This window comes from Cyprinus carpio, chromosome A17 (genome assembly GCF_018340385.1).
Source record: "Cyprinus carpio isolate SPL01 chromosome A17, ASM1834038v1, whole genome shotgun sequence".
In the NCBI taxonomy this organism is placed as follows: Eukaryota; Metazoa; Chordata; class Actinopteri; order Cypriniformes; family Cyprinidae; genus Cyprinus; species Cyprinus carpio.
In genome coordinates this window covers 14,557,887-14,799,089 of record NC_056588.1, presented here as the reverse complement: position 1 = coordinate 14,799,089, position 241,203 = coordinate 14,557,887, and the positions used below count along the sequence as shown (strand labels likewise).

General features: G+C 36.2%; 15 protein-coding genes across 42 annotated transcripts; 9 read left to right on the top strand and 6 right to left on the bottom strand.

Annotated features, from left to right (window-relative positions):
- Positions 1 to 1,282: 1,282 nt before the first annotated feature.
- On the bottom strand, positions 1,283 to 13,666 carry LOC109089020 (inositol-trisphosphate 3-kinase A-like). Its single transcript, XM_042774636.1, has 7 exons — positions 12,948 to 13,666; positions 7,077 to 7,176; positions 6,014 to 6,227; positions 4,579 to 4,783; positions 3,823 to 3,921; positions 3,302 to 3,373; positions 1,283 to 2,449 (listed from the first exon to the last, which is right to left on the bottom strand). The coding sequence occupies exons 1-7, from the start codon at positions 13,392 to 13,394 to the stop codon at positions 2,246 to 2,248; spliced, it is 1,341 nt and encodes a 446-aa protein (XP_042630570.1). The 5' UTR covers positions 13,395 to 13,666; the 3' UTR covers positions 1,283 to 2,245.
- Positions 13,667 to 14,775: 1,109 nt separating this feature from the next.
- Positions 14,776 to 22,389, top strand: LOC109080105 (isovaleryl-CoA dehydrogenase, mitochondrial-like). Its single transcript, XM_042774640.1, has 12 exons — positions 14,776 to 15,059; positions 16,956 to 17,045; positions 17,131 to 17,182; positions 17,271 to 17,440; positions 17,655 to 17,748; positions 18,001 to 18,131; positions 18,312 to 18,408; positions 18,495 to 18,588; positions 18,674 to 18,755; positions 19,660 to 19,764; positions 19,895 to 19,967; positions 21,516 to 22,389. The coding sequence occupies exons 1-12, from the start codon at positions 14,931 to 14,933 to the stop codon at positions 21,647 to 21,649; spliced, it is 1,251 nt and encodes a 416-aa protein (XP_042630574.1). The 5' UTR covers positions 14,776 to 14,930; the 3' UTR covers positions 21,650 to 22,389.
- A 1,066-nt stretch (positions 22,390 to 23,455) lies between these two features.
- On the top strand, positions 23,456 to 53,728 carry bahd1 (bromo adjacent homology domain containing 1). 5 transcript variants are annotated; one of them, XM_042774609.1, is made up of 8 exons: positions 23,456 to 24,020; positions 35,277 to 35,312; positions 44,709 to 46,280; positions 49,488 to 49,861; positions 51,413 to 51,572; positions 51,657 to 51,736; positions 52,134 to 52,225; positions 52,320 to 53,728. In XM_042774609.1, the coding sequence occupies exons 3-8, from the start codon at positions 44,729 to 44,731 to the stop codon at positions 52,501 to 52,503; spliced, it is 2,442 nt and encodes an 813-aa protein (XP_042630543.1). In that variant the 5' UTR covers positions 23,456 to 24,020; positions 35,277 to 35,312; positions 44,709 to 44,728; the 3' UTR covers positions 52,504 to 53,728. The 5 variants fall into 5 exon arrangements, with proteins under 5 accessions (XP_042630543.1, XP_042630541.1, XP_042630545.1 ...); XM_042774607.1 differs by lacking the exon at positions 35,277 to 35,312 and having other exon boundaries at positions 23,457 to 24,020; XM_042774611.1 differs by lacking the exons at positions 23,456 to 24,020; positions 35,277 to 35,312 and adding an exon at positions 41,010 to 41,472.
- A 14,406-nt stretch (positions 53,729 to 68,134) lies between these two features.
- Positions 68,135 to 70,513, bottom strand: LOC109080085 (prolactin-releasing peptide receptor-like). The gene has a single exon (XM_019095175.2). The coding sequence runs from the start codon at positions 70,415 to 70,417 to the stop codon at positions 69,302 to 69,304; it is 1,116 nt and encodes a 371-aa protein (XP_018950720.1). The 5' UTR covers positions 70,418 to 70,513; the 3' UTR covers positions 68,135 to 69,301.
- A 3,193-nt stretch (positions 70,514 to 73,706) lies between these two features.
- On the bottom strand, positions 73,707 to 77,845 carry ccdc32 (coiled-coil domain containing 32). The gene is made up of 4 exons (XM_019095196.2): positions 77,703 to 77,845; positions 77,208 to 77,431; positions 76,984 to 77,137; positions 73,707 to 74,589 (listed from the first exon to the last, which is right to left on the bottom strand). The coding sequence occupies exons 2-4, from the start codon at positions 77,422 to 77,424 to the stop codon at positions 74,424 to 74,426; spliced, it is 537 nt and encodes a 178-aa protein (XP_018950741.1). The 5' UTR covers positions 77,425 to 77,431; positions 77,703 to 77,845; the 3' UTR covers positions 73,707 to 74,423.
- Positions 77,842 to 81,218, top strand: LOC109080078 (protein-L-isoaspartate(D-aspartate) O-methyltransferase-like). 2 transcript variants are annotated; one of them, XM_042774653.1, is made up of 10 exons: positions 77,842 to 77,979; positions 78,227 to 78,306; positions 78,684 to 78,818; positions 78,941 to 79,045; positions 79,163 to 79,194; positions 79,272 to 79,376; positions 79,889 to 80,009; positions 80,147 to 80,232; positions 80,309 to 80,478; positions 80,615 to 81,218. In XM_042774653.1, exons 3-10 carry the CDS (start codon positions 78,701 to 78,703, stop codon positions 80,649 to 80,651), a joined length of 774 nt encoding a protein of 257 aa, XP_042630587.1. In that variant the 5' UTR covers positions 77,842 to 77,979; positions 78,227 to 78,306; positions 78,684 to 78,700; the 3' UTR covers positions 80,652 to 81,218. The 2 variants fall into 2 exon arrangements, with proteins under 2 accessions (XP_042630587.1, XP_042630588.1); XM_042774654.1 differs by having other exon boundaries at positions 80,579 to 81,218.
- Positions 81,219 to 81,663: 445 nt separating this feature from the next.
- rpusd2 (RNA pseudouridine synthase domain containing 2) lies at positions 81,664 to 84,966 on the top strand. 2 transcript variants are annotated; one of them, XM_042774628.1, is made up of 4 exons: positions 81,664 to 82,395; positions 82,483 to 82,779; positions 83,721 to 83,838; positions 83,949 to 84,189. In XM_042774628.1, the coding sequence occupies exons 1-4, from the start codon at positions 81,952 to 81,954 to the stop codon at positions 84,038 to 84,040; spliced, it is 951 nt and encodes a 316-aa protein (XP_042630562.1). In that variant the 5' UTR covers positions 81,664 to 81,951; the 3' UTR covers positions 84,041 to 84,189. The 2 variants fall into 2 exon arrangements, with proteins under 2 accessions (XP_042630562.1, XP_042630561.1); XM_042774627.1 differs by having other exon boundaries at positions 81,665 to 82,395; positions 83,721 to 84,966.
- Positions 84,967 to 85,025: 59 nt separating this feature from the next.
- Positions 85,026 to 96,902, bottom strand: LOC109080101 (protein dispatched homolog 2). 3 transcript variants are annotated; one of them, XM_019095190.2, is made up of 8 exons: positions 96,322 to 96,902; positions 91,971 to 92,357; positions 91,840 to 91,872; positions 91,438 to 91,561; positions 90,742 to 90,866; positions 90,502 to 90,599; positions 90,301 to 90,398; positions 85,026 to 89,771 (listed from the first exon to the last, which is right to left on the bottom strand). In XM_019095190.2, the coding sequence occupies exons 1-8, from the start codon at positions 96,411 to 96,413 to the stop codon at positions 86,286 to 86,288; spliced, it is 4,443 nt and encodes a 1,480-aa protein (XP_018950735.1). In that variant the 5' UTR covers positions 96,414 to 96,902; the 3' UTR covers positions 85,026 to 86,285. The 3 variants fall into 3 exon arrangements, with proteins under 3 accessions (XP_018950735.1, XP_018950736.1, XP_018950737.1); XM_019095191.2 differs by having other exon boundaries at positions 91,840 to 91,869; XM_019095192.2 differs by lacking the exon at positions 91,840 to 91,872.
- LOC109098606 (extracellular tyrosine-protein kinase PKDCC-like) lies at positions 96,299 to 106,893 on the top strand. Of its 2 annotated transcripts, XM_042774630.1 has the most exons (8): positions 96,299 to 96,405; positions 101,518 to 101,991; positions 102,149 to 102,265; positions 103,718 to 103,989; positions 104,232 to 104,311; positions 104,405 to 104,512; positions 105,119 to 105,295; positions 106,228 to 106,893. In XM_042774630.1, the coding sequence occupies exons 1-8, from the start codon at positions 96,397 to 96,399 to the stop codon at positions 106,329 to 106,331; spliced, it is 1,341 nt and encodes a 446-aa protein (XP_042630564.1). In that variant the 5' UTR covers positions 96,299 to 96,396; the 3' UTR covers positions 106,332 to 106,893. The 2 variants fall into 2 exon arrangements, with proteins under 2 accessions (XP_042630564.1, XP_042630563.1); XM_042774629.1 differs by lacking the exon at positions 96,299 to 96,405 and having other exon boundaries at positions 100,774 to 101,991.
- A 6,975-nt stretch (positions 106,894 to 113,868) lies between these two features.
- LOC109108391 (echinoderm microtubule-associated protein-like 1) lies at positions 113,869 to 160,461 on the top strand. Of its 11 annotated transcripts, none has more exons than XM_042774601.1 (24): positions 113,869 to 113,988; positions 137,046 to 137,228; positions 140,622 to 140,751; positions 141,990 to 142,031; positions 143,597 to 143,731; positions 143,855 to 143,883; positions 145,072 to 145,098; positions 150,421 to 150,550; positions 151,124 to 151,273; positions 152,596 to 152,665; positions 152,878 to 152,991; positions 153,231 to 153,326; positions 153,466 to 153,600; positions 154,623 to 154,722; positions 155,051 to 155,202; positions 155,318 to 155,443; positions 156,709 to 156,840; positions 157,048 to 157,115; positions 157,402 to 157,490; positions 157,613 to 157,710; positions 158,100 to 158,187; positions 158,583 to 158,678; positions 158,933 to 159,063; positions 159,166 to 160,461. In XM_042774601.1, the coding sequence occupies exons 1-24, from the start codon at positions 113,961 to 113,963 to the stop codon at positions 159,289 to 159,291; spliced, it is 2,475 nt and encodes an 824-aa protein (XP_042630535.1). In that variant the 5' UTR covers positions 113,869 to 113,960; the 3' UTR covers positions 159,292 to 160,461. The 11 variants fall into 11 exon arrangements, 10 of the variants coding, with proteins under 10 accessions (XP_042630535.1, XP_042630530.1, XP_042630529.1 ...); XM_042774596.1 differs by lacking the exon at positions 113,869 to 113,988 and adding an exon at positions 122,210 to 122,646 and having other exon boundaries at positions 152,881 to 152,991; XM_042774595.1 differs by lacking the exon at positions 113,869 to 113,988 and adding an exon at positions 122,210 to 122,646.
- Positions 160,462 to 160,628: 167 nt separating this feature from the next.
- Positions 160,629 to 191,411, top strand: LOC109107969 (ena/VASP-like protein). Of its 9 annotated transcripts, none has more exons than XM_042774618.1 (14): positions 160,629 to 161,159; positions 176,267 to 176,435; positions 176,674 to 176,851; positions 183,025 to 183,082; positions 183,780 to 183,841; positions 184,970 to 185,773; positions 188,243 to 188,490; positions 188,609 to 188,712; positions 188,813 to 188,849; positions 188,956 to 189,001; positions 189,481 to 189,541; positions 190,109 to 190,170; positions 190,279 to 190,335; positions 190,426 to 191,411. In XM_042774618.1, exons 1-14 carry the CDS (start codon positions 161,155 to 161,157, stop codon positions 190,461 to 190,463), a joined length of 1,929 nt encoding a protein of 642 aa, XP_042630552.1. In that variant the 5' UTR covers positions 160,629 to 161,154; the 3' UTR covers positions 190,464 to 191,411. The 9 variants fall into 9 exon arrangements, with proteins under 9 accessions (XP_042630552.1, XP_042630553.1, XP_042630550.1 ...); XM_042774619.1 differs by lacking the exon at positions 160,629 to 161,159 and adding an exon at positions 161,369 to 162,293; XM_042774616.1 differs by lacking the exon at positions 160,629 to 161,159 and adding an exon at positions 164,542 to 164,659.
- Positions 191,412 to 191,807: 396 nt separating this feature from the next.
- On the bottom strand, positions 191,808 to 197,586 carry LOC109108390 (sphingolipid delta(4)-desaturase/C4-monooxygenase DES2-like). Its single transcript, XM_042774651.1, has 3 exons — positions 197,285 to 197,586; positions 194,024 to 194,766; positions 191,808 to 192,289 (listed from the first exon to the last, which is right to left on the bottom strand). Exons 1-3 carry the CDS (start codon positions 197,364 to 197,366, stop codon positions 192,146 to 192,148), a joined length of 969 nt encoding a protein of 322 aa, XP_042630585.1. The 5' UTR covers positions 197,367 to 197,586; the 3' UTR covers positions 191,808 to 192,145.
- Positions 197,587 to 200,940: 3,354 nt separating this feature from the next.
- LOC109107980 (transcriptional repressor protein YY1-like) lies at positions 200,941 to 204,937 on the top strand. The gene is made up of 5 exons (XM_042774646.1): positions 200,941 to 201,618; positions 202,980 to 203,142; positions 203,431 to 203,491; positions 203,678 to 203,836; positions 203,952 to 204,937. Exons 1-5 carry the CDS (start codon positions 201,111 to 201,113, stop codon positions 204,132 to 204,134), a joined length of 1,074 nt encoding a protein of 357 aa, XP_042630580.1. The 5' UTR covers positions 200,941 to 201,110; the 3' UTR covers positions 204,135 to 204,937.
- An 812-nt stretch (positions 204,938 to 205,749) lies between these two features.
- On the bottom strand, positions 205,750 to 212,344 carry LOC109107979 (tripeptidyl-peptidase 1-like). The gene is made up of 13 exons (XM_042774625.1): positions 212,248 to 212,344; positions 211,872 to 211,943; positions 211,607 to 211,746; positions 211,375 to 211,525; positions 211,167 to 211,288; positions 210,282 to 210,460; positions 209,974 to 210,172; positions 209,179 to 209,367; positions 208,947 to 209,019; positions 208,736 to 208,856; positions 207,907 to 208,066; positions 207,140 to 207,264; positions 205,750 to 206,784 (listed from the first exon to the last, which is right to left on the bottom strand). Exons 1-13 carry the CDS (start codon positions 212,265 to 212,267, stop codon positions 206,647 to 206,649), a joined length of 1,689 nt encoding a protein of 562 aa, XP_042630559.1. The 5' UTR covers positions 212,268 to 212,344; the 3' UTR covers positions 205,750 to 206,646.
- A 2,676-nt stretch (positions 212,345 to 215,020) lies between these two features.
- LOC109108599 (growth/differentiation factor 6-A-like) lies at positions 215,021 to 220,512 on the top strand. Its single transcript, XM_019121716.2, has 2 exons — positions 215,021 to 215,432; positions 218,474 to 220,512. The coding sequence occupies exons 1-2, from the start codon at positions 215,126 to 215,128 to the stop codon at positions 219,439 to 219,441; spliced, it is 1,275 nt and encodes a 424-aa protein (XP_018977261.1). The 5' UTR covers positions 215,021 to 215,125; the 3' UTR covers positions 219,442 to 220,512.
- The last annotated feature ends 20,691 nt before the right edge of the window (positions 220,513 to 241,203 follow it).

Below are 241,203 nucleotides of genomic sequence, written 5' to 3'. Positions count from 1 at the left end.
AGTAACTCAGAGGTACAATAAAAAGTTGACAGTGTGTTGAAAGGTATTAGTAATAAAGAAATGCTGACAGAAAGCACCTTTGATCTCAGATCAGGTAAACCTCACAGGGTGTTTTGACTAGAAAGTAGCATTAAGGACCATTTATTTAGACTAGATTTAGTGTTTTGTCCTTTGTTTTGTCTGCTGTTGGCTTTGAAATATCAACACATTTATAAAACAGTATGTTGCCTTTTGTGTGTTTTGTGTGCGAAATGTTGAGATAATTGTGAGGGCTTCACAAAGGTGTTGCACTCGAATGTGTTAGAAGTAAATGAGGCATGTGATGCGGGATGTAATTGTCGTGGCTGCAGCAGAGATTATATTGATTTACATGTCAATGCACTCCTCTAGGGAGCTCTTTTTAAGTCATTCTCAAAAATAGTCCTCAAAAATAACTATTTTTATTAGTGCATTTCCCTCAAAAATAAATTAGTAAATAGAAGTGTGATTTATCTTTAGCTACCCTATGTGAATTGTGACAAATTCCCAGTATTACAGCAAACACAATCACAAACCGCATCACACCTCAGTGAGCGTAATGTGATGCATGAAAAGTTTGATTTTGAATTTATTCTTAGATATTATTACTAATTATTCTCAAATATTTTATTAGATATTGTAGTTATTAGGTGAATAATGTTTTTGTGTGGCAAGATTTATTTGTGTGTGCATTTATTAGTTATTTTAGTCAGGGACTGCTGAGTAAAGCCTTATGCAAATTTACAGACAGATGAGACTGAAGTGTATTAGCACAATCTTAAGTTTATTTTTGTTTTGTTTAACCATTTAAATGTTTCCTAATTTGACTGCCTTTTAAAGAGCTTACGCTTTTTGTAGGATACTGGATAGAAGGGTAGAAATAGTTTTACTTTAGCCAGGAAAATGAGTGCTGTATTCTTGGATTAATATTCCTTTCAAACTGAACTAACCCTTATGAAATGTAGCTGTAATATATAATCTCATTTTTATTGGCGTTTGTTTTATAATTATTATTTTTGTTGAGGTTATCACTGCCAATGTTCTGCATGCGTCTTGATTTTTAATAGAAGACTTTGCAGGGGATAATTTCTAACCAGCCAGATTAGAAATGTAACATCACATTAAGTGAATTTTAACGTACTTGTACCACCTGTATTTTTTATGTTAAAAGATAGATGTTGTTGTGTAATAGCAAACCTTAAATAAATTGTTTTTGACTATAATCCTGATATGAAAGACTTAAATGAACTTCAGAAATGCAGAATGATTTTTGAGCAGATGTTTTTTTATTTGTCATAAACATACTGCACAGGGAACACTGTAACAAAACTCACCTGCCCCCCTAAACAAAATAGTGTCACAAGGTTAAGTTTGTCTGATAATGAAACACTTTCAGTGGTGTGCAAGTAGAGAAAATGACAACCCAGGGTCTTAAAACCAATACAACATATCCAAGAAATGCATCCATATATACGTGAAAGAATTAATAAGTCCACCCTTGATTGATCACTACAGTCAAAGCGATTAATATCATTCTATTGTACAATAAATGCACTAGTGTTGTGCATCATTCACTTTGTATCACTGTATATTCATTCTACATAACACACTTCAATGCATGTGCTGCATCTACTATACGCTTTAGTTTGATGGTGCTTTGAGAATCAGTCAGTTGCGCAACGTCAATTGTTTGACTAGTGTTTGCAGGGCCTAGACATTGAACAAAATGTTGCTCACAACTAACCTTGATTATATGAAGTCTTATATGAAGTCTTATATGAAGTGCGCAGAAATAAACACTTGATTTTGATAGATTCCAGCATGCAAACCCAGCCAAAGAAACTGGACAAGCTTAACTGATTTTGTTCCTCATTATCTTAAAAACTTTGATTGAAAGGTCTATGCTTAAGTGATTGAAATTCATTTTATAGGCACATATAAATTGTGCCCTCATATGAATTTCTTTACAAACTACATTTTGTCTTCAACTTTTTTTTTATTGGACTGTGGGGAAGAGTAACTGTATAATGCATTATGACGACAGACATATATTCATGGTGCATTGATTAAAACCATGATCAGGGTGAAATGCTTTTACAGCCTAACACTGTAAAGTAATGGACTTTGTCACTGGTAGCCTCCCTATAATGCACTGCAGAAGGTTTAGAAATGTCTATCAGCATGCTGTTGCTGTCACTCGGACAGTGAGAAGTTCGCAGTAAGAAGGTCACTCCCTGGCCAATGAGGAAAGGGTTTGCAGCAGGTTGTCCAGGCCCCACAAGTATCCGTCTTCCCGGTTGCCCTCCTCCCAGGCTCTGTAGTGATCCAGGTTCTGACCGTCTGGGAGAGGTGTGGTCTTACCAAAATCAATGAGCCAGACTTCAGCTCTCTCTGTGTGATCGTGAATGAAGAGAAGCGAACTCCCAATTACCTTAAAGACATGAAATATTTTTGAGGTGGGCTGTATCATATGGGGGGGGGGGGATTGAAAAGTGCCAATTCAAACATTTGGGGTCAGTAAGATTTTTTATGTTTTTGATAGTAGTCCCTTATGCTCAGCAAGTCGGCATTTATTTGATCAAAAATACAGTAAAAATTGTACTAATGTGAAATATTATTAAAATTTACAATAACTGTTTTCTATTTTAATATATTTTAAAATATAATTTATTCCTCTAATGGCAAAGCTGAATTTTTAGTGTCATTACTAGTCTTCGGTGTCACATGACTCTTCACAAATCATTCTAACATACTGATTTTGTGCTCTCAAGAAACATTTCTTATTATTATCAATGTTGAAAACAGTTTTTTGCATAAACCATGACATTTTTCCCCCAAGATTCTTTAAAGAATAGAAAGTTCCAACAAACTTTTATGAAACATTAAAACAGTAAATGTATTTACTGACTTACATTTAATGTGTCCTTGCTGAATAACAGTATTCATTTATTTCCTTAAATCTTACTAACCCCAAATACTGCAGTACAGTACAGTCCAACCTTAATAATATGGCGCATAATGAATAAAATAAAAAATATATTCTTAGACATTAAGTAGCTAGATATTAATTCGAAAATTGTTAATAACTCAATTATAACTTTTGTATGTTAACTACTTAGATATTAATTGGAAGTGTATTGCAATACAGTACAGCATTAATATATAATATAGTAGAATATATAGTATAGACATTCATTTGATATTAATTGTAAAATGTTAATATTGCACAACTGAGAAAGAATCAAGGCAAAACGTATCACTAAAAAATATATATATATTTTACCTCGTGTTTCTTGAAGAACTCTGAGGCTTTCAGTGCCTGTTTAATATCTTCAAGCCTTGTAATATAGGAGTTCTGTTGGGTAGGCGAAGGAGAAGAGCACAGCATGAATCAGTAATTCAACTAAAATTATGCTGGGTAATAAGTTATTTTTCAGTATTCACTGGAGTGAGGCTCCAATTACACAAGCACACCTTATAAGTGCAGTTAATTTGTTTCTGTTTTTTTCTTTTGAGGCATTATATATTCCTGTGCTTGCCTGTTTTAAAATAAATATATCCTTTAAATATAATGACTTTAAACCATATAGACCCCTTACTGAACAGATGAGCTTTTATGATACTGTTTTAACTGCCTTATGGGAGCAATGATATCTGGCCTTTTTACTTCAGACATATATATCCTGGATACAGAGTGCTTAAGGTGTTCATTAAGCCACAAAGAGAATATCGTTCCATTGAAGTGTAGATGTGCATGCATTATATCACAGAACAGGTTGGTCTAGTTCTCAAGAACTCACTCACAGTTATGTTTTTATTGCCTTTGATGAAATCCTTAAAGACCTGAATGACATCTTCCTTTGACCGGGTCTTTTTAAAGTCTGTGTTGCAGGTTTCCCCCCTCTGAAATAAGAAAACAATGTAGTGTATTGAATGTAAAAGGAAAACAAGTCAGATGAAGAGCTGTTACTGACAAAAATAGCAGGTTGATGATAATACAGTGTTAAAAAAAGAAAGCTGTCACTGGGGCAGTATATACCTTTTCAAAAGGTACACTTTTGTACCTATTATGTACTAATATGTACATTTAGGTAGTAATATCTACTTTTAAGATACCAATATAGACCCTTTAGGTACAAATGTGTACATTAATTCTTGTAAACTTAAAAGTGTTTAAAATGATTTGTAAATGATCTGAAACTGATTTGTATTAGTGCCTAAAATAATAAATAAATAAAAATGATAATTATTACATTATTTTATATTTTAAACAGTTTTGTGTTATAGGACATTTATTAATTTTTTTTTTCAATTATTACTAAAATTATAGAATAATAATTAGTAATAATTGTATTTATTTATGTATTTAATAGTTTAATATGAAGTTGTATTATTATTCATTATTATAAATAATAATATAGAATATGAATAATTAATATTATAAGTTAATAGTAATTAATTAATATTATAAGTACAAGATTCAAAGTCCTGTTTTTGAGCTGAACTCCAATTCTGCTTGCTGTGAACAAGCAGGCTGTGATTTTTAGGCACTGTGGCTACCTTGATACCCTCAATGCGGAAGCCCAGAGTGTTAGTAGAGCTGAGACTTTCTCTCCACTGCATATAACGTGGTTTGGTAACAGCCTTCTGTTTCTTCTCCTCCACTGTAGGAGCCTCTCCGTCCACCTCCAGCATCTTATTATACAAGTCTTCACGCAGCTTTGGCTTCACCCTGGCCCGCACCAACTCGTCCTCCAGATATGTCCTGAAAAAAAAGAAAGAAAGAAGTAGATTTTTAAATAGTTTAATGGAAAGGTCAAATAATCATGCCAGTCATCTGCACTTTTTATTTTTTGCACGCTTGAACTTTACTTGACTTCCTGTTTGAGAAGAGGAAGTCACCAAGGGACTCCTTGCACAAAATCTCTCTCAGTGTGTAAAAAGAATGCGCAAAGTGTGTGTGTGTGTGAGAAGGAAGCCCTCAGGGACGCCCCGTGTCTGCCTCGCTAAGTGTGCATTTAAGTTTTGACTGCATGTGCACAGGAAGTGGTTATTATTGTTGTGTGAGGGCCTCTCTCTCTCCTCGTGAGCTCCACCCATCGCCCTGACAGGATGCAGGCCAACAACCAGAACAGGTGTTTCGGCAGGCAGAGTAAACCTGCCATGCACAATATATTAGCATGACTATATAAAGGAAAGAATTACACATTAGCAAAACAAGTAATATTTTCTGTGTTATATTTAATAACAATGATTTTAATAAAATGATTACTATATTTAAAAAATAACATATTAATATATTTAATAGTTAATATATTTAAATATTTGCACACCTCTTTCTATTTCAGATAAATGCTGTGAACGCTGTGACAAAATGTATCATGGTTTGCACAATATTAAGCTGCACAATTGTTTTCAGAAATGTTTCTTAAACACCAAATCAGCATATTAGAATGATTTCTGAAGGATCATGTGACACTGAAGACTGGAGTAATGATGCTGAAAATTCAGCTTTGCATCACAGGAATACATTTTTAAATATATTAAGCTAGAAAACAGGTAAAAAGCCATTTTAAACTGTAACAATATATATTACTATTTCAACATTTTACTGTATTTTTGAAAGAAAAAAATACAGCCTTGGTGACCATAAGAGACCTTAAAATGCTTAAAATCTTACCAACCCTACAGTATTGTATATCATTCGTTTTATTAATTAACATGAATATTATTTTTTAAATCTCAGGTAGTTTTCGCATAAAAATTTAATGAATGATTCAAACTTGTTTTGATTGATCATACAGAAAGAGTAAAACTCGTGAAGCTCTAAATGTGTTTTTTCCACATGCATTCCCTGTATCTCTTGTAAACATTATAATATACAAATACATCATAAAAAATAAAGTAGGGGAAAATTAACAAATGACACTCAAAATATAAAGTAAATTCCTTTCTTTGGCAATAAATAAACAGAGAAACAAAACAATTACTCTACCTCACTCCCATCTTGCAGTCCATGACGTTGGGCAAATCAAATTTGGCCAAAAGGTCTTTCATTTTGAGAAAAAGCTCTCCGTCTCTCTCGACCACTCCATAGTAGCTGGGCACGAAGGAATGTAAAGCATCCTCTTTCAGCCTCTCGAAACACAGCTTCTCATTCTCTGAGAACTTCTTCAGGATGGAGCCCTCATCCCCTGCTTTAAAGCTGCCTGGGCAGAAACACAAACACAGACTAAGGATGACTGGAGTCACTGGAGCACATATCATCAACACAGATCTTATTCAGGATCATCTGTTAGTGAATATGAACATTGCATGATGACTGTGCACACATTCATGGTGTAAATATTTTATGTTTGATATCTGCATGTGTTTAGCGACGCCTCAGATGTGTTGATGAATATGAGTTTATACGTACACTGTCATGGTTTTTGGCATGTGAATATGCATGAGTCCAGTGTCATCACATAACACCACTCATAACCGCTTCCCTAAAGTGGAATCAAATGACTGTACTTCCTCATGTCTTTTACAAAAAAAAAAAAATTGCTGTTTACAATACAACAGCCAGAGGACAATGACGTTTTTACCAAGGAAGCAATCAGTCTGCAAATAAATTTGATGGAGACGATTATTGATAGTACAGAAATAAATAATGTCCAAAAAGAAGTTAATAACTACAAATAAAAGCAAAGCTACATAAAATATGCTTTTTACCCTATTTGTGACTTTTAATTTACATACAAAATAACTGCTTTCAAGAATAATAATTACAGAGTAAAAAGCATATTCAAGTCTGATTTGGTTTTAATAATCGCTTTTTAAAACAATTAACCAAAATAACAGTGTAAAAACAATATTCATGTCTGAAGGTTGAGGTTAACAATAGAACAGTTATCATAAAATTTTGTTTAAAAAGTTATAATATAAATATTCAATTATTGGTTGCATGTTGATAGCCGCTGTCCTATATGCATTTACCCCGGAAACTGTGCAAACTGTGTAAATATGGAACTGAAACATGAATTTACATCGGACTAAAATGTGCAGCATAATACCTTTATGGCCTGCTAACTGAACCCAGGACAGTCGTCTTCGCTGTGAGGTCACTAATGGGCAACTGACAATAGTCTTCAGCTTCCACCAGGCATTGCTTTGCTGGAACACATTAAAACAATCATGCATGATTATGGAATAAGTGCATTAAATATTAAAAATACTCTGCTGTAAATAAAACTCAACCATTGAACATCTGACATTAAGTCTGAGATAAAAGAAGTGTGACCAGTGACCAAAGCCAGCTGACAGTGTTTTTTTCAACACTGCACAATGTTCCTCAAGTGTGTGAGACGAGTCATACACACATGATCTGAGTTGGAGCTGTGAAGCTCTGTAATCTTGCACTTCAGCCTATAACATAGACGTATGGTTTGCTGACCATTTCAAATAAGCATTCAGAAAACATGTCCGTTCATTTGAGGAGTAACACTTGCATAGCACACGATTTCTTGAAGTCAACGTGACGTTACAACACTGTGACATACTTTCAACTGAACCAGGAGATCCAATTGTATCCTCTTCCAAATAGAGTTAATTCTGATTTTATTTTGATTTTGCAGTCATGATATTACAGATGTAGAGACAGATCGTATTTTCTATATTGTGACATAAATCAGACTAAAAAATGCAGGGCAGGACGTGGCTCTATCTATCGCTTGTTGACTGGATAGAGGCAGATCTAAATAACACCTTCTAGTCATGATTGTAAAAGTAGTTTTACCGGAAGAGTCATGACATTCTGATTGAAAATTATGAGGTCAAAAAAAAAGAAAAGAAAAAGACATACATGGATGATTTGTTCACAATAATATCAATAACACAGGGCTGCTCGATTTTATATATATATATATATATATATACACACACACACACACACACACACACACACACACACACACACTGCCGTTCAAAGCTTTGGGGTCAGTAAGATTTTTCATTGGTCTTTTTTATGTATGTTTATTATGCTCATCAAGACTGCCTTTATTTGATCAAAAATACAGAAAAAAACAGTAATATTGTGAAACATTATTGCCATTTAAAACAAGCTTTCTATCTTAATTTCTAATTTAATATACTTTAAAATATAACTAATTCATGTGATGTAAAGCTGAAACAGTTATGCTGATTAATATATATATATATATTTGATTCTTTGATGAATAAAAATTTAAAAAGAACAGCATTTAATTCAAATTTATTTTTTCTGGAACAATATAGACTTCCGTTCAAAGGTTTTATTTGTTTTATTTTTTGAAAGAAATTAATAGGCTACTTCTGTTGTAAAAAAATAAAAATAACAAAAAAGACAAATAAATAAATAAATAAAAATAAAAAAAAAAACTAATTTACACAAAAAAATGTAATTATTTAAGTTTAATTAAAATGCAATTATTTTTCCCTAAACTGTAAAAATAAAATGTAAGAAAAAAAAACCCTTCAGGAAAAGGGTGCAGGCGTTGAAATGTTAAGGGTGTAGCTGAAGTGCAGTGTTTGTTCTTCCACTTGATATGGAAAGAAACATGTTTGTTACTTTCTGCCTCTGCTGATGAAGCAGATGAGTGAAGTTTGCCAACATATGTCGAATTGACCCTCAGGTACAAAAGCTGAATGGAAAACAATACAATACTTTACAATACAGCGTGCATCAATTATTACTAAGCATTTAAAATAGATGCGGTACATAAAACTTTGCTTTGGGGGTTGGACAAGATCCAGAGAGTACATCATATTTAAAGTCATGCAGACTGCGTACGGCCCTGTATAAATACAGAGAAAAGCCATAAACCAAAGGGTATGCCCTGCACTTTGTGAAGCTGTTCACACATTTTTAACACACCCATAACTAAATATTGAACTGGACAGTCATGCAGACAATTCAAACATTATGGTGCCAACTCTCAAACAACTACCAATCACGTTTTATGAAAATGTGACATGTTTCTAAGAAAATATGAAAAGCTTTACCTTCAATAAACATATCTACTGAATCACAAAAAACACTGTTTTGTCTCTTCGCTATAAAAAATTACATTTCAGCAGTAATTAGAAATTTTTACACAATTATAATAATTTATTATTAAAAACGAGGCATTTATGACTTGAAATTACATAAAAATCAAAGTGAAAATATAAAGCTAAAAGCTGAACATGACATCTTTGGTATCTTTTTACATGCCAATCCTTTTTTGAGGTGAAATGTGCTGCAGAAAAAAAGCAAGAAAAAAAGAATAATAAAAAGAATATTTTCAAATGTGAGTATTAAAATAGGTATCGTAATCACAAGAGTTTATAAAACTGACCTGAGCTGCTCTACCATCGAACTGCGGGTGGAAACTTGTTTGTGACACTGTGGCTTCTGCTTAAATGTCAAATGGCAATGAGTTTATGTTTTGATACAGGCTGATAAAATGAAGTGTTTGTCACTGTATGTGTTTTCCTTTTTCAGAATAGGTGTCTGCAACATCTCTGTGTAAACATTCAATTTATAAGCTTTAAATGGCTTTTTATAGTGTCATTGAGCTTGACTTTTATTGGGCCAAAGAAGATGAACATTGATCGGTTCATTCAGTGCAAGATGTGTAACTTTCCGAAAAAGAAAGAAAAGATACTACGCAGACACGGCTTCGAGATTTACAGAGGCAAAGTGTTTAAAGTACAATGACAGCGAAGGCCTTCTATGGCTGCGAATGAGCTTGAGGACCACCAAACATAAGCCATCCATTCAGAATAATCACATGGCAGAAGTGAGAAACAAAACAGAGATGATTGGTGAGATTTATTTATTAAGCACTGTGTTAAAAAATACTACTTCTACATTTTTATTTGCTCTTCTTTTTAAGACTTTCATAGTCCTTTAATTTACATTCACACTTACGTTCATGCATTTGGCAGATGCTTCAATCCAAATTGAGTTTTAATGTTTTCAAAGTAACTTTTCCATCCACTGACTGCAATATTTTCAAAAATAAAAAATTGCAAAGGTCATCACTTTCACCTCTATTTCAGAAATGATCAGCATGTATGAAAAAAGGCTTTAGCACATAGCGGTTAAGCCTGTTGAGCTTGTTATTTTAACACTTTTAAGTGCTGCCAGCTTATTAAAGCTGCACGCCTGTGATATTTGCCCAACTCAAACTACATTGAAGACACTTAATGCAAACAAAAATAAACAATTCCGGTAAAAACTCTGAGCAGCCTACTTTGTAAACAATGATGCAATGGATGGATGGATATTTCCGTTACATTTTTTAGCTATTTACTACTGCAAATATTTAATCAGAAAGAACACAGAAGAGCCACATGATACAATCTTGCCGCAAATACCATGTGTTGTTCTGAATTGGCATGCAGTGAACAGACATGCTTTCACAATTAGGAGCAAGTACAGACAAACAACACCCACACAAACGTACCATAATCATGGCCTTGCACGAGCTCTTTACAGCTAACGATTGAACACAAAGCTGTTATTGAATATGAAGATTTTAATCAAAAGTTTTCTAATGCCTCCGTTATAAGTATAAAAAATTAAATTCCTCAAGATACAATGACTGGTATCAGAAGCCTCACTGGCAACTCAAGAACAGATAAAAAAGATTTCATAACTTTCAACAAGACAGTTCCTCATTACTAGCTTCATGTTCTCATGATGGGTTTCAGATTGTCTGCTTTTATTTTAAAAGGGTCATATGACGTTGCTAAAAAGAACATTATTTTGTGTATTTGGTGTAATGCAATGTATCTGGTTTAAGGTTAAAAAACACATTATTTTCCATATAATGTACATTATTGTTTCTCCTCTATGCCCCGCCTTCTGAAACACGATTTTTACAAAGCTCATTGTTCTGAAAAAGCGAGGTGTATGCTGATTGGCCAGCTATCCAGTGCGTTGTGATTGGCTGAATGCCTCAAGCGTGTGACGGAAATGTTACACCCCTTAACATACTGTGATTCAGGACGAGACTCAGCTGCTCTGCTCGTGCACATCCCATCATCGAATCTCTTTTAGCAGTTCAGTCAATATACGGAGTAACTGAATAACTCGGGATATTCATTTATTTCGCGTCAGAGGGAGGGTCAGGCACGTTTACAAACTGAATAACTTAAGTAATTTGTGGATTAGTGCGTACTGGAGACGCGAACCGTTTCAAACAGTTAGTTCGATTTGGTGAACTGGTTCGACCGGTTTACTAAGAAGATCTGGTTAAATAGAACGATTTGTTCGCGATCCGGACATCACTAGACGAGACAAAAACAATAAAACCCATTACAAACGAGGCATTTGTTGCATCCAGTGGGGATATAATTACTGATTATAATGACTTATTCTGTGTTTTTACGCGTTGCGTTGCGTTGCGTATCGCGCTGCATAAACGAAACCATTTTCGCATTTATAATCAGAGGAACAACAAACAACAAGCCTACTCTACAGCTCAAAACTCGCGTTTGAATCATCATTGGCAAATTATTTAAATATAAAAAACGTACTTACAGGCTGTGAGTCAGAAGCGCCAGACTGTCCTTGTTAAGTTGGAATTGCCCTACTTTATAGAAACAGCCGTTGTGCCACAGACGCATTGTATGCTACTGGTTCAGGAAACAGTCCTCATCCTTCATAAAATGCGCTGCACACATCTGAATATTTGAGTTGAACTGTTCCGGAACAGTGTTGTAAATACTTAACCACTGATTTCTAGTTGTGTCCTCTTTAGTAAGGCCAAACAAAGTAGTTTCGCTTTCACAATGTGTTTCCACAACATGGAAGCGGCGGCAACAGAGAGAATCAAAGTCACGCCTTCTTTCTTTGCGTGAACATTTGGGCGGCGTAAAGCAAATCTTCCCACATAGTGACGTAAAGATGTGGGGGCGTGGTTGACTTAACTTTTATAAAGAATATCTATTTGGATTTAAGACTTTAGTCTGCAACTTTACAGATCTTCTTTATGCTTGTAACACTCCAAAGAGAAAGGAAACATTTAAATTGCATCATATGAGAAGAGGTCCCCTTTAATAAAGAGCCCATAGTTTACTTCAAGTCTCTCCAGAAGTCTATATATTTACTATATAATAAAGGAATCACAATAAAAATGTATGATTATTTCTTATATATCTTATAGTTGACACATATGTAAGCCTCAAAAACTATATCTCAGTAAGGTTTTGAGTCATTAGTCCACTTACACAAATATGTGTTGGTCTAGAAGTGGTTTTGTATGTGGGTTTTAAAGATCTATTTTAATTACCGTAGGTCAAAGCCCTAGTTTTGGTTGGAAAAAAAATTATATATATATATATATATATATATATATATATATATATATATATATATATATATATATATATATCCAAATGAAACTTACAAATTCACATAACAATATAAACATATAATATAAATAAATTATACAAAACATTTTTTTAAAATTGACCAATAAAATGTTTATATTTTTGGTGTTTCATTAAATCTGTTGTGTTTTTTAATTTGCTGAAAATCCCATTACAGGATGCTAAATGTCAGGTTCAAATGTGACAACTTGCCCCATATAGTTGGATAACATGACCCACTATTGCACCAGGTTATCACAAAAGATCAACATCTGTTTAATGAAAGGAATCGAGTTCATTAAACAGATGTTGATCTTTTGTGATAACCTGGTGCAATAGTGTAATAACGGTTAAAATATACAATAGCTTTTTGCAGCCAGAACTAGAAATTGAATGTTGACTCCATACTGAAAAATATTCGCACTTTTTACATAAGAGTAAAAAGTGCGACGACTAGCCCCTTTACAAACTACAACACCTACCTCTGTCTACCTAGTAGTTCGTGCCTTCTTTATAGATTATAGCACGTGAATGACTACATAACCTACCTCTCCAGAATCTACCGAGTCCCCCAAATGCTCGAGAGTCACGATGCCTTTGCTTTTGGTCTCGTTATCGCTGAGGATGTCATCCTCCGACTCGTCAAAGGCTGTGGAGGAGCCGTTGGAGGAGATGGAGGAGTTGGAGAGTTTGCGGCGCAGCCGTCCGTTCACCTCCTCCAGATCCTCCTCAGTGATCTCCCGTGAGTCCCCATCAGACGTGATGGTCACCTGCGGAACTAGGCACCCCCTCCCCGGGTTACCGTCGGAGAAAAAGCCTGCTTGCCCACTGTACTGTTCCGCCATCTGTGCTTGATCATCACAAATCTCTGTGGAAGAAAAGTTTTCTGCGCGTCCTCCTCCTCCTCCTCCTCCTCCTCTCCTTGATCCGTGGCAAACCGGAGACGAATGGGAGAACACCGCCTCTCTCAGCGACCTCCGCCTCTGTTTGGGCATCGAGGTGCCAGGAGGGCTCAGATTATCCCACCTCTGTCCGAGGGGCCACACGCTGCGATAGTGAGTGGGGGCCCCTAAAGTAAATCCAGCGTGTCAGAGGCTTTGTTTCCAGTAAGTTATGTAACAAACGATCTCCATCCAGATAACTTTGTTTGTCTTGGCGTGAGTCCGTGGACGCGCATTCACAGCCTGGGAGCCCCTGTAAACAGCGCTCGCGCTGCGTGAACACCACAGACTGTAGTGAACACACGTCTTCCGCGTTTTAAGCGTTTCCCCGCTCTTCCTGACTTTTAATTTGGCTTTTGCTTGGTAGCGCATTTCCTTATTTAGTGAAGTATACTTTCACTTTGTCCATCTGAACCTGCAGAGTGGACTTTAAATATCAAAACAGGCCTGGACTGCATGCTACAAATGTAGTAAAAGTAAAGATAATGTGAATTACTGTGATTTTGTTGGGATATCTATACAACAATGTTATAAAGCATCGTTTAGCATTACAAATGATTTTATAATTATTGTTTATCAGATTTATGTTAAATTACAATAGTAAATATGCACAAAAAAACAGAAACAGATTAAATACTATTTAATATCTAATTCAAGGATCAACGGGACCAGGAGTTCAAACCACAGAATTGAATAATCTTCACACAGGGACTCACACGTAACACAGGATGTAGACATAAACAATGCCAGACAACACTAACTGACAGGACTCAGGTTTTTAAACACAGGATGATGCTGGACTAAGGAGACACACCTGGGACCAAAGGAAATTAGACATATATGAAACACCTGGGATGAAATGATTAAATATGTGGAGCACAAAACAGACAAAACATGGAACAGAGTCTGACAAACTGTGGTCATACGAACACAAAACACATAACACACGGCACAAAAATAATGAAATACTAAATAAACCAAATAACAGATAATTTCAATGTACATTCTGGGAATGGCCATTTCACCTTAATTTATAATGCATGCACTTTTTATTTCTAAAAACACTGCAATTAACAATATTTTACCCTGATTTGTTAAATATAATATTGCGTTTCTCCGTAAATTAGAACGTAATTCTGCTTCTAAACAATTTATTTATATTAGAAAATATATAAAAAAAACTTTTAAGCTATTGTTTATTACATCTTTCCTGTTAATGATTATAAAATAGTATTTCATCTGTTTTAAAATATTTTTCAATTATTTTTTACAGTAGGCTATATGTTAAGGTAACTTACAGGTAACCAATTAATTATTATTATTATTGTTTTTTACTGTAGCATCATAATGTTCCTTTTTTTTGTGATGGTTGTCATAGCGTTGTGCTTCCTCGCAGTTAGGTGGCAGTAAAGCTCTAGTGGCAGGTAGAGGTCACGCACACAACACAAGAGAAGCAGAACGCAATTATTTCTAAAGCATTAGTGAGGTTCAGGGTTGCTTTCCTGCACTCTTCACCTGCCCGAGTGCAATTGCATAATTAACTCAACAGTTTTGTTCTGCCCAAGTTCTGCAGTCACTACAACTCCCAAAATGTTTGCTGTCAGAAGAGCATTTCGTCTGTGTCAAAGAGTGGCAAATGTGAGTGTTTCGCGTCGTGGATGCGCTGGAGCTGTTCCAGTGGACGACATCGTGAACGGTCTGACCGAGGAGCAGATCCAGGTATCCACACACCCGCTGATGTACCCTGGAGCCAAACTGTCTCCGTTTCTTGGTAGTCTTGTTCGAGTTTCGCACAGCTAGGTTGCTGTGCTAGCATTCATGGTGACCTTTGACTCAGTGCTAGAAACCTCATACTGTAATCGTGTAGTAACCAGGCATTTATCAGTGTAACACAATTATATTCATTTTCAATCAGAGCATCATTCACACTGGCCAAGAAACTGTTTCAGAGCTGACGTGTTCCTGACCTGACATTAAAAACACACGAGATACAGATCCAACCTTGACATCGGAACATTTGAGTACATTTAGAAGTTAAGTTAAAAGTTACTTAGTTTTAATATATGACAGACCGACATACTTTATATGCTGCCTGTGTTAAATGGACATGGTGTGGGTGTGAACGCACGGCGCGTTTTGATTGGACAGGATCTTTTTATATGTCCTTTATTAGCTTTGTTAAGAACCAACTGAGAAATAATAACAGCACTTAAAGAAATCTGCTGTTGAACCTATTGCATACGTTTGGACTCTCATGGTGCTCTCATTGTGTTTTGTACATGTATCAGTTCTGAAATCAGAAGGAAAATGTCCCTCTTAGTCCAATATGAATTAATGATCCAGTTCTCTTCTGTGATTTAATGGTGTCCAGGTTAAATGTGTTTGAAATAACCTGTTTCTTTACACTTTGTGTATTTTAATACAGTATTCTGATAGCACACATCATGGAGACGTCTATTTGACATCTGCATTCAACATTTCAAAGATGTTTATGATTAGAATGTATGTAAAACTGACATCTTAAAGACGTCTTTCAGATGTTTGTACACAGCAGATGCTTTCCAGATGAAGCGATCTTTAACAGACGTCTTTAAATATTTAAAAGAAATCAATACTTATATTTAGCAAAAGGTAAAATAACGACATTTATAATGTTACAAAGGATTTATATTTTAAATAAATGCTGTTCTTTTGAACTTTTTGGTCATCAAAGAGCCCTGAGAGAAATACTAAGCAGGAGAACCGTTGTCAACATTTTGTTAAGAAATGTTTCTTGAGCAGAAAATCAGCAGATTAAAATGATTACTGAAGGATCATGAAGATCGGAGTAATGACTGCTGAAAATTCAGCTTTGCCTTCACAGGGATAAATTAGCCTACATTTAAAAAAAATATATTGAAATAGATAATAGTTAAAGTTGTAATTCTGAAAAGAAAGAAAAAATCGCAATATTACTGTTTTTATTGTACTTTGATCAAATAAATTTAGCTTTGATGATGAGCATAAGAGACTTACTGACCCCAAACGTTTGAATGGTGTACATGTAGTATACAGTATACATTTAATTAAAACAAAGTCACATCAGTGATTTATATACCTTTAATTCATCAGCACTAACTGTATTTGGCTTTTGTTAAATATCCAAAATTACTTTCATATTATTACTTATTAAATTCTGCAACTAGGCTATATTTCTTGAAGTTTATTTCTGCAGGCATAAAGGTACTTTTGGACAGGACTACTTACAAAAATGAGTTGAATTTATACATTTGATCCAATATTTGTTTTGATTTGGCCTTTCGTGCCTACTCAGAGAAAGGGTAGCCTACAAACTTGGTATGTTGGTCACTGTAATACCTTGATAATCTTTCAAGCACCATGAAAACACCGCCGTGTATGAATATAGCACACAGCAGCACAATGTTATTGATGCCAAGCCATTACTATACCATGGCATTACTGCCACTGTATTATCATTTATTTAATTTTTGTAAGAGATTTTATGCTAAAAGTGTGCAGTTAGCCTCATGAAATTTTGTTGAGGTTTTTGGCAGCGCTGGTTATTTGTGGACAGTCTGCCCTGTGTTTGTCATACATCTTTGTTTTGAACACCAGCTCAGACAGACGGTCCAGAGATTCTGTCAGGAGAAACTCGCTCCCTACGCTGATGAAATTGATAAGAAAAACGAGTTTCCCCGCATGAGGGTGAGTTCCTGTACATGACAAGTATCTCAGGAGTCTCTGTAATAATCTTGAGTAATGAATTCTGATCTTTTTTTTTTTAAACTAGGAGTTTTGGAAGGAGATGGGTGAGCTTGGACTTCTTGGAGTTACTGCTCCAGGTTGGACCATTTACAAGTTGTCTTTAAAAATATTGCTTATGAGAAAATATTAAACTTAAGGTTGTGATGTTTTTATCCATGTGTGCAGTGGAGTACGGTGGAACAGGATTGGGCTACCTTGATCATGTGATTGTTATGGAGGAGATCTCCCGTGTGTCAGCAGCTATTGCTCTCAGCTATGGTGCGCACTCCAACTTGTGTGTAAATCAGATGGTTCGACATGCTAATCAGAAACAGAAAGACAAGTACATGCCGAAGGTGTGAGTCAAAACATTTATTCATTTAGCAGAACAACTGCTGTCTATTATGTTTTCTATTAAACTAGCTTTCAAAAAACCGACCCATGACATGATGCATTAGAGAAAATCCATTCTCTGCACTCTAAATGCAGACTAATTAAATGCATTTAGGCTATTTATGGATTTTAGGGTTCAGTTGTTTTTTCACAATTATGCATATGTTTGTGCTTCAGTTGATGACAGGGGAGCATGTGGGTGCCTTGGCCATGAGTGAGCCCAACGCTGGCTCGGATGTGGTGTCCATGAAACTGACAGCGAAAAAACAAGGTGACTAGCCTTCTGTTTCCACTCTATGCTGCTCTGATAGTAGTCACTACTGTCTGCTGCTATAATAAGCACTTTTAGATCAGTGCCATCATGGACATGTCATAACTGGTTAGATATACATGCATGTTATTTGTTGACTGATTGGTTAGATATATTGTCCTTTGATATGTAAGTATCAGTAAGATTTTATTTTTAAATAAATGAAGACTTTTGTTCAAAACCTTCTTTTCCCTTTGATCTGTCATCTACAAGGGGATCATTACGTGTTGAATGGTAATAAGTTCTGGATTACGAATGGACCAGACGCAGATGTTCTGATTGTGTATGCTAAAACAGACCCAAAGGCAGCAGCCCGTGGCATCACTGCTTTCATCGTAGAGAAGGTTAGAAAAGCTGAACCACATCCTACTGAATGATTGATTACGCTTTACAGTTCAGTCTGAAATCATATTACACCTAGCGTTGAGATTCGGATTGAATGTTTCATTTTTAATCTGTTGATCAGGAAGGCAGCAGCTTCAATAGATAAGCATGTCATAATCATTGTGCTTGTGTTCTTGAAGGGCATGCCAGGATTTAGCACAGCGCAGAAGCTGGATAAACTGGGAATGAGAGGATCTAACACCTGTGAACTCATCTTTGAAGACTGCCAGATCCCTGGTGTGTGAAGTCTTTTATGCATATTTTGAAGTCGGAATATGCTGGAGGTCCAAACAACATTTTAAAATGTTCTGTTGTGGTTTCAGAGGAAAACATATTGGGCCCGTTAAATAAAGGAGTATATGTTATGATGAGTGGGCTGGACCTAGAGAGACTCGTCCTGGCTTCTGGACCTGTTGGGTAATTGTTGCTCTGTTTATTTTCAGTAGCATGCTTATGTAAATTGTCTAATAGTTATTTTTGACCATTTTCTGCATTCTCTCAGCATCATGCAAGCTGTGCTTGACCATGCAATTCCTTACCTACATGTTCGTGAAGCCTTTGGACAGAAAATCGGCCACTTTCAGGTATGCTTTTCACTGCAGTATATTTGAGGATCTGTTTGTTCAGCATGTTTAACGTTTGTCTATTAATAGATGAAATTACTGTTTGCCAGCAAACACTCGGCCACGGTTCATGTATTTATTTAGATTTTTTTCTAATAGTTTTAATATGAGATGTTTCCCAGGCTTTAGAAGTGTCGCTCAACAACCTGTTACATGTCCAACAAATGAAAATGCTGAATAAAGTTAAAACTGGTTTTAAATGGAACCTTTTTTCACCATAAACCATAGGTATCGCTTTATAATAACTTTCTTTAACAGTTATAAACATTATAGAATTTATTAATTAAGCATATTATTCGAACCACATTACTATACTTCAGAAGTGTGGGGTCTTTTGGAAGACAGTAAAGTCTTTTCCAATTCAAATAAATGCTGTTCTTTGGAACTTTCTATTCATAAAAGAATCCTGAAAAAATGTGCTGCTTGATATTTTTGTGGAAACTGTAATACAACCGTTTTAATCTGTGATCTTAAAAAGAAATACTTCTTGAGTATTAAATCAGCATATTAGAATGATTTCTGAAGGATCATGTGACACTGAAGACTGGCGTAATGGCTGCTACAAAAATTCAGCTTTGCCATCACAGGAATAAATTAAATTTGAATATATATTAAAATAGAAAAGCTGTTTTTTAATTGCAATACTATTTCACAATATTACTGTATTTTTGATCCAATAAATAAGAGACTTCTTTCAAAAACATTAAAAACAACTCGCTAACCCAAGACTTGTGTAGTTTTTGGTAGTTTTTATACACATAATTTAATTTTATGTAAGTATTTATGTAAAGTTATGAAAAGGTATTAAACAAATTTGTTCCCTTGGCAATAAAATTAATCAAATTAATTTTTCCCCATTGACTAGCTAATGCAAGGAAAAATGGCTGATATGTACACACGTCTTAGTTCATGTCGACAGTATTTATACAACGTTGCCCGTGCGTGTGACAAAGGCCATTTCAGTGCTAAGGTAAGAGCTCTATACCCAGTATATGTTATTTGACTGCTTTGTTTTATAAAGTTACATATCGGCTTGGACATGATGCATACAGTGCTTGCAGAGTGTGTAGTAGCAGTACTGATTTGTGATGTTATTGTAGGACTGTGCTGGGGTAATCCTTTATTGTGCTGAGAATGCGACTCAAGTTGCCTTGGATGGAATTCAGTGCCTGGGTGAGTGCCTAATTGTTAGCACAGTAAAAGCTACAAGAATTAGCTCCCGATTGTACCTTAGGCAGAGATCAGGGCCAAACCTTTTGTCTTTATTCATTCTTACCACAGCATGGAGTTACTGGGTGTATAAACAGCAAACAAGTTAAACTTGTACCTGTTGCATAGATGCTTTGTTTTTTTGAACTAATTGAGCTTTCATGTATTGATTTGATTGTAATGCTTATATATAGGGTTGGGAACCGAGAACCGGTTCTTATTCGGAACCAGTTCTGTTTTTTGAAAAGAACCGGAACCGTGAGCAATTTCTAAGTTTCGGTTCCGAAAACAGTTCTGGTGCGACATGTGATCAAGCGCTGTGAGCAGCCTTGCGCCGCTGTTCTGACGATTCGGCGTTTCCTGTAAAGGCTGTCACAAACCAAATAACAGAAACACCGCCCTGCCTCTTTAATTACTGAGCACATTGTTTCCAATGACTCGCACTCCACAGACTCACCGCACCGCGTCGTGTTTTTAACTGCAGAACACATTGTTTCCCACGATGCGCACTCGCACCTTTGATAACTGTGCATGTCATTTCGTCCGGCTGTACATGTACCGGCAGAGCGCAGCACCTGCCTCCACTAAATTACATTATATTTGTCCCATATTGTCATTAATATGCATACTGGCTTCAACTTGAACCACTAAATAAATAGACTGCTATTGTTATGTAAGTATGAGGGTTAGATTATTTAGTGTACAGGTCATTTCAAGAGTGATAAACAAAGTGATAGAAAATATTTATTTTCAGGCATTTAAAATGTTTAAAAATGTGGAAACCACTCATTGCATCAAACCATCTCCTAACTGCATTATTATTTTTAAAATAGGGGCTTTATGGAGAGTGTGTATACATGGTTAGAAGTATAACAGTTTATATTTCATTAATTTAGGGAAATGAACAAGTGTCTTAGCCCTCAAGGGACTATTTGGCCAACCAGTTTATTCCTGCCTGAAAAGCAAAATGTTATTGATAGTGTAAAAAACATCAACTTTGAAGCACATGCTGATTGATGGACTAGCAATACTCAACATTACTTACTACTTTCCAGCAACACTACATTCAGTGAAGGTAAAATAGTAAAAAACATAATAATAGTTCATTTAAATGGAACCGAATCGGAACCAGAAAATTTGTATACTGTAATATATGTTGAATTTTGACATTACCAACCTTTAAATTAAGTGGACAGTAAGTAATAAACAGTATTGAGTATTGTGCATTTTTCCTTACCGCTGTTTTTTTTAAAAAAGTTTAACCAAAAATTTAAAATTAACAAAAACCGGAACATTTCTAAAAATTCCCGACCATACTTATATATTGATCCAACAGTTTGAACAGCTAATGTTAGACTGGTCCTGTTGCTATGACAACAACTCTGAGATGAGCTCAAAAATGGAACAATTCACTATTGTGTCAAATCATCAGCAAATTAAGTCCTGCTAATTCAGTAAGCCTAGGTCTTATGATTCAAGCTGTAATTGACTCACATTTGCATCTGTTCACAGGTGGAAACGGTTACATTAATGACTACCCAATGGGCCGCTTCTTAAGAGACGCTAAACTTTATGAGATAGGAGCTGGAACCAGTGAGGTCAGAAGGATGATCATTGGCAGAGCCTTCAATGACATGTTCAAATAAGAACAGCACTTATCGAATGAGAAATATCTGATCCTACACAGACTTTGTCGCTGTGGTCAGATATTTAATTTCATGCGGCATCCTAATTTTAACACCTTTATTAATGTGAAGTGTTGTTGCTAATCAGTCTCAAGAACAATAATGCAAAACTATATGTCATGGTGTTTTCTTTGGATGTCAGAAGCTGTTAGCTAAATGATGTTCTGTAATAATACATACATGGTGAAGTGGTCTCACATACAAGAATGAATGCGTTAGTAATAGATGCACAAACCTGAAGTCATTTTAATTAAGAGGACATGAATTTATCTTAACGTTGAACAGATAAGAAAACAGCCAGAACAATTAATTTGTCCCAGGTGCCTTTGTCATGTGACATGGGTGTTTCTGTAGCATACTTGTACAGGACTTGCAGTTGTCTTGTTGTTGCCTTTTTTCTCAGAACATGGTCACTCTGTGTAAGCGATTCTGCATATCACTGCTGTCCCGCTAACATCATTATTTGGGGCTCTTTTTCAAGGGTATCTTTATAAAGGATATTTATTGAATTGTGTGTAATTCAGACATTCTTTCCTTTTTCATTTCTTTGTATTTTAAGATTGTGTAATCTTAAGATTCAAAAGAAGTAGCAGATTTTTGAAGTAAGCTGTTGTATTTACCCATCATACCTTTGGATTCATAACTACATGTCTTTGAAGAAAATGATTGTTTAGAATAAATAAATATCTTGCTTTCATCTATTTGTATCGAATTTCTGTTGTGTCGGTTGTGCTGTCAGATTTTATTAGTTATTTTCAAAAAATGTCTTAATTTAGCAGTGTTATTTTAGTATTATGTGTATATTACAGTATTAATATTTTAGCTTTTATTTTCATATTTTTTTTTCAAAATATTTATCTTTTAATTTATTTTTAATTTCAATTTTAGAGTTGGTTATTTCAGTAGCTCTTTATTTCAATTAGTTGTCCAAAGCAACAGTTCCAGTTTTAAGTTTTTCATCTAATATTTTATTTTATTTCAGCTTAATTTCATTTTTAACAGTTTTAGTTAACAATAACCACACTAATTTACAGCCTATTATTTTCTGGAATAAGATGCCTCAGAGCTGTTCACTATTTCTATTATCAGTACATTTCTTTAATTCTTAAAATCAAAATCAAATGTATAAAATCAAAATATATGTATAGTTCCTATTATCTATTCCTAGTTTTAGGATAGGCCTATACTTCATTTGTAATATTCATATAATTGATTGTGACAGATAAAACTATAATTGATTAGTTATTGATTTTTCTGAACATTTCTGCCGTATACACATAAACTGACAGTCACCACTGATAAGCTACTACTAAATATTGTAGAAACTTAATTTTCTGTAAAGTTGCTTTTTACTTAGTTGTGAGTTAAAAGACCTTGTAAAAATAAACCTTTTTCGACAAAGTTCGTTGAATATGCATAAATCTTTTGTGAAAACAAATAAACAAGTGAGTTTATTTCTGTATCCAAGTGCAGTTTCAAAATGATGTCAGTATTGGAACTGTTTGAAGGGATTGCTGAATTCACAAAATATTATTTTATTAATCCAGTAACTACAGTATAGGCACAAGCATGAAAACACTGTTAGAGAAAAGACAATGTGGTTTATGACAGTGTCTTCTGATACTTTCTACTTGTCAGATGTATGTCCATAACCTGTAGTCAGTCAATGTGATGAGCTACACCTGTGTGATGTTGAGGGGGACTGACTTCATAAATCAACTAATGTCAGTGCTTAGAAAAGCTCTAGCATTATTCACTTGCTGATTTCACATGTTAGAAATATAAGCTCAAGTAAGAATCATAAGCTCAAGTGTCAATGCTTTTTGGGGCCACTATTTTATTAATGGGTTTTCATGTTTCACATGTGCCCATAGCCCTTTAAGAAACTCCATGTTGTTCCAGCCATGCCTTACGTCAGCATACGGACCGTGTTACAAAACCTAGTGAGCATCCTATATAGACAGCATAACGGACATCATAGACGTGTTCCTATCCCGCATTTTTGAGCGTTATAGGTACATGCAGCATGTTTTACAGAATCAAAGACGCGCTGTGCGTCAGTTCAGTTGACTGATACCTAAACATGCAGTCTGTGTAGGCAGCGTTTAAGGTTTTGTGACACCTCCATTGCCAGCGGATGGTGGTGTTATGTAAACTTCATGGCAAAAGTGTTTGTGTCAGTTCTGCACGAGTCTGCTCTGTTCCAGGTGTTCTCCTCAGGATGACAGTACAATGAGCTGCTCTTCCCATGTATCCAACAGAGAAGCGACACCGCACCAGCAGTGTGTGTTACCAATAAACGCTGTCATTTAAACCCACGACACCACTCAAGGTAAGAGAATCTGTGCGTTTAAAAGAATCAAGTTTTAAGCTTAAGTCGATATTTTTAAGCTTGCTGTCTTCAAACATTAAGCCCGTTACAGTGAAGTAATTAAGATGGCTTTTAGACGAGAAGTCCAGTTCGTCGTTTAGTTTCGTCATTCATAATGACAGGATTGTTGTCCATCTACACCACATTCCTACGCGACGCGTCAAAACTGGAACGCTCCCATTATAATCAACGAACTTGTCCGAAGGGTTTTGCGCTCGCTGTAGATTATAAAGAGAGCGTTCGAGTTCGTCGCGTTGCTCGCGGTGCAGGTGATGAGTTGTTTGTCTAAGCTTTTGTTTGTTAGTAACGCAATCACGGGTTGCAGTCTTCACTCTAATTGTTCTCGTGCGAAAACACTGGAACTGACAAGTTTGCTTCTGTTCACCTTGGCTTGTCGGACTTTTGTTCGAATAGTTACAAAAATCAAGGGCCAGGTTGCAAACAAGTTAATTTTGAAAAAATTATGATGCTGATTGATATTTTTCATTTGCTTTTTGTATACTGGGTCAAAGACTAAAAGGGGGTGTCAAGCATCAAATAAATAAATAAAATAATAGCAATAATAATAATTATAAAAGTGTAATAGAGCTTTCAATTTTGTTCCCCCCCCCATGCATACTGCTTAATTTGGTTTTTCTGAGCAAAAAAAAAATACTATCATACATTTTTAACCATAATTTACAGAAGACACCCACTAAATTGTAATTCAGTGTTATTACCATTTTGTTAGGCATATTTTAAACAAGAATCATTTGATGACAAATTAAAAGATTATATTTAAAGATGCAGTGCACCTCTCAAATACCTTTTATAAATCTAAACAACTATCTAATACCTTATACTAAGCAAAAATCCTTCAAACCACAATGAAATACACATGAAATATAAATTTAGTATTATAACAAATATAAATACATTTAAAGTATAAAAATATTTAGTATGATCACATTCTTTTTTGTATATTAGTAAGTACCGGTCAGAATAAGTATATTGTTTTATGCCATTTCACTGAATGATATGTTTTTGTAACTTAGGTTTACCACAGTATGGAAAGGTGAAATTATCAAATATTTAAGAGCAATAAAGGCCCTTTTCTTGGCCTTCTACCCAGCAGCACACAGTCTTCCAGGTGCAATCTGATGAAGTCACAGACTGCCAAATGACTATAATTTTTTTAATATGATTTTAGAATGGCTTCTTATTCCTGTTACACTGAAAGAACTCTGATAAACTGCATTTTCAGCACAAAATCGCCTGGTTATTTAAATACTTAAAAAAATAAAAATAAATAAACAATAAGACATAGTCCTTTTAATATAACACAGCTAACATTTTTTTTAAAAAATGCCAAGAAAACAAATGTATTTTTTATAACTTGTTATTTTATGTTTATTTAAAGATGTAATGGTAAAATCAAAGTCCGGACCATTACGCTGAATGACAATTTTACACTTTAGAACATTATTTAACCCATATTTTGACATGTTATTTTCACAAAATTTATTTGGAATATGAAAGTAGACACTTTACTTGCATTTAACATGTTTTCTATGCATTCAAAATGACTTTTGTAAATTTAATTTGATGCCAAAATGGTGACATCTCATCTTTGACCCATACTGCATTTTATTGGATCTTAAAAAGCTTTAGTTCTGTTAACTGGGGCTATTTTTTTATTGAATGTCACCCAACAAAAGTGTTTGTCCCTTTTTTAAAGAAAATACCAGAATGTTTTAACAATTTTAAACAATTAAAAAAAAAACTTAGACTTAGTTTTGTCCTTGACATGAGGATGAGTTTATTAAATGTTTTGATTCAGGTATTTAGGTAAAATGTATATATATTTTTTTTAGTGTACTAAAAGATGATGGTGCACTTATATTTGCTTTAAAAGGCTATTCATGTTTTATGACATTGCTGTTTGACCGTGTTCACATATTACTGTGCTGTGGGATGTGACGATAATAGTTAAAACTTCTTTGTCTGTTGAAAAAGAGTGATATTGCTGTTCATTTACCTGACTAAAGATGACATTATCGTTTTCTTTCTTTCAAGTACTATCTACAGGTGTTTTAATCAAGAGAGAAAAGATCATTGTAAGACTTTTTGGTTTTGTTCATTTATTCACTAACTGTTTTGCCGAAAAGTTTTTTTTAAAATAACATGTCGGTTATCGTTACCTTTTTCAGTTAGGTTCAAATCACCCAGAATGTAGATATGTTGTAATTTAAAAATACTTATTTCAATATGTGTATTCTATGCTGTCACATAGTCATTCTCACAGGCTTTTTTCTGACATCAGAATATATATATAAAAACTTAAGCCATGACAAACAAGCTGATATGAAAATATATTTTATGCCACATGACCGAAACTGATAGGTAAGCTTTGTTTGTTTGTAATATTTTTCATGTTTTTTTTAATTTCAGTTAATACATTGGTTGGTTTGATCATCTACTGGCTGGCTTGCCAGTTTTATGGCCGTTATTATGCAGAACCTCCTTTCATACTGTTGCCATGTTTGAAGAGCTAGGGTATGTTCTGTTGTCCCATTTTCTGATCCAATTATAGGATTTCTGAATGATGTTGGATTATGTAGTCTGATGTTCAGTGCGGTTTAATTCACATTCCTTTTGGCTGCCCTTTTTAAGTGCCTGAATTCTAAAATAATGACTGTATGTTCATGTTAAATTGTTTTGTTTTTACAGTTCATTGGTTTTGTTTGATCTAAATGGCTTCATAAAAGTAAATGTGGTCTGTAAGTTGAAAATCTACACTTACAAGGCAGTGTTCTCCAAAACATTTCCTACTAACCATCCAAAACAGTCAGCTAAAGGTGAAATGTTTTGACTAAACCAACAAGGTAAAATATAACCTACGGTCTAAATGCTACTATCAAGAGAGGATATAAATAGAGCACAGGTCTGCTGAATATAAAGTGGCAGTAATTATGGTATTACGTAGATGGAAAGCTTGAAGATGAAGGAAAAGAAATAAGCAGTATGAATTAAAATTAGAAAGGGTTTTATTCCGTTTAGGGCTTCAGGTTCCATTATATTTATTGTGGTCCTCAAGAGTATTACCTTCCTTGTAAATAGTAAGATTGGTAAATAAGAAACCTATCTAAATGTATGCATCCAATATTGACAGAAATTGATAGATACCGATATATCAAAATTAAATATTTTAAACAGTTTTCAGATGTAGAAATAGTTGTCTTTTGCGCTCATCCTATTTTCTTTGTCAAATGCGCTTAGTATAGCTCAGTCTCTCACTGAACATGAATTATCACCTCTTGGGAAAAAGTAACCCATCAAACATGTATGCATGATTAGGATTTTTCACTGAGCAGATCATCAGTGATATCCCATTCAGACAGCAGCTTATGTGCAGCAAATTGACTTCTAGATTAATGGTCCATAACCCATTTTACCAAATTTGTACAACATGGAGTATAACACACCTCCACTCATTGCACATCAAATCTGAAAATTTGACATGGAGAATTGGGTTTAAAAAGACAAAGTTGTAATGATTACACAACGGCTTCACTATATTGATATGCATTGCAAGTGGAGATACAGGGTATGCACTGGTTCATATATAGAGCATTGATTGTTTTGCTGATACAAACAAGATATAAAATAATAGCTTCTATTAATTTAATAAATTCGCTTTGCTGCTGATCTGCCAGAGCTAATATAAATGTCTTTGTAAGGGACAAAGACACTTACAGAATTTGAACCGAGAAAAACCTCCAAATTCCTGTGATGCACAAGTACATTTTTGGGCATAATTGTCAAAATTAGGGATATATATATATATAGATAGATAGATAGATAGATAGATAGATAGGTGTCAGTAACTTGCTGATATTTTGCTGATATATGTATTTTTTTTTAATTATGTTATTGCAATAGAACTTTAATATAGTTTTATATCGCTACCCAAAATGTGTTGTATTGCACACTTGGACCATGAAATCTCAGACTTATTTATAGTCTTCCCATCCTTTCCCATTTTAAAAGTTTAGTTTAGCACTGAAAAAAATAATAATAATCTGACCAGATAAACAAGCTTTTCATGCTCTGTTTTAAATATTTAAAACATCTCCTTCCTCATGCATCTTCAAGGATTCATTTCCAAATAGTGCTTTGAATGATTACAAATGTCAGCTGACTAATCAGCGATGACTAATTGTTGTTTTCCCTTGACGGCAATGTACTGAAAGCTGTTCTTGGAAGCCTATAGAGGTGCAGTATCTCACTGGTGACACTATGAAACAAATGTGTCATTTTTATTAAGATAATTTAGGGTGATATTAGGGTTATTTAAGTTACAGCCTCACATGTCCCTTCTTTTTATATAAGCAATCCCCAAAGGCAAGACATTCTGCATCAAAAGTACTTTGATTACAGTATTTCTATTTGAATGAAGACACTGTGGAATGTTCTTCATTACCTTCAGGACATGTGTCCCTAAGATTTCCATATGCTTGATGGAGAAGAGTCGTTTCATGTGGCTAATCTTAAACCCATCAGACACTATCTGGTCCCTTGCCAGAGTCACAGCTGTGAAATTTACTGGTGTGTTCAGGGAGAGAACGGGGGGTAAGAGTGGCCACCGAAACCAGATTCAGCTGTTTGTGGGTTTGCAGCTGTGGTCGATGTGAATGGGGTTAAAGCTCTCCTGGTCTATTATTGCTGCTTAAGTGTTTATGCTAAAAGGATGGTAAAGTCTTTTCATGAGACACTCTAAAATCGTCCAGGCCAGACCTCAGGCTTCCCCTGAAGCTTGTGGAGCACATGGTCTTCAGAATCACAGATGGCAACACCCAGCGTGTGAGAACACAAGATGGAGCCTCCGTTGTTTGTACTGGTTGTTACTACACAGCTGGAAACCCAGTCAAACTATTGTTGATTTTTCTCTCAGAATGCTGAAAGCATCTAACAGAGTCTATTCTTTCACTGAAATCATAATAAGATTTGTCATACGAGTGTATTCTGAGAAAAAAAAAACATCCCTTGCGCTTTCCTTGGCACTTTGCCCTGTGTCTTTCATGCCTTTGAAGACAGACTCTTTAACAGCTAACAGGAGTTTGACTTCCTGTGTTCTGTCAGTTCAGTGGCAACAAACTGTCATCTGAGGGTCTGAACTAACACCAGCAAACAAATGAACATGCTGTTTACATCCAAAATCTCTTTGCTCTTTCTTTAGATGTTTTGAACGATCGTTAACACTCTTTTCAGACTATAGTGTATGGCTGCATAACCATTTAAGTTCAACTTGATAGCAACTTTAAATCAAACTAATCAAATTAATTGTGGAAATATTTCCTAAAAAGAATAGTCCACCCAAAAATGAATCATCATCATTGACTTCCCCAAGTGCCGTTTCAAATCTGTATGACTTTCTTTCTTTTGCAGAACATAAAATAAGATATTTTGAAGAATGTTGTTAACCAAACAGTTTTGTTTCTCTTTCAAAAAATCACTCGGTATCTCACTATGGGAAACACCTCAGGCCTGATAGCTCCAATCACACCACGTTTGTCTGCAGGGCAGACAAATCACAGCTCATGACCAGGAACCCTTCCTATATATACTGCTGTGCTGTGATGCCTGAAATGGCATTCTTGATCTCTTCCCCGTAAAGACTTCATTTCAGCACCTAGGCTGCACTGATCCAGTTCACGGACATACCGTTAAGGTTGACGTTACAAAACGCGGCACAGTTGCAGTCTGTTTGATTTTTTGCTTGTTACTGAGTTTCTCTACTTCACTTTCAATAGTGCAGTCCCCAATAGCTGTTGCCTCAAGGCGAGCTACAGTACAGGTCAAAAGTTTGGAAACATTACTATTTTTAATGTTTTTGAAAGAAGTTTCTTCTGCTCATCAAGCCTGCATTTATTTGATCAAAAATACAGAAAAAAATGTAATATTGTGATATATTATTACAATTTAAAATAATTTTTAAAATGTTTTTAAATTTATTATACTTTAAATTATCATTTATTTCTGTGATGCAAAGCTGAATTTTTAGGATCATTATCACATGATCCTTTAGAAATAATTCTAATATGATGATTCATTATCAAAGTTGGAAACAGTTCTGCTGCTTAATCTTTTTTCAGAACATGTGATACTTTTTTATAATACTTTGATGAATAAAAAGTAAAAAAAAAAAAAAAAAAAAAAAGAAGCTATGTTTTTAAAATATTAATATTTTGTAATAACAATATACACTACTGGTCAGTAATTTGGGGTCAGTAATTTTTTTTCTTTCTTTTTTTTTTTAGATAAAACCAATACTTTTATTCAGCAAGGATGTGTTAAATTGATAAAAAGTGATAGTAAAGAAAATATATTATTAGAATATATATTATTAGAATTTTTTTTTTATTTTCAATAAATGCAGTTCTTTTTAACCTTTTATTCATCAAATATATTAGACAGCAGAACTGTTTCCAACACTCATAATAAATCAGAATATTAGAATGATTTCTAAATGATCATGTGATAGACTGGATGTTACATGTGACACTGAAGGCTGGAGTAATGATGCCGAAAATTCAGCTTTGCATCACAGGAATAAATTATTTTTTTTTAAAGTATATTCAAATAGAAAACTATTATTTTAAGTTGTAATAATATTTCACAATATTACTGTTTTTTTTCTGTATTTTTGATCAAATAAATGCAGGCTTGATGAGCAGAAGAGACTTCTTTCAAAAACATTAAAAATAGTAATGTTTCCAAACTTTTGACCTGTACTGTACAAGTCTGACTTGTCCACCATGTCGGTGTCTAATATTGTGGCGGAGAGAGGGAAAGATGCCCCTTCCTGCTCTTGTCTGGCAGCTTGTGGATTCATGATCTCAGGTAGAGATCCCCATCCGATTTGTATCACTTGCATGGGTGTTAAGCATGCTCAGACTGCATTGGTGGATGCAGAAAGTTGTGCACACTGTTGGGTCATGTTGGAAAGGATCTTGGAAAGAAGGTTTTGGGTGGCTACATCCTCTAAAGATGATTGTGTCACTCGGCTATCCCTCTGGCTAAAAGGGCTCAATCCTCTACCCCGAGGGATCTTTCTTTGTGGGGGGATACTATGGATCCGTAGTCCTCCGAGCATACAGTGTATTTTTCTACCAACAGCTGCTAGAGGAATGTGAGGAGGGGGAGGGTGGTGATGAGGAGGGCGATATGTTAGCTTACCTCCTCAGAGATGAGCCGGGTGATGAGGAGGATGACGCTATCCTGTCTGTGGCCCTAGCGTCCAGGCCTGTGAGCACACAGACTGGTGATCTGCTGTCAAATGTGATAGATTGTGACTTGGTGGGGGTTTGTAAATGTGCAGCAACTAAGCTTAACATCGCTTGGCCAGTAACTCTGGGGGGCCCAGGAGTTAAACGGGATATTTACAACAGTAAAAGGCCTCCCCCGATGAAACAACTGCTCACCACTTTACTGGCATGTGGTGGCAGAGATTAAGTGATCGTGGGATAAGCCCATCTCTCATAGAGTGTCTGTCAAGGGCTACTCTTCACTGGATGTGAACAAGATGGAGAAGATCAGGCTTTCTAACCCTCCCACGGTTGAACAGTCAGTGGCTCACCACCTGCACCCAAACAGGTGGACCACTCTCTCATCTGCCAGCCGCTCCCTCCTGGGAAAAATGGAATGCGTCACTGCTCACTGGAAGGCGAGGCATTTGACATCTGCATGCCGTGTAAGAAAACGCAGCATCCTCCTGTTTCCCAGTGACCTGTTCCTTCGACGCAGAACAGGAGGGTTTTGAGTTGTCCAGAATTGCAAAACCCCATAACGCAGAGCAGACGGCTCATCCTCCCCACTGCTCCAAGCAGTTGTAAAACGTGAGGAAAGCAGTCATTCGCAGCGGCTGTCGCTAAGTCTAGGTACACTCACCCTTCTAGCTAGAAAAAGAAGTATACACAGGATGTGGTCTTCACACGGGAGGACTTGTGATGTCCTCTCCCAAGTCTGCCACACCTGTTCCCCCACCCGCAAAGAAGCGGGGGGTGTGGAGTTCAGATGACAAAATGGTTCTAAGTTGTGTTAAGGGCAGTTCAGCTTCCCCTAAACACACAATTTTCACTGTGTTGCGCACAGTAATACCACACGTTCAAGTGCGGAAAATTTAGCCTCCAGAAGAATGTGATCTGATAAGTGGTCACAAGTCCCTGGATTCAAAGCAAACAATAAAAAAAGTCTCTGTTGCATCCAGGGTCATTGCCAAGGGCACAGGGACACAAAAACAAAACAAAAAACAATGATCCAAGCGATAAAATGGTCTATGGGCCAGACAGATTCTGGCCATTTTTCTCTCTGTTCCCCTTATTTTCTAATTCCAAAGAAAATGGGGTTTACGCCCGATATTGGACCTGCATACTCTAAACAAGCACTTAAGAAAGTACAAAATTCAGAATGCTCACGATTGGAGCTCTCACTCGCTTGATCTGCAAAGGGCAACTGACTTTCCGTGGTCAATCTCAAGCATGCTTACTTTCATATAAACATTTACCATACACACCGAAAGTATCTTTAAATTTTCCTTTAGAGTAAAGTGTACAAATTTGTTACACTTCCATTTGGGCTAAGTGTAGCTCCATGCATATTCAGCAGGTGCATAGAAGCAGCACTATCACCATTGAGACTCAAGGGTCTCAGGATATCTAGATAATTACTTGATATGTGCGCAGTCAGAGGAACACACGGAGTGGGACACAGAGATGCTCACGTCTCACCTCACGAATATGGGATACAGGAACAACTATGCCAAGAGCCCCTTGATTCCATCTAGGTCTATGAATAGACTCTGTGGCATACCATGCTTTGCTGTTGGAGAGGAGAATAACAGCAACTGGCCCAGTTTCGCAGGGGAAACGGTCCGTGTAACGCTTCAAATGCAAAAATAAAAAAAATCAAACCATGCTTTCTATTTTTTTTCAGTTACTTCATAAATGAATAATTGCCATTTTGTCTTTTGTCTTTTTTTTTTACATTTACTTATGCTAAAATTGTGACTTCAGAAATGATTGTTTGAATAAATTAAATATAAACAAGTTTCTATTTTTTTTTTCTTGCAATATGCACTGTGGGTTGTACCACTAGCATGGGGATGTGGCCGTGGACTGTTTTACAAACGCTTAATGTAATGTGCCCTACTAAAACAGTAACATCGAAGGTCCAAATTCAGTAGGCTGCACACCTTATTAATAAAGCATATTTACAGACAAGCAGAAAAGCCCAGAATATGGAAGCAATACATTGCATGTTACATTGTACTGTTAATGCTTAAAATAATGTGACTCACTGGACAAAGAAAGTGATATAAAAAGCCCAAATTTGGTATACAATTTATTAAGAAAATGTATAATTCATACAGGAAAGTGGATGAGCCAACAATATGAACACAAAAATAGAAAAAAAAAGAAGAGAAAATGGCAATTATTCATTTATGAAGTAACTGGAGAAAAAAATTAACATTTGGTTTCATTTTTTTATTTTTGCATTTATACCATATGGTCTGAAAATTGAATTGTGAAGCGTTACACGGACCAGAAACCTGGTGTCATTAAGGACATGTCTCTGCCTTCTGGGCATGATTGCTTTGTCACTGTAAGTGGCAAACTTCACATAAACCTTCTGGAGCTGATGGCAGTGTTTCTGGCAATGCAACATTTTCTGCTGTTGCTAAAGGGATGTCACATCCTGGTCAGGACAGACAGCATAACTGTGGTAGGAGTATATCAATCGCCAAGTGGGGATCCACTTGCTCAGTGCAATTGTACAATTTAGCACACTACTTGATTGTCTGGGGCACTGTGCACTTTAGTTCACTGCATGCAATGAATGTAGGAGCGGTTCTCCTGTAAAGGGGCAATCCGTTATACAGAGAATGGACACTTCACCCACAAGTGGTGGATCAAATTTGGGAGAGGTATGGCAGGGCTGCCATAGATCTCTTCACCTCACTGGTGAACACAAAGTCTCTGCTTTACAGACAGACACTTTCTCTCAAGGACGAAGCGCCTTTGGGTGTGGATGTGCTGGCACACCCGTTGCCAGACGTGTTGTTTTACGCATTTCCACCACTGAGTCTAACTTCTCCCACCAGAGTAAGAGAAAATGGATTATCTCTCCTCCTGATAGCCCTCGTTGGCCGGGGAGTCTGTGTCTGGCAGAAATTGTTCAGCTCCTTCAGGGAGAACCCTGGCCACTCCCATTGCGCCGGGACCTGCTGTCACAAGTGGGCAGGCACATATTTCACCCCCACCTGGAGCGAGTCAATCTTTGGGCCTGGCCCGTTAAGGGCTAAATTTTAATTTTAGTCTGGATGGCAGAAAGGTTATGCTGCCGCCTAACCCGGCTTTCATCCCCAAGGTCAGTGATTCAGTTTATAACTGCACTGCCTTGGAATAAAGTGCTTTTTACCCCCCTCCATTTGCTTCGGAGGAGGAGTGTGATTTGCACATGTTGTATCCGGTATGGGCTTCATGCCATTATGAAACTAGGACACGATCATTCAAAAAAGAATGATCAGTTATTCATTTCATGAGCTGCTCAATCCTCGCAGCGCCTTTTCCATTGGATGGTGAAGGAGATTGAGTTGGCCTATACAGCTGTTGGGTCTCGATTCCCAGGTGGACTTAAGGGCTCATTCTACATGAGGTATGGCTACATTGTGGGTTCTATTCAAGTGGATTTTGGTAGGAGAGCTAGCTGGGCTTCCCCTCATACATTTATCATATTTTACCGTCTGGATGTCACTGCACCATCGACTCATGAGTGAAATGAAAGGTTATCCTTCATTTACGCTGGGTCTGTCTGGTAGCTTCAGAAAGCATGCCTTATGGGAGTTGGCCATATCATTCCCATAGTGAGATACTGAGCAATTGTTTGAAAGAGAATGTTAGGTTACTTATGGAACCCCAGTTCTCTGAAAACAGAGTGAGGTATCTCAAGGGGGTGGGTTCCTGGTCATTGTGATTGCTGTGATTGATTTGCCCTGTGGATAGAAGTGGTGTGATTGGTGCTTCCATAGTCAATCACACCTAAGGCATTTCCCATAGTGAGATACCTTACTCTGTTTTCGGAGAACTGGGATTACACAAGTAACCATACGTTGACCATTGTACAAAAAAAAAAAAAAAAAAATACATTTCTCAAATTATCTTCTTCTATGTTTCACAGAAAAGGAAGGTCATACAGGTTTGAAACAACATGAGGGTGAGTAAATGATGACAGAATTTTTTTTTTGGGGGGGGGGGTGAACTATCCCTTTAACATTAAATTAACAGTAAATTGTCAAATAACTGTTGTATCTGAACAGGACCTGATACATGCTCTGTGGTCCTGTTCTAAAATACAAGAATTTTGGTCTAAGGTCCATAATTATATTCAAGAGGTGCCAGAAAGTTGTTTTCCATTTTGTCCAGGTTTATATGTTCTTGGAGACCCATCTTTTTTAAGCCCGGATGTAGAGACAACTGAATGGATTCAGGTAAGTATTATGATTGGGAGACAAATTATAATGAGAAGTTGGTGGATGCCAGGTTCGCCTTCTTTCCAAGAATGGGTTACGGAATTGGGCAAAGTTTGTGCTTATGAAGGAATGGTATAAAGTGACTTATAATTAACCTATTAGCAGGTTATAATTTTATTTTTCTGTAAAAAAAACAAAAAAAAAAACAAACATTTTTTTTACATTAGAATTAGCAGGATATAATATTATCACATTTTGTTACAGAATATGTTATTAATTGGGAGAGCCAAACTATTAAAGCCGCTGATATTAAAGCTTTCTTATTTATCACATCATTAATGAAGATGGGTAGTTGGAGAGCTAGATGGCATCCCTTTATTAGGGCCCTTCTTCAGCTTTTCTCATTTCAGCATGATTATATATTAATATGAAGATTTGATTTTATTAGATATTATTGAACTTTACATCAAGTCGTTGTCTTGTGAAGCCATTCCTTTTGTTTTGTTTGCATTATAAAGATTGTTATTAGGATGTTTGTAAATTATAAATGTGTTGACTATAGAGGAAAATCTTGTTTGCCAAAACAACCTGTATACAACCTCTAATGGCAGCCAGTGTATCTTGTATATCTTCAGCAATAGCATTAAAGAAAAGGAAAAGCTCACAGTATTTCAGAACGCAACCAGTATGTTCTGTCCCACGTATGTTTGAGAGATGCTGTTGTTTTATTGGTTTGTTGAGTAAACATCATTTTGGAATCTGCAGTAATGAACAGTGATAATGGTAATTAGCTAAAAAGTAACCATTAAAACAGAATCGTCTTTACAAAAGGTTTTTGTCATCAACAGGAGATCCACCAGCAATCGTAACCAGGTGGCAAAGCTTGAAAGCAAAGTGTTCACTTTGTCTTTCTTCTGCTTTAATCCATTAATCTGAAAGCGGCCTTTTCTCTACAGTGATTGTTATTATAAGCTGAAATGGTTTTGGCTTTATATGCCAATTTCTAAAGGAGAACCTGTAAACCTTTTTTGAATTTTGATAAACAAGCATATTTCTTATTTAATTGTGCACGTCTTTTAAAAATATGTATTTTTTATAAGGCCTAAAAATGGTCTGTAAATCTTTCATAAAATCACTGTTAAAGGGTGATAAAACCCCCTGTTAGTTCTCACAACAGTTTTGAAAAATGCTACAAAAGTGGGAGTGGTGTGCCATGGAGTGGAGGGGAAAAAGGGGTGACAGACAACTTCAGTTCCAGACAGTTTCATTTCAATCCCATTGAGTTAAAGCAACAAATGAATGTACAGCAATTTGCATATATATATATATATATATATATATATATATATATATATATATATATATATATGAACGTGCTGTTGCACCTCTAATAACTTTTAAGGGTTATTTTGCGGTGTTTATATAAGCCTTTTGATGGTTTGCATGTAAACACCTGTAAAAAAACCTGGTCAAAAAAAACTCACTATAATGAATGAATTGCGTTCGTGCAGAACTCTTATAAAGCAAAACGAAACACTCCTTCGATCTATGAATGTTTCTCTCAGTTAATGTATGCAAGATAAGAACATGCAGTTTCATGAGTAATTATGAGACACCTACGCGTCATCAAAGTACTGTAGTCCTTTGCCATGTCACAGACTGTGACAATAACATGATATAGATTTTAAATCTGGAAGGTGAAAATAGCGCAAAAACCAGTTCTATACAAATATTAAAATCAACTTATGTCTTCTATGAAGTTCAACATAAATGCCTCTGCTCAGATGTCTCAGAAAAAGTAGTTTGGTGTTTTATGACCCTTTAAAGTGCAAATAAATGTGTTTTGCTGCTTTTGTTCTGGAATGAGCATTGCTATGTACGTCTGGCAGTTCTTGCATTGATGGAGAAGATGTCAGAGTTTTTGAAGACAATTTATCTGAAAGCTTCACTTTAGTGCACTAAAATAAAGTGATTACTCTGAGTCACTTAACTGGCAGAAGGTCAAGCAGTGGACAGTGAACTCTTGGACAATGTTTTAGTGTCAGTATCAGACTGTGCCGCTGCACTCTTGGTGAATTCTCTGCTTTTTCAAATGGCAGTGTCCAAATGAACCCATGGAACCAGTGTGCTCGTGGCCACCTGAGCTGATAAAGCTTAGTTTCTCAGGTTCTTTTGAGCATTTTTGTAGTTCTCATAACAACTGATGTGTAATTCCTATCATGTAAATCTGAAAAACAAGTTTAATAATGGTGGACTGTAGTTTGAATTTGAATATATAGGCAGATGTGCAAAAAGTTCTATAGTATATAAGTAAAACCGTATAATACTTAAAGCATTAGTTCAGCCCAAAATGAAAATTTGCTGAAAGTTTACTCACCCTCAGGCCATCCAAGATGAAGATTAGATCTTCATCAGAACAGAATTTAGCATTATTTCACTTGTTCACCAGTGGATCCTCTGCAGTGAATGGGTGCCGTCAGAATGAGAGTTCAAACAGCTGATAAAAACATCATAATAATCCACACATAATCCACACCACTCCAGTCCATCAATTAATGCCTTAAGTAAAAATAAATAAAATCATCATCAAGATGTTTTAACCTTAAGCCTTCTCTTTTGGACAAAATCCATAATAAGGCTTCCTCCAGTGAAAATGTCCACCCTCTTTGTACTCTCACATTAAATCCAAAAACATTTTTTTAGAACACTTTTGGATTGTTTTTGCTTGTAAACGGTGCTTGATCTGTTCATATTTCTCTCCAAATTAAGACGGGATGACTTTTTGACTGGTGCAGTGGTTTGAAGTTAAAAACATCTTAATGATGAATTTATTACAAACACATCTATTAACTTCACAAAACATTAATTGATAACTTGAGGTTGAGTAATTTTTCAGCAAATTTTTATTTTTTAGTGAACTGTTTGTTTTTGTAACGAAGCATAGTTACTGCAGTATTTTACACCCCTGCATATAGAAGGGAATTAAAACAAATTAACGTTGTAGGTTTTCACTTTTTACTGTTTGGATTTTGTTCACAAATTTTTCATACTAATAGGCAGAACTTTATTTATCTCCTTCTTCTCGTTGGCATCAGCGATATACGGATGACCAAACTTTAATCATAGTCCTTTGCTCAACCATCTGATCTATCAAAGGCATTGAGCATTTGTTAAACGAGGCTGAATTATGGGAGTTAAATTGCCTATTTCAAATGTTTTTTTCTCATTAAAAAAACATAAAAACACATTTCAAGTAGTTTAAGATAATCATGTTCATGAAGGCTAAGCTGAAGGCTGATCTGGTGGAAACACATCTTTACTTTGAGGTTTATGCTATGAGCTTGTGTCAGTGTAAAATGAGCTTTGCTTGCAGTGTTAATTGTTACCTCTGTTCATTTGTTTTTTGTTAGAGCGTTCTACCATTTTAAAAGTCAAATGGAAATTTGAGACAACAACAGACATTTGCATTGCTTTTATCATGATTGGTTCATAAAGCAGAAAATCACGGTTTCATTTTCTCAAGCTTTTTTGACTCCAGATACTAATGGACTCAGATGCTAGAAGGGTATTATATTTCCACCCACTTTATTGCTAAGATTTGTCATAGCTTAGGCTGTGTTTGCCATCCCGCCACACACAATTTGTGTTTTAAAGACTCCCTGATTAAAACCGTAATCAACAGGATGGCACTCATTTTAGGGATCATTCATTAAACATCTCTATTTGATACTCACTCTTATCTGAGACACTGCAGACTCCGAGGAAGAATCTTTGAGCATTAGATCCTAGTTAATGTTTCGTTGTGTGTGTTAAGATCTGGCCTTCAGCAAGTTTTGTGAAGATTTTTAAGTGATTATCCATTTGATCTGTTAAGCTTATTGGTCTAAGATTGCAAATTCCATTCATTTTTCCTAAATTAAATATGTCATATTTCTGAATGGTATTAAACACATCAATTTATATGTTAAAAGAAATAGTATTTTGCGGGCATTTCTCTCAGATAGCCTTTTCAGGACCTTGAAGCTTTTATGTCTGTATAGTGATACTGTTGGCTATCATTGTACGTGATTATCTTTATGGATTACTCTAAGCACTTGGTATGTAGCTTCAACACCAAGGTGTATTTTTTAACTGTATATAACCACTGTGGATATTTCATCCACATTTCTCTAAGACATCATTTCTTCATCACAGTCACATTTTGGCTATCTTTAGTTATCTTAAAGGTGTATTTACACAGCCGAGTTGAGGCTGTTCTATGCCTGCTCAGTGTAAAGATGCAAATACCGGATAAAGGCCAGACTAAATTATGTCTGCTCTGATCCACCTCAGCCCCTATATGAAAAGTATACCATTGTAATTGCTGTGTGAATGCATTTTTGTTATCTCTGAACAGCATTAAACAATATGTGGAAATGCATCTAATTACCACTTCAGAGCGACTTCTGTGTCACCTTTGCAATGTAAATTTGGCATTAGAAAACTATTTAGTTTAACAAGGAGATCAGGCTGCAGCTGTAAAACTTGATATACTTCCCATCGATTTACAGTGTGGTTTTCATACTCAACTGCCCTATTTTCCTCTATTGTTGACTCTCTAATTTATAATTTGAAGGCAAAGCAAATGTACACCAACATCTATATTTCATAGCAGTTTTAACAGCATCCTGCTGTTATACATTGTTTCAAGATATTTATACACAAACATCTGACTTTAAGTCTTTAAGGCCATTACTCATTTTAACATTTTTGCTAATCAGTTGACACAATGAAAAGTGTCATTTAAAATAAGGGTAAAACACCAGTGTATAATTAATACATAAAGTTCCTTAATGTTAACAAGGTACATTTTTACACACCTTTTGTTTATGTTGGGGATTTAGAAGAGTTCTATTATGTGTTTTTGAGTTTTGTGGTTACCATTGTGTTAAAGAGTGACACTTCTCTTTAGGATGTGGAGAATGATCATGTGAGTCTGAGATCAGTCTCCTCTTGTTAATCCCATGCTGTTCCTACTCAGGAAATAAGTTAGTTCATTTGTTTAAATGAACTTGTATTGTCCTTTTGAACGGACCTAAACTAATTGAGTGGAAATGTTTTCCTTCAGTTCATTGAACAAGCTATATTTTCAGTTGTATAAGAACACGTTTTTTTAAAAACTAAAATCCATATATAAATGTAATGTTATAATATAGTCTGCAAATTAAAGGCAAATATCAGTGAGTGTGAGAGTTTAAGTAATGTGTTCTGTAATATTTATACTATGGACACTAAATCATTATTCAGTAGAAAAATTGTTTTTTAAACCCCAGAACAGGATTACAGCGATTGCATATTTTTTGCAGTGTCATTTGTTTATGAATTTGTTCATAATGGCCTGAGGTAATTGTTTTCACATGCATCTCACATTAGAGACAAGAACCTAAGCTTGACAAGCATTCTGTATTGAGAACGTCAAAAAACCAACCGGTTGTTTGAATTAGATTTGAATAAGGGAAGTAGGGCTTGTTCCTGGAAGGACTGGGAGTTCAGTATCATTATGTGAGCAATTATATATCTTTTTAAACTAAAACTCGTGCCTAGACAGCTCTGATAACCTCATGCGAACTTTTATCCTTTGGCAATTATTTCATTTCTAGTTTCTAAGTATTACTTGTGATCAGATAGTCCAAGGCACTCCATTATGTAATAGCTGTTGATCCAAGACACTTGCTGACTGCATGCGATCAAGGACTGTCCAACACGGAGCGATCAGGTCTAAACCTCAGCCGATACCTGTCATTTTTGCATTTTTTTCATCACTCAACTACCTGAGTGATGCCAACGAGACCTCGTCCCAGCACAGCAGCGAATTTCACGAATGCAGCGCATGAATATTATCTCGAGCAGCACGCTACTTCGGAAGTAGGTCACCGATTAAACGTGTCTTGTCAGCTGTGTGCTCCCCTCGTTTCATTTCACTGTTGAGCATCGATATTATTGTAATAGCCCAACAACAGGACCCTCGTTGCTCGCGGAATGTGATTATTTGATCGGGAATACAGCGGAGTGAGTGGATGACGAGGTAAATGAAGGATTACTAATCTGTTTTATCTTGTTTATGCGCTGTTCTCTAGCGCTCGCGCTCTCTCTCTCTCGCTCTCGGTGGGGAAATAGCCCGAAACATGACATGATCCGCAAACATTGCTGTTTAAATTCGGTCCTAGAGGCGCTTTTTAGTTAGACTTGCGAAACTGTTCTTTCATCGTGCTCAGGATACCATCGCGAAGGCTCGGAATTTTCGGCAGGGACCGACCGAGCGCTTTCCGCTTCGGCGTCCGATTCTCACGGTTGGCCGTTTAGTGTCATTTTCAGCACTGACAATTGCTCGGGTTCGAGTTGACCGTGCTGGTTCGGTTTCGCAGCTGGGAGGTATGCGGTGGCAGAAACCGTAATATGTGAGGCGAACGGAGCTGTGTGTGTGTATTTTTTATTTTATTTTTTTAAAGTGTGTGTAACGTTATGTATTACGTGTGATACGCCCTAAGAGCCGCGCGAGCTCCTCTCATCACCATACACCTCCAGCACGCGCTTGCTGCCTTTATCCCGGATTACTTTAATCGCGCTGTACATTTCACTCAGATATGTTTCCTTTCTTTTCTCACCCAGTTCTTTTTTCCGTCCACACCTTCCCGTTCTCCATATCTGCAGTGTAGGAGGAAAAATGAACAACATCTATTTGTGTACGGTGAGTGAGGGGTACATTTCAAATTAATAGAAGGGAAAAGCAACTCTTTCGTCTCAAAACGTCAGATATCACTGCATTCCCATCTAGACTGGACGCATTTCCCCTAACGTTTTAATTTTACCAACGAAACGCCAGATGGCTATCCGATTATTTGCCAGAAAGTCATGGACTGATACCTCACCCCGAAAAACACCCGGAATGTTAGTGAATTATGGGCAGCAGTCCATTTCCCTTCACCCTTTCTGAAACTTTAGTTTTCAGTGGCACTTTTTGTGCACATTTGTGAGCACACTGTAGGATTAATTTGCGGCAATGATCTTTATACGAGCAATAAAGTAATAGGCTTTCAACAAAGAATTTTACTTAAGGGAGTGTGAAAAGTTTTTTTTCTGGATTAATGTTGATTCTTGGTAAAGATTTTAGATCTTTCTCTTTTTTTTTTAATTGATAACTAATGGAAATCCAAAATTGAATATTTTTAATGCACGTTTTTGATTACAGTAATCATAAATAATATAATGATAAATATGGATCTCTACTGTAATCTTTGATGTTCGGTTATCTTTTAGTATAAGGGTCAATCTGTTTGGGAAAATGTTTTAAAATAGTCACTTTTGCGGTTAGTTGAACCACAGAATGATTCCTCTTTATCTGGCATGGCTGAATGATTTTAAATGGTAGAGAGCAGTAGGACAGCTGAAGAGGATTGTTGCTGAAATGAGAGAATGCTACAGTTGTCAATTATGGTAGATGCCTTATATGTCCATATTTTACTGTTTGGTTTTAGGAATGTGCATAAGAGTGTTTCTTTCACGGGTGCTAAACTTGCTCTGTGCGTTGTAAAGGAGAGCGCTGCATGCGTCTGAGGTTGACTGATGGTTATGATGACCTCTTTTATTTGACAGATGGAGTTTCAAATACAGCAGCTGTCAAACTTAATAACCGAGCACACAAATAAATGAATCTATTCACACAATCCAAGCAAGCCTGTAGCATTCATACTTTTTCAAAGCTTTTCTGTCTTTCATGGTGGAACACATTGATACTAATAATACAGGACATAAACGCAAAATCATATTTGAAATTAAAGTGATGTGTCAAACATAAAGATGTGTTTGTATAATAATAACTAGTAGGTCAAAGGTCAGATTCAGCTAGAAAGCCTCAAGGGCTTCTGTTCATTTTAAAGGAAGAGGAACTTGTCAATAGGTCAAGCAGTTATTGTTTTGTGTCAGTTAGTGTTAAGTTTCATATGGAGCTCAATTACTGTTGTTTCTCAATGTGTGTTTGACCCATGACTTGCCTTTCATTTAATCAATAGGTCTTGGGGAAACATGTTGGACATGTTGAATCTCCAGAATGTCGTCATGAGCAGATATTGATGAATGTCCTTGAATACTGCATTTGTTTCTCATCTCAGCAAGTTTTTGAAGGAGTTCTACCTTTATGTCCCACAAAAATTGCAAACCAAATACTTTTTATCTGGAGAACAGCAATTTAAGTGGCACTTAAGAAACTAGAGGCACTCAGACTTGTTATTTTTACCAATCAAGTGTCTCTTAAAGGAATTCCCAAAAATGAAAGTTGCGTCATTACTTACTCAGTGTCTAGTTGCATTAAAGGCATTGAGATTTTCAGTCATTGTACTCATTTGGAAAAGGCCACATTAAATATTTCCCTTTTCGTAGTTTTCAGAAGAAATAAAGTGATATGACTTAAAAAAAAAAAATTAACATTTGTTGTTTCAAATTGAGTGGACTACGCCTTAAAATTATGCAGAATCTCAGAGTGTAAATAGGAATGGCTGACCTAAGTTTCAGACATTGTGGTACTGTCATGTCAATCATATGTTCATATGTATTGGTATTATGTTTTGCAGTCTCTTTGTACATGTTTTAGCAATTATATCATCATACATTTGAAAAATGCACATAGGCTAATTATGGCAGTCTTCCAGGTCTATTAGAGATGAATGTAATCAGTTCTAGAGCCGTGATGCCAGTATGTGCTAAAGGAGTGATTTAGGTTAAATCTCAGGGTTAAAATCTCAGAAATGTTATACATTATTAATGCATTTTATGTACTCTAGTTGAATGATTTTTGTTAAAAAAGGCCAAAACCAGCATATTCCCATTAAAAAAAAAATTGTTTAGGCCTATTGCACCTACGCTGTTTACTGAACATGTTTGATACTGTCCAATTAAAATTCTCTAGCCAGACCAGCAACCTGATTAAGGTGGCACATAAGGCCACATTTGTGCTGATTTTTCAACATTAGTTCACATAGCTGTTCGTATTATTTATTAGTAGAGGTTAAAAAAGTCATAATGGCTTCTGTTCACACTATAAATATAATCATAGTGGTTACAGCTTTGAAAAGACAAATTAACAATGCTTGATATTTCCTTTATAGGTTTTGCATGGCAGGGTGTGATGACCCATGCACGACAGAGGAACTCTTTATGTGGATATAAGAGTAAATCTGCGGACCAGGTGAGCTGTCAGACAACTATGGACAGAACTTGGCCAGAAAAGACGGCTAAAAGATGTTCTACCCAAAGAGGAAAAGGTAAGGAAATAAAAGGAAAAAAGACCACTGAGAGAGACCGGAAGCTGTACCCTCTCAGGGGACGACATGGATTGGGTGAAGTGAGTGCGCTTAACTGCTGTGTCCTATTGACGCGCTTAGATGAGAGCGAAACGTGCAGGAACGGCATGAAGGCTCAAGTGAAGGAAATGCAGGGGAAGGGGAAAATCTGCAAGTGTCGCAGGAAAGCCTGTAAGACTTGCCGGTCAGCGCCTGAACCAAAAAGCAAAGTGAAACCTGATAAGTCTGCCTTATACACAGAATTCATCCTTGAACCTCGCCAAAGGCGGCTGGCCTCTCTGAATGCAGAAGCTGTTAACAGTCTGCTGTTGGACAGAGAGGACCCCAAGCAGACATCAAAACCCTCAAAGAAGCAGCAACAGACAAAAGCAGACAGTTCTCTCTCTAAAGACACAAAAGATAATGTTTGTTCCAGAAAAGGCCAAGACAACCGGAAACGCCCTTGCACCGGAGAGAATGAACAATGTCGAAACCCAAAAAAAGCAAAGATGGAGTCTGACGCTATTGATCTACAGGCTTTAAACAGTCCTGCTCCCAAACGTGTGGCAGGTTTAAATGCAGCTGCCCTGCTCAAGCTGACCAGCACGTCCTCGGGAGTGAAGCGCAGGGGTAAAACAGACGGCAAACCGAGCGGCGGAGCAGTGCGAGGGAAGCAGCTACAGTTGAAATCACGTAAACAGCAGCACAACTTAGACTGTCAGTCCAAGTTAAAAGTATCACAGCAATGCTGCAGCCTCTGTGAGAAGCAAGCCCTTCACACTGAGGCATTGTGGGATGGGAGCACAGGAAGCCATGGCTTTATTAGTCCCGGATATCAGTGCAGATCCATGCTCGGCTATCCCCTCAAGCCTGTGAAGGAAGAGAAAACAGAGACTGATGTGAAATCATATTACTGCTGTTCCCAGGAGAGATCAGTGGAGTACTGCCATAGACTAGCCCTGTTCCTCGGCCAGAAAACCTTCCCGGAAACTGATGAGCATTCTCTGAAGGGATTTATTCCTTCTCCTCACACCCTGACGCATCCAGCAATGCCCATTGGTGCCCATTCTTATTCCTGTTACCCCGGGTACTACGTCCACATCGCTCATCACGGGACTCCGACACTTCCTGTAAGCTCAAATCCAGGGAGCCACACACCCTCGTCCATACCCCCGCTGACAATGTGCACTAGCGGGGTCCAGAGACCCAAACTGCTGCCCTCTTCGGTGTCCCATCCTACGGGGATCCCTCATCCAGCGTACTGTAACTCTGTGGGCACCTGTTATGGAGAGGCCTGCAGGCTCAGCAGCTATGCCTACAGACCCACGCAACCCATCGCTAGCAGGAGCTGCTCATACAATGCAGGATGCTCCAGCTGCATGCACAAAATAGAAACAGGTAGGATGGAAAATGAAAAGTTTAAAATATCTCTTGCTTTGTCAAATTAGCCCCATAACTGTAACTTTACAGGGAAGTTTGAGCCTTTGAGCTTGAAAGAGATTGCTTGCTGCTGATTTCTTTTCTTGAGATTATGATTGTACATGAGGAGAAAGTGGTAGTAGGTAAACTGTGTTGCATTTTGTATTTAAATAGGGCTACATCTGATTCAATTGGAAAAAAATAAGCTAGCAAGATGCCGTCAAACTTTAAGCACTTCAAGCATGCACATATGTGTGCCAAAAAGAGTGCAACAGAAAGGAAACGTAATAAGGTTAACTTTTTATTAGTAAACGTAACATTTTTTTAATTAGCTTCTTGTGCTTAATATATAGCATAGATAAAATGCATACAGTACATTTATGTAATCTAATTTAAGTACTTTTTTATATACACTAAAGTTCAAAAGTTCAGAGTCAGCCAGATTAATACTTCTTTAATACTTTTATTCACCAAGGGCTTACAAAACTGATCAAGCACTAATAATAATAAGAAATGTTTCTTGAGCACCAAATCGCATTGCAATATTTGCTTTTCTGCAATATTGCAATATGAAAAAACAAACAAAAAAACAACAACAACAACATGATTTTTCACCAGATGACTAGAATAGCTGTATTTGGAAATAATTAATCATTCTAGAGTTAGTGGGGAGATTTTGTTGGGGAGGTCACCTGCAAAGACAATAAAAATTATATTAAATGTTTTTTGTTGTTGTTGTAGTAGTTTTTTTACTTGGGCAGATTTTTGTGAAATTTGTGAAAATTGCATTTATACTTTGCTTTTTGCAAGAAACAAACTCAAACCTCTTTCAGTAACCATTTCGGAGTTTAAAAATTCCCACTGTTTTTGACTAATGCAATATGACTACAAAAAATATGATTGAATTTTATTGTTATTATTATGAAATAAAAGTATAAAAATAAGGAATATATTTCAATAATAGTGTAAAATAAAAAATCACATCAGTATGTAAAAGAACAAATGACTGAATTGTAGAGAAAATGTTTCTCTGATGTGGATGCTGTTGATGTTTGTATCCTCCACCTTGACCCAGTCTCAGTGGCAGACATCTTTGTGAATGAGCTCACGCAGTATCTAAAGTGATGGATCTAAAGGTGTACACAACAAATACAGTGAGATACAGATTAAGGAATGTCAAGAGAAACCCCATAGAGGTCGCATCAAGGACTTAAGAAAAAAAAATATTGGGTCGAATTTTGGAGTCAAATGAAATGAAATTCCCTTCCCCAGCCCACGTCATTGTGGCTACATGTTCCCTACAGCCTGTTCGCTGCTGGTTCGAATGTGAGTAATTACCACAGGTGGGGAGGGTGCTGGTTATTTTTGTTGGCAGGGGACTTGAACTGTCTGTTCATTGTGAGGTGGCAGCTGTGGTCTCGCAGCCGCTTATGAACCTCGGCACTGGCAGAGACCTCTGCAGACATGCTCCCTTGTTGGTTTTTAACCACACGGCTGGGTTATACAATGTAATTTTTCACTCGCCGTAATCTCCATTAATGAGACTGTAATCTGACTCTCTGCGGGTTTCTCTTTAGGTACAGCATGACTTTACTGTGACAAGACAAACAAGCAAAGCAGAAGCATATTTAGTATTACTTTAAAGCTGGTATATTTGGTTTGATATTAAATTAATGTGCAAGTTGTGTATTTTTTTGAAAGTGCAAAGCTTAACAATTGAAGATACTCCCACATACACAGTCTCCTATACTGAACAATTCAGTACTGTTCAAAGTGCACTAAAAGCGGAGTATTAGGAGAGTGCAGATTGATTAAAGGTACTGTAGGGAGAAGTGAAGTTTTCTTCCAATAACGCTTCATGCTTGATTGAAGCTACAATGACTGCAATATTCTTTAAAAGCGATCTCTGTCCACAGAGGCCAAACACTGTGAATAGGGTTATCTTAAGTATTGTTATCCTTCATTTGTGTAGACGGAGTGCGATTACCGCTCCAACCGCATGTCCCTGTGTGCGCTTAGTTTGAGGGCTGTTTGATTTGTACAAAATTGGTGTTCAATTTACGCTTGTTGTCTCTGTTAGATTTTTGCCATTCCAGATTGTAATAACAGTTTTGCGTTTACTATTCATTGATGTCAAACCTCAGGGGATGGGTAGTGTGATAGCACTGATAGACCTGTCCTGGGTGCCTGATCTTTTGCGTGAGAGGCCCCTGAGGGAGACAGTCCTGCTGCAGGTTAAAGCCAACAACAGGTTAATCAGCTATTATTGAGTCATTCTTACTGGGCGGTAACACAGTATTTATAAAAAGATAATTGAAATGATTTCAGATAAGTCACTCAGTGCCTCCACTCTCTGACCTCCAACCGTGTGCTGATTTGACCTCACACATAGACTTAACCGCATTAAATGACTAAAAACAAGACTAATTCAGTGGATGAGACATACTGCATGGAATATTTCAAGCTTTTATAGTGCATTTTTTACTTTTTGTAACTTGACAGTCTGTTGTCACAACAAACTTGTCATTGTGTGCGAAAAATAAAGGTGTGAACGGAAAACCTTTTGTGCTCCATGGATAAAAAAATTGGACACAGTACAGCTTTGAAACAAAATGAAATGAAAATATAATGGTAGATATTTCATTTCTGGGCTAAGATGGGTCATAAAATACACATTTTTTATCCGTTTTCATGCATTAACAGAATGCATCACATGTACAGGCTCACATCTCGAATTTCCTCATCACTATGGGAACCGCATAGGCAATTGACAGGAGGTTTCCTAAGATTGGCTCATCCACCCTAAAATTTGGTCGTGTGTTTTTCAGATGCCTACACAAACCTTATGGCACCTTTGTATCACAGCAATTGGATGTTATTGGACTGATAGTGCATTGTCATTGTTATGTTGGAAGTTCAGTTATGTATTAATAATCAAGTGTTTCACTGTTTTCACATTTCTAAATTGATATGTTGTTCCTGTCATAAAATCCAATACCCTCAAGGTTGTATATAATTGTGGTTTCAGGCTCTGCATCTGACCACGCAGCATCTGGCACACTGACTCATTTATGACTACATTAGTCTGCTGTGTTGTATTACATGCAATATGGAGTTTGTTTATGATCATAAATGCATGTTGAGCATTTTATGAACCAATGATTTTTGCTTCCTGTACTCCTGTAGAAGACTACTCTTACCCTCTGGATGACCACAGTTCGTCCATCACAATGCCTTCTGCCCTGCCACTGTCCATCTGCCCCATATCCAGTGTGCCTCCACCCACCCAATCAGTTCCCCACCTGAAGACGCCTCTTCCCGATCCCGGTCGACCCCAGGTGCAGATTAGAGTGGGACGCGAATGCCCTCAGAGGGCCAAGCCACCCAGTGGCTCTCGTTCTGGGGTGCGGGACTCTGCTGTTTGCCCCCACATTAAGGATGGCCAGCTGGGAGCAGGCCATGGCAGCAGCGCTGCCAAGCAGTCTAAGATCAGCCATCGCCGGGCAACAAACGGCTGGCTGCCTGTTGGCATGGCAACAGAAAAGGAAGTATTCATCGTGGTACGTACTCGAGTTGCCCTGTCCTGGGATGGTGGCATATTGGAAGTTTCTTTAAAAGACATTTAGGTGCCCAAAGCAAGACTTAAATCAGCAGTTCATTGAAAGAGTTTGAGTTTATTCCTGACAACTGACTAAATGACGCCCCAGGCATTTTCCTTAGAACAGTGCGTGCAAAATGTCAGTAGTAAACATTGTGAATTGCATTCATTGGAAATGACATTATTATTATTATTATTATTTAATTCCAGTGAGGTTCTTTTAAACAAATTTCTTAAACAAATTTTATGCCAGTGGGAAAACCTCAGACAATGAACGGTTGTGTTTTAAAAATGTTTGCAACATGCTGCTTGTTTTTATTTCTCCATCTTAGTGTATTTATGAACTAGAATATCTGTATTAAATTGAGTTTATGAACACAACACTTCAGGATTCAGCCGGTAATCTGTTTAGTCGACCACACTGCTGGCTCATGCCTTTACTCTGTCTTTGTGCTGCTCTTTAGGGATTTGGATACTAGTCCTAGCCTAGTCAAATAGAGTAATAAAAACAAGTCATTTTGATGAGAGTCTCCACTGTGTAATCATGGTTAGATATAGTTTCCCCTTAGTATCATCAGTATTTGTGCAAAATTTTCATATAAACATACTTTAGAAAGTTTGGAGTCAATCAGATTTTATTATTATTATCTATTTATTTATTTGAAAGAATTTTGAAAGAAATTCATTCGGGGAAAAAAATTGAAATTGATCAAAAGTAACAGTAAAGACATTTGTTACAAAAAAAAATTCTATTATAAATGCTGTCACGGTTGCCTCAGTAATATAAAGCAGTTTTCAACATTGGTAATATTAAGAATCATTATAAATAATTTAGCTCCAAATCAGAATATTAGAATGATTTCAGGAGGATCATGTGACACTGAAGACTGGAATGGGTGCTGAAAATTAATCTTTGCCATTAGAGGAATAAATTAAATTTCAGAGATAAATTACAATTATATTAAAATAAAAAACATTTATCCTAAATGTTAATATTTCACTGTATTGCTGTTTTTACTGTATGTTTGATCAAATAAATGTAGCCTTGGTAAGTGTAAGAATAAGAACTATTAAAAAAAAAACCTTCATCACCAAATTTGAATGGTAGTGTAGAATGGTAGTGTAGATATTTTGCTGTACTCAATTCAAATATATTTTTTCAGTGGCATTGCTTTAATTAGCATGTTGATGGCATGCTATGCTTATTTAAAGGGTGCATTTTTAAATGAATCTCCTTTAAAGCACCTCTCCTGTGGCCCATATTTTACATGTGTAAAATATCAAGTGTCAAGTCAAAAATACTTTTTGAAATGCATTTTGAGAGTACTCATTCAGGCAATCCACAGACTACTTGATTAAGCTATCTTAAGTAAAGCTTTAATTGGTTAGTCTGGTTTCACATTGACCCTTATTGGAGTTTTTAAAATTTGTAGTTTTTCAAATGTCTGACATGATCCAAAAGTGTATAATGAGATAGAAAGCAATGTGCAACTATATTTTTCATTTCCTTTAAGGTGAGGACTCCACATCCCTTCGCAGGTGCTATGAAGGAGTGCAGAGAGATGGAGAGGTGATCAGGGTCAGAGACACAGTGCTACTGCGTTCAGGTCCCAGGAAGAAGTCCTTGCCTTATGTGGCCAAAATCTCTGCCTTCTGGGAAGACCCTGAGTCAGGTAAGTCTTCCTCTAAATACTGTTTTCTCTGATACATCAGTGAAAGTCACAGAAGAGCTCATAATACATGATGCCTACTTTCAGGGGAGCTGATGATGAGCTTGTTTTGGTACTACCGCCCAGAACACACTCAGGGGGGTCGCAATCCCAGCATGCACTGTGAGGTGAGTCGAGAATTCTTCATGGCACAGCAATGTGGTCCTCCGGGGACTAGCAATGTCAACATTTGACTTCCTTTGATTATTATTTTAATAGAGGAAGTAGGCAGCACAAGTTTCCTGTGTTCAGTAAAACGCTGGACAAACAAATGATTCCTAGCACTCTAAAACACATTATGAACACTGTATATGTACTATAATTCATAAAGGGAATATTTAAATGGACTTTTTAACATGCGTGCATCTTCCGACATCAATATTTGATTTAATTCTAAGTTTCAAAAGAATGCTAAGGGTTTTTTCTTTTCTATTGTATTTGTTGCAATATTTATCTGATACATTTACAGCATGGATTCCCTTAAGTTGATGATAAAATATTAATGGTGTATGTGAATTTTTCCAGAATGAGATTTTCGCATCTCGGCATCAGGATGAAAACAGTGTGGCATGTATCGAGGATAAGTGCTATGTGTTGACATTAGCACAATACTGTAGGTGAGCGGTCATATTTATCGCCTCATTGCAAGTGTCAAATGTATCATCACCTCATATCCTTTCTATAAATCAAATGTGATTTTGAATGTTTCAGATTTTGTGCCTTGGTGAAGTGTCGTGAGGAGGGCTTTCCCAGACGTAGCTCCCTGGTCCCTCCTTCCAGCTATGTAATTCCAGCTCATCGTTGCATGCCCAACGACATCGACCCCGACTTGGTGTTCGTCTGCCGCCACGTTTACGACTTCCGCTACGGCCGTCTGCTGAAAAACCTGCAGTAGGTCTGAATGGAGCCATACACTGAAACCAGAATCCAAAACGTTGTGACACAATCAAAGCCCTATCAACTGAATGGCCACAAGTCTTTAGGGAGGAGTTGTTATTTTCTGTTTTCCCTTTAGGATAAATGCTCTCGGCGTAGCACTTCTGAAAAAGTGAAAAAAAGTTGCAACTGTTATCCCTTGTGACTTTATAGAATGGCATTCTGAGCACAACTACCTTGAGTTTTAAGGTACCAATCGCCAAAATGTGATTTTTTTTCACTCCATGAATTTGAGTATTTATTTTTGCAGTTATCTTTTATATTTGCTGAATGAGTGTAAAAAGACGAAGAAATTAATGCAGGTACATTAAGAATGACCCTGAATTATGGAATAGCGTTCTAATATTCTCTCTTTGGAAGTAACCGCACCCTTATTATTGAACCTGATAATCTGTAGATTGAAGGGAAAAAATATTTATTTTTAGATAAATTGAACACAAGCTCCATGTTTTAGGAGGCACCAATCAGTTTGATCCACAATCAATGGCCAATCGTTCATTCAGTCATCATAACAGGGTGTGGGGGATCACATACTTATCATGGCGGACCAAATATCCCAGAATGCATTTGGTTAACTTAACATTCTGTTGATCGACCAATGAGTAATGAGCTTTCGTCTTCTCGTCGCCCATCATGACTTGCCTTATATCCAACACCGAGTTTCCCCGTTTTCTGCCTTCCCAGCAAACCAAAGGTTATCACGCCACTCCTTAACATCCACCTTCGCAACTCCATTAGTTTGCACTAAAACTTATCATTCACTGAGTCAGCAGTCTGACTCGGTTCAAAATGTCACCTGCTACTGATCTCCAATGCAGGAAAATACTGTGTATTTGTTGTACGTGTACAAAGAGATACGAGAGAACTCGCTAACTGTCAGTTACAAATGTGAATGGACAAACTTTATCTCGTGCGCACAGGCCTGCTTTCAACATGTGCCCTTTGCTTCTCGTCTTACATGGTAGTTTTCGCTAATTACGATATGAGAAAGCTGTTTTGTATGGTCTGTTTGTGCCTTTAAATAGTTAAGTTTTCTATGTGAAGAAATACTGGTTGGTTAATTTTTTTTCTTCTTCTTCTTTCTTCAAGCCTCTTCACGTTTTTGGCTTGCTTGTTTTGCACCACATTGTTATCAGTGCTAAAAAGCATTGATAGGATTGTCTGATCACACTATGCTGACCTTCACACTTAAACTTATTGAACATCATACCTTCAGAAAATTGCAGACTTTACATGAGATGGTAGAGTTAAAGTGTAATTGTACCCACAGGGTCTCAAAAAAGGTTAAACTGATGGAAGAGCAGACCTGTTTGTTTTTTGTTTGTTTGTTTTACATCAAGACAATTTGTCTTGGATTAATATCCTTTTTTGTGTTCAGATATGCTTTAAGGTATTCTTGAATACATTCCTTTCACGTTATTGAGATCTGAGTGAATATTAATCAGTCAGAAGTAATTTTGACATTGTGATGAAGATGAGATGATTTTTGTCGTTCAATATTTATACTCCCTTTGCATAGCCTATATATATATAAATATATATCATGCCCAACTTCAGTGGTGTTGACCAAAATATACAAAAAAGCAGAAGTGAAATAATCTCGTCCAGATCTTCCGTTCCGTTCTGTTTTTTTTTCTTTTCTTTTCTTTTTCTGTTATTGCAGTAAATGTCATCTCCTAGCATCAGATATGCCAGTTTAGACGTGTTAATGCCATAGCGGTTTCGCGGAACATTTAAGCAGAGCTCGTTTTGCTTTGGTTGGCTGTGTGGTTGAGTAGACTCCTTAATGGTTGCTGTTAGTGTGAAAATTATGTATTTTTGAAATGTATACTTCTCTAGCAGAATGTTCTGGATGGCAAATACAACATGTTGTGTACCAAAATGAGGAGAGAGGGAGAGGATTACGTTCATTCCTCTGTATACAAAACTGACCATGAATTCCAGGCTCTTTGCTCCTTTGATGAATGGCTGTTTGTGTGTATCTGGGTGAGCGTGTCTATACAAATATATATATTTCAGTGCAGCATGGAAGTACTGGGCATTCTTTGAAATAATAGATCTAGCACAGCGCATTTGTATTATTTAAGATAGAAATGTATATTATAAGAGGAAAATATTTAAAAGGAATAAATAATATATGAGCATCAAGTTCTTTGTCTCGTTTGTTTAGTTCCTTGGCTTCTGATGGATTGACGTCGATCCAAATGAAGCATAAAGCACATAATTACACATTTAACACTGGTTGTAAGATGTTAACAGCTTCTCAAAGCCATCCTGAGGCATCTATGTCAAAAAGGTTGATTAAAAAAAATCCATATTACATAATGAAAGTTTTTTTTTTTTTTTAGTTGTGTGCAGATTTTTCCTGTAGGCTCTGTGTGTTGCTGTAATCTACATTAAATCAATGTTCAATTAATATTACAGTGTGTATTAAAAGGCCTCATTACTAGCAGTGTTAGACAGATATTTAAGAATAAACCTGATGGAGAACAGCTCCTTTTCAATTTTTAGTTGACCATAAGTGTCATTTTGGTGTATGTTTTTATATAGTTAAGAGAACACAAGCTGCACTGGAGCTGTGTTACCACAGGGTGTCATGCTGAACCTACCTTGACCCTCTTTTGCCCGACAGCACTAACTCAGTCTTATGAGAGAAATGAGACCACGATAGCTGAACAGTGAAACATCCACCATTTCCATGTCCTCTTTTAATGCAAATCAACAAAAACATTTGTTTTTGTCGTATTAAACTGCCATGCATTTTAATTTCAGTTGATTGGTTGTAGGGTGTATTTACATTTATGCATTTGGCCTTTATCCAAAGTGGTTTGCAGTGCATTCATGGTTTGCATTTATGTTCTCTTGGAATTTTGGATTCAGGTAAACATTGCTTCACTATAACATCCACTGTTTTAGAGACATCTGTTTTAAAAAAGTAATAGTTCACCAAAAAAATGAAAATTTGATTAAAAGTTAAAGTTGTTTCTTAATCAGAACAGATTTGGCGAAATGAAGCATGACATCACTTGCTCACCAGTGAATCATCTGCAGTGAATGGGTGCCGTCAGAATGAGAGTTCAAACAGCAACATTAAAAACATCGCAATAATCCACTTGATTCCAGTCGCTTAATGTCTTCTGAAGTGAAAAGCTGCGTATTTGTAGGAAACAAATCCATCAAGACCATTTTAACTTTAAACCGTCACATATGGCCAAGTCCATAATCCATAATAAGGATTCCTACAGTGAAAAAGTCCATCCCCTGTTGTCCTCTCACATCAAAATCCACCAACATATTTGTTTAGAGCCTTTTTGGACTAACTGATTCAGAGGGGATGACGTCTTTCACTGGAGAAAGCAGTGTTATGGATAGAGGACTCTTTTCCTCTTTTCGCTTCACAAGAAATTAATTGATGGACTGGAGTCATGTGGATTTATGTTTTCATTAGCTGTTTGAACTCTCATTCTGACGGCACCCATCCACTACAGAGGATCCATTGATGAGCAAGTGATGTAATGCTATTTTTCACAGAATCTTTTCAGATGAAGGAACAAACTGCTCTACATCTTGGATGGCCTGAAGGCAAGTAAATTTTCAGCTAATTTTCATTTTTGACTAAGCTGTTTCTTCAGAGGTCATCTTAGTAGCTTACTGAAGCTGTCCATTTTATGACTTCTGAAATGAAGTTTCCTCCTTGACCTGCTCAAACTCTCAGTGCCCTTCAAGCATAACCAATCCCAGAACCAAAGTATGATCCATTTGCGGATTTATTTTGCTACCTGGATCCTTCAGTCCTCATGGAGACCAGTTTGAAAAGTACTTGCAAGCAGATGGAAAAATCTGCTAGCTGTTTTATTTCTTTCTTTATACTGGTTTCAGGCCAGAAAGGCATTTGTTCTTAATGCTTTGTTTTTCAGGTGCATCTTTTATGATGCCCAGCATACATTTTACTAAATCAAATTTCCACACAGCTGACATTATAGAGATATGAATTTGACAGCAGCCATATGGCAAGTCTTTGAGTACAAAAATGTGTACATTTGGTGAATTCTGTATTTTTTGTATCTTTCATTAATATACCTGAGCGCAGCAGACAGCTTGAATTGAGTTCACACCATGAGCTAAATTAGATTCTTCTGCAGTCTTTTGTTTGCATTATTAATGATCCATGTGAAAAATGATGTTGATGTCTCGGAAGCAATAATGATGTTTTTGGTTTTCAGTTACGCTAATGTTGTAAGATAAGCACATTTTGATGTTGCCATCTGTCCAATGAAAAAATGCTTTCATTGGTTCTTACAGAATAATTGCTGTTTGTTTACCCTAAAGAGCAACAATTGCTTTCTATATTAATCATTTCAATTTTGTCTGTTTACTCTGATCTGAAATCATAAAGACATGCTAATGCTAAATTTGGATCGCGAGATGCAGAAAATGTTTAATACACCTCAGCAATAAAATGTTTTTAGGCATACAAGTAAATCTGGTAAATATACCTGGCCTGACTTACGAATTAAAAATATTTAAAATCTATTCATTGCAGGAAAACAAATCATTATAAAATGCAAATGTTTAACATGCAGAAATAGCACAGATTTGTTATTTATTCCCAGTCCAGTGCATAAACAAACCCCATAACATATTTACAAACAATTTCAGAGCTGTAATCAAATCTTAGATAATGAAAGAAAACGAAAGGAAGCGAAATCAAATTTTGCAACTCATCCCTTATCAACCAAATGCACACAGCTAGAGATTCAAAATGTTTCCATGGCATTTAAATCTGTAAGTTAATTGAGCAGGTAAGCAGCCTTATAAATATTCATGAGGCATCTGATTTATTCGCATTTCAGTTCTTGTATTTCATCTCGCGTATCGCTGTGAGAGACTTGAATAACACACCTTTTGCTCAGTCCCCCAGATCAGTGAGTGACAAATATATATATATATATATAGAGAGAGAGAGAGAGAGAGAGAGAGGCTCTGGATATGAGAAGCGAGAAATATCTCCATTGCTCACATCAGCAGCTTTACAAATGGGTGAGAGAGTAAATGAAATCATCAAGGAGCAGTGTTTCCTATGTTACCTCTGTTCTTCTTTACAGGCTGTTTACAGTGACACATAAAATACATTTATGTGCGTTGACATCATTGCTGTCTCGATCTTAAAGAAAGAAGGTCAGTTAAAGAAATACATTACACATAATATTTCAGAGACAGCAACAGATGCTTTAGGGCAAAAATGCTTTTTCTTTTTGTGTTCTTATTCCTCTGTAAACAAAATGCATTTTAGCTAAATTTTAACTAATTTATTCTATTAACTGTAATATATTCAATCTATAATGTCATTTATTCTATTAATATACATTAGCCACAAACTGATTTGAAGCCCTAAACTGTATTAAAATGTATAAAATTGAAATATAGTTTTTATGCAACAGTTTAATAAGCAGGAGGTTAATACTGAGTAAATTATGTTTTACACTCACTATAATATTTTGTCTATTTTTGCTCTGTCAATAGTCAAAAAAGAATCAAGCATTTTGTCTCCTAGCAACCTACAGTACGGCGTTTCGTTCTGGCTGAAGTGGTGTTTGGAGTGAATCAGCTGAACATGATTAGTCGGAAAAAACAAGCACAGACCAGCACAAAGAGACGCCGACTGGGTTAAAACACTAATCTGAAAAAACCTGATGAGCATGTCTTTGTCTGCATTTGTCAGTGCAGTGTGAAGTTCTGTTTTATTTCTGAATGAATTAGTGTTTTTGAATGAATGATTCAATGACTCACTCATAAAGAAAATCACTTGTCACAGCCTGTTTGTTAAAAATGAAACCTGCAGAAAGAGAAAACAATCCTGATAGGATGGGTAGAATGTGCAAATATGGTCAATAAGACATTCTTCTTGCCCAAGTTTTGTCTCTTGAAAATACAGTTGTGTAACCCAAAAGATAAGATTTCTAATGTTGAAGTTTCTTCACTTCCTTCTGTTTTTTTGGACATCTGTCCTACATCGAGCCTTATCACCAAAAATAATGTTTTAAAATTCTGTAGGATAACAGATTAATGCAAAATGTGCTATGTCAATTGAATTCCCCCAATTCAGAAATATGCAATAGATAAAAGCTAATAAAAATATACATTTTAATTTTTGTTATGGTTTGAATTTTGCCATATAGAATTACCAAATCTTTCATTGCTTATTATAAATGTTCAGAAAGCACGGAAGAACACTAAGTGGGCTAAATCAGTATGCTTCTGATAGCTTGAGAGCTTGAGATTGAACGATATGATGGATGTTGCCAGGGAGGAAATGACTTGCAGCTGTTTAACTCTAGATATACTGCACCTGTCTTAGTTTTGAAGCATGATGCATGAAAGCCATACTAATGACTAATAGTGAGATAAAACTGAAAGTGGCCCACTATTCATCTGAACACATAAAATATGATGTACTGCAAATATGTATATTATTACTAGATATACACACAAATACATCGATTTACTGATGTACTGATATATTGTACAAAGATTTTGCACAGCACAAAGTGACAGGCTACGTTACAGTTAACAACTTACAGTTGTGCAACTTTTACAAGCGTAAAGACAATAAACAAACACTAAGAGGGTTACAATACATGGAAATCTGAAATTAAAGCATTATTTTATTATTTATTATTATTATTATTATTTTAGATTTATAAAATAATGTTTTCTGGTGCTGCATGAAAATGAGATCTCCATCTATAGCAGCTCTACCTTGTATATGAGCTTCTAGCGCTGGAGGTCACTGAACTCTTATGAGTCACACATTTGCATAGTAATGAAATACTAACAGGCCTTTTTTATTTCATTTTACTTTACCCCGCTTTTGATCAGACAGAGGGGACAATACCTTATCCATCAATGCTCTCAATGCTACTTAACCACTGCTGTGTCATAGATGCTCGGTTGTTGAGCTCCATTTGTGCATTTAAATGAAAATTCCTGTTAATGCTTGTATAACAGTCTCAAGGTCTCCATCATTCTCTTATTTCTGATTTCATGGTTCAGTGTTTTAAAACCTACCATATTTTAGTCACTTTTTTTTTTTCCCTGAAATGACCTGCGATTCCATAGCAACTTATATGCAACTTAAAGCATGTAATACACATTTGGATTCATGCCGAATGAGAGAGCTTTGTTAGCCCAAGTTTATTTGTATAGCGCACAAGTCCATCTGGGAAGTTTGTATTTGACTTGGGAAGTCATAATTATGACATCAGGTATTTTCGAGTCATTTGGTCAAAACAGGATGGCGATGTACCTTTTCTACAAAAAAAAAAAAAAAAAAAATCATACTTCTACAAAATGATAAATAAAGAGTGTGTTTTTGCTTAAAGTGAATCATATATGTTCTATCGCACTTGTACAATACTGTATTTTGTACTTGCAACTTAAGAAATTTACCATCAACACAGTGGCAGAATCCATTGCATTCAACATATTTTCTCACTGACGTGCCCCCATTCGGAAGCTCTGGACTTATGGTCACGCAGGAAAGACTGTAAATAACTTGAACGCACATGAACAAAACAAGCGGGAAACGGAACTTTCTTTATGCCTTGAGTTGGAGAAGTGTCAGAAAGAAAACATGTTGAATGCACTGGATGCAGCGACTGTATTAATGGTGAATTTTTTGAGATTAAATTAATTTTGTTTTATTTACTGTAGAACTATCCAAGGTTTATGTACAATATGGTGATGTTGACGATGTGTAGCCAAGGATGGGGTCTGTTACTCTGAAATTGTTCTCTGCATTTCACCCATCCAAGTGGACATACACAGCAGTGAGCACTGAACACACACACCTACACACACTGTGAACACACACCCAGAGCAGTGAGCAGCTGTTTTGCTGCGGTGCCCGGGGAGCAATTGGAGGTTGTTATCTTGGTCAAGGGCACCCCAGTAATGAGGGTGGAAGTGTGCGCGGTACCGAGACTCGAACCCACAACCTTCAGGTTACAAGTCCAACTCTTAAACTATTAGGCCACAACCGCCCATACATAATACAATTCCAGAAAATATGGTAGAGCTCATGTGGCATTGCATGCTTTTAAGTATCACCTCTGATGTTCTGCTAGTGACTAATTCAAATAAGTGTTGATTGATAAGCATTGCCTCCTGCCTTTGGTCACCTTCTCGTTCTCTCAGCCAACTCTAGGCTAGTCATTAGAGCAGCCTCCAGCCATCGCCGATAACGGGTCGGCATAAATGGGTTAGCCACTGAAGCTCAGCCACTCATTGCTTTTCCTAGAGATCAGGTCTTAATCTGAAGCCATTATGGAGACATTTTCTTGAATCTGAGGGACTGACTGCCAAGCAGAATCATTGTAATTGGTATGAGAAGGGATTCATCAAGACTAAAGCCTGTGAAGCAGGAATGAAACTTGGTAATAAAAGCTGCCTGACATTGCAGACCAAACAGGGCTGGTCAGAAATGGAGGTTGAAATGGCTTTCTGAAGTGCACTGATGGCCTCATTTGCATATCGGAATTTGCAGGGAGTGGCCTCTGTCTCTCAAGTGGACAAAAAAGAAAGACACTAATGCATTTTGTCTAGCAGAGTGTAACATTGCTGACGTGCGAATGGACTGAATCAGTTAGATTCGGTGCACTTGCTATATGAGCTTGAGGGTCATTCCTGTTATGCAGTCACCTATTTTTTGAACTTTTTTTAAAAACAAAATGCATATGTTTGTGTTTATAGAGGGTATTTCTTTGTGTATAACAGGCTTTCAGAAATATTCTCAGGTCAAAATCTGGCACATAAACTTTTTAACTGGTTTATTTAAACAAAGGCAAATGACGAATACCTAAGAGGATGAAAATAAAGAGCAAACTTTTTATGTAATTTTCAATATGTAATTTGGAAACATGTTGAGAAAATTGTGGAAATTGTTGAGAAAAAGTGTGAATTAAAAATAATGTGTATTTGATGTGATTTTATTTTACAGATGATACTTTAACCATATATATCAGTCTTTACATTCAGATTCAACTCAAAATGTGTCACTCAAAATTCAACTCTAAGCTGAAACTTGAACTCTGAGATGGGAAACTCAAAGTTTTCAGGTTCAGAACAGCTGAATTGAGTTAGTTCAATCCACTCTGAGTAGGTAGTGGATTTTTGCAGACTCATCAACAGGATTCAGTATAAAAAGACATGCTGTTTTTGTCACGTTCACAGTGTCTACATGATGAGAATATATGTGCAATGAATGAATGTACCAGCACTGCAAAATATTTTTGTCGTGTTTTCAGTCAAAATATCTAAAGATTCTTAAATCAAGACGCAATTTTTTTAGTCTATTAAGGTTTTTAGTCTATTAAGCGTATAATTATCTGCCAATAGGGTAAGAAAAATATCTTGTTTCCATTTGCATTTTTTCTTGCTTTAAGTAAAATGCACTTAATTAACATTCCAAAATAATCAGTAAGAAAAGCATTTTTGCAGCGTGAATGAATTAATAAGCTATTTTTCTATTATTAAGCTAAAAGGGGCAGGAGACCGAAAGAAACTCTGGGTTTCACAAAGAAAACCTGCTCCCGACCAGGTTAGGTTGGTAAAAAGTTACCTTTTTTTCAGAAACAGGCTCGACTGCTTTCTCGGGTTTGACATACTTCCCATTCTGGAACAGAAAACCCAGAGTTTTCCCCATTTCAGGGTTAACATACTCAGAGTTTTCACCTCCTTTCTGAAACGGGCCTCCATTCTACTTGCAGCGCGTTTCTGTGTTTGCTTGTGCTTGTGAATCCTTCAACTTTATGCAAATGAAGAGAGACTTTCGGGAGCAACAGCCAATAGGATAAAGGACAGTAGATTGTTCTCCCTTCAGCTCCGGCAGTGACGGAAAGATGGAGGAGAGGCTGTTTGTGTTTTGCCATAGATAAATATACGCAATGGAAAAAAACAGGCTCTGTTTCTCATTCATTTTAGTTTTTTGTATGGATTCAATTTATATTTTTATATTATATTACATTATACAGGTCCTTCTCAAAAAATTAGCACATTGTGAAAAAGTTACATTATTTTCCATAATGTAATGATAAAAATTAAACTTTCATATATTTTAGATTCATTGCACACCAACTGAAATATTTCAGGTCTTTTATTGTTTTAATACTGATGATTTTGGCATACAGCTCATGAAAACCCAAAATTCCTATCTCAAAAAATTAGCATATCATGAAAAGGTTCTCTAAACGAGCTATTAACCTAATCATCTGAATCAACTAATTAACTCTAAACACCTGCAAAAGATTCCTGAGGCTTTTAAAAAACTCCCAGCCTGGTTCATTACTCAAAACCGCAATCATGGGTAAGAGGTTAATCCAGAAGGCCATCATTGACACCCTCAAGCGAGAGGGTAAGACACAGAAAGAAATTTCTGAACGAATAGGCTGTTCCCAGAGTGCTGTATCAAGGCACCTCAGTGGGAAGTCTGTGGGAAGGAAAAGGTGGTAAAAAACGCTGCACAACGAGAAGAGGGGACCGGACCCTGAGGAAGATTGTGGAGAAGGACCGATTCCAGACCTTGGGGGACCTGCGGAAGCAGTGGACTGAGTCTGGAGTAGAAACATCCAGAGCCACCCATGCACAGGCGTGTGCTTTTGAACCAGAAACAGCGGCAGAAGCGCCTGACCTGGGCTACAGAGAAGCAGCACTGGACTGTTTGCTCAGTGGTCCAAAGTACTTTTTTCGGATGAAAGCAAATTTTGCATGTCATTCGGAAATCAAGGTGCCAGAGTCTGGAGGAAGACTGGGGAGAAGGAAATGCCAAAATGCCTGAAGTCCAGTGTCAAGTACCCACAGTCAGTGATGGTCTGGGGTGCCATGTCAGCTGCTGGTGTTGGTCCACTGTGTTTTTATCAAGGGCAGGGTCAATGCAGCTAGCTATCAGGAGATTTTGGAGCACTTAATGCTTCCATCTGCTGAAAAGCTTTATGGAGATGAAGATTTCATTTTTCAGCACGACCTGGCACCTGCTCACAGTGCCAAACCCACTGGTAAATGGTTTACTGACCATGGTATTACTGTGCTCAATTGGCCTGCCAACTCTCCTGACCTGAACCCCATAGAGAATCTGTGGGATATTGTGAAGAGAAAGTTGACAGACGCAAGACCCAACACTCTGGATGAGCTTAAGGCCGCTATCGAAGCATCCTGGGCCTCCATAACACCTCAGCAGTGCCACAGGCTGATTGCCTCCATGCCACGATGCACTGAAGCAGTCATTTCTGCAAAAGGAATCCCTGACCAAGTATTGAGTGCATAACTGAACATAATTATTTGAAGGTTGACTTTTTTTTGTATTAAAAAACACTTTTCTTTTATTGGTCGGATGAAATATGCTAATTTTTTGAGATAGGAATTTTGGGTTTTTCATGAGCTGTATGCCAAAATCATCAGTATTAAAAACAATAAAAGACCTGAAATATTTCAGTTGGTGTGCAATGAATCAAAAATATATGAAAGTTTAATTTTTATTATTACATTATGGAAAATAATGAACTTTTTCACAATATGCTAATTTTTTGAGAAGGACCTGTATTATATTATATATTGCCTCCAATATGCTACTTAGCTGCAAGAAAACCGATTCGCTGTCAACAACAGCGTTACTAGGCAGCCAGTAGTGAGAACGCCCACTAACGACCTCATCGCCAGCCCCTGGCGACATGCAAAAGTCGCTGCTAGTGTGAACACAGCTTCACAGTCACCCAGTCGCCCTGCTGAGGTGGCTCTGTAACCCGAAACCGAACAATGTACAGGACTCCTTAAGCCAGTTGCATCCAAAACCATATCTAAGGATTAAGGTTTGCATGCTTGTCTCTAGCTCTGAAATCTTCTATATCAGCCTCACTGTTTCCCAGCATTCATCACATGTGAATCCCTCGCCGCTGAGAGAGAAAGCTACACTATACATGTGGCAAGCAGTGCAAGTGACAATAACAGAAGAAACGGCATGAGAGAAAAGAAACGGTGCAAATGACAAGCTAACAGGCTAACCGAATGCTAGTGCTTTCGATTTAAAAGCGAACAATGTCAGATTAGTTTTATATCAGAAATACGGTGAGAATTAAGTTAGAATTTAGCAGTTTAAAGTTTAAACAACAGAGAGTGATAGTAAGATAGAGATTTGTACAGAAAAACAAAGCTACACAGAGCTTCAATCACAAACCTCTCAGCAGCACAGCAGACAGGAACCGGGCCCATATGATGTATACTATTTTTAGTGTCAGGAAGTAATTTAGTTACTCGTTTCCTCATATGGTGAGTCATCTTAAGCAGATTGAAAATAGAAAATGAATAAACCATTTGAAAAATTAATAAACCATGGCAGTAGTTTAGTATTTATCATCATTATTTTTTTTTTTTTTTTGCATGAACAAACAAGCAAATAGCTGTTTTAGCTTGCACTGATTAAGGCAAAGTCAGCACTCATGAATCTTTGATTGCTTGCCCATCCATGTGGAAAAGAACATGAATGTACTATAATTACTGGTTATTCATCCAATTATACAATTTTACTCCGTTCTGTCAAATCCAGGGGAGTGAAAATATACTTCAAGTCCATGATTCAGAAGTTCAAAGAATATAAAAAAAGATTTGGAGTTCAGCCCTTTATGCAGTTTCAACTATTGTTAAAATAAAACCTGTGCAGGCAGCTATATAATCACAATGTTGACACTAGCAATCTAGCATGGCTTATGCTGTAAAACACCCAGTATTAGTATGTGTAGCACCAGCTCCAGATGCATGTTGCAGCAGATCCAGAGCGAGAAAACTTGAAGGGGAAGAGAGGGAACACTTTAGATGGGTCATAATTGATGCCCTTTGCAGGTGAGCATCTTTGTTGAGAGGCTTGTTCTTCACTTTGTCAGATGCCAATTTACTTTTCTTCTTTTAAACTCGCCAGGCTCTACAAAAAGCCCACAAGGACCTCCTCTGTTTTCTTGTAATTAGCTTTGAATCAGTTTTTCTCAGCACTCAATATTCAGCCCACACTCCCTTTGAATATTCATCCATAAACGTGCCATTTTGATAAGAAGTTCGGTTTGCATTTCTTCTGAAGCGTACCTGATATACACAGGAGATTTTAGATTGGTGATTATTTACTCACCCTCATGTCTTTTCAAACCTACGTGATTTTTGTTCTTTTAGTGGAACATGGAATATGTTCAGAAGGATGTTAACATTGCTCTTTTCACTGTTCTTAGTGAATGGTGACAAGCTGTCTGCCTTCAAGAATGACTATAAACACCATGATAGATGGACGGAAAGACAGACAGACAAACAGATAGAGAGAGAGAAACTATGACAGAGCATTTACCTTTTACAGTATGTACTTTTATGTAATGTTGAGTGCTTTACAGTGCATTTTTAAACATGTTTAATGGTACAGTTGTGGGATTGAGAGTTGTTTAAGATAAATGCAAATATTGAGATGCAAATGTATTTTTGTGTTATTAGAGGATGAATGCAGTGAATATGTTATGAAACACCTGTCTAATAGTGATTTAATTCTCTCTTAATTACTGTCTGATTTGGCAAAGCTGAAGTATACTTGGCAGAAGGGTTCTGAATAATCTCTCATCTTGTTAATGTGTGGCATTCATTATCCCTTAGACTCATATAGTTTGCTTGACCAAATACAAAATATTTTCATACATCCAGGATTCTGAATTAGAGGCAATCAAGTTTGAGAAAAGTCTAAAAGTGTGTAAATGCACCTTTTAGACTTGAATCGATAAAATTAATGTGTAATTAAGATTTCAGAAATCAAATGCAAATTGTGCAGGATTGTTCAAATCCATTATCGTTGTTATTCATTGATTATTGTTATAATCCATTATTTATCTGACACAGAATCCATTAGAAAATAAAGGACTGTTGCAGTAACACTCAGGATTTACCTCCTATACTGTAATCACAAATGAAACCATGCACAGTATTTCACTGCTGATTTTAGTGCAAAATTAATAAATGTGTGAGGGCACAGTTAAACAGACTGCTGAAAGGAAAACTAAAATAAAGCTCTAAAAGGTCTTCAAACACTAGAAAAACCATCAGTAGTCTAACACTTATGCTTCATCTGTTTTCTGATGCATAACAATATGAAAGCAGCCAAGTGACTAAAACAAAAAATTGAACAGAAGGTGCAGCAGATGAAAGCACTTTCATAATACAGTAATAGAGAGTCTGTGGCCTTTTATGCAGCCTGACAGTGTTTTGTGCTTTTCCTTTGAAGGTGGTGAGTAATAATGTCTAAAAACTCTGCAGTGTACAAAGTGCAAACCACACTCACATTCACTAGACTACTTATGCAATTCCATGCTCAATAAATCTAAGGTGAATTACAATATTATATGTATACACTAGCTTTTGGTTTAAGTTTAAGAAGGTAAACTGCATTCATTAGAAATGACTGTCATCAAAGTGGGTATGTGGTTTATATGAGCTCATGAAGTCTGGTGTATGATTTGTGCTTTTAAATTTAACTGCTTGTTACAGTTATGTTCCCCTATGATCATTTTAAATTCAGGATGTTTATTGGGTCATTTGTATTTGGCTCATTTACCATCTGCCGAAAAAGCCAAATGAAGATACAACATTGGTATGAAAAAAAGGATAACATGGATTTTCCAATAAATTATATGAGGAGATTAAATATACAAAAATCTCTATATATTTAAATATATTTTAAATACAGTTAATGAAATCTCATACAAGCAAGTGTGTGTCAGTTATTGGCTGGTTTTGTTGTTTCATGTGGTACTGTATGTGTTGTGTCTTGTTCCTGGCCTGCTTACCTGTGTTTCCCCCTCAAGGTAGTTTTTGTTAGTTTTATTTAATTTTTACTATTATGAGTCCTCGCCTCATCTCTCTCCAGTCTCGTGACAGTGCGCAGCCTGCTATTCGGGAAAAGTGTTAGCCATTTTATACTACATCTCAATAAAGAAACAATTATTTTGAGCAAACTTAATTTTTGCCAATTTTGTTATTTTTGTCTGTTTTTGCTCTACCAATGCAAATAGTTCCACAGAGTCACCACAGAGCCTTGCAATCAACACAATGGTGTTTGATTTCTGAAACAGTGTATTTGAATGAATCGGTTGAGTAAATCAATGACTCATAAAGACATCCCTTGTCACAATTCATATAACCTGCAGAAATAATAACTGAAAATCCCACACTACTAATACAAAGACAGAGACCTTGACTTGTAAAATTATTTTAGTATTTTTATATGCAATGTTTTGGTAGCACTTTAAAATAAGGTAACATTAGTTAACACTATTAATGCATTAACTAACAACAATGAACAATACATTTAATATTCTTTGTTATGGTTAGTTAAAAAAATACAATGGTTCACTATTATTTCATTTTAGCCCAGCTACCTTAAATAACAACAGACACAACTTTTGATTTTGATAATGTATTTGTAAATGTTGAAATTAACATTAACTAAGATTCATGTTTTTTTTAATGTTAGTTCATCTTAACTAATGCAGTGAACTAATGTTAACAAATGGAACCTTACTGTAAAGTGTTAACAGTATTTTATATTTAATATTTAAAAACTGAGCATTCTCAAAGAAGATACTTGAGAATTTATACTGTGCTTGCTATACCTTTATTGTGATGAATTTATTATGTGATGTATTACAGAGGATTTTTTGTTTTAAGTAAACCTCTAACGGACACTTGAGTGAAGTATTTAACATCATGCAGATGGACATACATAATTAATACATTTCCTTAATGCTACTAAATGAATACATTAACACAATGAGTGAACAATAGCTTTTTTTCATTTATACCACCCGTATGTATTCAAAGCTAGAACAAATCCTCATACAATCACTTTAGACATAACATAATTTTCACAGTAAGAAAAAAAGGGTCACACTTTAAGGACCAATTCTCACTATTAACTTGTTGCTTATTAGCATGCATTTTAGCATATTGGCTGTTATTACCCTGTTGAAAAAAAACAGCATGTTTTGAAGCATGGCAGCTGGTTTGAGCTGGTTATAAGCTGTTGGGCTGGTTTAAGCTAGTCCTGTGCTGGTCCTAAGCAACTAGCTCCTGCTCAGGACCAGCTCAAACTAGCTGCTATGCTTCAAAACATACCTAACCAGCATGATGTTTTTTTTTAACAGGGTAGTACTTATGAAGCACATATTAATGCCTTATTCTGAATTACCATATTTTAGATTCCTTAATCCACCCCTTACCTAAACTTAATAACTACCTTACTATCTATTAATAAGCAGTGAATAGGAGTTTGAGGCAACAGTGATAGTTAATAGATAGTTATAGTGAGAACTGGTCCCCAAACTAAAGTGTGACCAACACAATTTTTGAACAATTTTTAACATGTTTAATATACACAAAAATTAAGTATCAAACAAATTTGTGCAAACATATTTAATAAAGAGCATGGCAAAATGGATGAGGCTATATTTTCGCAACACTTTAGAATATTCGGGCGAAACGTTGTATCGACACAAGCATGACCTGAGGGTACATGAGTAGTTTTGGCACTGCACCACAGCACATTTTCCTCAGGAATCAATGGAGTATATACTGTATAGCTTCAAGAACAGAGTCATTGGTTTAACAAATCAGTTTTGATTATGGTAAAGAATTTGTCGGCTCAGTTCTACAACATCAAAAAGCAACGTGTGTGCTGGAGAAATGATTCAGTCTTGTGAAATCTTGATAATGGACATGGGAATGTCAGCTTGAGTGCTAGAAGTATTCAAGCGGAGCATTCGGCTGGAGGTTGTGATGCTACTCTGAGTATGATGAGGTTTTCTTCTTTGAAATATGTTCTGGCATAGATATGACAGGAACTTCTTGTGAAGAGAAGCATAAATGAAGGGGTTGTAGCAAGCTGAGCTCATGGCTAACAAGTGGCACGACACCTGGATTACATTGACGTGGTTCTTGCTCAGTATGGCAAAGTCGTTGTCCAAGTCACGAATGAGGTTGACCACCTGCAAGGGGAGCCAGGAGAATGCAAATGACAGAACAGACACCAGTAGGAGGCAAAATGTCTTGGACCTCTTGCGCCCCCACTTTTCCTGGTTGGAAGGTGTAGCGGCCATGAGCCGAGGCGTAGCTCGGTGTTGCAGGTGGCAGGAGATTGCACAGTAGGATATGGAAACTGCTGCTAGAGGAACAAAATAAGAAAGGAGCAGGAAGAAACATGAATATATTAGACGACTGAGCTCCTGCCCGTGCCAGAACTCCTCGCAAACCACCATTTCATGACCTGTTGCACTAAGATCGAGGTAGACCGTGTGCAAAGCAGTTGGTGTGGACATTGCTAATGCACAGAGCCATATGCTGACCACCAACCACACGCAGAAAGAACGACCTCCGCGATGTCGAATTGGGTATGTGACCACCACGTATCGATCCACCGCAATGGCGGTTAATGACAGAACTGCCGCAAACACAGTTGCGGTCTGCATCAGGGTAACAAAATGACACATGAACTGGCCAAAAACCCAACCGCGCTCATCAAAGGCATAAAACGCAGTCAGAGGAACACAGAACAGGCACATAACCAAGTCAACCAGGGCCAGGTTTCCAATGAGGAAGTTAGTAGTGCTGTGAAGTTTCTTGTTCAGTCCGATGAGGATGAGGAGGAGGAGATTTCCAGAACACGCTACCAGGACGAGCATGGCATACAGAGGGATGAAGAGTGGCTTCAGGTCCATCAGGAGCTGCAGTCCACTGAATGATGAGGCAGATGCATCTGAAGTCATGTTTTTCCACGATTCGTTATGGAGATAGTCCATGTCCGTCATGGTATGAAGACAAAACACTGACACCTGTTTAAAAAAAAAAAAAAAAAGACCTTGAAAATGTAAACAGAAACTGAATGTATATTTTACTGTTCAAAAGTTTGGGGTAAGATTTTTTTTTTTTTAATTTTAATTGTTTTATTCAGCAAGGATGCACTAAATTGATCAAAAGTGACAGTAAAGACATCCTTAATGTTACAAAATATTTCAAATTAATGCTGATTTCAAGTACATGTAAAGACTGAATAATAATAACTGCTTTCCATTCATCAAAGAATCCTGAAAAAATCTCATTTTCAACATTGATAATAATAAGAAATGTTCCTTGAGCAACAAGTCAGCATGTAAGAATGATTTCTGAAGGATCATGTAACACTGAAGACTATAAAGGAATAAATTACATTTTAAAAACAGAAAACAGTTGTTTTAAATTATAGCAATATTTCACAGTATTAACATGTAACATGACATGAATAATATTCATTAAAATAATTATTATGAATGTATATTTTGTATATTTTGCATGTATATTTGTAAATTTGTATATTGGCGATATGAATAGAAATAAATAGGAAATTTAACCATATTGTAATCTAAATGTCATGAATTTCAATGGTTGTTTGTTGTTGTTGGAAGCTAATCAGAACCACTGCTTTAGAAAAACTAATAATAAAATAAATGTATTGCTGGAACATTTTTGCCTGAAACAAATTCAGCACTCTCGCATTATTTTTGTGTGATTTAAAGTGGAGAGGTCTTGTACTTTTTGTCTGTAGAACAGAAAGGCCATTCCTAATCTATATAAAGGAAAGACGTATGACAAAGTAATCTACACCTACTCTATAAACTGATTAAATGGACAGACTACAGTGTATAAGAAAACATAGCAAATCTATGTTCTCTGTCCTCACATAAGTGAAGAGATGTACAAATAACCTCTTGAAATGATTCTTAGTCAGGACTTCAGTTTGATAATTGCAAGATTCCAAGCAATAGCAAAACGCTTAACTCTTTCTTCCGTTTCTAAAAGCTACAGTGCTTTAGTGTACAGTAGCTCAGTGTTCACTGTAAAAGATGAATGGAATAAGGAGAAGTAAAAGAACAAAAAAAAAAAGATCTGCTGTTGGAACTGCTAATTATTACTTTTCGGCAAATTTAATAAATTACTTTACAGTTTGCATTTTGCATGAAAAGCAATTGTGATTTAATGTAGGTTTCAGTTGTGACAACATGCCCCATACTGGGAATATTAATATAAAAGCATAGGACAGGTCTAATGAAACATCTGAATAAACAAACACAAGTGAAGTGAAGTGTGGCCAAGCATGGTGACCCATACTCTGAATTTGTGCTCTGCATTTAACCCATCCAAGTGCACGCGCGCACACACAAACACACAGCGTGAATAGCCATATTACTGCTGCACCCGGGGAACAGTTGCAGGTTTGCTCAAGGGTCTCACCTCAGTCGTGGTACTGAAGGTGAAAGAGAGAGCGCTGGTTATTCACTCCCCCAACCGACTCATCATATTATGCCACGACTGCTCCTAAGCTGAGTTACATCGGCCAGGAGCGGACAATGGACAAAAGATAAATGCCCTGTGTTGATTAGTTCACCTAATGCATTCATTCTGCTAGTGTAAGTGGATTTCCATTATTAATGGACAGTTGAAGAGAACACTGGGAGACTGAAAGTCCTGTATGCTGCTTTCTGTCAAATAGTCTACAATTTGATCTGTTCTGAACATGGTGTTACTGCTTCCCACCAGACCGAACAGCAGCACAGCTCAAGTCTAAATGAAGAAGACAGCAGTTCCATTACTCAGATCCTTCTCTCCTCAGCACTAGAGAGGTCATATAACAGTTATAATGGGGGAGCCAGTCCCCACAAACCTAAAAGACAGATTCAGTCCAATAATGAAAGCTTAACCTAACTTACCTTCCTCTGGTGATAAATGAGAAGTTTAGAGGATGAAAAACTTTTTGATGTATGAAATTATGATGATTGAGTAGCAATTATTAAATCTAATATCCATTAAATGCATGTTTCTGACTTCCAAATATTGTTACAATAATGGTAATTTGGCTATATATATACAGTATGTACACACACACACACACACATTTAGGGACAACTATCCTACTAATTTATTTTCTACACCTAAAAATAGACTACCTTGTAAAATTGTGTGTTTAGTATCGCTCTGTGCAATTCAATTAGCTTGCCAATTAAAACATTATTTCAACACACACAGCATTATTTCAATTTATGCTAAAAAAAAACAAAAAAAACCCACCTTTGTCCTTTTGATCACTTCTTCAGTGGATGCTGCATGATCCAAGAGCACTTAGTTTAAGGATACAGGTAAGCCTTCTTCCCAGACTGGGTAAATCACTACGTTGCCTGTATTATCACGTAAATTTCCTTCTCATAACGTTCGCAACTCGTGTAGATTGAGCGCTCAGATGACTGGAGAGTTCCCTCTACACGTCAATGCGCACAAGTGTGAGGAACCTTCAGTAACGACAGCCTACTGAAAAACTTGCATTGTTCCAACATGATTTCACAGACCTTCCCTTCGGCTAAGTGGATAATGTAATCAAATAAATAAAACAAATTAAATTCAATTAAAACTAACAAAACAAAAAAATACATAAATCATTTAATTATTAAAACGAACGCATTAATTAAAGAACAATTTAAAATAAATTAAAAACCCGCAAAGAATATTTGGTAGTCATTATAGGTGCGAACAAATCGAGCGCTCCTTCATTAATTCCGATTAGGCATATTTTTGTATTATTTAAATATTCTTTGTAGTAGTAATGAACCACTCTTAATAAAAAAAATTAGATTATTAATGTATTAATGAGACACCTAAAAAGGTAACCGAGGCATATGTTTTGTTTTTTTCCTGATTCAGTATACTATTGTATCATGGGCTGTAGGCAAACTACTGAGCTTGATCAATATATGTTGTAGGCTACACACAACAACTTACGATGTTGAGTAACCTGAAAACGGAAAAAATAAATGTAAATACTAAAATGTCAAAGTAAATAAAGCACTCATGTAATAAAAAATAAAAAATGTACACGCATAATATAAATAATTTGATATATAATAAAAAATATTGATCTGTAGAACAAAGCAATGATTACACTTTAACAGTGTAATGTCAGGAATACCCTGGAGTGCTGCTTCATCCATATTTAACAATAGTGACATCTATTGGTTAGTGCTGGGCAAAAATATCAGCGTGCATCACTACAAAGGTCACACAAGAATCTCATTATGGTTATTTCATAGCTTTTATTGTCTTTTCAGAATAAAGTGTAGTAACATGTTTAGAGACAATAGGCACATTACAATTAAAATTCTCTACTAATGTTTAATTTCGTGGTCGTCTATTCCACTGCACTGACCTACATGTTTGAATTCAGAGGAATGTTCACATGTATGACACATTAGATTATCATTTCATATATGCATGAAAAAAATGTTTATAAATGTATTGTTTGTGTATGTTTGAATTAGTGCATAATAATAGAACATGAAAGGAGTAGCAACAACAACAACAAAAATCAATTTGAATTCAATAGTAAATAATTCAATTCAGTTGAAAATACACACGTTGAATGGTCCATGATAACGTAGTCAAGTTTGGACTTTGTTCAGATTATGCTTGTACTTCTCTCAACAAATCAGATTTCTGCTTTTGCAGAGCATGCTACCTGGCAAGTAAAAAAATCTCAAAGAGATAGATTTTATTTTTTAATTCACATGTATTTCTCTCAGTTCTACAAATATGAGGATTGAGAGGCAAGCACAACCAAAGACACCTTGATTTAAATGTGATTCAAATGATCTCATTAAAGGACTAGTTCACTTGCAGTATGAAAAACGTGGATCACAATATTTAGTTGCTGTCCACAACAAGACCCCATATACTCTTAATTCTCCTAGCACTGCTGGTCAGTACAGCAAACAGGTTATTGCTGTGATGAGGTTATTTCTCTGGGCTTGGGCACTCTTCCTCCTCACTTGGCTTGTCAGTTTGGGTTGAGCTGGCAGGAGCCTCGCTGTTCTGTGCGGGCAAGAGAAGGTACTCCAGCTCTTCTGCATTGATGGCCACCCTTTCAGGAGACAGCCAGCGCTTGAACTGCTCCAAAGCACTGGAGGATACACAAGACGCACAAGAATACACAAGAATAATTACACGCAAACGAAGAGCTGATTAGAGTCATTTGACCACAGAAATAAATGCCTTTTTTTGTATCATCAGCAAAGAGAAAAATTTATCTTTTGAAATTACCTGGATTTCTGAATAATAGCCTAATCAAGGTCATTAATGGAAAAAAAAATCTTTAGGATAATAATTTTCTAATTAAAATATTGCGTCTTCAGATGACCTCAGGACCAATTACAGTTGTATCATCACCATTCCCTACTTGCACCAGAGTGGGCTTCTTATCTGGCTAAGCAGGTGCAAGCATACTTGCCATGTATGATGTAGGGTCACAGAAGCAATCCAAGAGTAAATCAACAACAGCGTGGTTCAAGCAGAATAAATTAAGTATTTTAGACTGGCCAATTCAGAGTCCTCACCGTCCTCTGACATGTCTTAGGTCTTCTTTGTCGCATCTTCCTCTTAATGATGCGCCAAATGTTATCTATGGGTGAAAGATCTGGACTGCAGGCTGGCCATTTCAGTACCCGGATCCTTCTTCTGCGCAGACATGATGTTGTAACTGATGCAGTATGTGGTCTGGCATTGTCATGTTGGAAAATGCAAGGTCTTCCCTGAAAGAGAGACGACGTCTGGATGGGAGCATATGTTGTTCTAGAACTTGGATATACCTTTCAGCATTGATGGTGCCTTTCCAGATGTGTAAGCTGCCCATGCCACACGCACTCATGCAACCCCATACCATCAGAGATGCAGGCTTCTGAACTGAGCGCTGATAACAACTTGGGTTGTCCTTGTCCTCTTTAGTCCGGATTACATGGCGTGCCAGTTTTCCAAAAAGAACTTCAAATTTTGATTCATCTGACTACAGAACAGTTTTCCACTTTGCCACAGTCCATTTTAAATGAGCCTTGGCCCAGAGAAAACGCCTGCGCTTCTGGATCATGTTTAGATATGGCTTCTTTTTTTACTTATAGACTTATTTCCGGCCTTGACCCTTACCCACAGAGATTGTTCCAGATTCTCTGAATCTTTGGATGATATTATGCACTGTAGATGATGATAACTTCAAATTCTTTGCAATTTTTCTCTGAGAAACTCCTTTCTGAGATTGCTCCACTATTTTTCGCCAAGCATTGGGGGAATTGGTGATCCTCTGCCCATTTTGACTTCTGAGAGACACTGCCACTCTGAGAGGCTCTTTTTTTACCCAATCATGCCAATTGACCTTATAAGTTGCAAATTGGTCCTCCAGCTGCTCCTTATATGTACATTTAACTTTTCCGGCCTCTTATTGCTACCTGTCCCAAATTTTTTAAAATATGTAGCTCTCATGAAATCCAAAATGAGCCAATATTTGGCATGACATTTAAAAATGTCTCACTTTCAACATTTGATATGTTATCTATATTCAATTTTGAATAAAAGTTAAAAGTTTATGAGATTTGTAAATTATTCCATTCCTTTTTTACTCACAATTTGTACAGTGTCCCAACTGTTTTGGAATCGGGTTTGTATTACAATTTACAATAACTTTTTACTATTTTAATATATTTTTAAAATGTAATTTATTGCTGTGATGGCAAAGCTGAGTTTTCAGCAGCCATTACTCCAGTCTTGAGTGTCACATGATCATTTATAAATCATCCTTAAAGGGGTCAAATGATGCTGCTAAAAAGAACATTATTTTGTGTATTTGGTGTAATGAAATGTGTTTATATAGTTTAAGATTCAAAAAACACATTTTTTCCACATACTGTACATCACTGTTTCTCCTCTATGCCCCGCCTTCTGAAATGCGTCGTTTTTTACAAAGCTCATCAGTCTGAAAAGCGAGGTGTGCTGTGATTGGCCAGCTATCCAGCGCGTTGTGATTGGCCGAATACCTCAAGTGTGTGACGGAAATGTTACGCCCCTTAACATATTGTGATGGCCTGTCGGGCCGGAGCGACAAGACATAAACATAAAACCCATTATAAACGTGATATAAACATGATTTCTAGTCGTGTTTTCTTTTGGAAGGCCAAACGAAGTAGTTTCGCTTTCTCAACGAAACAGCTTCACACACCGCGGCCTTCAGTGTGCCACGGCCGGCTTGAGTGAGCAGTTGGCTTGCGGCAACCACATGTGTTTTTGTTTACCACTAGCGCATGTTAATGAAGATTTATTCTTCTATAGAAACATGCCTCATAGCCACTGATCTATAATAGAGGGTCATATTCAAGTCAATACGTGTCATCATCGTACAGTCTACATGCATGTAGTACCCAAGTTTATTAGATCCCTGTCGCAGAGTGTGACCATCGATGATCTTATAGGATTGCTAAAATCGTGCAGTGTGTAGAAGGCTTAAGAGCAACAGATCTCATCCTTACAGTACCTCTGATCGAAGCTCCCTTCCTGGAACAGTTCTGAGGCTTGGGCATCATGAAGGAATCTATCCCAGCATTCCTTTTTAGCCTGGGACAAGGAACGGAGCATTTCCCTTGATGTTATGTCATTCGATTGTCCCTTGATCCTCTTCAATCGATTTTCTGTAGCAAAATAACATGCTCTTAGAAACCAAATCAACAGGCCGTATTAAATCAATGGAATTTCCTGTACCTAAACTGGCCAGGTAAACCTCAGAGTCAGCCATGGGTTCCCAGGGGCTGAAAGTAGCTCTGGGAGAGTTTGTCTGAGGGTTTCCTGGAGAGGAAGGCTCAAATGAGTCTGTAAATTGTCCACCATCCTGTTCCTGAGGCTCTGGCAGACTGGAGCAGATCTCAGTCCACAGATCTCCACTAGATCGGACCGCAGGGGTTTCGAAGTCGTCAATCATCACGTTTCTAGTAATTAAAGCACATTTTAATGAAGAATCAGTTATAAACAATCTGCAGCGACATGCGTGTTGTTAACACAAAGGATATCAACATTAATGGTTTAAAAATGAAAAGACAGGCCTGTCAGGTTCTATAAGGGAAAATTGCTAAGTTTTAACGGCGATCGTTGTTTACATAGCAAGGTATCAAAAGTCTTAATGATTGTTGACATTACTAGGTCTCAAGCAAACCCATATTATGGAGCAGTAGAATATAAAATGAACATAGTGATGCTTACCTTAAAGTACAATGCTCTCAATGCACCTCAGACCTAAAAAGATATATTAAAAAGAGAAAAAATACAAGCATTAGCATTTAAGCCTCATCCTTCTCTCTTGCTTTGCCTTCGCTGCTACTGAGAAGCAAGTAACCTGAAGGGATTACCCGCCGATTTTGATTGGCCGTTACACCTGTCCGTCAATAACTCCGTGAATGTGATTGGTCGTAGAGATGTGTTTGGAAACGCTACTTCCGCTTACTGCTTCAGCACGTTGACATCGGGTAGAAATTTACGAGTAAGATTTTTGTTCTGTTTTGATAGTTATGCACTTGTCATTTATATACACATAGTTAGTCTCTGTTACCATTTTAAAACAATAGTATGCTAACATATATTAGAGACGCTATTGCTCAGTGATATTTTTGGTTGTGCGTTTAAAAAAAAAAAAACTACGTATAACATTCTGAAAGCCCAGTTTGTTGCGTATATAATAATAGTCTGTTATGTCATTGTGTATTTGATGTCCGGCGTATGAAATTTAGGTCAGGTCCGATTTTCACGTTTGTTGACCTGAATCGAGGACGCATGTTGGATGCATCAGTGCTCTGAGGTCCAAAGACAGGTAGATCCATATTAAAGCTATTAAAATTAATGAACAAACACACTATTGCATGCATAACAAATTCAATTACTTTTAATTTTTTGATTAGTGTACACAATATTAAATGCATATAATTTTTTACATCTGTTGGGGGGAAAAACATCTTAAACCAGCTTAGGTTTGCTGCTTTTAGTTAGTCTCCCTGCTTCTTAAGGCTGCTGTGTTAGCTGGATTTGAATGGGTTTTAGGGACTTTGAAGACCAGCTTGACAAAGTGTAAGTGGTTTAAGTTGGTAATCTTTTTCAGCAGGGTAAGACTCGGGACAGGTGTACGTCAGAGTGAGTTTACAGACTGTCCGAACTTTGCAGTTGTTGAAATCCAAATATCATTTGTTGCAGACAGTGCTTGTTAGGCAATGCAGACGGTGCTCAGGCTGGCAGCAGTAGCGTTCCCTATGGGTTTGCTGCTCTCCAGAACCATGGCGTGGATCTCTAGTGGCAAAACACATATAGAACTCATCACCCGCTTAAGAGGTTAGTAGAGAGATAATGATATAAAACAATGCTTAGATGTTATTGTACATCTCAATACACAAATGTCATTTAATGGACACGGATTCAGTAGTAAAGAGCTTAATGTTGTCCTTCTGTGACAGATCATGCAGTTATCCGCAGTGACAGAGTGTTTAATGCCATGCTTGCCACTGATAGAGGGATTTATTCCAGAGACCACCCTTACGCTGACTCTCCCCAGTCCATAGGTGAATTTCATACATCAGCAGGCATATTATATTGGTTTGAATACATGAAGCAAATTAGAAAAAATAAAATAAAAAATGCAGTGCCATTTTTCACTCACACTGTTTTTTTCTACAAAGGTTACAAGGCTACAATCAGTGCCCCTCATATGGTAGGTCAGGCAAACACTTCTAAATTAGTTGTTACTGTTATATTTAATTTGCAATAAATGAATGACTTCTTTTGTAGCATGCACATGCTCTGGAGGTCCTCAGTGACAACTTAACAGAAGGAGCTTCAGCCTTGGATGTGGGTTCAGGAAGTGGATATCTCACTGCATGCTTTGCCAGAATGGTGAGCGCTGTCTTTTTTTCAGCATGTCATGCAAGTTTTTAATATAAAATATTTTTGTGTTTGAATGTTTTTTTTCTTGACATTTTTTTAATAAGAAATATAATGCCTGGCACACCCAATTCATCAGTGCTTGGGATGAAAGTACAAGATAAATTAAGTACAAAAAAAGTACAAAATTCTTCTAATTATTTGCAACATGAATATATATATATATATTATATATATATATATATATATATATATATATATATATATATAATATATATATATATATATATATATATATTTATATATATCATGTTGAAAATAAGAAAGAAGAAAATACAATTCTACACCAAAATGAACAATCATTAAAATTTTCAACACCAAGTAACCAAACTATATAACAAAATTCTATACAATAAATATCATGACATTTGTTGCATTTTTAAAATTATTTTACATAATTAGTTTATTTAATTAGAGATACAGATTGCTGTTTTACATTATATTTTGCTATGTTTATTCTGCAGGTAGGACCCTCTGGAAAAGTAGTGGGAATTGACCACATAGATGAGCTGGTGCAAGCCTCTGTGAAAAATGTCCAGGCGGATGATCCAGAATTGCTTGCCTCTGGACGAATTAAATTAGTGGGTGAGAGATTAAAATAATATGCTTTCTTGTATGCTGAAGCACAAACATTCTCCTGTTCATGTCATTGCTAGTGACATTACAAGAATGTTTCAACAAACTTGTTTTTGTGAAATGCTTTTCTTTTCTGTCGGTTGCAGTGGGTGATGGACGGTTGGGTTATCCTGATGAAGCCCCTTATGATGCTATTCATGTTGGAGCAGCAGCTCCTACACTCCCTAAAGCTGTATGCACATAATGAATTAGACTTAATTGTTGTTCACATAGCCTGCAGTAGTCTTATTATATGTATGCATCAACAGCTCCTGGAACAGTTGAAACCAGATGGGAGACTTGTTTTGCCTGTGGGCCCAGAGGGTGGAAGCCAAGTTCTGGAGCAGTATGACCGTCAAAGCGATGGTACTTTCCTCAGGAAAGCACTGATGGGTGTGGTTTACGTCCCACTGACAGACAAACACCGCCAGTGGCCAAGGTATGCATCCAGTCCTTATAAGATGAAGCAGAATAGAGTGATTTATATTGTACTGTAGCTCATCACATCTACGTGGCTGTTGATTTGTTTCTCTTCCCAGTGATGAGCTCTGATTGCAGTATGGTTGCCCCTGCAGGAGATGGCGCTGGTGCTGCTGTTCAGAAAGCCCTTAGGGCTGCATGAATGCTCTCATCCCATCTCCACCTGCTGCCTAGCAACATACTCGTCTAGATCATTCTGATTCTTGACTTAAAACTGAAGTTCAAATGCAGTAACTGCTAGAGGACTGAAATGAATACGCAATTTTCTGAGGTGTCTCTTCACATACTTAAACTGAGTGAGCAAGAACTTCCATATCTAAGGCTTGTGATCTCAGTATGCTTCATAAGTGGTCGTGTTCTGCTTTAACATACTATACAGTAAGGAGCAATCGAAATAGAGTACAGTTATATGTGGAAATGTAACTGCTACCATGCTGACTTTTGATGAATCATTTTGATGTCTCACTACTAAGTTATATGCCAAGGCTTAAATAAATGGGAAACAAAAACACTTTTAGCTGTTGAAATTAAAAATGAGTTAAAATTATTGTCTTTCTTTTGTAGTCTGTGCATGGAGTCAGATTTTGAGTGTTGCCGTTGTCTAATCAGCTGTGTGATTTAAATTTGATTTTAATTAATCTGAAAAATGTTGTATTAATCTACATGTTAAATGCACACAATTAAATGTAAACAATATAAGGCCTTGTGTTTTTTTCTCAAAATAATAAAGCTCAGTATACTATGATTTATGAACTAACATAAACTATTTTTTATCTTTGCCAAGAAATGTAAAAATACATAGAACTGCATTAAAATAAAAAGAAAAAGAAATGCACATATATCTTGTGAAGAGATATGAGATTAATGGCTAGTGTCATTAGGAAAAAATACGACCAATTTTTGCCCCAAAAAAAGGAAGTTACAGATTATTTCACTTGTGTAAAGTTGATATATGTGTTAAACAATAGGTGTTAATTGATTTACATATGTTCAATATTCAGAAAATGTGCACATGAAAATAATTTAAACATCAAGTTTAAAGAAAGACTTTAAAAAAATGAAAGAATTCATACAAAAAAGGGAAGAAACAAAAATCTATACAAATACAAATATTTATATAATACTTTTCGTAAACAAATGACGTCACATGATGTCATCAACCCAAGACGGAAATAATTCTGTCACTGAGCCGCTGGATGGCATGCTCACGTGTGCGAAAGGGAAGGTAACTTAGCAGGTTTAAATGCATTACTTTGCTTTGGAAAAAGAGAAAACAATCATTTTCTGAGACACTTGTATCGGAATAAAAACGTGAGTGTTAAAACTCTGGGAACGCTACGGACAGCGCTAAATGTCAGGACAAATAGTGCGCAAGTCTCCTTTATAACATCTGAACTTCGCAAAACAACAGTTCCATACTCAGGTACACGCTATGGAGACTAAAGAAGCCACCGCTGAAGAAGACAGCTGTGATAAGGACAGCACTGTTAGAACAAATCGCGGTAAACGTAAAAACGAGGAGACGGATGAGGCAGCAAAACAAGGCAACCGTAAAAAGCACAAGAAGTGCGGCAGACAGCTGCGTCCCGGAGAGCGGTACGTGCCTCCGCCACAGAAACGCAACCCTGGCGTCAGTTTCAGCCAAGAACATTTTACTGAAACCTCCTACTATTTTGAAAGCGGTCTTCGCAAAGTGTATCCTTATTATTTTGCTTTTACGACTTACTGTAAGGGACGCTGGATTGGTAAAACACTCCTAGAGGTTTTTAAGAGTGAATTCCGGGCGGAGTCTCTGGATTACTACAAAAAGGCTGCCAAAGAGGGGCGTATTAAATTGAATGAAACCCCTGTGGATGACCTGAATATAATACTAAAGGTAAGCGATCACGTGACAACACTCATTGCCTGTCTCTTTATATTTGCTGGTTTGTTTAATTGTTTTGTATCTCTTTTGCTTGTCTAGAATAATGACTTTATGAGGAACACGGTGCATCGTCATGAGCCCCCTGTGAGTGGGAAGCCCTTGGAGGTTCTGGTGGATGATGGTGAAGTGGTGGTGGTGGATAAACCCGCCTCACTTCCTGTGCATCCCTGTGGCCGCTACCGTCACAATACTGTCATTTTCATTCTGGGAAAGGAGAAGGGCCTTAGTGGCCTCCACACAGTGCATCGACTGGACCGCCTCACCTCAGGTGTGCTGCTTTTTGCTCGTACACTCGAGGTCTCCAAAAAACTGGATGCGATGGTTCGCGAGAGACAGGTAGGATGAAATTCCTGAATGGCATATTTGGTGTAAGGTCTTAAAATTTTTGCATTCTGTTAGTAACAGTTTGTTGGAATTGTAGCTATAAATAAAGGTACAATTATATCAACACTGAAAAACTCTTGACAAAATCTGCTTACAGTGGTAGTCTAAAGAGGTACTCTGACCCACACACTTATGGAGAACTAGGAGTGTAGCTTAAAAATAAAATGGAAAAAATCACTTAATTTAATAATGAAAAAATAGAAATACTAATTTAAATATCACTTTTTTTTGAACTAACAAATAAATAGACATTAAAATCTGTTTAAATATGAAGTTAAGTGTAATAATTGCATCAATTTAAATTGCATTTTTATAAAACAATTACAAATTGCTTTTATATATATATAACTTTTTGAAAATCAAGTAAAACAATGCCATTGGACAGTTCACACATGGAAGCAACCAACCAACCATCTTCTACTGAATTTTAAGACACATCGTCCATAAAACATTTAAACGATGTTTTTTTTCCTTAAAAAAACAGCAATTTAAAACTTGCATTTGAATATTAGTTGTTAATGTGTTATGCTGTTACAATTAAATAACATTCTTTACATGAATTCAGATTTTATCTGTGTGTATATTTGTCTGTTTGAAAAGTGAATAATTAATGTATTATTTTGATGTTACATTTCACTACATTTTTAAACGTGAATGAAATAAATTGAAGAAAAATTGAATATTGTGACCACAGATTAAGAATCTGCTCCCACAACATAATTTATGGCCATGTTTTGTTAATTGCTAAAAACATTTTATCTATAAACAACACATTCTAAGCAATCCCTACTAAAATATTAGCTAGAAATTACACCGTGTATGCAATCTCTAAAAGTCTGGAATTTTCAGGCAAAGGTCTATAAAATTTAAACTACACTTTCTTTTTTTTTCAGTTAGAGAAGGAGTATGTGTGTCGTGTGGAAGGGGAGTTTCCAGAGGGTGAGGTGGTATGTGAAGAACCCATCCTGGTAGTGTCCTTCCGCGTGGGCTTCTGTAGGGTGGATCCGAAAGGTAAAGAATCCCGCACAGTTTTCCAGAGACTGAGCTATAACGGGCACTCTAGTGTGGTCCGCTGTCTGCCTCTCACAGGACGTACTCACCAGATTCGTGTTCATCTTCAGTTCCTCGGCTTTCCAATCCTCAACGATCCCATCTATGGGTCTTCTGCATGGGGTCCAAACAGAGCCAAAGGAGGCCTAGTGGGTATGAGTGATGAAGAGCTTCTAGAAGCTCTTATAAAAGAGCATAGTTCAAAGGAGAGTCTGCACTTGTTGGATTTGCCTGATGAAGAGGTCTCAGGAAAGCAAGGGCCGAAGACAGATTGTAGTGATGGTACTCAAGAACACAATGATCAAATAAATGCACCTGCATCCAGTGGTGTTGCGTGTGATGACAGTTCGTGTAAATTAACAGAGGAGGAAGTAAAGGCAGAAGATAGTCAAGAACTTCACAAGAGCACATCTGCAGCTGAGACTGCGGACAAGATGAATGGTGCTCATAAAGAAAATGATTCAGTATCAGATGAAGCCTCCATAACTGCAAAATCGAATGCTTTTGCCAGAGATCATTTGTGTGGTGAGTGTAAAATTGTGCGACCTGACCCAGCGGAGAAGGATTTGATTATGTACCTACATGCATTACGATACAAAGGACCTGACTTTGAATACACCACCCAAATGCCTGACTGGGCCAAAGAAGACTGGCTTCAGGATTAAACTAAAATCAGATGTATTCATGCATCATTTGTTACCTGATATAACCGCGCGTGTTTACAAAGATTGTTTTTTTTTTTTATTCCCTTTGATTACTAAATATATTCTGAGTGAATTCAAAACTACTTTTTAAATTTCTTTTCATTTAAGATTCGTGGATTTATTAGTCAGGTGCATTTCCGTTTCATAAATTTTTGTTTCAGTTCCTTATATTTGAGAAGGACAACATCTCATCTGCGATGAGCGTACAGCAATAAAATATATATATATTTTTTCTGTGGGAATGAAAATAAAGCATGTTTTTAAATATCATTTTCTTCTATCCCTTCAGTAATAGTAGGTGAGAGTAATTTTAATTAAAACGTGTCATGCAAAATACCATGTTATGCATTGAAATAAAGCTGAGGTTTTTAATTGTCTTATGTACTCCAGTTTCAAACTGCCTATGAACTCAAAACCACCAAAGAAAGTCATTGCAGTGTAATCTCAATTAAAAATATTTTTATTTTTAATGAACTACTTCATCATAGTTTATCTTCAGACAACTTCAAATCTTACGAACAGGCTATCAACAACAGTAGTTCCACACCAGCAGGTTTTATAATACAGCTGCATAATTTCAGGGAAAAAAATTTTTTTTTGGCACAAATAATTCTTACATTTTGGCACTTTGTATTTTAAGATGCTTTGACAATGTCAAGTACACATCCGCTGGCCTTAATGAAGTAATGTTAAATGAATCTGAATATAAAAAGAAGGATGTTCTTTCTAGCAAAACATCATTTTGCAGTATAACTAACATTTGCCAAGATTCCAGTTTCATAAAGGATTGACATCTTTGTGCACATCACAAAACACCACTTTTTACATACAAACTTTTGCATTCTAAACAATGTGTATCTTTCAAATACATACTGAACATTGAGGTAACACTCACAGTCTTGTATAGGGTTCAAATATATTGCAGTTTTTCATAAATCAGGGATGTTAGTGAAACATGTCCACACACTGAAGCATTCTGAGTAAAGAACGTTGTAATTGGCCTATATTCTGATGGGTAGTCATTGTCTTTTTTTAAAAGAGGTACTTCTATGGCTCTGGCAATAACAAAATGATGTTTTCTTACAGCTTTTATGAAAAGTCCAGGTTTAAAAATGTAGTATTATATCATAACATGCAATAAAATGTATTCATGAGTAAAACAGTTATAGCAACAGTAGCAAGCACATCTATGCCAAGTGTTTCTGGCATAAGGTAAGTATAAAATTAATGTAGTGGGTTATTTCAGTCCTTTTCTAGTGTATAATAATTGCAAAGTGTTTGAAGAAAAAAAAAACAGTAAATAAATTTGTAATGACGTGATCTTTGCAAAATTATGGAGTTTAAAAAGCTCATGGCTTGGTTGTTTAAAAGATCAGGCACAATTGTTCTTTAAGTGTTGGTAAGTTTGCAGTTCAAGGCCCCTGAAGAAAGGCTTTTTCAAAGGCTATTGTGGGTGCACATTCAGTGTATATTTATATGACATGCAAGGAATCATGCAAAAAAATTTAAAATTAATTGAATGTAATTTTTATAAGCACCGTGTGTACTTGAAAACAATTAACTAGTCTTTGTTATCTGGTATGCATTTTCAGACAGATTGAAAAATGTAATAATATGCTGCTTAGTACAAAAGTTAAGCCCACCATATAAAGTACTGGCCATGCTGTGGTTGTTTAGATTTGCTCAGTGTGTTGACAATATTGATCAGCTGCCACCTTCACCTTTTCCCTCCCTTTTTATCCAAACATCGGGCATATCGGGTTTGCTGTTGGGCAGTATCACTGGCACCTCACTTTGGGTTGTCCTCACCCTACTAGACCCCGGGGAAGCAAGGTCATATACAGTCTCCTTCAAGGACAGACGTAAAGTGTCCCTCTTGCCATTAAGGTGGCCAGGTTGTAACTCTTCCTCAAACTTGACAGCTTCAGGGACTAAGATAGCAGGTTCTACCTCACTTAAGCAGGTCTCATTGGAGTCTTCAAGTCCCTCCATGGAGCTCTGAGACTGACAAGACAAAAGCCGTTTGTGTAGATGACAGCTGGTGGCTTCATCTACTGAGAGTGACCTTTCATTGACAGTGTCTGTAGTCTGAGTGACCATGATTTCTTCCATGCTAGAGGAAGACGACAAAGACGCATTCCAAAGTTGGAGCCCACCGCTCGACTGGCCGCGGCATTTCTTGCACAAAACCTTCTCTTTAAATACATCTTGTGGAGGAGCAACTACAGGACGCAACATGTTCTCTTTGTATGGGGATGAGGTCTGGAGCGCTGGAGGTGGGTTGCAACCCTTAAGGTGCCTGCTACACATTTCTGTGCTGTCAGCCTCAATGCTGACTCGATCATAGTCTTGCCTTGGACTAAGGCCACAGAACTGAATGTCATCAGAAAGGACAGAAGGCCTGTTGGACAGCTTGCTGGTGCAAGTGCTATTCTCGAAGCTGTCGCTCAACTGGCAAGCAAGTGGCTGCAGTTCGTACTGTTCTGGCTCCCTTCCACTGACTGGTTGCCGCTTTTTATGGTGTTGCTGATTGGGACAAAGAAAGCCTTCACTTTCTTTATTAAAAGCTCTACGAACCAGAGAACCTGTGCCACAGCCGAATGCCCCATTAGCTGCAGGATTGGTGGTCCCGGGTTCTGTAGCCGAACAGGACGACAGTATATTTTCAGTGGCTTGCTTTGTAACACAGGGTAGGGTTATTCTCCCACAGTTCTTCTGGGGTCCAAAGAAGCAGCACAATGACTGGAAGAAGAAAGTAGCGAAGCCACATGCAAGACACTTCACAATTAGGAGGAAGATCCCAAGTTTTCTGAAAAGCAATGCAGTTGCAGGTAACATAATAATGCCCACACAAAAATACGCCCCCGCACCTGTAGCTACCGGCCAACCCATTCTCTTCAGGGAATGTGCAACCCTGCCCAGTCTGTCATTGTGTGGGGCCAGGCTGTATGAAATGCAATAATTGGCCACAAAGTCAACAGAGAGACCTGCAGCTACTGAAATGAAGAGTGCTTCCACACCATTTAACTGCCATTCTAAAAGCACAAGGAGGCCAACAGTAGCAAACACAGTTCCTCCCACCGCAATGGACACAAACACACTTAATGGAATATTCCATGTTGTTAGTAAGAGCAGTGCAAATGTGAGTGCTACTGAAAAGCCTGCCACCTCCAATGTCTCTGAGCTCAAACAATGCTGGAAGTCATATAAGCCTAGTTGGCTTACAAACCATCCTTTCTGCAGTCCTACTGGAGCCTTGGACATTTCCCCATTAAACCACGACAAGATCTCTTGATAGAACTGAGACATTCTGCTGAAGTTGAAGCTGTAAAGTTGTACAGTCTTGAATATTAAAATAAGGGCAGTGATTCGACCCTCCAAATCAAACCTTAGGCCTCCGGCACTGGGTGAGTGCCCCTCTGCATACTGCTCTGCTACCATCATGCTAAGGCACTGCTCGAAAACACTTGGTGGGTAAGGAAAGGGAATAGAATTGCAGCAGAAGCTAAACGCATCCTCGCTTTCAGAACAGCGACGTATAGAAACCCAGTGAATCAACTGTTCCACAAAGCACACATTGTCTTCTACTGTTTCTTGGTCAGCTGATAATGGAGAATAGAAGCTCTGGTTTTGAATTTTTCCACACAGATCCCGCAACCACAGTTGGGCTTGGGGAGTGCTTATATTGAACCCTGGATCAAGAACTAAAGATCCATTACTTTTTGGATCGAAGTGGTCGCCGTCATCTGATGGAATTACGCCCCAAATTAGAGTCAGTGTCATGGGTTCATCTTCACCCTGTTTCATTCGCTCAAACATGAACTGGTGGCGATATTCAGCATCGTATCTCTCAAAGGGATGACTGGAGCGGAACAGCTGAGTTGTTCTGCTGTCTGAAGTTGGCAGTTTCATGCCAGGGTCTACGCATGATATGTACGTTCCACCGACGGCAAGGACTGCAAACCAGCCGATCCATATGTATCGGAATTTCACAACTCCACAAGGCAGGATCTTTAAAAAAAGCAGGTTTGATGTGTCCGAAAACCTTCGCCCTAATGTCCGAAGCTTCTGTCTCAAAGTAAACAGACAGCGCTTTCTTGAACTTGTCTCCCAGAATCCACCCGTATTTTTGGAGCAGCAGGGCTTCCAAGTTGCCTTCGCGACAGGGTTTGAAGACAGCACAGCATACCGTTCCTGCAAAATGAGGGTGCACGGAAGCCAAACGAGAGCAAATAATGTGTTGATTAATGAGGCACTGCCAAGATACACAGCGTAGCATCTCACGGCGGTGATGCTGCTTATGAAGCCCGAGTAAAACGTGATGCTAGATGTCAGACCTGACACTAAAATCAAGTATCCCATTTCCTGTAAAACCCGGTTCATTCTCTTCTCAGGGACAGCTGGAGGGTTGTGGCTTAGCTGTAGTTTCCAGAAATCAACAAAAATCAGGGCTTGATTTAGACAGCTTCCCAAAAGCACAAGGACTGATGCAAGATTGAGGAGTGGAAAAAATGTCAAGCGGAATGCAACTTTGTAGAAAAAATATGAGGTGGAAAGTGATAATATGACAGCAACCAGTGACATTGCTGCAATAAATACTGATTTGAGATATAGTCCCATTGTGAACAAAAGTGCAAGAGCTGCGAGAACAGGATAGACAGAGTCCCGTGCCAAGTAATACTTGAAAAGTTTTTGTTTAATTCCCAAATCCATTCCTGTTATTGTGGTGTTATTGTATGTAAGGTCGCGACCCTCTAGATAGTCCAAATAAATTTTCATTAGTGGATCTCCTTTTTCTACTGGTAGAAATACAGTGCTATACTTTAGGGATGGGACCTTGTATTCAACAGTCTGTGGCCCCAGGAAGTCTTTGTCCACAAGGTAATGGAGAATCTGGAAGATGCTTGACAGTTTACAGCGGCGTGGAACGGATGCACAGCGACCAAATTTACTCCTCTCAGTACATGATGCAACCAGTCTTCCATCGTGGTAGTAAGGGGCACAGAATCTAAGCAGGCCAAGGCTTTCAGAAACCTGCTGTGCTGTCAGACTAAAGCAGGAAGAAACGTTGTTAAGAACAGCCAAGTAATTTCCCAGAGACCAACTTGGACAGCACTCATTCTTCTCCATGGGGCCGTATAACTCTGATCTGACCTGGCAAAGTTGAGCAAATTGTGTCCCGGAATGGATCTAAAATGAATAATAAAAAATTACTTGCATTTCTCAGAAAAAATATTACAAGTTAAAGGTGTATTGCTTTAAGTTATCATGCTTGTTCATCTCATTAGTATTCGTACATTCAGTTTGCATGTACTTGCTGAAAAGTAAAACGTAGACATTAACTGCATCTAAAATCTACAGGAGCTATAAAAAACTTTACAAATCTTTTATATTTATATTAAAAATACATTTGTATAGATTATTTATGTAGGCCTCTAAAAGTTGTTCATATGCTAAATGCTTTTAGATGCTGTCAGTGCATTAATGATGTTTTAGTGTGTTTTTCAATGCAGTCAAATAGTATGTGTGCCAGAACCAAACTTTATGTGCAAATACCTACAGAATGATTACTAATGAGATCACATTGAATTCTCTAAAATCTGAATCTGATAATTAACACACAATGAATACATTCATCATATCCTATATCCACCACACTGCATTCAACAACTTCTTAAGAATATTATGCCCTTTTGGGAAAATGTAGTCCTTGGTTTACCTGTGCCTGTTCCATCTGGCACATGGAGTAAATTGCCTTTAGACTCCAGAGACTGGCAGAGTTTCCAGAGCGGAAGACCAGCTGAGCATAGCGCTCTCCTGCAGAACCAGATTGGGTGATAGATCACTTAAAACATGCTGTGCTCTATTTACTGATTTATTCGATTTGGAAATACCTGATAACATGTGAGTAAAATCTCACCTGGGGCGTTACAAAAAAAGTTGTGCTCAGAGTAATCTCTGTGCAACATTCTCCGTGAACGTTCTCTTGATTGAGGGTCAGATCTAACTGTGTTCTCTCTGTAAGACAAACAGGATTTTTTCAATACAAACATAGCATACAATCCTTTAGTAATAAAAGCAACAGTCTGATTTAGTTAAGTGATCAGTGGTAAATTATATTTAAAAGTATTTTTAGTATCATATGATGACAAAGAAATACCCTGAGATTGCCTCTGTGAGTTGCCATGGAAATGGGGACAGTGATTTTCCAGGTCCAGTGTTTTGCTGTAACCTCATCCACGTTGCTAGCCGGATACTTATGTCTGTTCCACGAGGTTCAAATCCCTGTGAGGTCAAAGACATATGAACGGTAATTAGAAACTCTTTGAAGTCATTATAAATATGAATTTAAGTCATTTGAGAGGCAAATGCACAATTCCAATGATAAAAGGCCACTGTTGGTTAGTTTATTTTCAGAAATGTATTTATAGGCACAAGCCAATTTCTGCCTCAGAGTTTAAAAAATCTATCTCACAATTTTAGCTTTAGTTTGTGTAAAAACTTTAGGAAAACCGTTTCTGCCACAAAATTTAAAAAATTAAGAAAAAAATCACTATTGTGAGTTAACATCTCTAACAACATGTTTTTACATGCTTTTACTTTTTATCTCATGTTGCTTCATCTTTTTTATTACTTTATCTCCTTAATCTTACAATTACTTCTATTTTTTTTACTTCCTTTTTTATACTTATTTTTATGTCACTTTTAGTATGTGATCCATTTACTTAATTTTATTTGTATTTACTTATGTACTTATTTTTATTTATTTATTTTTAAATATCACAAACAATTGCATTAACATGAACCAGTAAACTTCATTACTTCTTGCATATGTTACAGAGGTGCAGATACTCACCAGCAAAGGGTCCGAGAAGTCTGGCAGAGGACCGGTCAAAATCCCAGCGAGGGAACAGGCAAACAAAACTAACGTACATGAAATGAGCACAGTCATCGGGTACTCCACTATGACCTGGGAATAGCTGGAAAAATCAATAATGTTCATATGATCAAACTTAATCTAATTGCTGTATGGCACATTAACTTATATTATACTCCTGGTTTTCACTACACTGCATTTACACTCACATTTGGCTTAGAATTTGAATGCTTCTTCCCAATTCCTCTAAACATAATACTGCACATAAGACTATGTTAACGTGCACTGCTGTATTACTGTGAATAATCTTAATAATGAATTTCATGTGATGTTATTATAAACATAAATCTTTTATCATAATTTGCTACAAAAGCATCCCACCTCCTTGGTATCCTATGCAAGCCATCATTCCTACTGAGCAGACAGACATAGTGATTAACATATTTAAATGTTTACAATCTACTAGATATATGTCTATTACAATGACATTTATAGTAGAAGAGAGTCCGGACCTCACTGTCACCATGTGACGCTGTGCAGGCTTGTGGTTACTGCCGTCAGGAGATTCATGAAGCCAATGGCCCTGCGATTTATTGTGACATGAAGGCAGGTGAGATGGACTGCAGCCAGGGACAGTCTTAACCGGACTCGCTGAACAGTCTGCTTGACCTGGACAGACACTGGTTTGATTTGACTGCTGTTGGGCACAGCAGGGGCATCTTTTGCATTCTGGTGAATGATAGCCAGAGCCCTGCGATACTTGATGGTTGAGCTGAGTAGAGGAGTGTGACCTGAACGGACTGCTGCTGTCGGCTTGGTTCTCCTCTATCTTGATCGGACACGTCTGAGATTCTGTGCTGTCACTGTCTGGAAGACACAGCGAAACCTCAGGGATCTCACTGCAAATAAAAGAATCACATGACATCAATCATCAAATGTTCTGTTGCTACTTTCACACCACTACATTTTAGAAAAAAGCAAGTGACATTAATTGTTCTGTTGAAGTGAAGAAATCAAGACCTGTCAATGAACCAGTGGAACCGTTTCAAGAATTGCCTTGAATAACCATATAATTTTGCTGTTGATTTCACTTGTTTGCACACACACTTTAATAACTAATCTTTTGTTTGTGAATAAAAAGAAACATTTGTTCAGCCTATTTCCAGGTCATGCAGTGATTGTCTGAATCCATCATACTGACCAACAAATAAAAATTGTTTCATGATTTTGTGATAAAAAATAAGTAGTTGTCCCACTTTTTGAAATGTTTTTACACAACAATATGGTTGTCTTGTTTTGTCTGAACAATATGACTCCAAAACAAGTTTATTTCTGTCAGGAAATTGCCTATAGAGAATTTATGAGTGCACAGCCGAGTTGCTGGCAACATACTGTATATTAGATTAGCAATGATGTCTAAAAAATGTATCAGTGAACTGCTTGAATGCCCAATTAGGCCAAGAGGGAGGGACTCCATCAGCTTACTCTGTCAACCTCATAAAAAGCCTGTTCAGATGAGAGAAAAAGCTCACTAGTGCTTACAACTCAGCTGCTCAGGAAGTAAATATGAGAGTGTGGCAACTGCTTAAAATGTACTGCTGAATAATCTAGATCACCTTGAAGAAACACTGCTTAAGATTCAGTATTCATTTATTCATTGTTCAGTCAATCCACAATACTAAACAGAACCGCTCTTTATGAGATACCTTTTTTAGATCTTACTATGCTGAAATAAGTATGGTATTAGGTTGGTGTGTTGATTTTGCAATCTAGATGTTTCAGAGTTTCACCCCTTCACTGCTGTGCATTTTTTCCCCCCGCATTGTGGGGATTTGTAGATTGTACACATAAAAATGTTCTGTATTTTCAATTTTTTTCCCATTTCCCATTCATTTCCTATGGTCGGTCATTTTTGACCGAAGACTATGAGTGTGACTATTTTTTTTTTACGACCACTTAGCTTTTTTGAATCATGCCCTCAATTTTTTGTGTGTGTTCACATACCAATGTGCCATAAAAGTCACCAAGTTTCGTACCATTCTGGTGAAGCTACGATTTTTAAAAATTCAAAATGTACAATTCTCCGGTCAGAAATGACCGAAGACTGCAGAAGGGTTAAACAAACCACTTGGACTTGCTCCTATTACAAGGCTTTCTGAAGAATTTCTATAAAATTGTGTTCAAGTTCTATAGGCCTATGTGTTAACAAAAGGCTCAGGAAAACAGGCGTTATTTTCAAACAATGACCTTTCAGCATCTGATGGCGCTCATGGGTTTGGGTTGTGTGCATGCTGCAGATGTTTTGACGGTTATCAAAAGGAACACGGGCTCAATTTGATTTGACAGCTTTGCAGCTGGTACGTTGTGTCAGGCGGTGATTGTTGTGGCCTGTCAGACTGTAAGGGTGAATTCAGTTGATCATTTCAGCATCAGACAAGCAAAAAACCATTTTGTCTTACGAGACCCCATCCTGAACCCGGCAATGACTTGAGGACTTGGAAAACTGAGCTTAATGGATATGATGACTGTAATTTCCAGAGCGGATTTGCTCATAACATACCCTGTTTAACTACAGTCAGCTTAAATATTTACTGGAGCAAGCATAAATATCTACTAAATACTTAATTTGTTTGCTCCCTTAACACCAATTCGCATGTGCATATAAATAATATTCTGCAGTAACATCACTCAGTTTGTATTCACATCTCCCCTAAGCTTTTATACTCAGTGGATTTTGTATGGTAGGAATCATGATCTGGAATAAACGCCTGTAACGTAACAGAAACTGAATAGATTGAACAGATGCCCTCACAGCATTTAGGCACATCTTATTGCACCGAATTGCAAACCAGCTGCCGTTAATCATAAAATTTTACTATCAACTATATTTTTCATAAATGATTCTACTCTGTAAAAAGTGGTAACCTGCAGCTGTTACCTTAAAGAGCATTTTTATACCTGATTTAACCCATAAAAAATAGTTTTGTTGGTATAAAATAATGTATTTAGGTTGATTCAGTGATGCTAAATACTTTATTTTTATTTGAATAAAATCAGTTAATTTAGATGTTTTTCAGCGTAGGAGCACATGCAGACTGAATGAAACTTGATTTGAGTAACATGTCAATCATACATAAATAATGAATTGCCATCTCAATAGTGTAATTCTTAACCAAAAGATTCAGAATAATATCATTGCCACCAGACTATAATGTTTTCCAGGCTTGTTTGTGATAGTTTTGCGAGAGGAAGCACTTGCTTTTGTGTGTAGAATATGTGCAGCCATTTTAAGGAACATAAACAACAGATAATAACATGGAACAAAACCGTTGATTAACAAATCAAATGCTGGTAAGAGGGGCCCACGTGTGAGGATCGCACTGGAACATAAAGACAAGGCTTCTCCTGAGAGGGTCATACTCAAATATGAGTCACTGCAGCTTCAGCCGGATCTTCTACACCAAATCTGGAGAATGCATCTCACCATCTGCTCAGCATTACTTTGATCTACAGACAGATTTCGTCATTAAAGATAATTATTGTGGATACAGAACAGGGAATCTTCACGTAGTTATGCTGAAGCAAAAAGTCTCAATCAGAGTAACAGATGAGCCCTGTGATTAACATTCAGAGTTAATCATCTAACACCTCCATTAAGAGTCCTAGATCCCTGTGTAGTTCATTATTAGAATTACTGTTTTGGCATTCATTAAAAGAACTAGAATATTTCTCAAGTGTCATTATGAATAACAATTGTACTGTTGATTGACTGGTATTTTTTTATTTATTTATTTATTTTCAGAACAAATGCAAATTAACATGAGGTTTGCTCTAAAATGTAATGATTTATATTAATATAATAATAAATATTGATTTTAAAATAAACTGTATCCAAAAACATCAAGATTGTCTTCAGATCAGAAGTCACATTAAATTACACATAAAAGCAATAAAAATAGTATAGTAATATCTCACTTTAAAACATTCCATCCTGTTGGATACAATTAAAGATATTGATATAATACTATGAATTTTATTTAAAAAAAAAAAGTTGACATCATGTCAGTCCCAAACTAAGCTTATCATTACCGTCCTTTTAAGCATTCTGTAAATGTTTTCACAATTAATATAATAATAAAGCTATGAATGAAGTTTAGATCACCAGAGCATATTTACTGGTGTATTTTATGGTAATACTTATTTAATTTTACTATACCAACATTCATTTGTATCAAGTTACAGAGCTCAAAATGTACTGCATAACAGGAATGATTTATCTTATTATATTATAATGTTTAATAAAATAAAGAATGACCCAAGTGAAGTGCTTCTTGTATTTTTAAAGTTCAATTTCCATAGGGCAGCATATGCTGCAGAATAATATTTTGTCATTCATTGCAAGTATTTAAAGAATATTTTCCATGTGTCCTTTTGAATGTCAGGTGTGTAATATAAATTAACATGGAGTGTGCCTTAAAAATGAACTCATAGTGGCTTTTGCGACCAAAAACATCAACTGTATCATCCCAGATCACCGGTTATGGATAACAGAAGGTCAAATTATAACCAACAAATTATTGAATTCAGTAGTAGCCTATTTATTTACTCATGATCTCCTTGTACTTTCAACATACTGTTCGGTTATTATTGTTACCCTCGGAGAATAGTATTTTTAGCTTGTAAACAAAAGCCAAGTCGGACTGTTAGAGAGACATCTTAAAAAGCGACACGTTCGTGATTTCTGCATATTCTCACAAACAACCATTTAAACGACTTAACGTTACGTTCGTTCACAAACACACTTGCCTCTGACAATTAGCCTTATAAGCCCCGCTATATCCACATACAGTCGCACGCTCGTACCTTTGAGGCGCTTCCTGAGAAGGTCCCTCTGTCGTAGATGAATCTGTGATTTCAGCATCATCGAGCTCTCTGGAAATGGACACGGTATCCATGCTTTAATGTCTGTAATATCCGACTGTCAATTTCAGATGTGTAATTCTGTGCAGAATGCAATCGAATCAGGTTGTGGTCGCGCTGTGGAAGGCAAAGCCTGCGTTAGTGAGTGTGTGGAGGCTGCTTCATCGTGGCGCTGTGATCTGAGGTGTTGACAGTTCGAGGGTGGTGCTGGAGAACAAAACCACTTCGCATAGCATAACAAAGCGTAGCATAGCAAATTGGAAATGATCTGATATTCTTTTCCAGAGGCGTCGTGCTCATTCAAACCAAGGGGGCACGTGCCTCCTCAGATTTTCGAGCCAAGTGGATTTGGAATACAGCTTCCAAAAGACAAAAGTATCCGAATAATATTTTTTATATTTGATAGAATCACACATGTGTGATGTGCAGCACATCACTACCTGCTAAATCCAAATCTGCGTTCTTGCTTTGGCTGGTGATGAGCCGGAGACAGACGCGTTTTTACAGCGCTGCGCATTATAACCAATCACACATGATTCTGTTGAGTTTATGAATGCAATAAGCCAATCAGAGGCGTTCAGATGAGTCATCGCTGAAACACCGGAGTTTTGTTCACTGCGTGCGTCGCTGACTGAATTCAGCTCTCTGGCGAATTAACTCTCTCATCATAAACAACGAAGTGCAGATGAGCGTACGATGTAAGTAAGATACGCATTTCACTGTGTAAACAGCTTCAGCGAGCCCCCTCAAAAATAATAAGTGCATATGACGCCCCTGTTCTTTTTCATAGTCAAATGACAAGCTGCAATGGTTTGCTGAACACAATACAATACGGTCATGACAGGTCTTATTTGGTTATGTTTTAACTGGCTAAGGAGATGAAACAGATTACAGACTGAGACTAGTTGTCACATGCATGGGCTAAATTTCATGAACTCTAAGGTTTTGAGTCATAGGTCAATCACACAAATTTACATCTTGGAGTAGTCTACTTATTTTTATTTATTTATTTATTTTTATCTATGTTGGTTTCAAACCCTTCAAATTATCTAAATTTTAAATTTTTGTTAAAAAAAAAAAATCTTGTTTTTGGAAACACATTCTCGTTCAACAAGAGTCAATTATATGATAAAGTTAGATTTCCTTCAGGACAAGGGCATTTACTGTAATTATTTATGTATTTATTTATTTATTTTTGTTACAATGTATTAATTAGCCTACATTTTGTTTTATTTTTACTATTTACATTTTCCTGAAATGCACAGAATTATAAAGCAAAGCCTATAAAACACTAGTTCCCATTCTGATGTTGTGTGACATTCCCATATAGTGTGACAACATACTATTGGGGCATATTGTCACAAAAGATCATTTATTGCTAATAATCTTGGCCAGTAAAGGTGGAAAAGTTTCTGTTGTTTCTGACACTTCAAAAGCTACAAATGATCTTGGTTGAAAAGAGTGATTGGGCCAGTAGATCCTGATAAATATAACAGATACAGACATGTCTTTCAAATGTGAGAAAAAATATTTTACATAGTTATGTACTTTATGTTTAGTTGGCCAGTAGAGGAACACATTCATACAAATGAGCTGTGATATGACTATATATGAAATTCATTATGAATTTAAATGGCACTGACTTGATTTATTATTTATCATTATGACTCGCTATTCACTACAGATAATGTACCAGAAAAAGACTTTTTCTCACATGCCTTAACTCAAAGAACGTTGACATGATATGTATAAAGCCTAGTGCAGTTGCCTCTGCAATCCATTTGAGCATGTTTATTTTAGATCATGGGTGTTTCTGTATTGCCACTCTCTAGTGGCACATTTTTCCCAGCGAGTGTTGATGTGATCTACATTGTTGTTTTATTTCCTCTGTGTATTTCAAACCAGAAAGACACAATTCCTTAAAGGCTCCCAATGGCAAGAGATATATGTGTGAAATAATGTACTGAAAACATTTTTATTCTGTAGTGTTTCTAAACTGTTTGGCTTCAAAATAATGTTTGCCATGAGGATGTGATTAGTGTAAGTGTCACCGTGTGTGTTTACACACCTTAGGCTATTCCAACAATAGTTTTGTAGTTATAAAAATGCTTTCATTAATATTGCAACTATCGGTCACAAGTATATTTTCACTTCATCAGATGCTGTAGAGTGGAGGAAATCACTCAGACTTAAGACTACTTCAACAGTACAGCAGCAATTGGTCCACAATTATATATACATTTATATATACAGGTGCATCTCAATAAATTAGAATGTTGTGGAAAAGTTCATTTATTTCAGTAATTCAACTCAAATTGTGAAACTTGTGTTTTAAATAAATTTAATGCACACAGACTGAAGTAGTTTAAGTCTTTGCTTCTTTTAACTGTGATGATTTTGGCTCACATTTAACAAATTAAAACATCTCAACTAATAAGAATATGGTGACATGCCAATCAGCTAATCAGTCTGGAGGAAGGGTGGAAAAGCTCATAACCCAAGTTGCTTGAAGTCCAGTGTTAAGTTTCCACAGTCTGTGATGATTTGGGGTGCAATGTCATCTGCTGGTGTTGGTCCATAGTGTTTTTCTGAAAACCAAAGTCACTGCACCCATTTACCAAGAACTTTTGGAGCACTTCATGCTTCCTTCTGCTGACCAGCTTTGTGAAGATGCTGATTTCATTTTCCAGCAGGATTTGGCACCTGCCCACATCGCCAAAAGCACCAAAAGTTGGTTAAATGATCATGGTGTTGGTGTGCCTGACTGGCCACCAAACTCACCAGACCTGAACCCCAGAGAGAATCTATGGGGTATTGTCAAGAGGAAAATGAGAGACCAAAAAATGCAGATGAGCTGAAGGCCACTGTCAACGAAACCTGGGCTTCCATACCACCTCAGCAGTGCCACAAACTGATCACCTCCATGGCACGCCAAATTGAGGCAGTAATTAAAGCAAAAGGAGCCCCTACCAAGTATTAAGTACATGTACAGTAAATGAACATACTTTCCAGAAGGCCAACAATTCACTAAAAATGTTTTAATTATTCTAATTATGAAGTATTCTAATTTGCTGAGACAGTGAATTGGTGGTTTTTTTTTAAATGTGAGCCAAAATCATCACAATTAAAAGAACCAAAGACTTAAACTACTTCAGTCTGTGTGCATTGATTTTATTTATTACACAAGTTTCACAATTTGAGTTGAATTACTGAAATGAACTTTTCCACAACATTATTATTTATTGAGATGCACCTGTATATATATATATATAATATACTATATGTTTCTATATATATATATATATAAAATGTGTTAAATAAGATATTAGCTGTGTCTGTCCTATATGTTTTGGGATTTACACCTTTTCTTGCGCCTTGAAATTAATGAGGGTCTGTGATGAAATCTGATCTCACAGGAGATGCATGTCAGTGTCATTTGTCTCGACGGTTGTGGCTAGAAGGGATTCAGCTATGGCCAGATTGTCATACTAGGCATGCGCACATCAATATTACGTCATTTTTCTCACGATGAACAACAATTAATCAACTGATCACTTCTGACCGGATCACCGTAGAAGTGTGATAACTGAGGTGTAAAACAGTCTAATGATAGACCTATATATTTGCTCATATGAAGAAAAACATCACCATAAAAATTAACATTAAAACAAAAAAAATCATCACAAAACTTTAAAAAATAACCTAAATTTCTGTAGGCTATAAAACTTGAAAAAGTAATATTTGTGATTTAAATTAAATAAAAAATGAAGGTTTACATTGTAGGCCTATATGCTTTGCTAAGCGGTAAGCTCATCTTGCAATTTTTATTAAACTGATGCACATTAAACCTCTGTTGCAACATGTTCTCTCTGTGTAAAAGATCATTTCCTTTATTTTGCAAGCACTTTCAAATTTGTTAGTAAAAACATTTAAAAACCTTTACAGTCAAATAAATTATGTTTATGTCACAAAGAATTGCTTAAATATGTTATCACTTTGAAACATGTTTTTATTTGGATTTCACATTTTTTGAGATTTGAGATTTTGAGAATTTATGTGGCATTATCCATTATTAAAGTATTTACATACTTTTCAGTATTAACATTTTATTTAGGTAAAGTTAGACAGAATATTTTTCTATTATCATGCTATCATGCTATCAGGTAGCATGTATCATTTATTGTGAACTTGCTAATTTGTTTAGGCCTATAATGTCTATTTTTTTAAGTCATTTCTTTCCATTGTCCCGCAATGCTGCCTCCATACAACATTAAAAAAAGGTCCATACTAAAATTATTTTCTTAGTTAACACGACGCTATTTAATAATTACTGTAATTCTTAAAAGGCTACGTATAAGCGTTACGTGTGATCCTTTTTCTAGCAAGAGATAGCTCTTTGGCGCCGTCTTGCGACTGTAATAAAACTACCCTGGAAGGACATTATTTATTTTAATATACACGTTGTTAAAGAAAGAAAACGAAACATCGCTCAGATGAACAACGAACTGGTAAAAGGCATAATATGATAGAGAGAGAACCTAACACAGATGTTTATTGTGGCTAATTAAATTAGATAGTCACAGTAAACAGTAGCTAGATTATTAAAAACAATTAATATTTAGAGTATTCTGTGCTGAGATGGACTGTTTTTCTCTGTGAAAGATTTAAGCTATTATAAAATAATAAAATAATTTAAACTCAAGTAATCAGTGTATCATGTCGGTTTATTTATTAAGCTGTTTGAGCATGCGCCTGATCACTATATAATGACCGCCTGATTGTATGATATACTTTACATACATTCTTCAAGAGGTCAGTGATATGGTAAAATCACATATAGCCTCTTTTGTTGAAGTTGCATTGTGTGGGAGGTGATTATTTGGCAATGAGGATTAAGACACGCCCAAGGGGCGTTGCCACAGCTCACAGTTACTACACTAAATTACAGCGCGCGCGTTCTGTGCGTGTCAGAGAAGTGACCGAAGACAACGTGTCGGAGTTTGACAGAAAAAACCCAGGAAGGACCTGCATGAACTTACCATGATCTTCTCAAGGAATCCCTTTTGCGCTTTTTTCTTTTTTGCTTTGTTATTTTTGTCTTTAACAGTTATTCTGAAAAAATGGCACTTTGGTCTCCAGGAGAACAAACCTTTTGGTGATGCTGCTCGCCCAGATGGTTTAACTCCAGCGAGTGACAGACTGCTCCAACAACTAAAGGAAAGACAACAAGAACTTGAGCTCCTGCACATCACATTTGATAATATACAAGGCTTTATGGATCCAGGTTTATCCACCAATGACAGTGAAAACTATATCAATGGGAAATTAAGTTTGGATAACCCGTTAACTGCTAAAACTGATATTGGCTGTGAAGAACTTAGTGGCATCAAAGCTGTTGACTTTCTTGGTTCAGGTTACACTAAAACAGTGTTAAAAGCAGCGTTGTCGCAAGGATTATTTGTGGCACTGAAATCTGTAAACCATCAAGGAACTGACATGAGATTGTGCATGGAAGATTTTCAAGATTCCCAAGGCTGTCTTGAGCTTGTATCTTTCAAACTGAGGAAGGAGATTGTGTTATTGCGGAGACTTCAGCACCCCAATATTGTAGAGGTAAGAAAAACACCCTTATGCAATAACTTGGACTCACTCCCCAGATTATGCCATTGTTACGTAATATTTTAGATATGCAAAAGTTTAAAGGATGGATAAGTGCCACGCGTTGCAATTTGCACCAGTTTATCCACTAAACTTTTTGTGTTCATTCCAGCTAAGAGGTCAGTGTCAGGACAGCACTCTGGTTGGTGGCATCACAGCAGTTCTGGAGCAGGGGATGCCACTTCAGATGATACAGCTCCTGCAGAGCCCCTGGGAAGAGCGCTTTCGGGTAAGAGCACCACCCCCAGGCCTCCTGTGGAGTGTTAATCAGAGATTCCCCACCCACAGTCCCCCCACAGGGCATACCTGAGGTGGGGGTGGATTAAGTGCAGCCCCATTTCCATACCAGCTGAGCCTGATCAAATAGTTCCGAGGGACAGATGTCTGTCTCAGATGTCCATCCTTTTACTTTTCTTTACCCTGATAATTTCTCGGCACTGTTTTGAGGGAGCTGGCGAAACCTTGTTTCACGAGGCGAGAGTATTTTCTTTCACATTCTCTTTGGTATACAAGAAGCAGGTGCTGACACTCTGCACCTTTGATTTTTGATAGGTTCTGATGATGACAAATGCGTTTAAGCTAAGGGGCTGTAATCGAGTGACTCGTCTCAATGACATTCTTGCCTTCCCTGATACACGTGGTCGAGAGTTATTCAAAAGGTGTTTGGTTTCATCCACCTCTGTTTTTGAAGAGCTGTGGCTACACTGTCTTCAAGGGTATATTTGAAGGTGACTTAATACCATTGCTGTGCTCTCCAGTGTTACAATATTATATACGGAAGTAAGAAAAAACAATAAAAATGAACTAGTTAGTAGAACTAGATTTTATATTTATAAAATATCCATAATTTAAGTTGAGCATATAAGAATCAGCTTACTTTATTGATGACTGAGGGGAAAATTTGGGTGTAAACCAATGCATCAAATGTAAGTATGAGATCAATACTATTTAAACTGCAAACTAATTTTTCATACTTTTTGAGTCTAAAATAGTTACAAACCAGTGAAAAATTCTGCCAGTGAGACAAAATGCACTTGAATTAAAGAAACATTCTATTAAAACAAGCTTTATATATTGTTGTTTCTCAAGTAAATGTATTTTGTTTTGAGGGATTTTAAATATTTTTAATGAAAAACATGCCAGAAAGTCAGCAAAATTAGTATATAAAAGATAAAATAAATAATAACATATATATTTATAATAATAATAATAAATATATATATATATATATATATATATATATATATATAATTCTATGAATTATTACATTAAACTATAAGATAAATATATTAAAATGTTAATTAAATACTATATATTTACATTAAGTCATAGTACATAATTCTATGAATTATTACATTAAACTATAAGATAAATATATTAAAATGTTTTGTAATTACATTTTGTTGGTACATAACATTGGATAACATTATTAACAATATGACATTATTCAAGTGAATAATCTAAAAAAAGAGTGCCAAATTAGTATTTAATTTAATAAATTGTAATAATGAAATACACATACTGTATTAAAAGTGAAGTAAAATTGAAATACATTTCAATTATGTTTTATTAGTACATAAAATTGGTAACATAAGAATGGATCGACATTCACAAATGAATATTTTTTTAACAATTTGTTCTTTTGCCAGTGTTAGTAACTAATGATTGTGTTTGTGCACAGGTCTGTCTTGGTTTAGTGCGGCTTCTTCAATATCTGTCTCGCTCACCGCTGGGTTCGGTAGCTCTGCTGGATTTCCAGCCTCGACAGTTTGTTATGGTGTCAGGAGAACTCAAGTTAACAGACTTGGATGATGCAAGTATTCAAGAACCGGCCTGTCAAGAGGACTCAGACTGCCAGCTGCAGTTTCCCCTCTGCAATTTCACCCTCCGATGCTCCCCCTCTAGAATCTGCGAAGGCTTGAACGAGATGAGGAACCTCTACAATGCCTACAGGTGAGCACTTCCCACATTCCATCCTTTATCGTCTGAGCCAGATAATAAAATAGTCTGGTATGGTCTGTGTGGGGAGTTTCATGACAGCTTCTTCCCTCCTGTGCCTGTTATGATTAATTATCCACCCCACTGAGTGTCAGGGCATCAGTTGTAGCATATTGATCTCACAGCGCGAACCGCCTCTCTGCTATTCTTGGCTGAGTTTCGGATGAATTATATGCATTCGTTATTTTCGTCCCCAGGTATTTTTTCACCTACCTACTGCCTCATCAAGCTCCCCCACTGCTGAAACCTCTTATTCACCAAATAATGAACTCCACAGGTGAGTTTTACTGCGAAATTCATCTTGATGAACAGCCTGGCTATCAGCAAAAGTGGCTCTATAATGGAAACTTAATTTATGTGCTTGTCACAGGAGATTTGAAGCAAAGCATTAATGAAACCCTGGTCGCCTTCGAAGAGGTTTTGCATATGTACAAATCTGGGCTGCACCTGGAGAATTTGCCGCCATCAATAACCAGAGGTAATGCGTTGATTTTAATGACGAATTATACTTCTCAACAGTTTTCAATTCCCATTACATACATATTCACTCATAACTCCGGCGAAAAGCATTCTAGATATATGCGGTGCGCCCAGCATGATGTGTCTCCGACTGCTCCGTTAAGAAGATGTACTTCAGTCATAAAACCTGTGTAACTCAATCCATCTTCAAGGGCAAGTTTTGTAGCCCATAAGACTCTCTCACTCCCTCCCTGTGAGCTTTGACATTAATAAATCAATTACACAGCCACGATAGAGCTGCACAGAGCCATTAAAACAGCAAAGCATTGTCAAAGAATATTCAAATCTTACATCCAAACACGTTCACAACAACTCTCGTGAAAAGTTTCCACACATTCCCCTCTGTTTTGAGATTCTGGCATATCCACCGCTGCAGTATGCATGTCTTTTGTTGTACTCAGATGTGCGCACATATATTTAGTAACATGAGATTCTGCCACCTCTACTGTGAGAGGACTCTTTTCTCTTAAAGTCTCTGAACATGGTAATATTTTACAGATGGGTGTTACAACAGTGTTGACTGGATCCTGGAATGATTTTGATGCATTTTTTCCTCTTTGTGCAGATTATGCTGTCCTGAAAGGAATGAGGAGTGTTGCAAATATGGAATACAGATGCTGGCCGTCGTACACACAGCAGGGCTGCGTGCTGTCTGTGCACAGTGCCAGAGAGGCCGCGCTCATCTGCAGTTCTCATCCACAGTGCACGAGCTTCTCTCTCAGCAGTGAAAAAACATGGACAGGTCAGTGTTTGCTTTAGATTGTTTGATCTTACTTACATCATTAGCTGTTGTAAGCAGCTTTTACATACTAATCAAGTTTTGTTCTTTGGTGTAAAAAAGTGACACAAAAAACATTACATTTACTTCATCAAATCAAAACTAAGCAAACTTTTTTTTCTATGATTTTAAAGATGATTTAAAGCCATATGTAAAACCAACTCAAAACAGATCCAAATCAGTAAAATATCCCAAAATACTTAAAACAAGATATATATTTTGTAAACCATTTTTGCAAGGTTGTGTATGATATTTAATTTTCATATTTTGCATATTTTCCTCAGCTCTTGGGGAACTTTCTTTTTGTTTTATGAATAAATTTAATCAAATTTAGTCAGATTTATGTAAAAAAAAATAAATAAATAAATAAATAAATAAAGGGGGGGGGGCATTTTTAAATAATCTTGAATTAAGTCGTTTTTTATAATCCTTGCCATATTTTGTTAGATTTGTTTAAAGCAATGTATTTAAAAAGAGAGAAATAAGACTTTTAAACAAATTTTAAAGCATAATTCTTACCAGTTTTGTTAGATTTATGCTTAAACAACAACACAGTCTAAATAAGAAAACTGATCGATTTCATTTAAATATATAATCTGAAAGCAATTCTTAATGTCTTTTCAATATTCTTTATTAATATATGATTAAAGTAATGATTTCCATGATGTGTTATTTGAGTATGTGTTTTATATGGAAAATGTTAGCAATTAATCCTCAGAACTGCCTCACTTTGGCAAAAACCTCTGAAACATAAAATAAATATCTATCTGATGAGCAGGCCTTTAATAAAGCAGCTACTACCTCTGTTCAACATTATAAATCATCTGAACACACAAATGTTGTGTCTGTTTGTCTGTATCTAATCCAAGGCTCTCTTTGCCTTTACTTGTCTGCAGGTCGACTTCTTGCCTCTTTCAGAAGTGGCTTCAGCCATCTGGTTCCAGATGTGAACTCAGCAGTGTACATGAGGAGGGTTAAAGCCTCGGGAGCAGTGCTTTGAGAAAAAGAAAGCCAGAGGAACAGAGGGGGAAGGGGAAAATTGTGAGACAAATGAATGTGTTATATTTATAGGCATCTTACTCAATGGCTGTTTGATCTTCCTGCCAATCCTACACGCTGCCAAGAAGCGTTTAAAAGGATTTCCCTTCAGGTATAATTAACCTGAAGAAAAAAAGCAGCAAGAAAAATAGAGCTTTCTAACTTTTCCTCCTGTATTATGTTCACATGGGCACGGTCCACAGCTCTTTCACAGATTTACTTTGATGTTAATGAGACCAGAAGTTTGCAGCGTTTTGCTGGATGCCAGTATGTGCCGAGAACCGTGTCAATAGGCGGAAAATTGCTGAAACCACAAAAGCACAGGAATGTTTGTGGGCGCCATTGTCCTTCCTGCATTAACTGATATATATCTAGATTTATCAAAAGTAAATCATACTTCATCCTATGGGTGTGTCTGTTTTCTTGTTCTTTCAGAGAAAGAGATATTATTGTTATTTGTGTGCATATATATTCGTTTTACATTCTGTATTTTGTTTTAATAAATTTTTTAATACAAACTAAGTAATAAAATTCATTTTTTTCAGTTTGTATTTGTGTTTCATTACTAAGGACAGTTTATTTAGCATATCAGCGTGTTTCTGATCACATTAACAGAAACCTTTTTGCATTAACTACATTGTATTACCATTTGAATGTTATCAGTGCTTTCTGTTAATTCACTTTTCAGGTGTGAAATCAACTGTCGGTCTTTCCATTCTCCTCTGCTTGCATTTTACCAACTATTTCTGAGGAGAGCTCCAAGCACAAAGTTTACACAAAACCTTTCCACCGCATGCCAATAAATCACTTGCAGGGTCATTATAGTTTAATTGTTACATGTAAATGCAGCTTGTTTGAGGACCTTTTCTCATGGAGAAGCCCAAAACAAAGGGGCATTAAGAACAATTAAAGTAAATCTGCTGTTAGCACACGAATGGGGCTTCCATCTGCCCTAGTTAGGGCTTTCCATTCATGACTACATAGATATGCACAGATAAGCTATGGTTACAGGGGAAGGGAATGTTTAGGTGGGAGCCATTGTCAATCTTGCATTGCCCTGGAGCTCCTGGGTTTGACCACTGATAAGACCTTATGCAATTATTTTACATTATATCTGAAACACTTGACAGGAGAATGACTTCATGCAGAGTAAATCAGTGGTGATGAAATTATCCAAAGGTTTACTCACCACGCAAACTGTTGGTGGAATAATGTTGAGGTCATTGACATGATTGTCACTTTTTGTTTGGGCCTAATAGTAATTCACATGCAGTTATTTGAATACGCTTCTTTAATGATGGTAATATTTTTAATTACCACAATTAATTTTGGGGACATAAAAATGGCAGGGTGATGCTTTCCTGGTGTCATAAAGAAGAAAAGAAATAATCATTAAATTAGTGAACTCATTGAAAATGAAACCTAAGTAGTTTGACATAATCTTTTATTGTTTTAATTAGTTCATAGATGTGGCGGACCAATGTGCAAAAAACATAAAACAGAAAATGATATCATAGGACCCTGGAGACCTTCGTTACCGTTTGTCAAGGTCAATTAATCTTGGATAATTAGAAAATTTGACGTTTTTATGACAAATCATGGTAATTTAGTGTGTAAACACACACACACACACACACACACACGTATACTTATAGTGATTAAGATACACTCAGATGTATAAAAATGCTTTTTTCAGTTCTTTACAAAACATTTTAAGAGCCATTGAATGTAAACTTTTTCAATATATAAAATCAACAAGAACACAAGGAGGACATTTCTTGTTTTAAACTAGATTTTTAAAAGATTTTTTTCCTGTAAGGACACACTTTTTTGTCATTGACCCTTACAACGATGCCACTACACAAATGTTGTGGCTTCCAGTGTGTTTTTAAAGTACAATAAATAAATAAATACAACGATCATTAAATGGGGTTTGCAACCTTTCATCCCACAATTAAATTTCTGGATTCTGCTGGGTTTTTCTTGGCTTGTATGTTAGCACGGTAATGACAGACATGACTTGTAGCTGTTTTTGGCCAAACTCAGAAAACCATGCATCACAGCACACAGATGGAAATGCTACAGTGTTTAAAACACACTCTAGGCTTTTTGAAAAGCGTTATATATGCTCTACAATGTCAAGAATGAAAGAACATATTGGCAACTTGTGGCCGTTTTCTCTTTTTTTCCCTCTCTGTTTGTGTTGGCTCTTGAATCGCAGTCTGAATCACAGTTGCATCGCCCACACTGCAGCATAAGTTAGAGAACTTACAGTACATTTCTGCTGTTTGTTTTTGGGGTGAGGATACATAGAGATTCCTGTCGTCCTTCCCTCCCAGTGTCTCATATTGGGGCTCTGTGTTTCTGAGGTTTTAACTGACAGCCGGACAGTTGTGTGGCGCTGAAGTGGATTGTTATTGCGCCCTGCTCTTTCCCTGCCATTTTGTTTCTTTAGTTTCCAGTTTCACTCAACTTATTTCTATCACTCTTATTCATGACCTCCATCTGGAAATGATATGTAGCCCAAAAGCAAGCCAGAGCTTGTGGTTTAGAAATATGTTGCATTTGTGTTTGTAAAGCCATGAGGAACTTCAAGAGATTTCAGTGAAGGATTCAGTTCTCTCCTCTGACTTGACTCTGCTAATACAGGATAAGCTTCACGAGTCCCAGTTTCAAGAGCATAATCAAAGTCCTTTTAAAGCAGTCCACTCTACCATTTTGGTTCTGCCTTTGGGCAGCTATTTTCTAGGTAATGCACAGCTCCTGTCTACATGAATGAGGAAAGTCTGAATGGTCAATACCATGTTTTAATAACATTTGAATCTGAAGTCAACAATAAAATCTGACATCAATGATATAATTTACCCTTGTGAAAATGAAGCAGACTTGAATGTGCTCTTGTAGTGTACTTCTGATCTTAAAAGTAAATACATACATATATGTATTCACTTTTTTTGATGTGCTGACTAACATACTAAAGCACATGTGTCCTCTCTAACAGGAAAGGTTCGCAGAACTTTGGCTCACTTTATTTATACATTGTTTGTGGAACGTTTAATTGGATGTTCGTCTAACATTTTTTTTTAATCTCACTACTTGTTTCAGAGAGTTAAGAGAACATTTAAAATAAATGTTCCCATGATGTTTGCAAGTGACAAAACAGAATCTTTTTTTTTTTTTTTAATATTTAAAAAAAAAATTTTTGGACATTTTGAACTTTCAGGGAAAATCCAAAAATAATGTTTTATTTAATTTAAACATTAGCTAAACATTATCAGAACATATTTTATTAGCTGTGATAGTAGTTCTAACTGTAGGGTGTTACTCATTTTTACAGTTAAAGTGAATATTTAAATGTACTAAATTTGCATCTTCATCATTAAAAAATATAATTTCAAAAATAAGTTTCAATAGAAATGACATTAAATTAGTTTGCCATAGATGCTTGTCAGTGCATTCGGCAGTACAGTTTAACCATATTTCAAAGACAATAGAATTATGAAGTTAAATATAAAAATGGACTTAATTCCTATTTAAGTGAGGGTCAATAAATTGCATTTAGTATTCATTTTAACTATAATACATTTTCATTTAATTGGAAATAACATGCAATGTTCTCTATATACTGTTAGCAGGTTACCACTCTCTCATTCAAGTTTAAGATTTATGCTTTTCAAATTCAGAAACACTGTAAAATCTTGAGATATCTGCTTGTACCCCCTCATGTACTCCTTAATGTGCGTTGTGTTTGAAGCTAACGTCTCCTCCTACTGCTCTCTGTCCTCCTGAAATGCTTTTAAGTCACAGTTAAGGGTCATCCATCATAGTGGGTCCTCTAGGTCTTCTTTTCACTGTTGTGGACTGACACAGCTTCTGTCAATCGTTCTCGGTCATGCTGGCCTGAGCGCTCGTGGCTGGAGATGCTGGCAGAGAGCTGGAGGCTCTGGTTCTGATGCTGGGCCAGCTGGAGGAGAAATCCAAACTTGTAAGCCTTTTGTTTCTGAGGGCCTTCTAACCTCGTGCCTGTTTTACAGTTTCTCAGGGGACTTAGAACATGTTAACTTGATGCCTTTGACATCTACAGAGATTTATTGTAAATAAATAAAGTTTTTTTTTTTTGTTTAATCTGTACATCTGAGAAAACTACTACATTACATTTTATTATTCATATTTATTATTGATTATTGTTTGATAAAACTGGTCCTTGTGTGGTTTCTTTACTATTACTGGACTGACTTAAATGTAACTTTTGAAGTTCAATAGCAGTTTTTGCAAATAAAGATTCATTTTAAATAAAGCATTTTAATAAAGGTTTTATCTGAATCAAAAAGTTCAGTAGCAGACAAAGCAGATTTAAAAAAATAAAATATTTTAATAAAGATTAATAAGGTTTTAACCAAATCAAACAGTTCAGTAGCAGCTATGACAAAAAAAAAAAATTATTCTTAAAATAAAGAATAAAGTTAATGGAACCAAAAATGTCAGCCATGACAAAATAAATGTCTTTTTTAATAAAATATTTTTTAAAGATGTATAAAGTTTTAACCAAATCAGAAAGTACACTATGAGAAAATAAAGATGCATTTTTAATAAATATTATGTTTTAACCAAAACAAAAAGTTCAGTAGCAACCATGACAAAATTAAGAAAAAAAGGTAATAAAATATTTTAATAAAGATTAATAAAACTTTTACCAAATAGCTCAGAAACAGCCATGACAAAATAAAGATTAATTCTTTTTAAACAAATTTCAGTAAAGATGAATAAAGTCATCTTTGAATCAGATGAATCAGATAGCAGCTATAACAAAATGAAGATGAATTTCAAAAAAACTTTAAAATAAAAGTGAACACAATTTCATCAGAATCAAAGAGTTGATCAGCCATGACAAAATAAAAAATAAAATCTGATTTAATATTTACATTTATTTGTTACATTACATTACATCTAGCTATCAAAACAAATACAAGAACTGTAGTTTATTTACTTTGACTATGAGTAACAGAGTTCCCAGGCAGTTTATTCAATAGCCTTATTATCACAATTATTATCAGACTTTCAGATGTCGACACAATGTGTTAAGTCTCTACTGTAATTAGCAGATTGCCCCAATATCCATAAAAGAGTTAAGGACTCAGTCAGGAGACTGTTATATCTGGCACCATTAGGAGTTCATTAGTCAGCATCATTACAATAGGGCCAGTACATGTCTTTCAGGAATATTAATTAAATGCAAATCACAGCCAAATGGACTAATGAGTCACGAAACTGCTTTCTGCCATTCCTGTTAGAGAGGTTCTGGCAGCGGCTGCCCATACGACGCCCTCCAATTTAAAGCTCGGCTGAGGTGAAATGTCCACCTTCTTTTTAAATTACACTTAATATGTAAAGACATTAGTCTTTGGTGTTGTAAAATCTGTCATGTGTACAAGGGCCTCTTTAAACACTATTTAGCGTGACTCTCAGACGTTTTATGATCAATTTGTGATAATGGGCACCAATTTTGTGTGTTTCAGGAGTACATTAGGGCAGTAAAAGTAATTTTCAGCAATTACTGAGAAAACAAGCAGGACTGATCCAAACTCTGTGGGGCTGGGTGTTGGAGGTGGGGGTTGAGGTTGAGGTTGTGTTTGGAGGTTGATTTTGACATGGGGGTGAAGTTACGTTTGGAAAGAGTGAGCCCCCCAACGCACTTTTGCAAATAAGGATTCAACCATGTGGAGGTCTCAAAGGGTCTACAGAAGTCAAGCACAGCTGATTCAGAGCCGAGTGAATGTCTTTCCTATAGGTTCCTGACAGTATCCACAGTCTAAACAATACAGAAAGAACTGAAATCAACAACTCTGGCAACTCTGAAAAAGCCCAGCTGAATACTTACCAAGGTATTGCTTGGGGACCTAAGACTAACCTTCAGTGTTTTCAGAGGGCCTCCCCCAAACAAACATATCTTTGAAAGTTAAACACTTGGCATACCGTAACCTATCATGGACTTTCTAAAATGTAAATTACATGTGATGATGATATAAAAATATCAAAACACCTATTAAAAGATTCCAAATTGTAAATTCAACATTGCATTACGTCAATTAATTCAGTCTAAGCAGGGGTCCATATACACCAGGGGAGACTTAAGCAGGTTCCAAGAAGTACTTGGAAAGATTTTGCTTTTGCTTTGTGAAACCTATAAAACAGAAAAACAATAGTTAATGGGTGCAAGTTTTATAAATGTGCATTGTGAATCCGTTTTTCACCCACAGCATTGTTATGGTTTAACTGACATGCTAAGTGATGTCAAGAAAGGAACACATTTCAGTTTGTGTCAATGAAGGAGTATGTTGATGAGGTTGTGGTGGTACTACATAAGGCGAAAATGGCTGGGAAATACAAAATTAATTAGCTTTTTGAACTTTATGTTAATTAGAACATATAGAATAGCCTATTAGTTCTTTCCATTTCAAGCAAAAAACAACAATAAATAAATAAATAAATAAAATAAAAATAAATAAATCAATCAAGAGAGATCAAATGTAACTTTGCTACAACACTGCCACCTTGTGGTGTGGTTGCAAACTGTCCCAGTAAACCCACTGTATAAAATGGGGTATCATAATTTGTCTTATGCAAACAATAAACAATTTCTTTCTTTCTTTCTTTCTTTCTTTCTTTCTTTCTTTCTTTCTTTCTTTCTTTCTTTCTTAGTAATCTTTAATCATAATAGTATTTTTTCCATACTATGGAAGTTAATGGCTACCGTCAACTGTTTGGTTACCAACATTACTCAAAATACTTTTTTTTGGGGCTTAATAGAAGAAAGAAACTTATAAAGTTTTGGAACAACTTGAGGGTAAGTGAATGATCAGAAATGAGAGGATTTTCATTTTTGGGTGAAACTAAATTTCTTTAATATTATTTTTAAATTCAGAACTTATTGATACACACCTGACAGTGATGAGTACAACAATTATTGTGATGATGATGATGGTGGTAGTGGTGGTGATGATGATTATTAATTAACTGCTGAAATTCAATCATTTAAACAATATTTAAACAATAAAACTTACCCAAATATTCAACAGTGAAATATCCCCATATGATTTAAGATAACTTATTAATTCTGAACTTAATGATACATGTGACATTGATACATTGATACAACAATACAGGCATAACATAAACAATTCTCTTTTTCTTTGTTTCTATTTTTGAACAAGCAATTCAATTTCAAAGTGCTGTCACTGATTTGTAGCCACTGGTAAATTTAGGGTTGGATGGGTTCATCTGGCTTCAAAATAGCTCGAGTGACAGCATTTGTATCCGGTAATGAAGCCTCTCAGTGTAGCAGACCGGTCAGATTAAATGGATTGCCTCCAGAGGAAAGAAGGAGGGTGTAAACATATTTATCATCCAATAGTGGCCGGGGCCATGCGTGCTTGATATGCATTCTTTGCATCCCATGGTTCTCAGCTGGCCAGCGAGGGCAGAAGCAGGGAGGTCGGATGCTGTACTCAATCTCAAAGAGCTGTTTGTTTCGTCGTCAGAGGTTTGTTTTGGACACTATCCATTCAGAGAGAGTTTTCCACTTTATTCCATAATGTCAGACTGTGAGGGGCTTCCGATGGGTGAGTATCCAGTGTCAGGGAATTTTGGATTTATCCTATTTTTGGCCTGACTCCATGCTGACAGCTCATCCTGCAAATATGTTCTCTTATTCTGCTTGATGAGAGTGCAAAGGTTTCAGGCATATATGGCTGCTCTCAGGCGGACCATCTTTCTCATAGGACATCTTAAGAGAGAGGAGACTATCATTTTACAAATGTGCTTCAGTTCTGTGTGTGTATGTGTTGCAAAGTATGTGTTACAGCTTTCACAAATAATTGATCTGGATCATACATCACAGCTGAACACCTATACACATAAGACACGCCTGAGGGATCATAGAGTCCAGGAAAGTCTGAATGTTGGCTAACTTTCTGCACAGTGAAAACAATCAGATATAAATAGACCTTCTCCCTCCTGGTGTGAGGAGCAATACTGTTTACCAGGCATTTTACCTGCTCAAGCATAATACTAACCCAGTTAACACTGCAGTCTAAAGAAAAAAATGACTGTATTCTGTTCTGTTATACAGTAAAGCTCATATTTAAAAAGCATAGTAATACTATATTGCCAGTGAATTGCAATGAAGTGGTTTGCGACCTTCTGATGTGCCACAAATGCCTCCATGTATGAAGATTATCCCATCAGAATGTTTAACATTTGAAGGTTTTTTATGAAAATGAAGTCAATGCATTTTCTTCCAAATGTATATGGGTGTTATCAGTTGTCACATGTAATAACACATGCTGTTATGTGTTTGCCAAGGCCAACTCTGTCTGTTGTTATCTGTTGAATCTGGCATGCATATTTGGATACAGAGTTTGAAAACATAGGTTTAGAGAAGTGAGAGTGTCTAAACACCATCCAGTCACTGTGCTGCTAGATTGTTAAATTAGTAGCCTACTACAGAATGCTACAACTGTAAATATAGAATTTTCATAAATAAGCATCTGTGATTTAAAGTCTGCACTTATTTATAGTCTCAATAAAGCTGTTTCTTACACATTTAACTTATTTGTGTCTTCCCATGCATGCTACCTTTAAGATGAGTGAGTTAATATAATATAATAACAATAATTTCACAGTAAGGTAAGCTGTGTTTCTCAGTTTTGTTTTTGAATCTCATTTAAAAAAAAAAGAAAGAAAGAAAGAAAGAAACAGTTGTGCAGTAATTACCAGTCATGAGACACCACATAAACAAATAACTTTGAGCTGTTTACAGAACTAATTAATTAGGCTGCACTTTGGAATCCCTTTCATAATTCTGAAGAACGCCTTTGTTTAATGAAGCTCAGAGTTTAATGAACCCACTTTGTATAATTATTGGGCTTCTGTGTAACAGGAGGCTATTGTTTTCCACTAACTGAATCGTAAAATGTCCCATATTAACTGAAGGCCTTGCACTAAATAAATAATCTGATTTTGACACACACATGTTGGGGTTATGTTTTATGGGGACATAGGCATAATGTTTTTTATACTCTATTTTCTTTTTTGAAAAATATGTGTAAAAAACACATACAAAAAAAACGTTCCACCACAGAATGCTGTCAAACATTAGGAGGTGGAAATGTTAATGGTGATTGGGAAATGACAGAATTACTCCATTTTAAATACCATAGCCTATATTCATTGTTGATCGACAGTGTGTGTTTTAAGAGAGCTTGTTTGTAGATTACAAGGACAAAAGTGCCCATATTTTAAGTAACACCGATGATTTGTTTACTTACAACAGTATACTTCTCAAATAATGGTTGGACTGAAGTGTGAATTCCCTGCACGCGCCTGCTCTAAGTAAACCACAAGGTGTCACTATACAGCTATTTAAAATAGCGATAGCACACACAGTACGCCCACCTGCTAAAGGTCAGATTATTCACAATAAGGGAGAATTATATTGTGGCAGAATGACATTTAGTTGTGTTTAGTTTAACTGCGTGTCGTACTAATGCATGACATATAGGTACTCTCTGTGAAGGACACGACCATCTCTGGTCATCTGATCTCATTGCATAAGCAAGGCTTATTAGGCTTATTAGTGATGTATAATATCCTTTATGAGTGCTGGCAGTTGTGGAGGTGTGACAAACAGCCAGCAGGCTTCCTTTATTTGTATTTTGGCAGGTGAGTGAATAGGCATTTTCCATTCTTTTACTGCCCAAACCTGGGGAAGTCGTGGCCTAATGGTTAGAGAGTTTGACTCCTAACCCTAAGGTTGTGGGTTTGGATCTCAGGCTGGCAATACCATGACAGAGATGTCCCTGAGCAAGGCAGTGAACCCCCAACTACTCCCCAGGCACTGCAGCATAAATGGCTGCCCACTGCTGCGGGGGTGTGTGTGTGTTCACTCCAGTGTATGAGCACTTTGGATGGGTTAAATGCAGAGCACAAATTCTGAGTATGGGTCACCATACTTGGCTGTATGTCATGTCACTTTCACTTTTTTTTTCTCTTGTCATAAGGAATTAAAAAAAATTATCTTAAACAGTTCCCTAGTAATGCAGCTTGTGCAGTTATAATTTACATTGCAAACATCTGTCATGGCATCATCCATGTTTGTCTTTGCCATATTGTGTACTTTTATTTTTCTTTAAAAGCATGCTGGTTTTCGATTGCAAGGGTGTTTTTATATAATGACTTCACTCCTCTGGTCTGGTCTGGGAAGGAGCATCTCCATCTGTAATGCAATTTCAGCCTCTTAGCGCTGGTGGGCAGAGTTATTCAAGATAGTATATTGATCGACCAGAGTAATCCTGACAGTCTGAGACTGGTAATGTGAAGTCCTAGTAAAAGCAAGTGGTATGTTCACACTGCGGAGAAAATCACTCATACATTTGGTCTATCCCATTAAGATCCCATTAGAGCAATGTGATGTATGAGCCCTGTATTTTGAACGGCCTACTAATTGGTTTGACCAGTGAACTAGTCATGTTATTGGCTTTAGGTATTCTGTGACATTATGACATTAAGGTATATAAGTCTATACGACTATATAATTTACAGAATATAGCCTCTTTCCAAAATAGCATGATATATCATAATATTTTGGTAATGCATGGGTTATCTTTTTTTTTTTTTTTTAAATCAGCCAGTTTGTATTAGAGTTTGTATTAGATATTTATTAGTGCATACACATTTTACATATATATTACCTTTGCAATCATCTAATGCTGACTATGAGTTAAAGTTTAAAAACACTTATAACACTGTTGAAACTTTAGAAGATCTCAAAATTAATATCCATTTTTATACTGTTCATTATAATGCTGTGATGCCTTTATTCACTTGTAGCATTATAAAAAAACTGATATTAGTTTAGTGTTTTATTATTAACTTACAATGCACTTCATGTAGTAACAGCTAAATAAACTGGTGAAATAACTGACTTAGTCAACCTCATTATAGTGGCATAAAACCATTGAAGGTTCATTTTAATGGTCAGCGCAGGTAGAAGTAGATTCTCAAAGTGCAGTAACAACTGCACAGTTTCACCTTTTTACAGTGCAGTATTTGGCCTGAAACTATACAGTTCAGAGCTTTTCTGCAAAAGTGGTATGATTTATGTGAAAGAAAATAGCACTGTGTTGTTGCATAGGTCTATGTAGAGCATCATGTATGGTCTTCCTTATATAGTAACTGGGGGATGGGGGAGCAGTTCCATGTATCCAGCAGCAGAAGTCAGATATGATTAATGTTTTCCCTGCTTCACAAGATACAGAGCTGTGTAAGCAGGAGAACATTCTCTTATATAATCATCACAGATGAAAGAACATTTGAATGTGTCATACAACCCACATAGATTGAATGTTTTTCAGTAAGAACATCCACAATATATTTATATATGTAGTTCACTTATAGATATTTAAGACATGGCTGTCTGGAATATTTGATTTGGTTTGGCCATATGATTCAGAATAAAATATATAATATTTAGGGATTGCAGCTTATTTAATGTGTTTTAACCATGCTAGCTGAATGCTTGAGTAAGTTTATGAGCGCTGAGGTAAGGGGAACAGTAGGGGGTGTCAGATAGACACACTGACGTCACGTTCTTCAGTGTCCCTGCTCCCAAGGGCCATGGAAGCAGGGCCATGGAAGCACGGCTTGGACCAGGTGGTGGTCCGTGGTTTGTAGAAGAATAATGCCTCAGGGGAAGCCACAAGGCTGGCTGCCCAGGTCCCCACCCAAACCAGCTGTGTCAAGGGCCAGTACGGCCCGGAAGTGGATGGAAAGCTTGTGAAAATGCAGATCACGCAACTGAATGTTGATCGTCTGGCCTTGTGCTTGTTTGTTGCGAGTATGTGGATTTGTGACAGTATTTATACTGCAGAATTAAATATTAAATGTATACAATGTTCAAAAGTTGTGGGGAAAAAAAACTGTAAAAAGATTATAAAAAATTTGGCTTCACTTTTAATGGTGCTTGGAAGCTGATTTTATTTGGCTAAACAAAACTTTCCTTTTTGCTAATTCTGCTGATCTTTTTCTTTCCACTAATCTAGTACTCTTTCATTGGATAAATTAACCACAGTTGTGTATGATGTCATTTAAATGATGTCACTGTGGTGGCTTGACCAACATTGTTTGACTCATGATGTTAACTGATTAGCTTTAGAGCAGTGGTGAGTTGCACTTATATCGAACACACTGTCTGTCTGCAGTTCTGTAATTTGATGTCTGGATTCTCAGTTAATTCTGGATCTGAACTGTTTTCACAACCCAGAGGATCATGAGTGCTATTTCAATCCTAAAAGCAGATGATCCCTGTTCAGGGAAAAAAAACTGTAGGATAGAAAGAAAGAATGTATGTGAGACAGAAAGAGTCACATAAAGAATTATGAATATGAGAGAGAATTGACAGGAGAATTATGTATTTGATACAATTTGATTTGAACAAGAATCGCAGATCCAATGCGGTGCTTTGTTGTTGCACCGTAAAAAAACACACACACAAAAAATATATATATACTGTGGGGTCATAATAATCATGGCTAACCTAACATCAGATTATCCAGTATCCAAAGGTAGCACAGCTCAGGGTTTTGTTTTAAACACTAAGAATAGAGAGATTCAGAAAGCTTCAACTTCATTAGACCATTTTTTTTCATTTGACCTGTACAGAGATTTCAGTGTCACTAGGGATTATGTCTTCTCTTCATAAAGAGTCATTATTCATTCACAATATGCATGATAATAAGTTGTTATATAATAGGAAGCTTGCACATGTAAGATCTTTTAATGAGCTGGTCGAGTCTGCGCTTCATGTTAATGTTAATTCACTAATAGGCATTGGAGCAGGTGCAGATGCTATTTTAGTCTAAACCTCAGGCACTGGCATGGTCTGTTACCCTGAGATTATCAACACAACCTCCTGACATTGCTTATGACATGCCATTAATGCAGTTGTAGCTCTACTGGAGGAGGAAAAATGTCAGCTGATTGCAAACATGAATGTCATTTTCATGTACAGTAGTCAGAGTGTTGTGTACTATTACTGCATAATTATTTAACAATAGCTTGAATGCCACAAAAGCAAGTTCCTGCAGATGGATATGGTGGATAGATCACTATTCTTTGGAGTCTTAACTCTATGACTCACTGTTGTTTAGGCATTTTTTTTCTTAGTTATAAATACTGTGAACATAAGCATATGTGGATGTGCAGGAATGTTACTGCAGAAGTCTTTGGATTATACCATATAATTTCCCTTACAAAAGACCACTGGAATTCTGTCAGATGCTGACTATAACTGATCCCCAACAAGCTCCTTTATTGTGTATGTTTGTGTGTCATTTTGTGTTTGTGTAAGTGTGTGCATATGTGTTTGAGTGAGAAATGTTCAGCCAACATAATTGGAGAACAATGGGAGGGTGTATCACTGTTGGGCTGCCACCCGAGGGATCCCCAGACTTACCTGGAGATGATGAAGTGCTTCTGCCTGCCTCTCTCCCTTCCCCCAGCTGGTGTCTCTCTCCAGGGGTCTGTGCACTCTCTAATCTCACAGCACCACCACTGGACCATATTTTCCTCTGTTTGCCCTGGTCCTCGATTAACACGCAGACAGTCAAAGCCAAAAAATCATCAAAAGTTGCTTGTATTGCTAATGTTTTTGCTATTACTTTTAAATGTGAAGCATGTCAGTACATATTTTTCCACTGTATTTAAAAAATTTTTTTACCACATCAATTTTGCTTCGGCATCTGATGATTTGACAGCAACAGCTCAGAATATAAATCACTATTATATACATGTTTTGTTTATTTTATTTTATTTCATTATTTGTACAGTTTTGTACTTGAATAAAAACATGTTTACTATATGAAGCAAAGTTTTTAGGTATGAAATAAAATAACTGTGAGTTGGAAATGATTGTGTCAATCATTGTGTCATTTGAATTGGACTTCAAATGACACAATGACAGAAGATTAAAATTTCTCAAACCAGACCATTAATGTTAACAATTATTGTAGGCTTGCCATCATGATTCAGGACAAGACAAATCATTTATTGAGCACTTCATATTTTTAGGCTTCTGATGCAAAGCCATGGCCAAATTGGACACAGAAACCCTAGAAATCCAATTTAACACACAGCTCTCTTCCACTTGCCATTATTTGATGTTTTGTCTGTTTTAAGATGTGTAAATATAGGCCACATTGTCATTCGTATGCATATTCCACCGTATGTGCCTGCCTCTTGAATAATTTAAAAAGGTTTTCCCCTGTGACGACCCACAGTCAAAACTGAGATATTCTCTTTCTGCCAACCTTGGTTTCTCTTTGATGGTCGTCCAGACTGCTTTGTCTGTCTGAAGGCAGGTAAGGGTTGAATAGTCAGTTTAGCTCTGATTTTTACTCCAAAAGCTTGTTTGGATTATGGAATAAAGGGTGGAAAGTGAGGTCATGTATTGTGTCTCATATGTGGAAAAGTCCCCAAAAACCTTCCTCCTCATGTGGGAAGCACTGCTTCATTTCTTTACTGTCTGCAGTGGTGAGGTAACTAACTACAAGTTTTAAGTAATGTGACAGCAGCTTTTTTAAAGTATAGCAGTGTAGCTATTTTTTCAGATTATTTGTAGTGTAGCGTGACAAAACTCTAGAATATGTCACTACTTTTGTTGCGTTGTATTTACATACAAAATTATTTTTTTTTAATCCACTAACTTGTTGAAATATTTAGTTAAACATTGCCATTAATCACTTTGTTGCCACTATGTTACATAAATTATGGTTCTTTTTAACTTTATTGGTTGTTTTAGTGTTCATGTACCTGTTTAAGTAATTTTTACTGTTTTATTTTCTTAGAATTTTTTTGTGGCAGTAAATATTGCTGTAATTGCAAACATAATAATACATCATTATATGCATATATGCATATGATTTTATATACACATACACTACTGTTCAAAAATTAACAGTCACAATTATACTTTACATTAATACTTTAATCAAAAAAATAATTTCTACAAAACAAATTTTCTTCAAATAAATTATTTCTATTCATCCTAGAATCCTGAAAAAAAGTATCACGGTTTACACAGAACATTAAGCAGTACACGGTTTGGTTTCAACATTGCAACATTAGAAATGTTTCTTGAGCTCCAAATCAGTATTAGAATAATTTCTGAAGGATCACGTGACAGTTAAGACTGGGGTAATGATGCTGAAAATTCAGCTTTACACTTTACATTTTAATATGTATTCATATAAATTTTAAATTGTAATATTTCACAGTACCACTATTTTTTACTGTATTTTTGATCAAATAAATGCAGCCTTGCTGAAGAGACTTATTTCAAAAACATTTTAAAAAAAATCTTACTGACCCCAAACTTTTGAATGTTAGTGTAGATATGGTTGGTTTTGTTTATGATTGTTTTGTTTAAAATGTTAGACGTGGGAGCTTCGATTTAGCCTCCTCCACCCACAAACAACACGCTCATAATCCTCTTTACTCCGAGTGTGCGGTTTAAGCACAACTACATCCCTGAACCAGTGAGTAAAAACAAACACATATACCCTTAATCAATAGTAGCCCTTTGCCAACTCTAAATATCGATTCACACCAACTCGCTTCTATTTTAAGACAACTCTAATGCAGCAAAGTCATCTTTTCTCGCTTAATTTCTCCAGCACTGTTTCCTACAGCATCAGAGCGGAGCCTCAGTCAGCTGGAGGGGGAGGGCTTATGTTTTGAGAGAGGCTCCACCCCTTGTATGCTGATTGGTCCGTTCTTCACTCACAGACGAGCTCAGCGGAGTGTCCTCGACAACATTACACAAACACTCACACACTCCTCTGAGAGCTCAAGCCTTGTACTGGCTTATTTTCCTTTTGGAGATCTCACACAGGAGAACAGCACAGAAAGAAGAAGTGCTCAAGAAGACCTGCATTTTAGAACTTAAGAAATATTTCCACTTTCTCTTTTGGAGTCCTGTTCAAGGAGAGCGTCTGAGTTAGCTTGACTTGAGCGTTGGGTAAATGGGTTGTCATGGTTACTGACACTGGCAGTCTGACCCTAGAAGAAGACTGGATGTTGAATGGACAGAGAGCCGCGGTGACCAGCCAGTGAAAGGAAAGGAGTTTTCGGAGAAAGGGAAGAAGGGAGGAAGAGAATGGAGGACGGCTTCTCCAGCTACAGCAGTCTCTATGACACCTCCTCACTGCTGCAGTTCTGCAACGGTAAACTCATCATGTTTTCTGTCTTTAGTCTAAGAGTTTGTCCATCTTATGATCTACATCTCTTCATGTCCAGGTAAACATGTTGCCTCGGCTGGACGGTGGTACCTCAGGTGCTGCACTTAACCTGTATGACCTTTTCAGTCCCTTAACTTTGACAAAGTTGTTCATCCCTCTTGGCTGGGATGGATCAATTTGACACGAATGATAGTAATTGACAGTTTTCTTACAGGCTTCTCGCTGATATTCTCTCAAAGCAAGTATTTCTAGAAGGAAATCTCTCAAATGTCATGTTATTCCGGTTCTTAAAGTGTTTAGGTACCTGAAGCATATTTGTCATTCCTGAGATTGAAGGTGTTTGATACTGTTTTCAGACAGACGTGTTCGTTTTGAACAGAACAATGCAGGGGAAAATCTCTTACCCCTTATTACATCAGACCATTCTCCACTGAAGATGAAACTCAAGACCTTTCTGACAAGCTAAAGAATGTGGATGTCGGTTTTGATTTGTTGGGTTGTTGTCCTTTTTGAGGGTGTTTTTGTTGTTCTGCCGTCCTGATTGCGATCTGTAGTCATGTGTATGTATGCTGGCTGGTGCTTCAAGGCCTTTGGGTGAGGGCTGATGATAAAAGAGGAAAAGAAGAGAGGAGGATGAGGTGGTTATTAAGGGATTTCCTTGTTCCAGGATGAATAAATGTGCGTGTCACTGTTCTGTCAAACACCATTAATCTCTTGCATTAAGGAACCTCATATGACATCACAGCACTAAAGAAAGCCTTCTGAAGATCTCCCTGCTCTTTTGTACTATGTGATGCTGTGCTTTTGCATGAGTTTCTGCAGTATATGTTTTATTGATCTGTAGTTTAACTCTTTATTAGTGAGGGTTTATTTCAATCTAAACTGAAAAAAGTAAATTTCACAATTAATTACAAAGAAGTGACAAGTAACACATTAAAATAAACACAACATCTTGTAGTAGAAAGACTGAAATAGTATTCTCTTTTTAAAACATATTCCAATAATCTTGATGTTTTATTTATGACTCCAAATTTTTTTACAGTGTGATCAAATTTGTTTTTTGCAAAAGTAAGTCTAGTCTTCTACTGTAAATCAACATTCTCTCTTATAATTCTGTTTGTTCTAGACATACACAGTATATTCATATCATATTATAATGTTATCAGTTAGAGATTTTATAATTTATCAGTGGATACAGTACACATATATGCTGAAATGTAATTGTGCATGCTTATATCTTTAAAATAAATAATAATTTTTTATAATGAATAATTTTATTGTAATGTAATGTTTTCATATAACAATTATTATTATTATTGAATATTCATTTTATAATAATAATGTAACATAATTAATATCCATGTTTCATATTTTACATTTTAACGTTTTAATGCCTGAATTCACTTTCAAATGCATTTAAAGCATTTAAAATGATTGGTTTCAGTTTTTAGTATTTTGTTTTTCACAAAATAGTATTTAATTTTAATACTGACCATTTATCGGTTATCAGCCATAACATGAACATAACTATCAGCTTATCAGTATCGGCCAGAATTTTAATATTGGTGTGTATCCCTAGTTTGTTCACTCATTAATCTCCTTTAAAGTTCATACTGCGATTTGAAAATACGGTATTAGAGTGATGTTTGTTTCTGGGTCATGTGACAGCTGTATATCTACTATGTGAGTGCTTGGGCTCATGTGTTCATTAGAGGTTACTGACTTGTGTTTACACTGAAGTTATGATATCATTGTACGGTTGTGGTGACACCACAAAGCATTGTGTGATCTTCTCTTTCGTCATCTTGGCAGACATGTAGCCTATAAGAAGTCTTCCACTCAGCATTTAAGAGCCTTTTAATCTGCTGAGGGCCTCATTCATCCGTTACACTTCTAAACATCTTGTTTTACAAGTTCTTAAATGTAAAAAGACAATCTCTTTTTCTTTTCTGCAATCACTCTGTTCGGCTGAGTGAGTATGAGAGCTGCTGTGATGGCTGGCCTGTATTCTGGCTTGTCAGGCCAGCATAGGACTGTGGGTAATTGAATGAGGGTGTGCTGGAGAGCGCTGCGGTGAGGTCATCCGGCAGTACAGTGCTCAGCTGAAGCTCTGGATCTGCTATGAAGTCATTTTTTTCTTAAATGCTTCACGAGATACTGATCAGCCATCCACACTAATGTAGGTCAGCAAAACAATTTCCTAGACAAATTCTATAGGCTTTATACCTTCATTTAAAGTGTTGCCAACCTCAGACTCATCTGCTTGTAGTTTTCTGAAGAAAAGATAGACCCTTAAAGGGATTGTTCAGCCATAAATTTATATTATAAAAGCCTGAGGTTATTATTGCCTCCAGAATCCTTCAGAAAATAACCAAAATGATGATGGTAATGTTTTGGCTGAATGAAAACAGTGGCTTAGTTCACAAAAATGGAAATTCATAATCTGTTCACTAAGTCATTCTAAACCTGTATGACTTACTTTTTTTGAAGCAAAAAATATAAAACATGATATCAAATAAAAGATATCTTGAAAAATGTCTCCATAACTCAGTGGGGTTCTATATTGTTTTCGGTCCACTTTAGCTTTGTATCAACAAAAACTGTTGAAACATTCAAAATATCAAAATATCATCGTTTTCGTTCAGCCAAAACGTGACAATCATCGTGGTTATTTACTGAAGAGAAAATAACCTCATGTCCTTACTCAAATTAAACATTGGTGGTGAGTTCTGGCAAAGGGAGTAAAAGGTTATCTGGTGTTCTACCAGACGTCTCAGTCTTTCTGACTGCTGTTGTCTCATTCAGCCGCGGCTGCCAGGGAAGTGTTCTTGGCACTCGGCTCTCACTTCTTATTGGCTGTACTTTGAGCCACTGATGGAGGCATGTGCAACAGGATTAGGATTAAAGACCTGCTCACGTTACCGACCAAACCAGACAAGAAAACTGAAAGTGAGTGAGAATGAAAGTCATGAACAAAAGCTTCCACTTGCTCTGCACTTGACCTCTCCACAACCTTAGCAGCAAAAGGTTAAAATTCTAATGCATTTCATAAGAGGCAATTTGAAGACGTCATTTATTCATCATTTTCTCATTGACCTTACAATGCTGTCACTTGAATTTGGAGGTAAATATTGATATACAGACTATAATTCTTCCAGGGCTGCTGATTTGTTCAACGCTAGACATCGATTTCATTTAGTATTATGGATCTTGTGCTGTTATTTATTGAGCTGTGCTCTCATAAAAAAATTGCATACTGAGGGATAAATCTTGTCTACCCTTAAATGGGTGACATTGACACGGCTGTTGTTTGTCTGTTATGTGGCAGACCCCAGATGACTTGCATTGGCTCTTTATCTGGCTCTCTGTCCCATTACGTTACTGATAAGAATTCTGAAACCATCATCTGCACGGCCTTCTATCTGAGAAGACCGAAGCCATTAGTGCTACATGTTCTCTCTCTCTCTCTCTCTCTCTCTCTCTTTCTCTCTTGCTCTCGTTTGTTTTCAAAATACTTTACCATTCAAAAGTTTTTGGTCAGTATGATTTTTTTAATGTTGTGCTCACCAAGGCTGCATTTATTTTATCAGATATATAGTAAAAACAGTAATATTGTAAAATATTGTTAGAATTTAAAATAAAATGATTCTCTTTTAATATATTCCTGTGATGCAAAGCTGAATTTTCAGCAGCCGTTACTCCAGTCTTCAGAAATCATTCTAATATGCTGATTTGGTGCTTAAGTAACATTTTGTATTATCAATGTTAAAAATGCTTGTGTTCCCTAATTTTTTGTGGAATCCGTGATACATTTTAGAAAGTTCAGAAGAAGAGTGAAGAAAAATGCTCATGCTTTTTTGCTAATGCTTTTCATAATTGTTACTTGTAAACTGTGATTCTTTACCACAAAATGTGACTATTTTTAATTTTTAATAAGTTTATATCACATGCTTCCATAATTTCCAGAATAACAGATTGACACTCATGAAACTTCATTGCGACTTACCAAAAGGTGTTTTTCCTGGACATTTTGCCTTCTAGTCAAGCAGTGCAGCGTTCAAGGTGTCAGTGACATATATATCTGAAGCACATGTCATAGTATTGTGCTATTTTTGTACATTAAGGAGGTTTTTGGAATATTCCACTCGCTCATTCACTCTCAAGGGCTTCCAAAACAAAGAGGCCTTTGTGGGGGTGTCAAGCAGACAGGATTATTCAAATTTTGCTTCAAAATATGCTAATGCTGTGCAATGGCAAAACATGGTGCATGTCTTTCATACACTGTATGTCTTGTGTGGACCAGAATAAGTCCAACCAAAAGGCTTTCTGGGATTTTATACTTGAATTTTTCAGTATTGTTTGAGCATCCATTATCAAATGGAAATTTTTTTGTACCACTGCAAAATCACAAGTGAGAGCCATGGCAAGCCTTTCCCCATGTGCTTTTGTTCAGAACAGATTATGCATGGATGCAGAAGCATGTAAATATTGGGTAAATACTCACAACTGAATGTTATTTTAGTATTTTTATATACTATTATAGTATTTATTCATATTTTGAATGCACTTTTAATTTTATATATTTTTAAGTAATTTTATGTGCTTGTCATTTTTATAACTTTTTGTTTTTTAATATTTTATCTTTTCTATTTAGCTTTATTTTTATTTCAGTTTTAGTTTTAGAAATTCTAGTATGTCCTCTTGTATTTTATTTTGGGCATTTTTTTCATCTAAAATCTATGTTTTTTTTCAGGTTAATTTCACATTTAATTTCAATTAAGGAAATATAAACTATTACAGTAAATATAGTATAGTAAATTTGATATACTGTTATAGTATTTATTAATATTTAGATCTAGCTTTTATTTTTGTCTTTTCAGTTTTCATTTTAGTTTAAGTTTTAGTTATTTATTTTTTAAAAATATATAGAAAGCTTTATTTTAATTTAGTTTTAGAAATCTTAGTACTTGTTTTTCAGTAAGTTGCTAATGCAACATTTCTAGTTTTTAAATTTGTCATCTACAATCTATATATTTTTCAGCTTTGTTTCAATTAAGAAAATAGATTTAATAGTTGAGTTTAGTAAGAGTTTTAGTTAACAATAGCAACACTGACGCACTTTCTCTTTTCCATCAGCTCAGTTGTGCTGCACAGGGGCTTGACATATGATTTTCCGCATGTAACATCCAGTGTCATTACCGCACAGCATCCGCAAACCCACCCAAAGAACAACACTTCAGTTTATTTAAACCACCCACCCACCCACCCACCCACTGTTCTGGGACATTTGTTTTGTGTGCACAATGCCCTGGATTCTGAAGGAGAAGAAAGCCCAGGCTTTCACACATGCTGAAAAGAGCATTGTGTCAGAAGCAGGAAAGCAGAGCCAGCCATGAGTTAATGTTGCCCTACTTTTCTCCTACTCTGTGAGTCAGACCCTCTGCGACTCCTTCAAAATCTTTAGTCTCCACTCCTCCTTCCCTGCCTCGTTTGCCACCAGAGCTCCCCGCCGCTTGTGCCATTTCTCAGGAGAGCATGAGTCAGCACAACCCGCAGTTTCGGCTGTACTCCAGCGTGCCTTTTCCAGGTCGGTTTTGTCTTCTCATCTCTATGGTGACTGTGCTGGAGTGAGAGGGTCTGCATTGGGTGGGTCCCATGAACAGAGGCCCTGGCTGATTAAACATGGAGACAGATAAGTGTTTTGTTGTTTGGAGAGTTGTGTGTGTCGTTCTTCACTGTGGTTGACAGTAAGGTGACTTGTGACTGAGTGAGTCGGCTTTTTTCATCGATTAGTCTGTCGACATGGAGTTCAAGGAGCATGTGGGTGGGGTGAGTAGCATGACATGATGTGTAGTTTCACTTTTGCAGCACTGAGTCCTTTAGAGCGTTCTTTAAATTGTCTGTAAGTGCATTTTGTTGTCTGTTTTTAAATTTATGTTTTTAAAAGAATAATTTACCCTATCTCTTTAATCGTTTTTTTTTTTTTTTTTTTTGAGTTTACCCTTTTTTATCCTTTTACAGTTATCTCTTTTAAATTATTAAAAGGAAATTGTTTAAGTAATATCACTATTTACTCATCCTTGTGTCATTCCAAACTTTTATGATTATTTTATTTTTGCTTCTGTCATAAATAAAGACATAAATGGAGACATTTCCAAGAATGCTCCTGCTGCTCTTGAAAGTGAGTAGTGGCCAAGGGATGTTAAGCTCAAAAATGACAAAAATAAAATTAAAGCAGTCCATACGATTTTATACACTATATTCCAAGTCTTCTGAAGCCATACAGTAAATGTCAGTGAACTGAGGGAGAACTGTCCTTTTTAATAAAAAGTTACAATATAGCTCAATACTTCAGCACGGTTGCAGTCAATTGATCAAAAGTGACAGTAAACAACTGTAATGTTACAAAAAGATTTCTGTTTCATATAAATAATGTTCTTTTGAACTTTTTATTAATTAAAGAATCCTGAAAAAATTTATCGCAGTTTAAATCATGTAACACGGAAGACTTGAAAAAATTCAGCTTTGACATCACAGGAAAAAAATTACATTTTAAAATATATTCAAATAGAAAATACTTATTTTGAATTGTAACAAAATTTCACAATATCATTATTTTACTGTATTGTTGGTCAAATAAATGCAGCCTTGTTGAGCAGAAGACACCTCCTCTGAAAACAGCTAACGTTTGAACAGTAATATATATTAGACTGTCAAAATAATCAGTTCATTCATGAAATTTAGATAGAAAGAATTTATTCTTAAAAAATATCTCGATCAGGCTGATATTATTAATCAGCTGATATTTGGCCAAGTTCTCTTGACTTATAAACAGAAATGTTTATCTCCTCGCGTCATCCTACTGACAACTTTTTTTATTTTTGATTTTTTTTTTAATCTAAGTTTGTTTTGAGTACATCGCATTTCTGCTCGTTTTGCTCATATTTCTTGAATAAGGCACAAAACCTTTATAGTATTATTGCTAGCAAACAATTTAAACATTGAACTGCTAAACCACATCTCTGGCCAGCAACTCATTTGTAGGACAAAAACATTTGGCAGTTTTGATCCCAAAACAACACAACAGGCTCTGTTTTCAATAGTCTCATGAGCCCATACATCAGAGCGTGTTAGGCCTGTGCACTTTCTCCCAGAGCACAGGGATAACTGCTGATCAGGATTGACTCAGTATCCCTTTAATCCTCTCTTAGCCCTGACCACTTTCTGCATCCTAGCAGTGAGGCTTGGGGCTAGAGCACTGTTGTCCCTAAAATACTCCCCTTGTTGGTTTCTTGCCAGTGAACAGGGTGGGTGGGGGGGTGGTGGGGGGTGGGGGGTGGAAAACACCCTCCTCTGCAGTTCATTCGAAGTTGTTTTCTCTGCCTCCCTTGCTGCCTGGAGGAGATTAACAGGGAACAACACTGCGGGTATCTCCGCATCACTTGTCACTGACTCTGCCCTGTCTGGTGTCTCTCTGTGGGGATGGAGGCTGGTGTGATTAGTGAACACACACGTAAACACACATATAGCTTCTGCTGCCTGTCTTACACATGCTGGTAAGATGCCGGCAGCATGCTAACATCTTTTTTGTAGCAAGAGGGACGGAGAAAGATAAGATGTACAGTAAAATCTCATCATTTGAATGTTCATTTGATGCCTTTAAATATGCATTAGATGGAGATCTTCAACCATTCTGATGTGTCTCTGTTTTTTAACAACTTGCGCCATGAGTAACGCTTTTTTAAAGATATTGTGTCAAGTTAAAAGAAGATTGACTTTCAATACACCTGGAGCCTGTTTTGTTTTGCTGTGCTGCGTTTAGCTGTTTTTGAATGCAAGAACCACCCAGAATGCCCTAGCAACCACATAACAACATGTAAAAACACTTATACTAGTAACTGCATAGCAGCAACATACTGAGAAACACTCAGAACATCCTAGCAACCACATAGCAACACACTAACAACATCCTAGCAACTGCATAGCAACAAGTTCAAAACATACAGAACTCCATAGCAATTGCATAGCAACACACTCAGAATACCCCAGCAACTGCATAGCAACACTCTATAAACATTAAGAACATCCTAGCTGCTGCATATTAAGACTTTAAGAAACACTCAAAATCCTAGAAACTGCCTAGAAATGCTCTAAAACACTCAGAACACTGTAGCAACTACATAGTAGCAAAATAGAAACACTCAGAATACCCTAGCAACACACTAACAATGTACTAGCAACTGCATAGCAACACTCTATAAACATAAAGAACATTGTAGCAGCTGCATATTAACATAAAAACACTCTAGCAACCACATAGCAACACAACTGAAACACTCATAATATCCTAGCAACCACATAGCAACACATTAAAAGCACTCAGAACACCCTTGCAACCACATAACAACACTTAAGGTGATGATACACGGGGAAACTTTTTGAGCAATGTTGCTGGGCAGTGTTGCCATTAACGGGCAACCAGAGCCCACCACCGACCTAAAGTATCCAGAGTCATTTACTGCCCATTCTCAATGGGAAAGTGCCCAAACAACATCGCTTTGCACCATTGCTCAAAAAGTTGTCCTGTGCATCATCACCTATATCTTAACAACTGCATTGTGAAATGCTAAAGACACTCACAAAACTTTAGAAACCACATAGCTTCTTGCTGGCAACCACCCACAACACCCTAGATTTGTGGTGATAAGGCTAAGGGACTAAACTCCACCAGCACTTACTATTCAGAAAATGTAAAAATCAAGTCAATAATGTTAACTTGTAAAGATTAAGCCTCAATTATAAAACACTAACAAGGGATTTTAAATCAGAATGGTAGAAGACATCTGCTTTAATAGGTTGATTACAGCTTGACCTGAAGGTAGATTTTGCTGATGTAAGGTGGATTGAAACTCTGGCTCTCTCATTGGGACAGTTTGGCAGTCTGCTCATCACCTCTTCCCTGCTTTCTCTCTTTCTCCTGCTCTTTCCATGCCAGAGGTCACAGGTAAGGTCTTTGGGAGGATCTCATGCGTCTATTTTTACCTCCTAAGTCCTATTTGCTAAAGGCCATCTTTTTAGCTTGGCATCACACTGTTCTCTTGCTTCATGCGGGGCTCTGCTGGATTATATAACAGTCCAGCCACCTTCTCTGAATCACTGACACCTCGAGACAATGCACTGTTTTACTATCGCCAGAGTTTCCAGATAGGTTCTCAATGAACTGACCTTGGATCTTTGAACTCAGGTTGCAAAAACAAAGTGGTTGGGAAATCAGGCGGTTGTAATCCTCTTAAAGCACACACAAACCTTTAACTCACTTTCTCTTAAAGATCCTCCCTTTGTCTCTCAGCGTGAACTCTTTATGTAAGAGGCCAGTCTCAAAGGCCAGTTCATTGATGAGAATCGTTTGTGAAAAGCTCTGGGAGGATTCATTTTGATACACACTGAAACCAGATGCATTTTGTTTACACAATAGCACTGTCACAAAAACTGGTGAGCTGCCCCATATGGCAAATATATATATATTAATATTTCAATATATTTCCAAAAACAATTTTTTTTATATATTTATATATTTTATTTACCTCATATTTCGCATAAGCGAAATGTTAGCGAATTTTGGAAGACAAAAAAGTCCACTGTCAATAGTGTAATAATGCATGAAGCATTGCTCAAAGAAATCACTTTTAGACCAAGCAGCTTTTTTGTTGGTGAACACAGTAGTGTGACCAACTTGAACCCGCTGTGAAATCAGCATGGCGAAATCTTTCTACCTCATGTGAAATTCCAGATTGTTAAGATTCCTATGGAAATGACTTTTAGCCACAAAAAGTTGCTTAACAACGGAAAATGTACCCGCACCTTTAGAAATGTGCACTGTAATTGGCATTGTACAGCAGCTCTATTAAGCATGATATGGGATAGTTTAAATTTGCCTTCATTTTATGGGTAGACAAGCCTCCAAAGTGAAGGAACATGATTTCATTCACTGTCAGCGTAATGATAATCCTTACAAACCTTAGCACTCTGCTGCTGTTGAGACTCATTTATGGCAGATACAGGGTTTGAGTGAATTAGCTAGTAGGTTCAGACTCTGAGAGAGACCAGAGATGCATTATTAATCAGCATTTCTCTTTAATCAGAGACATTAAAGAGAGTCCGTTTTGCTTTGATAATCCATCCACCAACACTTTCTATCTTTATGTAGTTTTATGTCATTATTCAGGGATTTAAAGCATTATTAGTATTATTTTTTGAATATCTGATAATATATTGATGAGTACCATTACAGTTAGTAAATTGTAAATGTAAATTTTTAAGTTGTAATTCAGTTTTTATTTTAGTTACTATTATTATTATTTTTAATCAAAGTGTTGTTTACATTAATGAAAAAAAATGTAACTGTTAAATGTATGTTTTTTTTTAACACATTTGCTTAATATGACGGTTTCTAATTTAATAATTTAATACAACTGTTTCATTCTTTTCTGTTTAATTTCATGAACACCAATAAATATCTGGTGAGATGAATCTTAAACATTAGTTTTAGTAAGCATTAAACATTTAGTTTTAGTTTCCATTTTTTGATAATACACCTGATATATTTTTATATTTATTAAGTACTTAATGTGAATTATTTCGAGTTTGTGTAACACCGGTTGTTTCTAAGATTTACATATCTTGCAGATAAGTTTGCACTTCCAGGACTTTCTCAGACCAGCATGGATTCAACATTGAAATTCTTTGCAGTGGTTTTAAATCAGCGAATGAATGTCTGTTCTTAGTCAGGCCAGTAGGTCAGGAATTGGACTTCAGTTTCAATCTCATTTTGTGTGCAGTCTGTCTTTTGGTGGCCATGTCTGTCTGTGGGAGATCAGTTCTGTCGCTCTTTCTTAGGAGGATGGAAAAAATATTCAGTGTTATTAAGATGGACAGGTATTACATTTAGCTTCAGTTCATGCACCAAACTGTCTAAAGCAAAATGGGATTGAACCTCTCCTAGAGAAGGTTATCTGAAATAAATAGTCTCTGGTTTGTAAAACTAACTAGCTGGATCAACTTTGATCAAAGTTTTACTCTGCTAGGGTGGGTGTGAAGATTTTCAATGCACACACTGTTCTCTGTTTTTAACTGTTCAGTTTTTGGTGCAATCTTCTGTCTAATCACCAGATAATAGTTATGAAAGAGCTGTTCAGTGTTGGGAAGTTAACTAACAGAAGCTAGAAGAAGATTTAGTTAGGATTGCGATGCGCTATCTAACAAACAGTAATTTCCAGTGGAACATGAAGCTAGAGATGGGCTGACGTCCAATCCAATCACAGTGAAACAGAATGAGATTGAATTCAGAGGGAAATGGGAGAAAGGCAGAGATAGAGAGAGACAATGGCAAGGGAAGTGCATCCTTGGTCTGAGCAGTTGATTTCTGAAACACATTAGATTAGAAGATATGGAAGACTGCCAATGTTTCTGTTTAAACACAACGAACAGCAACAAGAATTGCACGGTGTGTCTGTTCATGCTGCACTGATATATCCCGGCTATTGTTTTTAATGTGGTTGAAGTGCCCGCTCCCTGATGCTCTCCTGCAGTCCTGCATAGTTCAATGGAGAGCATTAGCGTTTTAGAAGGAATATAATTAAATATGTGTTTAAGCGTGTGTTTACATGCTCTATCACATGCACTTTTGTAGAGTGCGGTATCATTTTGTGCATTTGTCAAATGAGCGGGAAGCACTTTTAGGCTATTGAGCAGATGTGACAGTCATTTATTGTGCTGGTTATTAGCATTACGCCACCGGTGGCTTCAGAATGGTTGAAAACTGGGTTTGTGGTTGGAGAAAAGACAGAGTAATATCCCCATGGAGCTTTTGAAAAGACGAATCCGTGGGACGGCCTCAATCAATGATTAATTTCACCCATCAAAGAGGCAATTTCTATGCAAACAGCATGATTTGCGGCTCTAATTATTAGTAGTCAGTGTGTGTGTGTATGTAGGGATTCACATTGGATGTTCCTTTGTTCATAATGCACTCATGAAAAGCCTTAGAGCAGTGATTAACAAAACCTTCAGTGATCCAGTAACAGAAACCTTTTGAATGTTGGGATATTTGGATGGTTTTTCCAGTACAGAGGGCTGAGGTGTGCCAGGTAAGTATAAATCTAAGGGCTATCTGAATATATCTTGACCGGGTGAAATAGTGTTGCATAAAGAGGCTTATCTTCAGGAGGCGATTAATCACCGCTGAACATTAATGACTATGATCGTTTTTGCAGGGCGAGCAAATGAATTTTAAGTGCAATGGCTGGAGGCCATTAAATGTGTTGAGCTGATGTGTGTGTATGTGTGTGAGGGTATAATTATACAGCTCAGCTGAGGTAAGGAAACACTGAGTGATTGAATATTTGCAGTGGAAGGTACTTATCTAAATTTCACTATCAAAACTATCCATTTTTTATTTTGCCTGAAGCTTCCAATCTGCCAATTATTCAAGCTGATGGGACTCATAATTGGCATTTTATAATTCAGGTCACACTCGCTATGAATTCATATTTTAAATGGTATTACTGAATGTCAGTTAACTAAGTTTAGCGTAAAACTATCATTAGTTAATGCATTAGATATTAGGAAACTAACAAAGAAAAATATGAATTCTGTCTTGCAGACATTCTGTCTTGCACTGAATAAAAAAACAAGTTAATTGCACCTTTTTTTCCTCACAATTGACTTTTTCTCCCAACTGCAAGTTTTTGAATTGTGAATTTATATCTTGCAATTCTGAGTTTGTCTTATAATTTTTAAAAAAGGTAAATAAAAAATATACTAATTAACATTAATAAACATTAAAATTAACATTAACCTAGATTAATAATTAAAAGTATTACTGAAATGAACCTTATTATAAAGTGTTTAAATATATGATACCAGTCTGACCTTATTAAAACAATATTAAAAATAAAGTGCAATGAATAAGATCTCAATAGATGTAGAGTCATGACACACACCCAGCTAACTGAATGACTTCCTTATAAATCTTTAACAGTTTTTATTATTATTATTATTGCTTTAATTACCAGCTGCTTCCTCTCAGTGTATAAATAATGAAGACGTTATTCTCAGGGAAGGGTTGAAAGCACTAGTTTTCATTAATGTTTCATACCACTGATTTTTCAAAGCAGTCTAATCACCTAGCAAACAGTTAATTGCTCTTTTATATGTGTGTGGGTTGTGTGTTTGAGTGAAAGAGAGAGTAACAGGGTTTCTGATGCAGGGTCAGCAGCTGTCAGGGAAGGCATGTTTATGTGAAATGAAGAGGGACATGTTAGGCCATCCCTCTCTGACTCTTTCAAATGCACCCTGCTGGATGAAGCTTTTGGCTTAAATTCGATGGTCACATTGGGTGGAAATAAACTAGAATGGACTGGATTATTAAGTGGGATGTGTGATGTCAGGGTTCTGCTTTGCTTGACATTTTTCTCTTTTCTTTGACATTCAGACTCTTAAAAAAATGGTTTCAAATTAGCCTGATGCCTTTTGAGAACCTTTTTACTGAATTTAACAATTAATTTTTTAATTCTGCTTTGGCAGCTGTAAAATATATTACAACATATGTGTAATATTTCATTAACGGATATAATGTGTTAATACACCAACTGAAGTACTAAAATCTTTTTTCTGCCTTTTTTTTGCCGTAATATTCTGCTTTGTACCTTTATAATATTTAAGCCACATGTAATCAAAGCTCATCAGAAGTAGCTGTGCTAAATACTAATATATAGAATGAGAACACAAGATGACTTGGTCTTTTTCACTTCCAAAAACATTATTTTGACATTATTGTTAACATAAATGTAGCATTATTTTACTGTATAATTACTTGAAATGTCACATTAGATTTATTTATTTTCACCAAGTAAGCTTACTGTTAACTATTTAACAAGTTTACCATATAATCTTTAGTCTTTTACCATTCAAATATTTTTTTATTTATTTTACTGTTATTTTTTACAGTGGTAAATCATGAGAATTATTACAATTATTTTATTTTATTGACACTCATAGCTTTATGGTATCTAAAATTAATTAATAGTGGTGAGTAACATTAAAAATAGAATGTAATAGGAAGTAAATATTTTCCACATTCAGACACATATGTAATATTTTATGAACCATTATTAATATATTAATACATTTACTAATAATTCAATAATCGTTCTTTAAGGCACTTATGGAGAACCCTATGTTTATAAGTGGTACTTACAAACAACTGTTATGAATTTGGTGAAAAAGATGCTGTTATATACTAGATAAAATCTTGAGTTAAAAAATTTGCAGGATTATTTCAGCATTAGTTTTCCAAATTCTTGAGGGTTTTTTGTGTGTTATAGATGACAGTGCCTCGGCGGCGAGCAGTATGGAGGTGACGGACCGGATCGCCTCTCTGGAGCAGCGGGTTCAGATGCAGGAGGATGAGATTCAGCTGCTCAAGTCGGCACTGGCTGATGTGGTGAGGAGACTGAACATCTCAGAGGAGCAGCAGGCCATGCTCAGCAGGAAGGGACCAACCAAAGGTACCACACAGACCCTCGGTCACCTCATTTGGTTGAAAGTCCTACAGTTTCCAGATCACGTTATTTATTTCAGCTTTGCATTCTATATCAGCTGCTTTGCATGTTCAGTGATTTCTTTGAGCCTCACGGAAAAACAAATCTCTACAGAACCACCTGCCATTTCTTATTTTTCATCTCCATTCCATCCATGCTCCAGCAGCAGTTTTCTCTCCTATTGCTATTCGTTTCCTTTCTTCTCTACTCTCCTATCCTCATATTCCCTTCCCTCAACTGTTCTCTCATACTGTGAGTATGTTTAGAAGCAGCAGTGAGGAGAGACTCTCCCTCCTCTGACAGCAGTTTTGGGAAGCCTGGTACTCACTTGTCAGAAGTTACACACTAATACAAAAAGAGCACATTTTAGTCACATCACTGGAACTGACATCAGAAATGCATGAACACCGAGGACTGAGTTATATTTCACTAAGTGATGCACTGATATAGAAATGTTTCTGGTATTTATAAACCATGATCAGTAGGTTCCATTTTAAATGTTAATCAGATTTGGTATTTGCTTGTAACGTAAGCATGTTGATAAACTGAGTGTTTATTAATATGCAAAATGGATACGGTAATTTTCAACCCAATGTTTATTTATATGATTTTATATACATGTAGGTATTTTAGTGACTGTTATTAAAATGTTCAGTATCACTTGCATAAATCATGAGTTATGTAACAGAAGTTCGTAGAGAGGTTAATGCTTAATCTACTGGGTTTAATTTAGAGATTATGAATTAATCTGATTTTATTTCTTATGCTTAATCTTATTCTAAACTCTTTTTCCAATTAATTAAAATATGATTAATTATTTATTACTTTAATTTTAATTAATATACTATTTTTTATGACTTATAACCAATATGATGATTATAATTTACAAGTAAATATATAGGTATTTAAGTCTTTTTTTTTTATAGACCACATTCACATTAAAGTTAATTTAAAGGGATAGTCCACTGTAAAAAAAAATCTGACATCATTTACCCTCATGTTGTTCCAAAACTTCCATTTCTTTCTTCTATGGAACATTAAAGATGATTTTTTTTAAAGAATGTTGTTAACTAAACAGTTTTGATTCCCATTGACTTTTAGTGGCCAAAAAATAAAGTAAAATTCAGTGGGAACTGAGACTGTTTGGTTACCATGATTCTTCAGAATATCTTCTTTTGCATTTCACAGAAAAGTCAGACAGGTTTGGAACAACATGAGGGTGATTAAAATTTGAGTAAATTAACTAACTTTCACACAAGTGAAATCATGGATAAAATCATCATAATGTACAGTAAAAAATAATTATTATTAATAATTATTATTATTATTATTATTATTATTTAACTTAGCCGAGGAAAATAGTGGAACTTATTTCTTTCAACGTCAACCTAATCAGACAGATAATAATAAAAAAAAAAAAATTGGCTGATATTCTTATGATCATTTATGTGTTGTGCATCCCTAATTTCACCCCAGCATGTGTGACACATAGTCCTGTCTCACACATAGTCTAGTTATTTTGAGTTTAATGAGATTAACATTATAAGATGCTTGTTAGTGTTCTTAACAAACACTCTGGTCGTAATTACATTTAATGCTAGACTGACAAACTACCACATCCACATATAATATCTCTCAAAAAATGAGAGACAATGAAAAACCTCAAGACTGATGTTAATTTTGGTCTAACAGACATGGAAAGTGGCTTGTCACCTTAATTATCTTGATTTTTTGGTGATTGTTTAACAAAGCTTTACTAAATCCACGTAATCCTTTGAACTGTAGGATAAAGTGGATAATTAGAGTCACATTTCTTTACCGTCTCAAAGGTTTGAAACACACTTGCTGCTTTGATGTCAGACACTAATTAGCCAGACTGCATGAATTTGTGCTACCAAATGTCAACCTGGGGTCCAAGACTCCTCAAACCAATAAAGAAATGTTTATTTTCGGTGTACTTCGAGTAGCTCATGTTCACTTCATCCATTCCTCCGCCTGTTTGAAGTGTGTGCGAGATGAGTCATGCTTTCCTTCTGCATAATCCTTGACACTCTGTGCAGGCTGATCTCTTTGAAACAAAAAAATCTTTGCTATTTCTCTCTTGCACTTTTGCCTCATCCTTTTTATTTTATTTTTTTCTACTGTTTTTTTTTTGTCCCTCAGCCTGCACATTCATAACACATTCAAGCAGCTCTGCTGTGATGAATATTTAATAATGCAGACGCATAGGGTAATGTAAATAAAGGCTCTCAAAAATCTTTGCCATCAGCAGTTAGACTGCAGGTGTGGACGCACTATTAAGTACTTGAATTGCACAAAGGCATATTCACCAACCTAGACTTCTGTGAACCACAATTGCATTTTAATGGAGTCCATTCGGGGCTCAACCTATTGCAGGACAGTCTGAGGAAGCAAGAAAAAATCTATTCTGGAATTTTGTGGTCACTGCTCTGTTCCAGTTCTTCCTAAATTCAGCGAATTTAGCATTTGGAAATCATTACTCTGTGATGCATTAAGTATATACACCACTGTTATAGTTTGAGGGTTAGTGAGGTTTATTTTATTTTTTTGAAAGAAATTAATAGTTTTATTCATAATGGATGCATTAAATTGATCAAAAGTAACAGTAAATGAATGTATTATGTTACACAAGATTTCTATTTCAAATAAATGCTGTTCTTTTGAACTTTCTAATCATCAAAGCATCCTAAAAAAAAATTTCCTGGTTCAACAAAAATATTAAGCAGCACAATAAAACCAAATCAGCAGAGTCAAAAAAATTACAAAAATTACTAACCCCAAACTTTTGAATGATAGTGTGTATAAAATTAAAGTGAGAGTTTTGTGGCTTTTGTCCGTGTGTTAGCTTTGAGTTCATCTGTATGTTAATATACCATAAACAGAATTCACTTTTATGTGTATTTAAAATTCAGTATATTTCTCTTTTTGGACAATGACGCAAGAATATAGATGACTCATCCTGCACTACACAGATTTTTGTCCAGTCAGATGATCTCTAGAATTACAGTATTACTCCCCTTAAACCACATTCAACTACCGTAACTAACATGTATCAAATGATTGTTCATGGCTATGGCATAACAAAAACTTTTTTGCCATTTAGAACAAAAGGCACGAGTCCCTTCTATATGTACCACTCAAACTTCAATTTCAATAGGATATAAATCAAAACAGGAAAAAAGCTGTGCTTGTCATGGGGCCCTTGAGAATGTAAAGTTAACTGTTAAAAGCTTGACATATAGTGGAGCTTGTTTACATAAAGAATGGTAACAACAGATAATAAATGCCTGACTGCAGTGCCTGTGTGTAATTCTGCCTTTGTGTCCTTCCATCTTTCAGCTAGACCAATGATTGCAGCTCTGCCCCTGAGATCCACGGTCAACAACGGTACTGTCCTGCCTAAGAAGGGCGGCACATTGCCATCCCCCTCCGGCTCCAAGAAGGACAACAACTCACCAGCAACCAAAAGGTAAGAGACTAAAAGATGACTCCACAAAAAAATTGCGTAATGTATGATGGGCACAGGCAACAATTTTTTTTAGTTTCAGACTTAGAAAACAAATATTTAGAGCTGATTTTATAATATAAATGTTTGCATTTGTCACGTGTCTCTTAGCAACAAGGCTTATATTTTTGTGAGAGTTTGCTGTATATAAAACAATTCACTACTTGAAAGTGTGTTAGTGTGTGACCCTCAGTCGTTTAATGTATAGTGTAAAAATCTGTTCAGATTTTAAAGGTCGTCTAGTATTCCTTAATCCATAATTGACTGAAATCTTAGTACTTTTCATTTTATTCATTGTTCAAATCATTCTCTATAATAGATATCCATCCAGCGCATGAAAATACACAAGATAACAGTGCAAGGTTTTGTCTCATAAAGGTCAGCTCACGTCTTTATCAGTTCATGATAAGACATGCTAAACCTGAAAGACACAGGTTCTCAAGTGAGTCAACTGTGACGCAGGAAGCAATGCAGTACGCCTAGGTTTTAGATGACAGAGAACAAGCCTTTTGAATTAGGTTGCAGCTAAACCTTATATTTCACTTCCTATTTTACAACTGCAACTTAAGTACTTGTAATAACTTAATTTCTCACAATTGACATTTTATTCCTCACAATTGCATCTTTACACAATATTGTTTAAAGGTTTGGGGTCGTTAAGATTTGAATGTTTTTGTTAAAAAATCTTACTGACCCAAAACTTTTGAAGGGTGTATCTCACAATGTGACTTTATATGTCATATTGGTACTTTTATACCATATTTTTCAGAAATAACATTCTTTTTCTTCAGTGTAATGTCTTAGAATGACACCAGGAAGCCATGAATAATAATGAGATCATTTTTCTTTCTAGAATCCGTAAACCATATTGATGAAATTATATTCAATAGGTTAAAATGCTTCTGCAGTTCTATTTTCTTGTCACTATGAAAATCAAAATTGCAATGAGAAAAAAACAGTCGCTCTCATGAACCTTCCAGCTGCGCAGCACCAATGTGTCTTTGTTTAATAAATGGCCAGATCATGCAGATGAATTAATGAATAAACAGAGGTTTATAATTATAAGACACAAACCCAGCTGAAGACCCCTGCTTTCCCCTAAGTGTCTTTGTATGTTAGTGTCAACTGTCTGTCACATGTATTTGTCATCCTGTGAGATCTCTCTGTCCCCTTTCCTTCTTCCTATCTGTTACATGTTCTAGTCTGTCCCATCTGCCCAGGTTTCTTCTAAGGCCACCTTACAGGTGAGAGTTTTTCTACATGCAGGATCTGCAATCTTCTAAAAAGTGATGTGGGCTACTGATATTTTTGTAATAAAAAATGCTTTAAGGGTTTGTTTTTAAACCATTATTCACGAACTGCTTAAAACCTTAGCAAACAGAGTCTGCGGTTCGACCATATTCTGTGGAGGCTGTTTAGGGATCCCACAGGAAGCTTTGATTCTTGTGAAACTGGGCACTCTTAGGTTTGGACATTTTTTTTTTTTTTTTAGCTTCTCTTCAGGCACTCTTTCATTGCAGCCTGTAAAGCTTATTTTCCCATCATGCCTTGAAGTGAGAGCCCTGTGCAGTCTATAGACTAACTCTGTACCCGCTTGCTTGTATGCCTGAAGTGCCATTATTGACAAAAATCCTCACAAAGCATGAAGATCCTGCAGCCTATTTAACATGGGATAACACCATCCGCCGGTGGCTGGCCCAAATGAGCTTTAGCCCTGCAGTCTGGATTAGACTTGAGCCTGGCAACCAGTGGACTGCTGATGGGGTCTTTTCTTTTGTTGACAAGTTTTAAAGGGCACCCAGTCTCAATTCACCCCTTTCTATTGCACAAAGGCACAGCAAATCAGGGCATGAACATGTCTCAGAGAGAAAGAAAAAAAAATACATAAAATACATTTCTTCTGGAATTTGTAATGGTTGTTTGTCATGTATGTGTTTGCTGTGTCTCTTTGGGGAAGGCCAGTGCTGAGTGTCTGTTATAATTGGCTGTCACCAGTATTATCTCTACATTGCCATTTCCTTTTTTCTGTGCGAATGTTTACATTTGTGCTTCCTGTTTGAGGATCAGACTATAGTAGGAAAATTCATGAAAACTAACTTATATTTGGAGACAGATACAATATTGCAACCTAACACAAATATGCAAACATTTTGTCACTCAATTCTGTTAAACTATATGTATGTATATACATAGTGCAGTTTTAATGTTTTTTTTTTTTTTTTTTTTAGGAAATTAATACTTTTATTTCAAAACATATTACATTGTTTAAAAGTGACAGTAAAGGCATTTATAATGTTACACATTCTATTTTAAGTTTTGTTATTTTGAACTTCTTATTCATCAAATGATTCTGAAAAAAAAGCATGGTTTCCACAAACATATTAAGCACCATAACTGATTTCAATATTGATAATATTTCTTGATCATGAAATTCGGCATATTAGAATGATATCTGAAGAATCATGTTACACTGAAGACTGGAGTAATGAATACTGAAAATTCAGCTTTGGTATCACAGGAATACAGTTGTTTTAAATTCTAATAATATTTCTCAGTGTTATTGTTATTGCTGTATTTTTGATCAAATAAATGCAACTTTATTTCTTAAAAAATTGAAATGTTTATAATTCAAGCAGTATCTTTAATTCATCTAATATTGTGTGTATCATATTCAAAAAGCAAATGTCATATTTTCTCATATGCTATGTTTCACATGAGGAATGTTTTATCATTGAGGAGTGTTTTAGCTGTTTTTTTTGTGCCTTTCGATGTGAAATGATATTAAAATCTTGCCTTTTATCATTCATAGCACTGTGAAGAGAACAAGTTCATCCGAGCAAGTTGGTCCTAACAACAGGAAAGACAGTGGTGTGGACTCCAAAAGCAATCGCACACGTGCTGGTTCCACAGGGAGCAACTCCAGTGGCAAGAAAGCCACAGAAAAGTATGTAAATCAATATGCATATATGCTTTTATGCCCATGTGATTGACTGATTAAGAGTAACTTGTACACTCACATGTTACGCAAGCTCATTTAGATGACTTTCTTCCTTTCTCACTCCTGCAGCAAACAGAGGGAGCCTGTTTTCAGCGCAGGTGAGAGTCAGGTGTCCTGTGCCCATGTGATAGAGTATGTGTCTCTGAACCAAGACTGGATCAGTCACAAGCAATGGTTATACTGTCATTGCTCTTTTTGACTGAACTTTCCAGAAATTACAAACTCTGCTAACTCTCGCCGTATTCATGTCCTCAAATTAAATGGCTGACCACCCATATGTCCTTTTGTTTAGCAGCAGCGCAGATCAATTAGAAGGTGGACAGATGTTACAATGGGACTGTGGTGAATTAAGGGAAACTGATTTAAGAAAAGAACGATTTTAGAGATTTCTGCTTGTGTCTCCAGTCATGGCTCATGGAGGTCACTGTCACTGCATTGGTCTACTGTATATTGTACTGTACGATCTTTGTTTCAGTTCATCTCACCAATCACTTACCTGCTATTCTTTTGTCAGTAACACATCATCTCTTACCAAAAATGTTTCCTCTTTTCATTTTTGAGTTGATTTAATTTGACTTATTTTCTGTTTAAACTTAGAATTTTTATGCATTTGGTCACAAAGCAGATAAATTCCAGTAGTAGAAAATAATGAGAATTAATATTTACTATTATATAAGTATAGTTATTATGCATAGAAATGGCATAGAAATTATGTTAATAACTTTCTCAGTGAAGAGAACAAGGTCTTTCAAAGAAAAAAAAAAGGTCCAACAGGCATTTATAGTCATTGTGTTGATCTATTATGCATCAGTTCTGGTCAGAAGCTGTGCAGCTCATATATTTGAAAGAGATACAAAGGAATTCAGGAGCAGTTCTTGGGGATGTCAGAACAAATTTGATTTGCTGTCAGTGTAAAAGCAAAGCGTTCAGTGTGTGCAGCCGTATTAAGTGGAATAAAACAAGCTGTTCTGCCTGAAGGCGACATTTGCATGTTCCTTACTGTATATGTGACCCAGTTACTGTATTTAACTGTGCCCAAAACTCAAAAAAAGATTAATTGAGGTCATAAAGACAGCAATTCCAGATGTTAAATATACAGTACACAAAATTAAGCAGTGGAGATTTGTTAAATAGAGCACTTGGCGAATGAAAGGACTATCCTGGAGGAGCTTGTAGGGTAATTACCCAGACATGGCGAGCTGGGATCTAATGAACAGGGATCTGTCTTTCCATGAGCTGTTTTCTGCCATCTTACGTGATTGTATCTGTCTCTGTACGTTCACTAGGGATGCGACGTGTGACACACTGCAAAGGTAGGCACTGTTTGTCAACTGCCCCATGCATGAGCAGCTCTGTGGACACAACTTGATTCCCATAGCCAGAGGGAAGTCAACATTTACAGATTGAGGGCAATTATGACCCCTTGCTTAAAAATGCAAAGACAGCTGGTAGCTTTGAGAATTATTATTTCTGAACTGTCAGATACTGTATGAAGCCATTTTTCTTAAGACCCCATGAAGTCACCTATTAAAAAATAATATTTTTCTTTTGGGAGATATTTGATTTAACAGGAAATAACATCACAGAGGGGACCCCTGTAGACTCTCATGACTGTAAGTCAAGGTTAATAAATTCCTTAAAATGTCAGATCATTTGACCTTTATATGACAAGGCAAGGTTAGCGCTGGATGTAAAAAGTCATGTTGTGTGACTCCATAAAAAAAATATATTTAAACTTGAAAATAATAAAGATGTGTACACCAGGGTTAGTATAGTTAAACATTTTCATAGTTAAACAGATAAACATTTTCATTTAGTTTAACTTATTAAAACAACTAAAATGTACTAAATATATATATATATATATAAAACTAAAACTGAAATAAAAATAAACATAAAACATTATTATTATTACAGAAATGTAAAAAATAAATATAAATGTGTGTGTGTGTGTGTGTGTATATATATATATATATATATATATATATATATATATGATAAATACATACAACAAAATAAAGTTAAAACTGAAATTAAAACAGAAACTTCTCAAAAAAACTAATTCATAAAAACTTAAAATAATGCTGGTATACACACACACACACATATACTGTATACAGGTCCTTCTCAAAAAATTTGCATATTGTGAAAAAGTTCATTATTTTTCATAATGTAATGATAAAAATTAAACTTTCATATATTTTAGATTCATTGCACACCAACTGAAATATTTCAGGTCTTTTATTGTTTTAAATACTGATGATTTTGGCATACAGCTCATGAAAACCCAAAATTCCTATCTCAAAAAATTAGCATATTTCATCCGACCAATAAAAGAAAAGTGTTTTTTAATACAAAAAAAGTCAATCTTCAAATAATTATGTTCAGTTATGCACTCAATACTTGGTCGGGAATCCTTTTGCAGAAATGACTGCTTCAATGCGGCGTGGCATGGAGGCAATCAGCCTGTGGCACTGCTGAGGTGTTATGGAGGCCCAGGATGCTTCGATAGCGGCCTTAAGCTCATCCAGAGTGTTGGGTCTTGCGTCTCTCAACTTTCTCTTCACAATATCCCACAGATTCTCTATGGGGTTCAGGTCAGGAGAGTTGGCAGGCCAATTGAGCACAGTAATACCATGGTCAGTAAACCATTTACCAGTGGTTTTGGCACTGTGAGCAGGTGCCAGGTCGTGCTGAAAAAAACGAAAAATCTTCATCTCCATAAAGCTTTTCAGCAGATGGAAGCATGAAGTGCTCCAAAATCTCCTGATAGCTAGCTGCATTGACCCTGCCCTTGATAAAACACAGTGGACCAACACCAGCAGCTGACATGGCACCCCAGACCATCACTGACTGTGGGTACTTGACACTGGACTTCAGGCATTTTGGCATTTCCTTCTCCCCAGTCTTCCTCCAGACTCTGGCACCTTGATTTCCGAATGACATGCAAAATTTGCTTTCATGCGAAAAAAGTACTTTGGACCACTGAGCAACAGTCCAGTGCTGCTTCTCTGTAGCCCAGGTCAGGCGCTTCTGCTGCTGTTTCTGGTTCAAAAGCACACGCCTGTGCACGGTGGCTCTGGATGTTTCTACTCCAGACTCAGTCCACTGCTTCCGCAGGTCCCCCAAGGTCTGGGATCGGTCCTTCTCCACAATCTTCCTCAGGGTCCGGTCACCTCTTCTCGTTGTGCAGCGTTTTTTTGCCACACTTTTTTCCTTCCCACAGACTTCCCACTGAGGTGCCTTGATACAGCACTCTGGGAACAGCCTATTCGTTCAGAAATTTCTTTCTGTGTCTTACCCTCTCGCTTGAGGGTGTCAATGATGGCCTTCTGGACAGCAGTCAGGTCGGCAGTCTTACCCATGATTGCGGTTTTGAGTAATGAACCAGGCTGGGAGTTTTTTTAAAAGCCTCAGGAATCTTTTGCAGGTGTTTAGAGTTAATTAGTTGATTCAGATGATTAGGTTAATAGCTCGTTTAGAGAACCTTTTCATGATATGCTAATTTTTTGAGATAGGAATTTTGGGTTTTCATGAGCTGTATGCCAAAATCATCAGTATTAAAACCAATAAAAGACCTGAAATATTTCAGTTGGTGTGCAATGAATCTAAAATATATGAAAGTTTAATTTTTATCATTACATTATGGAAAATAATGAACTTTTTCACAATATGCTAATTTTTTGAGAAGGACCTGTACAGTGTAAGGACAATATTGTGTTTATTTATTTAATTTTATTTATTACTGTTAATATTTTTAACTTGATGTTTTAGAGTCATTAAATGTAAACATTTTTTTTTTAATGTTATATATATATATTTTTTTTTAAACCATATGAAACCATCATCAATAGAGTGTATTGCTAAGAATTTTTGCCACCAAACATTGATTTTATTGGGTCTTAAGAGATTTCTTATTCCATTTTATTATAGTTGTTTCTGCTGTAAGAATCATATAATGTCCCTTTATACAGTTTGTACTGCTATTCTAGTGATTCCAGATGGGACAGTAATCTAGCAGACTTTGACAGCTCTGGCTTCATATTATGCAGAATCAGCACACACAGAGCTGTCTTGCGTAAGGGTTTGGGTTGATTAGACAATTGTGTCTGTGATAGAAGTACCAAATGCCACCCTTCCCAGTAAACTAATGCACACTCTCTGTAACACCCTTCTGAGTGATGCAGTGGTGTTGTTAACTCTTGAGTGATGCTGCTCTGACAGCTCCTGGGTGTTTTGCTCACTGCTCATGGCACTTGTTTTTCACATGCACCATGGGAATCCAACACTCTCCTGCAGTCACACAGCAGCACACTGAAAAGCTTTTATTTCAGTAGTTTATTGCTGCTTTTTGCTCCACATACACATATTTGTTCTTTCAGTCCCGTGAAGGGCATTTATCATCCTGCATCAACCAGCTTTTCTGTTTTTTCTCTGGAACTGGAATTTGGTGTTTATCATAAATCTGAAGTTAAGTGTCATGTTGGTTTGTGTAAAGTGCTTCACAGTTAGTGGAAGTTATTTTTCCCAAACTAGTCTATAATGTTGATGCAACAGTCGGTGAATGACTCACTATGCCCACTGTGTTTCATAGTCACAAAATACAAACAAACAAGGCAAACAAATGAAAAAACCAAACATCACTTGGGAGGTTGGAGTAATGTTTCTTCAGAATACATTTTATCAGTTTATTTCCAGTATTCCTAGTTTTCCTCGGTCAGGATTCCCATGTGCCTACCCTGCTCAGCAGCACTGCAAAAATATTTTTCTTAAGCAGTATTTTTGGCTTGTTGACAGAAAAAAATAAGATATTTAAAAAAAAAGATTTTAAAAATGAATGAATAAAAAAAAATTTATTGTGTTCTTTTTTTTTTGGAAAAGATATTTAAGTAATTAATTAATTAATTTACTTTTAGTGTATTTTTGTAAATTCATTTTTTTTTTCCTTATTGATTTTAAGCATAAATGTCTCTAAATCTTGATCTTTTTTTTTTTTTTTTTTTTGCTTAAAACTAGCAATTTGCCAGAATACTAAGAAACAATTTATTTCAGGATATATTTTCAGAAAATGTTCCTACGTGTATTTTCTTCTCAAGTTAATTGATGTTGCTTTAAGGATATGGTAATGCAAAACAAGAAAAATACTAATTGAGAAAAAGATTATTTTGCAGTGCAGTTTGTTAGCCTTGTGGACGCCTTGTCTTGTTATTATGGTGGTATCGAAAGCTATTGGACTATGTCTGATCATTATTATACTTCATCCCACCTCTCCACCCTCTCCCGCACCTGCCCTGTCCAATTTGACCACTTTACCTAGTAACCGTGCAGATCTACCTGCACCGACCGTCAAAAAGGACCGGATCCTCTGAGGCCCCCAAATCCACATCGGCCGTGCCCTCGCAGTCCACCAACACCCCATCAGAGGCCAAGGTTTTTTCTGACAGAGGGGTACGGCTCGGAAGCCAAAAGGTCCCCCCATTTACCCCTCCTCTGAGGAAGTGTACTTCTCAGTTAGTCCACTCGCTCCTAGAAATGCCCTCTTACAGGAGTCCAATCAAATCTCCCAGCCAGTATTTTCAAATCTGTTACTAAACAAAACAGCTGTAATATTAAACGTATACTCAGGTGGTTTCTTTTTGAGTCTTTTGTTCTGTTTTGTTCTTTTTGTTTTGATTTCGTTCCTTTGAGCTAGTGTTATTTCTGGATGTGTATGTTACACTGCATGTTCACACTTTTGTCTGAATGCTTTTAAATAGTTTTGTTTTGTTCAAGTGTGCATTTTATAAACTGTACATTTCCTTTTCCATTGTGTTTGCATGCATGCCTATCTGTGATTTTATTTTGTATCAGTAACTAATTTACCAAACCATGAAATTGCTCAATTCACATGCTTCTGCATTTGATTTTGCTTTTCTTCACTTTTAAATTGAATTTATTTCAAATACTGTGCGTAATAAAATGCATTAAACCATTTCCTTTAAATCTCACTGACCTATTGAATTATTTTCAAAACATACAGTAATATATATTCTTCTAAACACTGTTGAAATTTCTTCTAATCCTCCTTTTGGGATTAAATCATTTCATTTTGTCTTGGATTAACATTTAATCACATTTTAAAATATACTAACATTCAAAAATTTTGGGTCAGTAAGTAAGTCTCTTATGTTTACCAAGGCTGCATTTATTTATTCAAAAATACGGTGAGAATATTATTACTGTTAAATATTATTACAATATAAAATAACTATTCTGATATATTTTAAAATGTCATTTATTCGTGTGATTGCATAGTTATCCAAAGAGTTTTCAGCATCACTACTCCAGTCTTCAGTGTCACATGATTTGCTGCTTAGAAAACATTTCTACTTATTGTCAGTGCTGTTAACAGTTGCACTGCTGAATATGTTTGTCTTTGATAAATAGCCAGTTAAGAAGAACAACATTTATTTGAAATATATTTTTTCAGATTTATTTCACAAACAGGTAAAACAGATTGTACTGACCCAAATTTTTATCTGTCTTCAACATTGTTTTAATCAAAATCGGATGACATTAACCCCAACAGATGTCACAATGATACTTCTCTAACCCATGCATTTTCTTGCTCTAAAAATCTGTGTTGCTTTTTCTAGATGAAGGCTATGTCAAAATGTATTTGAAGGGACGACCCATCACCATGTACATGCCCAGAGACCTGGTGGACACGTACTGCTTGGAAGCAAAGGCTGACTTGCCTCCTAAAAAACTGAAGCTAGACTGGGTGTATCCTTTGCTAAATAGAAATGGAGCTGTATTTAGATTGATTCTTGTACTGAACGTTTATTGCTGTAAGATTGAATTAACTTTTGATTTATTATTACACAGAAAATTAGCTTTTAAAAATGTCATGAGCTAAATGATGGGTATGGTATCTAGGTCAGAGTTATATGTTCTAAGATTATTTTACATAATGTTAAAATTCTGAAACCTGGACTTCAAAAATGATTATTCATTGTGATGCCCTAATTCATATTCACATTCCAAGACGCTGAATTTTGAAGGATGTCTAATCATATACCCTGGTGTTCTCTTTGGCTCTGCTGAGCACTGCAGCCTGTCAGAGTGGGATATTTTCTGCATGTCTTACCCATAATGTATTTGGTACATCACCTGAAAAGAACTTTGTAGACAGGACTGAGAAATCTATAATATCTAAAGCCAAACAAAATAAAATATTAACTGATCAAATAGCACTTTTCCAGAAATAAAAATTAAAAAATGTTCCTCTTTCACAGAAAAAGCCCTGTTACAAGTTTAGTTCACCAACAGTAGTTTTTAATCTTGACTATGACCCAGCTATGGTTACCGGGGCCGTGACTGTCGGTCCAACCTGTACTTGCTCCCGACGGGGGAAACGGTTTACTTCATCGCATCTGTGGTTGTGCTGTATAATGTGGATGAGCAACTACAAAGACACTACACTGGACATACTGATGATATCAAGTGGTAAGACTTATATTTCTGTTCGCGTGATATCATTGTCTGTCTGTCATCACCTCCAGTATTTTATTAAACTGCCATATCTAAAGAAGATACTACCGTTTAAATTATCATTCAGATACTCTGCAGCATAATTTTTCAAAACTGTGCTGAATAAATGATTTCTGAGCGGTGTTTCATTTTATGCTTTGATGTGCAATTTTACAGAACATTTATCATTAATCATGTCACTGAAGTTCATTATTCATTCCACTGTCCTCCCTCAGTCTGTATTTTGCCTCTGTGTTACACTACATTGTTCTTTTTAGGGTATAAGAGACCTCAAAGACATTTTAAAAGTTTAGAATTACAGTGAATACATTATCCTTTATGCATAAATTGTTAATAAATTAATGATGTTATGCTTAACATTGAAGTGTCAGATTCATATTTATGACCTTTCCTGTTTGAATATCCTATTTACTTCTTAACTTTCTCTTAATAACACTATTTAATCTCCATGAAAAATGTTACATTTTTTTAAGGGTGCATTAAATTGATCAAAAGTGATAATAAAGACATTATATTACAAAATTTCAATTTCAAATACTGTTCTTTTAAATGATCCATTCATCAAAGAATCCTGAAAAAAATATCACAAATGTCACAACTGTTTTCAACATTGCTTATAATAAGAAATGTATTTTTAGCATGTGACACTAAAGAGTTATGGCTCCTGAAAATTCAGCTTTGCCATCACAGGAATAAATTATTTTTTGAAATTTATTGAAATAGAAAACAGTTCTTTAAAATGTAAATCATATTAACCAATATGACTTTTTACTGTATTTTTGATTTAATAAATGCAGCATAAGAGGCATCTTTCAAACACATTTTAAAAAATCCAACAACCACAAACTTTTGAGTAGTAGTCTATATCAATGGCCCCAAACTTTAAAAAGTCAGGTCAGCAGAACATTAGACAAAGTAAAAGGACATTAATGTAATTTCCCTTTGATCTCCAGTCTCTAGTTAAGACAGGTACAACACAAATGATCATGTATGACTGTGTTCTAACGGAGTAAAACCTCCTATTTCTTCATCTGTAGGAATTTGCTAAATGTCAAAGCTGTTCATTGTAAGTCAAAGGCCTTGAGCAAGAAAAGCATAAACAAAAACCAATAGCCTGTGATTAAGACTTTCCTGATCAGTTTCCTGTGTTTATGATCAGTCCTGTGACTCATAATGCTCAAGGTCCTAAATGTGCGATGTCCTCTCACTGCTGTGTCATCGGCTCTTCAACAGTCCCAGCTGCCTACATCTTTCACCTCTTTTCTCTTCCCCTACAGCCTCGCTGTCCATCCTGATAAAATCACCATAGCAACCGGACAAGTGGCTGGCACATCCTCAGATGGAAAAGTAAGATCACTTATTCAGCTCAGATATTTAAACTGGTATCAATCATAGATGTTAATAGCTCATTGCTACTATAATAGGCTTGATCCAACCAAAATAAATCTTCTAATTAATACATGTGCCTCAAGGGTCTGTCATAACTAATGTGGATTATCAAGATCTAGAAATAGAAGTTTAACTGGTCTAACATGCTCAGTACGTCTGTCTGTGACTAGCAGCAGTTGGCTCCTCACGTGCGAGTGTGGGATTCTGTGAGTTTGAACACGTTGCACATCCTCGGAACCGGTTTCTTTGATCGAGCTCTGGTTTGTCTCTCCTTCTCAAAGTCGGTAAGAGCAAGTCACTCGTTATTATGTTAACAAACAAACATTCTCATGTGAAACCGCAAAATACAGCTTATAGTTCTTTAGATCATCAAGCAAACCTTTCTTTATTGAGAAAAATAAAAAGTACTGGGTTGTATCTTCTGTAACCTGGTCAGTTTAAAGGGATAGTTCTCCTAAAAATGAACATTTTGCCATCATTTACTCACCCTTAAGTTGTTAAAAATGTCTTTCGAAACATTCAGAACGGAGGAAGCTGGTTGTGTGTTGTGGACGACTCCAGTGACCACATTCTGTCTGTGTGGGACTGGCAGAGGGAGGAAAGACTTGCTGAAGTCAAGGTGAGTGCAATTCAGGATTAATATAGACTGATAGCAATGTGTGCTTTTGTGATAGTTATCTTGTATGTCAACAAGAGAAAAAGAAAAACAGATTCTTTTTTTGTGCATCTTTATGACTTTTCTTTCTCTGCCCTCACAGTGCTCCAATGAGTCAGTCTTTGCTGCTGATTTCCACCCGACAGATGCTAATATAATTGTAACCTGTGGGAAGTCACACCTTTATTTCTGGTCATTAGAAAAGGGATCTCTTGTGAAAAAACAGGGTCTCTTTGAGGTAATCTCTCATAAGCCTTCGTGGTCAAATTCAGTGAAGCTTTTCACTTTTTATTAAATCAAATTCCATTTTTTGATAGATGGTAGTACAATGCATGTTCAGATATGATCAAACTTGTGCATGTACATCATGTACACTAGCAGTCGAAGGTTTAGACACGTTACTCATTCTTTATTATTACTGTGTTATACTTTCAGAATAATAGAAAAGTCATCAAAACTATGAAATAACACAAATGGAAGTATATGAATTATATTATGTAGTAAACAAAAATACAATTCAAAACTATTTAGCTTCTTCTGGTGCATAATGGGATTAACTTAAATATAAACTAGAATGTTACTTTTGTAAAGAAATGTATACATTGTGATTTTGTTATGTTTTTGAAAGAATTATCTAATGCTCAACAAAGCTGCTTTTATTTGATTGAAAAATACAGTAAAAACTGAAAAAATGTGAGATATTATTTAAATTTAAAATAGCAGTTTTTTTTATTTGAATATACTTTAACGTATTTTATGACATTATTCATTTTAAATATTAATTTCAGAATGTAATTTGATGTGATGGCAAAGCTAAATTTTCAGCAGGCATTACCCCAGTCTTCAGTGTCATGATATTTCTTATTATCAATGTTGAACATAGTTGTACTGCTTAATATTTCTGTGAAAACCATGATGCATTTTTCAGGATTATCTGATGAATATAAAGTTCAAAAGAGCAGCATTTATTTAAAGTAGAAATTATTTATAACATTATAAATATCTGCACTGTCATTTATTACATTCATTTATTCAATTTAATGCTTATATGCTAAATTATTCATTTCTTTCAAAAGAAGTTTGTATTTGTCTACAAGGCTCTCAAGATCCAGAGAAACTTAAGTTCAGTTCGATGTGTCTAAACATTTCACTGATAGTGTAGTTGTAGACTATATGAAAAACATGTCATCTCTGTATTTTGTGTGATACATCTATTGCATTTCTGCTTTAAAAATAAAGTCATATTTATATTTCTTGCAGAAACAAGAGAAGCCCAAGTTTGTATTGTCTGTGACTTTTTCAGAAAATGGCGACGCCATCACTGGAGACTCGAGTGGAAATATACTTGTGTGGGGCAAAGGTAAAAGAATAAAAGGTTTATTATTATTGAGTTATTTATTGATGTATTTGAATGTTTTGTAAAAAACTGTGTAAAATATCTTCATGTAATACAATTATGAATGCTGTACAACATAACAGATGTGTGTTATCTAAGGGTGACCCTGCTGCCAACAAAAGATTCTTTATTAGTGTTAATAAAAGAGAGACTGTGCTACTTTTTACACAGATCAATAAGACTCTTTTCATGTAGGCTGTGAACAGCTTTGATTGTCTGATGTACTGAGGATGGTTTCCAGTTTTGCAACAGTCGGTTTATATAATGCTTGTTGTCTGGTCATGGTTCACAGGATCTAATCGTATTAGCTTGGCCATTCAGGGAGCACATGAGGCAAGCGTCTTTGCACTTTGCATGTTGAGAAATGGTACGCTGCTCTCAGGTGGGAAGGACCGTAAACTCATCTCCTGGGATGAAAATTATCAAAAGATTCAAACGGTGGAGGTAAGGCGTCTACATAAGTATCATTTTGCAGTATGCAGTATGCATTTGTATTTGTATGCTTGAATATTAGTACTGATAGGCCATAATTTACCAGCATTTTTTATGTTGCTCTCAGGTTTCTGAGTTATATGGGCCTATTCGGACTGTGGCGGAAGGACGGGGAGAAACGGTTCTTATTGGCACTACCAAAAACTATGTCCTGCAAGGCAGTCTGTATGGGGAGTTCATACCCATCACCCAGGTAAGTTAACCATTACACACAATACGCATGAGTTACCAGTGACGTCTGTTGAGACATATATACATATTAACATCTAGAATTATACTATAGCATAATTATTAACTACTTCTTAATTTCAGTAAAGACTTTCTCTGTTCTGGTTGATATTGTATATATATTGGATATTGATTATGCCCATTTCTCATTATTTTTATACTTCGATGAAACCTTTCTTATCATCTAACGCTCAAAGTTAGTCTTTACAATATTACATTTTTAATAGTATAATAATAATTATAATTATTTTATAATTGTATTTTTTATCTTTTAAAATAAAACAATATTAATTTAAATATGTTAGTATATAATATTTAGTAAATAATGAATATTTAAGATTTAAATAATATTATATATATATATATATATATATATATATATATATATATATATATATATATATATATATATATATATATATATATATATAATACATTATTAAATCAATAATATTTAAATGAATAAAATATTTAAATAATTTTAAACACTTAAATTTTAAATCTTTAGGATATCTTATAATGAATGTCTATTTTTCATACTGAACATTTTAATGTAGTGATGAAATTCATTTTCCACTTTTTTAGTTATATTTTTTTAAATATAGTATTTTTTAATTTATATTTTAATTATCAATAAAGTAATTATTGATCTGTATTGGTCAATATTGGATATATATTAGATATTTTTATGCTCTTTCATCTAATTTAATCTTTAAAAACTAAAATAATTAAAATAATTTATATTAAACATTTTAAATAAATAATAATAATAATTTAACTCTTACTTTGCAAATCTTAAAATGAATATCCATTTTCATCCTGTACATGCGATGCCTACATTTAAAACATCAATTTTAGTTTTATTTTAAAATTATTTAGACAAAGTATTATATAAAATACAGATGAAATAATTATTACCTTATCAGTATCAGCCAGAACATTAATATTAGTGCATCCCTAGTAGTGTTAGTTAATATTTTTAATGAAAGGTTTTTTGTTGCCAACAAAAACACTGAGTGGGGGGGGGGTGTCCCTGGCCCTCTAAACGCTGAAAGCGTCTGTTGTAGAGCAAGGTTTATTCCCTTCTATGTTGAAACAAAATCCATCTTTTTAGGGTTAAAGTGTAATTCAGTTTGTGGTTCTAAAACAGAATATATTCGATGTTTTAAACTTCAATTCAAACCAGATTGATGCCACCCAAACTGATGTTAAAGTCTGTTTGATTGTCAGGGCCACACAGATGAGTTATGGGGCCTGACTGTACATCCGCTGAAGCATCAGTTCCTCACCTGTGGCCATGACAAGCATGTCTGCCTGTGGGACTCTGCCTCTCATCAGCCCATCTGGACCAAAACACTGGAGGTGAGCAGCCCACCTCGGTAGGTTTCCCTTACATTACAGTAGTGTCATCTCAAAGCTGGCACATCAGTTTCTTGTTATTGAAACTCTTGTCACCACTGCATCTGTAATGAAATGAGCACTGCTGTTCCTTAGGCTGAGATGTAACCGTATTTTGTGTTGACAGGATGTTTGATTGAGCATGTGTGTGTGTGTTTCCCTCACGGACAGGACGCCGCTCAGTCGGCCGGCTTCCACCCTTCCGGGGCAACGGTTGCTATAGGAACGCAGTCGGGCAGGTGAGGCGATTTCTTTTCATCAGTGGGGTCCCTGACACATCATTACACTTCAGAAAAGGGCTCTAATAGAGTGTTACATAGAAGAGCCAAACACTTATTATTATGCTAATGCAACACAGGAACACAATACCATCCCAGCAGCATTGATTTCTTTTTTTTCTCCTAAGAATTCTTACAATGGCTTTGGATGAAGATCTCGTCTAAGGGTCTAACATTTGTTATGTTTCAGGTTTCTTTAGACCTGTGTGTTTAATATTGTCCTTTCACTCATTTTCAATCTGTGCAGATGGCTTGTGCTCGATACCGAATCGAAGGATCTGGTGACGGTGCACACGGACGGAAACGATCAGCTGTCGGTTATGCGCTTTTCTCCAGGTTAGAGTTCATTCAGCCTTTTCACTGCTTGCTTGGAAAATATTAGGATGACAGCCAAAAACTAGCAATCATTAAAGTCTCTGCAGTTGATTAAGTTGAAAACCCTTGGTTATTCATTCCAGATGGTCATTTCCTCGCAATCGGGTCACATGACAACTACATCTATATGTATGCTGTGGCAGAAAATGGCAAGAAATACAGTAGAGTTGGAAAGTGCTCAGTAAGTGTGTGTTTATGCAAAAATATGACTTATTTTGTATAATTAATATGTGTTATATATTATCATAGCCCACACGAGATTATAGACCAGCTGATTCTACCACAGTGTTATTCTAGTATTAATATGTATATACTTATATGGTATTTATTAATATCTTGAATTAGCTTTTGTTTTTATATTTTAAGTTGTACTTTTAATTTGTAGATTTTCTGTCTTTAAAACAGTTTTTTTATTTATATTTCAGCTTTATTTTGATTATAGATTTTCAGTTAACGACAATAAACAGTGGCACATCATTTTTTTCTCTTCACATACACAAACACACATCTGCCTCCTCAAATAAATGTTGTTTTTTTATGTTTGTATCCACTGTCTGTTATTGCTCACAGGGTCATTCTAGTTTCATCACCCATCTGGATTGGTCTGTGGATTCTCAGTACTTAGTATCCAACTCAGGGGACTATGAGATCCTTTACTGTGAGTATCTAGAAGTAATATAACCATTAAATGCTCTCCCAATTGTGCAATACTACTTATATTTATTTAATACCACCCATCTTAGTCCATCCCTAAATCTAATTCCATCTATAGCAGTCTAGAAATTTAACTTTTAAAGTCAGGCTTTTTTCCCAAGACTGTGGGAACCCTGGTTCTTCTTCTTCTTCAAAAAAAAAAAAAAAAAAAACTGTTGTTTAGGGGGTGAATTAATCTAAGTAATATCATTAGCCTTAGCTTATTTTAATGATTTTTTATTTTTTTCAGGTCATCTTGAGGCCCCTTAGTGGACCCAGCCTCCTGTCTGAGAACCACTGAGTTAAATCCATCCGTTTATACTATAAATTCAGTAACTGATACACATTATTGTCTTTCAGGGATCCCTTCTGTGTGCAAGCAAGTAGTGAGTGTGGAGACCACCCGGGACATTGAATGGGCCACTTTCACCTGTATTCTGGGCTTCCATGTTTTTGGTAGGTTTAAGGTTTTATGACATAGAAAGCAGTGTCAAATAATAATAATACAAAATACTACATAATTCTTTAAAACCAGCCTTATTTGTAAAGATTGTAATAAATATAGCTACACTGAACAAATCACAATCTTCCCCATATATCCATAGCTGCATAAGAGTGTTATTTTTGTAGTGTAGTCTTTTATAAATGTAAGTGTACAGCCATAAATCCATATGGAAATGACATGTATATTCTGTTTGTGTTATCTCCAGGACTGTGGCCGGATGGCTCAGATGGTACTGACATCAATGCTGTGTGCAGTTCAAATTCGAAGAAACTGCTGGTCACCGGAGACGACTTTGGCAAAGTTCACCTCTTCTCATTCCCTTGCTCTCAGTCTCGAGTAAGAAACAGCACTAAATATTAAACATCAGATAGATAGTGTTCATTTTAGTACGGAATAATGCTAATATATGGTATTATTTCTCTCTGTCTTCCTCTGCAGGCTCCTAGTCACATCTACGGTGGACACAGCAGCCACGTCACCAATGTTCACTTCTTAAATGACGACAGCCAGTTAATCTCTACAGGAGGGAAGGACATGAGCGTAATGCAGTGGCGTGTGGTGTAAAACAACCACTGTCACATTGAACTTCCTTATTTTTCTAGTATCAAGTGGCTTGGGAAATCAAAAGTGGGGCCATCGGTTACAGAGTAAAGTGGAGTCTCCATTTTATTTGCCTTTAAATTTTATCTCAGGACACTAATATTTGAAGCGACTCTCTGTTTTGACTGTCTCACACGTTCCCTAGACTATGAAAGTGATGTTTTGTGATGGAAACCCATCTCTTTTAGCTTTGAATAACAAACTAAAGAATCTGCTCTACAGGACAAAGTTAAATGTGATGCCAAAGCACATTGGGAATCATTCTAACACTTCAATCATAACACTGTCGTAACTTCTGAGGTATCATTTAGAGTCTTAAAAATGCCATCAGTTATACTCTATCACACTGACTGTGTTTTGATAAATTTCACGTTAACCATCATTTTATACTAAAATTTGCCTCCATAATTCTTTTTAAGCTTTTGCTGCCCCCGTACGGTACATTTCGGTATTGCAGCCACCTTCCCACCGGTGAATTTATTTTATCCTCTGCTGTAGTCAACTACTTGTGGTGTTTCATGGATTTAAATTTTTTTCTTTTTTTTTATATTCAATCAGCCATCAAAATCCCCTCAAGGATGAAAAAAACATGAGTTTGAGAAACAAAGTGACTGTAATGCAAAATGATTAAAGCCTTCAGTGACTAAATCACTACATCCCATCAATCGCTGATTTAGTTTAATCCTCAGTCTGACATCAAATCTGTTTTGTGCATCAGCTATCTTAACTAAACTTCATCATGTAGTGCACATTTACATTAGAGTTAAGCTCCATTTTCATAACCTCCGCTTGAGAAACAAGATTAAACAGTTACAGTCAAATGCCTGTTGTATTAATAATAAAACTAAGCATGCACAAGCTTGTTTGTAACTGTCTAACCTATTTTTCCATATCCATGGTCAGGTACGTGGCATAGCCATGAAAATAAAGGAAAACATGTTAGTTCCTCTGTGAAATATGAGAAAGCTTTGTTTTTGACCAAATAGGTTTGTTGGATCAAGGTTGGAGTAATAATTTGAGGGATAATGTCGACAACCACATGACAATATTACATTATGTGAATGTATTATAAAATGGGAAAATCTGTTGTTTCACCTTAAAAAAAAAGTTGTAATAAAGTCTTCCAAACAGCAACCCAATTTCAGAAACATTATGAATTTGAAAACACATTTGCTGGTTTCTCCATCTTTTTACACTCAACACTGTGATGCCCTGATCAGCAGCAGATATATTCATAAACATCGTTTATCATCAAACAAAAGTAATTTGTTTATGCCTGTTTATACAACAGAACCAAATGAGCATGAATAACAGGAAGAGGAGGAATAACAGTAATCCAATGAGGCCGAGTAGGCAGGGCTCGGAAGAAGTTGCAATGCGGCATATTGGCCACCAGTGTTCGCTGTTCCGCGTGTTTGTTTTTACACTATCCCGATAAGCTCCTTTCTCATTGTCATAACACGGTGGAGGAAAATGGCAACTCCAGTGCACGTTTGCAGTCCGCAATACAGATCGATGTTGTAGGCGCGACCATGAGCTAAACATGGGATATGTTTTATTCAGCTGTGGTGACATAGAGCGATATGCTGTAGATCTTTCGAGACATCTGCATTGCTTCTGATCCGAGGACTGACTGTGCATCGCTGGATGGGCATTTACATTCAAGCTGACCATTGTTTTATGGAATAGTACACGTGCTGTATTTATACTCATTAAAATACATATTTATGCGCCGATAGCTTTACATACATTGGCTTTGCTAAGTTTCTTTTTTCACCTTTTAAATTATTTATTGCATCCATATAGTCGTTGGGATATCATCAGAAAATGAGGTAAGCTGCCCAATGTGTTGACATTGCATGTATTCATTTAAACATCAAAATGCATTGGTATGTGTGTGTATATATATATATATATATATATATATATATATATATATATATATATATATATATATACATATATATATATATTGCTATTCATTTATGTATTATATAGCACTTGACACTTAATCTCAGACATTGGGTGTGTTTCAAACCTTGCGAGCTCCCTACCTTGACAGCATTTTGGGTGGCCACTTTGCGATGGGCATTTTGATTCTTTTCAGTGACTTGAATCTTTTGAATCAGTTCATTAAAAAGATCCGTTCGCTCATTCGGTCAGTTACTCTTTTTGGAAGTTTCACCGTTGCGCCAGTAGGCGGCGACAAGCGAATGGCCTTTTAATGTGAATCATGAAATCATTAACTTAACCAGTGAGTTATGTCTTGTTAGCCTTCAATACCATTTACAGATCTGACAATTAAGCTCCAGAAATAGTGTTCACATAATGAAGGAAAACTATAACAATACATATATTAGCATCCACACCATTAAGGCACACTAAATTCTCACGCTCTTTGAAGTCGGTTGGAAAAATCTTTCTGAAAATGATTCCAACCATATTGTTCCTCATTATGGTAATAGATGTGGTGTGGAGTTTTACAGCTATCTTTATTGTTCTTGTTGTGAACGTGGATTAAGCTTGGTAAGAGTTTTCTTAACAAATAAAAGCAGATCGATCTGACGGCCCAACCTACAAACGATATATCTCAGTTCAGTCTAGGTTAGATCCAAATAGTGACTCATTTATTGAAAAAATATTCATATTCCTTTAGAAAGTCCAACCAATTAAATGCTAATTTACAGTCTGCACTGAATGTTATGTGCTTCGGCCTATTTGGATTTGAAAATATGAATCTGTTTATGGATGTGAACTAGAACGATTCATTAACCTAAAAGATTCATTTGAATCATTTATTCATTCACACATTCATTAGGACACGCCTAGAAATGGATCCCCAGACTTCTCTCTGATTTGGCGCACAGCCAGCCACTGGAAGCTCGAGCTGAGGTCTTTAATGAGTGAGCAGATTCTTCACCTGGTTTGTGTTCTGCTGACGCCAGCGGATGGAGATGATGTTTGGGGTGTGTAAAGCCGAGATGCAGAGCATTGATGTCGATGGCTGTGATAAGTTTAACAAAGCTGTCCGCGGAAGTTAACGTGACCACACACAGTATTTTATTCTAAAGTGAATGGAGCAGAACAAGCGCATGTCTCCACCCGTGCAGTATATTCACTGGGTGTGTTCAGACTCAGAGTCAGTCTGGTAATGACGATTCTTATGTTCATGCTTAGCTGTGGTTTTTCAACAAATACATCTACTGTATCTCAAATGCAAATCATAGTAACAGTGAGCACAACATTAATCACTGCACAATGGTCATTCTCAAAATGAAGAAAATGTTAATTGAAGAAAAAAAAACAGGTTTATGTTTATAGTTTTAGTTATTAATGAAATGCATTGTGCTAACTGTTGATTGGTTTATGAAATTAATCAAAACAATTTCTTTTTTTAATTAGTCAGTATTATGGGGAACATGTATTAGGGACTTTTGAAATCACTAACTTGTGTACATATAGACTATTAAACATTTTGAGCTCGATGTAAGAGAGTATATCAACATATACATAAGTTTGTGCATTTATTCCAGCCTCTCTGAAGTCTTCTGCATGTGTCTGCTTTCGCTTTTCTTTATTCTCTCTCTGTCTGGACTAGAAGGAAGTCTTAAAGTGTGCTGGACCGGGTTGCACTCTTGCCTGCAGGAAACTGAGGAACTGGTTCAGTCGAATGATTTATTCAACCCTTGATTCCCTGTGCAAAAGTCTTTACTTCACAATGTAGGCTATTTTTAGCAGTAGTGCTCCAATATGGTAAGGTTAAAGCATTCACTCCCATGTTGGCAGGAAGCAGTGTATGAAATGAGCTGTTTATATAATAGGTATGAGAACAGTTGATTAGGTGAATCGTACAGCCATTGAGACACATGGATTGTGTTTGTTTAAATGTGTATTCACTGGTGTCAACAGAATATAAAAGATCCTGTTTTTGTGCAAACATCTGAATGCTACACACAGCATTAGTCTCTTCAGGTTGAAACACTTCAGTCATACTTACTAGTTGTCAGTTATGCTTGATTTGTACGCTGTTATCTGTGAGGATGTTGTCATTTTTTGACTTGTCGAGCTAAAGCAAATGTATTTTCTTGTAGTGTTTCCTCTTGCGTAATTTAACTGAGACCCCAAAGATGCATCAAATCCATCTGTCATGATTCATTTCCTCGTTTTCCATGAACCAAGAGCCTCATCTGCCAGCACAAACACATTTTTACTACAGCATGGCACTACATTTTATTGAGCCAAAGTATATATGTAGTTCTAAAAAGCGTCATTATCAGCTTTTGAAATATTGGTTAACTGCAGAAATAAATGCTGTAGGCCTCACTCGCTTCTTGTGGAGGTTATGTTACGATGCAACCATTGTAGATCAGATACAAGTGACCATGAGCTAGATGCAACCGATCAACGAAAAAATTAATCTCATGTACAGCGCCTTGCACGTGATGATTTAAAAAAAAAGATACTGTGGTTATGAATTAAGAACTTGATTCCCTGGTTTTAGTTAAATTGTGGCAACAATTAAAGTAAATTAAAATGGAGAAAAATATTACAAAATGGCCATGATTTACCTAAAACAAAGGAACAAATTAATTAATAAATTAATCAAGCATCACGACACAATTTAACCAAAACTTGGCCACAAATGAATATAGTCGTGGGAACAAATTCTTATTTGGTGGCCATAATATCTATTTTTGTTTTTGCATGAAATGTATGAGCTCTATACTTAAAGAGTTGGTTGTTGTAAGACTCACAGAGTTATTAGTCTGAATCATTTTAATGAATCATTCACTGAATTTGCCAGAGCAAGTCTGACTCAGTCTGAATGCAGCCTTCTTGTTTCTTCTGGAAAGCTGCATGAATGAGAATGTGTGTGTGTGTGTGTGTGTGTGTGTGTAAGGATCATGTGGCTGTTTCTCTGCTGTATTTCTGTTGTGGAGAGAGACTCCTTTAAGGCACAGACCGCCTTCCAATCCTTTGAGTGGATAAGAATGGATGTGAGCAGGACAAGGTGACTGGTCCATGTCTGTCACATGCTTCCCTTGCTCTCTATACTCATTCTCTCGTCTTCTTCTCCTTCCCTCCTTCACCCTATTTTCTCTCTCACACACTCCCTGTTCTTGCATTATTATATCTCAGAAATTAAGCTCTGTGTTTTACCTATCTGAGAGGATGAGGGATGAACTAACAAGCACACACATTCTTCCCTCCCACCCACCCCCCCTCCTATCCCCGGTTTTCTTTTTATTTCATCTGGCTGTAAGGAATTTTCTTTCTCCTTGGTGTCTACGGAGCTTCATCTTCCCGATATGTATTCTTATGATGATTATGGGTAAGAATCTGTCCTGTGTGGTTTTTGTAATTACCCTGTTTTCTGAGTTGCTCTGAGGATTACCGGACATTTCGCTTTAAAAAATAAAGCCTGTGTTTACTTCATCATGGTTTTTAACAATCCGAGTGGCTTTTAGAGTGTTAACTTTGTGATTTTTTTCCCCCACCGGCTGTTCCCTCAGTGGAAAGAGCTTATTAATCTACAAAAACATGCTTGGGTTCAATAGCTACATAGCAGGAGTCCCAAACCCACTCCATGTTTTACTGTTGAGTCATTTAGCATTTTAAAAAAAACATGGGTTTAAATAAGAAACCAGGACACTGGGTTTGGGTTTTTTTTATAGCACAGTTTCTTGCAGACTGTTTTAGGGCAAGATGATGTTTTACCAGTGCACAGTACTCAATTTTTGTAGGAATACAATTGGATATTGTGTATGTGCATGGAGAAGAGATGTTTGTTGAAATGTGAGCCAGAATATCTTGAGATTTCTTGGCTTAACAGAGACTTCAAACCAGAAAAGAAACTGGTTAGGCAAGGTAGTTAACAGGAAATAAGAATGTGATGTTCAACAACTGGGAAGAACTCCAGGCAGTCAACACCAGCTGTAGCAGTGTGCCATGTAGGGACAAAAGTGTGGTTGAGCCTGAATTTGGGATGTTTTGCATTTGATCCAAAGCAGAGCCAAACTTGTGGTACAACTCTTTCATTAAAGCTCTTTATTTCGAGACAAGTTGAAAAGTACTCATGGTATTAGAGGCTGTAAACATGGTAACCTATTAGTAACCGGTGACGGCAAAGCAATCCTTAAATATTTGTTCAAACTAGACTGACTACACAGTTCCTTCCTCTTTCTTTCAGCCTCTGGCTGTTTTCTTTCTATATTTGTCTCTTAAAAAGAGTGTAACCTAGTACAGGCCTATGCTACTGATTTCTAACACGCTGCTGGTAATTCAAAGTATTTTCCTTTAAGGATAAGGATTAGTTAAGAGTGTCTGGCACCTGGTATAAAGTGACCAGAATGTGGGGGAAGGGTTCGGCCCGTTTGTCCACTTTTCTCATCATCATCAAGGAAACTGCTTCCTAGCTCAAAACCAAGATCTGATGTCTAGGCTTATTCTACTGAACTGCACGTGTCTCTCTATTGCGTAAGATGTTTCGCCTGCTCTTAGAAGTTGTCAGTTGTGATAAAAGCCTGGGGCTGTATTCACCAAAATCTTAAGGCTAAAAGTTGCTCCCAACGTGAAAATTTAGCAGCAACTCTTAAAATTTATGAGTATGTCGCTCATAATTTAAGGACTCTTAATTTTTTTTTTATTTAAGAGCAATTCACGAAACCTTTTAACGATAAAAGTAGCTCCAATTTAGCATTTATCAATCATAAAATAAAAAAACCAAAGGAATCCATTGTCTACAACTATGAAAAATATACTTATTTTAATATTGAGTATAAAATAAGGTGTGTAAATCTGCTTTATGTTCTATAGTGTTTGGATCGTTCACAGTTACCAGTCCATGATTTATCTTTCCATTATGGTCGTTACCATTTTTTCTTTTGGGTTATACAGTACTTTCCATATCTCATATTTCCATATCTTATATGATCTCAGATGATTTGTGTCATCATTTAAAGTGAACGACTAGTTTCTAGAGCTGAACCCTCTCATTTTGTCAGTTCTTTGAAAGCCATGCTTGTGTGAAGAAATGCTGACCTATGGTTAGTGTGTGCTCTGGTTTCTCTTTAAATGTGTGTCAGTGACAGCTTTGCTGACTGTCCTTTTTGTGACCTGCCACATACATTTCTAATAAGAAGTAAATGTAAAGCTGTCATTCCTCTATCATCAGATTCTTTTGCTGTGTGTGAACTTCCTGGGCAGCTTTTATTAATTATATATGTATAATTACGTAAAAGATAATTTTTTTACTGAAAGCAAATGTAGTTTTCATTTAGTTTAAGATGATTTAATTAACTAATTAAATTAATTTAATAATCAACACTCAAATAAGTCTATAACATCTGTAATAGTCTATAAACATTTATATTGTTTATAAGCAGTTTTATCTTTTTTTTATCTTTTTATCTTTTAGTCTTTATCTTTATATTTTTGTTTCCTCTCCAGTTCATTATTGAAATATAAACATGTAAATGGTGGCTGTAAGAATAACTTGTCTTCATGACAGATTTTTAAACATATATTTAAACATTCATTGAAGGGGATAGTTCATCCGAAAATAAACATTACATCATCAGTTACTCACCCTTATGTCGTTCCAAAACCTGTATGAATTTCTTTCTTCTGTTAAACACAAAAGAAGATATTTTGAAAAATGTAGGTAACCAAACAGTTGACAGGAACCATTGACTTCCATAGTATTTTTTTATACATATTATGGGAGTCAACTGCTACTATTTGGTTTGCTAAATTATTTTATTGTCAACAAAAGAAAGAAACTCACAAAGGTCTTGACGGAAAATTTGACAAGAATTTTCATTTTTGGGTGAACTACCCTTTTAATAAAGACAACAGGTTGAGTAAAAATAATATCAATATGTAATATAATGCATATATTTGGCATAATGCTCATCTCTAGAGTTATTTTTTCTGTTTTTTTGAGTGATTACATGAGAACTTATTTCAGTTAGATGTAGGGTTTCTTTCAGCATACCTGCAGCGACAGAAACAGTCTCGTCACATTGAAGAGTATCAAAACAAAATGTATTGTTTGAATTTTGTTATAAAATTGGAAGAATTTGAAAGCTCTTAATTTTTTATTTTTTATTTTAATATCAAAAGTAACAAAGCACAAAGCTTATTATGATTATTAGATGGTAGGTGTGCTGTACATAATGTTTAGTGAAATTATGTTCAACTGAAAACCGCATAGACCAAAAGATCTCAGTTCATCAAAATGATGATTGATTAAAACTGAGAAAACGATATTGTCAACCCAGCAGAGCATCCTAGACATTGACGGAGAAGCGCTAATTAAATGTCACCATTTCAGTCAATGATTTCGACCCTCTAAAATATGATCCAAAACATTTTAGTCAATCATTTTGGCCACATGTGTGTTTAAATCTATGCCGTCTTTGCTACAAATAGTAAATGAAATGTGTGTGCATTAGGAAGCAATGTCTCGTTTTCAATTCTTCTGTCACAGCAGAGTGGGGGGTTGGGCGTCATAAGGTCATCCCCCTCAGGGTAAGACAAAACATCACACATCCACAGTCAGGCCGTCCCGTTACAGGGGAAAACCTGATGCTGTGATAACCGGGTTGGGACCCTATGTTGACCACTCACTCACTGTTGAACCTGTTTCTATTCCTTGCTTTTATTTTCTCTTCACTTTTTAACAACAGTAGTGATTATCACTTGCGGTTTTTTGAGGATATGATGGGATTATTGAAAATCCTTATTTAATTTTGGAACGGCTCCCTAGATGATTTAAAGCTGGTTTGGATGGAAGTACACATCTGTTGTGCTGTACTACATCAGGTCTATTTTACGTACTTGTTTGAGATGAATTAAAGCAGGTTTGGTTAGAGGTCTAGTAGTGTAGTACAGATCTGTTTTGTGGATGGGTTTGAGCGATGGATGCTCATACTGTCCAGTTCTGCCTACCAAAGAGCTGCTGTGACTCTGGGCTTCATATGACTGGATGCAAAATCAGGTCAGTGTGATATTCTGTTCACATCAGCAACCTAATGCAAGGTTTAAACGCATTTAAAAGTTTGAAGAACATGTCTGAAGATGTTTCTTTTGGCATAAATGTCATCATTTGGATACTGCTTGCTAATGTTTAGATGCTAGCATGAATTTGGAATGAACTGTATGAAACTGTTATATATATATACAGCATATGCTTATGTCACATACAATATCTAGACCAGTGGATATGAACTGGTTTTGCTTCAGGACATTAAGTGGTGAATCAGTACAGTATCAAAATTTTATCACACTGAACTACAAAAACAAGTCATTAAAACCAACATTAAATAGATTAATATCATATAATATTCGATTGACCTAATATTAATCTCCATTAAATAATCATATTGTAGTCGGCACAAATTGTGTATATCCTTGTACCCATATTTAATGTAGTCTGTCATATTTTCTTTTATCTTGTGTAGGTTTGTTTATGTTTTTCAAGGATGTCATGCTGTTTAATTTGACTAGTTAACAGATGAATTCACAAAATACTGTGTTTGATTGGACACACGTCCTTTAATGTCAACAAAACAGATATGGGATGCATTTTCTTCTACCTTTTAAAAGTTGATAATCCTGTTTATTTTCCTGTCCTAAATATACACTTAAATGTCTGAAATAGTTGTCTAAATTTATTGCTTCATATAAATATTTGAATTTTCTATCATATTATTATTTATTAGTGTTTAGAATTTTTGATTTTTTTTTTTTTTTTACTTTTTTAGAACAAACCTACAATTAATTTTGGGTTGCCTGCCACCAGTTGGGAAAAATTGTGAACTGTTTCAAGTGATTGCAGAACTAGTGATGCTCACTGATAAATTATCACAATGAAGGGTTGGCTTGTATTGAAACTCTGTGAAGATGTTCTGTGAGGGCCCATGTTTAATTTATGTCGTTATTAAAGAAAGAGATGCTTTATGGGACATGTTCACTTTCAGTCCAGTGGTTCTCTTGAAATGATGTGGTGAGTGTTTCTGTAGTACCTTTAGCAGTAAAAGACAAGACATGCATCAGCTCTCAGCCTAGCCCTATCCAGCTTTATTGAGAACATTCTTTAGGCATTGTCTTCCAATCAGTCAAAACCTAAAAAAACATATGTGAAATGATCAAGTTTTAACCGATTATATCCCTTTGGGAATGGATCAATGTGAGCCTTTTTTTTATTTTTTTATTGTGCAGCTTAGAGAATGACAGATAATGCCACAATCAGCGTTCAGGATAAATTAAAGTGACATGACGTGCTGGTCATTCACTCCTCCCACCTACAATCCCTGCTGGTACCGAGACTCAAACCCACAATCTTTGGTTTACAAGTCTGACACTCTCTAACCATTAGGCCACGACTGCCAGGGCATTATAAACCTAGCGGCTGTGCCTGAAAAATTTAGCAGAGCACTCAAGCACATTAATTCATAGGCAAAAATAAAGGCCATTAGGCCATCAGCACTGCTTTCTACCATTGTATCTTTAGAGGAGCCTGTGTGTGTATGGATGTGGATTTTGGGGGATGGTAAATTTGACATACAATATTGAAGTTAAGTGATGTGCTTTAGGAGCTGACACACATTTGTATTTGTTGTGTGTGGACACCGAGTCAATGCTGCCATTTATTTGCAAATGTCACTAAATAAATAAAATTCAAAGTCTTATTTGCATTTAAAAGTATTATCATTATGGCCCAGCAGCAATTTTTATAATAGGATAATCAGCATAATGTTCTATATTTATTCAGATTTTTATAATAATGTTTAATAGTGTGGAAAAAACACTGAACAATGCACGAAGAATTACTAAATTAAGATAATATTTACATTAGCATAAATTGTAGCATTAACTGCTGATTCTAGTAAGAGTAGAGTGGACGCTATTATGCTTGCCTCATCCTGATTTTTTTTCTTCCACAAAGCTTGGTACAATGCATTCTGGGATTGCTTTCATTGCAAGGGATGTGTGTGTTGCTTTTCATGGTTTACTAGCTTGTGTCTTCTTGACAGTAAAGACTTTTAAAATGTTACAAAAGATTTCAGTTTCTAATAAATGCTTTTGAACTTTGTTTTCAACAAAAACATCCTGGAAAAAATTTGATTACGGTTTCCACAAAAATATTCAGCAGCATTTATTAAATTAAGAAATGTTAGTTGAGCACAGAATCAGCATAATACTTTACTCAGTTTTGCCATCACAGGAATAAATTACAATGTTAGTTTTCAGTATTTGTGATCAAATAATTGCAGCATTGGTAAGCATATAAGGTTTCATTCAAAAACATTTTTAAAAATCTTACCGACTCCAAACTTTTAAACAGTAGTGTAGATCTTTATGATTTTGTTTCTGGCTAAATTCTCCTCAGTGGTGTGTGACATTCACTTCCTCGATTTTCAGATTACTGTTTTGCAGGCGACAGATGACTTTGCATAATTCATATTGTGTCCTAGAAGGAAGTCAGCCTTTCTGGAAGTCAGCCTGTAATCCAGCTTCTTAGGCCTCAGAAGCTCGCTGTGAGTGGGAAGTGTCCTTCATAGGCAGAGATTTAGCTCGTTTCTTACCCCTTCCAAAATGATTACTGGGTTACAAGCGAAAAAAATGCCTCCCCGTTTCCTACAAACACTCTTTAGATTCAGCCGAATCCTCCCACACTCTAATAACAGGGGACTTCCATATTTCACTTGTTTTAGAAACATTTACAGGGCTCACTTTGTGTAGCATTTTTGCTATAAGCTAAAAATAACCCCAACTATAATTTTAAGTTTGTGCTGCTGTTGAGTCTCGGTGTTTCGTTCCCTCAAATATGTCTCCCAGTAAATAGTTTTGCATCCAGTATTTGCTATCCAGGTGCTACGTGTGCAGAAGCAGTGCAGACATTTGAGTATTCAGATTAATTCATTGTTATTTGTGTCAAATTCACCTTATTTCTATGTAAAGGGCTTATTATAGATTGTGCCAAACAAAACTCACTTTGCACTTGGTGCAATGCTGTGCTCTTACCACTTTAAAAGAGATGTTCATGTACATCTATTATTAATCATGGCAACAGTTTGTCACCAAATAATGATCAAATGATGGTGAAGAGTGTTACAATCAGGCATTTATCCAGATGCAGTAGACTCTATCAGCTTAGAGCCAATTGTTTCCGCTGAAATCTGGCCAAATGAGGCAGTGAAGATCTTGTGATCAGACATAAGCAGAGTTAGACCTTGTGTTTGGCCTTGAGCTTAGACAAAATGTTTTTAACATGACATTAAAAGGAGCCTAACTCTGTCAATCTCTCTTTCTCTCCCTCTTTATCTCTCGGTTATTGAGACAGAGTTTAGGTGAGTGGAGACCAAGTTCACTGCGGTAGTGATGATGGCAGAAGCCAGATGGGAAATGCCAGGCTTTTCACAGCTTTTATTAATTATGGCGGCTTATCAACTGGGAGTCTCTGACGGATAACAGTTTTCCTCACCCTTCTCTTTTACCATCTTGAAAGAACTCTAAGGATCTTGGCTTAGAATTTTCAACATTTACTAGTTGATTAGTTTCCTGAATTCTAGTCGATTGATGACTGGTCTTAAAGAAATAGTTCACCCAAAAATGAAAAATCATCTATCCATTTAAATGTTAAATTTGTACTTTATTGTATTTTTAAATAAAACAACAAAAAAGTTAATTAATAAAATGTATATATATATAGTATATCCGATTTAATAGAAAGAAATCTAGATCAATTAGTTGACCTCTTACAGTCCAGCTATACTGTGGGGTTTCACTTCAGCAGAATTATTCGTTTTTGCAGTTTGCTGTTAAAATATTTGATTAAAATATTTAGATTTAATAACCAACATGTGTGTGTATGTATGTATATTTACATAAAAAATGTTGCCCATTTGGTACGCTCGTATTTTTCACATATAATTAAAAGTGCTTAGACTTGCACAGGTGGGCAGAACAGTTTAGAGCTCAACAAACAATTTCATTATAAAAGGCAATACTCATTATTCAACAAAGTAATGTTCAATGGACAAATGGTGGAGTCTGGCCTGTTCCAGCACGTTCAGCAGAACTGATCACCAATCTGCCAGGCAACAATGGCTTTGACCATGCCATCGCTTAGCAACACTCATCTTTTCCAAACTTGGGTGTTTCATGGCAACTGCAAGCCTTCAGAAAACATTCTTACTTTATATTGTGCCTGTGACATGTGAGAAATACGTATGCATTCAACAAGAATTCCCTTACCAATCATGTAGTGTCCTTACGAGATCAGGTCCATTTGGCCCACTCCATCACACATACACTGACAAATATACATGTTTACTCACTCTCATTCACATTAGAGAGCATTCAGCTAATGGGGTCATAGCTGGAAGGCCCAGGAGTGCCATAGTGGTGCTTTATGGAGTAAAAGCATTAGATCTGTGGAGCATTCAGACTCTCAGCGTGTCCTCCTTTCAGCCACTTGGCCATCGGGCACTGTAGCAGATTTACTCAAAGTGCAAAATGTGAAGTTTAGTGATGTTTATAGGCAAAACTGTTCAAACAATGATCAAATATCTGTCCTTTTGGCTAGGTTTTGTTGTGTCTAATAAAGTACGACACTTTGTTAGAGTGAACCAAAGCAGCACTAGACATCTTAATGCATCACATTTCTCAAAGAAAAATTACTTAAATTTAGACTGCTTTAAAGTAAAAAAAAAAAAAAAGAAAACAACTTTAATTATTTACTGTGGACTTTTCACTTTGTTTACCAAAGAATCAAGGTTTGCTGGTAGACTATATAGCCACACAATCTTTCTCCATTAACAGCTATTTACACAAATAGCATAGATATTATAGATTTTTCATGGCAGGCTCTTAAAAGCTTGAAATGGACATTTAATGGTAGCGCAGCCTGTGCCCTTAAACCAGGGATTCCCAAACTTTTGAAAATACTTACTTAAAGTACTATTAATACTGTTATTATTATTATTTTATTTATTTTTATGATTTAAATAATTATTAGCTTCTCATCAATTCATGAAGCCCAAGAATAAGTAAATATTGAATTAATATGTAGCCTAAATTGTGCCTAGCTTACTAAAAGGCCATCATCAGAGTACTTTAGAAATGTTTTGAAGTTTCACATTTTGAACATCAAAGCTCTTCTCAGTTGCTTGTCTTTTTAGTTCTGGGACAGACTATAAAGCTATCTAAGTTTTACATGTCCCTGACTCTGATATTTATAGCTTGCTATTACAAGACGCGTTGGTCTCTGACCCTTTAAGATTTGCAGGTTATGTTGGAAAGTCTTGGCATACTGATTCTATTGGATAATGAATATTCTTGTTCCAACCGAGACAATTTTATTTATTTTTTTATACATAAATAGTAATAGAGAGAGAGGCTTTGTGTGATGTGCTGTTAGAAGAGGTAAACTGAGATAGTCCAGTGTCTAAATATATTGGATGTTTATAGAAGCAAAGAGCAGTCAGGATGTCATTTATGATGGCTAAGCATCATCGCTGGAGGAGAGACTGTGTACTTCATTTCAGCCTTGCTTTAGGGGGGAGAAATGAAACTGGGAGGACAGGGAAGAAGCTGCCGTGCCGCCCTCTAACCCCAGATGGATGCCAGAAATAGGCACTGTCGTAAGGCAAGCATGAAAGACCAGAGAATGAAGAACTGAGAGTAGTGAATGACAGAAAATGTTGCGAAAGCATGAAATGTTTCAACCATTAAAGAACAACATTATATCAGGATGGCTGATGCATTATCATTTATCAACATCAGGTTTTAGGTTTAAAATATATATTAATAAAAGTTAGAATAAAAATAAAACTGTATTTATGGGAAATTATATATATACTGTAGTATTTATATTAAGGTCATTTATATTGGTGACCTAATGTGTTTTTCACAGCTTTTAATAACCCTTTTGTCTGTGCTAGTTCATTTAATATTGTCCTGCATTATGACAAATACATTTTTAAGTTGGATTTTTTTGTAAATATTTCATGCAGTTAATACAAGCTCATTAAAAACTGCTTGAATAATAAAAAATGCTGTTTAAATGGAGAATTCCAGAAGTACTTTGTCATTTATCCATAACTGAGTAAAATATACAAACACATTTTAAGAATCAACCATGTGCAGATATAAAAGCATATATATATTTGAGTTTGTACAAACATGTCCTTAAAAAAAAAAAATTGTAACTCACTTCTTTCACTTCTCATAAATGGTTGTTGCTTTATGATGGGTTCTCTCCCTTCTGTAGTCCAGCCCCCCACTAAACCACTTTACATATGGTCCATTTATGCATCGTTTTTTGCTGAGTTCAGAGTGTGAATTTTCTGTTTTGGCATAATGTCACAGAACCGGTGAGTCTGATTCATTCATTCAGGTGTATTGTTTCAAATGGCTTTATCTTATGAGCTGGTTTTGGTGTTATTTAAAGTTACTTTGGTCATGTGCTAATGCTCGTCCAGTTATACAGGCGGGTGTAAGGAGTGTACAGTATGTGGCTGGATTTGGGTGTTTCTGTGGGAGCTGAGTGTGGTGGTTCAGTATTTTTAGAGGAGTCAGAGTGGAAATCTGCCTAGCTTAAGTTAGCACACCAACAGGAAACCAAATCTCCAGTCAGTTCTCAAGTATTTTACTTCATTTAAGTGAACATCTGCAGACTCTTGAGATGTTTGGAGTTTGTGAAAAGCTTGAATATAAGTTGAGTTGTACTGATCACAATGCTTCTGTCCAGTGTGCACAAAATGCAAAAGAGACAGTCACAAGTTTGAGTCTATTGGATCCTTCACTGAAAGATCTCACTGAATCAGTCTGAATCTGACTCACAGAGTAAACCCCGAGTCTTTACTTAAAATCAAACAAGAACTGATTTTGTGTACTTGGGATTTGTGAAACTTGGATCAGAAAAATACTTTAATGACAATTATTTATACAACAGTATAGTGTTGTTAAAAATATTCAATACTTTCAGATTAATAAAAACTTTAAAAAGCATTAAACTAATATTTATCTATACACATAATTAAATCTTTAAAATGTTTTCTTTTTTTATAGAATTATTTTTATATGAATAGGCTTGTTATATATGGGGTAATGGTAACACTTTACAGTAGTCTCATTTGTTAACATTAGTTAATGCACTAACTAACAGTGAACAATATGTTTTAACCAGCATTTATTAGCCTTTGTTAATGTTAGTTAATAAATATATTTATGTTAGTTCACAGTGCATTTAGTAATGTTAAAAGATACTACTTTTGATTTTAAACAATAATAAATTACAAATATATATATATAACAAATACACATTATATCATTATATTACTAAACAATTATACATTGTTAAATTATTTTATATACCTATTTTAATCTATTTAATTAGAAGCACAAAGTAACAAAAGCTAGCAAGGTATATTAATGCTGATCAGTACACAATTTCTGCTCTCTTTTTATGTTAATTGTTCCTCCTGACAACAGAAGATTTGTATTTAAGGAAGCGGAGAACGTCATGTCTTTAATTAAACCATGGCCTCATATCAAGCAGTCAACACGGTTACATTCCTGCCTCACTCGTTAGCTGCCTATTACATTATATAATTAGTACAGATAACAAACCCGCCCCTTGCTGAGTGTCTTCAAACAAATTCAGTGCAGCAATTACTGTGCCGTAATATCACAGTAACGGCAAAAGGCATTATTGGAGGGTTTTTCATGGGTTTGGCTATTTTACTTTTCTTGGAATAAAACTTGTAACTAACTTGCACAGAACATGTTGCAGAATCAAGTTGCAGCATTATGTTTGTTGTTAAGAGTCTGACATCTTTTTTTCATTGTCTCATATCGTAATTTATCATTGTGGTTTTTGTTGTTGAACAGTGAATCTTTAACTAGTGTTCCTGTTTCTTCCTCATAGTGAACAGAGTATATGTCAAGCCCGAGCCTCTGTGATGATCTATGATGACACTAGCAAAAAATGGGTTCCAGTCAAACCGGGCCAGCAGGGCTTCAGCCGCATCAACATCTACCACAACACTGTCAACAACAGCTTCCGTGTGGTGGGAGTCAAACTACAGGACCAGCAGGTGAGATACTAACATGGTACAACAAAACCACTGTGTGATATGATCTTACTGTACACAGTGTGTGCTTTAGTCGTACATTTAACATGTGTTCTGTTTTGTGGTTTTCAAAGATGCCATTTATGTGAATGTATAATTGGCCTGAGAAAGGTTTTCCCTTGAAGAGCATTTGAAATGGTTTGATTACAGGGAAAAAATGTCACAGATGCAGATACATAACCACGTGTTGCCACTCTTCTAGGTCGTTATAAACTACTCCATTGTGAAAGGTCTGAAATATAACCAGGCCACGCCAACTTTCCACCAATGGCGTGATGCGCGGCAAGTTTACGGGCTGAACTTTGCCAGCAAAGAGGAGGCCACCACCTTCTCCACTGCCATGCTGTTTGCGCTCAATGTCCTGAGCTCTCAGGATGCAGGTAATTTACAAAACCTTGTATTTTTTGATGTTTGGTTAAGTGTTACTTGGATTATTTCTGTAATTTATTAGCATTTTTAGAAATTTGTTTGAAGTTATATTTCAGATTTATTACCCTGTGACCATAGGTTTGAATGGCATTCAAAGTAAGACTTTTGGAATAATTTATTGTGATGACAGTTTATATGAATCTCCTTCTGTTTTACCCATGGTTTCATGGGTAAAGCACTGCCAGGATTTTAGTTTTCTTTTTTCTTTTTTATACTATTTGTTTAAAAAAATTTTTTATTCATGATTCATTTATTCAGAATGAATTGATCAAAACGTGACTCTAAATACATTTATAATGTTTATCTATCAAATAAATGCTGCTCTTTTGAACTCTTCATCAAAAAACCCTGGAAAAGATGTATCACAGTTTTCGCAAACATATTAAGCAGCACAACTCTTTTCAATATTGATAACAATAATAAATGTTTCCTGAGCACAAATCAGCATATTAAAATGATTTACGAGAGAAACTGAAGACTGGAGTAATGATGCTGCAAATTCAGCTTTGCATCACAGCAATAAATTACATTTAAAATATATATTAAAATAGAAAGTTATTTTAAATTATAATAATATTTCACAAATTGTTGTTTTGCTGTATTTTTGATTAAATAAATGCAGCCTTGGTGAGCATAAGATCCTAAAAAAATCCTAAGAAGCCAAATTTTGAATGGCAGTGTAAGACTTGCCAATTAAAAAAAAAAAAGGTTCATACTTTTCTACTTAATTTATTAGTATTCTTTTTTGAAATGTGGGTTACTGATAAAAATTGTGTCTTTAATTATGTTAAGGCCCAGGAGATCCCTGAATTATGAGTCAAAATTCAGAAAAATGAAAAACTGATGTTGCATATCACACCATGCAAAATGTAATTTTATAAACAATGGTTTGAAATTTTTATCTCTTAAATATATATAAATGTGTACATTTAAAAAAGATGAGGGTAATGCAGATGCTACTACAGTATTGTAAGCTAAGTTACAATACACTAAGTTACAATACACTATAAAAATACTGTAATTCATTCTAAAAGTAATACAGCAAAAGACATGTAAGGGATGCCAACTAGTAGTCAGGAATATTGTTGTTTGGGTCTTATACGTGGGACCGTTAAGTGTAGTGTAACTCTTATTTAAGAACAGGACACGGGCCTCTCTGGTTTCAGGCTGCTGCTACTTATAAGATGTTTGGGGGGGAGGGGGGCTTCTACCATTGGTGCTAAGCCCTGGTTAAAATATCCATGGAGCCAAACAGTCTCAGGCCATGGGTGTTGCATGTTTGTTGCTTTTTGGGGTGGGTAAATTAGAGAGGTTGTTAGAAGTGCTGCTCGCACCTCAGCATGCAGAAAAGAGAGAAGCTGGTGTTCACCTGCCTGAACTCACCTGTACGGAGTCCTGGCTGTTATTACCAGTTCCCACCTGGTAGTGGAGCTCAAACTGCACCATTATAAATCTGTAAAGGCACCTGAGAGGGCCGTGGAGCCATGCTTGGACCGGAGTTTTCCCCGGGGCCAATCCGCCGGATCAGCTCCACAGTAATAAAACTCAGCTGTAAGTAGTGTAAAGGGCTGGGGGATTCAGTCGCATGTTTTAATAATGTGATGTGATGCCTCGGATGGGCCGTTGTGGTGTCTTTGATGGAGGATGTGGTTGTGGAAGCTGCTCAGTGGTTTTTGGCACGGCGCTGGTCAGAAGCTCGTGATGAGGCGTGTGCAGGTTTGAGAGGTCTAGTGTGTTTGTCGTGACGTGTATTTCTGAACAGTTATCATTAGTGCTTGGCTATAGTGATATGGCTATGGATTTAGTTTTTTAGTGAAACATAGTAATAATAGGTCTGGTCATTTTATTTGTAAACGTTATTTAAATAATGTGCAAAATGGATTGACTTACAGTTGGCATAAATTAATTTTTATATATATATATATATATATTCAATAAATCATGTTCCATTGAATTGTTCCATTGAACACACACACAAAACAACCAAAATTTCCAGTTTGGGGGAAAAAACATTCTGCCACATCAAAGTGAAATGAATAAGATGGATTGGAAATGTAAAAGCACCTAATAATTATGTACCTGTTGCTTATTGTTTCTACATATGTGTTTCCAGTAACACTTTATTTTAAGGTGTCCTTATTTTACTCTTATAATAACAATTAATTATGCATAATTACATGCAAGTCACCATAAGCCAAACCCAAATTTGAACCCTAACCTAATTAATATTACTCAGTACTCATATGAATAATTATACTGTAACAAGGACACCTTAAAATAAAGTGTAACCTTGTTTCCTTTTGTGTTGGTGGAGGGTATTATTATCCCCCCCCAAAAAAAAGAAATGAAAAGAAAGGAAAAGAAAAGAAGAAAGAGTGAACAATTATTGGTGAAAATATTATGTCTTTATTATATAAATGTTTATAATGTATTATATTAATGTATAATGTATTAAAGGAATTGAAAGGCATAATAAAGTTTCAACTCTCTATTTTTTCATGTCTTGCTTTTGGTTTTGTTATATAATGACTATTGTAACACATTTTAGCACTTTTACTGTACTGAAGTATGTAGTATAGCAAGTGCTGTAAGCCCCAAAGTCTCATGTCATTAAAAAAAAAAAATAAGCCCAGACAACCTTAAATATTTAACTAGTTAACTACAAATTAAATATGTTTATTATTATTGGTATAATAATTAAATACACTGTTATAACATTGTAGTAAAAAAAAAAAAACTAAAAAAAAAAACTTAACATTTCCTAACTTGAAGAAAAACATTAATTAAAACCACATCAAAATCAAATACATTCTGTGCCTGTGCAAACAGTGTTTATTCAGTGCAGTTTAATTTCTGGTGAGTCCAGGAAGAACAGTGGTAAAATATTCTTCCAGATTTGGTTTGCATTACTAATTCAAGTCTTACTGCTTAACAGTTAAAAAAAAAGTGAAAGGACATTCTCTACACTGTAAAAAAAAAAAAAACATTTTCATACAGCATATTTGATCAAATGCTTACATTTTGTATTGATTTTTTTTTAAGGTTAACATTTTATAACTGTAAAATACACTACAGATTTATATTATGCAAGTGGTGTGCTATAAAGAACAATGGCAGGGTTTATCAAAAAAAAAAAAAAAAATTCCAATGGGTTTCAGTCATCCAATAAGATTGTATCTGTGTTTCCACTTCTTGTTATTTCAGTAGAGCTCATCATTTCAGCTCACCATGGTATGTGTATTTGGTACAAAGGCACTCAACTGCTGCACACAACAACCAAATATGGTATTTGCGTCATAAAACAAATGAATCTTAATATTTGGATAGCGTTTCCCCTCAAAGGCATTTTAGGTATTTAACCATAAATCACAATAACATCCCGAGCTCCAGATTTGACTCTTGAGATGCACTTAAAACTACGAATTCATTAACTTTATACAGCATCAGTCGCACCAACCATTTTAATACACTCTATTGCAGCCATTTATCAGCATGTTGCTATTGCAAGGGATTTAATCAAGTTTATAAAATAAATCACACAGTGTATAACACCTCCACAACCTGCAGCAGAGAGGGATATGTGATCAGGTGTAATATCATTGCTTTTTATGCTGCCTGGTTACAAAGTGTACAGCTTAATTGATAGCAAGCATTATGATTGAATCCAGAGCACACAGAATTATATTTGGTTAGTAAAGTCTTCTTAAGAAGATATTTAATGCACTTCTTGGTCTAAACTCCTGAAGATACTTGCCGCATTGCCTCGCTTCACCGGTGGAGCAAATAGCATTTATGCATTACCCAGAATGCTCAGCAGGGTTTGGATTAATGGTTTACAGTCTGCAAATTGACATTTCATAAAATTATGGTGAATTCTGTTGAATTTCCGTTGGAAGTTTTTCCCCTTTTTCCCTTATTATTTTTAGCCAGATCATAAGAATACAAAGTTCTTATTGAACTAATAGCATCTCATGCTTTAAAACCGCACTTATCTGAAACACATATCTGTTTTTATTCTAAGCAAGGTTGCTCTTGGGATTTTTATGCTGTTGGTCCGTTTACTGTGGTCCTGTGTTGACTGATTTATCTATATGTAACTTGAGGTTTTCATGTAGTATGAAATGTATGTGATGTTTCTTTGAGATATTTTTCGAGAGTTTCCGTAGTTGTATGGTGTCTGTTATAATAGGGACAGATGATATGGGACCGTTTGCTGCAGACAGGACCTCAGGTGGATTGCATGTTTGCGACACTGTGAGAAATGCTGTTTTCACGTGGCGTATGAACATATTCCCATTCCTGTTGCTTGAGGGACTTGATTGCTGAAGATTTTTTGTGCCAATGACAATCTGTTGTCTCACTTAGATGTTGAAACAGCATGAGCACTTACTTTTAAAAAAAAATATTTTTTTTGTAAATAGGCCTAGTTTTATAACACTCTGAATTATGACAGGAATATTTTTGTACTCTCTTTAAAATGTGGCACACTGGCATTAAACTCAGTGAGACTGCAGCTCCCATAATCACCTCGAGGACAGGGATGCTTTAATCATTAAATGTGGAAGCAGAATCCCACCTGTCATCTGCTTCATCTGCAGCTGGTTTAAATCCAGAAAGAGCTTACAACTGCTAATGCAAAGGTCTTTGAGCTGTGTGATTTATCATGCTTTTTCTCTCAATCTGCAATAACTGTTCAAAGAAACCACATACGTTACTTCCTCACTTATTAATAAAGCATAACTTTATTTAATATTTATTGTATAATAATAACTTGTACTGTTTTTACGAGTTTGTGCTGTTTATGATACTCTGTCTGCAGTGCTGGCTGAGGCTTCCTGTTTAAATGTCTTTCTTCTTTCAAGTCTCATCAGGTCTATTATAAAAAATATAAACTGCCACTATGATAGGTGTGTTTTGTGTTATTCCAGGACATCCGCTGGTGCTTTTTATTGCTTATTATTGTTTGTTTTGTCTCAGCCAGCAGATGACCGACCTTCAACATTAGAATGTGGTCGAAATAATGTCAGTTGTTGTTTCAGTGTCGCAGTAACATTGAGATCGCATGTTTAATGCTAAATGGTTCTAAAATGGTTAACAAAATACTTAGAAATCAACGTTGAGAAAGACATTAGGACAATGTTGCGATATCGTTGTGGATTCAATCTGCAAATATGAAACTTCAATATTTTCTTAAGTGTAATTAAGAAATACATAACATTATTGTGGATGAAGTAGTCACTGAATAGATAACATTTCAAAACGTGGCTTTAAGGTCTATTCACACAGTTTAAATTCTCAAGCTCTTTAAAGATTGATTCTGATTGGCTGTCAGTATAATTTTGAAAGATCAGTCATTATCGTTATAGTTGTGGTGTGGACTTCCCTGTTCTCAAAGAATTAGAATGATTATTACAACTATAAGGTCTTTCTCTGAACAGAAGGACCTGAATGTCATATGACGTAAATAGTCATCATCTTTGTAACCTGAGAGCCATGTGTACCATTATTAGCAGAGCTCCTTCACACCCTATAACAAGTTCAACAGAACAGTTATGGTTGGTTGCGAATGACTGTGCTAAGTCTACCAGTAATGAGGTGTCGGGTACGAGGGCGATTGTGACTTGACATTATTGGCAAAATATGTTTGGACTGTAATATGCTCGATTTATTGGACTGTAATGGTTTAATAATTTGGCACTTAGATGTCTTGGTTTGGGAGAAGAAAGTGCTTCCTTTGTCTTTTGTTGTTGTTTTCAAAGGCCATATGTCCAACCAAACTCATTCACCTGTTAATTTAGTTGTCAGATTAGGAAGATAAACAGGTTTTTGTGACATGGCCTGATTTGTGAAAATCACAAGCAAATCTATGTGAGGTAAAAGAAAGCATGAACCATACTGTATTAAATATAGATTCAGCTGCAGTTTGATTTGCCCCGACCAAAGTCAAGTGTTAAATAATACTATATATAGCGAAGAAGAGTACGAGAAATTTCACATGACATAAACAAGTCTGCCTTAAGGTGCCAGAATATATTAAAGCAATCAGACACACATTTTACAAGTCCTGAAAACAATTAAATAAAATATTTAAATTATGAGGTGTGATTATTTTCTTTTTCTTCAGGGCCAGGAGCACACCGTCAGAATGGAGCGGTGACAGATGATGCCGAGGCTCAGAGGAGGTGCGGACCGTCTCTAATGACACTTACTTTTTCTGAGACATCTGTCAGATGTTAATTAAGCTTTTAAACATTGGACACATTGGCCTGAATTATACCATATGCTCTCTTTTTAAAGTGAAGTGTGGAATGATTTTTTTTTTCTGATTCCCCTGAAAGGTGTAAACCCTTTTTCTCTGTGGTATCTTCAAAATAGTCCTGTTTAAGCATCCCACAGCAAGAGTGACTCAATCGAAGGCATATCTGTTTACTCAACCAATAGCAGATGGTGTTTGGGAAACCAAATCAAAAACTAAATTTCACTTGGTACCACTAGAGACACTGAAATTACACACTTAATTTTTAACATTACTGGTCAGAAAATGTAGTGTTCAGTGCATTACCGTTGCAAAAATTACTAATCAGATAATCGATTTTTTTCTCCACACTATTTTTTAATCACTTCACATATTTACACTTCTTAACTGCTGTTTAGATTGGATTCTGCCCTCTAGTGGACAGATGAAAAGCTGCACTCTGTTGATGTACTGTGCAGCCTTGCATTTTTAAAACCCACGGAGCTGAACTGAACAATGTGTGAACACACACGATTGTTTACTCTCCAGTGGGCTTGCCTTTGTGTCAGTTTCATACGGTGGATTGAGAGTGTTTAGATTTCTCTTTGCCCAACATCATTAAGTGAGTTAACATTTGTTCCTAGGCAAATGATGGACCAGCATCAGATGCAGATGGAAAGGGAACGACGAACATCTGGCTCTGCAGGTAGGCTAAAGATGCCACACCTCTGAGGAATATGATATGAGTGTGCAATTAAAAGATACACAAACACACACTCATTAAGCCACCCACAGAGTAACCCTGCAGACTGCTCGGAGAAGTGTTAACACTAAGGAATATCAAATTCCCTGGCCACAGAACAGATCCCTAGTCCAAACAGCACATGCTGCCCATCCTCTCTCATACACACACATTCTGTTTCTGTTTCCACCCCTGCTTCAGCACCAGTTCAGCCAAGACAGTCGCCTTTCATAATGCCATTAACAGCATTTGTGAGTTCTGTTTTGGTGAATCTCATGAAACATGTCAAGAACATGTTGAAATCTCATTTCATGCCCAAACTAAAATAAAGGAAAAAGAAAAAATGTTTTACTGAAAATAAATAGATATATAAATATAATAATCATGTTTTAAGGACAATTAAGATTTTTTTCTTTGTGCAATATTTCTTTGTGATAATCCTTATTGTCATTACTGTTATACAAATACTGTAATCCAACATAATAATAATAGTAATCCAATATAAATATAAAGATTATTCTATTAATAATTTTCATTTTTATTATTTAAATGGTCAACTAATATATCTATACATGACAACTAATTAAAATGTATTTATTACATTTTGTTTGTTTATTTATAAATGCATAACATGCATTTGTTCTATTAATTTACATTTACACTTAAAAAATGTAATCACTTTTAGTAATTTTTATAATGTGAATCTAATGAGAATTACCATTGAGAACAAGCAAAATTGTTTTAAAACATCTTAAAAGTAAAACATCCAGATGCATTATTGTAAAGAGAATTTGGGAAGGCATTGTTTTATTTAAAATAAAATAGTGTTAATATGAAACAAAATGTTGGTCATAAAATATGCTTAATTTAAATTGTAATTTCTCCATTTCTCTTTTTCGGAAATCTGTCTGATCGACATGCTTTTGTGAGATTCACCTGTTTGCAAGGCATACAACATGCTTTAAATATTGTATATTTTGCTCACATTTCATCTTTTTAAGTTTCTTTGTACACTTTGATGCTTGATTTTCATCATTGTCATGATTCTCTCTTTCGTTTGTCATTTGTGTTGTGCTTTTCTCTGTTTCTCAGTCTCCACCCTTCAGTTTAAAGTATCAGCATCCGCCTCTCAGTCCGAAACCACTCTGCATGACCTCAGACAGTATCGGGCTAACACTCTTCCCCATTCCTATGCTCACCTTAACCCCACGCAACCTTCCTCCCACACCTCCTCTTCCTCCCAGGAACGAGAGAGTGGCTACCGCACTGTGGACTCCCCTCGAAGAAAGGCACAGCAGCTTTCCCAGCTTTCCACCTCTCTGGCTTCTGCTTTCTCCCCCGTGCAGCCAGGTATCACCCCTTCACCTCGCAATGCCAAGCAAATTCCTCTTTCCCCTCCAACGACCCACCAGGACCCCAAACATGCCACATGGTCCTCCACACACATGTACGCTCCATTACCCACAGCATCACCACCTGTTATAATGGCAGTGCCAGTCAAACAACCTGCTCTGCCTGTCGCCCTCCCCTTGCCGCCCCTAAACAACGGCCCAACCGGTGGCTCCAAAGCTCCCGCTAACACATCCCACTTGGAGCCTGTAACACACCACCTACAGTCGTCCAGTGGTCCAGCAGAGGAGTACTGCCTGTACCAAAACCCTCCTACGCTGGCCACCTCTGGAGCTCCGTCGCACCCACACTATCCCATACTAGAATCTTCCCCCCTGCCCCCTCTCATTGGCCAGCCTGTCCAAGTCCCTGCCCTCCACCAGCAGCAGCTATACCAGGCCACGCCCCCATTCAACACCACAGCCACCTCTCACACTACTCTGTGTGAGGGGGCAACGCCCAAGATGTCTCCCTCTCCTGTTTATCAGAACGCCACAGCATCCAGCAGTAAGTATTTCAGACCCCCATCAGCTACCCCCTCTGTAATTTATTGCCCACCACCAAAAGACTTCACACACCTGTTCTGGGGGAACTGTGCTGATGACATGTTGAACGCGAAAACTGTCCAAAGTGAACAGTATAGTTTTTGTACTGAAACCATATGCAAATACTGGATAGTCTGCTGACTATCCAGGGCCAGTGTTTGGGCCACTTGATAGACTAGTGTAACTTGTCCTTTTTGTTGCTCCACTGAGAGTTCATTGAACTTGTACATATACTTTGCAAATTTAAACATTTGGTTTTCTGTGATGTATAATGCAAATTCTTCTGATTTGTCTCCAAGATAATATTATCTAGCTGGCTGACATGGATGAGGTTTTGTCAAATTTGCAAATACACCTTGGAGGCATCAAAAATAATGTGTTGAATACTACAAATCAAAAAATGCAAGTGTTTGTGAATTTATGAAATTATTTTCATATAGAAAGAATATACAATACCGTGCAAATGTTTGGGGTTGGTAAGATTTTTATCAAGAGATTTTTAATAGAAGTCTCTCATGCTCCCCAAAAGCTGCATTTATTTAAAGGTGTCATATGATGCTTTTTTAAATAATATTATTTTGTGTAACAGAATATGTTGACATGCTTTAATGTTCAAAAAACATATTATTTTTCAAATACTGTACATTATTGTAGGTCGTCTATACCCCACCTCTCTCAAACGAGTTGTTTTCTATAAAGTCCCTCCTTCTGACAAGCGCAGTCTGCTCTGATTGGCCAACTGACCCAATGCATTGTGTTTGGCCGAACATCTCAAGCACTCGTCGGAAATGTAACGGCCCTTTCCATAATCGTGAGCTTCATCTTACAGAATAAATGTAAAGTCAGTTAATAATGTCCTTAGTTTTACCATCAGTTCAAGCCTGAAAGGGGAACAGAGTCCCATGACAGACCCAGTGATGAAACTCCTATGTGTTTGCAGTACACAAGCCATGGATGGTTAAGACAGCTGACTCCACTGTGTGACCCTCTCTCTCTCTCTCTCTCTCTCTGAGAGAGACACGACGTGCAAAACTCCACGACTTACAAAACTCCACATTTGAACAGTTAATAGCAAATACTTTATGGATATAATAACAACACATACTTACAGTAGCTGATTTAGAAGCGCCAGATTGTCGTAGCAAAGTCAGAATTACCTCCTCTCCTAGGTTCACCAAATGGTCATCCATAAAATACATTGCTGTTCTGTTGTAAGTAATCTTAAAGCTTCCTAAATGCATCTACTTTCGGAAGGCCAAATAAAGTGCTTTTGCTTTCACCTAGATACACACAGCATCTCCCTGACATGAGTGCTTCAACAGTAACTGCGGTAACTGAAACCACGCCTTCTTTCTTTGCGTGAACATTTGGGCGGCATTACGCAAATATTTCCACATAGTGACATAGAGATGTGGGGGCGTGTTAGAACGAGCTGTTTTAGGGGGGCGTGGCAGAGTCTTAACTTTTATAAAGAATATCTCTTTGGAATTGAGACTTTACAACTTTACAGATCTTCTTCATGCACCAAGATCTTGTAACACTCCAATGAGAAAGGACAAATTGAATACGCATAATATAACCCCTTTAATCAATAACAGTTATGCTGCATAACATTTTTTGTGGAAACTGTAATACTTTTTTTTCAGGATTCTTTGATCAATAGAAAGTTCAGCATTTATTTGAAGTAGAAGTCTTTTGTAGCGTTAAAAATCTCTTTACTGTGACTTCTCAATTTAATGCTTCCTTTTGGAATAAAAGTATTACTGAGCCCTGACTTTGGAATGGTAGTGTACTTTATATTGAATCAACACATTGATAAAGAAAACATAATGAAAAATGAAACAAAAAAAATACTACAAATAAAAATGTGTGATTCTTTTGGAATAACTATTGCGAATAATAAATTCTAAAGTACTAAACCCACTGAGCCAGCAGAAAAAAAAATAGTATTGAGCCTGTTTGATTTTTTATTTTTTTTTATTTTCTCCGTTTGCAATTCTGCTTTCTACAGTTTTGCTACTGATGCGCAATTTCACCTTTAAGTCAACACAAATGCGCTGAAGCTTGTTTCCACTACAGAATTAAGAATAAATATATATATATATATATATATCAACTTTTTATCTAACAGTTGAGACTTTTTCTCAGAATTGCAAGTTATAAAATCAGAATTGCAGGAAATTAAACTTGTTGCAGTAGCAAGGTTATATCACACAATTCTGAGAAAAAAAAAAGTAAGAATTGCGAGATTGTAAACTCACAATTGTGAGAAAATATTCAAAATTTTGAGATGAATCACAAATACCTTTTTATTCAGTGGTGGAAACAAGCTTCCATAAAAATATTCCCCATTGCAGTGTATTTTATGTCAGTGCATTTGTAATTAGGCACCCAGTGTAGAATACAACAGTGAAACTTATCTTTCTTCCAGCAGGTCCTCCCGTTCCACCGGGTCATCCTTCCATGCTCTCATCCACCCCTCCCGTCCCCCCCGCTACCTCAGCATCCATGGCGGGTCCACCAGCCCCTCCACCCCCTCCTGGGCCTCCCCCACCCGGGCCGCCACCACCCGCCACCGGGCCCCCTCCTACCCCGCCTCCACTGCCGGCTGGTGGAGGTTCTGCTCCGTCAGGTCTGGCTGCAGCTCTAGCTGGTGCCAAGCTGCGAAAAGTTCAGCGGGTGAGTGCCACTTATCTTTCTCAAACCTCAACATGTTTCACATATTTCTTTTTTTTAATATAAAAAGTTAAATAATAGTATCTTGCGGCCTAATTATTTCATGTTTTATCTTTTGTAGACAGAGGAAAGCAGTAGCAAGAACGATGCCAATCGCTCCAGTGGAGGCAGTGGAGGAGGTGGAGAGGGTCTCATGCAGGAGATGAATGCCATTTTAGCACGGAGGTCAGAACGCCTCTATTACCTGTCCTATTCTTTTCCAAAACTAATGATCCATGACTTGTGGCAATACACATTTTGATTGTTAAATATGATCATTCTGTAGGAGGAAGGCCTCAGAGAAACCAGAAGACAGTCAAAATGTATGACTTTTGTACACTATTTGTCAAAACACACACTGACTGTATTTCTGTTAAGTTCCATTCATTGTATATCTTATCAGATCAGTATGATATCTCTTTCTTGCAGGAGGAGTCTAATGGATCGCCTTCATCTTCTCATGGACAAAATTCAGGTGGTGTTATTTTAATTATAAAACCTTTTTTTTTTTTTTGTTAATTTAGCAATGTATACTGTATATACAGTACCACTCAAAAATTTGAGGTTGGTAATTTTTTTTGATATTTCTAAAAGAAGTCTCTTATGCTTATCAATGCTACATTTTTGATCAAATATACAGTAAAAACTAATATTGTGAAATATTAAAATTAAAAATAATTGTTTATAATTGAATTTTCAGCCTCACTACTCCAGTCTTCAGTGTCATGTGATCTAATATGCTGATTTGATCAAGATATATTTGTACAAAACAACATAATTTTACAAAAAAACTTTATACCTCTTTAAAACATTAAAACTTTTATTAAAAAAATAAAAAGCTAAAAAACTTTTAGTGAAAATATATTAATTTGATCATATATTTTTTATGGTAAATTATGACCTGTATTTAGGTTTGGTGAGCAAAATAAAAATGTTTTTAAATGTTCTTCTCAGATCCTGTGAAGAAGCCATGGGAACGAGCAAACTCTGCAGACAAGTCTTCAGCTGCGTCAAGGTATTTTTTAATAGGTTTACTAAGCAGTAAACATTTCATTCCTCATCCTGTTCTGGGAGTTCTTTGTCTCTTGACACTTCTTGTTTCTTGTTATTTTAAAACATTTGGTTCCTTTAAAATTGACATTTGTTGAGGCATTCCACGCTGGATTGCACCAGAGCAGTGTAATGAATGGTTTTATCAAGCTTAGAGTTTGCATGTGTGAGTAAATGTCTGTTGCTCGGTTGCCAGTACAAATGGTCATGTTAAGGAAGTGAAGCCCTGGGCAACAAGAGCATGGAATGACCTAAATGCAAACAAAGCCGGTTCTGCTCGCTTTCTGACAACCACAAAATGTGGGTTTTATGTTTTATGTAAGCTTGCATTGAATGTTTGTGTAAACACATGGAAAATGACCTCTTTGAACTGAACTGAAATGAACCGGTTATAAAAACTGAGATTGCATCAAAAAGCAATATTAATATTTAATATAATCTACACATTTTTTTTTTGTCAGCAAACATGACTTGCAGGTAAATTTTTGATCATTCAAATTGCATTTAAATATTTATGATGAACATTGTACAGGGCAAAACCAGTCGGAAGCACCAGTGATGCTGAGTCATTGGACTTTGACAGAATGAAACAGGTTAGTTCAGAATATCTTTCAAAATGGCATATTATTGTGCTGTGTATTGTGTAAAAAAATGAGGACAGACTGGCCTGCTAACAATGATAAAATCTGTTGTGTTCAAAAGAGATCTTGGAGGAGGTTGTGCGGGAATTGCAGAAAGTAAAAGAAGAAATCATTGATGGTAAGTTTTAGGATGCATGATCACTTAAAATAATTAGACACATCTTTTCAGTTCTTGAGAATAATATACATTTTTCTCTTTTTTGTTTAGCTATTAGAAGGGAACTGCTGAGAATTGGCTCTACATAGACTTAAGAAATGTCAATGACTACGACAAATAATGACTGAAGGTTCGGGGAAGTACAGGAATGTTCTCGCAGCATGTCTGCACCACTATGGAAAATTCAGTTGCAGAAATGTTGTGCAGATTCAAGGCATTATTGAGAAGGACAAGGGGAAGCTGAGGAAGAGAAGGAACTGGAGCAAGTGATTGTGTGTAGGGATGAGTGAATGAATGAGCAAATGGAAATATAGACCTTCACACTGAATTTTCTATTTCCTCCAGTATGAACGTTGAGACAGTCCACTGTTCAGCTTGCTGCTCTCGCTCTTTCAAGTCTTAAAGTCAACGAATTGGAAATTGATGAAGATATTTTTGTTTTCTAAGTTTTTATCGTTTCATTGGTCATTGATGTTATTGTTAAGAATTGTATTATATAAAATGAGAGAGATGCACAACAGCCTTTTATATTTTATATTACTGCTCTTATTCTTTGGTTTTAGGGACAAACTTACATTTGTGGTAAACTGTCAGCAAACTAATATAGTTGAAACAGTTTGACACATTTTGGTTATTTCGTTTTTGTTTTTTGTTTTTTTTTTGTTTTTTTTGTTTTTTTGGCCAATGCAGAAGTTCAGTAGAACTTTGTTTTAACTGATTTGGAGGTATGAGGTTAAATATAGATGATCTTTTAATGAGCTCAAGAGATGGACATATATACGTATATGTATGTGTGTGTGTGTGTGTGTATATATATATATATATATACACACACACACACACACAGCGTTATTGAAAGTGGCTTAAAGTATTAGGTGAATTGTTTGAACGTACAAGGTATCCTGGTTTAATTAGGTTGATCCTGATTTTAAAAGTTGATGTTGATATTTCACAGAAATGACAATTAAATTTAAACATGTTGAGAGTGTGAGATTGATGGAATTAAAAGAATTTTAAAAGCTTTTCTTCCTTTTAAACAGTCTTGTCTCATGCGTCTTAAAAACATGTCTCATTCTTACTGAACGTTAAAAAAACGACCCCTTACAAAATCTCTCAGATTCATCATGCAAGAAGGAAATTTATTGAAATACATTGTGCTGAACAAATCTATTCCACAACAATATGGTGTTCATAGTTAAACAGTCACAGTGCAAACAACAGAATGTATTAAACAAAATATTTAAAGACTTCTAGTTACACAACAGTGCATAAAATATTAAATATTCCGTTTTCAAAAAGCCTCTGATGAAAAGGCATACAAAATACACTTCATCTCATCACATCAATTCATCCCACAAATACAAAAAAACTGACAACCAAAAATAACTACAGTAATAAAAAACATGGCTAAGATAAAAACAAAAACTAAACCAAAATAATAACATCATATCTAAACAAAATTTCATGTTTTTATTAGGAATGAGTGTATGGAAAGAATTTGAGAAGATTAGCTGGGCTTTGATACACCCAAACAGTAAACCACAAATCATGTAACGGTCCCAGGTGCAGGGAATGTGCAGTAATTGTTCAAACATTGTACAGATGCATCTGTATGATGAAATGCTGTGACAGAATGAATAGGGTATGCAGCTTCACATGTGAAAGGGTTTGTTCCTTTTTAACTTAACGCCTGCAAGTGCCTCACAGATTTGTGTAGAACTTTGTGTGAATACCTAGTATGTTTGGTTAGATCAGTAGTCTAATACACAAGTCATTCCTTTTTGTCAAGTTTGTATTGTCTCTTGATTCTGGCGTAGGGGCCGATGGAATCATCAAATACAAAGTCCCAGAGCACTCGCATCCAGGAAGTGTGTTGAGGGAGTGAGTCATAGTACTCTGCTGCAATTCTCTTGACCTGCAAATTGGGAAAGGTCCGTAAATAATCAGAAACGTTGATAAGGAGATTTCAGTTTATGTACTTTGAAATACAGTATGTGAACCAAATAATACGAACAAAATACAATGCAGCTAGAGTGTACACCATGAGTGATGCGATGGTCAGTTTCAATAATTATACTTAGTTTAAATATTCAGATACAATGCACTGCACGAGTAATCAGTTTACAGACATGCCTTGGGGTTCTTTTACACTGAAGGTGTGATGTCTATGAGCTATAAATGCAATTAAATTGTCTTAAGGACACTGATGAAGCATGAAAAACAGTTTAGCTAATATTAGTCTTTCTAGTTAGTCTCACACATTCTTCCTCTTAATCAGTAACAGTGTCAAAATCAATAGAGGGTTTTACATTCCCATGACATTTCCACTTGAGCTCTAGCCTGGAAAGTAAACTTCCTGAGAAGTATGAAAATTCTGGGGCCGGATTCACTAAATAAAATCATCTTTAAAAAGAAGTTAATTAGTTTCTTAAGAAAAAAAAAAAAAAAGAAAATGTTTGGAATTGAACTTATGAGCTTCTTGGAATTTCTTAAAGGGGTGCTATTATGCTTTTTCACTTTTTCAACTTTAGTTAGTCTGTAATGTTGCTGTTTGAGCATAAAAAAGATCTGCGAAGTTACAAAGCTGAAAGTCCATTTCAAAAGGAGATACTTTATTTAACAGAAATCACTTTTCAAAAACTACAACAAATGACTCGTTTGGACTACAACAAATAACCTCCGATATTTGTGATATCACAAAGACCAACGAATGGGACGAGACCTGGTTGAGCTGCACTAGAGAAGGCAACGAGTGTTATATCAATATGTCAGAGAAACGCTAGCTTCCCCAAGGCAGACGAACTTAAAGTGGTTACAATCAATTAGAGTCATTACAATTGATTTGATTTTGATGCAGTATTTACATTGAAATTCGCAGCAGGCGGCTATGCTAAGGGGCATGACATTTCCCGACCAGGCACAGAGTGCTGCCAATCACAACACACACTGGCCCAGCTAACCAATCACAGTACATTTCGTATTTCAGAAGGCAGGCCTTCATTTGATACAGAAACTATTCCAGCTGTTCATGCAAGACTGGGGAGAGAGGTATTGTAATAATGTAAAATATGTAAAAAAATAATGTATTTTTCAAACAACCTAGTATGAGAGCCTGCTCTGGTACACCCCCAAAACAAAATCAAGACTTTGTGAAAGAGCATAATAGGACCCCTTTAAGAATAAAATTACAGGCTTTGGTGTTATCTGATTGTTTGGCAACTTTAAACGTACTTTTTATTAAAAGAAAATAAACGGTAATAGAGATGTACAATATATTGGTTATAAGTCAATAATCATGATTATTTTATTGTATTAGTCTATATTGGATATTTAATTTTGTGTGCTCATTTCCTTTAATTTCACATTTAGATTACCTTTGCCGTCACAAACCTTCATCTTAAAACATTGAATTAATGTTCACGGAATATTCATGAATGCTTAAATATTCATTTTCATACTATATATTATATTATGATGCCCAAATGCACTTGCAATGTGTTAAAGCAAATTATTTCATTTGTGTTTTATTTCTTTCAACAAAAAGTTTATCATTTTAATATCTGCCACAATCATTGTCTTATTGTATTGGCCAGAATGTTAATACCGCATATTCCTAAAAACATATTCCGAAATACAGCCCAACTCATACCTCAGGTAATTTGCTGCCAGGAATGCTGGGGAAGTCATGGTGCTCCATATGGTATCCCACGTTAAAGGTTATTAAGTTGAGAGGGCCGTAATAAGAGGAGGTTTCATGACCTTTAATAAACATGTAGTGCTCAGCGATGAAGTGTCCAGAGATGGGATGCAGGCCCATACATAGTATAGAGCCAGCGATGAGGTAGACTATGGGCTTGAGACCCCAAAAATAGTAGATGATAATGTCTACCACAAACTGCACGACCGCATTCAGCATCTCCAACTTGGTCACGGGCTTGGGGTTCACCACCAACGGACGGAGCGCATAGAATAAAGGCTGGAGAAAGAGCCAGAGCACCTTTCTGGCTGGGGTGCAGAAGAACCAGCCCTCAAGGTCGGTAGGAATATCTACATCCAATCCATCTCCTCCGAGATAACGGTGGTGGTCGATGTGGTACTTCTTGAAGGATGCTGAATAAGGCAAGCCAATCGGGAGATTGGCGAACATGGCGAACCAGCGGTTCCAGCGCGCCCTTTTGGTGCCAAAAGCCACATTATGTGATATGTCATGGATGGCTAGGGTCAAAGAGTGGTTGATGCAGCCACCGAACGCATACGCCCAAAACAACACCCACTTCCAGGAGAGCTCATGGACCATGTAACAGGCCAGGAGCTGGGTGAGTACCATCCCTGACACGACCCACTTCAACTGGGGGTCATGACCCATCAAAGACTTGATCTCAGGATACTTTGCTGAAGAGAAAGAACAATGTTAAGAACATGAGATGATATCTTTGAATAACAATTACATTTAAAAATATATACGTACATACACATACAGGCTTAAGATTTTATGTTTTTGAAAGAAGTACTGTTTCTTATGCTCACCAAAACACTGCCATACTTCCATTAAAGACAGACTGTACTTGAAATTAAGCCTTCACATCCCAATTAAATTACAAAAATTAATAAAGAGTATTACTTTATTGCTGTTGCTAGTGGTAACCTATTAAACATGCTAAGGCACTATGTTGCTTAGGCAGTCAACCACTTACTAATTCTCCACAAGGGACAGACACTCCCCCTGATGGTGTGCCTTTTTAATTAGCAGATTTGTTTGCCCAGCTAATGTTCTGTTTACGCATCATTCACTGCTGCAGAATCCCTTTATACAAGTTCCACAAAGCTCTTTCTCACAGTGCTCACTTTCACCTGTACAACTACAGGTGACCTGCACGCAAACATCTGCCATAAGACTTTTTCATGCAATTTGCATAATGTCTGTAAGCAAATTGTTTATACTGCCACATTTTCTATTGGTTTATGCTTAAGTGTATGGTTACATGTGTATCATTTCTTTTTTCTTTCCCCATCTAGGGCTATTTCGCAAGAGAAATGGGCACCTCAGTCATCATTTAACAAGAAAACGCTCCTGGTTCAGTTCCATATGTTAAATTATCTGTGTATTTGTTTGCCCTTCACATTTTACATATCGGTCAAACAAATAGCCCTCACAAAACAAGCACAGCTGGGGCTGCTGACAACACTATAGGGCTTCAAATGATATAGAATGACAAGTGATGTTCTTGTACACATGTAGGTGGAGATTCTTGAATGCGCCTTTTCCTTGAGCCTCCTCTACGCTGAACAAGATCACACCTGTCATGGCTTAATGTCATGGAAACACACAAACAGGTTTATTTTGAACAAAGTGTTTGTGTTTCAGCTTCTGGAAGTCACATTTAAACCTAAAATAACAACATGCATGCAGTGTTTCTGAACATTGGTTCACCCGTGTAATGAGTAACCAAATGTCATAAAGTGTGTAAATAAAATGACCACAAACTCCAGTCAGATGGCAGTACAACCTAAAGTGATGCTTTGGGTTGTACTTTCTTAAAAAAAAAATAATAATAATAAAATAAAAAAACTATCCTATATTGGTCTATGATGGAAAATGTTTATTTTTTTGTTTTGTTTTTCTGGAATGCAATGACACTATTCAATTTATTTCTTATGTTTTGTATATAATGTTATTAAAAAAAATATTTGAAATATATTTTACTTAAAATATAAAATATTTTATAGAAACTCATCAACTTTAAATATAGGCCTACAACAGTCTGTAAATAATTCTGGCACCCTAATCCTTTCTGCAATAGTCTGAAGACGATAGAAGAATATATTATTAATATTTAAAGAGCTTGAGGTGTAAAACTACCCATGCAACTTTTACAATATCATATCGATATCAAAAGGTGTTTTTAAGGGTCTATTGATGAAGAATTACTGTAACAGTTCTTACAGTTCAATGTGATCTGTCAAAAGAGTGTCCGCTTTTTAATTCCTTATTTCTGTACCCAAAAGAAGAAGAAGAAGAAGAAGAAGAAGAAGAAGAAGAAGAAGAAGAAGAAGAAGAAAAACACACTCTGGCCTTCCATCTTGTGATATGCTGAAATCTCCAAGCTGCTCATAAAATGTGTTTTATGAGTAGTTGAGCTTGTGACATGATATCTTCACAGTTATGGCCATAACACTAGAACGTTGTTACCAAGGAAGACCCACTGCTATTGTGCAAATAATGCATGGAATCAGTTTACACAAATTATCATCCCCTGCAGCCATTGTCTGATAGATGTGAGGCAGGTAAAACACATCTACGTTTCACCTGTCTACACTCGTTATTAGCATAACTATATTAGACTAAACCTATGGAAAAGTACGCTTGATTTCAATTACAAGCAGAATGAGGGGAGTTAATGTTTAGTATATATAACACACGAATACAGGGTGTGTTAAAGAAAAAAAAAAACATTATGTACGCGCCCTTATCACAAACACAGAAACACGCATACGCACACACGCTCACCGGCACGCGCACACTCTTCCAGATAAAGTTGTCAGTAATGTATAGGCCTGTATATGTAGTAAGAATCTATATTGAATAACCTTTTTTGAATTTGAAAAATTCGGTAAGATATGCACTATGATTAAATATCATCTTAATTGTCCGAATACCTTTATAATCAGAGTTATGCCGTGACATCAGGCACTGGTATTGAGATAAAGTGCTTTTTGGACACAGTTGAGTTATATATACACATATTTACCAACACAAAATAAACAACCAGAAAACAAAATATAACACGCTTTCAAATGCTTAAATTGATATTTAAATTCAATTCAAGTCAGTCGGCTAACCGAAATCATATCACGCGTCTACATTAAGTTTTAGCGAATTCTGTCTTTCTTTTATTTCATTTAAACTTACCTAATATTTCTTTTCTTCTCCATGTGTGCGGTTGCTCATTATAGACCCACTCAAAGTCCCAGCGTCCCACTGCTTTGCCCATTTTTACACCTGTGTGCTGCTGGTGTGATGAGCTCAGGTGATTCCTCGCTTACTAGACTCGTTTGGGACACTCCCTCTTATAAGAGCAGCAGAAGGTGTGCCTGAGTGTGTCTACATGCCAACGGTAACTTACTTCAACCGAAACCCTAACGAGGTAACGAGATCAAGTCGGTCAGAGAGCAGCCTAGCCCACACAGTCTGCCTCGTCCCACTAAGAAACCGGCACCTTGTCTCAGAAAACCGTTGACTGTGAAACGTTTTCCAGTGATATTTGAATTTTACGCCCGGCAGTATACGGGAAAGACTTATTTAAGGGTTATTTTATTTTATTTTCCAATAATTTACTTAGGCAGTTTTCAGTGTCACATTCCTGTAATTCTGGTCTAGACAGGTTTGCGTCCCCTTACCGCGAGAGGGCGTTTTTTTTTGTTGTAGACCTACAGTTATATTGTGGTCTGTGATTTACGACACACGACTCGCCCAGGCATAGACTTTTGTCCTCTGTAGAGGAAATTATATTTTAGTGAATTTCTCTAAGACCACACATGCTACTATTTTACTGTTGTACAGAGCACATTTAGGGCTTTTTAGAGATATCAAATGTGGAGGTTTGATCATAAGCACTCCCTCGCCTTGGTCTTTAAATATGACTGATATTGTCAGAATGATCAAATTTAGCACTCTTAGGGAAATATGATAGTGTTTTGTATTTCTCATTTAAATCTGGCTAATATTCAAATTGTTTGTTAAAAAAAAAACACCTCAGAAAAATGTTATGGGGTTTCAAATCGTTGTTTGTTACGAAACAGGGCATCATTTTCATGTCTTCTGTATAGGACACCAGGACAACATCATGTTAATCAGACATTTTGGGGAGACACGACAAGTCAATAGGGAATTAAATTATAGATCAAGGTTCCTGCGAAATATGAGATATTCTTATGAAAATGTTGCCAAGTTATTACTTCCATTATTACACTTCTTTTTTCATTATGGTTTGTCCCAAGAACACATTCATGTGCAAATTCGATGCAATGTATAGATACATTGTATAGAATGGGAATACCAATTTATAGACATTGAAGTACAGTAGTATATCAAAATATTCTGTTATATCTTAGTTGAGAATCATATTTGTACAAAGTTTGGCTAGAAATAGCCTGAAACCTAAAATCTGATTGGCAAATGAAAATATTAAACATTGTTTTTGCCTATACATGCCTTTTCATGTCTATACATATATAGATGTCTATACATATACGTCTATATATAGAACAACTTATTCCTCATGTCCTCTATAAGGAAATAGAATAAAATATAAATAATTTTTTTTTTTTTTTTTTTACCATTTGTTTTTTAAGCTCTATCCAATGTAATGACATTAAAAAATTCACACATTTTTTTTATGGTTCTCAGGAGGATATAATGCCTAATGAGATAAATGAAAATAAAGCGAAAAAGAGGTACACACAGGTGCATCTCAATAAATTAGAATGTTGTGGAAAAGTTCATTTATTTCTGTAATTCAACTCAAATTGTGAAACTTGTGTATTAAATAAATTCAGTGCACACAGACTGAAGTAGTTTAAGTCTTTGGTTCTTTTAACTGTAATGATTTTGGCTCACATTTAACAAAAACCCACCAATTCACTATCTCAACAAATTAGAATAGTCAAAACACCTGCAAAGCCTCCTGAGCCTTCAAAATGGTCTCTCAGTTTGGTTCACTAGGCTACACAATCATAGGGAAGACTGCTGATCTGACAGTTGTCCAGAAGACAATCATTGACACCCTTCACAAGGAGGGTAAGCCACAAACATTCATTGCCAAAGAAGCTGACTGTTCACAGAGTGCTGTATCCAAGCATGTTTACAGAAGGTTGAGTGGAAAGAAAAAGTGTGGAAGAAAAATATGCACAACCAACCGAGAAAACCGCAGCCTTATGAGGATTGTCAAGCAAAATCGATTCAAGAATTTAAGTGAACTTCACAAGGAATGGACTGAGGCTGGGGTCAAGGCATCAAGAGCCACCACACACAGAAAATGAGAGACCAAAAATTGCAGATGAGCTGAAGGCCACTGTCAAAGAAACCTGGGCTTCTATACCACCTCAGCAGTGCTCCATGGCATGCCAAATTGAGGCAGTATTTAATGCAAAAGGAGCCCCTACCAAGTACAGTAAATGTACATACTTTCCAGAAGGCCAACAATTCACTAAAAATAACATTTTATTGGTCTTATTAAGTATTCTAATTGGTTGAGATTTATTGATGGGTTTTTGTTAAATGTGAGCCAAAATCATCAGTCTGTGTGCATTGAATTTATTTAATACACAAGTTTCACAATTTGAGTTGAATTACTGAAAAAAATTAACTTTTCCATGACATTCTAATTTGAGATGCACCTGTATATAATAATTATCATTTTATAATTGGTTAAATAATTTAAGCAAACATAGACATAAAATCATTATGCCACAAATGCCAGAGTATAAAACAAGCATAAAACAGAAAAATGGTGCCATTTCACCATTTTATTTATTAATGAATTCATGTATTTATCAGTACCTATAATAACATCATGTTCTAATCACATTTTTGCTTTTACATTGCACATACAAAACATTACAGCATTGTTTAAACATATGTATTAATAGATAATACATTGAAGTATGTATATATGGAACAGGCATAAGAAACTTATACAGTATCACTTTCCCAGTTGTAAATCTATAGATTCCTCTAAAAGACCAGATGGTGGATCAGCACCTAGAGACAACCATACAGCCCTGAATGTCAGCGGAGACCATGTCAACTAGGTCCCCTGTGAAGACCTTATCACCTCGTGACCATCGGCACAAGACAACAGGAATCAGACAAGTCCTCTGCACAATCTGACCTGTGTTGCAGCCTGGAATTAAACCACACCATGTTGGTTTCGTCTGGCCAGAGAAGTGGCCCCCCGACTGAGCCTGGTTTCTCCCAAGGTTTTTTCTCCATTTCTTTCACCGACAGAGTTTTGGATCCTTGCTACTGTCGCCTTTAACTTGCTTAATTAGGGACACTTGACTGATTACACAGAAATATTGTAAGAAAGCTGAACTGGATGATGACATCACTGAATCATCAATGAACTGACTTTAGCTGGAAAAATGACTCTTAATTGTCCACTTTGCATTATTGACAAACTATTTTCCTGTTTGACACTGTAAAGCATCTTTGACACAATCAGTATTGTATAAAGCCCTATATAAATAAAGGTGACTTGACATGACTAAAAATCCTTTTTATGTAAATTCAAAACATATTTGCGTATAAACAATTAAATTAACAAAAAAAAAAAAAATCATTGTTATTACTACATACATGAGTAACCAATATAACTTGATGGATAAATCATATAGATTACTCCATATTCAAAATTAATTATCACATATTTTCTCATTTTTAATTCATATTAAATGTTATTGATATACAACTTATCAGCTACTGTCAGTTTGTCAGTGAAGATTTAAAACTCGCTGGTGGATAATTTACAAAAGTTTAATGGTGAGAATGAGGTCAAACGTAGACCAAGATCTCGCGAGATTTCGCCCGTCTGCTGCTCAGACAGAGTCCGTGAACGGAGTCAGTCAATGTGGGACGGAGTTTTGCCTGTTTGTTAGTGGAGTAGGAGGCGGAGAACGAGCCGTTGACTTGACACAGGGTTTGCTTGAAATCAGCTCGGAGAGCAAGAAAGCCAAGGATGGCGTCAGGTGAGACACTGTACATTGAAACCGACGGCTCGGAGATGCCGACGGAGATCGTCGAGCTGCACGAAATCGAAGTTGAGACCATCGAGACGACCGTGGTCGGCGGAGACGACGACGAGCACCAGCAGATGATCGCGCTGCAGCCGCTGGTCACAGACGATCCGAACCACGTTAACCATCAGGAGGTGATTCTGGTCCAAACTCGCGAGGAGGTCGTGGGCTGCGATGATTCGGACCTCCACGCAGACGACAGCTTCGAGGACCAGATCCTCATCCCCGTCCCCGTCCCTGTGGCAGAGGAGGAATATATCGAGCAGACTTTAGTGACCGTGTCTGGCAAGAACCCGTCGGGTAGGATGAAGAAAGGAGGAGGCAGCGGGAAAAGAGTGGTCAAAAAGAGCTTCCTAAACTCCGCCGAGGCGAGCGGACGCAAATGGGAGCAGAAGCAAGTGCAGATCAAAACACTGGAGGGGGAGTTTTCCGTCACTATGTGGGCATCGGGTAAGTTTTTACATCACATCAAGTGCTTTGTTCTCGTGCAGGCCTCGCGCAGGCCCTCTTCCTCTCGAGCTCGTTATAAAGCTGCCGGATAGCCCAGTGTCAGAAACGATTTTCGGACCCGAAAAGCTACTTAGGAGGATAGCCCCGGTCTAAATGTTTTTGTTTTGATGGGAAGCCATGTTTTAAGTGTGGATGGGCGCCGCCATATTCCTCCAGACCATTATGGCGGCGGCCCCGAAACATGGCGGTTCTGTGAGCGGGGAAAGATGGCGGCGGGAGCGGAGAGAGGCGCTGTGAGTCCGCCGCGCTGCTGCAGGCCGCGATGGCGCAGCACAGTTTGGAGAAGGGGAGGGACCTAGTCACACGAGCTGTTGCTTGCCTGCAAAAAGTCTATCTTACGGCGCTTCAACCCCTCGATTAACAAATGTTACCGCGTATTTAAATCTTGTAAAGAAATTCTAGGAGATTCCTGTGCCGCGGGGTGATATTTCTCCGTTTATGGCGTGATTAGCGTTTGTACAGTTACCAGACAAATGCATTTTACGCAGGGATTCTATTATGCTTAACATAGTACGCATTTTTATATCAATACATATGCAGATGTTTACAGTGGAAAGCGGTCTTTGTTAAAATACAGAAATATTTATTATAGCTTTTGCGGTCTTGAAATGTCGGTGTGAAAAAATGCGGTGTGAACTCATAAAAAGATGTCATTCACTTTGAACCGGGAATTTTTTAATACAGTTTGTAATTGTCTTAAGTATTTTTAGGTAAATATTACAAGGGGGCTGAATGTTTTAAATGCTGAAACGTATAGAGATGTTTAAACTACGACACAGTCCACAGCTCTACTAGATGTTGTATTATACATAATATTAATTTTATTTATAGTTATGGTTATTGTGCATTAGCCATATATTTTTAAAATATTTTTTAAAGAGAGTCTGGCTTGTCACGACCAAGATGTTTGCCATTTCTTGAATATTAAATTAAAATAGAGTACGTGAACGTGGATCTAGGTTTAAATACTCCGTAAACCCCCACAGACTGCGCATGCGTCTCAGAGGCGCTCACGGGTGTGTTGTTGTTGTTGTTGAAGCTCACAAACACGGGGGGAAAAGTTTTTATTTATTATTTTATTTCTTTAACTAGTTGCTTATGCATTGATTGTTTGAGGCAGTATATATAATTGTTTTATTCTGAAGATGATTCGCTCATGACTGTGTTGCTTCATCAGTCATCAGTTCATTTAGTTTTTGTTTGCTTTATTTGTCCTTAAAACGTTAAGCTCTTTGTGAATACTGTGTGTGAGTGATTTGATTAAGTACTTAGTTAAACATTTAATCTTGTGTTTTGCACAGATGATAAGAAAGATGTTGATCATGAGACTGAGGTCGAGGAGCAGATTATTGGGGAAAACTCTCCTCCTGACTATTCCGAGTATATGACAGGCAAGAAACTGCCCCCTGGTGGCATACCTGGTATTGACCTGTCAGACCCCAAACAACTGGCGGAGTTTGCAAGGTGAGGATTCGGCCAAGAGCTTGAAACTTTTTTACAGCATTTAAGCATGAGATTAATTGCATTTAATAATGATTTTATTAGAATCACAGGTCGTTTGAAATATTTTAAATATGTCAAACTTGTGGAGTCACATGTATGTAGATGGTTTACAAGTCAAAGTCATTTAGCATTTTTCAGTATTCAGAAGCAATGAATTTGATTTGCTTCGTGTGTTTTATTCATTATTGAATTCCTGGAATAAGCAGCATGCACACAAATGTCTTATCCTGAATGTTTTTCACAATACAGAATGAAGCCCAGAAAAATAAAGGAAGATGACTCTCCAAGGACGATAGCATGTCCTCACAAAGTGAGTGACTGTTTTTTAAACGTTGATGATAATTATGTAAAATGTCTGTATTAGAATTGTTGATTTATGATATTGTTTGTCTACAAAGATTTAAAAAAAAAAAAAAAAAAAATTCTACATTTTATCTACATTTTTTGATTAATTTATCAGGATTTTTAACATTTTAGTTGTTATGTGTTATCATAGGGTTGCACAAAAATGTTTCGGGACAACTCTGCTATGAGAAAGCACTTGCACACCCATGGGCCGCGGGTTCATGTCTGCGCTGAATGTGGGAAGGCCTTTGTGGAAAGTTCCAAGCTAAAACGGCATCAGTTGGTTCATACTGGTGAAAAACCTTTCCAGGTAATTTTTTTTTGGTTTCTTTGTATTAATGTTATTATTCATATATTATTATAAAACTAGAATATGTTAAATAGAAATGATATATGTGCTTTTTTTTTAACCTTTTCCTCCACAGTGTACATTTGAGGGATGTGGAAAGCGCTTTTCTTTGGACTTTAACTTGCGCACACACGTGCGGATTCACACTGGAGACAGACCTTACGTTTGCCCGTTCGATGGCTGCAACAAGAAATTCGCTCAGTCCACCAACCTGAAGTCTCACATTTTGACACACGCGAAAGCTAAAAACAATCAGTGAGATCGCTCGCTGAGGAAAGTTCCCCTAAAGACTCTGTCTGACAACAGCTTCCTGCTCCAAAACCCACTTTGTATGTCGTTTCTAGAACCATTCTTTTCTAAGAGAATCTCAGCACACATTTTCATGGGAGTTGAAATATGAATGAGGACCTGACACCAAACTATCCCAACCACCTTCTCATGGTATAGACCTGAGTTAAATAACTTCCAGAGTTATGAGAGTTTCTTCTTTTGAAGATATGATTGATTTTTTGGACCCTCATTCACATACAAGATGCTCATTATCCTGAGCCCAAAGAAGCAAATTGCCCATCGGTGTGTCTGTACCAGTTTGCAAAGACAAAGACTGCTTTTTAGATGTCTTCAAAGTGTGCATATTGTACACTTTTTAGAGTGTAGAGCTGTCATAATATGTGTGAGTGTGTGTGTGTGTGTGTGTCTGTCGTCCCTGAGACTTAAAACCTGTGAATGCTTTTCTTCAAGGAGAATGAGATGCCGTTCAGCTTTTTTTCAATGTAAATATAGCTTTTCTTTGTGAGGTATCCTGTACAGGTATCTCATTTTGTATACCTGTCCTGTACAAATGTTTTGAAATCATGTAGATAATAGAGATGTTGATTAGATTGTGTTTAACCAAATTAAAACAGTTTTATCCAGCTTCAGGAAGTACTGCTACATACACATGCCTTCTTTTGTAACACAATAACAATCTACTCAGTATGTGAAAAGACAATTTTCCTTCAAATTCTCTAATTTATTTAATGATATGAAATAAAGCTAAACTCCCCTGTGCAGTTCCCAAGAGCCTGAAGTTCATCGTGCTGTTCAGTAAGCTGAATGTCCTCCAGCGATTGATTTTAAAAGCAAGGATTCATGAAACTTGAACCTACTTGATATGGGTCTGGTGGTCAAAGGTAAAACTGTAACATAAAAAGTCATATTTCCTGTAGTAGACAACAGTGACAAACGGCGGTGAGCATAAAAATCTCAAGTTTAATCCAACATATAACTTATTGTAACGTATTACATATAAAGGCTTAAAATGGCAAGTATTGCAATTTAGTTGCAGAGAGCATTTAGTTGCAGTTTCACATGCTATTTTAAAAATTACTACATTGACATTACATTAATTGCAGCTTATAATGTTAACAGCATAACTTTGCATATGCACAATATTCAATTATAAATTGTAAATTACATGATACATGCTCTTTAAAAAATATTTATATATTAAAAATATATATTTTTTAAAAAGTCCTATTAGAGCTTGCTCTTTCTGACACCTCATGTATTACCATGTATCGAGACTTGAACTATATTAATATAAGCTTTTATGTCATGTACATCCAATAACTGACTTAAATTTGCATTTAAATGTAAAAAAAAAAAAAAAAAAAAAAAAAAAAAACCCTACTTTTATTTGCATTATTTCAACTCTTTTTCCAAGCATGTTTTGTTAGCCTCTTTAAACTGACCTGATCCATGCACCAATATCACATCCTTATTTGCTATTGTAAATATGTTCTGACAATTCAACAAATTGCAGTTCCTAATCAAAAATGTATATTGTTTTGTATGTTTCTGGATAGTATTAAAAATCTACTTAAATCCAAGACTGTAAGCACACAAAGTCATTTATTTCAAAATAAACTTTAAACTTTAATTTGTATTTTGCAAGCAAAGAAATTAAACACCAGTCATCAAAAATCTTCATGTACCTTTCAGAGGGAATCCTGAAGGCAATGCATCTTTCAAAAAAAAAAAAAAGTTGGACCTGTTGCTCAAATAACATTCAGTGCACCAGACGTCTAGTAGAAAAAACATTCTCAATCTTAGTTCCAGAACAACAAATCCACTCAATATTTAACTCCCTGAGGATCTCTTCACAAAGTCTGTGAAATCAACCCATTTAAAAAGGTCAAAAACAGGCCATTGGTTTATGCAGCTCTCAAGTATTTTCAATAATTAGGCTGGTTTCAGCACATGCTGCATTTAAAACTTGGAACATCCTAATGTTTATGATAAAAGGGTCTAGTTTAATTTCATTTTAAAAGGAACTGAAATTTATTATTAGGGAATATTGCACTTCATTGAACATGGTCTCTTGAAAAATGAAATATATATGTATGAAGTAGATAAAATTCATATATATTTTCTGTCACACCAAGACACTTGTTAAACATGGTTGGGGTGTAGACCTGGAAAAGCCTGATCTTTTACTCAGGGACATATCAACCTCATTTGAAAGAACTGAAGATGTACAACCTGTTAAACAGGAAGAAGTAGCGTGGGTGGGTTAATCAACTAGTCAAAGGTTCAGTTCACACTGAAAGAACATCATTTTGTGAAAATAGTTCTTAGATGATTGAGAGCATGTTATCTTGATATGATTATACAATGCGTCATTTAGATGATTCAGCAAAGAAATGAAAAACCAATATGTCTTTCAGAGTAAAACAATGTGTGCAAAAGGGTGGGCCTTTCTTTTGCAATCTGACTAAACAAGCAACAGCTCAATCCATAAGAGCTTTAAGAAGAGCAGGATAATTGGGTGTTCCCCATCCTGTTACTGGATCCCATAAAGGGGAGGCACAGAAACCCTTCCCTTCAACTTTATCATCCAGACAACTCAGGTGACATCCCTCCGTTACCTAAGAGTAGGAGGAGAAAACGCTGTTAAATCAGTTTGCTAAGAGTATATGGTTACTTGAACATGGAAACTGAACAGGTTGTGTAACAGCTTCTAGTTACACAAGCTCAATTTCACACATAGCGGCATTCCGAGATGTGTGTGTGCTGCATGTAGTCGCCGCAAGGGACACTACAGCAAGTATTTTCATATACTGCTTTTTATGATCATTTCATACATGTCATTCTTTTTGGACAGCATTACAATTTAAAATGTCCTGACATTTTAAATATAGATTTTGTAGATATTTAATAGTTCTGAACACAGGGAAAAGGCTAAAAGAGTGGCTAATGTTAAAAATGTTTTTAAAGGCTTACATCATAAAGACCTTTGCCTTGCAGTTTGTAAAGGCGAGGGTTGATGAATCCTAATGAGGGAAGTCCCTTCAGGAAGCGCTGGTCATTTATGAGGGAGAGAATTCCACCCACTACTGGAGTTGATGCTGGAAAAACATTCAGATTACGAAATAGCAGACTTTACTGGGTAATTTATTGTCACCTAATCTGTATGTGATACTGTACATTGTTTTTGCATTTTCTAGTGTACAGAATAGTTCAAAAGTTTTGGGTCAGTAATGTTTTTTTATTTAAATGTTTTTGAAATAAGTCTTATTCTCACTAAGATTTACATTTATTTGATCAAAAATGCTTTAAAAAAAACAATTTAACAATTTAATAACATTCGATTTCATCGGAAATCATTCCTTATTATTAATAATGTTGAAAACAGTTTTGCTGCTTATTTTTGTGGAAACTGTTATAAGTTTAGTTTTTTTTCAGGATTCTTCAATGAATATGAAGTTATAAAAAATAAATAGCATTTGTAACTTTTATATAACTTCTGTATAAATATATTTACAGTCATTTTTGATCAATTTAATGTATCCTGAATAAAAGTATTAATTTAATAGTCAGAAAATCTTAGTGTTACACACTTGCACACCTGCAGTATACACAGTTTATTCTATTTTGCATTTCTACATCAATTCTAGTATATTCTATAATGTACTCAATTATGAATATAACCAACCTGTAATATAAGTGTACTAGCAAACAAAACCCATTCTTTTTGTATTATTCACTAACCGAAGTCCCAGAGACCCATGGTACAGGTACACGGTTGGTAACAACCCAGTAGTTGTCAGAAAGCGCAGCTAGATCTGGATAGGCTCTTCCAGTGATGTTGAAATATGTCTGAGGAGGTAGAGGCTGAACACTCTTTAGATACGCTTCAACAGCAGCAACCTACAGAGAAAAAAAAAAAAAACCCCACCGGCCTTGTTTGTCAAAGTCTTCAGAAATGAGCCAATAGACAAAAACATTATAACTGAAAACCTGACTTCAGCTACTTTAATAATATGGTGTAATTTCAAGGCCTCTGCTTACAAAAGCACAGTATGCAAAAGATCTGTATGTACCGAATACCCCGATGACCTACTACATCTGTGAAAATGTGTAGTACACTGCCTAGAATACAAAATCTCACAGTGGGGATTTTATATATATATATATATATATATATATATATATATATATATATATATATATATATATATATATATATATATAATGGTCAATTTCTCAACTCATTTTGCAAAATGAATATATATTTTTTTTTTTTACTATGGTCAATTTCTCAACTCATTTTGCCGACTGATATTAAAAATGCAAATACATTTTATTTCCAAGAGGACAACTGTATTTAAATTGCTGCCTTTAACATGCAACATGAGGTCATGGGATGAAAATCAAGAGGTCATGTGATCTCACACAACTGTTTAAAACAGGAAATAGTGCCTATTTCAGCTACTTAAAAAAAGTAGACTATTTAGAGACATTCTGCAGTTTTCATTAAGCGGCAAGATAGTATTCCATTCAAAACACAGCAAAGGATACAGACTCATGGAGCTTTACCTGATAACCTGGCCTTGCAAACACATTGCTGAAGCCACCTCCACTGATGTAATCGGTGACCTCGTAGGTAACTTTGAAGGGGTTCTTGAAAGAAGTACCCCCCACAGTGGTAACATAGGGACTGGATAGCGAAGAGATTCATTTTACACCAACTATTTTTCAGTATAGAATGCATCAGTGTTATACAGATTATTTAGAGAGCCATGTCTACCTGGATGCAGGAAAACTCGGTCTAAAAGTATTTCTTTCCTTGGTCAAGTGTCTACAACCTGCTCCACTGTCACCTGCATTCAAAAAAAAAACATGAGTGTGGCTTTCTTTGAGATCTTAGACCAAAAGAGGAAAAAATAAAGAACATGCATCCGGCAGTTAATGAATTTTCTAAATAAAATGCACAAAATAAAAAAGCTTTTGTTCCTGCAACATGACTTTCATTATCTTACCAGAAGCAAAGAGCATGGAAATCCCTCTGAGGCCAGCTTTCATGAACTCTATGTTGATGCGGTTCATATAGGCATCAGAAAGGCTGTCTTCATCATCTCCATAGCTGATAGTGTGGACCCAAGGCACTGCAGACATGTTGCTAAGCAGCAGCATCCACTGAAGGAACGGCTCCTGAGACTCATGGCGACCTGTAACCGAGACCAAGGAAAAGTTTGTGATCTTTACAATGCAGGAAATAAAAGAACCTATTTGGAAACAGACCCAACTGATGCACTAAAATCAGATCATTTGAGAAGACCAATACTGAATTTGCAAAAACCAGCAGACATCCTAATAGTTCAACCATAAATAAAAATTTGCTCAAAATTGACTCACCCCCAGGCCATCCAAGATGTTTGAGATTTTGGAGAAGTTTCACTGGACGAAGTGTTATTATGGACTCATATTTTGTCTACATTTGTCTACATTTGCTACATTTGATTAAATGAAGATATCTACATCTTGGATGGCCTGAGGGTGAGTCTATTTTCAGCAGATCTTTAGATTCCTTTAATGCAACAGCAAACTTAACTAAGGCAGATTATGTCCATGAATCAGAGTTATTAAGAGAAATGTTGTCTTGGCAACTAGCTAAAATAAAAAAAAGTTTAACCTGACAGACATATTAGAAGAAAAAAATAAAAATGACAACAAAATTACTAAAACTTAACAGAACATATCAAAATAAAAACCAATTCAAAATATTAATAAAATCTATATGTGGTACTAAAATAATGCTGCCATGGAACACATACCTGGATTTGTGAAGACCCATGTAGAAATGTTTGCTCCACTGCTCATGATGTACTCCACATCCAGACTGGCCTCAATGCCGGCTTTCCCACGGCCCTGAGTGCCCACGACCCGCTCTACAGCTGACATGTGTGTGAATCCTCCAGCAAACAGACACATAAACTCAGCCAAGTCAGCGGGGTGGTAGTACTGCTCCAAGAACTAGTTAGTGGAGATATTTGGCAGAACCATGAATCACACTTCAGAATTCTCTTCATATGAATAAATTAATGGATTTTCCAATTCTGCACATTAAATATGAGAGGTTTACCTGTGCTACTGCCTGACTGTTGTTAGTGGCAGTGCCCACATCTTTTGCTGTGAGGTTGTAGCGACTCCTAATGACTGAGGGGGTGACGCCCAAGTGAAAGCCTAATGCTGATTGTCTTGCTCCTTCCCACCCTTTACTAATATCCTTTCCTTTTGGTGGGAAACGGTGAACACCCCCCACTAAAAAGTGAAAAAAAAAAAAAAAAAAAAAAAAAAAAAAGACTTAACGTCATAGTGATTAAGATTTTCAAATAGAAATGCATTTACTTCACTTTATCCTACTTTATTAGGACAAAATAATGCATGTCATTACATATATTGAAAAGCAAAATAGAGAATTGCTGAATTAAAAATGATTAAGTCCTTAACCCTGTAATATCAGACATATGATCTTTTTTTTTTTTTTGGAAATGGGTCATTCATTGAACCTCAAAAAAAAAAAAAAAAAAAAAAAAAAAGTTGCTAAAACATGTTTTGTATCATATTTGAACCATTAGGCTTTTATGACCCATTTAGTAAGAATATGGAGCTCATATTCAAGGAGGAAAAAAAGTCTCAATTTAAGACCAGTAAAGCGGAGTAAAAAATGCAGATATTCTGATAGCCCATACTGTAAATCACTGAGAACTTTCTAACTGTATAGCAGACTACTTACATAAATTACATATACATATCAGTTGTCCAATAATATGTATTAGTAAGATGACATTTAAATGCTTAGTTTTATGATCAAAGCTCTGTAGTTTTAATTGTGGAGGGCAAATCGAATGATGCAATGCAACACAATGATGATGACTAAGTGAGTTTTAGAAAGAATATATATATATATATATATATATGACACAGTAGGCTCATAGGATGGAAGCTGATGGTGTCAGCTGCTCACCAAAGTCTAGATGCTGATGCACATCTTCATGAACTGAGTATAGAGATGTTGACCTCAACAGAGTATGTGATTCTCTCCTGTAGCGGTGAAATTTAGTGCCAGGGAGCAATTCTTCAGCCACCCTAAGAAGGACAGATAGAAGATGAGAATCCAATCTAATTTTTGTGGTCTATTGATACTATAAAATTCACTCAAAAACTGTCCTTACTGCACAGTCATGACACACTGAAGGAAGTCCTGTGTCACAACTGTGTGACAGTTTTTGACCCCATGACTCTGGAGCCAATTCTGCACTACTTTCTCGGTCAGCTGAGATGGCCGAACAAGAGCAGCTACTTCTTCCAAACTCAGATACTTCCCTAAAAAATGAAATGAGAAAATAAGAGCTCATTTCTTTATTTGATCATTTGGATTACAACACATGAGTGTCTCAATAATACCATATTGATGTGAATCTGGGTCTGACACTAGTTTCAGTAACTCATCCATCTGGTTAACATTCTGCTGCTTTAATGCAAATGTAAGTTCCACTTCCTCCAAAGATCCCACCCGTTCAACCAGAATCCAGTCCTCAGGAACACTAAAACATTGAGAATAACATTGTTCAAGGGCTGATTCTACTGTATAATGAAATGTGGAAATTACTTAAGAAGTGACCAATATAGTTCATAATTTGGACTCAATTATTGCATGCATGGGTCTTACGAAGCATCTTGATCAGCCTCAAGCAGCTCCCCATGGACGAGCCAAATAAAGCTCAGAACAAAAACAGCAATCCTGTAAAAAAAATAAACACTGTCACTTTAAGAACCCACTTTAATGCAAACTGAATTATTTTTATGGTCAACGCACGAGACTTTTGTTATTTTAACTCCAAAAGTTAACTTAAATAGTTAACATGCTAGAACAGTACACAAGGGAACAGGTTTATGTGAACTCTTTGTCCTGTCCATCTGACCTCAAGAGGTGAACCGCTGTCTCCAAACAGTTTTTACAAACTGATTTACAAACAGTTCTGCAAACGTGATCTTTAAACTTTGATTAGCGTAAGATAACTCTGTGCAAACAACAACATACTCACCGCATTGTTTTCGCGTTCATTCAGCCTGATATCTAAAAAACAGCACCAATGCCTGTGTTCTAATATACTGATCATATGATAGTCACGTGATCATCAGCTGATCTTTTATTTTGATAATTATGATTGAGGACGTTAATGCGCATGTGTCTGCAAATAAAAACTCACACATCTCGCACATCAATTATTATCATTATTCGCAATTTTTATTTTTATTTTTTAAATTCAAATGCTTGGAACAACAGCACAGAAAGGCATTTATTCGTAACAGAGATATACATATCAAGACTAAGATTACACTTAATTTTCAGATTATATAAAATAAAATTAATATATTGGAGAGAGAGAGAGAGAGAGAGAGAGAGAGAGAGAGAGATCATTCCAGAATGCATGTACCAAGTTACACTGAAAAAAAAAAAGGTGTTCAACCATATCGATCTCTAATTTGCATATATTTGACTCCCCGATATTAAATCTTATTCTTAAAAATTCTTGCAGGGTATATGTGATTCATACCAAAGGGAATTTTATAAATTGTAATCCACGGTAACCAGTTTGCGCCAAAATACCATAGTTACCAGGTGTTATTTGCCTTACTTTCCTAGAGGGTCAAACAGGTTAATTAATATAATAATAACAATATTTAATAATAAATTAATTTAATTTATTTTATGGGTAGCATCCACATTTGTGGCACACACACATGTATATATATATATATACACATTTGAGTGACGCACACGTAGCCAATATATGTCGAGCAAAAATAATAAAACTGGTAATTTTTGATCTTGTGGGGACATTTATTTTTTTAGTCCACATGAGTAAAACAGCTTATAAATCAACTACATTGCGTTTTTTGAAAATCTAAATATGCAGAAGGTTTTGTGTGAGGGGAAGTTTGTAAAAATCATTAAATATATGGGATGTCCCCATAAAACATGGAAACCCAACCTTTGTGTGTGTGTGTGTGTGTGTGTCTTAAATGGTGGAAAATACCTCTAAAGATCAATTTCATGGGGCAAATGAAAACACAAAATTGAGATATAAACTACTTCGTAATGAGTTGGTGGAAGTTTATTTAGTTTCAAGGGAATGATAATCATGATACTCATATGTGGAAAGAAAAGGCCAAAATCTTTAAAAATATATAATCACTAGGACATAAATTTAGTTATATGTTCTGAACTTTATGATAACACTTTTTACTTGCTTAAGTATGTCCATCCTTTTACATATATATATATATATATATATATATCACACACACAACATATATATATATATATATATAAATACACACACAACATATTTGACAACAATGAAAAAAGATCCGTAATTGGTGTCTACTAATGCAGGGCAACTGACCACAAGAAAGTGAAAGGCTGGAGCAGAAAAATGCTGTAGTCGATTGTTTTGAGGGGTAAGAATAATATTTTGCCACCAAGATAACCTTTCAGTTCAAGCTCATACTGTGAGCTTAATAAATGTTTCTTTGGCTACTAGAATAAGTTTAGTTTACAGTCTACTAAACATTAGTTAATATGACAGGCATGGATGAGGTCAGGAGAGGAAGCAGAAGAATTGTACTTCCTGGCAAAATCTCTAGAGTTTAACCTGATACCCATAAATATTATAGCAAAGTGTTGGTTAATCCAGACAGCAAATCAACACACAATCAGCTGCATGTTGACATGGACAAGCTACAGTTTATTAGGCCCAGTACAGTAGTGTAACGTTATATAAATTAAGTGTTCAGGTTGTACCACTGAAAATATGCTTTACTTCAACTCTGTAATCCAAGGTTAAATCTCTGTGGTACCATATTTTCAGATGGACTTTTTCAGCTTTAGAACTTGAGCATATGTTAGCTGTAATGAAATAATGGATTGTTATGCTCCTTCTTTGAATCCAGTAAGTGACAAGTGAAAAGAAGCATATGTTTGACTGATTATGCATATGATAGTCTTTATTTTTTAGTACTTGACAAGGTGTAAATTAGTCAAAAAATGGATAGCATGAAGAAAGAATCTGATCTAAATCCCTGCCATTCATCTTTGAATGCCTTTACTTATGGGTTGCAAAGCAAAGGGAATATCATATAACATAGTGAACGCCTTTAGTAGCTTTATAGTAATCTTTTCATAGGTTGTATTTTTAGCCACACCATTGATTTGATATTTATACAGAAACTGACTTTCAAAAAGAAAACTACACTGAGAAATATCAACTGGAGTAAGAAGTGTGACAATTCTGTCCTCTTTAAAGCACATGTATAAGAAAGGCAGTATTTGTACTTAAAAGCATGGACTAGCCTACTATTCCTTCAGTGAAAACGGATTTTACTATAAGCGTTTTTGTAATTTAATTAACTTGCATAAACTTTGCATGTGTATTAAGTGTTGCCAACGGTAGATGGCAGTGCGCGCACATTAAACGGGGACGATTGCGCAAAAGACGGTACAGCATGAAAAGCAACTTTTCCGAATCAAAATATTGACTTCCTATACGCTTATTTCAATTATTATGCTTATTATGTAGAGAAATGTTTATCATATGTTGTCATATAAAAAACAGTACAGTTGTACTAAGAAAATTCCTAGCAAAGCAGAGTAAATCCTTTCAATCTTTATTTTAATCTCATTCTGTTTAGAATTGTATTTATTTAAAAGTGACATAATTGGCAAAAATATTTTCTAAGAATTCTGATTTAAACCGCTTCCAAATATCTTTCCAATGGGGGGCGCTCTTTGAATACTGAGCAACAGGCATTCAGTGTTACTCACGTTCAAGATATTAACACTATCTAAAGAGCAAAGGGGAGTTTCCAAAGTCATCAAGTCCATCCAACTTTGCCATTTTCGGCCAGAGACCACTGAAAATGACTCCCAAGAAGACTGCCGCTCCCTTCCTATGGTTTTCTTTTTGCTTTGGGAATGTTCTTGAGGCAGTGGTGCTGGGATCGGTGCAGTACCCCGATAACGGGCTCCATTCACATCTGGATGCGCGCGGTCCTGCAGAAGCCAGCGCGAGCTCTCGGAACGACTCCACATCTGTTCATGTTCCGTCTTACATGATCTCTCTGTACAGGACTCTATCGGAACTGGACCGACGGGCAAGCAACAGCAGCCAGACGCGCTCCAGGAGATATGCCAATACAGTGACCAGCTTCATGGACCTGGGACAAGGTGAGACTGATCCGCCAGTGAGACAGACAGATAAACAGATGGGTTGTAAGATGATCTCCTCCTTGAGACCGTCGCTGCAGATTTCATACCTTCAGATTGAGCCTGATCTTATTATATATTATACTTGGCACATTAAATCATCAATTGTAATGAATGGCATAAGGTCAACGCTGCAGTAATAAATCACTTAAGATCATGCTTGTATTATGACAGCTGACACTGTAAGATGATCGATCTCGGTGTGACAGATATAATATAATTCACTATAATATGATTAAGATTTATACTTGAGGACAGTAGGGTATATTTCACCCATGTTATAGACTTTTTCTGATGCTCTGGATATTATTTTTGTCATCGAATAATATTATTTGTTGCAGACTACAACAATACTGTTATTGATATTAAAAATTATAATTACGAACTCTTCTTCTTATTATTATTATTATCGATGGCACATCATTATGACTGCAGAAGAAGATGGCAATAAAAATATCATAATTTTAGTTTGTACATATAAATGAGAGAAATGCGTAGTCCTGCGTATATTAGAATTACGCGTAAAGTCTGTATTCCCTTGTGAAGAACCATAATAATTTATTAAATACTCTGCTTCAGTGATTCCGTATGAGTTGGATTGCTGTAATATAAATGCGTGATGTGTTTATGAACATGCATAGCTCAAGTTTCATTTTGTTTAGGATTATCTACTTCTCAATAATATTTTCGAAATGTGCTACATACAATTCCAAAAAAGAAATATTAAGTCAAATGTCTCAAATTTCCAACATCTGTGACAAATAAAGTTCAGCAGCACCTTGAGCTAAAGTATCTAAAAGGAGCACGCTTTCTTCCTTCCAGGTGTTGCTGATAAAGATAGAGAAACATTTTAATTTAAAACTTATGTTCAAATAAAGACTGTCACGTAAACAGAATTTGTGAAATGAAGTATGTCAGCTCTTCTCCCGACCAAATATATGGAGATATGCGTGAAAAACACTTTTTACTTTTTTTTAGTATGAAATCTGAGACTCTTCTGTTCTTGAATGTTCGCTAGATTGAAGTGACATTCATATATTGACAGGTCAGTTATTACATTTGAGGGCACAGCCTTTGAATAATAAAAAGTGCACAATGCCACATTTGTTTAAGAGTATTAAAGGTAATAATTAGCATTATATTAATTCCAGGCATTATATTTCCACTCATATTTTCCCACATTTGGCGAAGAGTGAGTCATGCAATTTGATCTCTATTAGTTCTTATAAAGTAAATATAAAACCATTGGCATCGCAGTGGCAAATAAATAAATAAATAAAATAAACACATAATAATAATAGAATAATAATAAAATAAAATTTGCCACAGTAGTAGATATGACGTCACGATATGGCAAATGCATAGTTCATGAATATTAATTGAGCAATGTATAAAAGCCATTTTAATCAACAATTTCAATAGCATTTTAATGACCAGCTAAAATGACCTGACATATTTAAATATTTAAGAGTATACATTCACATCTTATGCTTTTGGGTCCAGAATGTTGTTGTTGTGTAAAGACCAGTTCTAAGCATCAGTCATAATTTGTTGGTTTAATAGTAATGTATTTGCTTTGAATATAAAGGGTTTCTGATTCAAATCTGGCCTGGAAATGCAGCATGCCTTTGTGTGAAGATTGTCCCACCTGTCCCCATCATAAATTATGCCAATGTAAAAAAAAAAAAAAAAAAAAAAAAAAAGAGCTATATAAAACTAAAAAAACACTAAAACTAAACAACATACATACCATAGTTTGGTGACCACATTATGACTGTGCATTGTCTGAAGACAAAAAAAGAGCAAACACTATGACACTATGTAGGCCCATGGTACTGGAACCTAGTCCCTGACTTCCTCGGCTCATTTTCTAGGTTATGTCATTGTTTAGTCTGTCAAGCGGATTTTAGCTTAGAGGAGGATGCTTTACTCTACATCCCTTCCCACTGTTCACCTTTCATTTTTATAGCATTCCTTTGTCTTAGAAAAGAGATAAATATATGGCGCTTTTCTTTCAAAACACCACTTTCGGATGCTCCTTCTCATGTAGTACAGCATTTGTGACCAAACCCCAAAAATTTGGTAGCTTCAAACTGTTTGCAATTACCATTATTCTCAAGGTTCTCTCTCTCATAACGTCAATATGATATTTCCCGATCTGGCATTGGGTTTTTGTGCAGCCAGCTCATATTGGAAGAATCCTCTTCATGTTTAACCCATGAAACTGTGGTCTCTGTATCAGGTTGCATAGTACTCTAGGTTCCAGTTTTTGAACTGGATGTCAAGATGTCAACATCGAAGCTTGTTTTACTCCCAGCACAATGTCTGGTCTCTCTTAGCAAAGGTTGGTTCTGCATCATCTCAGTCACGGATGAGAATGAGTATTGGATGTGTTCTTTTAGCCAATTTCCTTCTCCAGACAAAGAAAAGGAGAGGACAACATCTTGCCGTCAGAGATTTTGTACCCCGCAGTGATTTCAAGTTAGCTGTGTGAATAATGAAAAACCAGTTCCATTTCATGGTGGCCACAGAAAACTGAGGTCCACCTCAGCTTGAAATGTTACCTAACATTTAATTACACCCTTAAGCCACCCACCTTTTCAAATTTACTGCATCCTCCTGAGGACATATAAGGGAAGGAGGAGGGTTTCTCGGAGAGCTGAGCATTTCCAATGTCCTGCCAAACCTTCTTCTCACTCAATCAGTGTAATTAGCAGATGCTGCCAAAGGCTGACACAGTCTGACAGGTCAGCCAAATGCTCTCCACCTGGTCTCCGTGAGCATGCTGCACCTCGTGTTTGGAGAAATCATTCAGGCCCTTGAATGTTATTCTCATTGAGTAGAAGGACTGACAATTTGTGTATGCCATTTTCACAAAAGCCATATGTAAGACTGTTCAGAAACGCATTAGTGTCTGCTTCGTGTAAGCTTGCTGCATTAATTCTTAAAATTCTTATATTTCTTATTTCAATGCTAATCCATCCTTTTTCTTATACCTTCAGAGGAGCCTTCCCTAAAGTTCCACCAGCAGTACACATTCGACCTGTCTGGTCTCTCACGACTGGATGAACTGATGGAGGTGGAGCTGCGGGTTCTGAGGAGGCCACCGCCTGATGTTTTAAGTTTACTCTCCAGTGGTGGAAACCTGTACCGACTACTCCTTCACACCTGCTCCCTCCCAGGATCCTCTAACCAACCTCTGCTCCTCAACTCCAGGATCATTGATCTTCTAGATACCGCTTCAGCCACATGGGATGTGTTTGATGTTGGTGCAAGCGTGAAGACCCACCTCAAGTTCTTCAGGACCGCGGAAGGCAGCAGGCCGTTGTGCTTCAGCATATCAGCCATTTCTGATTCAGATAACAAAGTTGTGCATCCTGGCATGCTGGGTCTGTGCCACGAGGATCAGCAGACCCATGAAAGGGCCTTACTGGTGACCTTTACTCGAGCTCGGAGGAAGGAGAACCTCTTTAGGGAGATCCGTGAGAAGATAAAGGCTATGAAAAATCGCAAATTTCCTAATTCTGCTCCGGAGCATGGTATTAAAGGCCATCCGAGACATCGGCGGAGGAGACGGACTGCACTAGCAGGCCGTTCTGGTGCAGGACCCGCTACAGGGGGAGCCGGTGGAGGAAAGGGTGGTGGCAGACGGAGAACACGTTGCAGCCGGAAGCCGCTTCATGTGAACTTCAAAGAATTGGGTTGGGACGACTGGATTATTGCACCGCTAGATTACGAAGCTTATCACTGTGAGGGTTTGTGTGACTTCCCCTTACGCTCACACCTGGAACCAACCAACCATGCCATCATCCAGACTCTCATGAACTCCATGGACCCAGAGTCCACTCCTCCCAGTTGTTGCGTTCCTTCTAAACTCAGTTCCATCAGCATCCTGTACATTGACTCTGGGAATAACGTAGTTTATAAACAATATGAGGACATGGTGGTGGAGAGTTGTGGGTGCAGGTAGCAATGTGAGTGAGGGGTGACCTACCCCTAGACACTAACCGAAAGCTGCTGCTGCTGCCTCATACGCAGAGGCCAAGTGCAGCATTGTGGGCAAGATGATGCTGTCAGAGCTGGTGAGATGGACAGTGTGTAAATGTGTGACAATGAGCATGTGTGTATGTTCAGATGGTGATAAGACATTGAGTTGTGTTTTAGAAGTGAGCGGAGGACATGTGTGCCGAACAGCTCCAAATTCCCTTACTACACCAAATAAACAACTCCTCAACAGAAAAAGATTGAAAACATAGGCTTTCCAGAAATTATTTTACATCCTGTTAATATAAACTCAATGATAGAGTGTTGAAGTATCCTTGCAGCAGTGGTAGAAATGTTGGCCCCGTTAAGACTCTGTCAGAGTCTGAGAATCTGTCAGCGGTAGCACGCAACTATAACGTGTATAACAGCTAAAGGTGCTTTGCATGACAGTCAGCTTATATTCAAGATGAAATAGCTCTGAAGAATTTGATAGTGCCTCTGAAAATGTTTCTCTGTGGAGTCTGGTGGCCTTAATTAAATATGGCATTGACTGAGTGAAAGTTAACATTTACTGAGTGAAAGTCTGACTCCATTCTAAATCGAAGGGGTCAAAGTTCAGCTGGTTAGCATGGCCTCATTAGCTCATTAGATGTCGTAACTACACTGTGTGGTTGCAAAAACATCTTTAACAACTGACATCCATTCAAAATAGCTGTATTTCATTTAAATCACATTTTAGTAGATGCACAAAGCTTTCTTAAATGTATCAAAACTTAAATTTTTACCCTGTCTTTTGTCATAGCTCAGGATATTCACTTGTAAAGGATTCGGGGTGTGCATGTGTGGTGTCATCAGCCAATCAGCATTGTCATGACATCATTTTCCTTCAGCTTTAGAGTAATTAGTCATATGCCATTTATGGCTCAAGTGTTTGGCTTGAGTTCTCATGACCAAAAATGAATTGCATACTTCCGAGAGTCCTGTGTCATACTAACTGATAGCTTAATATAGCAGCCTGATAAAAATGCTCATTTTAGATGAAAATTTCAGACGGCACTCAGAGGCTTTTGCATCTGAATATATATATATATATATATATATATATATATATATATATATATATATATATATATATATGTATGATTTTCCTTTATGGAGCTTCAGATGCTTCTAGAACCAAGAGACACATGTAATAATTGAGCATGACAGTTCTTAATTTTATATCAAGGTAACCCAGCATCTGATGTTCAAAAGTTGAAATCAGGCTTCTTTTTTTTCTCAGCATTGGCTCGCATAAAAAAATGAATAAACCATAACATTGTTTAGCACATAATTTCATAATCTTAAAATAACATAGTGCTAAAACTAAAATTAAGCTGTTTAATGAGAAGGATTTGGCTTCGGTCGGACAGACGATAGAGCTGCAGTATAGTACATGATGTGTGCAATATGTGCAAGATAAATGACTTCATTGCATTGAGCAACCTCAGACCTTACTTTGTGAAAGGCATTGTGGAGCCAAAATTAAAAATGATTGTTTTGTTTTATTCTGACACCAGATTTGGCTATTTGAAGACTTAAGTGTTCACCCACATTTACTGAAAGAGTTTGTTTACTTGAGCTGATAATTAGATTAGATTACTTTTATGCTTTAATGTCATGCCTTATTATGGATTATCATACAAATCCACAGTGTTTCCTTAAATTTGTCATTTAAATAGTTTATTTCTGAATGACAGCCACAAGGTAAAAAAGTGCCTTGTCCCATAATATAACAAAAGCAAAAAGGGACCTAATTTATGCCCATATTTTAGGGTTTTTAAGGGTCATTTCACCCAAAATTAAAAATGCTATCATCATCCACTCACCCTCATGTCATTCCAAACCTTGAGACATTTTTTTTCTGTGGAGCATAAAAGATGTTTTGAGGAATTTTCAAACAGTTCTGGTTAGCATGGACTTACATTGTATGGACAAAAAACACATTTATGTTTCACAGAAGAAAGAAAGTTTGGTGAATTATCTCCGTAAATTTGTGTAAGTTTATGTGAAAGCTTTACACAGAACTTCTTCTGAATGACATCAAGCCACAAGAACAAAATGAAAATAAGCTTCTAGCGTTCATTAATCTCAGTGTCAGGACAGAAATATTTGCCTGCTTATTGTTTATATAACATCAACTGTTTCCATTATGAAGAAATACAAAGCAGGTTTTTAATTCGTAACAGCAATAGTTTTTTTTTTTTTTTTTTTTTTTTTGACATTTCTCCATGGTAATTCCCCTCAATTAATGTTGGTCTCATTGTATGGGAATGATAATCACCCACATTGTCCATGGTGGCAGTATGAAAGTTACATTCCTAAATCAACAGACCACAGAAAAATTAGCCAGAGCATCTGTGCAGTTCAGAACAATATAATGGCACAAAATCTGTACGACACTCAAGAAAATTTCCTGTGTGGTTTTACGGTACATTATTGTCGTGAATGTTAGTTATAAGCTTGTTGTTTTGATTGTTTGTAGGTATTTTTGCAGAAGAAAATTCAATTTACCATTTACAATCAAGTCGAAAACAGTTGCATCTCTCACAGTATTTCTCAATTTCCCCATTCATTTTATGCAGATCTGGTACAATCTTGTTCTGCAGACTGCAGGACTGAAATGAGATCTTCGACATCTATTTCAAATCTATGAAAACAAATTAATGTTATTTGGCCAGTCAAGGATAGCTCAAGCAATATCTCTCTCTCGAGGTCTCTATCTCCACTCATTGTAAACAATTCCAATCGTATGTGCTTGCACCTTAATCTAATTCCTCTCAAGGCAGTCTGATTCTTTTTATAAACAGCCTTTCTTTCAATATTGACATGATCGCAATACCACACCTAGCTGGAAAAGATTAACATTAGGGGACGCCATCTTTGGTTGAAGGAGATAAAGAGGCACAAAGAGTGCCGTTGCTTCGTCTGTTGTTCAGAGGTCTGGAGGTTATCAGCTTAAGCGCTGCATGTGTTACCTCAGTTGTGCCTCACTATTATACTAAAGTGAAAAGCCTCAGGAGACATTTAGTAGAGAAGGAGTTTCAATTTACTATGCCAAGTGCTCTCAGAGAAATGAATGCAAAGCCTGCAGGATTGTCATGGTTCAGTTAAGGGGTTTGGCACCCCTCGAATATACATGCTGATCAGTGCTAAGCAATGTTAACTTACCTTCATTGGCATCTGTTTTACTTTACTGTACATAAGCTGGTAAAATATATGTTGCTTAACAAAATATGGAGGGAATAGTAAAGCAGTGACTGATTTTTTTTTCATTATTAGAACAAAGGTTAAAAATAAGTGTAAATTATTGTAAACATGCCAAAGTGCTTTTCTTAATTTAATGCATTTAGTGTTATGTATTTATCTGGCTGTGAAAATGATAATTTTATAGTACAAAGCAAGAATGATGTCTTAAAATGGGAGAATGTCTTTTTTTGTTTGTTGGCTTTTTATTGTAAATGCACTGTGTATGTGAAAGTATGCATACTGTTAGATAATGAAGTGTACATAATTCATTATAAATTATTTGCAATATATTGTTTTTCTTTATATATTATTATGATATATATATATATATATATATGTATATATATATATATATATATATATATATATATATATATATATATATAAAAAACACTTAAATTTAAAAACAAAAAGTAAACACTTAGCATCGTTTCACACAGCTTCTTTGTAATTTTTTTTGTACAGATGATTTTATTTATAAAAAGCAAAAAATCAACAACAAAAAAAACTGTATTGATGGAAAGAAAAAAAAGCACTCCCGCAGCAAATCTTCTTTCCCAGACATCCACATGAAAGTGAACCCTCTGTGACTGTCTGACTCACCCACGGTTCCGGAATCATTGTTGGGTTTGTATTTTGTCTCATTTTTTTGCCAGCAATATTCAGGAAGTTTCCAGGTGATTCTAAATTCCATACAACACAGGGTGAAGAGGGGGATATGGTATTGTCCGGCGCTGGTAGGGGAGCTGTGCGGCATTGTGTGCTGAGCTCCAGGAAACGCTAATGTGAGTGGAGGGTCCCTGTGGAGGTTTTTTTTTTAAAAAAAGAATGACTTTGTGCCCTGCCACTGAGCACGTCTAGAGAGAAGGTTATGATGCAAGAGCAACTGGAGGAGAAGGCTCATCTGTCACTCTTATTAAAATATCTCCAATATTTAAAAAGGAGTAACAGAGATAACTTATTCAAAGAAATTTATGCTGTCTTTTAATCTGTTTTTGATGGATAGCATAACTAATCTGAATGAAGGTTGCTAATATTTCCTTTGTTTAGTGTACAGATACTGCAATAATACACTATTTCTAATAATTACTAGGGACAGAAAATAGGTGGCCCCTCACCAAGTCTATTTCTCAGATGAGCACTGACCCCCAAATATTTGAACAACTGCCTGGAATCCATGACAAGAGGGGATACAGTTTTTCTTTAAGAGAGGAAAGATCTTTTTAAACACGCTTGTTTCTTTTTTTATTAAATCATGTCACAGTCATAATTGAGACCAAAAACAGCACTGCAGTGTCCAGACTTTGACATCTGTCCAGATGCCTTTTCCTGAGAGCCACTTTTGTCATATAAATTCTCTCAGGTTATCATCCACTTGGCCTTCAGGACAAATACAGTCAGATTCTGTAGAACTACGGGCCTGAATTTTTAATTTAGAAACAAAGGGTTAATACTTGACAGTGGGAATTAATGATATCGTTAAATATATTTAGATAGATAGACATTTCCTCAAATATTTTTTAAAATATATTAAAAACAAAATATATATTAAACATTATAAAAACTTCATAAAATATAATAAATAATCTGTAATATCTGTAATACTGTAATCTATTGCTCAGTTATCCATAACTACATATTTTCTAATATATACATATATATATTCAATACAACAGGGTCAACTGTAGGATCACATGCATTCTTAAGAGTTTTCTAACAGGATACGTTTTAGATTGCACTTGAAGTAAAACTGCATAATGAAATATATTTTGTTTCTGAAACATTTGGGCATTTACTATTTTACAAAGCATTTCCAGAACAGTGAATCAGCTTGCCAAATTTTTCACACCTGTTTCATGTGTCCCTTCTGAATGTGCGATATGCAGTATGCAGCATTACATCGAGCTTAAGTATTAAACTAGCACCTGGAAAATACTTAAGACTCATGAAGTAGTAACTGAAGCGTTCTGGTTTCATGCACTTGTTTATCAGCTCTTTAATATAGCTGAATGCAAAGGCAGGTCACTGCATCAAACTCAGGGTTGGCTGGCGTGTCTTAGTGTGTTTTTCCCATTAAGATTTTCATACATTTCTGCTCATTGTATTTCACTTCACCTCTTCTTTAAGCACATGATTCCACTATTACACTCTGATGTTAATGTAAATAAACATCAGAGTGTAAATGTTAATTTGTTTAAACTGATCTAATTCACTTAAACCGAATCAATAGCAAAGATGGGCCACCGTGGGGGACAATTCTGGCTCTCTATAAGTTACACAACCTGAAAAAAATGTTCAATACTCCCATGAGAGCAGGCTTGTGGGATGGGATGCACTGTTTGCTTTTCTTACACTCACGCTTTGTGTCATTGTATGAGAATGTGGGACCTGAATTATATATGCATAAGAAATAGCCACAGTATCAGTGCTGCTATAATAAGAAAATACTTTTTTGAAAGACAAATCTCACAACAACAGCAAATACAGTAGGCTTACATATAGTAGAAAATATCAATTTTCAATTTTATCCCTGGATCAGAGGGTCTCAGATGATGTTAAGTTGGTGCAAAAATTGAGAGAGAGGGGAACAAAGAGCAACTATTGCCATGTCAAATCAAAACATAACAAAGACCAGGGGAAAAGAAAATGATCTATTGCAGATGATATTTGGCAGGAAAATACCAGAATATCTCTGGAACGATTCTTCATCACCACAAGAGAACCCAAACCACTCTGGAGACGTAAAACAGTAAAGCTTGTTTGCTTTGCCACAATTCAATCCACCCGGGCAGGATTACTCCATTTCCTTCTATGAACTAGCCCTGCCTCCTGGTTTAAATCAAGGATAAGCAAATTAAGGGGCTTTGTCATTCTTTTTGAGAAGCCTGGAAAGGAAGATTAAAGAGACCTGGGCTTACACGGAGAGTCCCGACTCTCAGAAAGAAGGGGAAACAGATCAGCTGGAAATATTTATTCTCCGTTTGCTGAGCTGCTCGGCAACAAGATGTGCCAATCACGGCCGGAGCAGACCACCTATAGGACATCCTGGTACTGAAGAAGACAGATTTCAAATCAGCAGAACAAGTCGGTGTGGAAGGGCCACGTTGCGATGCTTGTTTGACAATCTGTGTGGAGTTGTACCAAAACCTGTCCCTCATTTCTAAAGGAATAGCTCACCCAAAAATGAAAACTCTGTCATCATTTAGTGATCTTCAAGAAGAATTCTGAAAACTATCCTTGCCACTAGATTGTGGCAAGCACTTGGAACTTGTGATGTTAAACTCCAAAATGACAAATGTTCACACACTGAAAAAAAAATAGGTGTAGAAAACATTTCAAATGTTTCGAAATTGCTAGTAAATAAAAAAAAACAATAAAAAAAATAAAACATGATAAAAATACTGCTATAGCATTTTGTTAAAAATGAACTCCAATAATCATTTACAATTCTGAAAAATCATTTTTACAGTGCAGAACACTACTGTTTTGTCACTGTGCTGCTTTTCGATGTTATTTTATGTAATTGTTTTTTTTTTTACATGTGCTAGACTAGCTTCTTTGACTGCTGGGTCTTATACCTAGCTACTTTTTGAAATATCAATTAAAAAGTTCCAGCAAAAAATGAATGAAAATCATGCCTTCTTTTCCAGTCACCAGCGCTGCGCCTCTGCAGATGGATCCTATTTTTAAATGCAAAAATACGTCTCTGTAAACAGACCCTAAAAGTATCACAAAAGTGGCTCAAGTGACTCATGCACTACATTTAAAAATCGTTCGAAGCAGACTGAAAATTTGTTATCGACTCAAATCACTGCCCTTCGGTGGGCTGTTAATCGTTTCAACAAGGCTGAGACAGTGAGTTGAACATGAGAACCAGAGGATCTGATTTGCAAACAAATCATTCAGACTGGTTTTAAATGATTTTTTGAAAATATCGGACTCAAAAGAATGATTCGTTCAGGATTTGGAAATCACAACTTCTCCCAGGAATGTGGCAGGGAAAATTACGGTAAATTTTCTTAAGGAAATAATGATCAAAATTTTGGTCTAAAGCCTCAGTCGTTGTGAAATATAGCACTAGTAGTATGATACTTTTATTGTGCTTTTTTTGTCATTTTAGAGCTTGACAGTCCCAGTTCTCATTCATTTTCATTATTTGGACATGAGACCAGGATATGTGTCCCAAAGATAAAGAAAGTCAGACAGGTTTGGAACGTTGAGTAAATGGTGAAAGAATATTCATATTTGGGTGAACTGTTCCTTTAAGGTCAGGAATATCGGATCAAGTCACTTTGAGCATCAGAGTAAAATATGAGAGTTTTGATGTTTTAAAACATTGACAGAGGTGGTTAGAGGATTGAATAATATTACTGGTCCCTGGGCTTTTGAGGTAAACTGTCAAAATATTTCACTTGATAAACCCCAGGAAACCATGCAAGCAGAGAACAAACCTACAGCCGGGTTTTCTTATAAGGGGTCCCGCTTTGGCTCCTCCATTCACCATAAAGCAAACTCCTGGGAGGTGTCAGGAGCCAAGTTGGGGCCTAAAGAATCCACATAGATCTCAAACTAAAAGAATAGCAGCTTTACAGGTAAAACACTATTCCAGAATCCCGCTGATGCTGTCTGGAAAATAAAAATGATCCATGTTGAGGTTCATATGGAGAAAGCTCAAATATGCATAATTTTCTCGCCTTAAATAAGGGTTAGCCTGAGCTTCATTAAAATTCATAATTTTGTGGTTTTATAAGGCTCCAGGTCATTGCTGACAGGACCGTATTTGACCCATGATAGTACAGGCATTTCCTGCCATAATAATACAATCTCTCTTCAGACAGAAATCAAATCACATGTAACATGTTCTGAGTGTAAAACATTTAACTGAAAACCCAAAAAGAAAAGTTTTAAGAGATCTAGAGTGATATACTATGCTAAAACAATATTAAGCAAAACTTTTCTCCTTAAAGTATTAAAAATATTTTATGACAATCAACTTTGTAATTTGTCATTTTATTAAATTAAATTAATATAGCAATAGACAGGAGTACAAATGTTAAATTCAAATTTGCAAATTTAAATTGGACAAGTATGTCTCTTAACCAGCTTTTATTGATTTGATTGCAAATGTGTATTAACAATATGAACTCTTATGGACAGAATACAGTCTAAACCTTTTTTTCCTGTCAAAACTTTTTTTTTTGGCAACTTCTTGTCTTCGTTCAGTATTTTAATTAAACCATTCTCTGAGTAATCTGTAATACATACACACACACACACACACACACACACACACACACACACACACACACACACACACACACACACACACACACACACACACACATCTATACAAACCAGATTCCAAAAAAGTTGGGACACTGTACAAATTGTGAATAAAAACAGAATGCAATGATGTGAAGTTTCAAATTTCAATATTTTATTCAGAATACAACATAGAGGACGTATCAAATGTTTAATTTGAGAAAATGTATCATTTTAAGGGAAAAATAAGTTGATTTTAAATTCCATGGCATCAACACATCTCAAAAAAGTTGGGACAAGGCCGTGTTTACCACTGTGTGTCATTCCCTCTTCTTTTTATAACAGTCTGCAAACGTCTGGGGACTGAGGAGACAAGTTGCCCAAGTTAAGGAATAGGAATGTTGTCCCATTCTTGTCTAATACAGGCTTCTAGTTGCTCAACTGTCTTAGGTCTTCTTTGTCACATCTTCCTCTTTATGATGCGCCAAATGTTTTCTATGGGTGAAAGATCTGAACTGCAGGCTGGTCATTTCAGTACCAGGAGCCTTCTTCTTCTACGCAGCCATGATGTTGTAATTGATGCAGTATGTGGTCTGGCATTGTCATGTTGAAAAATGCAAGGTCTTCCCTGAAAGAGACGACGTCTGGATGGGAGCATATGTTGTTTTAGAACTTGGATATACCTTTCAGCATTGATGGTGCCTTTCCAGATGTGTAAGCTGCCCATGCCACACGCACTCATGCAGCCCCCATACCATCAGAGATGCAGGCTTCTGAACTGAGCGCTGATAACAACTTGGGTTGTTCTTGTCCTCTTTAGTCCAGATGACATGGCATCCCAGTTTTCCAAAAAGAACTTCAAATTTTGATTCGTCTGACCACAGAAAAGTTTTTCACTTTGCCACAGTCCATTTTAAATGAGCCTTGGCCAAGAGAAATCATGTTTAGATATGGCTTCTTTTTTGACCTATAGAGTTTTAGCCGGCAACGACGAATGGCACGGTGGATTGTGTTCACCAACAATGTTTTCTGGAAGTATTCCTGAGCCCATGATGTGATTTCCATTACAGTAGCATTCCTGTATGTGATGCAGTGCCATTTAAGGGCTCGAAGATCACGGGCATCCAGTATGATTTTCCGGCCTTGACCCTTACGCACAGAGATTGTTTCAGATTCTCTGAATCTTTGGATGATATTATGCACTGTAGATGATGATAACTTTAAACTCTTTGCAATTTTTCTCTGAGAAACTCCTTTTTGATATTGCTCCACAATTTTTCGCCGCAGCATTGGGGGAATTGGTGATCCTCTGCCCATCTTGACTTCTGCTGAGAGGCTCTTTTTATACCCAATCATGTTGCCAATTGACCTAATAAGTTGCAAATTGGTCCTCCAGCTGTTCCTTATATGTGCATTTAACTTTTTCGGCCTCTTATTGCTGTCCCAACTTTTTTTGGAATGTGTAGCTCTCATGAAATCCAAAATGAACCAATATTTGGCATGACATTTCAAAATGTCTCACATTTGATATGTTATCTATATTCTATTGTGAATAAAATATAAGTTTATGAGATTTGTAAATTATTCCATTCCTTTTTTACTCACAATTTGTACAGTGTAACAACTTTTTAATAATCTTTTTTTAAAAAAAAAAAAAAAATACAATTATATATATATATATATATATATATATATATATATATATATTTTTAATTCAATTCAATTTTATTTGTATAGCACTTTTTACGATACAAATCATTGCAAAGCAACTTTACAGAAAATTAAGTTTCTACAATATTTAGTATTAGCTTATCAGTGGTGACTGTCAGTTTAAGTGCATACGGCAGAAATGTTCGGAAAAAATCAATAAAAGACGTAAACAAACAGACGATTAACACTATTAACAGCAATTATGCAATCAAACTTATAGCAAAATGTGGTAGTTCTGTATGTTGTTTCAGGGTTAGCATCATCTGACGTCCTCTGAGGGGTTGGCATCATCTCTTCTCAGGTGTTCTGGATCCAGACTGAAGTTTGTGTAAATCCTAGTTACTTACATTCCGTGGCAAAACAGAGAAACAAATAGAGACATAATTAGTGTAGCTGCTGTTCCAGCCAAGTAAAATTAATTAGTTTAACCCAAGCTAAAGAATAATAATGCACATTTGATCAGATACAAAATTATGAGATGCATTATTTGAATGCTTGGCAAAGATGTATGTTTGTAATCTAGATTTAAACAGAGAAAGTGTGTTTGAACCCCGAACATTATCAGGAAGGCTATTCCAGAGTTTGGGAGCCACCTTAAATAGTTTTGGGACGTGACCTAAAAATAACGACAAGTTAATAATATTGAGAAGTGCTTCTTCTGCTACAGGTAACAACTCTTTCAGAAATTTAGTGGGTACAGGATCTAATAAACATGTTGTTGGTTTAGATGCAGTTATAAGTTTATTTAGTTCTTCCTGTCCTATAGTTGTAAAGCACTGCAGTTTATTCTTGGATGCGATGGATAAAACTGAAGTATTAGATGCAGAATCTACATTTGTTATTGTATTTCTGATGTTATCTGTTTTATCAGTGAAGAAATTCATAAAGTCATTACTATTTAACTGTGAGGGAATATTTAGATCGGGTGGCGTCTGGTTATTAGTTAATCTAGCCACTGTGCTAAATAAAAAAATTTAATTGTTCTCCATACCTTCAACAAGTTTGTGGAAATGCTCGGCCCTGGCAGTTTTAGAGCCTGTCTATAGCTGGACATACTGTTTTTCCATGCAATTCTAAAAACTTCCAATTTAGTTGTTCTCCATTTGCGCTCAAGACTACAAGTTTCTTTCTTGAGAGAGTGGTTATTACTGTTGTACCATGGCTCAGTACGTTTTTCTCTAACCTTTTTCAATTTGATGGGGGCAACAGCTTCTAATGTATTAGAGAAGATAGTGCCCATGTTGCCAGTCATTTTGTCTAGTTCATGTGTATTTATAGGTACACAGAACAGTTGAGATTAATCAGGCAGGTTATTTGTGAATCTGTCTTTGGTGGCTGGAACAATAGTTCTGCCCAGACGATAACGCGAAGCCATATAGTTAATATAATTAACACGCAGAATGCACAATACAAGGAAATGGTCAGTAACATCATCATTTTGAGGTACGATATCTATATCGGTAAGATCGATTCCATGCGATATAATTAAATTTAGCATATGATTAAAACGATGAGTGGGCTCCGTGACATTTTGCTTGACTCCAAAAGAGTTTATTAGGTCAGTAAACGTAAGTCCTAATGCATCATTTGTATTATCAATGTGAATGTTAAAATGTTAAAACGGTAACCAATAGGTCTGAGTGGAAATCTGCAAATTTTTTTAGGAATTCTGTATACGGCCCTTGTGGTCTATACACAGTTGCCAGAGCAAGAGATACGATAGATTTATTTTGCATATCTGACAGTGTAACATTAAGTAGAAGAATTTCGAATGATTTAAACTTGTATCCTGTTTTCTGGGTAAAATTGAGAATATCACTATATATTGTTGCAACACCTCCCCCACGACCAGTCTGACGGGGCTCATGTTTATAGCAGTAGTTTGGTGGAGCAGACTCATTTAGACCAATATAGTCATTTGGTTTTAGCCAGGTTTCAGTCAAGCAGAGTACACCAAAACTATTATCTGTGATCATTTCATTTACAATAACTGCTTTGGGTGTTAGTGATCTAATGTTTATATATTTAACTTTCTGATGTTATTTAATAATAGTATTAAATCATTTAAAATATAATTAAATTATAATTAAATTCAAATCCCCATCAAGAGGACAATACTTTATGCCAGGTATATAGGCTAAGTCTCTGGTTAAGCCAAGTTTAAAAAAATTTGTGTTCCACTAAAATAAATAAGTAATTTACGCATGTCCTGCTCCACACTCCACTGAACATTTGTGTGTTTAGAAATTATTCACATAAAAAACACAAATATACACTATTACAATGTCCGCTTGACAGCAGAACAAGAAAATAGAGACTCTTTAAGTTCATGCCAGATGCCCCTCTCACACAGACGAATGTCCCCTTCAGGGAAGTCTTTTCTGATATCATTGTAATACTGCACAGGGCACCAGTGGTCCATGGCTCCATAGTAAAAAATAAGCTGACAGAGGAAAACAAAATCATCAAAACACCGAGAGCCGATTAAGACAGTGACATGATTTAGGTTTGTTCTCATACTGTATGTGGGATTCACCACTATGACCATGTATCATAATAAGAGCAGAACTAAAACAATAAATACATCATAAGGCTTTTCTGTTTTCCTGACAGCCATTGTAACAAGAGCTAGTACCTGTATGTCACTGCTTGATAAGAACCTCATCTTTCATTTTAAAGGCACAATATGTGACATTAGAATAACAAAAGTAGCAGCCCTCCCATTTGATTTGCATAGGAACTTGCTCCTTCATATTCCTCAGCACTCCTCAAGAGTAACTAGAAGTAACTGACACATCATAATTTGAAGCTCTAAAACTCCCCCCCCCCATTGTGAATAAGAATTTAAACTAGAGCTGTCAATTAAAAATTTTAATCAAATGAATCACATTATACACTGATTACAAACAATTGCATAAATCAATTTATTGAGAAAAGCCCTAGCATAAAATAATTTTTTAATTGATTGTTTTTTAATAATAAAAAACGTACAGCTATAGTCGTATCCTTTGGCAGATAAAATTTGTCATGTGCCGTAAATCTCTAAAGCAGAATAACTTAATAAATCACATAGAAAGTCTTTAACAAAAGCAAGGCACACCGAGAACTTTACAGAGGATCCAAATGGGAAAACAATCAAGATTGTGTTTCAATAAAACTAAATTTAAGAAAGATTGACATTAAATCCACTATGTCCACCACGTCCCCTCAGACACCAGTGTGGACACTTGAAGGGTATTTCCTTCAGTTAGGCTGCTGTGACCTCGGCTGAGCAGTGCCAATAACATCAATGCGAAAGGAAAAACCACCCGTGCAGATTTCTAAAGGCTATTTATTGGTGAGACCTCGAGAGCCGTACACAATAGAAAGATCAAATTCTCTTGTCAACTGCTTTGCATGATTTCTCTGACAAACTGCATAATGTTTGGCCTTTGCCGACTGTACCAGTTAATCGTGATGGGTTCTACATCTGTCGGCCTGATCGATTTCACCACAGCCCATAAATCTAATAGAAGAGTCAGATGCATGTGGTTTAAGGCTGAGAGGGGTTTAAACATATGACCTCCTGTCTTCACCTTCAGCTTTTTCGGAAGAAAATTATTCTAGCATCACTATTGGCAAGCAAGATGGACTGTGAAGCTGATACCAAAGAATGCCACATACTCTGACACCCATACAGACAAACAGACAGAGACATTGATGGAAAAGAAAAGCTTCCTTCCTCTGTGGAATGCACTCATGGGTGGGATGCACAGATCAGACTGGGAAAATTAGAACAGTTTCCGGGCTCAAGGGATTTTCTGAAGCTTTGACAAGGATTTTTTTTCAAGTCGAGGTGCTATGTGTAACAAAAGATGCAGGTCTCGAGTATGTGACTCTCAAGAGCAGTGAAGATATCACCTATTTAACTGATGACAGATATAGAGCATCAGCAGCCTCGTTCTCCTCCCTCTGCATGTGTAAGCAGTCTCTGCTTTACATCACACCACGGTATTGAAAGGTACACATGGTTCTTCCGCCCATGCATCCGTTGAGAAAACGGAAGGGTGGGTTGGAGGAACGTGCTTTGAGATCTAATATTGTTTGAATGGTTATCGACTCTCTGTGGGTGAGTCAGCGTGGGTTTCATCTGCGTCTAACATGTTTAGAGACTTCCAGAATCTCTTTGCTCAGCACCCTTAAAATGTAGGAAATTAAGGAAAGCTGTGTCATCTCATTGTTTCAGTAAAAACAAATACCTATGCATGGGGAACAATGCTGTTAGCAAGTTACTTCTGTGATTTGTTGAATTTATTACAGCCATCTACTAGTGATGCATCTACATTTTGGCCGCAGAAAAATGGCCAGAAATATGAACAAAAACCTCTACTTTAACAAAAACAGAACTTTTTATCTATTACAGTTAATGAGATATACATAATTTTAGGGATACATAATTTTCCTCAAAGCATGTTGGTTATCAGTCATAATTAGATTAAAAAAAAATCATTATAGACAATTTTGGTGATATTTTAGTCAATAATCCATACTTAAATGCACATTCCCCTATTTTTACGTTTAGATAACCATTTGTATGGTAATCTAATAACTAATAACGTCATGTAACACTCAAAGTTAATCTTTATAAACAATAATAGTTTAACACTGTTAAATTGAATCTTTATCAATTCTCAAAATAAATTTCCAATTTTATATTGTACGTTACGATGTCTAAATTCACTTTTAGCATTTAAAACGATTGTTTTTAGTGTCTTAATTTTTATTTATTCAGACAAAATACTATAAAATAGTATTATTGACTATTTATTAGCTACAGAATATTAGAATTTTTAGATAGTTTTAATATCAGTGAATCCCTACATTATTCTCATATTTATTTATATTAAATATAATGCATATTTATAATAGAACATCTCATGTAATGCACTGTAGGATACAGATGTTTTTATATTAGACAAATCAGTTCAAGACTGTTTGGAGTTTGTTTAAAATCAATTGATAAATTCTGACTGTCATTTTATTCAGTTTTAAATATTGTCCCTTCCTTCCTACGTGAAGAAAACAGTAAAAACACTTAAAAGATATCTTCATAATATTAATATTATTGATAATTATTTCAAAAAATGGCTAATTTAAAATGTGTATTTTTATTTGCTACGTCACTCATATTTAATGTTCAAATGTTATGTGAACATTACCTTACTGAGGTGCTGACGTATGGTTACGTTGTCTCTTTCTACAACCAGTCTCATTTCTTGGCTTCCCATGTACATACCGTTGGCTGTAATAACAGAAGGACAACAACAGAGACAGAAACGTGGATTAGCATGTTACAAAACTGTAATAAATCAGGCAGTGCAAACATAACTTAGTAAACATTTGCATAACACATCAGCCTCTGTGGGTTTGCTAAACACGAAGAGTATCAAAATTAAACACACATCCATAAACACTGCCACAACCTCAAAGGCCAGCACTGATACAAACACGGAAACAGCAACCAGATCATGAGGACTGCATCTGTTCCCGTTCACATTTACTGGATGTACACTCCTACTAACAGTTTAATGGGACGCAATGATGTCATTGTTTCGGGTTTAGATTCTATGTGCTGAAATGATTTGTGTCGTTTGTGAATATTTCATACAGTGTGTCCCCAGTTTATTATAACATTAGTTACAGGATACACATTAGCGATGTATTTTGTTTTTAATTTAGATATTATTTATCTCAGCAGGAATTAAGGAATGTACATTGACATTTTAGCTTATATATATATAACAGAATAAAACTGTTCAAGTTTCTGTCACTCTGACCTAGATACATTCATTCAAAACTTCAAAATATAACATACACATACATATACATATATTTTTGTTTTGTAAATCAGCAGAGCTACTGTCATGCTGCTAAAAAATGGAAGTTAAATTAGTAGGTATTGCTACTTGAGTGAGTTAAACAAAACTGCTCCCAACTCCCCACTCAGCAGTCTGAACATCACAGATGATTTTCACACACACATATAACTACACAAAATCTTAAGATTCATGAGCAAGCTGCTTGACCTTAATGACATTGGCAGCTATTCAGAGAGACTGATCCTGATCTCATGCAGACTAAACGTTTGGCCAAGAGATGTGTTAATATCCTTTCTCATCAGGACATTCCTCACAGTGATTATTGTTCACCCTCAGACTGTGGAGGAAGTGCATACATGTGCGTGTGGGTACATGAAGAAAGCATGTGTGTGTGTGTGTGTGTGTGTGTGTGTGTGTGTGTGTGTGTGTGTGTGTGTGTGTGTGTGTGTGTGTGTGTGTGTGTGTGTGTGTGTGTGTGTGTGTGTGTGTGTGTGTGTGTAAAGGGAAAACTCCTCAAATGACTTGGTTCCACTGAGTGAGGAGGAAGTGTGGGTATGATCACACATCCGCATGGCTCTAAAGCTTTAATATTAATCACGTCCTGTGTACTACATAATCCAGCACTGTTAATACATTTCACAAGACTGAGAGCCACATACTAAAAAGGGAAAAAAGGCAAGTAATCAATTTTATCCCTTTCTCAAAGCAGACAAGCATGGAAAAAAATTGCTGAAAATAATTTAAAGTTACGCCATGTTTCATTAATAAGTTAATTCTTAATGTTTGCTCCTTCAGACTGGTGAGTTTAATTCAGCACTATATTTTACAGAGGAAATGATTTTTGGAAATGGGGAAAACTGAATGAAAGCCTTCTGTGCAGAAAACTAAGGGGTTTTCCACATTTCATTAGTGGTGGTCGCAAAGAGAATTATCACAGTCCTTGAATATACCATTTCTATGGAAGCCCGTTTCCACCACTGAATAAAAAATAAAAAAGGTAACTGCGACTTTTTATCTCACAGTGACTTTTTTCCTCATAATTGCGTGATATAAACTCACAATTGTGAGTTATACAGTCAGAATTGTGAGATAAAAACTTGCAATTCTGAGAAAATATCAGTCTTTTTCCCCCTATATTATATTTAACCAAGCATTTTTTTAGAGTGTAAATTATCCACATTATTAACAATTTTCCACCTGGTGGACAATAAATGAGTGAAAAAAATCCCTTAGATAGAGTCAATGAGCCATATCTAGAGACTAGAAATCAAAGCTTGGAGGCGAAACAGAGTGTGCCAGTCTTATTTCAAAGAACTGAGCGAGAGAGACTCATGGCAGAATGTCTCCTTTATTCCCGGCATCAGAGAGGTTTCAGAGTCACTTAAGTGTTTGGTTTGGCTGCTGTTGGCTTCTAAATAAATGTTAAAGTTACATGGAAGCTTTCCTTTGCATTTTGATGTGTGCTAAAGGAAGACATATGCCATTTGAGATTAGGTGCAAACAAATATTTACCATAGAACACAATGAACACATTGAAGACTCAATAAGGCATCTAATTTTATTACACTAAACACATCACAAACAACATACCCACCCACTGAGGTAAACTGGATTAGAGGATGTTTAAACTTGAGGGTTTAACAGAAGAGTAAAGTTCACTGCATTTCCACTACCTTTACCCCTTGAATCAAATAAGAATCTTTTACTGTAAGCAAATAATCAAGTAAGCCTGTTGCAGTTATTCTAACAACAATCACTGAGCACTTTAAATCTCAATTACATATCATCATATATTCAAATAAGTACATTTAAGTTAATATATTTTTTGCCATTTGCTGGTACTTTAATAGTTCGTTTCACTCTAATTCTATAATGCATGTTACTACATTGTATGCAAAAGAATCCACCATATCTTTTAAAGTCTTAAACTTATTTAAAGTGGTTGTTTTTATTTTAAATAAAGGCTGGATCGCTGAAAATAAATGAAAAAAGTTAAGATAGAATTACTGCATGTTATTATTCTTATTTCTGATAAATACTGTAAATACATAAATAAACATTAATCTTTATATTATTAATATTTGGGTGAGCAGGTTACAAAAAACAATGAAGTGTGAATGGAGAGTATTTTTATTTAATATTTAAAATACTATATTCATATTTTCCCACCGTGCACAATTAAAGTGTTGTATAAATTTAAGCCCATTTTCAAATGACAACCTTAATGCAGGTAATGCAGAAAGTAGGATTACAGATAAGAGGAAAATCCCATTAATGAGGAGAAGGTAGGGGGGAAAAATAGGGAGACAGGTCTGGTGAGGGAGACGGGTGTGCCAGTCTTGGGCAGTGATCTGCGAGACATCCCCTGTTCTATCTCACTTATCTCCAGGGGGGTATCGGGGTGGGGGGTTTGGCAGGGCACAGCATTCCAGTCAATTTTACACATCCTCACACATGCACCTAGTTAACAACTGACTGGAGAGGTAGAACGAGGGATACGAAGACACAGACACACAAAGACGCAAACAGACAAACACGTGGCGATATTTCAGTGTCTTCTGTGAGCGTTCTGGGTGCTTCCATGTGGCAAGGCACACAAAGATGGGTAGTTGAAACATAACATCTTCAATGTGAACTTCAAGATTTTAATTAATATTAGGCTGCTGTTTTAAATGTAAATGTACATGCTGAAATTGTAATTTCAACTACCCATATGGACTGAGAAAATGATCATGCTGATTATAATTCATAATTGAGCCAAATACTCGACTATTAATCAAGGTATCTAATCTTCAAAGTTTTATAAAATAAAATCAACTGTAAAAGACTATAGTGATTCAAGGAGCAGAAGGAGCCTCACAAACAAACAAAAGCGTTTAAATGTTCCATCTTGTTCAGTTCAAGATGGGGAACAAAAAGTTTTCTTCATCCACTGTGCCTAATGTGCCTCTTTACTCCTTGCATTTGCTTTAAATTGTCCCGTTTGTATTTATTTTACATGACACACTCCTTTATTGATTCTAAAACCATCTATTTACTTCTTTTCTCCAGTCACTTTGCATTAGTTACACTAACAAGACAATGTCAAGTTTATGACGGCACAATTGTTTGAAGTCCACATACACAAAGTACAGCATTTCATTCAGTTTCTCAGCCGTCTGCACAGACCACAGGATCACAATGTGCTTCTCTTCATTCTATTTGCCTTTAAAAGAGCTAAGCGAATGTGACAATTATATTCTCTCTTCAAATTCAATAACACATGTCGTGATAGAAACCCACATCAACCGAAATACAATACAGGTTTCTTTTTTCATTACATTAAAAAGAGCACAATGTGGGAGGCCGTGATCCATTGCAACTCAAGAAAAGTCACATAGAGCAGAAATTTTTGGGGAGTTACATTAATAAACAAACCTTGCATTATCATCTGTCATCACTTTTTCATTCATACCGTTAATGAACAGGATATTTCTATTCGACCCTTTGGGATGGCTTATGTTTTCTTTTTTCATGACAGATCACATCTGATGACCAGGTTGTGAAATTAACTATAACTACTATAGGACCTACTGCGTAAACAAATTCTAGAGAAACTACAATTTCAGCATGGCTCTATTATTAGGGAAGGTCAACCGTTCAGCCATATATCAAAAACCACAACTAGAAAATGACTGTCGTTACGTACTGGATGAGGGAAAAAAATCCACATTTTTAGGGGATTTTTACTGCCCTCTGGGCTAACACAAGAGTTGCAGATGTGGTTCTTGGATCTCAAGTAAAATAATAATATAAAAATAATACAAATGACTAGCCCATGAACACAATGTCATAAAATGACAAACCTTTAATATCAGGCAGCACAGTGCTCTAAGAAGTGTGGAAAATCAGGAATCTATGTTTTCAGCTTTGACATGATCAAATCCTGACACTCCATTGTTCTATATAATGATTTTCAAATGGAGTAAATGATGTATGTCACGATCCTCAGTCCTTCAAACTTTCAACAGATAATAATGAAATCAAACATGTTCTCATCAGTTCTATGATCATAACAAACAATAATATAAACTAGATGACATGTAGTCCTTTATTAAAAATCTCAGAATAGTCAAAAATAACCTAATACATTGCAGTTTAACTTTAGCACTGAAAAGAGATGCAATAAGCTTACATAAGTGTAAATAAAACTTGCTATTTAAATCAGAATTTGTTTCAAGAGGTCTTATTAGGTTGTGTGGAGCAGCTTATTTTAAGATTAAAAGATGATCTTGTTTGTTCTTGCATAACTGTGAGTACAGTGAGTATCTCAAAGATGCCCCTCTTTATGCACCACATGGAGCACTGCATCTTTCTATTGTGTCCTGCTCCATCTAATGGTGATGTGCAGGCAAATACTAGAACAGCATCCATGGACATGGTGACGAAATTGTTTTAACACTACTTCTTGGTATGGTTGCCGGATGATGTACTATTTTTTTTGGGGGGGGGGGGTCTGTTGCAAAATGGTCCATATGGATGTTTCTCAAGTTTATGAAAAGTAACATCTGCAAGGAAATAGACTAATTACTGTAAAACATGGTAGAGCATTATGGTTGCCATGTCTGACCTCACGAATATCTTATGGCTACTGCCAAGATGCTTACAGGGATGGTGCACCCAATAATAAAAATCTGTCATTTTCTCACCTTTGTATCATTCCAAACCTGTATGACGTTCTTTATTATACAAAACACAAAAGAGGATATTTTAAAGAATGTTGGCAAACATATTGAATTCCACTGAAAAAATTGAAGAATTTCTTAAAAGAAAGAAAGTCATACAGGTTTGGAATAACATGAGGGTGAGTAAATGATGACAGGATTTTCAATTTTGAGTAAACAAATGCTTTAAGATTTTGAGACACACTGGAAAAAAAACATTCCACTACACTTTCCCATTGTGTTTTGACCATCAATGGGGAACAAGAACCACAGGAAGAAACAACAATTGTTCAACAGCCAAGTCATTTTTTTTTCAGTTTTGTTCACTTATTAGTCTACCAATGTAAAGGTGTTCCACATATTGGCCGACTTTCCAAGCAGAAACAGGTGGCCGGAGGAGGAAGTGAATATGACTCAAAAGTAAGGTGGCAGATAAGAAGTTCATGAGTTTAGCCTCTAGGTCCCAAATCAGGTCGGTGTTAACTTTGTTCCACTCTAACAGGAAAGGAAGCCACTTGCAAATTATGATCGGAACAGCAAAAAGAACTAAAGACAGAGGAATTTAATCTGCATCTGCAAGGATGGTCGGTGAATTCTCTCGGCTTTCATAAACTAGGCCAACAGAAGCCTGGCTAGAAAAGAGCAAACGTGTTCAATCATAAAAAACATATCATGAGAACTGGCATTAGAGGTTAGGTGAGTGAAAACAGAAGCTGTGTGAAGTGGAGTGTTGCAGTCGACTGAAAGGATAAGGCATATTAGAGACTGTTACATAGCCGCTTTCCCTGCGGATTTGCAAGCAGGCACGCCTCACTGACGTTTATGTTCCTAGATGCAGACCCTTGATGTCTGCATGGCAGACATTGTGTGCATGCTCCACATGCAGTTAACATCAAAATATCAACATTCTCAGTTTCAAGGAAAGGG

Coding starts and splice junctions, on each gene's coding strand:
- LOC109080078 (XM_042774653.1), top strand. CDS start 78,701: ATGCAGACGGTGCTCAGGCTGGCAGCAGTAGCGTTCCCTATGGGTTTG. Junction 78,819..78,940: donor ACTCATCACCCGCTTAAGAG/GTTAGTAGAGAG, acceptor CTTCTGTGACAG/ATCATGCAGTTATCCGCAGT. Junction 79,195..79,271: donor CAATCAGTGCCCCTCATATG/GTAGGTCAGGCA, acceptor CTTCTTTTGTAG/CATGCACATGCTCTGGAGGT.
- LOC109080085 (XM_019095175.2), bottom strand. CDS start 70,417: ATGACGGACATGGACTATCTCCATAACGAATCGTGGAAAAACATGACT.
- LOC109107979 (XM_042774625.1), bottom strand. CDS start 212,267: ATGAACGCGAAAACAATGCG. Junction 210,461..211,166: donor GCATCAGCATCTAGACTTTG/GTGAGCAGCTGA, acceptor TTCACTTTTTAG/TGGGGGGTGTTCACCGTTTC. Junction 207,265..207,906: donor ATGGGTCTCTGGGACTTCGG/TTAGTGAATAAT, acceptor ATGTTTTTCCAG/CATCAACTCCAGTAGTGGGT.
- LOC109080105 (XM_042774640.1), top strand. CDS start 14,931: ATGTTTGCTGTCAGAAGAGCATTTCGTCTGTGTCAAAGAGTGGCAAAT. Junction 18,756..19,659: donor AGAAAATCGGCCACTTTCAG/GTATGCTTTTCA, acceptor CCCATTGACTAG/CTAATGCAAGGAAAAATGGC. Junction 19,765..19,894: donor AAGGCCATTTCAGTGCTAAG/GTAAGAGCTCTA, acceptor ATGTTATTGTAG/GACTGTGCTGGGGTAATCCT.
- LOC109108390 (XM_042774651.1), bottom strand. CDS start 197,366: ATGGGCAAAGCAGTGGGACGCTGGGACTTTGAGTGGGTCTATAATGAG. Junction 194,767..197,284: donor GAGAAGAAAAGAAATATTAG/GTAAGTTTAAAT, acceptor CTTTCTCTTCAG/CAAAGTATCCTGAGATCAAG. Junction 192,290..194,023: donor CTGGCAGCAAATTACCTGAG/GTATGAGTTGGG, acceptor CCCAATTTGCAG/GTCAAGAGAATTGCAGCAGA.
- LOC109080101 (XM_019095190.2), bottom strand. CDS start 96,413: ATGGATACCGTGTCCATTTCCAGAGAGCTCGATGATGCTGAAATCACA. Junction 92,358..96,321: donor TCTCAGGAAGCGCCTCAAAG/GTACGAGCGTGC, acceptor TTTTATTTGCAG/TGAGATCCCTGAGGTTTCGC. Junction 91,562..91,839: donor TTGCATAGGATACCAAGGAG/GTGGGATGCTTT, acceptor TGATTTTTCCAG/CTATTCCCAGGTCATAGTGG.
- ccdc32 (XM_019095196.2), bottom strand. CDS start 77,424: ATGATTGACGACTTCGAAACCCCTGCGGTCCGATCTAGTGGAGATCTG. Junction 77,138..77,207: donor GGTTTACCTGGCCAGTTTAG/GTACAGGAAATT, acceptor ATTTTGCTACAG/AAAATCGATTGAAGAGGATC. Junction 74,590..76,983: donor GAAGGGAGCTTCGATCAGAG/GTACTGTAAGGA, acceptor TGTATCCTCCAG/TGCTTTGGAGCAGTTCAAGC.
- rpusd2 (XM_042774627.1), top strand. CDS start 81,952: ATGGAGACTAAAGAAGCCACCGCTGAAGAAGACAGCTGTGATAAGGAC. Junction 82,396..82,482: donor ACCTGAATATAATACTAAAG/GTAAGCGATCAC, acceptor TTGCTTGTCTAG/AATAATGACTTTATGAGGAA. Junction 82,780..83,720: donor CGATGGTTCGCGAGAGACAG/GTAGGATGAAAT, acceptor TTTTTTTTTCAG/TTAGAGAAGGAGTATGTGTG.
- LOC109089020 (XM_042774636.1), bottom strand. CDS start 13,394: ATGCCCAAACAGAGGCGGAGGTCGCTGAGAGAGGCGGTGTTCTCCCAT. Junction 6,228..7,076: donor TCAGTTAGCAGGCCATAAAG/GTATTATGCTGC, acceptor GTTTCTGCCCAG/GCAGCTTTAAAGCAGGGGAT. Junction 4,784..6,013: donor GACTGCAAGATGGGAGTGAG/GTAGAGTAATTG, acceptor CTTTTTTTTCAG/GACATATCTGGAGGACGAGT.
- LOC109098606 (XM_042774629.1), top strand. CDS start 101,419: ATGATCTTCTCAAGGAATCCCTTTTGCGCTTTTTTCTTTTTTGCTTTG. Junction 102,266..103,717: donor CCTGGGAAGAGCGCTTTCGG/GTAAGAGCACCA, acceptor GTTTGTGCACAG/GTCTGTCTTGGTTTAGTGCG. Junction 104,513..105,118: donor GCCGCCATCAATAACCAGAG/GTAATGCGTTGA, acceptor CTCTTTGTGCAG/ATTATGCTGTCCTGAAAGGA.
- LOC109107980 (XM_042774646.1), top strand. CDS start 201,111: ATGGCGTCAGGTGAGACACTGTACATTGAAACCGACGGCTCGGAGATG. Junction 203,143..203,430: donor CAACTGGCGGAGTTTGCAAG/GTGAGGATTCGG, acceptor TTCACAATACAG/AATGAAGCCCAGAAAAATAA. Junction 203,492..203,677: donor CGATAGCATGTCCTCACAAA/GTGAGTGACTGT, acceptor GTGTTATCATAG/GGTTGCACAAAAATGTTTCG.
- LOC109107969 (XM_042774615.1), top strand. CDS start 168,249: ATGGATGCTCATACTGTCCAGTTCTGCCTACCAAAGAGCTGCTGTGAC. Junction 176,436..176,673: donor TCAAACTACAGGACCAGCAG/GTGAGATACTAA, acceptor CCACTCTTCTAG/GTCGTTATAAACTACTCCAT. Junction 188,850..188,955: donor AACCAGAAGACAGTCAAAAT/GTATGACTTTTG, acceptor TCTTTCTTGCAG/GAGGAGTCTAATGGATCGCC.
- LOC109108391 (XM_042774595.1), top strand. CDS start 122,580: ATGGAGGACGGCTTCTCCAGCTACAGCAGTCTCTATGACACCTCCTCA. Junction 151,274..152,595: donor CATACTGATGATATCAAGTG/GTAAGACTTATA, acceptor CTTCCCCTACAG/CCTCGCTGTCCATCCTGATA. Junction 153,327..153,465: donor AAAGACTTGCTGAAGTCAAG/GTGAGTGCAATT, acceptor CTGCCCTCACAG/TGCTCCAATGAGTCAGTCTT.
- LOC109108599 (XM_019121716.2), top strand. CDS start 215,126: ATGACTCCCAAGAAGACTGCCGCTCCCTTCCTATGGTTTTCTTTTTGC. Junction 215,433..218,473: donor CTTCATGGACCTGGGACAAG/GTGAGACTGATC, acceptor TTATACCTTCAG/AGGAGCCTTCCCTAAAGTTC.
- bahd1 (XM_042774609.1), top strand. CDS start 44,729: ATGACCCATGCACGACAGAGGAACTCTTTATGTGGATATAAGAGTAAA. Junction 46,281..49,487: donor CATGCACAAAATAGAAACAG/GTAGGATGGAAA, acceptor GTACTCCTGTAG/AAGACTACTCTTACCCTCTG. Junction 52,226..52,319: donor ACATTAGCACAATACTGTAG/GTGAGCGGTCAT, acceptor TGAATGTTTCAG/ATTTTGTGCCTTGGTGAAGT.